This window comes from Oncorhynchus tshawytscha, linkage group LG26 (genome assembly GCF_018296145.1).
Source record: "Oncorhynchus tshawytscha isolate Ot180627B linkage group LG26, Otsh_v2.0, whole genome shotgun sequence".
NCBI classification, from domain to species: domain Eukaryota; kingdom Metazoa; phylum Chordata; class Actinopteri; order Salmoniformes; family Salmonidae; genus Oncorhynchus; species Oncorhynchus tshawytscha.
The window spans coordinates 13,809,051-14,097,305 of record NC_056454.1 but is presented as its reverse complement, the minus strand read 5'-3'; the positions used below and the strand labels follow the sequence as shown (position 1 = coordinate 14,097,305).

Below are 288,255 nucleotides of genomic sequence, written 5' to 3'. Positions count from 1 at the left end.
AGCCTATGATTATCATAGATCTATCTTGCATCACTACCCTTATTCATTCAGGGTCATCACTCTAGCTACATTGTGAGATACCCAGTGGAATGACTCACAATGACCAGTCCTGTTTTTATTACAGGCCATCTCAAACAAACCCTCTCAAGATCCCACTTGATATGACTCATCATCAGTTACAGATGGTAATTAATAACCGTCTCTAAAGCAATACAAATTCCTGTCTATCCTGACAGCTGCCAGAAATCATACATTTAACGTAGAACTATAACTAGTAGTTTTAGTCAAGAGTTAGAACAAGGACTTTCTGTTCCTTGTTAGAAACTAATGGAGCTATCGTCGGACCGGCTGGAATACTGTGTTCCTTACAGGACATTCTGTCCCCACCCAGGGAGTGGAGAGACCTTTGGCTTGTAGTAGATTGTTTAACCGGTGGCAGACAATGTGAGAAGGCTTGTGAACTATATTGCCATTGTATCTGAGAGGAGGAGGGACATTTATGATGAAATGTGAGGTATATACACCAATGTACATGGTATTATGACCAGCGCTCTCGAGAATAAACGCTATTGGCTAATTTTGGTGGCTGGTCTCTGTCCATTTTATGCAATCAAGAACCTTACAAATTCTTAGAAACAGACAGAGTGTTTTAATTGAATTGTATAATGAACACATAAGAACTAAATTAATCTAACATTAGCCTAATTTGGTCCAAGGTTGGGGAGTTATGTATCTCTGATTGTATCTATGTACAGTGGGGAGAACAAGTATCTGATACACTGCCGATTTTGCAGGTTTTCCTACTTACAAATCTGTATAAAAGACACCTGTCCACACACTTAATCAAACAGACTCCAACCTCTCCACAATGGCCAAGACCAGAGAGCTGTGTAAGGACATCAGGGATAAAATTGTATGCCTGCTCAAGGCTGGGATGGGCTACAGGACAATAGGCAAGCAACTTGGTGAGAAGGCAACAACTGTTGGTGCAATTATTAGAAAATGGAAGAAGTTCAAGATGACGGTCAATCACCCTCGGTCTGGGGCTCCATGCAAGATCTCACCTCGTGGGGCATCAATGATCATGATGAAGGTGAGGAATCAGCCCAGAACTACACGGCAGGACCTGGTCAATGACCTGAAGAGAGCTGGGACCACAGTCTCAAAGAAAACCATTAGTAACACACTACGCCGTCATGGATTAAAATCCTGCAGCGCAAGCAAGGTCCCCCTGCTCAAGCCAGCGCATGTCCAGGCCCGTCTGAAGTTTGCCAATGACCATCTGGATGATCCAGAGGATGAATGGGAGAAGGTCATGTGGTCTGATGAGACAAAAAAACAGCTTTTTGGTCTAAACTCCACTCGCCGTGTTTGGAGGAAGAAGAAGGATGAGTACAACCCCAAGAACACCATCCCAACTGTGAAGCATGGAGGTGGAAACATCATTCTTTGGGGATACTTTTCTGCAAAGGGGACAGGACGACTGCACCGTATTGAGGGGAGGATGGATGGTCCATGTATCGCGAGATCTTGGCCAACAACTTCCTTCCCTCAGTAAGAGCATTGAAGATGGGTCGTGGCTGGGTCTTCCAGCATTGTATCGAATACTTGTTCTCCCCACTGTATCTCTGATTGATGGATGTTGCACTATATATTCTCTGTGTGAATCAGCTCTAGAGACCAATGGCCAATAGGTCATTACACTCATTTTACTATCCATGGTGTGATTCTATGGTGTGATTCTGTTATTAATGAATGTTATCATGGTGGCTCTGGGGGAATTAGCTGTACAGACTAACGACCTTAGGTCAGTCAGTACAATACTTTTACGATGTTCTGCTGTTGACATCCAGGTGATCCACACCTATCACTGGAACATAAGTTCTTTCAACAATCCAACTGTTGACTTACATAGAAATAATCTTGATATAATTTACGTTTACTGCATCCATCTTTTCCATCTCATTGAACATTCCTTCCATATTATTCAAGAGGCATATTTAAACATGTAATTCAGATATTTGGTGAATTTGATGCAAGCCATGTACTTCAGTATTCAAGTTTATTTAAATGTATTTATAAAAATACAGCACATACTGCACACCTGAATCTTTCTAAGATAACAAATTGTCAGACAGGTGTGGAGTAATGCGCATATTAATCAATGCATGGTTAAACACATTAACTTATATTGACTCATTGATTGGATGAATGTACCTTTGCCTCACAAAAGCTCCTTAGTTAGAGACATAATGCTGATTGAACTCTTATCCGTCTAATGGAAGGGGAGATAGTGAGAAAGGCGTAGACTGAGAATAAGATAGGAATTTCCTCTGGTAGGAGGGATTCTTTATTGTTGGTAGTGACCAAATGGCTAGGATATCAGAGGAGTCCTTGACAGGAAGACAAAACAGGTATGCTATAGTTTGCTCTTCATTCTATAGTAAGATAGGGAGGAAAGCATATATGAGAAATGATTATTCTGCGTAGCTGAAGTGGATCTTCATGGTAGATATGTTGGATATTTCCATATCTATGTTCTACATATTATTTTGTTTGCATTTTCTTGTGTATTATGCTAATAATGCTCTTTATTCTGATAAGAAATGAGTCATGCATGTGTTGAACTTGTTGGTAACTCTCTAAACTGATATTTTCTGTGTGTGCTAGTTTTTACATCCATGTACTGTCATTTACATATTTATATATATATATTTTAAACATTTCAGAATTTGTCAGGGTAGCTCCTTTTAAACAATGTTTTTTCTTACAGAGATCCCATTCATTCTATGGTTTTTCTATTCAATAATATGACTTTCAATGATCAAATGTTTTGTCCATATTATGTAACAGAGGACTTATTATATGGCTCTAATGGTGTTGTCAAGGATACGACTACTTGTCATCAAGTCCTTCATAGTCCAAAAGTCCTGATTCCCTGTATTGTACCGTCTATAGTCATGACAAGTAGACAACACAACAATGAATTACAGAGATGTTAAGATTTTTTTTGTTAGAAATTTTATCCCACAAAATGTGCTACCATAGAAGTTACATTTGGATGGCAGTACAGACAGTTCACTCCAGACTGTGAATGTATTTTAGCGGATGTTCGTGAAGAAGACTGTGAGCTAAAATGACCCCTCTCCCATTAGACCCAGTGAGGATGTGCCTGTCAGAGTTAAAGCTACAAAAATGAAGGATCCTATTTACTTGAAAAAGGTCACTTCTCTACAGGAGGACACAGACAGAGAATATTGCCGTACAAAACCAGACAGAGAAGAAGGTAAGTGTCCCATTTCTTCCTGTTATACCACAAATACCATAATGTTAACATGATTAACATGATTATGCCCCAGTAAGAAATTACATCATTTTGTAGATCTCTTCTTCAAGTTTCAATTGAACTTTGACCTTTCTTTTTGAACAGAGAATGAAAAAGGGTAAGTGTCTGTTTTTGATTGGAATTGAAATAACAGTAGCTTCCTTTTTCTTCTTATTTACTTTCTGAATAACAACATTTGATTCCTACTCAAATAAACAACATTCCATTCCTTGCATTATTGCCCTCATTCACAGTTGAATGAATCTCACCAATTAAATTTGACCACATCTTGTTTATTTTCTTCAACACTTTTTTCCTATACGGGTACTTTTCACAAAACTCTTCCAATTGTAACTGGGTTCTTCTTAGCATAATATCTATCATACCGCTATACACTTCTATCGTCATGAAAGTATCAGATCAACTTTGATCATTACCATACAACAGCTTTTCTCATTTGATTATTTGGATTGCAGAGATGGAAAGAAAAAAGAAAAGCTCTTGGATGTTGGATTCTTTCAACTGGTATTTATTTTTTATCCTTAAGATATTATGAATTATTATGAATTGTGATTAATAATGACTGTTTTTGCTATGATTGCACCATATATTTCCTTTTATTGGAAAAAAAAAGGATGTAACCTATCTTTTTGATCCAGTTTCGATTTGCAACATGGAAGGACACACTGATGATGGTAGTGGGGGGCTTATGTGCACTAGTCCACGGGGCAGCCTCCCCTCTCATGCTCTTGGTGTATGGCATGATGACGAACACCTTTGTGGCATACGAGCTAGAGGTCCAAGAACTGGCAGACCCCAACAAAACCTGCATTAACAACACCATCACCTGGATCAATGGCTCCATATTTGAAATAGCAGAGAACACAACGGTCTTCTGTGGGTGAGTTGACACTTTTCTATTGTGGACTATATTTGACTCATTGCATCAAGGTTTTCTATGTCGATCACATTACTGGCCATGCTGATGCTGAAGGTCCTGATTAGAATGGAATGGGTTATGGATCCCAAAATGTTTACAAAAAAAAAATATATATATATACAGTATAGCTAAGCATCCATTTTTTTTTACAGGGTGGATATTGAAGCACAGATGACCATGTTTGCATATTACTATGTTGGTATTGGATTAGGAGTCTTGATTGTTAGTTATTTCCAAGTAAGTGGGTTAAACTTCCTGCTCAAAGTGCTTTCTCTCCATTGAGTCTTGCATCCTTCTTAACCTTCTTAATCTATAACCGGTATTTCTAAACATGCATTCAATCCTGCTCTGTGTAGATCGCCCTCTGGGTGTCTGCTGCTGCCAGACAGATCCAGAGAATCAGGAAGACTTACTTTAGGAAGGTGATGCGAATGGAGATTGGCTGGTTTGACTGCAATTCAGTTGGAGAATTAAACACCAGGATATCAGAGTAAGACCGAAACCCATGGATTATTTTCTACAGAGATGTGTGAATGATTGAGGGCATGTTTGGAAGATGTTTCTATAAATAACCCTTACACCACAACAATTGTGTGATTGAACTTGTTCTCTCACCTCAGCGACATCAACAAGATCAACAATGCGATAGCTGACCAGGTGTCTATCTTCATTGAGAGGATCTCCACTTTCATCTTTGGCTTCATGGTGGGGTTCATCGGAGGATGGAAGTTGACCCTGGTGGTCATCGCAGTAAGCCCACTAATAGGACTTGCAGCTGGACTAATGGCCATGGTGAGATGGGTTGAAGTCAATGTATTAAATCACTTTATTTGATGGTGATCACTCATTCTGTTGTAACAGCCTCCGAGTCTGTTAGTGAGGTCTCACACCACCTCTGTATTCTCTGTGATGTTGTGATGTGTGAAAGGTACTATAGATAAACCAGACAAACCAGTCTGTCATCTCCACTCATTCACTCCTCAGGCTGTTGCCAGACTGACAGGTCGGGAGCTCCAGGCTTATGCCAAGGCAGGGTCAGTAGCTGATGAGGTACTGTCATCCATCAGAACAGTGGCAGCCTTTGGAGGGGAGGACAAGGAGGTTGAAAGGTAACTTGAAATACTGTACAGATGTAGGATCTTAATTTGATCACCCTGTTGCAGAAAATAGGAAAATAGGAATAAATAGGAAATGCCAACTTGTAGTGTATTGAAGGTTTCAAAAAGTAATTTCCACTTTAAAACAACCCTTACAAAAATGTCCATTAATTATAATGCACACAATCATTCACATTTCCTGTTGCCGCAGGATCATTTTCTTGCTGTGAGACACTGGTCAAATTAACATTCCCTTCCCTGCTGACTTGTGTTATAAATATGCATTTCACATTTGAACAGGTATGACAAAAACCTTATTGAGGCTCAGAACTGGGGTGTGAAAAAGGGGACGATCATTGGAGTGTTTCAAGGATACCTGTGGTGTATCATCTTCCTCTGCTATGCTTTGGCATTCTGGTATGGCTCAAAACTGGTCATCGAAACCAAAGAGCTATCCCCTGGTACTCTCATCCAGGTATGGCAACTCACATGATCAAACAATAAATATGTATCCAATACGTAATAATAGGAGTGGTGAAAATGTACGGATGTCTTTGTATTTTTGCCTCCAGGTATTCTTTGGAGTTCTCATGGCAGCTATGAACCTGGGTCAGGCCTCACCATGCCTGGAAGCCTTCGCCTCAGGTCGAGCTGCAGCCAAGACCATCTTCGATACCATTGATCGAGTAAGGCCAGAATTTTTTGAAAATATATGAACTAAGAACAATTACATTTCAGTTATAAAGTATTTTAAAAATCTGTTCCCTTTCAGGAGCCAGAAATCGATTGTTTCTCGGAGAAGGGCCACAAACTAGACAAGGTCACGGGTGACATTGAATTCCACAACGTCACATTTAACTACCCCTCTAGGCCAGATGTGAAGGTAAACACTCTTCGCTCACTTTCTTTAACTTCAAATCATCCCCAAAATATATCTCAATGTACAACCACCATCTGTTCACTTAGATTTTAGATTCTTTGAGCATGCTGATCAGAGCAGGAGAAACCACAGCTTTTGTTGGGCCAAGCGGATCAGGGAAGAGCACCACAGTTCAACTCTTTCAGCGATTCTACAACCCCAAGGAAGGAATGGTAATGAGGCTCAGAAGATACACCTATGTTTACTATCACATTATTACAGCAATATGGTTGGGACACAAGACACATGACTAAAGCCCAGGACAAGATGCTATTGTGTTTGATGCACATAATGCTTCTCATTTATAGTTGACTTTGGATGGCCATGACATCCGCAGCCTGAACATCCAGTGGCTTCGCTCCCTGATTGGTATAGTAGAGCAAGAGCCGGTGCTGTTCGCCACGACTATCGCTGACAACATCCGCTACGGGAGACCCGGGGTCACCATGGACGACATCATCCAGGCCACCAAGGAGGCTAACGCCTATAACTTTATCATGGACCTCCCGCAGGTACCACAGGCAACACCTTTAGCAAATAAATATGGTGCATCACTCTGATACTGTCTCATACAAGAAACACATTGAAACTTCAAAATGAGAAAATGTTTGTCTGTGGTTATACAGAGGTTTGACACGCTGGTGGGTGAGGGTGGTGGTCAGATGAGTGGAGGACAGAAGCAGAGGATCGCTATTGCCCGAGCTCTGATCCGCAACCCCAGGATCCTGCTGCTGGACATGGCTACCTCGGCTCTGGACAACGAGAGTGAGGCCATTGTACAAGAGGCGCTTGACAAGGTGGGTGACTCCTAGACAAAATGGATCAATCATGATATCACCACAAAGTCAGTGCTTTGAATATTTGTTCCAATTTTAAATCATGGTCTACCCATGTTGTAATGTTTACTTCAACTACAAAACGGATCATGTCTTGTGATTGAAGGCTCGGATGGGCAGGACAACCATTACCATCGCCCACCGCCTCTCCACTATCCGCAATGCTGATGTCATTATTGGCTTTGAGCACGGAAGGGCAGTGGAAAGCGGTACACACAATGATCTTCTAGAAAAGAAGGGGGTCTACTTTACTCTCGTTACACTTCAGAACCAAGGAAATGACATGCCCAGTGTCAAAACAAACACAGGTAGGTCTGACATAAAGAGCCATTCATAATGATTCATTGTTCACGTTTGATAGAGTCTGTCTGTATGGATAAAAATATCATGTTCATTTTAAATTTTAGGTCCGGACAATGAAACCATTGAGGAAGAAATCCTTCAGAGTTTCAGTCGAGGAAGCTACGAATCTGGGTTGAGGTAAAACTAAAGGACGTGTCAGAACAGGCTTGTGACACTGCTTATGATTAACAATGATTCAGCAAAGCTAATTTGTAAAAGCCTTTGTAATTCACTCTTTCTCCTAAAGGCAATCTCTTCGCCTGCGATCTCACACCCAGCTGTCAAACGAACTCATCCCTGATGCCATAACTGGCAGTATCCGAATTAAATCAGACAAATTCCTTGCCATAATGGAAAACGAGATGGAACCTCAAAGGTCAAAGGTATTGAGGTCATTCTATAAGCAGCCTTGTATTATCAGTTTTGTATTAATGTACTTTATTCAATTTCCCCTGCTTCTAATTTCTGAGAGAAATGAGTGTCCCTCATACAGTATATTCCCACAGCAGTCCAAGGAGGAAGCAGAGGAACGTGTGGAGCCAGCACCAGTGGCTCGAATCCTGAAGTACAACAAGTCAGAGTGGCCCTACATGCTATTGGGATCTATAGGAGCTGCCATCAACGGCTCCGTCAATCCAATCTATGCTATCTTATTCAGCCAGATCCTTGGGGTGAGAGGCTATGGATTATGTACATATCAAGCCTATGTTTATAATGTAGTTTCATATTAACTGGGCTGGTAGTGATTACTTATAGGTGTTGCTGTTCCATTACATGTATTTCATTCCATCCATATCGCTGTTTTGATTTGCAGACGTTCTCTATACGTGACTTGGATGAACAGAGAGCGCAGATCAATGGAATATGTATCCTGTTCTGCGCTGTGGCGGTGACAAGTTTCTTCTCTCAGTTCTTACAGGTGGCTATATTGTACTGCACATCAAGCTGTTACATTCCATAGTAAGATGCTAACATTCAGACCACAGGAGGTTGGTGGCACCTTAATTGGGGAGAACCGGCTTGTGGTAATGACCCGGAGCGGTATGAGTGGAATGGTGTCAAATACATGGTTTTCAGATGTTTGATGCCTTTCCATTTGCTCCGTTCCGGCCATTCTTATGATCCATTCTCCCCTCAGCAGCCTCCTGTGATTCAGACGATTGGCCCTAGTAATGTGTGTGAACACTGTTGTTCTGTTTAAGGGCTATGCATTTGGAAAGTCTGGGGAGCTCCTGACCCGCAGGCTAAGGAAGGTGGGCTTCCAGGCCATGTTGAAACAGGAGGTAGGCTGGTTTGATGACCCCAGGAACAGCCCTGGAGCTCTCACCACCAGGCTGGCCACCGACGCCTCCATGGTCCAGGGGGTGAGTGTCAGGGACACATACCGTGGAACCCATTAGAACCATTTCTAACCAATTATGAGATGATCCAAAGGGGTAGTTTTGAAATATTTCCTTGTGTCACACTGTATATATTTCTGTTTATGAAATGAGCTTGGAGAATTAATAGTATTTTCACTGCAGGCAACTGGATCGCAGATTGGGATGATTGTGAACTCCTTGACCAACATCGGAGCGTCTTTCATCATTGCGTTCTCCTTTAGCTGGAAGTTAAGCTTGGTAGTGGTTTGCTTTTTACCACTTATTGGCTTGTCTGGGGTCTTCCAAGCCAAAATGCTGACAGGTTTCGCAAACGAGGATAAGAAGGCAATGGAAGCAGCAGGACAGGTGAGTTAAACACTCCATTATCGGTAACACCACAAACCGATGCTGGCACTAAAACCGCACTCAATGAGCTGTATACGGCCATAAGCAAAAAGGAAAACGCTCCTAGTGGCCGGAGATTTTAATGCAGGGAAACTAAAATCCATTTACCTCATTTCCACCAGTATGTTAAATGTGCAATCAGAGGGGAAAAAAACTCTAGACCACCTTTACTCCACACACAGAGACGCGTACAAAGCTCTCCCTCGCCCTCCATTTGGCAAATCTGACCATAATTATATTTCTGTTTACAAGCAAAAACTAAAGCAGGAAGCACCAGTGACTCGGTCAATTAAAAAAGTGGTCAGATGAAGCAAATGCTAAGCTACAGGACTGGAATAAGTTCTGGGATTTTTCCGATGGCATTGAGGAGGACACCACATCAGTCACTGGCTTCATCAATAAGTGCATCAATGACGCCGTCCCCACGGTGACTGTATGTATCATGACATAAGGCGAGACCCAGATGCAGACACAGGAGGCAGATGGTTGGAGTCTTACAATATTTAATAATCCAATAGGGTAAGGCAAGAGAATGTCGTGGACAGGAAAAAGGGTCAAAACCAGTTCAGAGTTCAAAGGTACCAAAGGGCTAGCAGAATCAAGGTAAAAGGCCGGCAGGATGATCAGGCAGACAGGAAAGTAGTCCAGAGTCAGGCAGGGGTCAAAACCGGGAAGACTATCAAAAAGAGAATAGCAAAAGGAGTATGGTGAAAACCACTCTGGTTGACTTGACAAAAATACAAGACAAACTGGCACAGAGAGACAGGAAACACAGGGATAAATAGACTGGGGAAAATAAGCGACACCTGGAGGAGGTGGAGACAACCACAAGGACAGGTGAAACAGATCAGGGCGTGACAGTATGTACATACCCAAACCAGAAGCCATGGCAACATACGCACTGAGCTAAAGGGTAGAGCTGCCGCTTTCAAAGAGTGGGACTGAAAAAAAAAATATATATTTAATCTTTATTTAACCAGGCAAGTCAGTTAAGAATAAAGTCTTGTTTACAATGACAGTCTACACCAGCCAAACTGGGACGACACTGTGCCAATTGTGTGCTGCCCTATGGGACTCCCAATCATGGCTGGTTGTGATACAGCCTGGATTTGAACCAGGGTGTCTGTAGTGCCGCCTCAAGCACTGAGATAAAGTGCCTTAGACCACTAAGCCCCTCGGGAAGCTTATAAAAGATCCCGCTATGCCCTGTGACGAACCATCAAACAGGCAAAGCGTCAGTACAGGACTAAGATTGAATTATACTACACCGGCTCAACGCTTGTCGGATGTGGCAGGGCATGTAAACTATTACAGACTACAAAGAGAAGCACAACCACGAGCTACGCAGTGACACAAGCCTACCAGACAAGATAAATTAATTATATGCTCTCTTCTTGGCAAGTAACACTGAAACATGCATGAGAGCATCATCTGTTCCGGACAACTGTGTGATCACGCTCTCCGTAGCCAATGTGAGAAAGACCTTTAAACAGGTCAATATACACAAGGCCGCAGGGCCAGATGGATTACCAAGATGTCTACTGGCAAGTGTCTTCAATGACATTTTCAATCTGTACCTGACTGAGTCTGTAATACCAACATGTTTCAAGCAGACCAGCATAGTCCCTGTGTCTAAGAACACCAAGGTAACCTTCCTAAATGACTAGCGACCCGTAACACTCACATCTGTATCCATGAAGTGCTTTTCAACACCATTATCCCAGAAACCCTAGGCCCACTCCAATTTGCATACTGCCCAAACAGATCTACAGATCATGCAATCTCTATTGCACTCCACACTTCCCTTTTCCACCTGGACAAAAGGAACATCTACGTGACAATTCTATTCATTGACAGCTCATCGTTCAACACCATAGTGCCCTCAGAGCTCATCACTAAGCTAAGGACCCTGGGACTAAACACCTCCCTCTGCAACTGATTCCTGGATTTCTGATGGGCCGCCCACCAGGTGGTAAGGGTAGCTAACAACACATCCGCCGCGCTGATCCTCAAAAACGGGGGCCCTTCAGGGGTGTGTACTCAGTCCCCTCCTGTACTCCCTGTTCACTCATGACTACATGGCTAGGCACGATTCCAATACCATCATTAAGTTTGCAGATGACACAACAGTGGTAGGCCTGATCACAGACAGTGATGAGACAGCCTATAGGGAGGAGGTCAGAGAGCTGGCTGTGTGGTGCCAGGACAACAACCTCTCCCTCAACGTGATCAAGAGAAAGGAGATGATTGTGGACTACAGGAAAAGGAGGACCGAGCATGCCCCCATTCTCATCGTGGGGCAGTAGTGGAGCAGGTTGAGCGCATCAAGTTCCTTGGTGTCCACATCACCAACAAATGATCATGGTCAAAACACACCAAGACAGTCGCGAAGAATGCATGACAAAGCCTATTCCCCCTCAGGAAACTGAAAAAATGTAGCATGGGTCCTCAGATCCTCAAAAGGTTCTACAGCTGCACCATCAAGAGCATTCTGACTGGTTGCATCACTGCATGGTATAGCAACTGCTCGGCCTCCGACCGCAAGGTTAGTGCGAGTATGGCCCAGTACAGTACAGTACAGTACAGTACAGTACAGTATCCAGGACCTCTATACCAGGTGGTGTCACAGGAAGGCACTAAAAATTGGCAGTCATAGACTGTTCTCTCTGCTACCACACGGCAAGCAGTACCATCAGTACCGCGCTAAGTCTAGGTCCAAAAGGATTCTTAACAGCTTCTACCCCCAAGCCATAAGACTCCTGAGCAGCTAATCAAATGGCTACCCAGAATATATGCATCCCCCCCCCCCCTTTACGCTGCTGCTAGTCTCTGTTTATTATCTATGCATAGTCACTTTAACTCTATCTACATGTACATGTTGCCTGAATTACCTCGACTAACCGGTGCCCCCGGACATTGACTCTGTACTGGTACCCCTCGTATATAGCCTCGATATTGTTATTTTACTGCTGCTCTTTAACTATTTGTTACTTTTGAAAAAATGTTTTACTTGTCTGTATTTTACTTAACACTTATTTTTCTTAAAACTGCCTTGTTGGTTAAGGGCTTGTAAGTAAGCATTTCACTGTTGTATTCGGCACATTTGGTTTGATTTAAAGATAATTCAATAATGGTCCCTAAATGGATTGTTAGAACATTTCTGTCAAATGAACGGACCTCGTCCGAGGCCGCTGGTCCAGAGAGTGCTATTCACTGTATAGTGATTTAGAGACTTGACAATCTGCCTTCTCTCACACAGGTGTCCAGCGAGGCTCTAGCCAACATCAGGACCATCGCAGGGCTGTGCAAGGAGAGCACATTTGTGGAGACCTATGAGCAGCAGCTGGAGGCTCCGTATAAGTCTGCCAAGAAGAAGGCAAACATCTACGGCATCTGTTTTGCCTTTGCTCAGTGTGTTATCTTTATGGCGTACGCCGCCTCCTTTAGATATGGAGGCTATCTGGTCAGCTCTGAAAGATTACACTACCTGGTGGTCTTCAGGTACATTTGTTTGTTTTTCTGAATGTTGTGCATGTAGTGTTTCCAGTGACGTACAGAAAACCTGTGAATGACAATACTGCATGTAGGTCATCATCATGTTTACTGTACATTTTCAAAACCATACCCATTTAAGCTGTAAACTGTCCTGAAAGCTTACTGTGTTGTCAAGCAAATGCCAATGTGTTGTGCATATCCCCAGAGTGATCTCTGCCATTGTGATCAGTGGGACGGCGCTGGGAAAAGCTTCCTCATTCACCCCAGATTATGCCAAAGCCAAGATTGCAGCTGCCCAGTTCTTTAAACTGTTGGACCGAGTCCCCAAAATCAGCATGAGTCAGATAGACGGGGAGAAATGGGTGAGAAAAACATGATTGTTTATTCAATCAGACATTTTCAGTACAAGTGGAAAATGATCATTATTCACATTGGCATCAAACATGTTGGTGTGTAATAATGCCCTCTTTCCAGGATGATTTCAAAGGGGAGTTAGAATTCATCAACTGCAAGTTCACATACCCAACCCGGCCTGACATCCAGGTGCTAAATGGACTACTGGTGTCTGTGAAACCGGGCCAGACCCTGGCCTTTGTGGGCTGTAGCGGCTGCGGGAAGAGCACTAGTGTGCAGCTATTGGAGAGGTTCTATGATCCAGATGAGGGCAGAGTGGTGAGTCCCCAGAGCAGACCCAACTTCATTTCCCTGACCTCAGTGGAGGCTGCTGATGGGAGGATGGCTCATAACAATGGCTTGCAAATTAAATGGCGTAAAAATATATATATTTTTAAATGGAAACCATGTGTTTGATGTATTTGACCATTCCACTAATTCCGCTCCAGCCGTTACCACAAGCCCGTCCACCCCAATTAAGGTTCCAACAACCTCCTGTGCTTTACCTTATCTGCCATGTACACTGAGTTTACCGAACATTAGGAACACCTTGATACACACAGGAAACTGTTGAGTGTGGAAAACCCAGTAGCGTTGCAGTTCTTCACACAAACCTGTGCGCCTGGCACCTACTACCATACCCCGTTCAAAGGCACTTACATTTTTTGTCTTGCACATTCACCCTCTGAATGGCACACATACACAATCCATGTCTCAATTGCCTCAAGGCTTAAAAATCCTTCTTTAACCTGTCTCCTCCCCTTCATCTACACTGATTGAAGTGGATTTAACAAGTGACATAGCTTTCACCTGGTCAGCCTATGTCATGGAAAGAGCAGGTGTTCTTAATGTTTTGTACACTCAGTGTAGATGGAATCACAGGTACAATTGATCAAGTATACCCACACTGCCTGCCATAGTCTATTACTATTCTTTGTATTTAAAAATAAACACTTTCTTGTTCCCATTTCAGTTGATCGATGGCCGTCCATCACACACTGTCAACGTGCCCTTCCTGAGGGCTCAGATTGGCATCGTCTCCCAAGAGCCCGTGCTGTTTGACTGCAGTATTGCTGAAAACATACAGTATGGCGATAACACCAGGAGGATGAGCATGGAGGAGATTGTTGATGCTGCAAAGAAAGCTTATCTCCATGACTTTGTGATGACTCTGCCAGATGTGAGTAAAGGAACTGAAATTGTACTATCTTTGCAATACTTCTGTCATACCATCCCACTTCCCTTTATACTGTGAAGAATGTCAAAAAATGAAATGTTATTGTGGCGGAACATGATATTTTCTTCCTGGTACTGTTCTCTTCATATTGTAAGTAGTGTACTAGACATTCCTGTGTTATCTTTGACTCAGAAATATGAGACTCCAGTTGGCGCCCAGGGCTCCCAGCTCTCCAGAGGGCAAAAACAACGCATCGCCATCGCTCGGGCAATAGTCAGGAACCCTAAGATCCTGCTTCTGGATGAGGCCACCTCTGCGTTGGACACAGAGAGTGAAAAGGTACCCATAGACCAGACCAATGTACACTGAACAAAAATATAAACGCAACATGCCACAATTGCAAAGGTTATATTGAGTTACAGTTCATAAACAGAAATCAGTCAATTTAAATACATTCATTAGGCCCTAATGTATGGATTTCACATTACTAGGAATACAGATATGCATCTGTTGGTCACATATACCTAAAAAAAAAGTAGGGGGCGTGGATGAGAAAACCAGTCCGTATCTGGTGTGACAACCATTTGCCTCATGCAGCGTGACACATCTCCTTTCGCATAGAGTTGATCAGGCTGTTGATTCTGGAATGTTTTCCCACTCGTCTTCAATGGCTGTGCCAAGTTGTTGGATATGGGTAGGAACTGGAGCACGCTGTCATACACATCGATCCAGACTATCTCAAACATGCTAAATGGGTGACATGTCTGGTAAGTCGGAATTGTGTACAGATTCTTGCAACATGGGGCCGTGCATTATCATGCTGAAACATAAGGTAATGGCGGCAGATGGATGGCACGACAATGGGTCTCAATGGCACGACAATGGGTTTCTGCACAGTTTGTGCAGAAATTCTTTGGTTGTGCAAACCCACAGTTTCATCAGCTGCCCGGGTGGCTGGTCTCAGACAATTCCGCAGGTGAAGAAGCCAGATTTGGAGGTCATGGGCTGGCGTGGTTACACGTGGTCTGCAGTTGTGAGGCCGGTTGGACGTACTGCCAAATTCTCTAAAACAACATTGGAGGAGGCCAAATGGTAGAGAAATTAACAATAAATTATCTGTCAACAGCTCTGGTGGACCTTCCTGCAATCAGTATGGCAATTGCACGTTCCCTCAACTTGAGATGTCTGTGGCATTGTGTTGTGTGACAAAATTGCACATTTTAGAGTGGCCATTTATTGTCCCCAGCATAAGCTGCACCTGTGTAATGATCATGCTGTTTAATCAGCTTCTTGATATGCCACACATGTAAGGTGGATGGATGGATAATCTTGGCAAAGGAGAAATGCTCACTAAAAGGGATGTCAACTAATGTTTTCACAACATTTGAGAGAAATACACTTTCTCTGCATATGGAAGATTTCTGGGATCTTTTATTTCAGCTCATGAAACACTTTACATGTTGCAATTTAATTTTTGTTCAGTATATATATAGATATCACCTCTTGATTATCCTTTCTATCAGATGAATCACTCTATCCACAGCACAATGATGCATTTGCTTAGATATTTTCCTAGCATGCCATGTACTGTATTACATCAGAGAGAATATAGGATGTCCTTATGATGAAAACACACTCAACTGAACTTATTTTTAACATTGTGTTTTCCAACTACAGACAGTGCAGGCGGCTTTGGATGAGGCCAGACGTGGACGCACCTGCATTGTCATTGCCCACAGACTGTCTACCATCCAGACGGCAGATATCATAGCCGTCATGTCCCAAGGTGCTGTCATAGAAAGGGGGACACATGAGGAGCTCATGGCTAAGAGGGCTGCCTACTACAAACTAGTCACAACAGGGGCTCCGATCAGCTAAACCTGAGTAGATGCACATTTTCTATAGAGGGGATGCTTTATGAGGAAATGGAGTTTGTCACTAACCAAAGTGCATAAATGTGACATTTTTGAAAGAGTAACTATGGAAAAAAACATAAAAGTCCATGGGGGGGAAAGGCTATATTTGCTTGATATAGTATTTATTTACTTAATGGCTTGAGTTTTTTTTATATGATATTATACACTGAGTGTACAAAACATTAGGAACACCTGCTCTTTCCATGTCATAGACTGACCAGGTGAATCCAGGTGAAATCTATAATCCTTTATTGATGTCATTTTTTAAATCCACTTCAATCAGTGTAGATGAAGGCAAGGAGACAGGTTAAAGAAAGATTTTTAAGCCTTTAGACAATTGAGACATGGATTGTGCATGTGTGCCGTTAAGAGGGTGGAAGGGCATAATGTTTTTTACACTCACATATGGCCATAGAGATCAATTAGGTTTTATTTTTGCAAAACAGATGGAACCTTTAAAGTAATTCATTGAAGTAATTTGTAGTCCAATGTATGTTTTTGCTCAAGAAGGTTACAATTATTGGTATGAATCATATGATCTGTCGCAGATTTAAATATTTATTTGCATTCATTTGTTTACAGAAAAATACATTTTCTTTCATTAACCTTTGACAAACTGAATGTTTAGTGTTTAATGCTTGATCTTTTGTCAAATTAAAAAATCAATTTCAGAACGGATGATTAATTTTATTTCATTCATACAGATCCATTAGTTTAAAAATGCAGTTCTTTGAAAGGAAAGCTACGTACACTGGGGAACGTAACTAGTGTCGTCCTTGAGAAAGTGATAGTGTAATGCTGATAGGGTGTGCTGCAACCCTAAACAACGGATAACATCAGGCAATGTTTTTTTCTGTTGCCCTTTGTTGCATCTCATTTATTTCTGTCCTTTTCCTTGATGAAAAAAAAAAGACATTGAACCATCTACTTGATGGATATCTAACAGAATACATGAAGGATGAATTGTATGTATAAGGTACAATTCTCTGGAGTCTGAATTCTCTCTGAAATATTTATTATGTGACCTCTGGATGAAGCTGTAGTTTATCATTAATCTGCCGTCTTGAAATGCCGAACACAATTGTGTACTAAGTGCTGACGCGCCCTTCACAAACCACCAGGTCATTGTACATACTGTTTGGTATAAGTAGGCCTAAAGTAGAACCAGGATCTTTCACAAACAATGTACTCTACAAACTCCAATTGCCAAGAGATTAGTCAATCAAATGTATTTATAAAGCACTTTTCACATTAGCAGATGTCACAAAGTGCTATACAGAAACCCAGCCTAAAACCCCAAACAGCAAGCAATCCAGATGTAGAAGCACGGTGGCTAGGAGGGGGGGGGGTGATTATGGCCATTTAAGGCCAGATTGTTTTTCAAGATGATCAAACGTTCATAGATGACCAGCAGGGTCAAATAATAGTCACATAGAGGGCGCAACAGGTCAGTACCTCGGGAGTAAATGTCAGTTGTCTTTTCATAGCTGAGCATTCAGAGGTCGCGAGACATCAGGTGCGGTAGAGAGAGAGAGAGAGAGAGAGTTGAAAACAGCACGTCCGGTGAACAGGTCAGGGTTCCCTAGCCGCAGGCAGAACAGTTGAAACTGGAGCAGCAGTACGACCAGGTGGACTATGGACAGCCAGGAGTCATCAAGCCAGGTAGTCCTGAGGTGAGGTCCTAGGGCTCAGGTCCTCCGGGAGGGGAGGGAGAGAGAGAGAGAGAGAATTAGAGGGAGCATACTTAAATTCACACAGGACACCAGATAAGACAGGATCATTACACCAGATATAACAGACTGACCCTAGCCCCCCGGCACATAGACTATTGCAGCATAGATACTGGAGACTGAGACAGGGGTGGGTCAGGGGACACTGTGGCCCTGTCCGACGATACCCCCAGACAGGGCCAACCAGGCAGGCTATAACCCCACCCAAACCACAGCCCCCACACCACTACAGGGATATCAACAGACCACCAACTTACTACGCTTAGACAAGGCTGAGTATACCTAATTGATATCTATGGCCATATACAATGAGTGTAAAAAACATTATGCCCTTCCACTCTCTTAATGGCACACATACACAATCCATGTCTCAATTGTCTAAAGGCTTAAAAATCCTTCTATAACTTGTCTCCTCCCCTTCATTTACACTGATTGAAGTGGATTGAACAAGTGACCTCAATAAGGGATTGTGGCTTTCACCTGGATTCACCTAGTGAGTCTATGTCATAGAAAGAGCATGAGTTTTATACACACAGTGTACATTCTTTCACAAGGCAATATAAAAATAACATGCTTATAGATGTGCCTACCTCTGGCATCCCAGAGTTGAGCTGCCATAAAGGCCTCTGGTAAAGTTGAGTGCTGATGTGATCATTATATACCAGACAATCGAAGAGTTCATGGCATGACTGGGAGGACTGCCTTTAAGTGATAATGTCTGAGAAGCTGGTGTTTGGAGGAAATATTGGCACGGGTGTTTGTTAGGCCCGAGACGAAGTCAATATCCTCCAAACACCGGCTTCGAGGGCATTATCACTTTTATACAACGGGTTACCAACATTTTGGAAAAGGAAACGACCCAGTCGTTTGTTCTAAATGTTCCATACTGGCTGGCAACGTTTCTTATCCCTTGCTTGCTAGCTAGCCAACTACGGCTAACTTACAGTCACGTCAAACAGTGCAGCCAGAATAACAACAGTATCTGCATTTGCATTTGTCTAAGCTGTAAAGACTGCAAACTAGCTGCACTGTGTTTCGTTGTACCTTTTTTCAATTGACATTTCTTTGTATATATCCATAAAAATGATTGAAACAATTCATGATTTCGACTGGCTGAGAAACGCTGCCTGCCTGTCTGTCTCATTCCGACCCCTTCACGTTCATTACTATGGGACAGCTGGAGATCGAATTTGAATTTTGAAAACAGTTTTGCAAATGTCGGAGAGACAGACAGCAAGGTTTATACAAATCTCCGCTGTTGAAAACTAAATGTTAGTCTAAAAGTAATGTGAGATAATGTCTAGATGCTTTTTATAGTGGAGATCAAGATAATAAATTGCTTGGCTGGGCTGATGAGACAGTGGATTGCGGAGTCAGATGGAACAGAGTAAATAGGCATTCATAGATTTCGCCGGTGGTAACTTGTGGAATAGACACCGGCTGGAATACACTTTTAACCAATCAGCATTCAGGTTTAGACCCACCCATCGTATAAATACAAATAAACACTGTTTATCTATCATACAAGAAGGACATTCACGAAGATAAAATTCAAGTTCACACAACAATATATCAGACAGTTGTGCCATTTTGTAAGCCATTACTTAGAACTATCTAAGAACTGAAAATGTAATGATTGAGTTTCCTTCAATCTCTAGAATTTATTATCGTAATGATTGACAGACCGGAAATTTCACTGACCTGTTCCTGTTTCACAGGTAATGTGGAACTGCTACAGCTGAGGAAGTGAATTATTCCGGTAAAAGACAGTTTCCTGCACCCACTAGTATGGCCACTGGCCAAACAGAATCCTATAAACAAGAGACAGTCAGATTAACATTTATATAACAAGACGTGTCCCCTAAACAGAAAAAAATGATGATTTTATAAGCATCTATAAGGATACTGTTACATAACTTACATGCATTCTCCCCCTCCCTTTACTAGTTATGGCAGCACAAGTGTAAAAAATTAGGTGGAAACAGTCTCCAATAACTGCCCAAAATATCATCTTGGTGCAGACAATCTGGCTAAGTTGGAACCACAGAGGGAAATCGAGAGAAAATATGTGACGAGGGTCATCCACAGAGGTCATTAAGTCAAGGAACTGTAGTTGCTTTGGAGGTGCTGGATCACCAGCACCGCACTGCTGTGGATGAGGTCTATCTGGAACAACAGGAACAGCTGCTCCCTCGGCCATAACTACAGCACCGAGTGTGTGTGTGAGAGAGAGAGTGAGTGAGTGAGTGAGTGAGTGAGTGAGTGAGTGAGTGAGTGAGTGAGTGAGTGAGTGAGTGAGTGAGTGAGTGAGTGAGTGAGTGAGAGAGAGACAGAGAGAGACACAGACAGAGACACAGACAGACAGACAGACAGACAGACAGACAGACAGACAGACAGACAGACAGACAGACAGACAGAGATGTCTTTGAAATACCATCATAAATCATTCAACTGCTACGGCAACGAGTGATTTAAACGCTGCAATAAACTGTTGTGAATTATTAACAGAAAATATTTACAAAAGAATACATAGGAACAGAGCAGCATTGTACATCAGGACACACAACTGCAACACAATTCAACTTATACTGTAGAGTCTTCCTCAGGCAGCATTGAAGGCATGTTACACAAAGTTGTTTACAGGACGATTGTGTGTACATTTTCCACAGGCTATTACTTGTATTAGTTAAATATCAGCCATTCTATCCACCTCTGAGGATAGTGTTCTCCCGCAAACGCACAAGTCGAACTACCGGGATCCATTTACTGATTTATTACATAATTTTCCCATTCAGTGATTCTCTGGTGGGTTAATTGGACATTGCAACAGCAATGGGTTTCCAATAGTAAAGTAAAACATTACTAGATGTGTAATTATTATTGTTTATTATTAAAAGTAATTTTGGATTCTAACCATAACCCTAAGATAAGTGGTTCTCAAACCTCTCCTCAAGAACACCCAGACATTTCACAATTATTTTGTAGCTCTGAACTGCCACACCTGATTAACTAATCAAGTAGTTGACCAGTTGAATCAGGTGTGCTGTCTGAAATAGTTCAAACACTTCTTGGCTCGGGTGCCCAAAATTAAAAATGTTGCTCTTACTTTTACCAACTGAAAAAATATCAACCAGACGCTCCAGTAAGAGCACTGGGATACCTAATGAAAATGGAAAATAGTTAACAGGCCCTTTTTACAGTCAACCTCCAGGGACATAGCTGGTACTATGATAAACCAGTCACATTCTGTTAAGGTCCCCAAAGCACACACTTCCCTGGGTCGCTCCTCTTTTCAGTTTGCTGCAGCTAGCGACTGGAATGAGCTGCAAAAAACACTCAAACTGGACAGTTTTATCTCCATCTCTTCATTCATAGACTCAATCATGGACACTCTTACTGACAGTTGTGGCTGCTTTGTGTGATGTATTGTTGTCTCCACCTTCTTGCCTTTGTGCTGTTGTCTGTGACAAATAATATTTGTACCATGTATTGTGCTGCTACCATGTTGAGCTGCTGCTATGTTGTTGTCTTTAGGTGTCTCTTTATGTAGTGTTGTGGTGTCTCTCTTGTCGTGATGTGTGTTTTGTCCTATATTTTTTTATTTTTAATCCCCCGTCCCCAAAGGAGGCCTTTTGCGTTTTGGTAGGCCGTCATTATGAATAAGAATTTGTTCTTAACGGACTTGCCTAATTAAATAAAGGTTAAATAAAAGAATAAACCATGATTTCTTAACATGTATGTTGATGCAGATATGACCTTAACCAACCAAGCCACAGCCTTTTTGCCCTGCTACCGTCTAGGAGGAAGCAGCATAGGTGCATCAAAGCTGGGACCGAGAGAGTGAAAAAGAGCTTCTATCTCCAGGTCATCAGACTGTTAAGTAGTCACCACTAGCCAGCTTCTGCCAAGTACCCTGCCCTGAACTTTAGTCACTGTTACTATCCTGCTACTAAACCCTGCACCTTAAAGACTGCTGCCCTATGTACATAGTCATTGAACACTTGAATAATGTTTTCATACTGTTTTACACACTACATACTGTATTCTAGTAAATGCTCATCCTATATAACTACTGCTTTTCTATCCATATACTGTCTATAATGTCTATGCACACCATCATATAGATATATTTCGGACTCTGGCACTGCTTGTTCAAACATTTCTTAATTTCTTTCTTTTAATTTTGTGATTTGCGTGTAGTTTTTTGTATTGCTAGGTAGCTATTACTGCATAGCTAGGAACATAAGCATTACACTCGAGGTAACATCTGCGAAATGTAACATCTGCGAAATATGTGTACGTGACCAATAATAATAACATTTGATTTGATATAAACTCGACCAAAATGTTTACCTTTTTTTCTTTCTAATGTTGATACAGGCTTTGCCTGCCCTACAGAGGTCGATATATTTTTTAATGGGCTCCAGAGTGGCCCAGTGGTTTAAGGCACTGCATCTCAGTTCAAGAGGCGCCACTACAGTCCCTGATACGAATCCAGGCTGTATCACATCCAGCCGTGATTGGGAGTTCCATAGGGCGGCGCACAATTGGCCCTGCGTCGTTCGGGTTTGGCAGGGGTCATTGTAAATAAGAATTTGTTCTTAAATGACTTGCCTAGTTAATTAAATGTTCCAATTTTTTATTTATTTAAACAGAGTGACAGACATCGATTCGTCACAGCCTGGCGCAAATTCAGGAGACTAAATAAAACTTTGCATTGTGGGAGACCAGGAAAAACGTGTCTGATATCCTTTTTATTTTAATATGGTTTTAGGCTGAACATAAGTGAAAAACATCGTCCGTTATAAACACGGTATATTGTAATTTTTATCGCAGGAGTTTATTTCTTAAATTACTACTTTAAATGTGGATTAAAAACTCAATTTCCGGTGTGGCGTCACAGGCCCATCCTTGTTTCCGTGAGCGCAGAATTTTGAAAACAACAGCGAACAGCTGCCGAAAGTTTTGGTCGAGGATCGTCCGAAAATTGCCACGGTAGTAAACAAAATTCACCTTATTTGATAATCGGTTGTCATAGTATTTAATATAGCCACAAATATGTTTACATAAATCGCAATGGCCCCGTTTGGTCATGAGCTGTGTTGTGTTATGGCAATACCTAACGTCACATGGGATTTACTAAAAACATTTCGATACAGCAACGAAGATAATTTTCTTAAGAATTTAGAGAGCATTTTCGCAAACCCCTTTCCCAACCTTAACCTAACCTTCTGCGTAAATTATCCTACGAAAAAGTAACTTCCGGTCGTAGCTGTATCCATTGGCCTGTTTTTAGGGAAATCCTTGTCACAAACAGTGGTCAACCGTGAGTTTCTGTTTAAAACTACATTCTGGAATTCTCTTTTCAGCAAAATGGCAGACACGCCATTTTTGAGATTGACAGCTGAGGGATGCGGTGGCTGGGGAAATGTGGGCTGACCTCTAATATTCATAGACACCTAGGGAAATGTGGGCTAAACCTTCTAATATTCATAGACACATAGGGAAATGTGGGCTAACCTTCTAATATTCATAGACACCTAGGGAAATGCGGGCTAGACCTTCTAATATTCATAGACACCTAGGGAAATGTGGGCTAAACCTTCTAATATTCATAGACACCTAGGGAAATATGGGCTAAACCTTCTGATATTCATAGACACCTAGGGAAATGTGGGCTAAACCTTCTAATGCCCTTTCCTACCTGGACAAAAGGAACACCTATCTGAGAATGCTATTCATTGACTACAGCTCAGCGTTCAACACCCTAGTGGCCTCAAAGCTCATCACTAAGCTAAGGACCCTGGGACTGAACACCTCCCTCTGCAACTGAATCCTGGACTTCCTGACGGGTCGCCCCCAGGTGGTATGGGTAGGGAACAACACATCAGCCACAATGATCCTCAACACTGGGGTCCCTCGGGTGCGTGCTCAGCCCCCTCCTGTACTCCCTGTTCACTCATGACTGCATGGCCAGCATGACTCCAACACCATCAAGTTTGCCGATGATACACAGCAGTGGTAGACCAGCCTTTAGGGAAAGGTCAGAGACCTGGCCGTGTGGTACCGGGACAACAACCTCTCCCTCAACGTGATCAAGACAAAGGAGATGGAGGACCGAGCACGGCCCCATTCTCATCGACGGGCTGTAGTCGAGCAGGTTGAGGGCTTCAAGTTCCTTGGTGTCCACATCACCAAAAACGAACATGGTCCAAGCACACCAAGAAAGTTGTGAAGAGGGCACGACAAAGGCAATTTCTCCTCAGGAAACTGAAAAGATTGGGCATGTGTCCTGAGATCCTCAAATTCTACAGCTGCACCATCGAGAGTATCCTGACTGGTTGCATCACTGCCTGGTATGGCAACTGCTCAGCCTCTGACCGCAAGGCACTGCAGAGGGCAGTGCGTACAACCCAGTACATCACTGGGGCCAAGCTTCCTGCCATCCAGGACCTCTATACCAGGCGTTGTCAGAGGAAGGCTCTAAAAATTGTCGAAGACCCCAGCCACTCTAGTCATAGACTGGCAAGCGGTACCGAAGTGCCAAGTCTAGGTCCTAAAGACTTAACAGCTTCTAGCCCCAAGCCATAAGACTCCTGAACAGCTAATCAAATAGCTACCCAGGCTATTTGCATTGCTTCCCCCCCACCTATTTTACGCTGCTGCTACTCTGTTTATTATCTATGCATAGTCACTTTAATTCTACCTACATGTACACATTACTTTGACTAACTGGTGCATTGACTCTGTATATAGCCTCGCTATTATTATTTTACTGCTTCTCTTTAATTATTTGTTATACAAATAACAAATAATTAAAGAGAAGCAGTAAAATAACTTAAAACTGCATTGTTGGTTAAGTGCTTGTAAGTTAGCATTTCACTGTTGTATTTGGCACGTGACAAACTTTGATTTGATTCTTGAAGAATATAACCTATACATGCCTTGAGCTTAATTCAACTGTAATACTCCATTAGAACCCCAAAATATAAACTACTTTGGGAACACACTGTGCATAGCCTCAAAAAATTGTTAGCCCTTGTATGTATCCATAGCTCTGCCTATGAATTTGGAAGTGGTAAAACAAATCCAGCCCCATCCCTCAGCGATTTACCAAAACAGTGGAATGGTGTCACGTTGTTTTTTGAATTGCAGATTGCCCGTTTAACAAACCATCCTGTATTTTGCCAAAATGTCGACTGACCTAATCAGTATTTTGTATTTCCGTCACCTAGATCATCATGAACTGCATTACAGATGCAAACATTGGGAATTGGTTTAGTAGCACAATGGAAGACATTCGCAACAAAATGCTTTTTCAGGGAACGGCCGAGATGACGGAGACCGGCATGGATTGGGTTCAAACCCACCGAAAGACCGTCAGATCTGTTCTCGGTATGAGTTGGATGCTGTCGTCATGATTACTGAGTCAAGGATGCTTAAAATGTGTCTATTCACAGCTATAATAATCTCCCTTCTCTTTCTGCAGATACGTGTTCAAAGAAATGCAAGGATGATGAAATAATATTTGAAACGATAGACTCATACAAAACAGGTAAGATTGTGCCGGACATGACATCCTGTGAAGTGTCACTAACAATCAGTTTGACCTTAATCTTGGCACTGGCCTACTCATACTTTATTATTGAAGACAATGTCCCCCCTACCCCCAGACTTGGAAAATAAAAATGCCTCATTGGTGGAGAAGAGAAATGCCATTGCGAAGAGACTGTCTGAAGTGGAAGGGAAGAACGAACAGAAAAGCAAGATCATTGAAAAGATTGAGATGATCCGAGTGGAACAAGCCAAGAAAAAAGAATGTAGGCTATTTTCAGTAAATGGAAAATAGATTTTGTCCTTCGCACACATCTATTCATTGTTCTAAAATAGATTAGTATCCAAAACAAACATGTCCCCTTGTTTTTCCCTTTCTTTTAAGTGATTGTGTCCCAAAACAAAGCCAACAAGGACAGACTGAAAAATCTCAACAAAGCCAAGCAGATGTTTCAGGGTCGGCTGGGATTGGAAATTAGAAAAATTCACGGTAAATCTGGAATAAGTCTGTTGGCAATGGCAGTAATATTTTACCGTTTGAACATTTTAGTGTTGACCAAGTGTTAAACCACAGAATTAAAAGGAATTGTTATTCTTTTATTCAAGGAGAGAAATTGCAGTTTATCTTCCGAGACATCAACCAAAAAGACTCGGAATGTGTATACACCTTCATGCTGAGGATCAGCGAAGGAGGATTATACCAGAGTGAGTACAGTAAATAGAACAGTAACAAATGGTTTCGGAAACTAGGAGTGCTATCATGAATGGCTGGAAATGTCACATAACCATATTTTTGGTCCACAGTTGTGTCTAGTGACCCACCACTGGACTGCATGGCTCACTTGGAGCAGAGACTCCAGGAGACCAACAACTTCTCTGCCTTCCTTGCAAATGTCCGGAGAGAATTTCTTGCTCTAAAACCTGAATAGTAAAAAAAAAAGAAGAAAAAAAAAAGAATGTGGATCTGTTTATTTTAACATATTTTAGTCACATCCTGTGTGTTTTGTCTCCAACATTGTTTGTAATATTAATGTTTTTATTATATGACGTCCATTTTAAAAGGCTAGGTTGCAATTTTCAAGTTGGTGGGGTTCTTCAGTGGCCCAAAGATTTGATCAGGCATTTTGGAATTGGTTTAATTAAATAAACGCTTTTTGTACACACCCCCCCCACAGTTGATTGACGTATTACTTTAATCTTGTAACAGGATAAATGCTTTACCCTGTCCATTTGCGCCAACACTGACTCATACATCTGATGTTTCTACAACACTTAACATGGGCAGCTCCTCAATGTAGGTTGATGGAAAATGGCCTATCTGTCCATTCAATATCCCATACCACCAACCGCTGTCTTCTTTTTGATAGATGTCAAGAAGGTCTCCTGTAACAAATTATTTTGTAAGTATAGTCATGGATTTCATATTTTTTTTCCCATATCTGTTTTTATTGTCCATTACCTTCTTTCATATTCAACTCATCATCTCTGTCTGATGTGAAATCGTAAACAGCTCTGCATTTCCCAATGCTACACCACTCTGCACCTTAAGGAGAAGTTTCTATGTATTAGTGTTTCTTGTTATGACACATAGGCAAGATCAGAATGGTATATCTTTATAATTATATATATGTGAATGGGTGTCACCTTCTCCTTCCTTGTCATCAGTCAAGGACATGGCTCCATTGACAGAGCCACATTCCCCTGGGGCTGCAGTATCTTGGATGACAGCAGTGTAGAATTGGTTTACTTCTACTGATGAGGCCTCTGCTGATGTCACACTCTGAGGGGGTCCTTTGTAAATGATGGAGCTCCTCAAACGCGATCTGAACGGTGTCTTTTTGATTTTTAATGGACGGGACAGCTGAACAATACTGTGCTCGCAATCCTTGGAAAACAGATCGTAATCTGGTTAGGATGTATAGTAACATACACACATACTTGTGTTGATCTATTTTGTGTCGTCAAAAAGGATATGCCATGATGTGTTTGTGCTGTCTGAATCTAATTGAACATGCACAATATGGATTAAACAGTATACTGTATGTGGGTGAATTAATCTAGGCTACAATGAATTTGTGCAAAGCCTGGAAAAATGCGCTTTGATTATGGACCTACTTTTTCTTTCCATTTTGTTATACTGGCACTGAATCGATGCAAAGTCTTAGGTTTTCCCTCCAATTCAGCCAATGTGCTGGAGAGTTTGCAATGAGTTGCTTCAAGAAGGTTCAGTTTCAGAGTGGTCTGTAGACATCCAATAGGGAAAATGCATTTAACACAATGCTAGGAAATGTATACAGAAAAATATCAAATAATATTTTCAAAATGGATCTATTGCTGTATGAAAAACAAACCTCATCAATCAACTGTTCCGTTTCTTCCAGGTTCTTTTTGTTTGAGAACGATGGGTTTTCAGAGTAAGTCTTCACCAGTCTCTCAAGACCTATTATTAATAGGATGTTGGAAGACATGAAACGAAAAGGTGTCACTCAGAAATGTATTATTTCCAGTCAAATTCTATGCTTCATTTTTCAACACTTACCTTCAGAGTCTTTCTTTGTTTTTGCGATACTGTCCCCCAGCCGCTGGAGTTTGGACTTGATGGCATCTCTTCTCCTGTCTTTTTCCATCAATGACTTCCTGTCCTCCTCCTTAACATAAGTCATTGAGGGTCAGGCACAGTATAATGTCTTAGGTCAAAATCAAACTAATACCAGATTTATTTACAGATACAAATGTACTGTACAATTATGTGAACAAAATGGACCCTTACAAAATAATCAGTCATCAGAAACTTAGCCTTGTTCTCCTCTGCTGTTACACTGGTCTCCTCCACCAGATTTTGGATATCCTTTTCCACATCAACTTTCTGGATGGCTTGTTCTATTTGTTTCTGTCTCTGTAAGTAATACAAGACAAATCAACGATACAGTTTTTGTCACAGGGTTGTAATTAAGAGTAATTTTGGGGAGAACGCTCACATGTACAAGGGTGTGTCTGAAGCTTGCCATGTGGAGGTTGTATTTACTCAATATGTTGCACAGAACTTCTATCCGCTGTTTCTCAACCTCCTGGATTATCTGAAATTATAAAGTTACTGTATCACTATAAGGCACACAATATGGACGCTGCAACACTCAAACCTGACTATCTAAATTGGTCTAACCAAACATCAGCATGAGAGGAGACGTGCAATACAACTGAACTCGGCACATCGAAACTTCTTGGGTGACCTGCCTTGACCCCTTCTCTTCAGATCAACAGTACAGTCAGAGAAGGTACATATCTTTAAAATAAAAATGATTTTGGAGGAAATGTACTGTGGGAATTGGTTAGAACCTGGTAGCAGTTTTTCAGTGTGTTTTCCCACTTCAGTCTGGTTTCATGGCCATCCATGTTGATGGTGAAGTACTCCTCATCTGTTCTGGTCTGGGCCTCAGCAGACTTTGTCAGTCTGGTCAGCATCTAGTTAACGACAGAACAAGTCATCATCCTAATCTTATTCAGGGGTTGGAAATGGCATCTTTTTGAACTTTATTACATTGGGAATTTCAACGGTTTCCTAATCATACATATCAAAAGGTGACAATGACAGTATTACAGTAAATATTGCAGTGCAGTACCTTCTGTTTTCCTTCTCAATGACAGTATTACAGTAATTATTGCATTGCAGTCCCTCCTGTTTTCCTTCTCAATGACAGTATTACAGTAAATATTGCAGTGCAGTACCTTCTGTTTTCCTTATCAATGACAGTATTACAGTAAATATTGCAGTGCAGTACCTTCTGTTTTCCTTCTCAATGACAGTATTACAGTAATTATTGCATTGCAGTCCCTCCTGTTTTCCTTCTCAATGACAGTATTACAGTAAATATTGCAGTGCAGTACCTTCTGTTTTTCTTTTTCTGTGCAAATGTGTGTATTCTTTTCAACAAAGTTGAACAGGGCCTCATGCTCTCTTGTCAATCCAACCAATTTCTTCTTCATCTGTGAGGGAAAATGTTTGAACAATAGTCTTAATCAATCATTTTCTTTGAATGATGTAATCAACCAAACACTCTATTTACCAAACAAGAATTTAAGGAAGACTTACCTTGATTTGTTCACTCCAGTTCGTCACAACAAGTTTAGCATTTCTTTCAACAACATTATCAAGCTATTCAAGAAAGGGATAAAAAAAACAATATGTCTCAATGTATAATTGTGTAGAATGATGTGTTGGTAGGAATAAATGATCCAAACTACTCACAGGTCTCTTCCTCTTGTTGTGCTCCTCAATGACTTGTCGAATTTCTAAAATTGCCTCTGCCTGAAAAGCACTTCCTAGTGCTCTGAAAAACAAACCATAATAGTATCATTCCTCAGACTCAGTCATAGAGAATATCCAAGCAACATCTCTGCTACAGATAATAAAGTCATAATATGATTAAAAAAACGTCATAAAGTCATGCCTGTAATACCTGTGTGTGTCTGCTGTAGAGTACATGTCATCAGATACATGGCACCATGCTCGGTATGTGGAACTTCATGGAAATAAAAACAACAACATGCAGAGAGTTTAGAGCACTACAGTAATGGCCTCTATTCAATCTGGATCGCTGAAGCATTACAGATTGCGTGATAGAAATGTGAAGGTAGAACCAACTCACTTGTCATTCATTCCTTTGGATGCCTTCATGAGTTTTCCAGCAAGCTTCTGAAGTCCCTTGGCATAACTGATCTCCAGCTCAGCTCTAGTCACAAATAAGTGTCATCAAGGGATGTTACTTTTGTCACACTGAGGTGAAACAGTAACTACAGCTAATTAAAAATCAATCCGGAGGTTAGGACCTTGGCATGCAATTGTGAATGACCGAGTTGGTATAGTCCATACATTTAAATGATTGGACATTTTATGAAATAGAAATATGTGCAGTCCAGGTTGAAAAGGGTTTTACTTTCCCAATCCTAGATAGCATAATAACAATTTCAAATAAATGACCTCACTAAACAATATTCTCAAGGAGTTGACATTGACCATACCTTTGCTGAAATACTGTCATGAGCTCCTTACAGAAATGCTCCCCATTTTTTGAGAACTTCTTCAGATCTTGGTACAACAGGTTGTACTATAACACATTCAACAAGTCATGGTGTTGTCAAACTGGCTATTTCTAGTAACAGTGATACACACAGCTATGAAGAAAAGCCATTAACGTTTCGACCTATGGTACAAACATATAAAGGAGAAGTAATGATTTTATTTGTACATTTGACTAAAAGTAGTCTTTGAAAAGAGGTAGAGTTAGTACTCACAGCACAGGTGCTCACAGGGTCCGCCATTTTCAGTCTAAGAGGGTTTATTGACTTTGCACTTTGAACACGCTCCTCCTAAAGTCATTCATGCGGAAATCACCTGCGCTCATATAACCAGTGCACAAGGAAAATTCCATTGGAATATTTAACCATTTATGTCCTCAACCATCCACTGTCACCTTGTGCAAGGGAGTTCAAATGATAGTTCATGTCAACAAATTGCTTAATTTTTCCAAAGTTATTCAAAATTCATGAAACCCTTTTTTAATTTTAATTTTATTGTTATCTGGGGAAAAATAGGGGAGGGTCATACTTTTTCAATTTCAGTCATGGGGAGAGTTTGGTATTTTTGATTTAGTCCAGGGGAGGGTCATGCAATTTTTCCTTGATTAAATGTCATATTGTTCAGGAGGGTTTGGGAATTAGTTGCTTGTTATAGTTTCTCGATGTGTGCCTGAAGAAATGCAATATATGTGCATGCGGACTAGGACAACTGATGTCCTGTTCAGTTTGAGAGGGAGAGCACGAAGATGAAAAGGAGGAATGGAGGTAAGCTTGCTACTGCTATAATTGATTTGAATAAAAACAATATGTTTCGTTGTCCATAATAACGCTATGTATCAGAGTTATTGACCTCACAACAGCCCTATTCGAGTAATATACTTAACTTACATTACTATGATGTAGCAGCCACGGATATGGACTGCGCATGGGTGCTGAAAGTAGAGGAGGCTTCATTTTAATTTGACTTTAGGTTACTAATAACAAGAGGGCTTTGTTTTGGGGCCTATTCCCGCCCTATTCAAGAAATAAGAGGAAGGCCTACCTGTTTGACAGACTAAACTATAGTCTACTATCCATAGATTTTCTCAGCCAATTACATCAGTCACTATACACTCGGGATTTTTATTAAACACTGTATATCAGTGTCAGTGAAGAGCTTGGCGTGTTAAGTTAAAACCGGGGCTCGAATTGAGGGGACGTGTAAGGGTATTGTGGCTTTTGTTAAAGGTAAAGGCTAAAAGCATAGGCCTACCCCATGTTAGCTTAAGATTTTTAAAACATTTAATGGAACTGATTATTTAAAGCGACCTATAACGTCGCTTTAGTAAGCAATGCTAGAAATAAGCTTTGGTTTGACTCTATGATATTCAGAGGCTACGCTGCAACCTTTTATAGGAGGCAAAAAAATGTCTTTGCTTGGGAAATAATGTGTGATTCTCTCACTATCAATTGACATTTGACATTTCAACAGGTTAAAACTTCCTCCCCAAAATTGGGCACTAGAATTACTTAAGAAAATATGTAAATGTTTACATGACTTACTTAATTGATTTCCCACCGTTTTATAAGTCAGAAGGCAGCTATCCTTCCTAGGACCATGTCAAGGTCCTCTGTCGAATAAACGTGTATTTGCCTCCCTCTGTTGGTCAGCTGCATCATTGCATCCATTTATATCACTAGTGCAAAGTTATGTCAAAGGGGCGGGCCTTAGAAAAAAGGTAGTCAGCTCAACTGCTTCACCTTACAGACATGGCAGAGCAATCGCTGAATTTGTCGCGAACAATCAGATCTAAATACATAACTTGTATAGCTCTACGATAAAGAATGTGACCTACACACTTCCTGAAATAAGTTAAGTAATTTTGTGTGGATGTCAAACATTTGTTTTACATCGGAGGCAGACACATTGTATATGCTCCGAACGACAAAATTCAGCCCTTTACATAGCCGTTCTCTCTTGTCTAAAGTATGGACGCTGTCACATCTGCTCCTGCCACGCCCTCTAGTGCCCATCCGGTGTCTCTCTAACCTGCCGCCACTTCCCCTGTGCTCTCTCCCTCTCCCCCTGTGTGTGTGTGTGTGATTGTTTGGGTGGAGACAGGTGTGCTGGAGTCAGAGCAAATCCCCACCAGCTGCAACCCGCTCCATAATCAAGACCTCTACAAATACTCAGTCCTGCCTCTTCCACACTGCCAGATCGTAATCTCTGCTCAGTCAGTCTACGCGTCTAGCTTTTGTTACTATTCAGATCCGGTTACCCTGCCTGTCGCTATTTTCCACTCCGCTACAGTTCTGCCCACCCTGACTCTGGTCCCTGTCTCCAGTCCCACGTCTCGTCATCCTGTTACTCTGTCCTGGATCCCCTACTCTACTACTCCCTTTGATTGCCCCCTGGACCTGCTTACCCTTTCTCCAATCCTCTCGCTCCAGCCTCAGCCTCCGCACCTGGTCTCCAGCAACCCGCCCAAGCTTCCCCTGACCTGCACTCCATCTTCCCCGTACTCCAATAAATACCTTGATTACTTCATCCCAGTTACCTCGTCTGAGTCTGCTCTTGGGTTCCCCTGTTCCACTCCGCGTAACAGATGCACGCTGTTTAAATGGCTCAAATGTTGTTTAGATGTCACAAATTGTACAGATTTGGACTATCACTAATGTCATGATACAGTATATTTGGTAAGGTAATAAAGACTGTGAAATATTTTGGGTATGTATATGGACATATAATAAAGCATGAAAAGGCATAGTCATTCACATTTGTTTTTTTATCATACCGTTATATTTGTATAAGTTTTATTCTACCTTTATCATGTACTAGATCATATTGGTTGAAACGTTTTTTTTCTTTCTCAGACCTAAATAAACAATTTCAGGTGAAAGCCAAAGGTCATAGCTTTCTAGGGTGGGGAATCACTACTACGTTAATAAATATTGCCCTCTTGCTAGATTGACTAAAACCACAGTGAAACAGTGCAAAATGGCTGTCACCTCAACTGGTTTTAAACATACTAACTCTAAATCAGTCAGGAGCAACAAGGTAGCCTAAGAAGGAAGAAAATGTATTATTATATTATTACTCTCAGGCTATAGCCTACCATTTAAGAAATCAATTGTGGGGCCTACAGAGTGGCGCAGCGGTCAAAGGCACTGCATCAATGTGCTAGAGGTGTCACTACAGACCCGGGTTCGTTCCTGGGCTGTGTCACAACTGGTTGTATATCGGGAGTCTCATAGGGCGGTGCCCAGTGGGCCCAGTGTCGTCCGGGTTAGGCGAGGGTTTAGCTTTACTTGTCTCTTCGCACTCTAGCGCCTCCTTGTGGCGGCCAGGCAGCCTGCAGGCTGACCCCGGTTGTCAGTTGAACAGTGTTTCCTCCGACACATTGGTGCGGTTGGCTTCCAGGTTATGTGGGTGGGTGTTAATAAGTGCAGTTTGGGTCATGATTTGGAGGACGCATAACTCGATTTGCCTCACGAGCTCGTTGGATAGTTGCAGCGATGAGACAAGATGGGATATTGTAAAATACAAAAATAATTTGTGACATGCTACAGGCTGGCCTATACATTTTGCATGTAGGCTGTATAAAATGAAATAAAAATGTTATTACTTTTAATTAAATAATACAAAAACTAAAAATGCGTTATTAGGCTATAGTGCCTTTGAATTGACTTTTAGAAACAGGAGTTGGCCAGTCTGGTTTGAAGGTCATGTGGTGAGCTACACATAACTATTTTGTTTGTTAATTATGAAACTGCATATCTATGGCTCTGGTCTGTCTTAAGAGTGAGGGTAAATTGTAGGCATGTTCTCTGCTATCCACTTTATGTTTTAATTGTTATTATTTTATTTTACAAGCGTGTAAAAATATATGGGGAAGGGAGGGCCATCCATTTTCATTTCAAAGAAGTCCGATTTTCACCATGTATCCCTCATATAATGAACAAAAATATAAACGCAACATGCTACTATTTAATTGATTTTCCTGAGTTACAGTTCATACTAGGAAATCAGTCAATTGAAATAAATAAATGAGGCGCTAATCTATGGATTTCACATGACTGGGAGAACAGATATGCATCTGTTGGTTTACAGATACCTTTTTAAAAAATGGGTCTCTCAATGTCAATAGGCCTCGGGAGCTCGTCACCGTATTTTTGTGCTTTCAAATTGCCATCGTTAAAATGCAATGGTGTTCGTTGTACTTAGTTTATGCCCGTACCATGACCCCACCGCCACCACGGGGCACTATGTTCACATCAGCCACCCGCTCGACGCCATAGACGTGGTCTGCTGTTGTGAGGTTGGTTGGGTGTAAACGAATGTGTGCACAACATTTGAGAGAAATACGATTTTTTGTTGTTGTGCGTATTGAACATTTCTTGGATTTTTCAGCTCATGAAACATGGGACCAATACTTTACATGTTGCGTTTATATTTTTGTTCCGTGTAAATAACGTACAGTCCCTCACCTCTTCAAAACGTTCCCTTTCTCGCAGGCAGAGTAAACCCAGGCGTTTATAATACTGCCAATAAAGTATTATGTAATCGCTTCACATCAAGAAGAGACGGTGGCAAATACATTGCCACAATGCTCAGCATAAAGATGATACTGCATTAGACTTACATAATACACTTCCTTGTCTATGCATGTGTCCTTGGATAATTCATATTTGTCAACACAAGGAAATAGAGAAATGACATGGGCACCTGAAGAGCTATTTCTCTGAAAAAACAAATGCTACTTTAAAGTTGAATATACACTACCTAGTTATATTTCAATGATAATGTATGAGACTGGATGAGCAAGATGAATGACACATTTCTTTTTAAAACAATGGCATTGTACCAGAAGTATTGTTGAATGAATATTAATGGCAAGGATTCAGTCATGATTAATTTCTGAGATGCAATTCATTATCCGCTTAACCTTGAGTGGTTATCAAAGTTTCAAGAGGTAGATTTTTAAAATATTTTTACATTCATAGTCAATGTAATCTACCAATATTACTTAGTGTACATAGTTGCTTGTCACAAGGATAAGTATCTGCTAATTGAAATGAATCAGATCGACAAACATACTTTCTGACTTGCAATCTTTAATATCGTCATGGTTTATAATTGAGTCATCGCTTAATACCTTATATCGGTCTTCCAAGAGGGCCATGAACATTTAATAAAAATACTTACCAGAAATATTGTAGAATACTTATAACAAAATGCTTTAATTTAAAATATAGCATGGCCCTATTTTTACACACACATACATTATTATTTTACTGACATCTCATTTATAGCTTATGGAAGGAGAATGTTTGTATTTCCCATAATGCATTGTTGTGGGACCACATTACTATTCCTTTGTGAGCAAAACAAATTCAGTCACAGTTTTGGCATGTGTTGGTATTGCAGCATTGAAAGCAAATCCAGGTGTTTAGCATTTTGCCAGTGAAAAGACTCATACTGTAATGTGTCTACCTGTTGATGGAATAGTGGACTGATAGATAATTATGGACTAATCCATAATGCTTAACCTTAACACTGACAATGTAGTTCGAGACATGTTTTCAAATTATTGTCAACATATCCATAAAAAAAAAGAACAAAGACACTAACATAATTAACCACCCCCCAGTATGCCAGTCAAGACTACTTTTAAAACAGCATGCTTTCACCATAATAGTGGAATGCTTTCATTCATTGGCTAAACAGAGAGTGGGCTGTACCAACAGGAGTGCTTTGATATTTCATTGAGTGCAGTTTGACGCAAATATAGAGAAAGAGAATAAAATGAGACGGGAAACATGGAAATAATCAAACAGAAAACGGAACTGCATTCACAGATTTCTATTAAGTACTTCCAGTACCAGACAGGCAATGTTGTTCATGTCGCACACATGTAGTATCTATGAATGGTGTTTGCAGCTTTGCTCCAGTGCTTATAAATGTCTCATAGTGGCAGTCAGTGTTCGTCTGGACACGGGGCCCCTGCTGACAAGTACCCGTTGGTCCCGTGGGCTTTATTGGTCCCGTTGGTGGTGCTGTTGTAGTGCTTCTGAACAGGAGCGGGTGGAGGACCGTTGTCCTCGTCAGAGCTGGATTCAATGTCACTGCGGTCGTCTTTCGACACCTGCGGAGAATTGCAGGGGCTGTCAGAACAGCTCATATACAATCTTATGTCATGACAGAGGAAGTACAACCATTGCTATTGGTTTCCCCATTTTACAAATAAGATGAAAACGTCAAAAACAAAAAGGGATGGCTTGTGGGTCAGAACAATCTGTAATTGTGATTTGTTAGTGAGATAGCATGTGACAATAATACACAAATACATCGCTTTCTATTCTACTACTTACATGTAAAGGATTCCACTTCCCCACCTTGGTGGAAAGGTTAGCATAAGGGATAGAAAAGTAAAATCAATGAAGGCTATTGACAACAAAACAGTTTAGTGATTAGCTCCTGTGGTACGTACATTAAAGCTTGAGGGTGAAGAGTTTCCCAATGCTTTGCATCTACAATTAGAAAAAGTAACACGGTAGTACTAAATTCTATGTGTAATGAGAATTACTTTAACTACATAAAGATGGTCCTCTCGCAAAACATTACTGTATGACAATGTCTGCCTCCCAAATTCCACCCTACTGGTCAAAAGTAGTGCACTGCATAGGGACTAGAGTGCCATTTGGAACCCTAACAATGTGACCTGAGGGAGAAACTTAATTGCATGTCCTTGACTCCTCACGTCCTCGCCTCTTTCTTAAAAGCCATTGGAGGAGAAGGTCAGAGAGGAGGGACCTCTGACTTGTCTCTCACCTTTCCTCTAGAGATGGCTCGGCAGGCTATCTTCACTATGAGGTAGGACCAGAAGGAGTGCAGGAACTGCAGCAGGATCAGCAGCAAGTTGAACACCCACCAGGAGGGGTATGGCCCCACGATCTCCCAGCTCTCAAACAAGGTAGTGTTTAAAATCCTACCAGAGAAAGGGGGGGGGGGGTTAGGCAATTTATTTGATAAGTGAACCACACAAAAGACACATTCAGTATTCAGTGTAGCTCATAGCTACAGGATGTAGTAATGAGTTGATTAATTTATTCCTGAAGAGACAACATCTCTATTGGGAATTGGGTAATAGACTTTAATATGCGTCTCTCTCTTTGACATCAACAAAAACCTGTCAACTGAAGTACACGTCAGGAAACCTGAGGCAGCTGTCACCAAATCATTTGTGTAAATCATGTCCAATCAATTGAATTTACTCTAAAAAGGTGGAGGAATAGGCAGGTGGCTGAGAGAGACCCTCAGGGACAACATAGTTGCTAGAAACATCCTCCAGGGATGATCAACCCGGCACAGAAACAGGATGCACTGCTAGCTCAAAGGGTTTTGAGTCTCATAGCCTGTTTTCCATTTGTTTAACGTTAAATCCCTTCATTCACGTGTCCGATGGAATACATTGCATTTGGAGTAGATGACTTCTAAAATGGATGAAGATTTATTTAATGCATTTTTAGAATAAGCCTGTAATCAATTGAGCAACATTTGGAAAATCTCAGGGATGATCAAGGGATGTCAATTTTGAATCTCACTTTTTCCATTTGTCGTTAAGGGGTATTGTGAGTAGATCGCTGTTTATTTAATGCATTTTTTAAATTAGTGAGGGAAAAAGTCAAGGGGTCTGAGCACACAAATTAGTGAGGTATTTGCTTGATATGATTGAGCTATTTCAGTGAAGGTAGAGATATTGCTGGACCAAAAATTCTACATGGTATGAATCCTGCTGATACTGAAGCCATGGCAACAGCTTTCTGGCCGTTGTGGTGCACTCTGCCTGCACTGTGATATACTGTATAACCCACATGACAAGGAGGGGAAATAAAAGAAGAGGAAATCACTGAATAAGACATTTCTAAAGGATTTACTTGTACAATTCAAAAGAAACCTTTCGACAGCGAGAGCACTGCACAGTAGAGGTTTATGGTTTAATATCTCCAGAAGAGAGAGTCATTTGTCATTTGGACCTGGTTATCAACAGCTCTATCCTCGAGTGTGGTCTCAAAGGAAATATATTTTTAGGGTGATAATGTTTTGGGGGTTGTCGTCTTAGAGCAGGATAGTAAATCATGTCCCTTTTGCCTTCTTACATCAACGTTACTGTTGCGAGTGTGACAAGGACATCACACAGTTAGATGGTGAGCACATATTCAAGGACTTCGACTGGTTTTCTACTGCTTCTCTCTCTCTCTCAAGGTAGGATGTCCCGTCACTGATGACATCAAAAACATCCCAGTACAATACAAATTCATCCATCTAATTGGAAGTCCAATGTGAAAATGCAAAACCAGCTGGTATTGATACCAAAAGACACAGACCATTAATAACATCAAGAGGAAGTAAAATGATGTTTTCGACACGTAAATTAAAATGTGTCATTTTAGACTCCAGTCTAAAATGTATCCCAAATAATTGATCTAAAAATAATGTCCCATCTCTCATTTTGTATCCGCTCTCTCTTTACTGGAGAAGATACAGTGCTTTCGGAAAGTTGACTTTTTCCACATTTTGTTACGTAGCCTTATTCTAAAATGGATTAAATAAATAGAAATCTCAGCAATCTACACACAATACCCCATACTGACAAAGCGGAGACAAGTTTAGAATTTTTTGCAAATGTATTAAAAATAAAAAACAAAAATACCTTATTTACAAAAGTATTCAGATCCTTTGCTATGAGACTCGAAAATTGAGCTCAGGTGCATCCTGTTTCCATTGATCATCCTTGAGATGTTTCTACAACTTGATTGGAGTCCACCTGTAGTAAATTCAATTGAGTGGACATGATTTGGAAAGGCACACACCTGTCTATATAAAGGTCCCACAGTTGACAGTGCATGTCAGAGCAAAAACCCAAGCCATGAGGTTGAAGGAATTGTCTGTAGAGCTCAGAGACAGGATTGTGTCGAGGCACAGATCTGGGGAAGGGTACCAAAACATTTCTGCAGCATTGAAGAAGGTATCCAAGAACATTAGTGGCCTCGATCATTCTTAAATGGAATATGTTTGGAACCACCATGACTCTTCCTAGAGCTGGCCGCTCGGCCAAACTGAGCAATCGGGGGAGAAGGGCCTTGGACAGGGAGGTGACCAAGAACCCGATGGTCACTCTGATAGAGCTCCAGAGTTCCTCTGTGGAGATGGGAGAATCTTCCAGAAGGACAACCATCTCTTGAGCACCACCTATCATGCCTTTATGGTAGAGTGGCCAGACGGAAGCCACCCCTCAGTAAAAGGCACATGACAGCCCACCTGGAGTTTGCCAAAAGGCACCTAAAGACTGTCTCTTTGGTCTGAATGCCAAGTGTCACGTCTGGAGGAAATCTGGAACCATCCCTATGGTGAAGCATGGTGGTGGCAGCATCATGCTGTGGGGATGTTTTTCAGTGGCAGGGACTGGGAGACTAGTCAGCATCGAGGGAAAGATGAACGGAGAAAAGTAGAGAGAGATCCTTGATGAAAACCTACTCCAGAGTACTCCAGACCTCAGACTGGGGTGAATGTTCACCTTCCAACAGGGCAACGGCCCTAAGCACACAGCCAAGACAACGCAGGAGTGGCTTTGGGACAAGTCTCTGGATGTCCTTGAGTGGCCCAGCCAGAGCCCGGACTTGAACCCGATCAAACATTTCTGGAGAGACCTGAAAATAGCTGTGCAGCGACGCTCCCCATGCAACATGACAGAGCATGAGAGGATCTGCAGAGAATGGGTGAAACTTCCCAAATACAGGTGTGCCAAGCTTGTAGCGTCATACCCAAGACTTGATGCTGTAATCGCTGCCAAAGTTACTTCAACAAAGTACTGAGTAAAGGGCCTGAATACTTATGTAAATGTAATATTTTTTTATTTGACATTTTTTATGAATTAGGAAAATGTTCTAAAACACGGTTTTTGCTTTGTCATTATGAGGTATTGTGTGTAGATTGATGAGGAAATAAAACGATTTATTCGATTTTAGAACAAGGCTGTAACGTAACAAAATGTGGAAAAAGTCAAGAGGTCTGAATACTTTCCCGAAGGCACTGTATGTCCATATTGTCACTGTAGTATCACAGTAACTACTACAAAGCAACAAAACTCACCAAGACCTGTATAAAATGAAAACCTTCATGGAAAAATTGCAACGCCCATTTGGAGTGTCAGTATTCTGAGATCTACAGTACATTTATGCCTCCTGCACACAGAGACAGATAAGATGCATATAAACAAACATTCTCAGAAAAAGTGATGTGTTAACTGACCGCACACAGACCGCACACAGAGCCCATCATTTCAATTGAGCTGTATTTTTTCATAATGACGACATTCTGCGTCCCAAAAGACACCCTATTCCCAACATAGTGCACTACTTTTGACCCGTGTCTAATAGGGAATAGGATGCCATTGGGGATGCATACATTCGAGGTAGAGACAAAGCATCCTTACCAGACAGGATAGACACCCAACCTGGAGCTGATGAAGACCATGGCAAACATGACAAATAGGAGGTTGCAAAGTCTCTGGCACTTGGCATAGTTGGCCATTTTGGCAACCTAAAACAGACGTCACAGATGCATGTTCACATGAAAAATTATTACAAATGGCATAACACACAATACAAAAATAAACATTGCTTTTTATCATCCACCGTATCTTTTTTTATACACCGAAATAATTTTTTTAGCAGTACATAGTTAAAATCTACAGATGGCCGATTTCCCCCGATAGATGGCCGATTTCCCCTGATAGCTACTGTGCGATTCTAAAACAACCACAAAAGACCACAGGAGCCTCCCTCATGTCCATGGGGTGTGAAGAACACACTTCAGAGCCACGTTCAGTAGCCAAACGTTTTGGAACGCTGCAGACAGAAAAGTATTGAAAAGAAATGACATGTTTGTTCTACAAAACATATTTCCATCTGAACGTTCCACAACGTTGTGCCTCGCTGAACGAGTCCCGTGTCTCTACTCACCTCCATCAGGACGTCGGCGGCGTCGTGGAGACACATGACCAGCGTGCCCACTCTAGCCATGTTGTTGACGTAGGAGAAGGTGATGAGGGTGATTGTCGCCAGGTGGTGCAGAAACATGATCAGGAAGTCCTGTGGACACACACACACACACACACACACACACACATCATAGTCATGTCACACAATGGCAGAGAGAGAAAGCATTCACAGCTCTCCACCATGTGACTCATAGCAAGGGGACTTGTAGAGCATATGGGTTTTATGAAATCCTCTGCGTCATGCAGAGAGTATGACTGCAGCTGTATTCCTTGTGCTCACAGGGGTAAGTGGACTCCTCAGCCCCTTGTACACTTTCTGGCTGCACACTAATCAGAACATATGCTGTGCAATTCAACTTCCCTCCCATCTGCTTTTGATTTGTGTCAACAATTCTGTTGTTTCTCTGAATGCAGGACTCACCTTCATGTCTCATCTACAGTGCCATGAACAAGTATTTGCCCCCTCTCAGATTTCTTCAATTTGTGCATATTTTTGATACCGAATGTTATCAGATCTTCAACCAAAACCTAATATTAGATAAAGGGAACCTGAGTTTACAAATAACAAAGACAATTTATACATATTTATTTAAAAAGTTATGCAATACCCAATGCCCCTGTGTAAAAAAGTAATTGCCCCCTAACACTCAAAACTGGTTGTGCCACCTTTAGCTGCATGACTCCAACCAAACGCTTCCTGTAGTTGTTGATCAGTCTCATGTCGCTGTGGAGGAATATTGGCCCACTCTTCAATGCAAAACTGCTTTAACTCAGCGACATTTGTGGCTTGTCAAGCATGAACTGCTCGTTTTAAGTCCTGCCACATCATCTCAATTGGGATTAGGTCTGGACATTGACTTTTTAGCCATTTTCATGTAGACTTGTGTGTTTAGGATCATAGTCTTGCTGCATGACCCAGCTACGTTTCAGCTTCAGCTCACAGACGGATGGCCTGACATTCTCCTGTAGTATTCTCTGATACAGAGCAGAATGCATGGTTCCTTCTATTAAGGCAAGTCGTCCAGGTCCTGAGGCAGCAAAGCATCCAAAAACAATCACAATGCTTGACCGTTGGTATGAGTTTCTTACTGTGGAATGCAGTGTTTGGTTTTCACCAGGCATAAATGGGAACCATCTCATACAAAAATGTTGACTAAAAATTTGCCAAAAAAGCACCTGGATGATCATTAAGACTCTTGGAGGAATGTTCAATGGACAGATGAGTGAAAAGTATAACTTGCTGGGCGACATGGGTCCCATTATGCCTGGCGAAAACCAGGCAATTACTTTTTCACACAGGGGCATTGGGTGTTGCATAACTTTGTTCATGAAATAAACAAAGTAGGTATGTAACTGTTGTGTTATTTGTGCACTCAGGTTCCCTTTATCTAATATTAGGTTTTGGTTGAAGATCTGATACTGTTCAGTATCAAAAATATGCAAAAGTAGAGAATCAGAAAGGGGGCAAATACTTGTTCACAGCACTGTACTTCAGATACTTTATTGAGTGTGAGAATCACGTCTAGACGAAAAAGTACTAAAATAGAGGGGAGTCTATATGTACTCCAACTAAAGTTGCCTTTAGTCAGTCTAGATCAGCCTGTTTAGATCAGTCTAATCTATTTAAAGCTAGCCTGGTTACAATGTCATGATGAGTGAGGCTGTGGGAGGATGTGGATGACATGGGAGAGCCTCCCTTGTCCACCACGAGGTTGAAAGGAATCAGTACAGCAGGACAACAGCAGAGCAACTGGCCCAGCGCAGGAGGAGGAGGAGGAGCAGTGGTGTGAAATGCAGAATGGAAGCATGGCAAAAATAGAGTGCAGGGAACATACTGGAATTGGCAGGGGGGTGCAGAGGACCTCCTCAATGCGTGGTTTTGTGCATGAAAAAACTGGAAGGAGAAACAAAAACAGACAACATGCCAACAGTCAACACGGAGATGAGAGGTGAGGGCATAAATACTATGGCATCATGGGACAGCTGTGAGTTTGCGATTGAGTGAGTGTTAGGTGTGCTGTGGAGTGGACGGGGTGGGGCAGAGAGAGGAGGAAGAGTCAGGCACATGTCTGGGGTGGGAGGCATGCAAATTGGCATTCTGTGAACAACAAGAACTCTGGAAAAGACCATGGGCCAAGGTGGCAACTCCATAAACAATGACACGTGTTAATGTAAACGAATGGCTGGTGATGCTGATTTGAAAAAAATACTGAAAAGGTTGATTGATGATTCAAATCGTAAAGCTTATACACATGCTGTGTTTTCAATTACCCCCCCCATATTGTAACCTTTGTTCTTGACACCTCTCAACAGTGTTAAAGAAGATAGCATAGCTCATTGAAAAGAAAACGTAAGCAGAGACAATATTGACAGCTCAAACATGGAGGAGCCCTGACCTGTAAAATAAGTATTACAGCTTGAGTATGCGATGTGTTAGAAAGAGTATACACGGACTATACAAAACATTAAAAACTATTTCCATGACATAGACTGACCAGGTGAATCCAGGTAAATGCTATGATCCCTTATTGATGTCATTTGTTAAATCCACTTCAAAATCAGTGTAGATGAAGGCTTGAGACAATTGAGAGATGGATTGTGTATGTGAGCCTTTCAGAGGGTGAATGGCAAGACAAAAGATTTAAGTGCCTTTGAACGGGGCATGGTAGTAGGTGCCAGGCGTATCGGTTCGTGTCAAGAACTGCAACGTTGCTGGGTTTTACCACGCTCAGCAGTTTCCCGTGTGTATCAAGAATGGTCAACCACCCAAAGGACATCTAGCCAACTTGACACAACTGTGGAACACTTTCGACACCTTGTAGAGCCCAAGCCCCAGATTAATTAGTCTGTTCTTAGGGCAAAAGGGGATACTAGGAAGGTGTTCCTAATGTTTGGTATATGCAGTGTACGTGAGTGTCTTAAATATGTGAACAGATATATGTCTGTCTGCATATTCAGCAATTCTGCAGCACTCTCTTCCATAGTGGCTGTGCGCGCGTGCTCCATGGGTTATTGATCTTTAGTCTGGCGATTAAGCGTGAGTGAGCAAACTGGGCCTGATGTCATCCCAGCTGTTTATTTGACCCTCAATTAGTGTTTAACCATCATTCAGGATGAAGTGGAGAGGGAAGCTAGGCTACAAAGGTGATATAACCACCATGAGCTACTAACAAAATCACCTCAGATAAACCAGGGCTAAAACATACGCTGATATCAACAGCAACATGAAACCATTCGTATAATATATGAAACATTTTATTTAATCTTTTACATTTTTAATGACAGTTTTGATCAGTGGCTAAAACAACAAACATTATGCTGAAATAAAAATAATAATGGAGAAATGTGATGAAAATTGACAGATTCTAGGAACTGAATACTGAAATAGGACTCACTTCAAAACAAATGAGGGGAAAACAATTTAGAATGGCTGGCAGAAAATTCTACTCATAAAAGTTTGGAGCAAATGCTAATCCATCTCCTCCTCTCAGAGACCTGTGATTTCACAGAACAGAGACTAGACCACATCAAGGCAAATGCACCACTTCCAGGGACATAGATTAAATAGAGCTAAGTCATGGAACAGACAAATCGGAGGAGGCCTGAATGCAAGTGCAGACAAACATTAATTAGCACTTCCCTCCGAAATTACTACTGTGTAAATCAAAGCTGGAGCTGCACAATACAAAGGATTATAATGGAGAATAAAAAAACAAACTCAGAACGCATTTTGGTGTCTGAATGTTCTAAAACCAGTTGTGAAGCCTTTTCCTTGACTTAATATTGTCTTTATTGTTAAAGATGACTATGATTCGTTTTATTTGGCATTATTATTATTATTAACATAATTACCTTGGTTGAAAGGAAATGGCTGTTAAATCATATGCACACATATCTATGGAGGAAGCAATGTGATAAACAAACAGTCAAATATATCATTCCTATTAATGTATTGACTTAACTGGTATCCTTACCTTCCTCCTGATATCTGTGAACTGGGAGAAGAGCAGGGACAGGTAGAACGACAGCTCCAGTATATAGTAATAGTGGATGTCCACCGTCAGTGGCTGTGAAAAAAGACACACAGAGATCACGAAAGCTATATCAAACCTAGGCATAACAGACCTTTCAAATACAATAACTGTTACAGGTGCAAAGAAGTCGCTTAGCACAAATGGAAAAACAGAGAAAACATGGGAGATTTACCTGATAAGGGTAGTTATACCAGCACTCTCTTGTGTTCCATAGCCATGTGGTCTACAGAGACGACACACGGACAGAATATTAATGTGCCGTTATGCCGTTCCCAAATTAAAAGTGGATTTACATTCATAAAGTGCTATTGATCCCGACACCTGAATGCTATGCTGCCTCTGGCTCAACACTAAATGTTTGATGAAGATCCAGCACATCAATAACCTTGGGACCGTAGCCGTGTCAGATTGCATTTTCATCAAAGGGAAACTTAATTGAATCAAAGCAAGCGTTTGCTGTACGCTAGTAGTGCAAAGTAAATCGCAGGCGCGTTAGCCTGGGGACGACTGCGAATGTTCATTCTGGTCCCAGGCCACATGATGAATGCTCTAGAGACCTGGGGGATGTGGTTAAGACTGTCTTATGTCTTGCCACAAGAGGGACCTAGACTACAGAGGCAGGGTAATGAGCTGCTTATCATCATTATCTCTCACAGGAGACGTTTGCCTTCAATTCCTGACCATAACAAAATGTAACCTACTTACAAATGCTAACTCCGCTTTAGTTGACGTGCAAACTCACACTCTTACATTAGGGTGGAACATAGCAAGAGTTTTCTGGTGGAAAGAAATACAGAATAGGACCAGTAAGCTAACTGAGCTACATTACAGAGTCGTCACTCAATCATCACCCATACTATATCAACTTTGAGTTTAGGAGAGATGATAAGGGCTAGGACACAGTTAAAGGTTCACCATGGTAAGACAGAGACTTGAAGGAAAGGTTCACCCATGTTGAATGTTATATCATTTTTGTGCATCATTTAGCAATGTTCTGTCTTCATGCACAGTACCAGTCAAAAGTTTGGACACAGATACTCATTCAAGGGTTTTTCTTTATTTTTTTTACTATTTTCTACATTGTAGAATAACAGTGAAGACATTAAAACTATTAAAAAACACATATGGAATCATGTAGTAACTTTTTTTTTTAAACAAATCAAAATATATTTTATATTTGAGATTCTTCAAAGTAGCCACCCTTTGCCTTGATGACAGCATTGCACACTCTTGGCATTCTCTCAACATCATGAGGTAGTTACCTGGAATGCATTTCAATTAAGAGGTGTGCCTTGTTAAAAGGCATTTGAGTCAATCAGTTCTGTTGTGACAAGGTAGGGTTGGTATACACAAGATAGCCCTATTTGGTAAAATACCAAGTCCATATTATGGCAAGAACAGCTCAAATAAGCAAAGAGAAACGACAGTCCATCATTACTTTAAGACATGAGGGTCAGGTAAATCTGGAAAATGTCAAGAACTTTGAAAGTTTCTTCAAGTGCAGTCGCAAAAACCATCAAGCGCTATGATGAAACTGGCTCTCATAAGGACCGCAACAGGAAAGGAAGAGTTACCTCTGCTGCAGATGATAAGTTCATTAGAGTTACCAGCTTCAGAAATCTGCATTTAACTGCACCTCAGATTGCAGCCCAAATAAAAGCTTCACAGAGTTCAAGTAACAGACATCTCAACATCAACTGTTCAGAGGAGACTGCGTGAATGAGGCCTTCATGATCAAATTGCTGCAAAGAAACCACTACTAAAGGACACCAATAAGAATAATAGACTTGCTTGGGCCAAGAAACATGAGCAATGGACATTAGACTGTGGAAATCTGTCCTTTGGTCTGAGGAGTCCAAATTTGAGATTTTTTGCTCCAACCGCCGTGTCTTTTTGAGATGCAGAGTATGTGGACAGATGATCACCGCATATGTGGTTCCCACCGTGAAGCATGGAGGAGGAGATGTGATGGTGTGGGGGCGCTTTGCTGGTGACACTTGTGATTTATTTAGAATTTAAGGCACACTTAACCAGCATGGCTACCACAGCATTCTGCAGCGATACGCCATCCCATCTGGTTTGTGCTTAGTGGGACTATCATTAGTTTTTCAACAGGACAAATGACCCAAAACACACCTCCAGGCTGTGTAAGGGCTATTTGACCAAGAAGGAGAGTGATGGAGTGTTGCTTCAAATGACCTGGCCTTCACAATCACACAACCTCAACCTAATTGAGATGGTTTGGGATGAGTTGGACCGCAGAGTGAAGGAAAAGCAGCCAACAAGTGCTCAGCTTATGTGGGAACTCCTTCAAGACTGTTGAAAAAGCTTTCCAGCTGGCTACCTCATGATGCTGGTTGAGAGAATGCTAAGAGTGTGCAAATCTGGCATTAAGGCAAAGGGTGGCTAGTTTGAAGAATCTCAAATATTAAATATATAATATATAATACTTTTTGGGTTATTCCAAATGTGTTATTTAATAGTTTTGATGTGTTCACTATTATTATACAATGTAGAAAATAGTAAAGATAAAGGAAAACCCTTGAATGAGTAAATGTGTCCAAACTTTTGACTGGTACTGTATATCTGAGCTATTGCCGTTCAAGCAGGCAGAAATACAGCCGTTCTGGCGAGTTTTGCGTCACACAGACTTATATCAAACAGAAACGGCGACTTATAGGGAAGTCAGTCGAGTTTGCATCTCCTCCCCTGTAGACCTGTGCTATTAATACCCTCCGGGAGACTCACTAGGCTCAGCTGAAGGGAATGAACTCATTCCACAAAGTGCTTCGTCATGCAAGCTGTTGCAATGAGACATTCTCATCGCAGCAACGTCTCTTATTCACCCTTAATCATTATTCTAAATTAATGGCAGCATCAGCAGCATTCAATTACTATAGACACTCAATAGTCTTCTGGCCTCAGTACATTACACAATAGCACAGAGTCAGACAGACACATGAAAAGACAAGTGATACCCTCAGAGAGTAATGAGGATGTGATTTCCAATTATTTCCTCTATATATCAACATAGAGTAACAACAGCATTAGACTGAAGGTGGTAGTTGACAGGGACTAGTTTCTTAACTGATAATGTGCTCACAGACACTAATATCTGCATAATAAATACTGTGCAGAGAGCAAATCTATCAATTATTTACCAGTGATCACTGGTTGGAGTACTTGAGAGGTGCATTCTTTTTCAGTTGGTACTTCTTGCACAGCACGGTGCATCAAATCTAACCTCATCCACACATCCTTGAGTGCAAGGTTCTGTTATAGCTCCCCTTTGAAGAACGTGTCCTCAATACGGAAAGTGCTGAACAAAGATGTCGGCATTCATCAATTAAATGATTTTGAGAAGTAGCCCACTCACCTTTTTAAGGAAACGCACTCCGTAGGTAAATATATAGAGGTAAAATGTAAATCTCCACCTGTGAAGAAAACAAAGGACAGAGCGTCAGTCAGTAACACAATTATGGGTTTGGATGCATCCTCTGTGGAATGTCAACGAGAGGCCATGTTTGAGCTCCTGTGAGGGAGGTCAATCCAAGGACAGCCAAGAAAGCCACCGTCTGTCCAGGCTCTTTGTTCAATACCGTGACAGCACACAGCACTCAAATCGCACTTGCACGTCTTAACAAACAGTCTCTTATTTTCCCCTATTCATCGGACTACAGTTCCTTTCATTGTAAGCACTGAGTCACTGATGGTTTTCATATACAGAGCTTTTACTTCTTAGACCAATTAGTGGTGAACACAGTAGACGGATCATATTCTAAATCATTTTAAAAAGTCACAGAAGGAAATGAAAATAGCTTTCGGAAAGGAAAGGCCTGTGGACACGTGCGTCATCTTGATCAGCTACTCAGTTACACAGTTACAGCTACTTCAACCCAACAGAAGAATACCAAGGGTGAATTCAACCAGTGGCAGAGACTAGGTTATATTCTAGAACTATGTTACAGTACACGCTAGCCTGTCCTGAGACCTGCTAGCCTGTCAGAGAAGTGGCCAGAGCACCAGGGCTCTCACATCCCAGAGTCTGCATTCCAGGGTGAGTCACTTCCACTGGAGCCCGGACGCCACCGCACTGCTGCATGGCAGAGGGAGGCAGGCACTCCCAGTCCCAACCTCTGGTCTTACATAAGCCAGCATGTACCCACGACTGCTGCGAATTGATGGAATAGGAAAGGGTCTCCTGTGATCGTGGGCTTCTACAGCTCTCAGGCAGAGCAGAGACGGAGACATTTCCAGTTGACACTTCAGAGATCAAAGCCACGCTGTTGCTGCACAGCCCAAAACAATCAACTAATTACTGCACTGAGAACGAGCTGAGAGCTAGCCAATAACTAACACACGTCCTTGTCAGATTACAAGACGGGTTTCGTAATGAGATTCTTTTTATTTTTCTCACAAAAAAATGAATTATTTAAAGAAACACTTGACTAAGACTGATTTTTTTTTTTCTGGTCCGTAACGATGACAAATTGCATCAATAATTCAAGACTGAGTCTTGCCATTAATATGGCCTCTCACGAGTGAAACAGCCTGTCAGCTGCAGGTGTACTCTGGTTTCACACAGTCACAGCAGCACACAGGAATACTCATCATGTATCAGAGACAGGAAGTTCCAACTGACTAGCATGATGCGACAGGGATGTTGTATGAACCGAATAGTCACTGACTCAGAGTATGTGAGCGGAGTTGACGGGCCGGGAATCCCGCTCATTGCGCAAAAAAAATATGCTCCGAGCTCACAAGGGGAAAAAAATCTGCATCTCCAAATTCACCCCTTTCATTAAAAATCACTATTTAACCAACACCCATCGACTTTTGTGACTACCTGGATCTACAATTTGGTTTTGAAGTATTGGAGCCAAACCATGTGACTTGAATGAAAAGTATTTTAATAAAACATGAAAAGATGAATGTAAGAAGCGCTTATTATTTCAAATTGGCTACATGTCATATTAAACAGCATATAAACACTTTTCGTTCCTAAGAAGGAACGAAAATGATTTATTTAGGCTATATTATTTCGAGGTTGTAGCCTACAAAGTAATACATTGTGAAGCATTTGCGAGTGTGACACACTAGGCTGGTAGGGAGTTAGGGACATTAAGCGCTCAGCATTTTAAACAACATTTTGTTGTATTAAATCATTATAGTCTATAAATTGCACAAATGGGCTGTGACTTACTTGGAATAAAATACAAATTAAATGAGTCTACGGTGCCTTTGAATACATTTTTAGAAACACAAATTTGGCCAGAGTCTGTAGCTTCAGGCTCATGTGATAGTGCCTGGAGAGCAGGTCAGCAGCAGAGAATACCCTAAACACCTTTTTTTGGATGCAGAGTTGTAATGTATATATTTTATTCTATAGGTAGGCCTAAAGGTTTTTCGACAAAAATAACCCAATCAAAACAGAAAGCTCCTTGAAAGTTGGAATATGCCAGGCCTATTGGGCCAAAATCAATTATGGCCTATTGTATAGATAATATAACATAAGTGAAGGAAACTTTTTTCAGATTTTTTGTTTATAAATACTTTGCTACCATGACACACTTAATTAGCTACCCATCTCATTCCTTTCTGTAGGCATGTGCACGTAGTGAGTACATATCATGCTTTCGGGTATATTTGTTTTTTTCAGATTCCACAATGATTCTTTAGTTGTGGACACTACATCACCGCACGCCCTCTCTTACTCCTCATCTTTTTAAGTCACCTTGATTTTGCACTTGTGTGTTTTATCAGTTTCTTTATGAAAATATTTAGCGAACTCCATGACAGTAGCTAAAGCAAGTGCAGCACACAAGGAGCAGCACACAAGGAGCAGCACACAAGGAGCAGCACACAAGGAGCAGCACACAAGGAGCAGCACACAAGGAGCAGCACACAAGGAGCAGCACACAAGGAGCAGCACACAAGGAGCAGCACACAAGGAGCAGCACACAAGGAGACTACAGACGCATGCTGGGCCGGGCACGCCCTGAGCTCGTGAAGTGAGCACTACTGGAGCTAAATTGGAATGGGCAAGAAGGCCGACGCACACAGCCTTCGGGGATTTCGCTCCACGCTCCAGTCAAATTGGGCAAGCTCCGCTCACATACTCTGTCACTGACTGGCCTCAGAGGGGGAATTTTACAAATGCTGATCATGCTGTGTGACACTGGGAGTATTGCTTACATCCAGGTGGTTTTAGTGTGGGTAGCTTTAGCTGGCCTTACTTCTTGTAAGTCTTTTTGACAGCCAAAGACAGAAAACACAACATGGTAGCCTATGTAATGATTAATACACTACAGTAAATCCATGTTAAGTCCTTTTTCTGATGCATCAAATGTCAGTGATCACAGTACATAGAGACCTTACCTGTGCTCTGGTTACAAACAGAACATATTTTCACATTTGAATGAGAAGAAAGGCCGGCATTTATGGAATTCAAATAATTAAGCCACAAGTTATTTTGCTCTCTGTGCTGCTTGAGTAATTGTAAAAACAAATGAGGTGGACTCATTTACCTAATGATAGGTCAAGAAGATGGTTGCTTGGCAACTGGTTAGTCAAACACTGTAAAAGAGTGTGCTATTCAGGGCAGGCCCTACCATTAGAAAGCTAAACTGACCAAGACGCACCTCACATAATTCCACCCAAAAGCAATTCAAACGTATATACAGTATATCACATGGGCTATTTAGGTGACCGCTGATGCCGCCCCATGATAAGCAGTGCCTACTTTGCCAAAGTCAGGGGTGCAAAATATGTATCTTGTCCATGCCCAGTGTGCCTCTCCAGGGTGCTGTTGGAGAGATGCAGCACTCCAACAATGCTCAAGTTAACATACATCATGTAGCCTATAGTAGAAAGAGTCATAGCCTATGTGGTTTTTCTGAAGCCTACAAAACTGGAGATGATTCTCATGGAAATGTTATAAGACAGATACTTGAAAAAAGAAAAAAAGAAAAATCATGCATGATCTCTATTCAAATAGTCTGATACTATATTCTACATGGCAATTTGTCTCCCCTAGGGCGGCACCACGGACAGGACCGGGCCTGGTGCCATTTATGTACAATTACTATGACTCACAACTACTTTCTCTAAATATTGTTTTTGCTGGTGACCGTATACCAGATGGTACATGGTCCTGTCGTTTTAAAACATGACGATACGCTTAGACGTTATCAATCACGGCCCAGTTCCATTGTGTTCTGTGGTCAACATAGAGCAGAAAGCTGCAGAGTGAATTGTCACATTGTTCCTCGCTGCTTTACCATAAACATTGTCACAAATTAATGCAAATATTTATGTCCCTCAAAATGTCTGTATTAGGACGTTCCTGACATTCCATCTCACGAAACACAAATATGAGCTTTGTCTTTTATACCTCAGCGGATTATAATCTACTACCTTTGTTTTTTTCCCTCTTGACAGAATTGAACCACTGAGGACCATGGAGGGATGGAGGCAGATCGGTTCAGACAACCAGAACCGTGGTCTAAAACAAAGCCCTTGCCCCACTGGGGACTGGGGACCAGACAGACCCGATATAACTAGCTGCAAAATAAATAACGGTGTGCCGTGTCGTTGGACTCTGCTGTCTCCAGTCTAAATGGATCTCTCTTTGTTAGCATAATGAAAAAGGGAACAGTGGCCTCACCTTTGGCCATCCTGAAATGTCTGAGAACATAGTGTCCTATCAAACCCAAACAGCTGTATACAAGGCACTAATTACAGTAGGATTGCTGCTGAGATGAATGTGGCTGGTTCAGTTTAGGGAATTGCAAGCTACTGAGACAACAGAGAAACCAATCATGCGTCCAATCCATTCTGAGTCTGTCCACTCCACTATGCCGACAGACACAACACTGCATATATTTCAAATGTAGGGGCTTCCTTGATTGAATTTTAGCAGAAAATATTGAGAAAACAGATTTGCTCTAGTTACAGAGGCTATGCTTTCGTGAGACGACTTTCTTTTGTTATTCCGCCAAAGTAACTGAATCATGGTGTTTTCACTCTGACAAACTGAATTTGATATTTCTCTTTGAAGATCAAATAATGACTGTGCCAATTGTCAAAGCAGTGAGTCCCTTTAACAGTGAGCTCCTTGAGTGAGCAGCCCCAGGGCATCAGAGACCCACTCTGTGCCTCGCTGCTTCTCCCACTGCCAGCCTGGCTACACTGGTGTCAGGCATGAGCCCACTCTGACAGGCTTGTTCATCTAGTAGATATCCCTCCAGACAGGAAACTCTAGGTATCCAACCCCTTAGATCTGTTTCCACTGAACAAATGTGCACATACAGTGCCATAAAAAAAACAATTGGCCCCCTTTCTGATTTGATCTATTTTAGATACTGAATGTTATCCGATCTTTAACCCAAAAAAACCAATTCCCCTGTGTGAAAAACGAATTGTCCCCTTACACTCAATAACTGGTTGTGCCACCTTTAGCTGCAATGACTGCAACCAAACGCTTCCTGTATTTGGACAACATGGGCCCCATTATGCCTGGCGAAAACCAAACACTGCAATCCTTTTTGGTTGAAGATCTGATAACATTCGGTATCAAAAATATGCAGAAGTAGAGAAAAGTAGAAAATTGCAAATACTTTTTCACAGACTGTATGGGTTTATATTAGTGACAATAGGTGGCAGTCTGAAGCTGTCGAGACCTCTTACATGCTCTCACAAAAGCGAGCCAACGTGCTGGGCTTCTCCTGGTTCCTGCGCTGTCGGAACCAGCGCTGGATGGTCCGCACATCCCAGTCCAGCTGTTTGGACAGGCCCTCCAACCTCTTCTCATCTGGGTGCTAGGAAACACATGATCCAGACACCTGACTGTTAACAAGGCTGTCATTATTGTCGAAAGTTAAAACAGTCTTGATATTCGCTGAAATCAAAAGGCAATCAATGTCTCAACATTTCATCAGCATGATGCACTATGGGGTAGTGAAACTAGGGCTGGGGAATTGCCAGGGACCTCACAATACGACATTATCACAATACTTAGGTGCCGATACGACATGTATTGCGATTCGATACTATGATTTTATTGCGATTCGGTGTTCCAAACATATTGCTCACCATATGTCTGCTGCAGAGGGAAAAGAGAGAGCCATGAGAAAACAAGTCTTGATCAGTCATGGAAATAAAAGTGCTGAAAACAAATTGACTCCCTATTTAAAAAGAAGATGAAGAACAAGCTATGAAGGAAATATAGTGGAGTTTTGGTGCAAGTACAGCCAACTAGCGCAAAAATAATATTGAGGTACTATCAAAACGATATGATACATAGTCAAAAATAATATCCCGATATGTAACTATCGGTTCCCCCCCCCCATCACTAAGTGAAACTGTGATCACCTGAAAAGAAGCTGAGAAGACACACCTTCGTTTCCATCTCTGAGGATGCACAATGACTGAGGATGTCTACCTTTGTGTGGAGGTAGTCTGCCAAGTTTCTCAGTATGTGAATCTGAGCATTTGTTAAAGGACCTTCATCCCTTTCTGAGCTAATAATAACCATGGTGCATCAATAGAACGAGGCACAAATACTTTCAAACATGATGTCTGGCTTTCTAGACTCAAACTGAATCCAATGCCTTTAGCCAAGAGACAGATTTTAATATGCAGTATGTTATCAGCACTACAAAATGCAAACAAAAGATGGAAACACAGGAACTATTTTTAAATTTTATTTACCTTGGTGATAGCAGTGAACACCTTCTCCAAAATGGCATTGGGCTGGGCTTTCTGTGGTCCATTGGCTTGTATCTTGAGACCCAAGGCACATGGTCTGGCAATAAACCTACAAAGAATTTAAAAAACAATATCAGAATATTCTCACAGTGGGTACTGTATCATCATCATCATCAACTAATTGTTGTTACACAGAAAAGTGTTTTTTTGCTGGTGGTAAATAGGGACAATCGTGGCAGACACATTGACAATATTGACAACAGGTTGTTAAAAATAAATCTCAATGCTTAAAAATCTTATCCAACTATAAGTACAATGTGTGAATTGCTGAATTATTATGTCAGCGTGCATCGTCAGCTATTCACAATATAAGAATTTGGCTAAATTTGACAACCGTATAAATGAAAGATGGCATCATGGAGCTATATGATTGACTAACAGTCACATTAATGGACAAAGGGTTATGGAAGATGAAACTGCCGAAAGTGTACGCCAAGATCAAGATAAAAATGTCCATGTTCAGACAGCTGAGAGAGACAGACAACAAGAGATAGAGAGTGAGAGAGAGATATTAGCAGTGTAGTGGTCTATTCATAATAAGTCCTTACTCTGCAAATGAAGTGTGTTGTCAGCAATCAGAAAATCTGACCAGCCAAAAACAGACCATTCATGAGGTAAACGTTATGCCTCACAACGTGAAAAACCTCAGCTGTTAAAGCCTGCCTTAAAAGTGAATTGTGAACACTGACTCAGTATAAATGTAATTTAGAATCCTAGCTGCTATTGACAGAGGTAGTGTTGTCTTCAGTGAGAGGGAACATAAGAGCAACAGCAGTTGTTGGCAGATTCAATGGACACTAATCCAGTAAAACAACGTGTAGTAGTAGCAAATAGTATCATAGATACCCTTGTCCGATAATAGTACATGTGAGGCTCGTGTAGGCATAAGCAAGCTGCGTGTATAATCTACCACTAAAAAGCAAACATCTCGGTCTAGAAACACTTCCCAGCAGGAACCACAGTCTTCACTATTTTGTTTGGCCTATTAGTGCGACCATATTTTATTAGGTCATATCATCCGTAATCAAAGACATTTACATTTAACGACAAGCCTCTCAACTGTCCCATGAAGACGTATACAGCACACATATTTCCAAGAAAAAGTTCCATTGTGAATGATTACAGAAGGAGTGGTGGGCTGGCTAGTGAGGTGTCACGGTGGTGGCGGTGACAGCAGCCAATCAGTGACATGTATGTAGCCTACACTAAAATATAGTTCAACTGTAGCCTACTGACGAATGCACACACATCTAAATCAGACACCTACATGCTATATCATGATGAGCCGATATAAAGAGTCTAGTATTAGGCAATGTTGAGACACTGCTGAGGGGATCTGTCTGTTTCCTACTGATGTCTGTGGTCTATATTGTACAGAGCATCCCATGTGTCTGAGTGGTGTACCGGTCTAGCGTCAACACTTAGCCTGGTAGGCTATGTACAAATGGGATAGGCAGGCTTTCAACAATAACACGAAGCTCAACACTGATCACCATCAAGACATAGGCAGCACAGACCCTTGCAAGGTCAATAGTAGGCTACATTATACGAGCATGACTCGAATAATGTCCTTGCCTCCTATTGACAGCTGCAACTTGCAACTTGCAACTTGGATGCAAGGCCAGCATGCATCTTATTATGGAGAAAACAATTAATATCCAAATGCAGCTCTTTTGCTCTGACATATTATTAATATATAGAAGAAGCTTTGTTACAATGTAACAGACAGGCCTATAGAGAAGCTAACGTTACAATGTTACCTTGATACATCGCATCATGTGCATGTCATTGTCTAGAAATTCAGTGTGAGCGATACATGCTTCATTAGCCTACCCGAGACAATGTTTTTTTTAAACAGGCTTTCTTTAGGCTACATGTCAATTAAACGAATCCAACATCATCTCCAGTTATACCAATATAAGGTTATCACTTCTGAATGCACCCACCTTTCGAAAACCAGTCGAATCATAAAGATGCAGAAGGCTAAAGGACAAGCCACATACAAATCCTCGGCTTGCGGGAAGGTTGCCTCATCTGTGTTTTTTAAATCAGCCCAGGTTACATTGTGAGGGAGCCAAAATCTCTCGTTCCAAAACCATGCCAAAATACCAGCCATTTCCTTGTATTGTGTACGCGTTGTCCACTTTACCAATGGACCAGAAATGAATGCGATATCAATGGCCTATTGCGTAGTTGCAGCAGTCTCACGCTCGATCTTCCCAGGTTTTTAGTGTGATGGGATCAGTGTACGCGCCGCCCGTCTATTTCCCACGCGTGTGTCGTGAACGACATTAGTGTGAGCAACAATAGTGAAAGCGGGTTGCCTTCAAAATAAAAGTCCTCTATTGAAACATGAAACAGGTAAAAATAGTGGAATCATGCCACAATTGGACTAGATAATGCTTAACATGGAATGTTTATGTTGGTAACCCTCGTAACCCGAATATGTTGGTAACCCTCAATGCCGGTGTTTGGAGGATATATTGGCATGGTTTGCTGGCCCGAGACGAACAACACACGTGCCAATATATCCTTCAAACACCTGCTTCGAGGGTTACCAACATACTCGGGTTACCAACATATTAAAATAGTGAATACAGTATTAGCAGATACAGTATTAGCATCTTAGTAAATTCCACATGGTTGTGCTCTGTGAGTGTCACTGAGTAGGCTGGTACCGCATTTCATGGAAGTACAATCCATACGTTAGGCTGTACAGTGCAATATTAATGTCCAGTATACATGCACACAATAAACCGAATGGAGAGGTGATTTCCCACAATCAAAGTCCGGCAATAAGAGCTAAGACGCTAATATTTGTGTAAACTCTACATTGTTGTGTTCTGTGAGTGTCACTGAGTAGGCTGATACCCCATTTAATGGGTGCACAATCCATAGGTTAGGCTGTACATTTAAGTATGCCTCCAATGCAATTCTGAATTCAAATACGTCCACAGTGCAATCAACTGATTTTTAAAATGAATTGTCTTTTGTTGAATTTATTTAACAACATTCCAAACATGCCACAAACAAAATTGTGGCATGATTCCATTATTTTTATCCGTTTGCGTCATTTTCAATGACGGACTTTTATTATGATGCGAACCTCCGATCCACTGTTGTTGCTCACGCTGTTGTTCACAACACACTGGTCTATTTTCTCCCTCGCTCTTTCCAGTGTAGGGAAGTAGAATGAATCAGGCATCTACTCCTCCGCAAGTGATTGGTGCATTGAAATGTCACACAGGCAGTCACTATACAAAGGTATTCACGCATAAGTGGTGTATGGCAATAGCAATGTATCTTAAATTATGATTTTAGCTTAATTTATGGAATAGGCTGAGTGTACCTTGACTGTTGATATTTTTTCTCCTCAATAGAATGCAGAATAATACGATTATATTGTTGTTAGTCTGAAATACTTATTGAATAATATGTTCCCGATTTCCTGTCCTGACTGTTCCTGACACATGTTCCTGTTAGGCAAATGTCCCATAGCCATTGAAAGCAAAAAATAAATACATGGAAAACGCACTGTATCAACATGAATACTTAGTCAATCATGCCACCCTACTTACCAGCACACTCATAGCAGAAGAGCTGCTGTATAATGTTTTTGTCGAGGAAATTATAGCATTAATTAATTAATCTCGGTTTACCCAGAACTAGTCTCACGTAATTGTAGCCTAGGCAGACGAATCTTTCCACAAGAGATTAGACATGAATAGATGTGTAAATACAGAATGTGAATGTATTTATTTAATAAAATGACACCTTTTTATATTGTTGTAATCAGTAATGTACTTTCACCAAGAGACACCTCATAGGCATTATTGTATTGTAGGGCCTCACAAATGTTGGTATATGATTGAAGGTGTAATATTGCCATCTAGTGGATTTTTTTTGTTTTTTTGCGCCCTGTGATACTTTGTAGCAACTTTTATCATACAGGGTACAATGTAATATACAAAATAAAGGGCCACATTCATTGTCCAACTTTCACCACAACGACAGTTCATCACTGCGTCATTCAAAATATCCAGGCTAAACTGTAACCAACGCCATAGGCCTAAAACGAATTCAATTGTTTCAAGTTAAGTTTAATTTATTTATTAATCAAACAATAGGCAATTCATTTGATTATATTTGATTTGGCAACTAACAAAGACAACTTTCAGAGTTGGAATTTACATTTGTTTTTAAAATTGCAACTTTAATAGGCCTATCACAACATTTCAAGTGTTTTTTTTCAGCATGATTATTTGAATTTAGCCTATTCAACGAATAATCTAGAGAAATAGAATAGGCAATCTTAAATATGAACATAATTTATTTTAATATTTAGCCTATTGGTTGTTGTTTAAAACCATATATGGTAGACATTTTAATATAATGGGTTATAATAAAGTCAAATGACACATTGCCGTTGTGGTGAAAGTTGCACAATGAATGTGGCCCTTTATTTTCCTGATGTTTTCATCGCAAGCGGTAGTAATGCGGAAAAGTCTAAATGGGATCATTGGGACGTCCCAACTCTGACGTCACCCTGTTGAAGTTGACGTTTTAAACGCTTAATGTACGAGTTAAGGTAGGGTTAAGGTTTGGTAAGGGTTATGGTAATGGTAATGGTAAGGGCTATTCTTATGGTTAGGGTTAGGGTAGGGGTTAAGGTTAGGGTTTAGGGACGTCCCAAGGATTCAGGATAGCACTAACCGTAGTAACGCTCTGCAGCAGCTGACACTTCTGTAGTCGGGAGTGAATGCACATTTTACAGTCTGTGGTCGCTAAGTAGCTAGCTCAGCAGCAGCAGCAGCATCATGGCGGAGCAAGGCGAATCTCCGGCTCCTGTCCAGAATCCGCAACCAGTGCTGACAACGAGCTGGCCAATTACCAGGGAGTCGTACGAGTTACAGGAAGTCATAGGTTAGTAGGCTACATTTCTATAGTGTAATGATATAATGTTTTATCATGGATATGGCTCGGGCGGTTATCAGCGGTGAATGACGACGAGGGCCTACCGGCTTTTTCATATTGAACAGCGTCTCTTTAATGCTTTGCATTGCGGATGTTAATAACAACCTCTATCCGCTTGCTCTTGTAAGAGGAAACCACTAATTTCATCATATTGAGAGATATTTATAGTCATTGTAAAGTTCTATTCGTATGGGTAGGAATTTAATGTAAATGCGTTTTTAATGCAATCCTGAACGATGCTCATTTATGGCACATGTCCAGTAGGCTAATATTGAAATAGATGAGTCTATGCATGGATGCAGTCCTCACGGGAATGGCATGTTATCCTTCGGTAGAGAAGGGATATTGAATTGCATGCCACTCTGAAGTTAGTAAGAGGATCTACTGTTAGGCTACACGAAACAAAATAAACACGAGTAACATTCAGTTTTAATATCAGTCCAACGTTATTATGCCTATTATGATTATGATGGGTATTAGGCTATGCAAAAAATGGTCTACTTTGTAAGAATGTTGTCACAGATTATTTAATTGTCTTTGGAAAAGGAAAGACAAATAGCCTATAGACATAATTTATAAGCCGCCTTCTGTCAATGTATTATAATTAATGTATAGTTGTAAAAAATAATTATATACATTTTAAGATGTTGCTTTGCCTCACTGTAAGCAATGTATCATCTTTATTTTGTAATCCATAGATAAAACATTACAGTGGATAAGAATGTTTAGTTTATTGTTTCTGCAGGTCAGTCAAGTTTCTTAGGTCATCAAGGTTTATTTTCACTTCTATTAGGTTACATCAAGGAGTTATAGAACCGGTTACATTGTAACAATACTGAGTGTCACTCTCCACTTCCCCTACTGCTAATAACGCCAGACCTCGTTTGGTAGGCCTATAATGCAGTTATTCACAGTAATTCCCCAAATACTCAACGTTTTCTGCTCATTTAAGAATTTTGGCACCTGTGAACGGTGAGAGACATTTGAGCTGACACTGACAGCTAAAGAAAGCCATATCAGTGCTGATAAGGGATAGCACTACAACCACGAGCTGCTGTGGCTAGTCAGTCATCTTTTTTTGTGCTTATAATCAACTGTTGAGCAGTCCGATCTCCTCTCATCCTTATCTGTCACCGGCAGTTGGCATGGTGTGTACTGTGTCACATTCTTAGTGCAAGACAACTATAGCTTAGCATGGCCTGGTTCTTATAAACCCCTCTTCACAGCTTTGTCTTTGGATACACTGACTGTTATGCAGAGGAATTAACATGTCATTGGAAAATATGTTTGCACATACTGTATTTGTTCAATTCTGTTCTGAACTGTCATGGAATATACATTAGTTATTATTTAAATGTCACAAAAAACATTTCATATTCCGAACAGACACACAATGATACTGCATGTTTCAATGATCCCTTATGCTGTTCACCTTGGTCACATTTAATGTTACTGTACTGTCTCCTGCCCTGTTTTATAATTGCACCTCTATTTGTCTGTGGTACCAGGCAGTGGGGCCACAGCCGTAGTGCAGGCTGCCCTCTGCACCCCCAGACAGGAACGTGTGGCCATAAAGAGAATCAACTTGGAAAAATGCCAGACCAGCATGGATGAGCTATTGGTGAGAGCAACAATAAATAAAGGCTATATTTTCATTGTGTGTGACCACAGTGCCTCGGGCTCTCTCTGGCCCATACTTTCCTGATTGGCCTGTAATTCGACTTTGCTGTTCTCTCTTGTGTATGTCTATTAGAGGCTGAGTAGGAGGGCTGTGCTACACTCAAGTGTCCATTTGAAAAATAAATTAGCCATAAGTTACAGTGTTTGTTCACTTCATTTTTAGAGACGCAAATGACCTATGAACAATCCTTGTTATAAGAAAGGTTGTCAACAGATGTTAACTTTAATTTGTTTCTCATATGAGCCTCTTTCCTCTCATACAATAGAAAGAAATTCAAGCCATGAGCCAATGCAACCATCCAAATGTTGTCACCTACTACACCTCATTTGTGGTAAAGGATGAACTTTGGTTAGTCATGAAACTTCTGAGTGGAGGTAAGCGTTGACCTTCACCAACCTAGCAAAATAGAACTGCAAAGTCATGACATTGATCTCATACAATTTCAACCATCACGACATGTAACGAGCAATTGTCCATCCTTTCAGTTTACTGTAGACCTATGTGCAGTGGCATTAAAAGTGAAGTGTTATCACACCAGGTACGGCTGGGATGAATATAAAACATTGTAACAAACTTGCTTAACATAGAATGGGTCAATAGAACAGTTGACATGGAAGGATCTTATGTAGAAATTGACATATCAGCATTGGGCATTGTGGGCACTGTTTGTCTGTCTGCTTCCTCTTTTTAGGATCCATGTTGGATATAATAAAGCATACCTTTAGCAGAGGAGAGCACAAAAATGGAGTTCTAGATGAGCTCATCATTGCAACCATACTAAAAGAGGTCCTTGAGGGGCTGGACTACCTGCATAGAAATGGACAGATTCACAGGTAAGATACCCTGGAGTCAGTGATGGTCGGTGCCGTTTAAGAAAAGGGAGGACGATTATTTTTTTTATGAGCATAGCCTTATTTCTATTACAGCATATTTGATGACTGTCATTCATATTCCCTTCACCCAGCTCATTGTAACATCGATAGGTTTAGGCTACAATATGATACTCACATTTTTCCCCTATACCTATCACGAGGTTGCTACAACCTAGGCTATTAATGAAAGTTTACAACATAGGTGCACAGGTCGAGAGACATTTTAGTAGGGCTGTCCCCGACTAAAAAAAATCTTGTTAGTCGTCTGTTCTTTCGACCAATTGATTGGTAGACATTTTGAAATGTGTATCTTTCCCTACATAGACACACCCTATGTGTTTTAATAAAATCAACTATTCTGTATGTAGGCTACTGAGCTTGTCTGATGCTTTAAGCACACTGGGATTAAATAATAAGACACACAAATGACTCGAGGGAGACAGAGATCAAGATAGCCTAACCAGAAGAAAAAGAAACCTGTTCCCGACCCTCTTCCTCCTGCTTCTGCTGGCATTCACAGATTCTGCTGTTACGCTCCTGCTGTTACGCTCCTAATAGGCTACACCAGGGGTCGGCAAACCTTTTCCATCTGGAGTGCCAATTTATCTTACCATTTCTACCGATCTGTGTGCCAGTTATGATTTTTATATGCACATTTTCGTGGGCAAGTTTAATTTAATTTATAATAAAGTCTATGAAACTCAAAATCATTATCATATGGTTAATAACAATTCTAAAAGTAACTTATATTGCCATTGCCAACTATGTCAAATTAGCCTACATAAAGCCAACAAATAAAAACATTGCAGCCTGCAGTTAGAAAATATACTGATAAAAATGAATATCCTAATTAATCACATTGGCTACTCATGGCCTGTCTGCAAGGAACTAGAAACATTGTATAAGCTATTAACTTGGGTCCAGCCTGAAGCTTAAACTTGCAACATTGTATAAAATATTCGGGGACCTCAGAGTTTCCAGATCCAGTGAGCCCCAGAAAGACATAGCTGTAGGATATTTGCACAAGGGATAAGAAGTAATCAAGTAGGCCTATTTTATGATGTTTCCTCCACCTGATCAGAGCATGACATTTTTTCCTCCCTTTCACGCTGAGCGGATATCGAAAGAGCGCTGGAAATAATTTTGAAATAGGCTACATTGAGGAACTATTGTCACTCTCAATGGATGTAAAAACAGACTTTGTTTACTTGGTGTTTGAGGTGAAGAACAAATTAAGTTCCACAGTGGTGGTGAGTTAAGACAATCAGAAATACTACCAGATCCCCAAATGTGTACATTTATAGGCCTGAATTTGTGCGCAGGCCAGGTAGCCTAGGCCTACTTCTATGTATAATCAGGTGCGTGTCCTTACTCAACATTTACAGGAGCGCTACAAAACAAACCACAATTAACAAATTGACAACTCCTAAATGGAATGAAAAAAACAAAACTTGTTTCTCACAAGTGTAGCCTAGGTTGTGCGGTCAGCAAGCAACATGTCCACTCCGACTGAGAACGGTAAAAGACTGTAATAATAATAGATTTAATGCATTAACAGAAATGACCATAACAAAACTAACATTGTAGATTAGAAATGATGGAAATTAACGGTAAATGTTCTACTGGTGATACTGGTGTGCCATCCCCGTGAGTCAGACGGGTGTCTCATGTGCCCCAAAATATTTTTTAGACTGCTAGACTTAAAAAATCTTGGTCTGCTCAACTAAAAAAATCTCAGCCTATCGACCAGTCGACTAAATGGGGTCAGCCCTAAATTTGAGTAATCAAGGTGACAGACATTGACACATTCAATACTGCCTTGCACACTCCTGACTGCATCTAGCTGATCTAGGGTGTAATCATATGTCCAACAGTTGCAAACGAGAGTTTATGTTGGACAAATTCCAGTATGTTAATCCGTTTAAGAAACATTTTTCCAACAGAATCGCCGGAATGAATGATCACACCCTGATCACACTCAAACACAGTTCACTTTCATAGCAGCCACATAAAAAAATTATGATCCCTTTGATAGTTTTATTCTTTCTCGAAACTACATGTTCTCCTCTCACCTTTTCCCTTTGCTTGTGGACTTCAGTGCACAACACATCAGTTTTCTGTGACCAGGCAAAAAAAACCTTCCAAGCCAAACCTTCATATCATAACCGCTAACCGCTACACACAGCCTACATCATTGTCACCATATTAACGTCATAGTCAACATAGCAGCAAGAACTAACACATTAGTAAACCCCCTACAATCATGCAGTGCAGTGTACAGTCAGCAACCAGTTTAGCAGTTACACTGGCGGGCCGCGGTGGCAATAAATTAATACAACCAAAAGCTTACCTTAACTTGAAAGAGTTCCAGAGTTGGATAGCCATAGCCAGCTAGCTAACATAGCTTTCCACTCTGTTTGATCCGGGTGTTTGAGTAGGCTAAACTAGCTGCATTGCCTAGCTAAGTAAGTGAAACTGAAAAAAATACAACAAAATATAAGTCTCTCTCTCTCTCTCTCTCTCTCTCTCTCTCTCTCACTTGTCCTTCATTTTTTAAAATATTAATTTGTTCAAAACTGTTCAACTATTGTCTTTCTCTCTCTTTGACTCAACTACTCACAATGTGTAATGCACTGCATTGCTAGCTAGCTGTAGCTTATGCTCTCAGTACTAGATTAATTGTCTGATTCTTTGATTGGGTGGACAACATGTCAGTTCATGCTGCAAGAGCTCTGATAGGTTGGAGGACATCCTCCGGAAGTCTATGGAAGGCGGTGAGAACCATGAGCCTCCTGAGTTTTGTATTTAAGTCAATGTACACAGAGGAGGACAGAAGCTAGCTGTCCTCCGGCTACACCATGGTTCTACCCTACAGAGGGCTGTTGAGGCTACTGTAGACCTTCACTGCAAAACCTTGTGTTTTAATCAATTATTTGGTGACCTGAATATATTTAGCATAGTTTTATCTAAAAACAGTAACTTTTTTAATGTTGAACTATTTTTATTTTTATGAAATTCACTGAGGAAGATGATCCTCCCCTCCCTCCTCGGAGGAGCCTCTACTGTCTGGAGTTTTAAACATTAATTCTTTGCACAGGGTCTTCCTTAAAAGAGTGTATTTAAAAGTTACATAGTATTAATCTATAAATTGTAATCTAAGAGTTACATGGTATTAGTTAAATTGTGATGACATTATCTACTGTTTCAATGTAATTTATTGACAGATTGTGTTCTTTGAACTTGCCTGGATGTCAAGGGCATAAAGAAGTAAACCACTATTACCCCATTGGGCAGTGTTCCAAATGACAGTAGGCTGCAAAACTAATTTGTACACATGGATGCAATTGATCCTGCTCCACTTAGGTCGATAGATACTGTTTGGGCCTGACTGGGGTGTTTTTGCTGTGTGTGTGTGACCTCAGGGATGTGAAGGCTGGGAACATTCTGTTGGGAGAGGATGGATCTGTTCAGATTGCAGGTGTGTGAGTAATGTCACTCCCTCACCTCATCTTCACCTGTTAAATTGTATTCTCACAGCTCACTGACTGCCACAAAGATAGTACTTTTTGAATGATGCTTCCACACATTCAGTTAATTCAACAGCCTAATCAACATAATGCCAGACTTCACCAATCAAAAGTAGGAATATACTTGTAAAATGGCAAAGATTAATATATTTTTGAAGCTAGCGAATACGCAGTAGTTTACATGTTGACTGCGTGTTTCTCTTTCCTGTCCTGAAGACCTTTCAGCCCCACTCAAAATATTGAGTGAAAAAAAAAATATTGAGTAAAAAGTTAGTATTTTATAAGTGTTTTATTTATTTGCTAGGAATACAACATTAATGTAGATATACAGTTGAAGTCGGAAGTTTACATACACTTAGGTTGGAGTCATTAAAGCTTGTTTTTCAACCACTCCACAAATTTCTTGTTGGCAAGTCGATTAGGACATCTACTTTGTGCATGACACAAGTATTTTTTCCAACAATTGTTTACAGACAGATTATTTCACTTATAATTCACTGTATCACAATTCCAGTGGGTCAGAAGTTTACATACACTAAGTTGACTGTGCCTTTAAACAGCTTGGAAAATTCCAGAAAATGATGTCATGGCTTTAGAAGCTTCTGATAGGCTAATTGACATCATTTGAGTCAATTGGAGGTGTACCTGTGGATGTATTTCAAGGCCTACCTTCAAACTCAGTGCCTCTTCGCTTGACATCATGGGAAAATGAAAAGAAATCAGCCAAGACCTCAGAAGTTTTTTATAGACCTCCACAAGTCTGGTTCATCTTTGGGAGCAATTTCCAAACACCTCAAGGTACCATGTTCATCTGTACAAACAATAGTATGCAAGTATAAACACCATGGGACCACACAGCCGCCATACCGCTCAGGAAGGAGACGCGTTCTGTCTCCTAGAGATGAACGTACTTTGGTGCGAAAAGTGCAAATCAATCCCAGAACAAAAGCAAAGGACCTTGTGAAGATGCTGGAGGAAACAGGTACAAAAGTATCCACAGTAAAACAAGTCCTATATCGACATAACCTGAAAGGCCGCTCCGCAAGGAAGAAGCCACTGCTCCAACACCGCCATAAAAAAGCCAGACTACGGTTTGCAACTGCTCATGGGGACGAAGATCATACTTTTTGGAGAAATGTCCTCTGGTCTGATGAAACAAAAATATAACTGTTTGGCCATAATGACCATCGTTATGTTTGGAGGAAAAAGGGGATTGCTTGCAAGCTGAAGAACACCATCCCAACCGTGAAGCACAGGGGTGGCAGCATCATGTTGTGGGGGTGCTTTGCTGTTGGAGGGACTGGTGCACTTCACAAAATAAATGGCATCATGAGGCAGGAAAATTATGTGGATATATTAAAGCACCATCTCAAGACATCAGTCAGAAAGTTAAGGCATGGTCGCAAATGGGTCTTCCAAATGGACAATGACCCCCCAGGCATACTTCCAAAGTTGTGGCAAAATGGCTTAAGGACAACAAAGTCAAGGTATTGGAGTGGTCATCACAAAGCCCTGACCTCAATCCCGTAGAACATTTGTGGGCTGAACTGAAAAGGCATGTGCGAGCAAGGAGGCCTATAAACCTGACTCAGTTACACCAGCTCTGTCAGGAGGAATGGGCCAAAATTCACCCAACATATTGTGGGAAACTTGTGGAAAGCCACCTGAAACATTTGTCCCTAGTTAAACAATTTAAAGGCAATGCTGCCAAATACTAATTGAGTGTATGTAAACTTCTGACCCACTGGGAATGTGATGAAATAAATAAAAGCTGAAATTAATCATTCTCTCTACTATTATTCTGACATTTCACTTTCTTAAAATAAAGTGGTAATCCTAACTGACCTTAAACAGGAATTGTGAAAAACGGAGTTGAAATGTATTTATTTGGCTAAGGTGTATGTAAACTTCCAACTTCAACTGTACCAGTTCATAAGTGCATTTAGTTCAACTCAGTATGTTCTGCACGAAACAGACATTTCTTGTATTTCTACACAATGGGGTTGACAATATTTGGGTCTTTCCACAGAATGAGTGCCTTTTGCATCCTTTTTATATATACATATATTTTTTAAATTGAGCACCAATTTTGACCCTGTTATATTCAATGATGTGGCTTTTAATATAGGCCACATGGAGAATTCAATAAATCAGATTTTTAATATAAATAAAGTCTTGCTAAAGTGCCAAATTTCAGCATGTTGACATTACCTTCCTCGGTGACTTCTAGGAATATTTTAATCCCCCTAACCCCAACATTTCTGCAAGTTTTCACCAATATTGTAAGGCCATAGTTATTGTGTTGCTCTGACAAAGTAATATTTCATATGATTATTGATTCATTTCAAGGTCAAAACCTGTCCCTCATTTTAAGGTCAACCCTGTTACATGAACTGAACTGTTAAATATTTTTTTCAAAAGAGGCTATGAACATCTAACAGTAAAATCATAGTTTAAAAGCACTCTTTTTTTGTGCCATTTGAGTTTTGTGGTGGAAAAGTTTGAACTATTCAATTTGTTTTGTGAAGCTTGCATTCAAGCATGTTACAGTCAACCCTGTTACTTTATTTGGCACTTAATAGACACTTACTATAGTATATTTTGTCATTTAACCTCTTGAGATGGGAAAACACGTTTTTTATTAAGTTGAGCATGACATAGGTGACATTGTTTTCCCCACAAAGTTACACATCTCAAAGTGCACCGAATTGGTGGAACGACCCATTTACTGAATAACATAAAGGTAGTCAAACAGGTCCCCCAACATAAATCACTGGAGGCGTACAGTCTTTCATGTACTTGGACGACCTTTAGCCTACAAACACAGCAAGGAGAACCATTCTAACACGAATGCAACTGAAGAGCTGGAGTGTGTACAGTTTGTATAAGGTGTATAACATGAAATACTTGTGAAAGACCTCTTAGTGGTTTGAGTATATTTGAGCAAATACCGCAAAACGTTATTATCCCTTTCTATCAGATGTTAATGAGGTATAACATTTACATCCATACATGTCATCTGAATTATCCATATTTCTTCATAGATTTTGGAGTTAGTGCCTTTTTGGCCACTGGAGGAGATATGACCAGAAACAAAGTACGGAAGACTTTTGTGGGCACACCATGTTGGATGGCCCCTGAGGTGATGGAACAGGTGAGACTAGCTTGTGGCCAGTTTTAGCAACATCTATTATCTGTTTTCACCTAGACTGTACAACACTAACAGTAGCTCCGCCATGTCCACAGGTACGAGGCTATGACTTCAAAGCAGACATTTGGAGTTTTGGAATCACTGCCATAGAGTTGGCCACAGGGTCTGCACCTTACCACCGATACCCACCCATGAAGGTGAGCCTGATCACTGCATATCTAGATCCCAGACAGGAAGCGAAATAGGCCTACATCTTAACTAATGAACCATGAAAAGGCAAATTACTACCCTATGTCTATGTAACCTCTGAGAGAACACTTGAATGTCTTTGACCCTTCCTCTTCTCTTCCCAGGTCTTAATGCTGACCTTACAGAACGATCCTCCCACCCTAGACACGGGTGTGGAGGACAAAGAGATGCTGAAAAAATATGGGAAATCGTTTAGGAAGCTAATAACCCTGTGCCTTCAGAAGGAGCCCGCCAAGAGGTTTGTACATGTCTGCCATTCTGTGAACTGCATTAGGCCTACTCTCTAAATCTGTAGAGTCTGTCACTGGTTGATGATGAAGTAAATCTGATGGCCTTGGGAGTTGATCGAGTCTCTGTAGAATGTCAGACACATTTCAGGAGAGTCCTGAAATATAGTCTTCATGTTTAGTGGGCTCACTCATACCCACCCACCCAAGAATATCTATTCTCACACAGACAGATTCGAGGAATTGTACATTCAGTTCTAGGCCAATGATTGGAATGTGTTCTTATATCTCCATGTATTTTCCTTCTCTTCAGGCCTACAGCAGCAGAACTTTTGAAATGTAAATTTTTCCAGAAAGCCAAGGTATGATTTTACCTCCAGGATTTGACCTGTTCTTTTTTGTTTTTTTGAGGCTTAAAGAATTTGTATGTAGATTTGCTTAACATGGGTTGTGATTTTCATCTGCAGAACAGAGAATATCTGATCGAGAAGCTGCTATGCAGAGCCCCGAACATAACCCAGAGAGCCAAAAGGGTAATGTCTAAACAAACATCCTTCCCAGTAAAGCAGACCCAATATTGACTGAACATTATGAACAAAGTATGGTAAGATGATAGGGGTTGGCAGCACACTCCGCCAGTCAACAGACATTGAGTGTCCTCTCCCTCTCTCTCTTACTGATCAACACGTCATTCACTTTGTGATCAAACTATTCTGTGAGGCTGCAAATATGGGCCACTCCTGGAGCAATATCAGTCATGCAGAATAGATGTGCTTACAACTCTTGCATTAGTGGTCCATAACCTTGCTCAGACGCTCACTGCAAGTGGCGTACAAAGACAAATGGAATTTAATGTGAGTGGTTAGGTAACGGGGAGGTGCACTTAAACATACCATTTGCATGCTCAGTTTGCCTTGCGGTCACTGTGAACTGGGCATGAGTGCAGCAGTGTGGCAGGAAAGGTTGATATTGGATCGCCATCGTCCTACATGTGGATTACTGAAGTAATGGGTGCGAAGACCCTATTGCCAGAAGGCAAAAAGGCCAGGGTGATCGAGTTGGATGGAAATTCACTGACATGGCATGGGTGACTGGAGGACATGGGGGATTGTGGAGGTGTCGCATGACCAAGTCATTTAGCAGAGCATAATGTCAATAGAGATGGAAGTGACTCGTGACAGAGGGGAGAACAGTATGCTGGTCAGAACAGTCACAATCATTCAGATCGTGTGTGGGTGGGTTGACTAATTTGGTAAACATGGTTTAAAGGTGCACTATGCAGAAATCGCTCTGCCATTTCCTGGTTGGTAAAATTCTAATAGTTGCCTAATTTCAGTATATGTGACAAAACAAGCAAGTATATTGTAGAGAATCATTGTACCATCTAAACCACTGTTAAATATATTTTCCCTAACCAAAATATTGTATTTTCAGCTGTTTGCAGCTGGTGTACAAAATCGAAAGTAAAAGATGCAAAAAATAAACTAAAAGATGGGAAGCGTAGAAATAGCTCACATAGAACAACAGATCTACCACATATTAGACTTGCTTTCAATGAGAATGACAGATCGATAACCCGCATTTCTATGTGAATTTGGTCGGGTTTCCCAAAAAGTTACATATTGCAGCTTTAATGAGAGATTATGGTTGATTGTAGAATGATTAGTATTCCATTCTGAGGCTGCGATGTAATCATGATACCCTCTGCAGCCAACCCTGATCCTCCGATCCTGTCTGTCTTCTGGTCCTGTTTCACCACTAGAACTGTTGGTGTGCTGTTCTGACCTATGGAGAATCACCCACATTATCCACTCAGCAGACACAGGCTAGCCTGCACAGAGAGGCATCCTTGCAGAAACATGGTCATCTCAGTACTCTGTAACCTGTCCACATCACCGAGCAGATCAGACTCTCTCCCCTTTGACCCCCTTACTCAGTCTGTCTGTCTACTACCCTCTCCCTCACTCTCCCTCCCATCCTGCCCACCTTCCTCATTCTGTATATCTCCCTTCCTCCCGGAGACACCCACCTCCTCTGCAGGTATATTAATTCAACCAGAGTTAATACACAATAGTAATATTCTAGACATGTATCTCTAGGCAAATGACAGAATTTATGCAGTTGTTCATTGGCCAGAAGAGGGCAGCCCTGCTCCTTAGTTGATCTCTTTATAGGGCGACCTGCAGGAGGTATTGATCAAAGATTACAGTGCGTTGCAGCAGTCATTGATGTGTTACGTAATTGAAAGTTGGAAAATAATACTGATATAATACTGAGATTGATTTGCTACGCCAGTACACAGAGGATACAGTATCGATTCAGAGCATTTATAGATTGCTCCTGTAATTTGCCTGTATGTACTCCTTCATCCCATATTTTCCCTTTGTGCATTTCTCTAAGTGTGCATGCTCATAAATGTTCCTATTAATATTAAATACTAAATGTAGTTGTTCACATGCTTTGGCAGCTTGACGGTACCGTGTTTGTGTGTAAAGAGACATACAGGCCACTGAACTGTTACATGCATCCACACACAGTGGACTGATGCTTTTTTTTTTGCTCAAGGAGCCAGAGCAGAATTCCAGGAGCATGGGCTCTGTGTCAGGTTCAGCGAAAGAACTTGATGCCATCAGAAGGGTACATGTTCTTTGACTTAGCCCTAGAATGCTGGGGCTTCCACTTAGATTCATCCAGAGTTAGCTGCTTAAGGAGTTGTGTGTGTTTCCTTTTCTTCGTTTCATTTTTGTTCTATTTTGTTCTTTTGTTCTCTGCTAGCTCATAGCAGCCATTTTGTAGACCTTAAAAACTCTCTGAGAGGAATCCGAGCTTAAGTGTTTGTGAAATGCTTACTGGTATCCACCTGCACATTTTATGAAATATTTCAAAAATCTCATCAGCTCATATAGGCCAAGTAAATGCCATTTAATGTTGTGTTGGTTTTAACCTTACTGAGAGAACATTAGAAGGTGTGTGGGCGACTAAATGTGTTTTGTCTCTCAACCCTACAGTTTGATGGGATGTCTAAACGGTTGTGCTGTGTTTGGCTTAGGTGAGGAGAGTTCCAGGGTCCAGCGGCCACCTGCACAAGATGGAGGACGGAGACTGGGAGTGGAGCGATGACGAGCTCGATGTAGGGAGTGAGGAGGGCAAGGCTGCTGTCAATCAAGGCAGGGTAGGTGAGACCATGACAAGAGATGCACATCAAAACTTGGCCACAGGGGCTGGGGGGAAAAGCAACAGCTAATGTTGAGGGCAATTCTCTATGCTTTTTACCTGCACTTTGGCTAGCTTGATCCTTCCTTTTTGTTTTGCCTTTCTACAGTCATTCTCTAGCTGAATGTATTTCTGTGAAAGCAGCGAGCAAGCTTTGTTTCAGAGAGGGGCCTGTGACATGTCGCTAAAGGTAATTGGTAAGGGTTTGAAGATAGCTGTAGGGGGCTGAGGATGGAGCGGGGAGCCAGCTATGATCAAATATCAAAAGGTTCTTTGACAAGATGCCTTTACCTGATGTCTCTTACAGGGAAAATTACACAAAGCAAAGATACAACAAATAAAATGCCGATAATGTTATTCTACCTGGGTCAGTTTTAATTGTTTGTTTTTCTCCTCTATGCTACATTATGATAATTATTCTGCAGGGATTGCGTTCGAAGGTGTTTGAGCTCTACATCTGCCAGTTGTATTTAGATTTGTCAAGACTGAGAATATAATGTTGTTTGTGTTTGATATTACCTTCCAGTCGCGAAGGCTCAGAGAGGACAACGAAGACGAGGGCGAAGATGTAAGTTAGCTCTTTTCTGTTCTGTAAACAAATATGGAGTACATGATTTGTCATTGTTAAAGTATTTTTAATATCATAGAGACAGACGCTTAGGTGTAATGTGGGTGAAGTAAGATTGTTGTGAGTGTGTAAACCTGCACATTGACTAGAATAATTGACTTACTTTGCCTCTGTCTGTTTCTGTGTAATTTGATTACTTTACAAAGGGCTTCATTGGAAAATCTAATTGTCTGCCTCAACAGGGAGCAGGTTATGTATCCGTTATGAAATCTCAAATAAACCTAGTACATCTTACCCCACAGTTTCTCTGACTCATGGATTTTTAGCAAGGTCAAACGTATATACAGTTGAAGTCGAAAGTTTACATAAACTTAGGTTGGAGTCATTCAAACTCGTTTTTCATCCACTCCACAACTTCTTGCTAACAAACGTTAGTTTTGGCAAGTCGGCTAGGACATCTACTTTGTGCATGACACAAGTAAGATTATTTCACTTCTAATTCACTGTATCACAATTCCAGTGGGTCAGAAGTTTACCTACACTAAGTTGACTGTGCCTTTAAACAGCTTGGAAAATTCCAGAAAATGATGTCATGGCCTTAGAAGCTTCTGATAGGCTAATTGACATAACTTGAGTCAATTGGAGGTTTACCTGTGGATGTATTTCAAGGCCTACCTTCAAACTCAGTGCCTCTTTGCTTAACATCATGGGAAAATCAAAAGAAATCAGCCAAGACCTCAGAAAAAAATGGTAGACTTCCTCAAGTCTGGTTCATCCTTGGGAGCAATTTCCAAACGCCTGAGGGTACCATGTTCATCTGTACTAACTATAGTACGCAAGTATAAACACCATGGGACCACGCAGCCGTCATATCGCTCAGGAAGGAGACGCGTTCTGTCTCCTAGAGATGAACGTACTTTGGTGTGAAAAGTGCAAATCAATCCCAGAACAACAGCAAAGGACCTTGTGAAGATGCTGGAGGAAACGGGTACAAAAGTATCTATATCCACAGTAAAACAAGTCCTATATCGACATCACCTGAAAGGCCGCTCGGCAAGGAAGAAGCCACTGCTCCAAAACAGCCACAAAAAAGCCAGACTACAGTTTGCAACTGCACATAGGGACAAAGATCGTACTTTTTGGAGAATGTCCTCTGGTCTGATCAAACAAAAATATAACTGTTTGGCCATAATGACCATCCTTATGTTTGGAGGAAAAAGGGGGAGGCTTGCAAGCCGAAGAACACCATCCCAACCGTGAAGTACAGGGGTGGCAGCATCATGTTGTGGGGGTGCTTTGCTGCAGGAGGGACTGGTGCACTTCACAAAATAGATGGCATCATGAGGCAGGACAATATTGTGGATATATTGAAGCAACATCTCAAAACATCAGTCAGGAAGTTAAAGCTTGGTTGCAAATGGGTTTTCCAAATGGACATTGACCCCAAGCATACTTCCAAAGTTGTGGCAAAATGGCTTAAGGACAACAAAGTCAAGGTATTGGAGTGGCCATCACCTAGCCCTGACCCCAATCCCATAGAACATTTGTGGGCAGAACTGAAAAAGCGTGTGCGAGCAAGGAGGCCTACAAACCTGACTCAGTTACACCAGCTCTGTCAGGAGGAATGGGCCAAAATTCACCCAACTCATTGTTGGAAGCTTGTGAAAGGCTACCTGAAACATTTGACCCAAGTTAAACAATTTAAAAGCAATGCTACCAAATATTAATTGCGTGTATGTTAACTTCTGAACCACTGGGAATGTGATGAAAGAAACAAAAGCTGAAATAAATAATTCTCTCTCCTATTATTCTGACATTTCACTTTCTTAAAATAAAGTGGTGATCCTAACTGACCTGAGACAGGGAATTTTTACTTGAATTAAATGTCAGGAATTGTGAAAAACTGAGTTTAAATGTATTTAGCTAAGGTGTATGTAAACTTCCGACTTCAACTGTAGATGCTTTCTCTTTTTGAATGTTCATAAACAAAACAACAAAATGTTTTACATATTAATTGTTTTCTATTGACTCTTCTCTATTTGCTGACTGAGTTGAGCAATGACCTTGACCATGACCTTGATCTTGGGCAAATATTTGCTATTCTTAACAATGTTCACCCACTAAACACCCTTTCCATAGCACACAAAAATATATAGTTTACTAAATGCCTTTCTTTTTGTGCCACAGGATGAGGAGAATGCCAATAGTGTTCCCATTGAAGGGCTATCCATTCAGCATCCCCAGGTGAGGGTTTCAGTATCATCACCACCAGCAGCAGAGGCAGACGTTAATTTGTCATGATTCAGTGACCTTGATGCCCCACTGATTATGTGTGAGTATGTGCCAGTCTCCCAGTGGCTCCTGGAGGGGCCCTTTCAGCAGGTAATAACTCTGAGTAAATGGACATCCTGCTGATACTGCCAGCTCTAAAGTCATCTAAAACGCCCCGTGTCATTCTCTCACTGGCCATTGTCATTTCAGAAATGAGCCAGAGTAGTTTGAGGTTCATCCCCCGTGTCCGACAATGATAGAGGCCATAAGTGCTACTGCGGTTCTTACTTTGTTGAGTCAGGATTTATTCAGCGTCAAGGGTCCCGGGTGGCGCAGCGGTCTAAGGCACTGCATCTCAGTGCTAGAGGCATCACTACAGACCCTGATACGATCCTGGGCTGTATCCCAACCGGCAGTGATTGGGAGTCTCATAGGGTGGCGCACAATTGGCCCACGTCGCCCGGGGTTAGGGTTTGGCCAGTGTAGGCCGTCATTGTAAATACGAATTTATTCTGAACTGGCTTGCCTAGTTAAATAGAGGTTAAATAAAAAATGTTTTTTACTGATTGTGCCTCCTCATAAACAGAACTCAATAATCTTGTCAGAGTACATCAATAGAAGTATATACACTGTAGATATTGAATGTATTTTGTGTGAATTAATTCATGTATACTTCTGTGGGTTTTGTAGTTTAATAATTTCAGCATAGTGCAAGATACATATATCTATTTTCTATACTCCAGGAGATATTGAGGACTTGCTGGCTTTATTGACTCACCAGACTCACTCTTTACTTATAGGTGCAACCGTTTGAGAAGAACACAGGGCCCTATATTCAAGTTGCTCTGAATATGGTCCTAAGGCTAAGGTAAGCAGAGTTTGAATTTGTCCTGCTGCTAATAGACCTAATGATGACCTAATGATGTCTTGGCCCTCTAATGGGATCATCTGATAGAACCAAGGGCCGTTTCTCTCTAATCTTGCTGAGCGGTTGTGTTGGAGGGAGGAGAGTGTTACACTCCATTGACTCTCCATTTGCTCCGCTCTGCATATCTGTGTTCTCAGGGATTGAATTAGAGCAGGGATGGACAACTTTGATGGGGGTGGGGGCCACAAAAAAATCTGAATTCATCATGAGGGGCTGCAGTTGCTGGCAGGTCTGCGTAGTCACATCCATACCCCCCCCCCCCAGAACTATTTTCCTGCAATTATACACATTTTGCCATAGGGCGGAGAGAATGTTTACAGTTTTGACTATGATATGGGAGTGAGAATTACTCAAATCAAATCAATGGGCGACCCTGGCCGGTAATAAAACCACGATAATAAGTTTAGATAGCTGGCTGCTAAACTAATTTAGCAATCTAAATTCATTTTGCTGAAATTAGCTATTTCATTGACTATCAGTGACTGACCTACTAACAAGAGAGAAACTGCTGATCGTCCTCACAGTGGCAGACCACATGTAAAAACACCCGCACAGGATCGGTACATCCAAACATCACACCTGCGGGACAGGTACAGGATGGCAACAACAACTGCTTGAGTTACACCAGGAATGCACAATCCCTCCATCAGTGCTCAGACTGTTTGCAATAGGCTGCGAGAGGCTGGACTGAGGGCTTGTAGGCCTGTTGTAGTAAGGCAGGTCCTCACCAGACATCACCGGCAACAATGCTGCCTATGGGCACAAATCCACTGTCGCTGGACCAGACAGGACTGGCAAAAAGTGCTCTTCACTGACAAGTCGTAGTTTTGTCTCACCATGGGTGATGGTCGGATTTGCGTTTATCGTCGAAGGAATGAGCGTTACTCCGAGGCCTGTACTCTGGAGCGGGATCGATTTGGAGGTGGAGGGTCCATCATGGTCTGGGGCGGTGTGTCACAGCATCATCGGACTGAGCTTGTTGTCAATGCAGGCAATCTCAACGCTGTGCATTACAGGGAAGACATCCTCCTCCCTCATGTGGTACCCTTCCTGCAGGCTCATTCTGACATGACCCTCCAGCATGACAATGCCACCAGCCATACTGCTCATTCTGTGCCTGATTTCCTGCAAGACAGGAATGTCAGTGTTCTGCCATGGCCAGCGAAGAGCCCGGATCTCAATCTATTGAGCACGTTTGGGACCTTTTGAATCGGAGGGTGAGGGCTAGGGCCCGTTCCCCCCAGAAATGTCCGGGAACTTGCAGGTGCCTTGATGGAAGAGTGGGGTAACATTTCACAGCAAGAACTGGCAAATGGTGCAGTCCATGAGGAGGAAATGCACTGCAGGTGGCCACACCAGATACTGACTTACTTTTAATTTTGACCCTCCATTTGTTCAGGGACACATTATTCCATTTCTGTTAGTCACATGTCTCTGGAACTTGTTCAGTTTATGTCTCAGTTGTTGAATCTTGTTATGTTATTACAAATATTTACACATGTCAAGTTTGCTGAAAATAAACACAGTTGACAGTGATAGGACATTTCTTTTTTTGTTGAGTTTATATATATACCGAACAACAATTTCAAAGATTTTACTAAGTTGGAGTCAATTGAAATACATTCATTTGGCCCTAATCTATGGATTTCACGACTAGGCAGGGGTGTAGCCATGGGTAGTCCTTGGAGGGCATAGGCCCACCCACTTGGCAGCCAGGCCTACTCACTGGGAAGCCAGGCTCAGCCAAATATAATTTGTTTTTCCCCACAAAAGGGCTTTATTACAGACAGAAATACTCCTCAGCACCCTCCACCCCCCTCAGACGATCCCGCAGGTGAAGAAGCCAGATGTGGATGTCCTGGGCTGGTGTGGTGTGGTTACACGTGGTCTGCGGTTGTGAGGCAGGTTGGACTTACTGCCAAATTCTCTAAAACGACATTGGAGGCAGCTTATGGTAGAGAAATGAATGTTAAATTCTCTGGCAACCGCTCTGGTGGACATTCCTGCAATCAGCATGCCAAAACACTCTCCCTAAAAACTTCAAACATCTGTGGCACTGTGCTGTTAGTCAAAACTGCACATAGAGTGAGTGGCCTTTTATTGTCCCCAGCACAAGGTGCACCTGTGTAATGAGTATGCTGCTTAATCAGCTTCTTGACATGCCATACCTGTCAGGGGGATGGATTATCTTGGCAAAGGAGAAATGCTCACTAACAGGGATGTAAACACATTTGTGCATTGAGAGATATACGTTTTTTGGGCATATAGAACATTTCATCTTCCAAAAAAATGTTTTGGCTCATGGAACATGTGACCAACGCTTTACATGTTGTGTTTATATTTTTGTTCAGTACTGAGTATACCAAACTTTAGGAATATTGAGCTGCAGCTCCCTCTTTTGCCTTCAGAACAGCCTCAATTTGTTAGGGAATGGACTGTACAAGGTGTTGAAAGCGCTCCACAGAGATGCTGGCCCAATTTGACTCCAATGCTTCCCACAGTTGTGTAAAGTGTAAAGTTGGCTAGATTGTTGATTGATACATTGATACATTGTTGATACACACGGGAAACTGTTGAGCATGAAAAATCCAGCAGCGTTGTAGTTCTTGACACAAACCGGTGTGCCTGGCACTTACTACTATACCCCGTTCAAAGGCACTTACATTTTTTGTCTTGCACATTCACCCTCTGAATCTCAATTGTCTCAAGGCTTCTTTAACCTGTCTCCTCCCCTTCATCTACATTGATTGAAGTGGATTTAACAAATGAATGAATCCTTTTACTTGGAGATTCACCTGGTCAGTCTGTCATGGAAAGAGCAAGGTGTTCTTAATGTTTTGTATAGTGTATATATTTTGTTGGGGGGGGGGAATAGATCCGCGGGTCACCAGTTGCCCATCCCTGAATTAGAGGGCTGTTAATGACCTGCGAATGACCTGCGCTGCCACCAGACGTACCAACACTGACCTGGCCAGGTTAAAGACCTATTGCTAGAACACAATTAAAGGCTGTAGCAAGACTTGTGACCTATATGGAATAGGTTTAGGATTAGATTTCGGCTCAGACTTATCACTGTTTATATATGTGGTCTTTTTTATGATATGATAATTAGTGTTGATTTGGCCTCAACACTCCTCTAAGCCTTTCCCAAGAAGAACGTAGCTTATATTTATTGCATTGAATTGAGATCCTTTTTACTTCCCCCTCAGCAAAATGGAAGCAGATTTAAACCCATTGTCTAAAAGCAGAATATGCAATGCAAATGTGCAAAACTGCGCGCGTGTGCGTTAAGATGTCTGCCCCAGACATAGAGAATGAAGTGTTTCTGGACATTTTAAAGTCTGCCTTCTGCTCCCTGATGGGCTGAATGCCGCGCTGGGTGCAGAGTAGACTCTGGGTCGATGAGATAAGTCAGCATCTGAAGAGGCCTCCCCAGGCCCCCTGCGCAACACAAAGCCTTCCCCTCCACTGCACACCAGCAGGCCAACTAGAGGGTTGGCTACTAGAGAAATGTAATTATTCTAACCCTGACATGTAAATAAATGGATGCTTCTGTGAGCAGTGGGGCTGTAGCTATTTCTCAGTGACCAGAGTTCCATTCATTGCAGGCGTTTGAGCCTGTTTTTCTTTGCCGCGTATGGGGAGCGATGTACTGTAGAATCAGCCCAAACTCAGCCCAAACTCAGAGAGATAAAGTGGCTAGTTGTATGTGCTATGTATTAAACCTATCCTGCTCTGCGCTGAGGGCAGCCTCTCCACAGTAAATGGATTTCAGTGACGTGTCCACACCTCTGATCCGTGCTGAAACAGCCAGCCACTGTCTGGCAGCAGCCAACAGAGAGCAGCTCATTTATCAGGCCTCTCAATTTCAAGCCCTCTTTTAGCCCGAAGGACTTCAGATAAACTCAAATGCAACTCCCAATCTCCCATAGAGCGATAATGAATGGGGCTCTATTGCAATCGGTTTTGACACGCATTATGGAGAAATACGACGTTGATGTATTTGCATTGAGTTATCTCTATAGCCCTGTTTAGTCCACGAACTGTAAAAGTAGTCCTGGAAGCACTTGACAGAGCATTACATTACATTCGATTCGCTGGGAAGATACAGTACCTTTGTACAGGGGTGAATAATATTGGTCACATTTCACAGCTCTGTGAATGTGCTGTAATCTGGGCAGTGATACAACGGCGTTACATTATAACACTATCATGTGCACTCATCGTCTCTTTTCACGTGACAGAAAACCTCCGTGTCACTACAGTTTGTAATACACCAGCCTAAAGAGGTCTGCTGGTACACGGTCCCCAGAGGATCAGGAGATGACATGGTCACTGGTCACATTTACTGGCTTCATATGTGTGTGACAAACAGTAGGTCCTTATTAGCAGATACAGTGCAGGGAGGTAAGTGGCACCCTATTCCCTAGTGCGTTACTTTTGAAGCGTGCTATTTGTGATGCAACCATACTTGTGAGGACAGATTCTTTAAGTCTGGATTTATTGAGCGCTTGACAGCAGGATTAAGGCTAAACTGAAGAAAAGTCAAGAGTTTGAGAGAGGAAGAAGTACAAAGGGCTAAGTGTAGAAAACATGCTGAGGGTACTGAATATGCGTGTTAGGGGGAGCAAAGGAATCACAGAAATGAATGTTATTTTGCGTATTTTATAGAGTATCCCAACGGAGCTTGGGAATTCTTACAATTCTTACTCAATTCTTTGCTTGCTATCTAGTTAACATAATGGGAGGACAAGTGACGTCAATGGAGTTAATTTCCATTCAAATCCCATTTGTGTTGTGGGAAAACAGATGGGGAACGAGATCCAGCGTGTTTAATACAGGGTTGCAGGTGGGATTGCAGGGTACAGTGGGGAATCTTAGGCTTCCAACATGCAGGACTAAGTGAAGTGAAATAATGAACATTTGTCATAAAAAGACTGAAATAGAAATAGCACTATATATATCATAACAACTGTAGCAGTGATGCATGTCCATTGGGGTAGAGGCAGGATAAAGACTGTTGAGGGGGTGGGGTGGAATGACCATAGGGGAAGCAGCAGCATGAACATTGAGTGAAATAAAAACAACACACGTTTTAATAATAAAATAATAATGACAACTGCAACAGTGATGAATGTTGTTGGGGGGGGGTGGATGTCCATAGGGGGATTAGCAGGAGTATTGCAGTTATCCGACCTGATTCAACCTGAAACCTATAGCATTATTAAAGCCCACATAGAACAGTGCCAGCTATATCTCTCTCCAGTCACAATGGCATTACAGTAATCACTCTCTTATGGATACATCTTAATATTTTAATCTGTGATTGATCTGCAGCCTGTTACTAATACTTCTCCATACAATGATTATAAGATTGATCTTGTTGCTTTTCCAAAGTTTTCCGCTTTGTAATCACGATAATCAATGCAGATTAAAACGTAATTATGGTTTAATTCAACAATTGCCTCGCCGAAGACTAAAATCATGAACAGAGTTCTGGTGGTATTGGGGTGGTGGCTCTCTTGGGAAAAATAAAAAGCTAATTGGAAAACTTAATTGCATCTGAAAGAACAACACAGCACAATCAATTCTCTTCCCAAAACTGATGAGGGTGTTAAGGCTGATTAGAAAAGGATTTATGCTATTGTGAACCCGTTGATGAAGGCTCTTTAGAGAACTATATTCAGATGGGATGTTGATGTATGTCTGAAACAGAGAAAGGATCTCAGACACACTGGGGGACTTGAACCGTCAGGAACCTGAAATGAAAAGACAATAAGAACAACAGGACATTTTTGAATGACCTGGGTGTTGAAAAATGTTATTTTGTACATTTGACACGTCATCTTCACTGGCAATTGTTTGCTGATTGATTGCACTGTATATGTAATGATGGGAGGACAGAAGTCAACCAATGAACCAACAGTGCTCCAGGCATATGTGGCTATTGTGCTTTGTAGTGTTTAAACTGAATTATAAACCGGGTGGTTCGAGCCCTGAATGCTGATTGGCTGACAGCTGTGTTATATCAGACCACATACCACGGGTATGACAAAACATTTATTTTTACTGCTCTAATTACATTGGTAACCAGTTGATAATAGCAATAAGGCACTGCAGAAGTTTGTGGTATATGGCCAATATAACACAGTTAAGGCCTGTATCCAGGCACTCTGCATTGCATTGTGCATAAGAACAGCCCTTTGCCATGGGATATTGGCCATATACCACACCCCCCCAGGCCTTATTGCTCAATTAAACCCCTTTCAATGAGTCATATATATAGAGAACTATGAGCTATACTTTCCTCCACCAGGAAGCCAAAATATGAGAACGCAAAATTACATGCCAGCACAATCCATCCCAAATGAATTACTGGCACATTAACACTGTCTCCTCTCACATTGTGGGCCCATTCATGTAGGCATTTTCTAGGCTAAAGCGCTGAAGTACTTTTCATCGGACTCCAAACACTCCCCAGTTTACTCCCAGGTGTGTGTATTGATTGTGTTTGTTGGTGTGTCACTGCTACACAGGATTTAGAGGACTCTTGTGTAGTCGATACACAACAGACCGTCTGTTTTACGTGGCCTCGGTCTTGAACTGCGGTAAATACTCAGAGCTTTACACCTAACTTTCCCCAACATACCAATCATAATTCTGGTCAGGACAGACTGTAAACAGCTTCAGTTACAGAGTGCAGTTCAGAAGTGTTAATGTGTTCTTTAGACTAACATTACCTGAGGTACTCAAGGGACCTGAGACTGGCAGTTTCTCTCAGAGCCTCTTTTCACTACGAGAGATTGCCTAGAGATTTCGCGAAAGTACCCTCGGCTAGGCCTGTTACTGTAATGTAAACTTGCGAACTTGTCACTTCTCTTTTAGTCTGAGAAAGTCCTTAGTCCCAGTGTTTGCCAGTCAAGTGTTTGCCTGAGCTCCCATTGCCTACCAGGGGAAATCTGTTTTAGCAGATAGAACACCCCTCTATACACCCAAGAGTTATTGTAGTTCATGCTTTACCGAGTAAACACTCCTATCTCCCTAATGCTTGCTAGTGCCCACTGGCATCTCTGGTGATTCATTTGGAGGGTGTGGTATGCTGGGATTTGAAGATGACTGAGCAAAATCATGGTCTTATTCTGTCCCTGTGCTGATAAAACATGAAACTTAAAACTTTACACAGTTATTTAGGAAAATCTTAACACTGGTAGCAAGACTCTGGAATACTGAAGTTTTAAAAGAAAACTTCTAAACTGTTTCTCAATCTGTGTGTGCGGTTTATTTACCTCCCACAATATAAGCTGACAGAGACTTTCCAGGCATCTGCTGCCCATCTCTCTGGAGCAGGACTAAGTAGGCAAATAGAGACGCCGGGCTCAGGCCCTCTGACACAGGTGTGGTTACAGCATCCCTTTACAGCACGCTCTCACAATGTCCGTGGCTGAAATGGAGAGATTGCAGACATCCTACATCCATCTGCTAAGTTCAGGTTTCGCCCCTGACTTCCTCTCTCTAGCTGCGAATCTGCAGAATTGGACGAGTAAAGTTGACTCACAGGCAGCTGATGGAAATCCTCTCTCTCTCTCTCTCTCTCTCTCTCTCTCTCTCTCTCGCTCTCTCTTTCTCGCTCTCTCTCTCAGAACTAAATCAGCCCTCAATGATGTATCGGAGCATGTTACTTACATGCAACATGTCCTGTGAAATGTGAATCGGGGGCTAGCAGGTGGGCTTAGATGGATGTGATTTATGCATCTTAATTACAGCCCAAATTAATCCACTCCCACGACACTGTACAAAAGCTGTCACACCCATCAGCCACTGTGTAGGGAGTAGTTTTTAGGACTAAATTCACCATGTACTGTATTAATGGAAATGTTAGAGAGAATTTACCCGGGGTTGCACAGCGTAAAATTAACATAGGGTAGACATGCGGATGGACTTTCACTTAATGTGGCCTATCATGCAGTTTCTTAGGAGAGGCATTGTCTTGTCTTGCTGGATTGAAGTTGCTGCATAAGAAAGCTGTATAAATGAATAGGCTGCGGTAGTTCTGAGCCATATGTGAGCTCTACATTAAAATGCGGAACTACTAAAGCCCTTTTTACACCATTATCCTCAGCCAACCTTCTGCTGTTTTGCTTCTATCACCCTCTGGAAGAAGAAAAGATTCTACACGTTTTACATAAGACCAATAATACAATTGCAACTGAGCTTCAATATTCCCTGTTTCAGCTGCGTTCCGACACTTCATCTGACCTCAGTAAAGGATCAATCATGTACAGGTGACAAATATGAAAATCCCCCAGATTGCATTCATGTAGGAATTCATCTGTTTTCTTCTCCTAAACCAGAGCTATATAAAAAGGTCAAGGACATTGAGATTGTGGAAACACTTCAGGCAGTAGTATACCTCAGACATGCTTTTATTAATTATAACTCATTTTATCTTTACCAATGACTTAAAGTCCTTGTGAAAATGTAATTATGGTTTCATTCAAATGAGGCTTGTGAACATGTTTGTCATTAACGGTCATTTAAAATATGTTCGGACTACTTTTGTATTTCGACGGACAACAACAATTACACTGTTTGCGGGACTTTAAACATAGTACATGTAACCATAGTGATTCAAATGGGCATGAGATATTGCTGGAAATATGTATTTCCTTATTCTGGTCATTCCACTGCAAGAACACTTCAAATCCAAATCTTCCACAGCCGCAAGTACGTGATTGCATTAGCACAGTTACAATATCTACTTCATGGAACCCATTGAGATTCTCTGTAATTGATCTTTTCCTCTTTTCCTGCTGATATATATATACATATTTATATATATATATATATATATATATTTTAAAATTTTTTGCATAATCATGTTAGCCTTCTATTGTCTGTGCAGAGAGAACTTCTATATACATGTTGTCACCGCAAAAGGCTGTATACTGTATATGCCCCACTGGTACACAGAGCAGAGTGAGGGTTTGGCCGATGCACTATAAACATGGCGTTTACTGTAGCCATCAGTCAGCTGTTCTTTGGAACCCTACACAAGACTTACAATGCATCATAAAAGCATGTATTTATTGAGCTTGCAATGCTACCTATTTCATATGCACAAGACACATGCAAAGATGAACATTTCCGCACTAATTCTTCACCAACTGTGTTGTCAGTAAATACAGGATGATATTAGAGTAGCCAGTAGTAACACTGACTTAAGCAGTTAGTAAGAAAATCTGATCTGCTTAACATGACCCAGTGTGTTATGCCTAGAGACTTGTAGTGTTAAAGTGTGGATGTGTGGCAGCCAGGCTGTCTTTTTCCATTCCACTATTCCTTGGGGTCCGCTTGTCAGGAGCCTCCTCAGACAGTCTAAATGAAATAGACCGTTCAGGGAGTCTTGGCCTGGTCCCAGATTTGTTTGCGCTGTAGTAGCCAACTCATCTGACTATTGTCATGCCATAGTTGTCTTAAAGCACAAACAGATCTGGGACCAGACTAACTAGGTCCTGTTCCTATGGAGGACAGCCTGTTGGGCACATCTTACACGTGGCACATCTTATACTAATCAGCTTCTCATCTCTCTTCCTAGGAACTCCAGGAAGGAGCTGAATGACATCCGCTTTGAGTTCACTCCTGGCCGAGGTAAAAAGCTGCACAAAGTGAAGCAGCTCGTGTTATAATGTTGTTATTAGCGCCCGTTATTGTATTTGGTATTGAAGTGTACTGTAGTACCGTTGGTCACATGTTTACTTCTCACCTGGTTGTAATACTGTGTGTCTCTCCGTAGACACGGCTACTGGGGTTTCCCAGGAACTGTTCTCAGCTGGTCTTGTCAATGGACACGATGTTGCTGCCGGTAAATGTCTCATCCTTGTTTTTCTGTTATACTGCGGGGCTTAGGGTGTATTTTCCGCGTGAGGTGTGCTTGATTTAGCTTGGAGTTTGTACGTCTGGGACTATTTTACTGGGCAAACAAAATCAAGCACAGTTAAAGTATTTAGGAATGGATTTGACACATGTATTTGACCCCGGTCTGATATTTTCAAAATAATCATATCCCTCTCAAAGTCAATGTGAAGCATAAGAGCAGCTCCGTACGGTCTTGATTAATGAATGTGATCTGTGATTATCTGATGTGACTGTGTAACAACACTATTAACGCGTGCATTCTTTATATATATAACATTACCTTGCAGTTGCGGCTAACCTTCAGAAGATTGTAGATGACCCGACCACCTACAAAGTGTTGACCTTTAAACTGGTGAGTACCCAGACGGTAAATGTCACACCACCTCATGTCTCAAGATAGCTACGCGAAATAAGAGCCGGATGCTTCCAACAAAAAAAAACACACAACGTTACATCACACCGACGGATTGACTTGAGAAAATGTACTGTCATAATATGTATGTTAAAGGACATTGCTCTAGGGTTGTGATGTCTGGAAATAGACACACCGTTCAAATCCCAAATGAGCGGTGGTGCTAGAGAATGGGAGAAATCTGTGATGACAGGCGTGTCGCAGCACTGGCTTTGTCCTTTTAAGTGGGGTAACTGATGGGTGACGCTCCTAATCTGCACGTATGCTTCCCCCCCGTGCACGGCGCGATGGGATTTACATTGATCCACACCGAGCAAAACAATTCAATTTCTCTACGGAGAATAATTAAAAGGAAGCAATTAATGACAATCCCGGGTGGTTTGCCGTAGTGTTAGGGCTATTTTCTAGCGCCCTTTTAGATGGCGCGGATGAGGTAAACAACATCTGTGCGGTGGGTCACAGTACATCACTGTCCGCCCTTTCTGCCATGTCTTATCGGCAGATGGTGAATGTCGCTGGAGACTCTCTGGAGTGCAGAACTGCATCAGAGGACTTAGTGGGGCAGCAGGCAGACTGTGCTGCTTGCTGGGGCCTGGCCCGGGTGTGTATATATATATATTGGCCAGAGCACTTTCCCACTTCTATTTGTTAACACACTGCTCTAGTCCAGGCGGCACAAAGTCACACAGAGCCACTCAACTCCAAATATCGACCAGAAACACTGAATTATGTTTGCGGCCTCTACACAGACAGCTGCAGCCACAGACGCCGAGGAGAGACAGAGCCCCTCTCCATGCTCTGCTGTAAATTGCTGGAGGCAGGCAGATATTGGGCCACTGACTCACACTGTACCACTTCCAGGGGGGATAGTGAAGTGAAAAAGGGATATCGATTGGCTCACAGGGACTCCACTCAAACCAATCTGAATGCATGTTGCCAGTAATAAGGCCTACTTGTGGGGCAAGCATAGGAGCATAATTAGTTTAGAATTTAGCAGTAGAAACTCTCACTCTCAAGTGAACCTGTCGATAAAATACAACTTGTATTTCATCAGAGCTTTTCTCTAGTTTTTTGGAGGCCTTTAGTGGAGTAATCAGTGCCAGTGACGCAAGTGCGGACAAAGTAATTATGTGTTTCTTAAAAAAAGAAAGGCATGCCTGCTGAAACCATCTTTTTTAGAAGTCCTGTACATATAAAAAGCCTTGTTTTAAAGGACTGCCTATATCGTCCTAATTAAACGCAACAGAGACCTGTGCCACATGGTCATAGAGCTTTTAACAAAGACCATTATTTTTCAGTACAACGCACATAACACAGAAGAGTGCTGTGGGTTGCTCTGCAACCAGTCACAGTGGAAAGCTGTCGCATCATACTATTATTAATTAATCGATGAAATGAATACCTGAAGGCAAATGATCGTTGTGCGTTTTGCATCGTTTGTTCCACATGATGTCTAGAGACATGGTTCTAGTCACAACAGTAATGGGAAATAACTTGATGTAGTAATTGAAAGGGCTGTTAAGACGCCATCTCTGAGGATATGAGGCGTGTTCTATTATTAAATGGATGAATAACATTGTTCTACCTATGCTGTAGGGAAAAATACTGTCGATATCTGCGAAAGCTCTCTCCATAGATGTTTCCTTGGCGTTTCATCTTTTGAAGGACTGTAATTCCTCTACCGTGCTCTCGTGCCCTGTTACGAGAGGACAAATCTCTCCTGTGCTCAACTTTTTTTCTGGGCTGTAAAGGATTTAAGACCAAACACGTCACAAATTATATGAATCCGTTAAACAGTAGCTTACTACTTAAAGGAGGATCAGTGACAAAACCGATCCTTATTGTTAGGGTACAGCTTTTCACTGGGTGTTGGATTATGTCTGGTAATCTTGCTGTGTAGGTGGCTGATAGGATCTTATGGTCCCCAGCCAACCCTTTTAATCTGTTCCTCCATCAGGTTTCTGGCTGTGATGACACGGAGATCGCAGATGACGTGAAGCTGATCGGCTTCGCCCAGCTGAGTGTTAGCTGATGCCCCCCTCATCATGTCCAAAGCGGTTGAGATGGAGGAGGTGGGTCAGAGCAGACAGACAGACAGACCGAAAAGCACCAGACACACCCCTTTCTCCCTTTCTTCCATTCTCCCCTCCCTGCCCTGATGCCCAGCTCTGTCACAGTTCAGCTAGCCCCCCCTCCCCGACGACATTCCACCGCCAAGAACCCCCACCCAGGCCAGACCAGCGGAGGGACCAGGATTCAGCCCAGGAAACTAAAGATGTACACAGGCGGTAGTAGTTGAGGATAAAACAAAGTGGCTTAGGAGTTGTGCAGTTGTTTTTTTTTTTTTTTATCATGGTACCTCTGCTTTCAGCGAAACTCATACTATTATTTATTACATTGAGAATGCCTTTTATTTGTTTCTCACTGTTGTGTTTTCACAGTGAAAAATATATTCTTCAACTTCCATTTCAGACCACTCATTTGAGATAAAGAAATGTTCCTCAGTGGTCTGTATTGTAGTCCCTGTTCAGAATGTACGATTTATTTTATTGACAGAGAAAAAAAAGCACATTTTCGTGATAAACATAATGAATGTTTTAAAAGGAATTAACTGTACTGTGTATAGATGATAGTAAACCAATACATTTATGGGACCCATTTTCGGTGAAAGTGACGGAAGCCTGCTGACGTGTAAAATGTGCTGCTTCTTCATAAGACAGTGTTGATGCTTAAAAATGCTAGAGGTGCCTTGTTCATTGATCTGTGCCTAAGAACGTAGGTAATGTGTGAGACCGCGAACAGCAGAACTTGTTTGTTTGGACCATTTCACAAACATACATGCCTATATTCCAGCAGTGATACAACTCAATGGTAGTATTTTCTCAAGTCAATAGTTAAGGACAAGCTACAATGCACTTTTGGGGCAGATTATATGCACCTGACAAAACAATGCTTAGCCCTGGGAGACTTGTGTTATGAATTGTAATGAGAATTTAACCTGTATTCTTTGTCATTACATAATGGTGATTTGAACCATAACCCAAACCTTAATTCTGTAATATGCTTCAGTTAATGTGTTTTCCCGAAGCCAAATTAATTGATAAAATCTTGAAAAACTCAGTTTCTTGCTCTGACTTACTGCACTACAAGATGTTTTTTCCGACATATTATTCTCTGAAATGTACTGTATAACAATGCATCCGCAAACGAAACCCAAAGGAAACTATTGAAATGGTGATGAGCCATTCATTTGTCCAAAACAAGTACAGTAGCTCTAAATTATTTTCTAAAGTATTGAAAGTGGTAAACAAATATTAACTTGTTCTAAATACTTTATTTCAAGAGGTAAGTTATTGTGTTTTCTATGTACAGTAGTTGTACCATTTACGCATATTATCTTTGTTCTGTAATCGGCTGATTAAAAACATTTCTGCAGAGGAGCAACAAATGAATTGCTATTATTAAAACTAAAGTTGTGTTGAGTTGGTTTGGTGTTGATTTTCATAAACATTACCTAACTGAAGTCATTCTGTACAAAGCGGAGTGTCATAATACAAAACATGGGTGGCAGGTAGCCTAGCGGTTAAGAAGAGCGTTGGGTCGAGAACCCCGAGCCAACCAGGTGAAAAATCTGCCACTTAATGTAAATTGCTCTTGTAAGTCGCTCTCGGTAAGAGTGTCTGCTAAATTACTAAACTGTAAATGTTAACATTACAATGTGCTAATGTGAATTAGAACAGGTTAGGCAACCATGTCAAGGTCAATTCTCCCAAGTCTGTATGTAAAAGGCGGTGAGGTGTCCTTTCAGCCAAATAGTGTCTCCATTTATTACATACAGTATTTGGCATGTTGATGTTTGGAGGATACCTAAGGTGAATTGAACTGCCTAGATCCACTGAAAATCCAAAATGTTACAAATGCCCTCTTTCACATGGAACTATGAAAATATTTTCTGCTGGATGTAATTTTGTGTATGGTACTCGAGTTTGATGATGAATATAAAATTAGATGGAACATGAAAATCCATACAAGCAGCAGTAATTCAACAAATCTAACCCCTAAACAAATGTAATCAACATGAATGTAGCAGATAGCCTAGTGGTTAAGAGCATTGGGCCAGTAACCAAAAGGTTGCTGGTTTGAACCCTCAAGGTGGCGAAAATCTGCGATTCTACCCTTTTGCAAGGCAGTTAACCCCCAACAACAACTGGGCGCCGATGATGTCGATTAACGCACCTCTATGATTCAGAGTGGTAGGGTGTAATGCAGAAGACACATTTCAGTTCAATGTATTCAATTGTGCAATTGAGTAGGTATCCCCTTGCTCTTAAGGGTCACCAAGTATACAGGGCATTGAATAGGTTTCATTACTTATTTTTTTATGTAAAAAAACATACTTTATATCACAAGAACCTCTTTCAGGATATATCTTTATACTTTCACAGTCAAATGTCACAATAGCTTATAATACTAAATACTTAAAAAATAATAATAAACATTTGAAAATGACATTTGGGCCATAACAGCTATCCCAAGTTCCAGAAAATGGAATTATTTCCCATTATTTCAATAGCAGTGATTCAGTAAAGATATGCCAAATAACACATTATAATAGATTCACTTGGGAATTTAGATAAAAGTTACTATGTAAATTGCCACGTGCACAAGATGATATGTAACGTCTGTTGATACTTGGTCGTGGTCGTGAATCCGACCTACGTAGAGTACAGTAATAGTAGCCAGTTTTATCAGAAGCAGGTAGCATGACACCATGAAATACTTCAAGTACACTGTAAGAAAATAATTTGAGTAGAAATGATCAATGACATCTAAATGTAAAAAGCATTTTCCTGTCTCTTCCCAGATGAAGAGCCAGTTACATTTACACCAATATGTAAACAAAAATATCCAGGGGGGGGAATCACATTTATAACATCTGTTTGACCCACACATGTAGTTTTGAACAATAGTGAATAGTGAACATCACTAACAATAGTGATAAAGTACATCCAGTAGAGATGTATTCATTTCTTATTAAATCGCAACAATAGAAAAGAACAATTAACATTCCAACTTGTTCTACGTTTGCAGAATCTAGATATTGTTGTTGTCATTGTTGCAGCATTATTTTCTATTTCAATGTGTATTTACTATGGTGTAGCCTACAACTGTTGACCATCCATAAGCCTGGTAGGAGGGATGAGACATGGTGTGGGGGAGGCTTTCTCCTGCTGTAAGGAAGTACCATCCCCAAAACAGCATGAGAACTTGGCAGGAAGTAGATAGACACTTGCACTGACATATACAGCATTTTGTCTTTCAATAATACCTCTCTGGTTTCACTTGTAAATGTACAGAGTAAATGTTCATCAAAATGAGTTGTTGAAGTCTACAGCTCTAGACCAGAGATTACAAAATGACTGGTAACAACACTATCTTAGTGTGTGTTTGAATGAGAACATGCACTTTACAAGCCTCATGCACCCAACAGCTACATTGGATTCAGTAGAAGTATACTAGTAGCCTATAGAGAACTAATATTGTCAGAAAATGAAAACAACTTTGTTAGAACACCAGGTTGAGAGGTAAAAACCCCCCCAAAAAACAGAAGAAGGGTCCAAGTTGTCCCCAGGTGCTAGCATCGGAGGTGTTTCTTGCTGGACATGTCGTTCCAGATCCGGTGCATTTCTTCCGGTGAAATCTGGTGGACAGTGATAACACGGCGGTACCTACACAGGCTGTAGGCCATTTTCCAGTGATTGAAGCCACTGTTCTGATAGGGGTGGATGCCCAGCTTCCTGAGACACAGTCCCACGTACACATCCTCCAGGTGGAGCAGTCTGGTGTGCAGAGAGGTCTTATAGATCAGCTCAGCCACGTCCACTGAGAACACGTACCCTGTGCCCGAGCAGAAAGGGGGGTACTTAGCCTCGGGGTACAGGTCTCTGGGCATGTACCACTTACTGCGCATGTCTCTGATGGGACCGCCGTTGATGACGTAGCCCGTGAAGTACCTCCTCTTGGGCTTGGTGGTGGGCTTCAGAAGCTTGTAGACCAGATTGTCCATGTTGACGAAAATGTCACTGTCTGTCTTCATGACGTACTGGGCCTGGGAGCAGAAGGTGGCCACCCAGCGCATGCCCATCAGGGTCTTGAGGGTGAGGTTGTGGTACGAGTCTATGAAGTCCTCCACCACAATGTCGTGGAAGATCTGGCTCTCCTGTTCCACCATCTGGTTGAGGACGGCGTCCGTGTTGCGGCCCAGCAGGAAGAGGGTGATGATGCGGATGTCGCTGTAGGTGCTCTCATCGCCCCAGGTCTCCCGGATGGCCTGACGGGCATCGAACTCTTTGTGTGTGGTGCTGATCAGGATGACCAGGAAGGGCGTGTTGCTCTCACATTTCTTAGGCTCGTTGATGACAAAGTCGAAGGCGTGTGGGTTCAGCGTTCGCGTCCGGATGTTGCTGAACGTAGTGTTCTTAAGGGTTTTCACAGTCTTCCGGATCGGCAAAGACATCTGCCCACTGACATAGGAGGATGTCGGCCGGGATATACCCAAGTACCAAAGAGCACTTGCCCAGCAAACAACCGTCAACACGTACAAGCATGAGACTTTTGAAGGCATTCTGGTGCATTTATTTGTATTCAATGTATTGAATCTTAAAAGGCTTTCTTTCCATTAGCAGTGTTCCTTCCAGCAAGGCAGCATAATGCTGCACTGATGTGCTGCTTGACATTAATTGTCAGTAATGGATTGTTTTAGAGGAAAGTGAATGGATGTCGTTGTTTGCCTTTTAATGAAAATCCGGTTTGAAACCGTGCAGATGTCCTGTTTTTCTTCTTGACACTTGTGCTTCTCCATTTACATCTGAAAAATAGAGAAATAACATGTTAACGCCAGAACAAAAAGATAGATCTTAATAGGTTCAGCAAGCACACCCGTCTGCTAAATAAAATAAGACAAAGTTTTATCAAGTCGTGTTACAACCAAGTCGTGTTACAACCAACAGCTTTTGATAATAGTTATCTTTGTACTGCCTCTAGATTAAGCTTAGCTTTCACACAGTAGGGTGCACCATAAAATAAAATGCTAATACAGAATTGTATGAGTTCTCAGCTGTTCAAAAACCCAGCTCGGGTGACATTGAAAAAGTATTTTGATATTTTGGATAATTGAAAAGTATCAGAAGTCCTGTGAGAGAATCTACTCAGATTGTACGGTAATGCAGTCTGATGTAATTATTATCTCTCACACAAGGCCTTAGACTCAGACTAATGCTTTTAGGAAATGGCTAAATGCTGCCAACCACAAAGTGCCATAATCTTCCCCTATAGGTCCTAGAAAGAGGGCATCCCCATGCAGTGTATTAATATAACTCTGACACCAAGCCTGTAATACCTTCACCAAACACACAAAAAAATGACACTACATATTGTTGGTACAGTAATAAAGATAATATTCTTATTAATTAGTGGTAGTGATACATTTAGAAATCTCTGGAATGGAATAATTGGGCAATTACTGTCTATTACAGACAAAAACAAAGTGCATGTTGCTAGTGCTAACAAAGAGCATGTTGCTCGTGCTAACAAAGTGAATGTTGCTAGTGCTTTGGCTACACACAGCATACTTGGCATACTGTACAGCTACCCACTTTATAGACCCTTATGCTTTAGAAAACACTGCAATGACGGGCCAGAGGTAGTAAATGGTATGACTCTGCTGCACACATTTCCAATTTCAATCTAATTAACATAATGGACTATCTATTTAACAAGACCAAATAGGATACTTAATGCCTATGGTAGCTATAACAATAACTGAGATGCACATTCTGAAATGAAATCTGCAGCACAAAGGCGTATTATAGTAGTGACAATGAACGTGGCACATTAGAGTACTGTACTATACTGGGGACACGGAAGCAACAAAAGAGAAAGCAGAATAAACATAATTGATTCGACTTTATATTTTTGTCCACCTGTCACTAAAAAAAACTTTTACAAGCTCCATTTATCCAAGCATGGCATTTTAATGATTTTGTCTGGTCTATTTTGTATCCATCAAAAAGCAAAAGGGAGAGAGAAAAAAAAGAACCAGAACAAAGATATCCTGACATAACTGTTCATTACTTCAGAGCTGCACTGAGGCGGTATAAGGAAGGTGTTTACTTCAAACTGCTTGTTTGTGTAATCCTTAATGTAAATCTTTAACCTAGACAGAGACATTACAGGCACTTTGTTATGCTCCTGCATATGATAAGCGACCTTGGCAAGCACCTGTTTAATGACACTGCAGTGAGCTGAGGACACATCTCTGCATGCTATTGATGACAGCAAATGCTCCAGAATGAGCCCCTCACAATTTGCATCTTTGGTTATTCTCCATGGAATCAAAACCTGGGGTTAAAAAGCCCCCTTGGAATCAAACTAATTAAATGACTACAGTGCAAGTCAACAGCATCTACAGTGCATTCGGAAAGTATTCAGACCCCTTGAGGTTACAGCCTTATTCTAAAATGTATCAAATTGTTTATCTTTTCTCATCAATCTACACACAATACCCCATAATGACAAAGCAAAAACAGGATTTTAGAAATGTTTGCAAATGTATGAAAAAAAAATCTATATATAATAAATGCATTTATTTTAACATTTATTTAACTAGGCAAGTCAGTTAAGGCCTAGGAACAGTGGATTAACTGCCTTGTTCAGAGGCAGAACAACAAATTTTTACCTTGTCAGCTTGGGGATTCGATCTAGCAACCTTTCGGTTACTGGCCCAACGCTCTAACCACTCGGCGACTTGCTACTTATTCAGACCCTTTACTCAGTACTTTGTTGAAGCACCTTTATCAGCGATTACAGCCTCAAGTCTTCTTGGGAGTTTCTCCCATTCTTCTCTGTAGATCCTCTCAAGATCTGTCAGGTTGGACGAGGAGCGTCGCTGCGCAGCTTTTTTCAGTTTTCTCCAGAGATGTTAGACCTCTTGGAAGGTTAGACCTCTTGGAAGGTAAACCTTCACCCCAGTCTGAGGTCCTGAGCGCTCTGGAGCAGGTTTTCATCAAGGATCTCTCTGTACTTTTCTCCGTTCATCTTTCCTTCGATCCTGACTAGTCTCCCAGTCCCTGCCAATGAAAAGCATCCCCACAGCATGATGCTGCCACCACCATGCTTCACTGTAGGGATGGTGCCAGGTTTCCTCAAGAGGTGACGCTAGGCATTCAGGCCAAAGAGTTCAATCTTGGTTTCATCAGATCAGAGAATCTTGTTTCTCATGGTCTGAGAGTCCTTTAGGTGCCTTTTGGCAAACTCCAAGTGGGCTGTCATGTGCCTTTTACTGAGGAGTGTCTTCCATCTGGCCACTCTACCATAAAGGTCTGTTTGGTGGAATGCTGCTGAGGTGGTTGTCCCTCTGGAAGGTTCTCCCATCTCAACAGAGGAACTCTGGAGCTCTGTCAGAGTGATCATCGGGTTCTTGGTCACTTCCCTGACCAAGGCACCTTCTCCCCCGATTGCTCAGTTTGGCTGGGAGCAGCCAGCTCTCGGAAGAGTCTTGGTGGTTCCAAACTTCTTCCATTTAAGAATGATGGAGGCCACTGTGTTCTTGGGGACCTTCATTGCTGCAGAAATGTTTTGGTACCCTTCCCCAGATCTGTGCCTCGGCACAATCCTGTCTCGGAGCTCTACGCATAATTCCTTCGACCTCATGGCTTTGTTTTGTTCTGACATGCACTGTCAACCATATATAGACAGGTGTGTGCCTTTCCAAATCATGTCCAATCAATTTAATTTACCCCAGGTGGATGCCAATCAAGTTGTAGAAACATCTCAAGGATGATCAATAGAAACAGGATGCACCTGAGCTCAATTTGGAGTCTCATAGCAAAGGGTCTGAATAATTATGTTAATAACACATTTCTAAAAACCTGTTTTTGCTTTGTCATTATGGGGTATTGTGTGAAGATTGATGAGTAATTTTAAAAATTTGTAATCCATTTTAGAATAAGGCTGTAATGTAACAAAATGAGGAAAAAGGGGTCTGAATACTTTCCAAATGCGCTGTATAGAGCTGCATGTAGAAGAAGCTACTACAACAGCTTACTACAGGGCTCCACATTTATGGAATCAATTTAAATGTCTGGCCTATACCTACTGTTTGAGAACAGATTTATCTCAGTCCACCATGTGTCCACACTAATCCTTCACATTAAACTTGCATGGACAAACGTCCCTTTAAAGATAAGACAGGTTGGTGGAAAATAATATGACAAGTAGAACAGAGGTACTGATGGTGTGAGCTCTCTGTCTCCCCGGGTCCAGAGCAGCTCTGGTTTTGGCAGTGCTCGGTCTGACTGCACTCTATGACACAGATATGCTGGTGAAGGGGAACATCGCTCAGTAATAAGCTTTTCTCCTGGAGTGTAAATGCTATCATCTATGGGGGGAATAATAGACTGCTATCATGGTGCTATTACTGAGCCTACTGAAATCTCACATCCATGTACTGTATAACACCCTCATATTTTGGGACAATTCAGAAATGTCTAGACGGTGTGGAGGTACTAGACTGTGGTGTCCTTTTGTATCTATGCATTAGAACAGGTGGTTGGTGCTATAGCACATAAGGGTATATCTTAGGTTATTGATCTTACATTTGTGATATTTTTTCCAACCCACACTGGGAGTCATAAGTGATAGCATATCAAGGCGTTATCAATGCTTTAGAACCACAGGTTGGTCACAGGTTGGCTTAATTCAGGCAGATCCAAACCTGTGTGATAGGTATTCTGACATCTTGAGTATTTCTGCCTATAAAACAGAGTCCAGCCTACCAGACAAACATATTGACCTAACTAAATAACATTTTTTAAATCGAATCAACTTTACCGTGAAATGCTTGCTCACAAGCCCTTCCTCAACAATGTAGATTTACATGAGGAATAAAATAAAACACACAAGATGGTGGAAGATGGTGAGATTGTGGTGTGCTCTCTTTTTTTTGTTTGAATTTTACCCCCTTTTTCATAGTATCCAATTATTGGTGGTGTGCTCTTTTACAGTCGTTGGTATTGCAGTATTCTATCATAGGCACCGGGAATCAACAGCCTTATCACACAATTAGAAATATATTTTATTCTACTAAAGCAAGTCTGTGAAAACTGGTTTAAACTGTTTTCAAACTGTAAAATAACCGATTCCATGTAGAAAGTACAATAGGTACTGTAAAAACATTCCAAACCTATTTTAGAATTCACATCAAAATGATGGTCAACTTTAGCCTCTCGTGAGAATAAACGCTGATTCATATCAGTAGATAGTGACGTTGACTAAAACCAGTGGATGGAGTGTGTTCACATATAATGTACTGTGCATGCTCTTCAATATACTCCTTGTCCTCCCTGTCTGTTAAAGACTATTTGTTTCTAATTGGTCACACCACTGGTTGAACCCCAGACAGTATATATTTCCTTTTTTGGCAGCCATGACCGTCAGAAAAACCCCTCAATCTCAATCTTTCTATTCTATATCGGCCTTATCCTCACTATCCCTCCATCACAAAGTCATTACTGCACCTCCATTCTTTCCCCTAAATCATTTCTCATTCTCTTCTTCCACTGTGAAAAATACACTCTGAATCTCCCTCTGTCCCCCTGATTTCCTTTTGTCTAGCTGTCTGCCGATGAATTTCTTGAGATTGAGAAAGCTAGCAGTAACAACGCATCAGTCTAAGGCACAGTGTGTTGCAAATGTGTTATTTCTCTGTGGAGACACTATTCTATTAACTGAGTTCTTCAGCCTGCTTCCATTCCATACATCCTATTTATTGAATAAAGTGGCCTTCAATGTTTAAAAAGACAACTGAACCACTTGCTTAATCAGCGTTATTCTGCGAGTTGAGTGGACTTCAAAAGGACAAGAATTTGAGCCTGTGTTAACGTTTGTTTACTCAACAAACTCTGCTCAAAGTGAGCTGAATTTGAACTAGCTTGTTGAGTAAAATTACAAATGTATCTTTGCTCAAAACCACGCCCAGCATTATAATATTTCCCAGAATTCTCTATTGCAGGTTGATTTTCAGAATCTCTGCTTCCTCCTGCATGCATTGCAACCTGCCTCAGTCTCACCACTGAGCGCCACTTTACTGTCTCTCAGTAGCCTACTCTCTGTAATTAAAAGTTATTATGAGAATTAGTAGCCAATGTTTTGCTCCTGCTGAGGTAGGCTCCGTATAACGTTAGCTTCTTACTTCATCCTTCTTCATCCTTCTTGCTGAATGAGAAGCCTAATACTAGTCCTTCAACATTACTGAAATATAAGTTTCTGCTGGCAGCTTGCTATCTGACTGACATACACTATATATACAAAAGTATGTGGACAACCCTTCAAATGAGTGGATTTGGCTATTTCAGCCACGTTGCTGACAGCTGTATAAAATTGAGCACACAGCCATGCAATCTCCATAGACAAACCTTGACAGTAGAATGGCCTTACTGACGAGCTCAGTGAGTTTTAACATGGCACAGTCATAGAATGCCACCTTTTCAACAAGTCAGTTCGTCAAATTTCTGCCCTGCTAGAGCTGCCCTGGTCAACTGTAAGTGCTGTTATTGTGAAGTGGAAATGTCTATGTGTAACAATGGCTCAGCCGTGATGTGGTAGGTCACACAAGCCCACAGAGTGGGACCGACGAGTGCTGAAGCGCGTAAAAAATCCTCTGTCCTTGGCTGCAACACTTACTACCGAGTTCCAAACTTCCTCTGGAAGCAACGTCAGCACTTTTCGTCAGGCGCTTCATGAAATGGTTTTCCATGGCCGAACAGCTGCACTCAAGCCTAAGATCAACATGCGCAATGCCAAGCTTTGGCTAGAGTGATGTAAAGCTCGCCGCCATTAGACTCTGGAGCAATGGAAACGCGTTCTCTGAAGTGATGAATCACGCTTCACCATCTGGAGGCCCGATGTACGAATCTGGCTTTGGCAGATGTCAGGAGAATGCTACCTGCCCGAATGCATATTGCCACCTGTACAGTTTGTTGGAGGAGTAATAATATTCTGGGGCTTTGTTTGTTGGTTGTTTCATGGCCCCTTAGTTCCAGTGAAGGGAAATCTTAACGCTACAGCATACAATGACATTGTAGACGATTCTGTGTTTCCAACTTTGTGGCAACAGTTTGGAGAAGGCCCTTTCCTGTTTCAGCATAACAATGCCCCCATGCACAAAGCGAGGTCCACACAGAAATGGTTATTCGAGATCGGTGTGGAAGAACTTGACTGGCCTGCACAGAGCCCTGACCACAACCCCATCAAATATCTTTGGGATGAATTGGATTGCCAACTGCGGGCCAGGCCTAACCGCCTATCATCAGTGCCCGACCTCACAAATGCTCTTGTGACAGAATGGAAGCTGTTATAGCAGCAAAGGGGGACCAACTCCATATTAATGCCCATGATTTTGGAATGAGATATTTGACAAACAGGTGTCCACACACTGTTGGCCATGTAGTGTATTTAGTGTATTACCAGTTGTGCGCTTGGTCTCTCGAGAGTGTTTTTTTGTTTGTTTGGGGGATGTCTGTAGACACGTCAGGAGTTGCGGGGAGGTTTTAGAATTGCCTTCTGCCCGGCATCTCAATCCAGGGGACGCAGGTGAACATAACCAACAAACCACTGTTCATGATTCCAATCATTTGCAAATAGGCAGGCGCGATTAGTCAGATCAAGAATATAGGCATTCTGAGCTTTGGTCAACTCTGGAAGCAATATTTAGATGTTGACCCGTAATTGATTTTCTTTAATGTATACAATATACAGTATACATATTTTATTATGAAACATGTCAGAGGTCTGGACCTCAGTGTCTTCACATGTAGTTACGGACCCGATTATTTTCAGCTTGTAAATTCCATTCTTTCTTGGCTATAAAACATAGAAGTACATCTCATCTCTCGTCAACCTGAAAAGTTAACGCAAAGAATGTTCTGGACAAAGACATCCCAGTAGCACAAGGTCTGCCTGCAATGCTCCCCGACACACACGCACGCACTGAACCATTTTTAAAGTTATGTTTCAAAAATTCCCAGCTACATTCGGCCCCTGTGCATTAAAATCATTGAATTGTCCCTGAATCTGCAGTCAGTGACTAGTTGCAACAGCAAAACTATTGTCTTTTCAATTAGTTAATAATTCACAGACAGATGTGCTTAGTTACAGTAAGATGGCACTACAATGTGTAACACTAGACCTAATTCAATGAGAGTAATATCCAAAGCATCTCAGGCTGAACTGTGCAGGGTCGCATTAGTAGTCCAGCCATGATATAGTTCCTTGCTAGCAGATGTAGAGAGCCTGAGTGACTACAGCCCATACTCATGCCAACTTCCAAGCGTGATGCACGTGACTCAGCAGGCAAATTACATTGTGTTCATAATATTAGCCACGATAGAGTGTTTTTGAATACACACATCATTTCTACAATTGAAGGGATCTATCCACATTTAGAATGTTTAAAATCAAATCCAGCTTGATTGAGAGACAGAGGCTGTTTAGTTGCCATGGCAGCATGCTGAAAGTCAACAGCAAAAAGGGGGTAAGCTAGGGAGCATGAATCTGAGAGAGACTACCCAGCAGCACTTATACAGAATGATCCGAACAGCTCTTAAAGACTCACTTTAACAGTCCTACAGTGTAATTATGTGTTCCAGCGCCACTGCACTTCACTAAGCAATGCCTACCGGTGACACATTGCCATTTTAAGTTGATTAAGTAAAGTGGCAATAAAAGGTTGCTCTTTTACATTCATGGCTCAGTCATTGACTCTAAGTGTTTGGAGACTGGGGGCCAAAATGGAAAAAGTAAGTAAATGTGCCTTACCAGCATTTTTCGGGAAATGACCATGGAAGAACATTCTGCACTATGAAAACCTAGCAAAACTTATGCCAATTCCTGTGGCAATAGTATTTCTTCAACCAGACCTGAGCCAGATAGATGTGCTGGTAGATCAGAGTCTGTCATCTCATTCGAGATTTCTTAACAGGGGTTTTCATTATAGCATTTCAAGTCATCCAAAACATCGACAATGTTGCATCCATCACCATTTCAGGAATCAATACGACTTTGCAGGGAATAAAACGAATAACAGAACAGCTTGTGTAGTAGATTCTCTGGCATTGCATTTTCCCCTGTTTGTAAGCATTGGTATGTTTTCTGCCGCTGTATATTTGTCCGGTCTGTGTCGGTGTATTAGTCTCTGTTGTGTAGCGTGGGCAGCCAGCCAGAGTTTATTACTCCAATCCATCTCCATAATGCTGGATGTCATGCAGAGAGCCAATCATAATGTCTGCTATATGACTGGACCAGGCGGCTGACTGTCTGTCAGAGAGGACACTATAAGAAAAAGACAACTCTTTCCTGTTTAGACACAGACACACACATTGCTGCAGGCGCTTTAACCATACTGAGCTGGAATGGAGCCGGTAGGCTACACCTCACAGACTCAAGCAACATTGTGAAATAATTAGTCAAAGCAATGAAAATAGACTCAATTTATCAAGATTTATTTTACAACAAGGGGTAAATCTGTGTTAGGAGTGCAGTACAAAGGCGACCATTCATCACAATGTGACATGCCTTTCTCCCAGGCTGCAGGTGGAGTGTTTTGAACGCTGGTTTGTAAGAAGGGCTATTATACAGTTCCTCTGTACACAACAAGTCATTACTTGATTTATAGCCCCATGCAGATTTATGGACACAACTTTCAAATGTTTTTGCAATAACCACGTCTCTCTCTAATAGGTGCCAGATTCTATTAACAGATACACACATTACAGGGAAAGGTTGCACCTAAATCTTTCTTGACCACCTTTCTTCTCACAATCGCCTTTTTCCCCCAATGGACCGACAGAAACAGTTCTTTCTTAACCTGAAAGACGAGTCCAAGTACTTTGTCGATCGAACCAGACTGTCCATTATACACAGGACCTGTTTTCGTGAGTATGTTTTCCAGCTATTTCTCTATCCTCCACTCTATCATTGTGTATCATAATTCCATGTGAGCCTGGCTGTTGCCTTACATTTACACATCAAAGCCTTATACCAGCTCTCCCGATACAACATGATGTATGAAGGTCTTTCTCAGGGTTGGATTCCTACAGTATTTATAATTCTTCTTCAGAAGTTTGAATATATATTGTGTTGATAAGACTACTGGCATGATACATGGCTCTGTGTTTTCTCATGATAACACATAATTGGATGATTACTGGTATGAAATATCGATGGCGAAACAGCCTGGCAGAGAAGAGATGTGATAAAAAACTATATGGAAGTTGACAAGGTGCAGCACAGCATGTGGTGAGTTTTAAGGAGATTCTCTGGTACTTTTGTACACTTTTTAGCCAGTAGTTCTGAAAGTAGGGCCCACAAGCCAAAGGTGGTCCCCGAAAATCTCGTGCTGCGTCACATACAGTGCATTTTGAAAATATTCAGACCCCTTCCCTTTTCCCAAATTTTGTTATGTACAGCCTTATTCTTAAATTGATTCAATTAATTGTTTTCCTCATCAATCTACACACAATATCCCATAATGCAAATGTATTCAAAATAAAAAAATGAAATACCTTATTTACATAAGTGTTCAGACCCTTTGCTATGAGACTCGAAAACTGAGCTCAGCAACAAAATGTGGAAAGGTAACAAAATGAGGGAAAAGTCAAGGGGTCAGAATAGAACTGATTCCACAGCCTATTCCATCACAGTCTACAAATGTTCCAATAGACAGACCTTGTGAAATCTATTGTTCCTGGTGAGACAAATGGCTTTGGTGTGGAATACATTTTTGTCAGACAGCTGAACGCGGTTCTGAAAAAAGTGACACAGCTGACTGGTGCTTTGAGCTGCAAATTTGAACTTTCAGCAGTCATGAAATGATGATGGTAGCTCTATCTCTGTGTATCTGTCAGTGTGTTGTACGTTCTGACAATGGACTGGACGGCAGGTTATTTGCCATCAAACTTCTGAAACGTGAAGTTTAAGGGTATCAATAGAGCAGGTAGTGGTTTGTGTTTTCTTGAGTGTACATGGACATCTCGAAAAATATGCATAATGTTTCAAATGACATCTCGCTCCATGTTCCACTGTGTCATATTATATGATGATCTCTCTGTTCGCCCTCTCCATGCACTAGAGGTCTTCAAGGGTCCACACGAACCCGAATACCCGAGACCCGACCCATGATCCAAACTTTTCCCTTGTGTCCGGGTAGGGTCCTGTTTAATCGTCATCGGGTTTTGGGTTTATGTAACTACAGCTGATAGACCCAGCTGACTAACAGACCACGGCCTGCATATCCTATAGCATATTTATTTGACGCTAATAAGGTGAATCTATTGACTAATAGAAGGCCTAGCCAACATATTAGCTGACAACGTCATGAAAACGATGTACACGCTTTCATGGGGCAGAAGACAGCATGTTGTTGTGATTCTGGACGGCCAGATTGCCAGCAAGAATGACGAGAAGCTGCCATGTGGAGAATAGCAAGTGGCTCGTTTCAGCTCGTTTCATCTTGTTCTTGATACCATCTCTTGTTTTGAGGTGTTTTGACGGATTTCATGTCAATGCTAATATGATAAAGATTCTCTAGCCAGCTAACCACCAAATGTAATGGCGTATTTGAAAGACAACATGTGCTCACTGTGCAAATGTGTGTTTTCAATAAATATTGGAGACGAAATATAGCTTACATGTTGTCAACAATCTAAGCAGATTGCCCCATAGTTGCGCATATGTCAGTTTTGTTGCTAAACAACCAACCCACCTATTCATTAAACAGAAGAGCAACGTTGCTGAAAAGAATCATTTCTGTCACACGGGTCCAATCGGGTTTGATTGTTATCTGGTCCGTTCGGGTCCAGATGCTCCTTTGTTTAAATGATCAGATCTGTTTGGGTCCGGGTCAGTTCAGGTATGGGTCCAACTTTGTGGACCCGAGAAGACCTCTACCATGCACTCAGAGGAAGGGATGCAAAACTAATGACATTCAGATACGATGTGAATCAAATGATCAATATCACAGTCTTCAAAAAGAAACCATCCTCTCTTATTTGTTGCTCTATCACTTTTATATTAGGGAAATATTATAATTTACATATTTTATGCTTACAGCATGGGAAACACGAGGGACAAAATACCAGGCAATTAAACTAGCGAAGACACATAAAGCTAAATTAAATTGATTGCAAAAGACTGAGAAAAACAAGCTCATAAAATTGGAATCACTGTTACATTATTCCATACAGAGATAATTCAAGTCTCACAGGCAATATTCATCTTGGAGGAGAGTTTATGACAGTTTAAAAACTTGGCACTCCGCTATGCTGCATCTCTGCCACCTCTACTGTAAAGCCCTGAGGTGAATTAGTCAGCATTCAGTTGAGGCTGGTACACTCCAGAATGGAACCCCTCTTTATGGTACAATATTCATGCTCAAAGGCCTGCCATAACAACGGCTATTAGTCTGAACTAATAACAAACCCATCAACATGCTTGTTATGTGACTTATAAGCACTGCTTGAAGCGTAATGGAAAAGGTACCGATACTCACTGTGATTCTACGCCACCAGGGTTGGTTCCTATTTTAGAGCCAGTATTCTATTTAAAAAAATGACGGTACTCAAGTAGTAAAAAAATATGAGGTGCCAGTTTTATGTACTCTATACGCGAGCACCGGCACATTTCAACCACTGCTTATATGTTTCTGTATAATGAAGTGCAAAAACAGGACAACTGTATCAATTAGCAAGTGTAAGGTCAACTAGAACCTCTAAATGGAAAAGGAAACCAAGGGAGGAAATGTGTAACTTACTGACTGGGTTTCAAATATCTCCACAACACTTACACTACTGTCAGTGACCTTCTCCTCCCTGCAGCCAGCCCAGCTGCTGATACACATCAACTGGGTGATGGGAGTCACAAGCACCAACCTAACCGTCTTGACTTTGTTGTCCTTAGGCCATTTCGCCACAACTTTGGAAGTATGATCGGGGTCATTTTCCATTTGGAAGACTCATTTGCCACCAAGCTTTAACTTCCTGACTGATGTCTTGAGATGTTGCTTCAAAATATCCACATAATTTTCCTGCCTCATGTTGCCATCTATTTTGTGAAGTGCACCAGTCCCTCCTGCAGAAAAGCACCCCCACAACATGATGCTGCCACCCCTGTGCTTCATGGTTGGGATCGTGTTCTTCTGCTTGCAAGCCTCCCCCTTTTTCCTCTAAACATAACAATGGTCATTATGGCCAAACAGTACGATCTTTGTCCCCATGTGCAGTTGCAAACCGTAGTCTGGCTTTTTTATGGCGGTTTTTGGAGCAGTGGCTTCTTCCTTGCTGAGCGGCCTTTCAGGTTATGTCAATATAGGACTCATTTTACTGTGGATATAGATACTTTTGTACCTGTTTCCTCCAGCATCTTCACAAGGTCCTCTGCTGTTGTTCTGGGATTGATTTGCACTTTTCGAACCAAAGTACGTTCATCTCTAGGAGACAGAACGCGTCTCCTTCTTGAGCGGTATGATGGCTGCGTGATCCCATGATGTTTATACTTGCGTACTATTGTTTGTACAGATGAACGTGGTACCTTCAGGCATTTGGAAAGAATGAACCAGACTTGTGGAGGTCTACAACTTTTTTCTGAGGTCTTGGCTGATTTCTTTTGATTTTCCCATGATATCAAGCAGAGGCACCGAGTTTGAAGGTAGGCCTTGAAAAACATCCACAGGTACACCTCCAATTGACTCAAATTATATCAATTAGCCTATCAGAAGCTTCTAAAGCCATGACATCATTTTCTGGAATTTTCCAAGCTGTTTAAAGCCACAGTCAACTTAGTGTATGTAAACTTCTGACCCACTGGAATTGTGCTACAGTGAATTATAAGTGAAATAATCTGTCTGTAAACAATTGTTGGAAAAATGACTTGTGTCATGCACAAAGTAGATGTTCTCACCTCATAGTTTGTTAACAAGAAATTTGTGGAGTGATTGAAAAACAAGTTTTAATGACTCCAACCTAAGTGTATGTAAACTTCCGACATTAACTGTGTACTGTATATATTTGTGTAGTTCAGTCCTTGAACTGTTATTGTCTATCAATGTTTTGTATTATGTCATGTTTTATGCTTTGTGTGGATCCCAGGAAGAGTAATAAAATACTGAGACCAGGTTAGCACATCGATTTAAAGCCTAGGTCTCAGCCAAGGTAACTCATCTTCAGATATCAGGTTACTTATGTTGAACCACCTCCACTACCTATACTGACAAGCAGCAGGAGTCTAAGACCAACCACACAAAGAGAGACTATAATATCATATAATTGAAAATGTTCACTTGAGAGCCGAGTACAGCAGTCAATTCACAGCCTCAGCTATCTAATAGTTGGACATAACATCTAGAGAAGATTTAATTGGCTGAGCATGCCCAGAAACACACCTATCAGAAGGTCTGTTCTTTAGGGTCACCTTGCATAAGTCAGGTCTTCAAAGTTATTCAAGAGTGAAACATAAAAACATGTCTGAACAGTTTGGGGATCAGGTGCCATCTGACTGCAGTGCATAACAGATAAGTCTACAGTATTGGACATACTTGCCCTTTTTATTGACATATTTCAAAATACACCCAGAGCAGGGGCATGGCTTGGCTTAAATCAAAGTCTGTCAGTTAGTTCTTCGATGCACCACTGTGAATAAATCTTAATCCTCTTAATATATAAGCTTCTACACACAACTACAAAGGACCCACAGATAGGATCCTGTGGAATGAGTGGGGCTATTAAATTCCCTCCCCAGCAGCATCACTTATTCAGCCCCGATGCTAGGCAGAACATGCAGATCCTATCAAGACCCACTTGGTGGGAAAGCTGTTGTTGCTAATTTTAAGCATGGCACAGCAGAGGCTGTAAATAAATCATTAGGCACGTCTGAAACAATAAGGCTCATCTCTCAGGCTGCACCGTGGGACAGGTGGTGGTGTCGAGCTGTGTGCTGGAGACCGCTCTGTCTGTCTGGAGAGATGAGTCAAAGATCCTAACTCCCAGACCTTTTGATTTTACCCGATCACTTGACCTAGAACACATTCTCATTTACAGCAACAACCTGGGGAATAGTTACAGTGGAGTGGGGAAGAACGAGCCAGATTGGGAATTTAGCCAGGACACCTGGGGTTAACACCCCTACACTTAAGATAAGTGCCATGGGATCTTTAGTGACCACAGAGAGTCCGGACACCTGTTTATAACGTCCCACCCGAAAGACAGCACCCTACACAGAGCAATGTCCCCAATCACTGCCCTGGGAAAATGGGATATTCTTTTTTTTGTTAGAAAAGAGAAAAGGGTGCCTCATATTTACCCTCCAAAACCACTTCCAGCAGAATCTGGTCTCCCATCCAAGGACTGACCACGACCAACCCTGCTTAGCTTCAGAAGCAAGACAGCAGTGGGATGCAGGGTGGTTTGCTTCTGGCTTAAGAGAACCTATAAACCCTTTATCAACCCACCTAACCCTCTGGTATCAGATGCCTGTGACATATTGTATCTGCTGTTCTCCTTCCACCAGGGTTGAGCTGCTCTGTGAAGACCTGTTTCCAAACACAGAGCTGGATCCCTGCCAGGAAGAGGCCAACACTTGTGCTGCTGCCCACTGATCTTTGTTCTCCTCCCCCAGGGCCTACCGTGTCCAAAAATGCACTGAGCCAAAAGAGAAGGCGTCATGGACATCCTATTTATTAATAGTAGAACTCACCTTGACAGTACACCTCTCCACTCCACCTCTCTTTTCTGTCTGCCCTGAATGGCCTTACAACAAGTGAACATTTATGTGGCACATATCATACTTTAATTTGATCTTACTTTAAAATAGCAGGACTCTGGTGAAGGCTGTGTGTAGCAGTGTAGGCCTATGTAGAGTATTGTCTCAACGTAATGCACCGCTGGCTTGACAAGAGGAAGCCCAGACCACTGCAGGGAACTGTAGCATATTACTCCAAGGGAAAACAACAGCATGCTAGAGAAATGAACAGCTAAGTTTTTCATCATTACTAGTGCACTGTGCAATTACCCACCATGCACTGCTCAACTTAATGAAGAGACAAGCACTGTACGCCATAATAACTACATTTCTATAATTACAACAGGATGATGACAGATGGTTATATGTGAAGACATTACCCAGCTAACACATAACGTTCTGAGAACCATATGTTTCTTAGGTGGGAATTTCAGTACTTCAGCATAACGTTTCCTACAGATTTCCCCATGGTTCTATTTAAAGTAATGTTCTCAAATTGTTCAGAAAATGTTACACAACGTACTTCTGTGGGAATTTCAGTACTTTTTTGCAGATTTCCTCATGGTTCTGTTTAAAGTCATGTTCTCAGAACATTTAGAAAACTTCCATAAATACCACAAAAAAACATCAGTTATGTTTGAAGAACATTCTCAGAATGTTATTTAAACACATATACTGTACATTCCATACTCAGCATCAACAAAACTCTCTCTATCCTCTATCTTGTTAAGTGTGATCAGGTGTGTTGGCCGTGCCCACTAATTGGCCACACCTGATCTTAATGAGTGCTTGTTTCTTTTGAAATGGGGTCTTTTTGAATAGACTAAAATTAACAACTTTGAATGAGTTAAAAAACATGGCATGCTAGCTCCATCCTGGTGGTGCAGTAGACTAATTTCATGGATAGGGAACAGAAGATCCTAGGTTCTAATATCACTGATGCCATGTCACAATAAAAACACATTGTGTTTGCATGATTAATGCCCAAGCAAATAAATTTCTATATGTGCTTAGAGTTCAAAACACTTAACCCAAACTAAGCTAGCAGTGCTATTAAAAGTCTCATCAATCTACATACAATACCCCATAATGACAAAGAGAAAACAGGTTTTTAGAAATGTTAGCAAATGTATAAAATAAAAAAAACTGAAAAACCTTAGTTACATAAGAATTCAGGACCTTCGCTATGAGACTCAGAATTGAGCTCAGGTGCATCTTGTTTTCATTGAGATGTCCTTGAGATGTTTCTAAAACTTGGTTGAAGTCCACCTGTGGTAAATTCAATTGATTGGACATGATTTGGAAAGGCACACACCTGTCTATATAAGGTCCCACAGTTGACAGTGCATGTCAGAGCAAAAACCAAGTCATGAGATCAAGGGAATTGTTTGTAGAGCCCCGAGAAAGGATTGTGGCGAGGGACAGATATAGGGAAGGGTACGAAAAAACGTCCACAGCATTGAAGGTCCCCAAGAACACAGTGGCCTTCATCATTCTTAAATGGAAGAAGTTTGGAACCACCAAGACTCTTCTTAGTGCTGGACACACAGCCAAACTGAGCAACCGGGGGAGAAGGACCTTGGTCAGGGAGGTGACGAAGAACCCGATGGCCACTCTGACCAAGAACCCAATGGTCACTCTGACAGAGCTCCAGAGTTCCTCTGTTGAGATGGGAGAATCCCTGCAGCCCTCCACCAATCAGACCTTTATGGTAGAGTGGCCAGACGGAAGCCACTCCTTAGTAAAAGGCACATAACAGCCAGCTTGGAATTTGCCAAAAGGCAACTAAAGGACTCTCAGACCATAAGAACAAGATTCTCTGGTCTGATGAAACAAGATTGAACTCTTTGGCCTGAATGCCAAGGGTCATGTCTGGAGGACACCAGACACCGCTCATCACCTGGCCAATACCATCCCTACGGTGAAGCATGGTGGTGGCAGCATCATGCTGTTGGGATGTTTACCAGCAGCAGCGACTGGGAGACAAATCAGGATCGAGGGAAAGATGAACGGCGTAAAGTATGAAAACCTGCTCCAGAGCGCTCAGGACCTCAGACTGGGGCGAAGGTTTACCTTCTAACAGGACAACGACCTTAATCACACAGCCAAGACAATGCAGGAATGACTTGGGGACAAGTCTCTGAATGTCCTTGAGTGGCCCAGCCAGAGCCCAGATTTGAACCCGATCAAACATCTCTGAAAATACCTAAAATAGTTGTGCAGCGACGCTCCCCATCCAACCTGACAGAGCTTGAGAGGATATGCAGAGAAGAATGGGAGAAACTCCACTAATACAGGTGTGCCAAGCTTGTAGCGTCATATCCAGGACGACTCGAGGCTGTAATCATTGCCAAAGGTGCTGTTTTCGCTTTGTCATTATGGGGTGTTTGTGTGTAGATAGATTTTTTTTATTTTTTTATTTAATCCATTTTAGAAGAATGTTGTAACGTAACAAAATGTGCTCAAAGTGAAAGGGTCTGAATACTTTCCGAAGGCAGTGTGAATTGCCAAGAAACACGAGGACAAAGTCTCACTTTGTAGACTTTAGACTAAATTCGACCAACTTTCTTTTCTGTGCGCAGTGCCTCCAAAAATGAATCTATCATCAGCACCACTCTGTGCACACAACTCCCTTGCTAGACAGTCTTCCTACGTAAGGTGGGATATAGGATTCATATTTCTTTGTGCAATTAGTAGTTAAAAAACAAAACAGCAGAAATACTTTTCTAACCCTAACCGCACGTGCTCATACTTGACTTGTGACTATTTTTATTAGTGAATGTAACGCTTGCTAGAGCCCTGCAAATTGACCACCCCCAATGTGGCTGTTTAAAATAGACATTCTTAACAGCATTGGGTGGGTGGCGGTTGTTCATTTTATGCTCTATCCCATCACGCTGATGATGGATGTCTAAATGAGGCCAGACTCACGGCCTACCCGCTCATTACAGTTCGTGTATACTAGTGCATGGTAAATTACAGGATTAGGCGGCAGATTGTTGAGGGAGGCATTTTCTGAGCGAAACTGAGTAAGACCATCTCCAGTGGCGACCAGTCATTCAGGCTGTTTTGAGCACCACCTGTTTAGCAAAAAAATATATAGATTTTTTTTTTGGTGCCTGTTTTGCATGTTATTTTGGGATTAATACATTTTATTTTTTTATTTTTTTATTTCACCTTTATTTAACCAGGTAGGCTAGTTGAGAACAAGTTCTCATTTGCAACTGCGACCTGGCCAAGATAAAGCATAGCAGTGTGAACAGACAACACAGAGTTACACATGGAGTAAACAATTAACAAGTCAATAACACAGTAGAAAAAAAAGATATATACATTGTGTGCAAAAGGCATGAGGAGGTAGGCGAATAATTACAATTTTGCAGATTAACACTGGAGTGATAAATTATCAGATGGACATGTACAGGTAGAGATATTGGTGTGCAAAAAAGCAGAAAAGTAAATAAATAAAAACAGTATGGGGATGAGGTAGGTAAAATTGTGGGGGGCTATTAACCGATAGACGGTAATGTACAGCTGCAGCGATCGGTTAGCTGCTCAGATAGCAGATGTTTGAAGTTGGTGAGGGAGATAAAAGTCTCCAACTTCAGTGATTTTTGCAATTCGTTCCAGTCACAGGCAGCAGAGAATTGGAACGAAAGGCGGTCAAATGAGGTGTTGGCTTTAGGGATGATCAGTGAGATACACCTGCTGGAGCGCGTGCTACGGGTGGGTGTTGCCATCGTGACCAGTGAACTGAGATAAGGCGGAGCTTTACCTAGCATGGACTTGTAGATGACCTGGAGCCAGTGGATCTGGCGACGAATATGTAGCGAGGGCCAGCCGACTAGAGCATACAGGTCGCAGTGGTGGGTGGTATAAGGTCAAATCAAATCAAATTTTATTTGTCACATACACATGGTTAGCAGATGTTAATGCGAGTGTAGCGAAATGCTTGTGCTTCTAGTTCCGACAATGCAGTAATAACGAGCAAGTAATCTAACTAACAATTCCAAAAAAAAACTACTGTCTTATACACAGTGTAAGGGGATAAAGAATATGTACATAAGGATATATGAATGAGTGATGGTACAGAGCAGCATAGGCAAGATACAGTAGATGATATCGAGTACAGTATATACATATGAGATAAGTATGTAAACCAAGTGGCATAGTTAAAGTGGCTAGTGATACATGTATTACATAAGGATGCAGTCGATGATATAGAGTACAGTATCAACGTATGCATATGAGATGAACAATGTAGGGTAAGTAACATTATATAAGGTAGCATTGTTTAAAGTGGCTAGTGATATATTTACATAATTTCCCATCAATTCCCATGATTAAAGTGGCTGGAGTAGAGTCAGTGTCATTGACAGTGTGTTGGCAGTAGCCACTCAATGTTAGTGGTGGCTGTTTAACAGTCTGATGGCCTTGAGATAGAAGCTGTTTTTCAGTCTCTCGGTCCCAGCTTTGATGCACCTGTACTGACCTCGCCTTCTGGATGACAGCGGGGTGAACAGGCAGTGGCTCGGGTGGTTGATGTCCTTGATGATCTTTATGGCCTTCCTGTAGCATCGGGTGGTGTAGGTGTCCTGGAGGGCAGGTAGTTTGCCCCCGGTGATGCGTTGTGCAGACCTCACTACCCTCTGGAGAGCCTTACGGTTGAGGGCGGTGCAGTTGCCATACCAGGCGGTGATACAGCCCGCCAGGATGCTCTCGATTGTGCATCTGTAGAAGTTTGTGAGTGCTTTTGGTGACAAGCCGAATTTCTTCAGCCTCCTGAGGTTGAAGAGGCGCTGCTGCGCCTTCCTCACGATGCTGTCTGTGTGAGTGGACCAATTCAGTTTGTCTGTGATGTGTATGCCGAGGAACTTAAAACTTGCTACCCTCTCCACTACTGTTCCATCGATGTGGATGGGGGTGTTCCCTCTGCTGTTTCCTGAAGTCCACAATCATCTCCTTAGTTTTGTTGACGTTGAGTGTGAGGTTATTTTCCTGACACCACACTCCGAGGGCCCTCACCTCCTCCCTGTAGGCCGTCTCGTCGTTGTTGGTAATCAAGCCTACCACTGTTGTGTCGTCCGCAAACTTGATGATTGAGTTGGAGGCGTGCATGGCCACGCAGTCGTGGGTGAACAGGGAGTACAGGAGGGGGCTCAGAATGCACCCTTGTGGGGCCCCAGTGTTGAGGATCAGCGGGGAGGAGATGTTGTTGCCTACCCTCACCACCTGGGGGCGGCCCGTCAGGAAGTCCAGTACCCAGTTGCACAGGGCGGGGTCGAGACCCAGGGTCTCGAGCTTGATGACGAGCTTGGAGGGTACTATGGTGTTGAATGCCGAGCTGTAGTCGATGAACAGCATTCTCACATAGGTATTCCTCTTGTCCAGATGGGTTAGGGCAGTGTGCAGTGTGGTTGAGATTGCATCGTCTGTGGACCTATTTGGGCGGAAGCAAATTGGAGTGGGTCAAGGGTGTCAGGTAGGGTGGAGGTGATATGGTCCTTGACTAGTCTCTCAAAGCACTTCATGATGACGGATGTGAGTGCTACGGGGCGGTAGTCGTTTAGCTCAGTTACCTTAGCTTTCTTGGGAACAGGAACAATGGTGGCCCTCTTGAAGCATGTGGGAACAGCAGACTGGTATAGGGATTGGTTGAATATGTCCGTAAACACACCGGCCAGCTGGTCTGCGCATGCTCTGAGGGCGCGGCTGGGGATGCCGTCTGGGCCTGCAGCCTTGCGAGGGTTAACACGTTTAAATGTCTTACTCACTTCGGCTGCAGTGAAGGAGAGACCGCATGATTCCGTTGCAGGCCGTGTCAGTGGCACTGTATTGTCCTCAAAGCGGGCAAAAAGTTATTTAGTCTGCCTGTGAGCAAGACATCCTGGTCCGTGACTGGGCTGGGTTTCTTCCTGTAGTCCGTGATTGACTGTAGACCCTGCCACATACCTCTTGTGTCTGAGCCGTTGAATTGAGATTCTACTTTGTCTCTGTACTGGCGCTTAGCTTGTTTGATAGCCTTGCGGAGGGAATAGCTGCACTGTTTGTATTCAGTCATGTTACCAGACACCTTGCCCTGATTAAAAGCAGTGGTTCGTGCCTTCAGTTTCACACGAATGCTGCCATCAATCCATGGTTTCTGGTTAGGGAATGTTTTAATCGTTGCTATGGGAACGACATCTTCAACGCACGTTCTAATGAACTCGCACACCGAATCAGCGTATTCGTCAATGTTGTTGTCTGACGCAATACGAAACATCTCCCAGTCCACGTGATGGAAGCAGTCTTGGAGTGTGGAGTCAGCTTGGTCGGACCAGCGTTGGACAGACCTCAGCGTGGGAGCTTCTTGTTTTAGTTTCTGTCTGTAGGCAGGGATCAACAAAATGGAGTCGTGGTCAGCTTTTCCGAAAGGGGGCGGGGCAGGGCCTTATATGCGTCGCGGAAGTTAGAGTAACAATGATCCAGGGTCTTTCCACCCCTGGTTGCGCAATCAATATGCTGATAAAATTTAGGGAGTCTTGTTTTCAGATTAGCCTTGTTAAAATCCCCAGCTACAATGAATGCAGCCTCCGGATAAATCGTTTCCAGTTTGCAGAGAGTTAAATAAAGTTCGTTCAGAGCCATCGATGTGTCTGCTTGGGGGGATATATACAGCTGTGATTATAATCGAAGAGAATTCTCTTGGTAGATAATGCGGTCTACATTTGATTGTGAGGAATTCTAAATCAGGTGAACAGAAGGATTTGAGTTCCTGTATGTTTCCTTCATCACACCATGTCACGTTGGCCATAAGGCATACGCCCCCGCCCGTCTTCTTACCAGAGAGATGTTTGTTTCTGTCGGCGCGATGCGTGGAGAAACCCGCTGGCTGCACCGCTTCGGATTGCGTCTCTCCAGTGAGCCATGTTTCCGTGAAGCAAAGAACGTTACAGTCTCTGATGTCCCTCTGGAATGCTACCCTTGCTCGGATTTCATCAACCTTGTTGTCAAGAGACTGGACATTGGCAAGAAGAATGCTGGGGAGTGGTGCACGATGTGCCCGTCTCCAGAGTCTGACCAGAAGACCGCTTCGTTTCCCTCTTTTTCTGAGTCGTTTTTTTTTTTTCGCTGCATGTGATCCACTCGGTTACACTGGTTGTAAGGCAGAACTCAGGATCCGCATCGCGAAAAACATATTCTTGGTCGTACTGATGGTGAGTTGACGCTGATCTTATATTCAGTAGTTCTTGTCGGCTGTATGTAAAGAAACCTAAGATGACCTGGGGTACTAGTGTAAGAAATAACACGTAAAAAAACAAAAAACTGCGTAGTTTCCTAGGAACGCGAAGCGAGGCGGCCATCTCTGTCGGCGCCGGAATGTGATGTTGTATGTATAAGGTGCTTTAGTAACAAAACGGATGGCACTGTGATAAACTGCATCCAGTTTGCTGAGTAGAGTGTTGGAAGCTATTTTGTAGATGACATCGCCGAAGTCGAGGATCGGTAGGATAGTCAGTTTTAGTAGGGTAAGTTTGGCGGCGTGAGTGAAGGAGGCTTTGTTGCGGAATAGAAAGCAGACTCTAGATTTGATTTTAGATTGGAGATGTTTGATATGAGTCTGGAAGGAGAGTTTACAGTCTAGCCAGACACCTAGGTACTTATAGATGTCCACATATTCTAGGTCGGAACCATCCAGGGTGGTGATGCTAGTCGGGCGTGCGGGTGCAGGCAGCGAACGGTTGAAAAGCATGCACTTGGTTTTACTAGCATTTAAGAGCAGTTGGAGGCCACAGAAGGAGTGTTGTATGGCATTGAAGCTCGTTTGGAGGTTAGATAGCACAGTGTCCAAGGATGGGCCGGAAGTATATAGAATGGTGTCGTCTGCGTAGAGGTGGATCAGGGAATCGCCCGCAGCAAGAGCAACATCATTGATAAATACAGAGAAAAGAGTCGGCCTGAGAATTGAACCCTGTGGCACCCCCATAGAGACTGCCAGAGGACCGGACAGCATACCCTCCGATTTGACACACTGAACTCTGTCTGCAAAGTAGTTGGTGAACCAGGCAAGGCAGTCATCAGAAAAACCGAGGCTACTGAGTCTGCCGATAAGAATATGGTGATTAACAGAGTCGAAAGCCTTGGCAAGGTCGATGAAGACGGCTGCACAGTACTGTCTTCTATCGATGGCGGTTAAGATATTGTTTAGTACCTTGAGCGTGGCTGAGGTGCACCCGTGACCGGCTCGGAAACCAGATTGCACGGCGGAGAAGGTACGGTGGGATTCGAGATGGTCAGTGACCTGTTTGTTGACTTGGCTTTCGAAGACCTTAGATAGGCAGGGCAGGATGGATATAGGTCTGTAACAGTTTGGGTCCAGGGTGTCTCCCCCTTTGAAGAGGGGGATGACTGTGGCAGCTTTCCAATCCTTGGGGATCTCAGACGATACGAAAGAGAGGTTGAACAGGCTGGTAATAGGGGTTGCGACAATGGCGGCGGATAGTTTCAGAAATAGAGGGTCCAGATTGTCAAGCCCAGCTGATTTGTACGGGTCCAGGTTTTGCAGCTCTTTCAGAACATCTGCTATCTGGATTTGGGTAAAGGTTGGCCAAGGTTGGAGTAGCCAGGAGGAAGGCATGGCCAGCCGTTGAGAAATGCTTGTTGAAGTTTTCGATAATCATGGATTTATCGGTGGTGACCGTGTTACCTAGCCTCAGTGCAGTGGGCAGCTGAGAGGAGGTGCTCTTGTTCTCCATGGACTTCACAGTGTCACAGAACATTTTGGAGTTAGAGCTACAGGATGCAAATTTCTGCCTGAAGAAGCTGGCCTTTGCTTTCCTGACTGACTGCGTGTATTGGTTCCTGACTTCCCTGACAAGTTGTAATTGGCCGGGACTATTCCATGCTATTGCAACCCGCTAGAGGATATTTTTGTGCTGGTCGAGGGCAGTCAGGTCTGGAGTGAACCAAGGGCTATATCTGTTCTTAGTTCTGCATTTTTTGAACGGAGCATGCTTATCTAAAATGGTGAGGAAGTTACTTTTAAAGAATGACCAGGCATCCTCAACTGACGGGATGAGGTCAATGTCCTTCCAGGATACCCGGGCCAGGTCGATTAGAAAGGCCTGCTCACAGAAGTGTTTTAGGGAGCGTTTGACAGTGATGAGGAGTGGTCGTTTGACTGCGGATTCGTAGCGGATACAGGCAATGAGGCAGTGATCGCTGAGATCCTGGTTGAAGACAGCGGAGGTGTATTTGAAGGGCCAGTTGGTCAGGATGACGTCTATGAGGGTGCCCTTGTTTACAGATTTAGGGTTGTACCTGGTGGGTTCCTTGATGATTTGTGTGAGTTTGAGGGCATCTAGCTTAGATTGTGGGACTGCCGGGGTGTTAAGCATATCCCAGTTTAGGTCACCTAACAGAGCAAACTCTGAAGCTAGATGGGGGGCAATCAATTCACAAATGGTGTCCAGGGCACAGCTGGGAGCTGAGGGGGGTCGGTAGCAGGCGGCAACAGTGAGAGACTTATTTCTAGAGAGAGTAATTTTTAAAATTAGTAGTTCGAACTGTTTGGGTATGGACCTGGAAAGTATGACATTACTTTGCAGGCTATCTCTGCAGTAGACTGCAACTCCTCTCCCTTTGGCAGTTCTATCTTGACGGAAAATGTTATAGTTGGGTATGGAAATCTCAGAATTTTTGGTGGCCTTCCTGAGCCAGGATTCAGACACGGCAAGGACATCAGGGTTAGCAGAGTGTGCTAAAGCAGTGAGTAAAACTAACTTAGGGAGGAGGCTTCTGATGTTGACATTCATGAAACCAAGGCTTTTTCGATCACAGAAGTCAACAAATGAGGGTGCCTGGGGACATGCAGGGCCTGGGTTTACCTCCACATCACCCGCGGAACAGAGGAGGAGTAGTATGAGGGTGCGGCTAAAGGCTATCAAAACTGGTCGCCTAGAGCGTTGGGGACAAAGAATAAAAGGAGCAGATTTCTGGGCATGGTAGAATATATTCAGGGCATAATGCGCAGACAGGGGTATGGTGGGGTGCGGGTACAGCGGAGGTAAGCCCAGGCACATATCAGTTTGCAAATAATGTAAAACAAAATAATCTTAGAGTTATTGTCTCTTTCTTTGCTTTATTGAGTAAGGCAGCTCCAAAATGCAGGTGTTTCAGCCTAGCTCAGTGCTTTCTGTGGTGGTGGGGCAGCCAGTGAAAAATATGGATTGGTAAAGTTCTCTAGTTGCGCTGTGATTGGCTCAGTGTTCTGTCACTCATGGTCTATGGGTAGAGCTCAAAGTCAAGCCCCTTGGATGCTGGCATAGAGTTACATTAGAAGTGCCCATCCAAGAAGGCTCAAATTCATTGGCCACAGATAAAATTGTCAAATCACGTTATATCTACAGTAGCTTTGATTGGACTGATCCAAAATCTTAGCTAGCAAGCTAGCATTCATCATCATGAATCAAGACAATTTACTGGCAAATCCTTTTCAATCCTTGTCATATGAAGAGACATTCCTAAGAGAAATTATAGATAAAACGTATCGGTGCTCATCGGCCATTGGACACAAATATTACACAACAAGTTGGAAATCGCAAATTCAACAATGAGTGGTTTGGAAGGATTCAGTGGTTAACTGTAAGCATTGAAAAGCAATCACTAGTCTACTATTCAGTTGAGTGGGTGTGTGGTCCAAGTCTGGGTTTAAGGGTCTCCTTTCCAAGCTTAAAAGCATAAACATTCAACATTGGCTGTCAATCCAGCATGACTTCTGTCGCATTCAAAACAACTGGAAACTCGGAACTGGGAAATCTCAGACGCCAGTGAGTTCAAGACAACTGGAAACTCAGGAAAAAAACTAGCTCCCGGCTGGGAAAATACGATGATCCAACTTGGAATTCCAAGTCGGGAACTTTGGCCTCTTTCTAGAGCTCTGACCTGAAAATCACTGACATCATGATTCAACCTTGTTTTTTCCGAGTTCCCAGTTGTCTTGAAAGCACCATAAATCCAGAGAATGCCAGACTTTGATGACAAAATTTGCCCACAAAGGACCGCCGTGTCACCTTCCTGTTCAAGTGAGCACAACACAACAAGGTGAGTCCAAAAATGTCTTGTATGCTTCTGCATACATTTTGTAATATGCCAGGGAGATATGTATTCTGTACTGTAGCTAAGAAAGTAATACTAAGTGTATGTTGTGTAGTAAGCTGTTAGTAGCCCATGTGCCTCACCATAACAATTTGGTCCCTTTCCCCCTCCTAATTTGGTCTACTATTCTGACTTGGTGGTGCACATGTAGCCTATAGCCTGTTTTAGAGAAATGTAATCATTGAATATTGTAAGAGCTTTCATTCTTTGCTTACAGTATATGCCCCCTTTATTTATCCTACGGTTCTGACTTGGTGTACAGTGAGAATACTGTAAGAACGAGCATGTTCAGTAGAAACTACATTTGTTTAAGCAAGTCAGCCATATCATCTATGCTTTTTTTTAAAGGCAGTAAATGAGGCTGAATTAAGTGTTTCGCTGCCAGACAAGTCTACGATGATAGCCAGGTGTAGAAGTGGTAAGGATTCACTCCATGGTGCTGAAAATAAAGCTCTGCTGTTGGGACAGCTTTATGTTGTCCCTACCAGTTTGCGGGCACTGCTTGTCACCATTATAGTGCAATTAATGTATTGTTTAGTGTTGTGTTGTGGCTTTGCTGGCATGCATCCCCCACATTTTTTTTTAAACGTTTGCCCCACCAAGATTTACATATCCTAAAAACAGGACAGGTCAAAGTAAAATTGACAATATGGAATGGACAATCACAACTGTTGTTCTGGAGTTTCACCCCATTGTCACGATCAGTGGTTTCAAGTTTGTATCTGTCAATTTCTGACAAGCTGATCATAGCGAAAAAGAAAATACTTCTGCATTTCACGTGCGTCATGTAAACATATTGCAAATAGGCTGAAAACTCCTGATAAATTTGGGTAGCTGATATGCAGAGCTTAAACATCCAAATTGATTAGTCACAAGAATCAGAAATAACAAAGCCAATGCAATGACCTGTTTTACAAACTGCGGGCCTACCACATGGATGTGTATTCATAAAATTACATTGCGGGCTGACATGGTAGGCTACACGCCAGTAAGCATGAGCCAACATCTTTTGGAGCGCTGTCCGGATTGGATGTCTTTTTATGGAGTTTTACAAACAGTAGGCTTACCACATGTTGGATGGGCATTCATAAAATTCAATTTCAGGCAACACTATGTTCGGTTCAGATTTTATCCGGTCTGGACCAGCCTTGATTTGGCCTTAAGATGACCATAAATGACTTATTTTCAACTTTCATTCAGAACCGAAAATGAGCCTGATTTCAACGTCTGGAAAATAGTATTTTCAACTTTCATTCAGAACCGAAAATGAACATGATTTCAACATCTGGAAAATAATTTTGCTTACTACTCTAGTTTTGAAGGTTTGTCATTTTCTGGTCTTGCCTAGGGCGGAAGAATGGCAAGGAATGGCCCATACTCACACCTTCTTCGTTGGGGAGGTAAAGTTATTCAGATCAATCTAGCCAAGCCTTTCATGTCTGAGGCAGGCTGAGTTGCTGACACACTGAGATAGTGGTAATCATTAGCTAGGAGGTGTTCGATTTAGAAAGAGGATTGTGTAGTTACTTATGAATTAGATTTAATAGAGACTTTTCTTTCTACTTTCAGTTAATCTGCACTTAGGTTCTCCGGCTGTCCCCATAATTGCTATTTCTGAAAAGAGGGAACAGATCAAATTTAAATAAAGATAGGGGAGTTTTTTGCAAGCCTAGCTACTAGCCTTGCAAATGATTCCTAAAACACAGTTATGTCACGACAAACTAATTTGTTCTGAGGTGTCAGCCCAGGTGATGCCTGCCAAACATGTATTACTTGTTATCTAAAATATGGAAAATCAGCAGACAAACCCTGGTTTCAGAACTCCATCAAACTATGCTAATCAGTCAAACCTCTGGAGTGAACCTACCATGACAGGAATTTATTGACCCTGGTGTATGGGAGACAGCAGCTGCTGCAGTAAATGCCCATGTACCACGTCTGAGAATGGTTATGGTTCCCCTATTCTGAGGAGGGGAAAAACATCCTACCGTACACAAACAACTACAGATTCTGTTGCAAATGAGCGCAATAAATTCTCTTTTGAAATGTAATTGGCGTAAACGACATCTGTCAGAAGCTGACAGCTTTCGGATGAGGAGAGAACAGAATCCCTGGTTCTCTCTCTTCCTGCACATTAATTGCTATGTTATCTTCAGGGACAGTACTGCCAAAGTGAAACTAAACCCATTATTGGTATTCTATTACAGATGGCTGGCTCACTAGGGTTGAAGATGAGTGTTGGACATGAGTAAGAGCAAGTACAAAGCATCATAAAAGGCATTGGACACAACATGCTTCTAGTGTCTCAATTCAGGGAAGTGAACAAGATCTAGACACATAATACAGAATGCATATAGAAATACTGTAGTTTATATTTATTGTCCAGGCTTGTGGTGTGACATTGGTATTCATGAGTGCCATTTTATAGAGCCCTTTGTTTATTGTTTTTCAAGCTCAATTTAGCTAATATGCATTAGCCTACCCACGGACCCAAGTCAAGATATCATGAGCTGAATGTTTGTCTAAATGAGCATGGCTCAAATGTGAGTGGGGAAATGTACATCATGGCCAAATGATTTCCTGTGCAATAACACATCACAGCTCGAAGGTTGTTGACAAATGTATGCTATCAAGATATTATGCAAATATTAATCTTCCTGGAAATGTCAACATTATGACAATCACTCTGGAAATGCCAAGCAAACACAGTTTCTGCTCTGAGTGACGTGACAACTTAATCTGCAGAATATTGCTTTCCTGCAAAGGAAATCATGCAAAAATCACTATTTGCCAAACTTCCAGATGTTAATATGCCAGCCTTGACTTTAGGTTCTCACTAGTAGTTAGTCTATAATTTCAAATAAAATATTGAAGAGCAATTGCCCCTAAAATTGCCCCAAAGTGTGTTTTGTTTGACACCTTCTCATTTCAATATGAGTCAGAAACTTTTATTCTACTTTCAAAATGGACTACAACGTGTAGATATGATAATCTTGATCATAAAGTCAGTCTTGTCCAAAACAGTCCAAAAGTTTTGTGAGACTTGTGGTCATGACTGCATCACAACGTAAATGAAGGTTGGGTTTGTTTCAATCCTGCCCACATGCCCACAGCTGGCAGCAGACAAGTAATCATCAATTCAGAGTGCAGATGCACGTGACCCAATCGTAATGTCCATGATACATTTTGGTTTACTTTGGATATCCCTATGGTGCTAGGTAGGGACCATCGGTAATTTACACAGTACATGGGACAATATGTAAAACTTCCAATAGCTTCAAATTGCAATGCTTAAAAACCTAAAACTAACTTTAAATTGTAGAAATTCATATACAAATATTGAAAGCATTTAATAAGAAAACTAAAAGGTGTGCAACATGAAAATATTGTCTAATTTACATTGTGTTGAAGGTTCCTAACTAGCTCCGGGGATAGTCTATCCAAAGTCAAACCAATTTTGTCACAGTTGCACACAGGGTTGGGAGTACTGATTAAAAGAAAACTGTAACTGCAATCTGTTACATCAGCAGCCAAAATATTGTAATCAGATTGCAGATACTTTTGAAAAACTAGTTGATTACTTCTAGGATTACTTTTAAGTTCAGAAAGGATGTTTAAGATTTTGTTGTTGTTGACACCTTTTTGTTTTCTGACCTTGAAATCAGCATTGAAAAAAGGCACAAGTTTAAGTTTGTTCCGCCTAAGGGAGTCTGACCACAAGTCAGAGACCACTATGATGGCACACCAAATGCATTTGATGGATCCTGGGAAAAGAGCACAAATAAGATTGTGTAGGCTATAGTTCAAGCTATGTCTTCCAATGGTGTGACTGCTGTTGGGATCCAAAGATTATTTATTCAATTTGAATAAACGCTTGGAGGTAATGACGACAGCAGTGGTGTAGCCTATGAGCGATATGTATGTATTTCACAAATGTTCCCTCCCGAGAATAAATCACTTTTCTCCCGCCTAACCCGGTATTTCCTGCCAAAACCGGAAGTGTCATTCAAGAGCATTTTAAAGCATGTACTGTATATAGGCCTATGTCTGGATTTGATTAGAGCTTTGATTTTTTTTAAATCAAGCCTGATGCTACCTGAGCCTGATGAGCCATATACATTTTCTGAGCCCTACATTAAAGACATTTAATGAGCCCAAACCCCAAAAATCCCAAATGACTGTGCCATTATCCAATAACCTAGATATCAAATCAAATGTTACAACAGTGAAATGCTTACTTACAAGCCCTAAACAACAATGCAGTTTTAAAAAATGTATTAAGAAATACCTACAAAAAGACAAGAATAAGAAATAAATGTAACTAATAATTAAAGAGCAGCAGTAAAATAACAACAGCGTGGCTATTTACAGGGGGTACCGGTACAGAGACAATGTGCAGGGGCATCGGTTAGTCAAGGTAATTGAGGTAATATGTACATGTAGGTAGAGTTATTAAAGTGACTATGCATAGACAATAACAGAGAGTAGCAGCAGTGTAAAGGGGGGCAATGCAAATACTCTGGGTTGCCATTTGATTAGATTATTCAGGAGTCTTTTGGATTGGGGGTAGAAGCTGTTTAGAAGCCTCTTGGACCTAGACTTGGCGCTCGAGTACTGTTTGCCATGTGGTAGCAGAGAGAACAGTCTATGACTAGGGTGGCTGGCATCTGTCAATTTTTAGGGCCTTCCTCTGACAACGCCTGGTATAGAGGTCCTGGATGGCAGAAAGCTTGGCCCCAGTGATGTACTAGGCCGTACGTACTAGGCCGTACGCACTACCCTCTGTAGTGCCTTGCGGTCAGAGGCCGAGCAGTTGCCATACCAGGCAGTGATGCAACCAGTCAGGATTCTCTCGATGGTGCAGCTGTAGAACCTTTTGCGGATCTGAGGAACCATGCCAAATCTTTCCTGTAGTCCACAATCATCTCCTTTGTCTTGATCATATTGAGGAAGAGGTTGTTGTCCTGGCACCACACGACCAGGTCTCTGACCTCCTCCCTATAGGCTGCCCTGTCATTGATCAGGCCTACCACTGTTGTGTAATCAGCAAACTTAATGTTGTTGGAGTCGTGCCTGGCCGTGCAGTCATTAGTGAACAGGGAGTACAGGAGGGGACTGAGCACACACCCCTGAGGGGCCCCTGAGGATCAGCGTGGCGGATGTGTTGTTATCTACCCTTACCACCTGGGATCCATTTCCAAAGGGAAGTGTTTAGTGCCAGGGTCCTTAGCTTAGTGATGAGCTTTGAGTGCACAAGGGTGTTGAACGCTGAGCTGTAGTCAATGAATAGCATTCTCACATAGGTGTTCCTTTTGTCCAGGTGGGAAAGGGCAGTGTCGAGTGCAACAGAGATTGCATCATCTGTGGATCTGTTAGGGCGGTATTCAAATTGGAGTGGGTCTATGGTTTCTGGGATAATGGTGTTGATGTGAGCCATAAACAGCCTTTCAAAACACTTCATGGCTACAGACGTGAGTGCTATGGGGTGGTAGTCATTTAGGCAGGTTACCTTAGTGTTCTTGGGCACAGGGACTATGGTGGTCCGCTTGAAACATGTTGGTATTACAGACTCAGACAGGGAGAGGTTGAAAATGTCAGTGAAGACACTTGCCAGTTGGCTTAGCACATGCTCGGAGTACAGGTCCTGGTAATCCGTCTGGCCCTGCGGCCTTGTGAATGTTGACCTGTTGAAAGGTCTTACTCATGTCGGCTGTGGAGAGCATGATCACACAGTCGTCCGGAACAACTGATGCTCTCATGCATGTTTCAGTGTTACTTGCTCAAAGTTAGCATAGAATTAATTTAGCTCGTCTGGTAGGCGCGTGTCACTTGGCAGCTCTCGGCTCTGCTTCCCTTTATAGTCTGTAATAGTTTGCGAGCCCTGGCACATCCGACAAGTGTCAGAGCCGGTGTAGTACGATTCGATCTTAGCCCTGTATTGACACTTTGCCTGTTTGATGGTTCGTTGGAGGGCATAGCGGGATTTCTTATAAGCTTCCGGGTTAGACTCCCGCTCCTTGAAAGCAGCAGCTCTACCCTTTAGCTCAGTGCGGATGTTGCCTGTAATCCATGGCTTCTGGTTGGGGTATGTACGTACAGTCACTGTGGGGATGACGTCGTCAATGCACTTATTGATGAAGCCAGTGACTGATGTGATATACTCCTCAATGCCATCAAAAGAATCCCGGAACATATTCCAGTCTGTGCTAGCAAAACTGTCCTGTAGCTTAGAATCAGCTTCACGTTTTTATTGACCGAGTCACTGGTGCTTCCTGCTTAAGTTTTTGCTTGTAAGCAGGAATCAGGAGGATAGAATTTTGGACAGATTTGCCAAATTAAGGGTGAGGGAGAGCTTTGTACGTGTCTCCGTGTGTGGAGTAAAGGTGGAGTAAAGGTGGAGTTTTTTCCCACTCTGTTTGCACATTTAACATGCTGGTGGAAATTTGGTAAGACGGATGTAAGTTTCCCTGCATTAAAGTCCCTGGCCACTAGGAGCACCGTCTCTGTATCCTGCCGATACAGTGTAAAACCCGCCAGCTGTATGTTGTTCATGTCGTTGTTAAGCCACGACTCAGTGAAACATAAGATAGTACAGTTTTTAATGTCCCGTTGGTAGTTTAATCTTGTTCATAGGTCAGTGATTTTATTTTTCAATGATTGTATGTTTGCTAATAGAATGGAAGGCAGTGGAATTCTCAGAAGGCAGCCTGACCTCCGCCCCCTGTTTCTCTGTCTTCTCTTCATGCAAATGACGGGGATTTGGGCCTGTTCCCGGGAAACCAGTATATCCTTCACGTCGGACTGGTCGGACTCGTTAAAGGAAAAAGCTTCTACCAGTTCTTGGTGAGTAATCGCTGTCCTGATGTCCAGAAGTTATTTTGGTCATAAGAGATGGTAGCAGCAACATTATGTACAAAATAAGTAAAAAAATAAGTTACAAACAACGCAATTCTACCTATATGATATAGGGTACTGCACATTACGCAAGATAGAAAAACATAAAAGCCCATAGATGTAGCTAGCTACTGTATATGGTCTCTTGATTAAATACATTTATCTCCAGGGGAATAATATGTTTTAATGTGAACTGTATTACTATGCTGTATTGTATTATACTGCACTATATGTACTGGAATTTCACACATTGTTGAAAACATGATAAACAGGGAGAGAACATGCGATTCTGGTGCAGCACATGCGGCCTACAAAGTTACAAGTTTCGGCTAACAAATGTTATTTACATTTTTGTAGAAATAGTAGACTGACACATATATACCTTTCATAATATTTCCCATAATGTTATTAGCCTACCTCCGCTTTCTCTCTCTATTGTTGCTTCATTCCTTCCTCGCTTTCAGCAGTTAGGCTAAATGAAATAAGATTAGTTGTCCTTATCTTTATAATTCTAATGACATCCTTGAATAATATAGGAATAGAATTAGATGCAGAAGGCTTTTACTTCTCTTCAAGAAGATTGAATCGTTATGGGTCTGAATAAATATCTACTTTAACCTACCGCCATTGCGCATTGACTCTTCTTTCAAACTACCCGTGAGTTCTATTGGCTGCTGTATTTAGCATTCAACAAACAAAAGCTTACATCCCTCTTCGAATAGTCTATTGGTATAAGTACAAAACAAATGTCCTGCATGGGACTCCAAGAGCTAAGCAGCATTTTTTAAGAAGAGGGCAGCTGAGCACAGGTGCGTGTGTATTGCTCAAGAGACAGAGGCTAAAAGTTAGAAGCTTATTATGCATAACCCATCATAAATTCGCTAAATATAAGGGTAATACTGAATTGAACGTATTACCTGAAAGAGGTAGGCTAAGACATCTATATTTAGGGCTATATATCAATCTACAACAAGATTATCTATTTTGGATGCAATTTGAATGGAGAGTGCAAGAGAGCGCTCGCTCGTGCACTGATTTAAAGCAACGATATTTGAGTGATAGGCTGTTTTAATACTGCAGCTGCAATTAAAAAGATAATAATCTTTACAATAAAAAAATAAGGTGACCCCCAAAAGCCAGCTGGAGAGGGGTAAATTATACACACATTCAGTCTTCATATTACTGTAGCATAGACTATGCTGTAGCAAATGCAGGCCTACCGGTCACAAGAAAAAAAGTTACCATGATGAGATGATAGGTCTACATGCATTGTGAACTGCGCTCCATACTGAGATGGGCTGTCTGTCCTCACCCTGTGCGTTGATGATTCATCATGCAGAGGCCTTAGAGAGGCCAGATTTAGACATCGCATAATTTAACAGTTCCATTTCACGTCATGCTGTTCATATAAATAATTTATTATAATTTACCAGTTTCTCACAGTTATTTATCCCGGGAAAAGGGAGTGGTTTTGTAAATCTCGGTAACCGGGTTCCCGCTATCTAACCCTAACCCTAACCCTATATCACTTATTATTGATATTTACATAACGCAATGATGTGAATCACACTGCTGCTTTCTCATTTAGCTATTTGCGCCTGATGGAATGTATTTTATTTGGCGGCAGGTAGCCTAGTGGTTAGAGGGTTGGGCCAGTAACCAAAAGGTTGCTGGATCAGATCCCAGAGCTGACAAGGTAAAAATCTGTTGTTCTGCTTCTGACCAAGTCAGTTGATCCACTGTTCCCAGGTAGGCATTGCAAATTAGATTTTTTTCTTAACTGACTTGCGTAGTTAAATAAAGGTTAAAAAAAACCATTTTGTTCAAACACAATTCCCTCCATAAGTTTACTAAGAACAGCAAACATATATTTTTTTATATCTTCATCAAAATAGTTCTGAGAACATTTTTGCATTCGGAAAGTATTCAGACTTTTTCCACATTTTGTTACGTTATAGCCTTATTATAAAATAGATGACATAGTTTCCCCCCCTCATCAATCTACACACAATAACCCATATGGACAAAGCAAAAACAGGTTCAGACATTTTTCAAATGTATAAAAATAAAATGAAATAACACATTTACATAAGAATTCAGAACCTTTACTTAGTACTTTGTTGAAGCACCTTTGGCAGGGACTACAGCCTTGAGTCTTCTTGGGTATGACTCTACAAGCTTGGCACACCTGTATTTGGGGAGTTTCTCCCATTCTTCTCTGCCGATCCTCTCAATATCTGTCAGGTTGGATGGGGAGCAGCGCTACTATTTTCAGGTCGTTCCAGAGATGTTAGAACGGGTTCAAGTCCAGGGACATTCAGAGACTTGTCCCAAAGCCACTCCTGCGTTGTCTTGGCTGTGTGCTACGGGTCGTTGTCCTGTTGGAAGGTTAACCTTCACCCCAGTCTGAGGTCCTGAGCGCCCTGGAGCAGGTTTTCATCAAGGACCTCTCTGTACTTTGCTCCATTAATCTTTTCCTCGATCCTGACTATTCTGCCAGCCCTTTCCGCTGAAAAACATCCCCACAGTATGATGCTGCCACCACCATACTTCACCATAGGGAGGTGCAAGGCTTCCTCCAGATGGGACGCTGACATTCAAGCCAAAAAGTTAAATCTTGATTTCCTCAAACCAGAGAATCTTGTTTCTCATGGTCTGAGAGTCCTTTAGGTGCCTTTTTGGCAAACTCCAAGCCATCTGTCATGTGCCTTTTACTGAGGAGTGGCTTCCATCTGGCCACTCTACCATAAAGTCCGTATTGGTGGAGTGCTGCAGAGATGGTTGTCCTTCTGGAAGGATCTCCCATCTCCAAAGAGAAACTCTGGAGGTATCGGGTTTTTGGTCACCTCCCTGACCAAGGTCCTACTCCCCCGATTGCTCAGTTTGGCCGGGCGGTCAGTTCTTGGAAGAGTCTTGGTGGTTCCAAACTTCTTCCATTTAATGATGGTGGCCACTGCGTTATTGTGGACCTTCAATGCTGCAGACATTTTTTGGTACCCTTCCCCAGATCTGTCCCGACAAAATCCTGTCTCGGAGCTCTGCAGACATTTCCTTCGACCTCATGGCTTGGTTTTTTGCTCTGACATGCACTGTCAACTGTGTGACCTTATATAGACAGGTGTGTGCCTTTCCAAATCATATCCAATCAATTTAATTTACCACAGGTGGACTCCAATGAAGTTGTAGAAACATCTCAAGAATGATCAATTGAAACTGGATGCACCTGAGCTCAATTTCCGAGTCTGATAGCAAAGGGTCTGAATACTTAGGTTGTCATGGTTCCACCTGTCACCAAAGGGTGCTAGAGACCATCCAAGATACATTAACAACACTCAGGTGTGTTCAATTTACCCATTATGATTTCCCTGTTAAAAGAGGTGTGTTTGCTGTTGTCCTTTGCAGAAGCATGAATTGTTTACTGTGTGCGGTCATTTCCTGAATGAGTTTTCGAGACTGGTGGTGGTGGTGGCGGCGGTGGCGGCGGTGGTGGTGGCGGTTGCGGGGGCCGCGGTGGCGATGGTGATGTTTTTTGTGTTTTTTTTGGTGTATTGTGATCCTGCGGCTACTGTTTCTCAATAAAGTATTATGTTTATCCTTAATCACTGATTCCTTGTCTGGTCTCTTCTCTGCATCTGGGTCGAACCTCACCATGTCATATGTAAATAAGGTATTTCTGTTTTATTTATTTTGAATATATTTGTGAAAATATTAACCTGTTTTTGCTTTGTCATTATAGGGTATTGTGTGTTGATTGATGAAGAAAAAATAATTTAATTCATTTTAGAATAAGCCTGTAATGTAACAAAATGTTGAAAATGGGAAGGGGTCTGAATACTTTCCGAACGGAGTGTAAATAACTTTCGGCCCTGCCTTTGGTACTTTGGCTTTCCTTGTTATTGCCACAATGTTATGGTCACAACAGCCAAACTGATATTGCTTTCGAGCAAAGCTCTGCAGCATTGGTGAAGATATGATCAACACAAGTGGATATCACAGATCCAACACTTTTGGTATATCCTCTAGTTGGTTGAGTGATAACCTGGGTCATGTTACAGGTATTAGTAACAGTAAGAAGCAGCCTCTTGAGAGGACAACTAGATCATAACTAGACAATGTTCAGGTCACCAAGAAAACACATGTCTCTGTTAGCATCAGAGACAGTTTGCATTTGATGGCCTATAGTAGCAGTCTAAAAAAAGAGGCTTTAGATGAGGCAGGTGAACCTGCAACCACAGCACTTGTACTTAATTTGTCATGAGATCCTCTGAGCTTTTCAGGAATATGGCTCTGAATATATACAGTTGAAGTCGGAAGTTTACATACACTTTAGCCAAATACATTTAAATGCAGTTTTTCACAATTCCTGATATTTAATCCTAGTAAAAATTCCCATGTTTTAGGTAAATTAGGATCACCACTTTATTTTACGAATGTGAAATGTCAGAATAATAGTAGAGAGAATTATTTATTTCAGCTTTCATTTCTTTCATCACATTCCCAGTGGGTCAGAAGTTTACATACACTCAAATAGTATTTGGTAGCATTGCCTTTAAATTGTTTAACTTGGGTCAAACATTTCGGGTAGGCTTCCACAAGCTTCCCACAATAAGTTGGATGAATTTTGTCTCATTCCTCCTTCCTTCCTGCCTAATGATGCCATCTATTTTGTGAAGTGCACCAGTCCCTCCTGCAGCAAAGCACCCCTACAACATGATGCTGCCACCCCCGTGCTTCACGATTGGGAAGGTGTTCTTCGGCTTTTAGTCCAAACATAACAATGATCATTATGGCCAAACAGTTCTATTTTTGTTTCAAACCAGAGGACATTTCTCCAAAAAGTGTGATATTTGTCCCCATGTGCAGTTGCAATGGGTAGTCTGGCTTTTTAATGGTGGTTTTGGAGCAGTGGCTTCTTCCTTGCTGAGTGGCCTTTCAGGTTATGTCAATATAGGACTCGTTTTACTGTGGATATAGATACTTTTGTACCTGTTTCCTCCAGAATCTTCACAAGGTCCTTTGCTGTTGTTCTGGGATTGATTTGCACTTTTCGCACCAAAGTACATTCATCTCCAGGAGACAGAACGCGTCTCCTTCCTGAGCGGTATGACGGCTGTGTGGTCCCATGGTGTTTATACTTGCGTACTATTGTTTGTACAGATGAACGTGGTACCTTCAGGTGTTTGGAAATTGCTCCCCAAGGATGAACCAGACTGGTGGAGGTCTACAATTTTGTTTCTGAGGTCTTGGCTGATTTCTTTTGATTTTCCCATGATGTCAAGCAAAGAGGCACTGAGTTTGAAGGTAGAACTTAAAATACATCCACAGGTACACCTCCAATTGACTCAAATGATGTCAATTAGCCTAGCAGAAGCTTCTAAAGCCATGACATAATTTTCTGGAATTTTCCAAGCTGCTTAAAGGCACAGTCATCTTAGTGTATGTAAACATCTGACCAACTGGAATTGTGATAAGTGAAATATTCAGTCTGTAAACAATTGTTGGAAAAATGACTTGTGTCATGCACACAGTAGATGTCCTAACCGACTTGCCAAAATTATAGTTTGTTAACAATAAATTTGTGGAGTGGTTGAAAAACAAGTTTTAATGACTCCAACCTAAGTGTATGTAAACTTCCGACTTCAACTGTGTCATGCCCGACCTTACAGATCCTTTTTATGTCTCTATTTTGGTTTGGTCAGGGCGTGAGTTGGGGTGGGTATTCTATGTTCTATAGTTCTATGTTTTGGCCGTAGGGTTCTCAATCAGGGACAGCTGTCTATCGTTGTCTCTGATTGAGAACCATACTTAGGATGCCCTTTTTCCCACCTGTGTTTGTGGGAAGTTGACTGTTTATGGAACATAGCCTTTAGCTTCACGGTTTGTTTTGTAGTGTTTATTGTTTTGTTCGGCGTCTTTTTTTTAATAAAGAGAACATGTACGCTCACCACGATGCACCTTGGTCTATTTCATTCAACGGCTGTGACAAACTGTATATATATATATACAGCAACACCTCCCCTGTAGACATTCCTGTCTTTTCTATAGATGTTATATCCTTGTATTCCTGTAACATCAAATGTGCTGTCTAAGTGAGTCTCAGTAATGGGTAATATATTAATATTATCTAAGATTAGTAAATTACTAATCTGATGAATTTTGTTTCTGAATCTACTTACTGTATATTTATATGAACCCTTTCCTTGGTAGTTTATATAAAACTGAACTCTTAATGTAAATAGGTTGTATTTCTAATCATTTTATTTCTGATAATAACAGATTGTTAGCAGATTATGTTCAGCAGATGCCTTATCTGGTTTAGCTCGGCTGCAGTAGGGTGCTCTATTCATGTCACTTCTGCACAGCTGTCTTGTTTGACTGTTGGTCTCTTCTGATTGGGGTGTTGTCCTGTTAGCATGGGAGGGGGTGGGGGGTGCTGTCCACTCTGGAAGGGGCCCGATGGTTCAGGGTGGTGTTGGGCCCGATGGAGCTGGGCCTGCTGGTGTAGGGTGGAGCTGGCCTTTTCTGAGTGGGGCCCGATGGTGTAGGGTGGAGCTGGCCTCTCTGGATAGGGCCTGGTGGTGTAGGGTGGAACTGGCTTCTCTGGAAGGGGCCTGGTGGTGCAGGGTGGAGCTGGCCTCTCTGGTTAGGGCCTGATGGTGTAGGGTGGAGCTGGCCTCTCTGGATAGGGCCTGGTGGTGTAGGGTGCAGCTGGCCTCTCTGGATAGGGCCTGGTGTTGCAGGGTAGAGCTGGCTGGTGGTGCAGGGTAGAGCTTGGTGCTGGTCTCTCTGGGTGGGAGCTAGTGGTCGGGATCTTGGAGGATATATGGAAGGGTTCCTCTTATTTAAAAATGTTATAATTTACTTTTTCCTAGAGCAGTTTCTTTCACTTTCCTAGCAAACACCTTGACACCCTGCTTGTTCAAGTGTACTAGGTTGTACATCAGCTGGGGGGGGGTCATGGTGGTTCGCGAGGTAAACATTGGTCAAGAGAGCAAAGCCTCTACATAGCTCTTGCTCTGAATAATGTGGAAGGGCACATTGGCATGTGGCAATAGGGTGGACATAGTGAATTTGGTGTTAGGAAATCTTTCTGCAGCTCTGGCTGCCACTTGCTGCAATGCAGGGGCTACATGTCCTCCCATTGCCATCAAATCATTAGTACCTGTGTGAATTATAATATCTTTGGCCCCATTTAATTTGTTGCTTGACAGACTTTTCAAGGCACTTGCTTTCTGATGGAAATGCCAGGAAATAGCAGTTTCCCAGAATGGCTCTGCTGGCACTGGTGCTCTGGGGCTAGGATGTGAGGATCTTGGGGAGGTATAGTCAGTGCAGGTGTGGGAGTAGGAGTTGTACTGGGTCTAGTTACTGACCTCTTGTGCTGAGTCTGTGAGTTCTGGAGGTTCACAATGAGAAGCAGTGGTACTGCCAATGAAGGGATGTGGAAGTGATTGTTGTGGTAGGCTCCAGTTGTTCTCTTTCATGCTGACCAGACAGCCTGCGCTGGGTGCGTGAGCGTTGCCAAAAAATGTACACATATGTTACTCATTAATTTCATCCAAACTGCTTCTCCCATATCCTCATTGTATTTAAGCAGCATATATCCACGTGGGTGATTGAAAGATGAACGAGGTCAACACTCAAGTCCAGTTGGTGGCGGTAATGCACCTTAAAGTTGGTTGCCAACCACCAAATAAAAACCACAGAAGAAGAAGAGAAATCAATGAGGAGAAAAACAAACTAGGTTTCCCCTTTTTTATCGAGTAGTGAACACACAATTTTTGTATGCCTCAAGATGGGTAAAATTCCACAAAGGACTATATGGTGTCTCTGTGTTGTAGCAGACAACACCATTCTGTATACTTCTGGCACTTTGGACACTTAACAAACCTCCAGACGAGCTTCAATGCTATACAACACTGCCTCCAACTGCTCTTAAATGCAAGTAAAACTAGATGCATGCTCTTCAACCGATTGCTGCTTGCACCCGCTCGCCTGTCTAGCATCACCACTCTGGACGGTTCTGACTTAGAATATATAGACAACTACAAATACCTAGGTGCCTGGTTAGACTGTAAACTCTCCTTCCAGACTCACATTAAGCATCTCTAATCCAAAATGAAATCTAGAATCGGCCTCCTATTTCGCAACAAAGCCTCCTTCACCTTTGCTGCTAAACATACCCTCGTAAAACTGACTATCCTACCGATCCTTGACTTCGGTGATGTAATTTACAAAATAGCCTCCAACACTCTACTCAGCAAATTGGATGTAGTCTATCACAGTGCCATCCGTTTTGTCACCAAAGCCCCATATACTACCCACCACTGCGACCTGTATGCTCTCAATGGCTGGCCCTCGCTTCATATTCGTTGCCAAACCCACTGGCTCCAGGTCATCTATAAGTCTTTGCCAGGTAATTTCACACCTTATCTCAACTCACTGGTCACCATAACAACACCCAACCGTAGCACATCAGGTATATTTCACAGGTCATCCCCAAAGCCAACTACACCTTTCCTTCCAGTTCTCTGCTGCCAATGACTGGAGCGAATTGCAAAAAATCACTGAAGCTGGAGACTCATATCTCCCTCACTAACTTTAAGCATCAGCTGTCAGAGCAGTTTACCGATCATTGCACCTGTACACAGCCCATTTGTAATAGCCCTCCCAACTACCTAATCCCTATATTGTTATTTATTTTTTTGCTCCTTTGCACCCCAGTATCTCTACTTGCACATCATCTTCTGCACATCTATCACTCCAGTGTTAATGCTAAATTGTAATTATTTTGCCACTATGGCCTATTTATTGCCTTACCTCCCTAATCTTACTACATTTGCACACACTGTATATAGGTTTTTCTATTGTGTTATTGACTGTACGTTTGCTTATTCCATGTGTCACACTGCTTTGCTTCATTTTTGCCAGTTCACAGCTTTAAATGAGAACTTCTCAACTGGCCTACCTGGTTAAATAAAGGTAAAAATAAATATGCATTTCAGGTAAAATAAGAACACATCGTTTATTTACTTGGACAAATTAGCTAGCAACAACAAGCTAGCGAAATGTCCATGAATGTTTTGTTTGTGTTCCAAAATTAATATAAGTTGGTTCACAGTTGTTTTGGTATTTCAACCTGTGTGTCACGAACACATCTGATGGGGATAGACAAAATCAACACGAGCACGATGGCGCACGGAGACACGTGTGCGGAGCCGGTCTGGTCACCATGTTAAAGTGTGGATGGGGGTGTCTCTGTGTTGTAGCAATTCTATGACCGCTCCTCCCTGATGTCAGCTACCTCTTTCTTTATGATGCTCTTGACTGTTGCCAGTTCCCCTCTCAGCTCCTTTCCCTTCCTCAGAACTGTCCCATCTACTTCCAGTAGGGACGTGCTCTCTAAAGCCTGGGACAGTTGGGACATCTCTGCTAGGGTGGCTTGGTTAGATGTGAGGGTAGGGAGACTTTTGGAATGAACTGATTTCTCATTAGGTCTATATTCTGATTGAAGTGTAGCAGCTAGTGTCATTCTCTTTCAAGGTGTCTGCTAGCTCTTTCAGCGATGGAAACTCATGTGAATAGGATAAGTGCAGCTTCTTGGCCATGAATCATTATGGTTTCATTGTTGTAGGTGTTAATGATGAAGAGTCGATTATAAGGCTCCTGTTCATTAAATACCAAGATCTATCGACCATTAGTGATTCCACTCTTTCTGACATGGCCAAAGTGCCTGTATACGGCAGAATACCAAGCAGCAGTATGCTCTGTATAGAAGGGCAGGTCAGAGATTCTATTTTTGTCTCCAATTAGGGTATAATCAGGCTAATTGGTGGTGGTGCTTCCTATCACTCAGAAGTTATGTAGCAAGCTAAGGTGACAATGCCTGCCATGGACGTTTCCCAGTTGCTTTGAATGTTCAAAATCATAGTGTAACACTTTTAAAGCCTCAAAAGATAAGATAATCCAGCTTTCAAAACAAGGCCTTTTTGGCTAGCCACAGCTGTTCCAATGTGCATACTAGAATACTACAATGTGTATTGGACCGTAGCCAGTGACAGGAAATGGAGATGACATACTGTGTAGGTGATCCCCACTGCACGGAAGGAATGGGCTGATGTCGTGGGAAATGGAAAAGATGATAATTACGTTACCCACTTTGTCCTGGAATGTTTTATTCATGCATTAGGGCTGCAGGGAATCCCATTTTCTGACTGAATAGGCTGACTTGAAGGGCCCCTTTTTCCTGGTCTAGTTACACATAGCAGGTACTCTCATCCACCAGCCGGATCTCTCTGTTGATATACAGTATGGGGTAGCAATTAGCCTGAGGACGAGGTTAGATATTACTGACATGAGCGTAGCGAATGCTGAAATGATGTAGGATTAGCTGAGTTTATTTTATTATTATTTTTTCCCCCATTTTTTTTATTATCATGACATTATGATAAATGAGGCAGGAAATGGATCATTAGAAACTAAATGTATTGGTTCTCAAAATATCTGAGACGGGGATACATAGAAATGTTTTTAGTTTTATTAAACAGTACAATAAGCGAATGAATACAGGGTTCTTTCCAGATATGGTAAAATTAATGCATATGAAAGAGTAATGAGTGCATACTACTGGTCAAACAATATTTACAGAGATTAATAGATTAGAGGTTGACCAATTATGATTTTTCAACGCTGATACGATTATTGGAGGACCAAAAAAAAAAGCCGATCCCGATTAATCGGACGATTTTTATATATACATTTGTAATAATGACAATTACAACAATACTGAATGAACACTTTTATTTGAACTTAATATAATACATCAATAAAATCTATTTAGTCTCAAATATATAATGAAACATGTTCAATTTGCTTTAAATAATGCAAAAAAAGTGTTGATGAAAGTAAAAGTGCAATATGTGCCATGTAAAAAAGCTAACGTTTAAGTTCCTTGCTCAGAATATGAGAACATATAAAAGCTGGTGGTTCCTTGAGTCCTCAATATTCCCAGGTAAGACGTTTTAGGTTGTAGTTTTTATGGGAATTATAGGACTATTTATCTCTATACCATTTGTATTCCATATACCTTTGACTATTGGATGTTCTTATAGGCACTATAGTATTGCCAGCCTAATCTCGGGAGTTGATAGGCTTGAAGTCATAAACAGCGCATTTCTTGAAGCACAGCGAAGAGCTGCTGGCAAATGCAGGAGAGTGCTGTATGAATGAATGCTTACGAGGATGCTGCTGCCTACCACCGCCCAGTCAGACTGCTCTATCAAATATCAAATCATAGACTTAATTATACTATAATAACACACAGAAATATGAGCCTTAGGTCATTAATATGGTCAAATCTGGAAACTATCATTTCGAAAACAAAGCGTTTATTCTTTCAGTGAAATAAGGAACCGTTCCATATTTTATCTAACGGGTGGCATCCCTAAGTCTAAATATTGCTGTTACATTGCACAACCTTCAATGTTATGTCATAATTATGTACAATTCTGGCAAATTAATTACGGTCTTTGTTAGGAAGAAATGGTCACACAGTTCGCAATGAGCCAGGCAGCCCAAACTGCTGCATATACCATGACTCTGCTTGCACAGAACGCAAGAGAAGTGACACAATTTCATTAGTTCAAAGAAAATCATGTTAGCAGGCAATATTAACTAAATATGCAGGTTTAAAAATATATACTTGTGTATTGATTTTAAGAAAGGCATTGATGTTTATGGTTAGGTACACATTGGTGCAATAATAGTGTTTTTTCTCGAATGTGCTTCTTAAATCATCACCCATTTGGCGAAGTAGACTGTGATTCGATGATAAATTAACAGGCAACGCATCGATTATATGCAACGCAGGACAAGCTAGATAACCTAGCAATATCATCAACCATGTGTAGTTAACTAGTGATTATGTTAAGATTGATTGTTTTTTAGATAAGTTAAGTTGATAAGTTAAATGCTAGCTAGCAACTTACCTAGGCTCCTTGCTGCACTCGCGTAACAGGTGGTCAGCCTGCCACGCAGTTTCCTCGTGGAGTGCAATGTAATCGGCCATAATCGTTGTCCAAAAATGACGATTACCAATTGTTATGAAAACTTGAAATCGACCCCAATTAATCGGCCATTCCAATTAATCGGTCAACCTCTAGAATAGATAATAACATATGAATACCGGCTTTAAAAACATGCAGGATAGCTTTTCTTCATTGAGCTTATACACTGTACTCATAGACAGAGCATCAGACCTTCAGTGAAACTCCACTAGATACATTCTCCTCATTACTAAGCTCATGTTATTGTCTATCCATTTGTCTCAGTCATTTCATGTCAACAACTACACGCTTTCAACTGGGTTGTAAAAATGATGTATTTAGCTTACTAGTACATGCACTAATTTGTTTGTAAACAATTAAGAAGTTAGCGACCTATCACATGTTCATTATATTATTAGAAAATGTGCTATTTCAATTGGATCTACTTACACTACACTACAAATGTTAGCTTACCATTTCCATGGAGGATTAGCCAGCGAGCTAACGTTAGCTAGCCAAAATTAGCCAGCTAAGTTAGCTATTGTTAGCTAGCTAGAAAATCTTTCCTTGACGTTCTTCTCCCCAACAAATCACTGCTTTACTTACAAAAGTAAAACAAGAATGCAGGAGAACAGGAACTACCACTTACCAGTCAAATATTTGTAAATTAGTTTGTGTAGATTTCAAGAAACTGTTGTTGTTTTCCAGCTGTGTTGTCCCAACTGCCTTATGGAATGTTGACTGTTGCACTCGAGCCAGCAGGCTGCATGCAAGCAGAGATCTATTGCACATGAAGCACATATTTTTAGCTGGAACTGATATGCCTACCTCCTTATTAAGCTACTGAAATTAAAATACAATTATTGCATGCATTATGTTAATTGTTTAAAATAAAGGGAAAATATTGCTATATTTTCAGGGTCAAATTCAGGTGCAATGATTTTTGGACTAATTATTGATGGAAATATATATATGCGATAAAAATGGTGTTTTGTAAATCCTGGTGGACTGTAGTAAGGATATTGAAATAAAATACATCGCCTACTGTCACGGATCCCCTCGGTACTGCTGCCCATTCCGTTCACCAGCTCCGGAGGTCTACGTCACCGGCCTTCTAGGTGTCACTGAACTGGATTCATTATCACCAACCACGGACTGTCTTGTCTCATTACGCACACCTGGTTCCCATTCCCCCTGTTTAGTATACATGTGCCCTCTGTTCCCCATTGTCCTTGTCGGTTATTGTTACCATGTCCGTTGGTCCAGTGAGTACCTGTGCTGGTGTATCGGCTTCCATGCTACGTGTATTTGTGCACTTGTTTTTACGGGTCTCGTCCCGTGTATTATTTAGAGGTTTACACCTCGCTCTTTTGTTTGGGTGGAGAAAATAAAATCCCCTATTACATATTCCTGTGCCTGTCTCCAATCATGAGACGTCATGACACCTACCTGTTATTTGTTAAAGTCTGGAAACAAATTGTGTTAGTCATAATAGAACATCAAAACAGCATTCAGTGGAACAAAATAAAATGTGCAGCACAATTAACATGCAATTAGCTAAAATAGACTAGCTATTTAAGATGGATTACAAAGAGATGGAGAGACAGCAAGATACCAGATATCATTAGTTGAACAACCACCTTAATTGTACTGCAGTTTTTCTGCATTTCAACGGCAGTGCATTTTTGTAAAGGTATCCTGTATTATTGTGCATGTTTATCTTACATGCTGTTAACCTGGAACAAATGTTATGAAAGTGAATGTGCACTTTTCAATTGGGTGGACTGCAACTATGAAAACACTGCCATAGCCTGTAGCAAAAGCACTTATAGCATCAGAGATTCTCTAAATTATGGACCATCTCTGATAACTATAGGACCGCAGACTGTCCCATATTTTTACTTGGAGGTGAAATATTTCACATTTCTATATCACGTCACCTGCTGAATAAAAGCCTCAAATGCCCCCTCGGCCTAAAAAAATAATAGGCCAGAGCGTGTTGTCTCAGTAGTATGCCATGAGATCATAACTCACTTTGGTGTGCTCTGCCAGCTGTTTGCAAAGTGTGCTAAGCTGAATCATGCAAACCCTACTGAAAAATAACATTCTTCACATGTTCATAATTTGAATGGTTCTAGTATCTTATATGCAATGGGTGCAAGGCCCACAAACACTATGCACATATTTATATAGATTGGTGTCTATTAATTGAGTAGCATTTAGATAACTGGTCAGTAGTTCAATCAGATTTCAACAAAAAAGCAACTGACAACCCAACCAGATTTCAACCAGTAAAAGACATCTTATTCATGTTGTATGGCCACTGGGGAGAAGCTAGCAAGCAACAAGATATGCCAAACAACAGTCTAAAAACCACTTGAGGGAAAAATAAATCAGATTTCACCATTTAGACACAGGTCACATGACCAGGAATCGGATTTGAATCTGAAATGTGGCTTGAAATATCGGATTCCATGTGCTTTTCGTCTGTTCAGACAGCAAGAAAAATAGTAGATTCGAATCAGATATGAATTATTATTTTTTTGATTCACAACAAACTGCCAATGTGAACAAGGACTTCATGAACCAAATCTAAAACGAGGCAACTCAGGAAGTGCAGCCGCCCTTTAAGTTTAAACTCTGAAGTTGTGCTGGGCTTTTAATATATACCGGTATTGATGGATGGACCGGTTTGTGTTTTTACTTGACCTTCCATAAAGGTATTGTAAAGGGTGCGTAACCAGTGGCAGGGAGGTCAGATGCAGGAGAGCAGAACTAGGTAATAGCCGGAGCAGGTTAATTGCAAAAAAAACCAATGGCATAAAGAATAACAAGACATGTGTACAAAACCCGTCGTGCACCAGTCAACATGTTCACAAGCACTTACAATAAATAATTCCACACAAAGACATGGGGGAACAGAGGGTTAAATACACAACACTTAACGAGGGAAATGAGAACCAGGTGTGTAGGAAAACAAGACAAAACAAATGGAAAATGAAAAGTGGATCGACGATGGCTAGAAGACCGGTGACCCCGAACGCCACCTGAAAAAGGAGAGGAACCGACTTCGGTGGAAGTGTTGACAGGTATTTCCATGTTTGGTTTGTTAAATGTGATACGTGTGTGTGTAACGTCCGTTTTTACAGTTTACTCTGTTTTAAAGTATTTTGCAAAACTATTTTGAACTGTAATGACCAATTCCAGTAAAAATATAAGATTTTAAGAAACACTGTAACATGTCATGACTATATCTAACCCAATTCCATTTGTTGCAACTATCATGTATTCCAGTGGTTTGCAAACTTTTTGACCCGCAACCCCAAAAAGGAGTAGTACAAAACTTGCAACCTCCGCACATGTGCACACGCGAACATGCCCTCACAAACCCTGTGTAAATGTAGCCTGTAATTACAGCCATAAACGGTTACACATTTTCAAAATGTAACATAGGCTACAGAAATAAGTTGCATTTGGAGCTGGAAGTCATTCATGTTAGCAGCCAATATCAACTTGGGATATACAGTATCATGTCACTTCTCTGGAGTCCAGAGCAAGCAAAATCATAAGGCCTACATGTAGAGGAGGTTGCAGGAACGGATGGAAAGCATGTTCTGTCTGCATTGCACCATCATCACTTTAGAGGGCAGCCTGCCTGCAGAGGCACTGAAACTAGGAAACTGAATGACTCATGAAGCATATTTAGAACTTCTATTATTCGAAAGCATAAAATACTGTCAATATTTTTTTTAAATATCATGCTATGATATAATATTTTGGCAATATCACCCACTCTTAAAAAAACAACAAGAGACTTTATGTACAGTACCAGTCAAAAGTTTGGACACCTACTCATTCCTGGGGTTTTCTTAATAAAAAAAAATCTACATTGTAAAATAATAGGGAAGACATCAACACTATGAAATAACACATATGGAATCATGTAGTAACCAAAAAAGTGTTAAACAAATGAAAATATATTTTATATTTGAGATTGTTCAAAGTAGACACCATTTGCCTTGACAGCTTTGCACACTCTCTCAACTGATTGTCTCAACCAGCTTCCAGTCACCTGGAATGCATTTAATTTAACAGGCGTGCCTTGTTAAAAGTTAATTTGTGGAATTTCTTTCCTTCATAAAGCATTTGAGACAATCAGTTGTGTTGTGGCAAGGTATGGGTGGTATACAGAAGATAGCCCTATTTGGTAAAAGACCAGTTCAAATAAGCAAAGAGAAATGACAGTCCATCATTACTTTAAGACATGAAGGTCAGTCAATACAGACAATTTCAAAAACTTTGAAAGTTTCTTCAAGTACAGTCGCAAAAACCATCAAGTGCTATGATGAAACTGGTTCTCATGAGGACCGTCACAGGAAAGGAAGACACAGAGCTACCTCATCTGCAGATGATAAGTTCATTAGTTAACTGCATCTCAGATTGCAGCCCAAATAAATACTTCAGAGTTCAAGTAACAGACACATCTCAACCTCAACTGTTCAGAGGAGACTGCGTGAATCATGCCTTCATGGTCGAACTGCTGCAAAGGAACCTACGAAAGGACACCAATAATAAGAGACTTGCTTGGGCCAAGAAACACGAGCAATGGACATTAGACTGGTGGAAATCTGTTATTTGGTCTGAGGAGTCCAAATTCCTTATGAAGCTGGTTGAGAGATTGCCAAGAGTGTACAAAGCTGTCAAGGCAAAAGGGTAGCAACTTTGAACAATCTAACATTTCAAATATATTTTGATTTGTTTAACACTTATTTGGTTACTACATGATTCCATGTGTTATTTCATAGTTTTGATGTCCTCACTGTTATTCTACAATGTAGAAAATAGTAAAAATAAAGAAAACCCTTGAATGAGTAGGTGTCCAAACTGGTACTGTACTTTTGACTGGTACTGTACTTATGAAAATCCATTGAAATATTTGCCAGTTAAAACAATAGCAATTACCACAAAACATTGCAATGGTGGAGGTATTTGCATAGTGCTGCACACTATAAACACAGTACACTGTCCCAGTGAAGAGTAAAACAGTGTTTCTGTGTGTGTTTTTAAATCAGACTGCCCTTATCATCTGCTCCTCTCTCCTGTTGCAGCAGGTCGGGATCCCTATGCGAGCCTGAGCACATGTAAGAGATAATGTTTGTTTGAGAAGAGATCTCTCCAACCAAACATGCCAAGGCACTGTCATTAACATGGCAGATGGTGCTTCTGTTGATTGGTCTTTATGCTGGTGTTCTTTCTTCATCACATACAGTATTGGATCTCTGCCGCAGCAGGGGGGAATGCACAGTCCAATCGAGAGAAAGGGTGTGAGGACTACAGTAATCAGTCCATCGTCTTTTACAGTTTTACAGTGAAACAACTCGAGGCTTCAGTGTGCTCGTGCAACACTACCATGACTTTCTTATCTTGTCCATTAATGTAGGTGAATTGCCATGCAATCAATCAAGATATCAATCAATCAAATTGAGTTGAACTAAAGTGTATACAATTAAGATGTCAAATATGGTGAGAAAGCAAACGTTTCCAAACTGTGAAGACGTGTATTCAAATATCAAAGGTGGAGAAAATCTGAGAGAAATGTTTAGCTTCTCCCTGCCTTCTTATCTCCTCAATAACAAGACTTCAAAATGTTCTGTATGGACAGAGAGGACTAAAATCCATCTGTGCCAAATTGATTACAATTTCACAGTAAGGTTATCATGTTCTGCATTCATAATGTCTCCCATCAGGAGGCAGAGCAGAGGGAGGCTCAAGGGCTTTCACAGCAGGCAATGATCCTCTCAGCAGTCGGGTAAAACTGTTATCTGAATTATGTACAATTCTCAATGTCCAATGATGTGCTTAGATGTCCAATGATGTGCTTGGATAATTATGAAAGCAAGTATTCATGCAGAGAGGATATATCTGTTATGTAAATGAATGTACACTGCTTGCCATTGATTAACACAACATTCTTAACATACATCAGTTAATCCATGTACTCCAGTACTGTTTATCAGAGCAACATTTTAATAAAAAAATAACAAGTACTGACACTAAACTGGCACTTAAAGAGTAACTTTTATGAGAAATATTTTTTCATTGAAACACGTCAATTCTGGTCTTCATTTTGACAGTTCGGTGCCAAACTGATATACACTGAGTGTTCAAAACATTATGAACACCTGCTCTTTCCATGGCATAAACTGACCAGGTGAATCCAGGTGAAAGCTATGATCCCTTACTGATGTCACTTGTTAAATCCACTTCAATCAGGGCAGATGAAGGGTATTCATATTGTAGCTGCTACTGACTAATAAACATTCATGTGGGTGTGACTCGGCACATACATGCATAAATCAGACAGTTATTTGCGTTGAAACAGAATATGAATCACATGTTCCAAACAGTGTCAAGACTTAACATATGCAAGAACAATAAGATCCACCACATGGTGCAATATAACAGGCACATATTTAAATCTCTTGATCTGTTTGACTGACATGCGGATTTGGCACACATGCTAAGCAATGTGAGTCTAGCTAACCTGTAGAGCATGGTTCTGTTTGGCATCATGGCGGCGCTGTTGCACAGGAATAACCCTTAATGCAAGCTCATTGGCTTATAGCAGCCATGTTGTTTGAACTAAAGATTTGGAAAATATTGTGTGGGTCTATTTAAGTGATAATATCCCATGAAGCCGGTGTTTGGAGGATATATTGGCACAGGTGTTTCTTCTCGGGCAGGGAAACCATGCCAATATCCTCCAAACACCGGCTTCGAGGGCATTATCACTTTTATACAACGAGTTACCAACATATTCAAATAATGTTTGACATATTTTCATTAAAAACGTTATTTGTATGAATTTATTCATACTATTTTATCCTTCCACAAGATATAGTCCTGCCACAAATCTAGGGTTGCTACCCAAGCCGACTGGTCGTTCATTCTATCGGTTCGGTTGCTAGACACGACCCGGTCGTTCAGTATTTTTGTTCTGCATCTATAGACGCGACCCAGTCGTTCAGTCTTTTTGTTCTTTCTCTATGGACGTGACCCAGTCGTTCATTCTAAATGTTCCATTGCCATACTGGCTGGCAACGTTCTTATCCCTTGCTTGCTAGCTATCCAACTACGGCTAACTTACAGTCATGTCAAAAAGTGCAGCCAGGATAACAGAAATGCAGCAGCATTTGCATTTGTTTAAGCTGTTTTCTAGTAACATTTATTTGGAACAATAATGCAAATGTCAGAGAGAGAGACAGCAAGATTATACAAATCTCCGCTGTTGAAAACTAAATGCTAGATGCTAACTAACTAGATGCTTTTTATAGTGGAGATCAAGTTTATAAATTGCTTGGCTGGGCTGATGAGACAGTAGATTGCGCAGTCAGATGGAACAGAGTAAATAGGTATTTTAACGTCATAGATTTAGCAAGTTGTAACTTGTGGAATAGACACTGACTGGAATTCTGTTTTAACCAATCAACATTCAGGATTCACCTGTTGCACACTTCCAGCACCGACAGAGATGGCCGCCTCACTTCGCGTTCCTAGGAAACTGTGCAGTATTTTGTTTTTTTACGTGTTATTTCTTACATTGGTACCCCAGGTAATCTTAGGTTTCATTACATACAGTCGGGAGGAACTACTGAATATAAGAGCAACGTCAACTCACCATCATTACGACCAGGAATATGACTTTCCCGAAGTGGATCCTGTGTTTTGCCTTCCACCCAGGACAATGGATCGGATTCCAGCCGGCGAACCTAAACAACGTCGCCGTAAAAGGGGCAAACGAAGCGGTCTTCTGATCAGGCTCCGGAGACGGGCACATCACGCACCACTCCCTACCATACTACTCGCCAATGTCCAGTCTCTTGACAACAAGGTTGATGAAATCCGAGCAAGGGTTGCCTTCCAGAGAGACATCAGAGACTGTAATATTCTTTGCTTTAAGGAAACATGGCTCGCTCGAGAGACGCTATTGGAGTCGGTGCAGCCAGCTGGTTTCTTCACACATCGCGCCAACAGAAACAAGCATCTTTCTGGTAAGAAGAGGGGCGGGGGGGTATGCCTTATGATTAACGAGACGCGGTGGGATCATAACAACATACAGTCCTTCTGTTCACCTAACTTAGAATTCCTCACAATCAAAATCAAATGTCGACCTCATTATCTACCAAGGGAATTCACTTAAATTATAATCACAGCCGTAACAAGGCTAATCTGAAAACAAGACTCCCTAAATTCTATCAGTATATCGATTGCGCAATCAGGGCTGGTAAAACCCTGGATCATTGTAATTCTAACTTCCACGAAGCATATAAGGCCCTCCCCCGCCCTCCTTTCGGAAAAGCTGACCACGACTCCATTTTGTTTCTTCCAGCCTACAGACAGAAACTAAAACAAGAAGCTCCCGCGCTCAGGTCTGTTCAACGCTGGTCCGACCAATCTGATTCCACGCTTCAAGACTTCTTTGATCACATGGATTGGGATATGTTCCGCATTGCGTCCAACAACAACATTGACGAATACGCTGATTCGGTGAGCGAGTTCATTAGAAAGTGCATCGGCGATGTCATACAAACAGCAACTATTAAAACATTCCCAAACCAGAAACCATGGATTGATGGCAGCATTCGCGCGAAACTGAAAGCACGAACCACTACTTTTAACCAGGGCAAGATGACCGGAAACATGACCGAATACAAACAGTGTAGCTATTCCCTCCGCAAGGCAATCAAACAAGCTAAGAGTCAGTATAGAGACAAAGTAGAGTTGCAATTCAATGGCTCAGACACAAGGGGTATGTGGCAGGGTCTACAGTCAATCACGGATTACAAAAAGAAAACCAGCCCCGTCGCGAACCAGGATGTCTTGCTCCCAGACAGACTAAATAACTTATTTTCTCGCTTTGAGGACAATACAGTGCCACTGACACGGCCCGCTACCAAAACCTGCGGACTCTCCTTCACTGCAGCCGACGTGAGTAAAACATTTAAACGTGTTAACCCTCACAAGGCTGCAGGCCCAGACGGCATCCCCAGCCGCGTCCTCAGAGCATGCGCAGACCAGCTGGCTGGTGTATTTACGGACATATTCAATCAATACTTATCACAGTCTGCTGCTCCCACATGCTTCAAGAGGAACACCATTGTTCCTGTTCCCAAGAAAGCTAAGGTAACTGAGCTAAACGACTACCGCCCCGTAGTACTCACTTCCGTCATCATGAAGTGCTTTGAGAGACTAGTCAAGGACCATATCACCTCCACCCTACCTGACACCCTAGACCCACTCCAATTTGCTTACCGTCCAAATAGGTCCACAGACGACGCAATCACAACCACACTGCACACTGCCCTAACCCATCTGGACAAGAGGAATACCTATGTGAGAATGCTGTTCATCGACTACAGCTCAGCATTTAACACCATAGTACCCTCCAAACTCGTCATCAAGCTCGAAACCCTGGGTCTCGACCCCACCCTGTGCAACTGGGTACTGGACTTCCTGACGGGCCACCCCCAGGTGGTGAGGGTAGGTAACAACATCTCCACCCCGCTGATCCTCAACACTGGGGCCCCACAAGGGTGCGTTGTTAGCCCTCTCCTGTACTCCCTGTTCACCCACGACTGTGTGGCCATGCATGCCTCCAACTCAATCATCAAGTTTGCGGACGACACTTCAGTGGTAGGCTTGATTACCAACAACGACGAGACGGCCTACAGGGAGGAGGTGAGGGCCCTCGGAGTGTGGTGTCAGGAAAGTAACCTCACACTCAACGTCAACAAAACTAAGGAGATGATTGTGGACTTCAGGAAACAACAGAGGGAGCACCCCCCTATCCACATCGACGGTACAGTAGTGGAGAGGGTAGTAAGTTTTAAGTTCCTCGGCGTACACATCACGGACAAACTGATTTGGTCCACCCACACAGACAGCGTTGTGAAGAAGGTGCAGAAGCGCCTTTTCAACCTCAGGAGCCTGAAGAAATTCGGCTTACCACCAAAATCACTCACAAACTTCTACAGATGCACAATCGAGAGCATCCTGTCGGACTGTATCACCGCCTGGTACAGCAACTGCTTCGCCCACAACCGTAAAGCTCTCCAGAGAGTAGTGAGGTCTGCACAACGCATCACTGGGGGCAAACTACCTGCCCTCCAGGTCACCTACACCACCCGATGTCACAGGAAGGCCATAAAGATCATCAAGGACAACAACGACCCGAGCCACTGCCTGTTCACCCCGCTATCATCCAGAAGGCGAGGTCAGTACAGGTGCATCAAAGCAGGGACCGAGAGACTGGAAAACAGCTTCTATCTCAAGGCCATCAGACTGTTAAACAGCCACCACTAACATTGAGTGGCTGCTGCCAACATAATGACTCAACTCCAGCTCACTTTTATAATGGAAATTGATGGAAATTGATGGAAAAAATGTATCCCTAGCCACTTTTAACAATGCCGCTTAGTATAGTGTTTACATACCCTACATTACTCATCTCATATGTATATGTATATACTGTACTCTATCATCTACTGCATCTTCCAATCTTTATGTAATACATGTGTCACTAGCCACTTTAAACTATGCCACTTGTGTTTACATACCCTACATTACTCATCTCATATGTATATACTGTACTCGATACCATCTACTGCATCTTGCCTCTGCTGTTCTGTACCATCACTCATTCATATATCTTTATGTACACATTCTTTATCCCTTTACATTTGTGTGTATAAGGTAGTAGTTGTGGAATTGTTAGGTTAGATTACTCGTTGGTTATTACTGCATTGTCGGAACTAGAAGCACAAGCATTTCCCTACACTCGCATTAACATCTGCTAACCATGTGTGTGTGTGACAAATATAATTTGATTTGATTTGAAGATGCTATATACCACATTTGGTGCCAATCGGTCAAGCGTTTCTGGTGTAGAAGACGTTTTAAAGTAGTCAACATCATAGCATTTTTTCTAAAACCATCAAAAGCATATTGCATGATCTGTTTGGTTTTGAGTTCTGATATTTGGCAAGCGTGGTAAGAAGTTCAGAAGTAGCTCATCCAAGGGTGATGTGTCCAACTTGTCCTGGCGGTGGCGCTGTGGGGCCAAAGCTTGAATGCCGACATGGCTGCTTGGAGCTATATTTGCATTTGGTCTTTCTCCATTTAGCTCCCTCAATTATTTTCAGAAAACTCAGTTGATGTTGTATTCAGAGCCCCTTCATTGTACTGTGACTGTGATAGTGTGACTTTTAAAACACATTACTTTAAACATGTTTAAACCAAATATTTATGCAATTTGCTCTAAATGAACATTTCTATAGATTTGTTTACCACATTTAAAAACAATGTAAGTGCATATAACTTGAAAATCAAAATGACAAATGTTGAGGATAGCTCACTAATTAGGTTGTCTTCTCACATAAACAATTGGTCCTTAAACGTGAACAAAGACAAACTACAAACCTACAACGTCCAAACACACCCCAATAAGAGATGAAAGAAACATAGACAAAGGTTTGTGATACTGAAGAACGCCTTCTCATTAGCTGGATAGGAGGAATGTCAGACAGAACTTTGAAAGTGGAATTGTGCACTTGTTTGACTCTGGTTCTCCCGTTAGTATCATCAAAGGGAATATTTGAGAGGGGAGAACACAAAGAAACCGGAAGATGATATGTATGATAAGATGTAGCCACCACCATCTCATCAAAGTGAATATCAGTATGACACAACTTCCTCTGGCAAAGAGACTGTGTGATTAAAATGCAGGTTAATGTTTTTTTTGTCATGAATCTTGTTCTATAGGCAGCTCTGCAGAGAGGTCACTAGCTGGAACAGCCACTAATTCATAAAATGTTAAACCTAACCCTAACCTTAACCACAATGCTAACCCGAATGCCTAACCGAAGACCAAAGAGCACATTTTTGTTTTCATGAATTTTTACATTATAGACAATTTTGACTTTGCAGCTGGCCAATTTAGCAGAAAGCGACAAGACTCAAGACAAAAAACATCAATCTGTGATTAAAACATGCCTCCAAAGGCACAGTTTGTTGTTATACAGCTGCCAAATTGCCTTAAAGCAATTTAAGCAATCATTATAATATCAACTCCAATTGATGATCACAGAAGAGTACAACCCAAAATGCAGGGTAAAGATGATCACATACTGGCAGAAAACTGATGATTACATCTGGACATTAGACTACCAACTAAGTCCATTTAAGAGCACATGTCTGACAAAGGCACAAATCAACGATCTGTTGATGTGATTGGGCAATCTTAGTTACCCTAATGGCCTAATGGGCTGCTCATAAACAGGTTCATTGGGGTCAGACAATGTGTAGTTGATGAACCCAGGCAGGATGCATTGTCTGGCAGAATAAGAGCAGCCATGGAACCTGGAGATGGGAGGGAAGGTAATTAAGGTTCCTCATCTCTGTACACCGTTAAAGGCTTACAACGTCTCCCCTTGTAGCCTCTAAATGCATGGCCAAAAGGAATTATACCTGACTCATGTTTAAAAATATGAAACAGTACATAATAATAGGTTGAAATTAATTCATGAAACATTTATCACATTGAAGTATACTGTAATACAGTACTTGATAACATGATTTCACCATCATTTCCATTTCCATACACAAAACACATTGATTATGTGCAAAGGGCCCATTTGTATACAACGTATGTATCATACTGCATCATTCTGTATTTCCTAGCATTTGTGTTCTAGAAACGGATTAATTTGTATGTTGCATACTCAAGCAGGAAATTCAGTACAAAGTGAAAGTTACTCTCGATTAGAATTATCTTAGAATGAAAGGCCTTATTTTATCTGAAGCGTAATTCTTATCTTTTATTCTATCAATGTTTTTCTGCTAAGATACAGTTCCCATGGGTGTGAGATAAAAGCTGCCATTCGCAGAGGATAAGCCATTATGTGAACCTTTGTGATTAATCTTGGCACATGCATACTTGTTTATGGAGCCTGGGTATTACACAGAACAGTAGCTAGCCTTCGGCAACAAGAAGTAGACATATAAAGACATGCAAGCACTTAAAGGGCAATAATGACTAGAGGTGCATTTCAAAACAAAGTCAAAAAGAATACCGGTATTATAATGCCCTATTCACATTCAATAAAGGTTTGACTCACATAAAGCTCCCTGTCATAAACTATTCAACTCTTCAAATCTAAACTTGCAAGCAATAATCAGTATTGGTGATGAGCCACTGGTATATTTGAAATTGAACAAAAGTAGGTCATACTTAAGTGACTGAGATCACAAATCAAGGTGTGTGATTTTAATACACTTTTTTACAGACAAATTCAGTATACAGTATGTAACAGCACACAGCGAGAACTTGGCCCCAATCACGCAATTGCAATGATCCCTTCACACACTGTGTGTGTGTGTGTGTGTGCCTGCAGCCTTCTCAAAGTGGCCCTCTCCTTGACCTTTTCATTTCTCATTCTCTCCCAAATGCTGTGATGAAATATGCTTTCAGAGTCAATATGTTTTAGGGGCTAGGGATCAGAAACAGAACGGGAGAAGGCCTTTTCTCTCTGCCATTCCCATGTGATAAAACCTGCTATATTTTCCTTGACCCTTTTAATGCAAACAGCTTTCCGTCTATAATTTATGATTCCAGGCAAAGCTGTGAAGCAAACACAATTACAGTGGGCCCCCACAAGTCAGTCTGTCACCTGCTCAGACCTTTTGTCTCCATTGATCACCAGTCTATGAAGATGGGACACTTTTACTGTTAGATGGCCTCCCAATTTCCCTTCCCCTCCCCTGTCCACTCACATCCTCTCTCAAGTCAAACCCTCTCATTCCAGGCATGCTCTGCTATGTTTTTGAATAAAACAATATTCACTTACACTACTGCAATTTTCAAAACATGGAATTACTATCATTAGAGATAATTGAAGGGGATTATCATAGAATGTTGGGGGCTGACAATGAGACAGTATGACACATTTTTTTAGTCTCTGTTTTAGATGACACGTTTTCAAATGCTCCATTAAAATTTGCCCTCTAACTTTTTACGTGTGTGTTTGTGTGTGCGGTGTCAGAGAGGTGATAGATCAGCAGTGAGAGCTGCGAGGCCCCAACAGAGCCATTCCAGAGAGCCAGAGGGCCTGCAGGATAGTGGGTCTGCAGCTCAGAGGCCATTCCTCACTGTCACACCGCTAGACATTGACAGAGGACACGTTTTTCTATGGGAGGAATCGGAGCTCCAACTAAGTTTGGGCTGCTGTGAGATGATGTATACAGATGTCGGATCTTAATATGACCCATGTCGTTCGCAGAAGGAAAATAATCCTGGAAAATAAAGGATATTTCATATTTAGAATCACTGCCAGGGGGGGTTTGTATGCTACCCAATAACTTAAACTGCAGGTCCACTGTGCTCCACAGTTCAAGTAGCCTGTGTAGGCTACAGCGTTTCTCGTGTGAATTCTTATTGACAATATTTGTTGGGGTAGATGTATTTCTTGTTAGGGGAAATCAGTTTTTTAAAATTATATGTGCAAGGCAAGCATTAGGCGAAATACTTTTATCAGCACCTGTTTGGTCCTGCCGGTACTGCTTCTGAAAACGGCACACACATGTCATGGGTTCAAATCCGTCCCTCTACTGACCTTTTTTGGAGCGACTAGTACTTTTGTAGTTACTCTCTGTGGGCTGTAATTGTACTCTTACTCAAGTAATTTCTGAAGTAACTTACTTTTTACTGATTTTACCAAATCCCTTCAGTTACATCGATTTATATTAAATTGTCAGTGTCAGGGGAAAAATTCCCAACCAAAATTGGTGATTTTAATTTTTTAATTTGTATTATAAACTCAGCAATTAAAGAAACATCCTCTCCCTGTCAACTGTGTTTATTTTCAGCAAACTTAACATGTGTAAATACTGGTCATGTCAGGATGAGCCTGCAGGAAGGGTACCACATGAGGGAGCAGGATGTCTTCCCTGCAACGCACAGTGTTGAGATTGCCTGCAATGACAACAAGCTCAGTCTGATGATGCTGTGACACACTGCCCCAGACCATGACGGACCCTCCACCTCCAAATCGATCCCGCTCCAGAGTGCAGGCCTCAGTGTAACGCTCATTCCTTCGATGATAAACGCGAATCCGACCATCACCCCTGGTGAGACAAAACCGCAACTCGTCAGTGAAGAGCACTTTTTGCCAGTCCTGTCTGGTCCAGCGACAGTGGGTTTGTGCCCATAGGCGAAGTTGTTGCCGGTGATGTCTGGTGAGGACCTGCCTTACAACAGGCCTACAAACCCTCAGTCCAGCCTCTCTCAGCCTATTGCGGACAGTCTCAGCACTGATGGAGGGATTGTGCGTTCCTGGTGTAACTCGGGCAGTTGTTATTGCCATCCTGTACCTGTCCCGCAGGTGTGATGTTTGGATGTACCGATCCTGTGCAGGTGTTGTTACACATGGTATGCCACTGTGAGGACGATCAGCTGTCCGTCCTGTCTCCCTATAGCGCTGTCTAAGGCGTCTCACAATACAGACATTGCCATTTATTGCCCTGGTCACCTCTGTAGTCCTCATGCCTCCTTGCAGCATCCCTAGGGCACGTTCACACAGATGAGCAGAGACCCTGGGCATCTTTCTTTTGGTGTTGTTCAGTCAGTAGAAAGGCCTCTTTTACTGTCCTAAGTTTTCATAACTGTGACCTTAAATGCCTACCGTCTGTAAGCTGTTAGTGTCTTAATGACCGTTCCACAGGTGCATGTTCATTAATTGTTTATGGTTCATTGAACAACATGGGAAACAGTGTTTAAATCCTTTACAATGAAGATCTGTGAAGTTAATTGGATTTTTATGAATTATCTTTGAAAGACAGGGTCCTAAAAAAGGGACGTTTTTTTTTTGCTGAGTTTATGTTCCTCTATGTCTGTATGAACGTTTCACAACCCATTGACCAATGAAATGTATTCAAAATACATTACATGACCAAAAATATGTGGACACCTTCTCGTTGAACATCAAATTGTCTTGGAGTTGGTCCCCCTTTGCTTCTGTAACAGCCTCCACTATTCTGGGAAGGCTTTCCACTAAATGTTGGAACATTACTGTGGAGACTTGCTTCCATTCAGCCACAAGAGCATTAGTGAAGTAGGGCACTGATGTTGGACAATTAGGCCTGGCTCGCAGTCGCCGTTCCAATTCCTCCCAAGGGTGTTCGATTGGGTAGAAGTCAGGGCTCTGTGCAGGCCAGTCAAGTTCTTCCACACCGACCTCAAACTATTTATGGAACTTGCTTTGTGCACGGATGCATTGTCCTGCTGAAACAGGAAAGGGCCTTCCCCAACTGTCAGATGGTGAAGCTTGATTCATCACTCCAGAGAATGCGTTTCCACTGTTCCACAGTCCAATGGCGGCGAGCTTTACACCACTCCAGCCAACGCTTGGCATTGCGCATGGTGATCTTAGGCTTGTGTGCGGCTGCTCGGCCATGGAAACCCAGTTCATGAAGCTCCTGACAAACAGTTATTGTGAAGACGTTGCTTCCAGGGGCAATTTGGAACTCGGTATAGAGTGTTGTAACAGAGGACAGACAATTTTTGCGTATTACGCGCTTTGGCACTCAGCAGTCCCATTTTGTGAACTTGTGTGACCTATCACTTCGCGTCTAAGCCATTTTTGGTCCTAGATGTTTCCACTTCACAATAACAGCACTTACAGTTGACCGTGCCAGCATTAGCAGGGCAGAAATTTGACAAACTGACTTGTTGGAAAGGTGGCAACCTATGATGGTGCCATGTTGAAAGTCACTGAGCTCTTCAGTAAGGCCATTCTACTGCCAATGTTTGTCTATGGAGATGACACGGCTGTGTGCTACACCTGTCAGTAAAGGGTGTGGTTGAAATAGCCGAATCCACTAATTTGAAGGGGTGTTCCCATACCTTTGTATATATAGTGTAGCTTGTCATCAAAACTCTTAAGTCCACTGGCTCTCAGCTGTCCGTCAAACCCAGTTTTATCACCAGCACAGCTCTTGAAGTGAAGCACACTTCATTTCTGATATTTTTTTGTTGTTGATTTTTTAAATTTAAAAATGTTTGTTCTTGGGTTGTCAGCCAGACATGATCAAAGATGAGGTAAGTTGCGCTTTAATTACCTTCTGCCTTTGTAATATTATATATTTCTGGATTAAGATATTGTATTTCTAAATTATAATTCTTCTGTTAGAATTGTGTTTTGAGTACAAGTGCAAATCAAATGGCTTGGTAGCTTTAGCTAACCTAGAATATGACCGGAAAAAGTTTAATATCTGTGTTGTAGCTCCCCATATGATCTCTGTTTTTTGGCTAACTGGCCATCGTGTCATTGGCATAAAAAGAGTGAACAGAGTAATCAGATGTGTGTGGCAATAGGTAACGTAAACTCACCCCATTCCGTACAAATGTGCGTAACCGCGACATTCAAACAAGGCTACAAAGAAAACTAATGGGACTGTAGCGACTGTGTTGACTTCAAAATCGGGGGTGTGAACTACGTTTCTATTCAATCGTTGATCGACATGGTAATGGCTCTATAGTATTGGAGAAAAGTTGAAAAAACGGACCCTCTGTTACATCGGGACGTGTCATGTCGTAACGTACAGCACGCATAAAGCAACTATTTCTGTCTTACAATCTCTCTCCACCAGGTGTAGCACTACTCTCGTCGTTTAAAAACAAAAAAATGGACCATGACGGGGGTAATGGGGGGATACCTAGTCATTTTTTGCATCATCATTGCATGCGATCATCATTCCCAAAGCCGCTGTTTACTTCTAAGATCACTTTAGCACCGCCCTAAAAACCCGATTCAAATTCGACACAAACCTTCAAATAGGTATGTAATGACAGATTATATACTCTTTATCGTGTTTTATTTACATTTTAGAGGCGATAAGGTGATAAGTTGGGCAGATCGAGTGAAAAAAAGCAATTTTCCCACACAACATCTCTCCGTCTCACTATCACGCATTAGTTTTGCTTTCCCACCCGACATTTTTAAAAAGACCCGACGGGGTTCATTGCCTGCTTGAATTATGCAGAAACGGCCAGTGTTTAGGTCATGTAATTGATTTTGTTGGAAAGGGGAGAAATTGTGCTTTACAATGGTATTGAAATTACAGTTGATCTGGAAGTATTACGTTTTTGGTGCGCTAAAATAAAGACAATTGTATGGACCAAGGCGATGTACGAGTTTACGTTAACTAGCTATCACATTAGGTTGCCACTAGATCAACTGACTCGGCTAGCAAGCTAGGTGCAGTGTCAAAAATGTAGCTAGCTAACGTTAACTAGATCAACGGGTCAATCCACCGCAGCATCCTCCCACGCACTGCTCTCTCTCATTGTGTGTGTGTCTAAATGTCATTCTGTTTTCATGACAAGGTCTATAAGCAAGGTCATGTATCCCCTCTGTAAACTTTTTGTGCCATGTACTAGAAATCAAGTATTTTGTGTGTCTTTTTATTTACAGCTTGTAGCGGCACAACCGAGGGGGAGGAGAATGGGCCTGCCAAGAAAATAAAATACCCTTCAAATTGGAAAGGAGAGATTTGGAAGAGAAAGAGGATGGAGGGTAAATCCGGTTTTGACTAGAAGGGACAGAGCTTTGGTCAAAACATTTATTTTCATAGCAGGTTAGGATAACTTACGTAGCAGGTTAGGAGGAATAGGTGAAGTTAGGGTTAGGTTTAAAATGTCTGATTTGCATATTAGTAGTAGTGCAATTCTGGTATTGATTGTTGTTTTACTTACCTGTTCATTCTGAGTGAAAAATAAACATAACACTTGGTGCAAATCGTCTTAGTATGCATTTACCATCACATGTACTTGAAATGATAGCGTGAAATAAATGTTCCTTAATGCTATTGAAATTGTAAAATGATTCCAATGTCTCGAGTAGATTTTTTATGAAATTGTGCACATTGACAGATACAATTGAAGTCGGAAGTTTACATACACTTAGGTTGGAGTCATTAAAACTCGTTTTTCAACCTCTCCACAAATTTCTTGTGAACAACCTGTAGTTTTGGCAAGTCGATTAGGACATCTACTTAGTCCACGACACAAGTCATTTTTCCAACAATTGTTTACAGACAGGTTATTTCACTTATAATTCACTGTATCACAATTCTAGTGGGTCAGAAGTTGAAATACACTAAGTTGAATGTGCCTTTAAACAGCTTGGAAAATTCCAGAAATTGATGTCATGGATTTAAAAGCTTCTGATAGGCTAATTGACATAATTTGAGTCAATTGGAGGTGTAGATGTATTTCAAGGCCTACCTTCAAACTCAGTGCCTCTTTGCTTGACATCATGGGAAAATCAAAAGAAATCAGCCAAGACCCCAGAAAAACAATTGTAGACCTCCACAAGTCTGGTTCATCCTTGGGGAGCAATTTCCAAATGCCTGAAGGTACCACGTTCATCTGTACAAACAATAGTATGCAAGTATAAACACCATGGGAACACGCACACGTCATACAGCTCAGGAAGGAGACACATTCTGTCTCCTAGAAATTAACGTACTTTGGTGCGAAACGTGCAAATCAATCCCAGAACAACAGCAAAGGACCTTGTGAAGACGCTGGAGGAAACAGGTACAAAAGTATATATATCCACAGTAAAACGAGTTCTACATCGACATAACCCGAAAGGCCGCTCAGCAAGGAAGAAGCCACTGCTCCAAAACTGCCATAAAAAAGCCAGACTACGGGGACTGCACATGGGGACAAAGTTCACACTTTTTGGAGAAATGTCCTCTGGTCTGATTAAACAAAATAGAACGGTTTGGCCATCGTTATGTTTGGAGGAAAAAGGGGGAGGCTTGCAAGCCGAAGAACACCATCCCAACCATGAAGCACGGGGGTGGCAGCATCATGTTGTGGGGGTGCTTTGCTGCAGGAGGGACTGGTGCACTTCACAAAATAGATGGCATCATGAGGCAGGAAAATTATGTTGATATATTGAAGCAACATATCAAGACATCAGTCAGGAAGTTAAAGCTTGTTCGCAAATGGGTCTTCCAAATGGACATTGACCCCATGCATACTCCCAAAGTTGTGGCAAAATGGCTTAAGGACAACAAAGTCAAGGTGTTGGAGTAGCCATCACAAAACCCTGACCTCAATCCTATAGAACATTTTTGGGCAGAACTGAAAAAGCGTATGCGAGTGTAAGGGTTTTCTTCTGGTGAAAGAGAGGCGGACCAAAATGCAGCGTGGTGGTTATTCATGTTTTTAATAAAGACGACTATACATGAACAGACTATACAAAACAAGAAAAGTAAAAACCTAAACAGTCCTATCTGGTGCAAACACAGAGACAGGAACAATCACCCACAAAACAGGCTACCTAAATATGGTTCCCAATCAGAGACAATGACTAACACCTGCCTCTGATTGAGAACCATATCAGGCCAAACATAGAAATAGACAAACCAGACACACAACATAGAATGCCCACCCAGCTCACGTCCTGACCAACACTAAAACACATACGAACGATGGACAGAACGTGACAGAACCCCCAAGGTGCGGACTCCGAACGCACAACCTAAACCTGTAGGGGAGGGTCTGGGTGGGCATCTGTCCGCGGTGGCGGCTCTGGCGCTGGACGTGGACCCCACTCCATAATTGTCTTAGTCCACCTCCTTAGTGTCCCTTGAGTGGCGACCCTCGCCGCTAACCTTGGCCTAGGAAACCTAACAACGGGCCCCACTGGAGGGGAAGCTCGGGACCGAGGGGAAGCTCGGGACCGAGGGGAAGCTCGGGACCGAGAGGAAGCTCGGGAGTGAGAGGAAGCTCGGGAGTGAGAGGAAGCTCAGGCAGGTTGATGGATCTACCAGATCCTGGCTGGCTGGTGGTTCCGGCAGATCCTGGCTGACTGGCACTTCTGGCGGATCCTGGCTGAATGGCGGATCTAACTGATCCTGGCCGACTGGCAGATCCTGGCCGACTGGCAGATCCTGGCCGACTGGCAGATCCTGGCCGACTGGCAGTTCTGGCGGATCCTGGCAGACTGGTGGATCCTGGCGGATCCTGGCTGACTGGTAGTTCTGGCAGATCCTGGCAGACTGGCGGATCCTGGCTGACTGGCGGATCCTGGCTGACTGGCGGATCCTGGCAGACTGGCGGATCCTGGCAGACTGGCGGATCCTGGCAGACTGGCGGATCCTGGCAGACTGGCGGATCCTGGCAGACTGGCGGATCCTGGCAGACTGGCTGATCCTGGCTGACTGGCGGATCCTGGCAGACTGGCGGATCCTGGCAGACTGGCGGATCCTGGCAGACTGGCGGATCCTGGCAGACTGGCTGATCCTGGCTGACTGGCAGATTCTGGCGGATCCTGGCAGACTGGCGGATCCTGGCAGATCCTGGCTGACTGGCAGTTCTGGCAGATCCTGGCAGACTGGCGGATCCTGGCTGACTGGCGGATCCTGGCTGACTGGCGGATCCTGGCTGACTGGCGGATCCTGGCTGACTGGCGGATCCTGGCTGACTGGCGGATCCTGGCCGACCTAACTGATCCTGGCCGACCTAACTGATCCTGGCCGACTGGCGGATCCTGGCCGACTGGCGGAACCTGGCCGACTGGCGGATCCCGGCCGACTGGCAGTTCTGGCGGATCCCGGCCGACTGGCGGATCCCGGCCGACTGGCGGATCCCGGCCGACTGGCAGTTCTGGCAGATCCCGGCCGACTGGCGGATCTGGAAGAGTCTGGTTGACTGGCAGATCTGGAAGAGTCTGGTTGACTGGCAGATCTGGAAGAGTCTGGCAGATCTGGAAGAGTCTGGCTGACTGGCGGATCTGGAAGAGTCTGGCTGACTGGCGGATCTGGAAGAGTCTGGCTGACTGGTAGATCTGGAAGAGTCTGGTTGACTGGCGGATCTGGAAGAGTCTGGCTGACTGGCGGATCTGGAAGAGTCTGGCTGACTGGCGGATCTGGAAGAGTCTGGCGGATCTGGAAGAGTCTGGCTGACTGGCGGATCTGGAAGAGTCTGGCTGACTGGCGGATCTGGAAGAGTCTGGCGGATCTGGAAGAGTCTGGCTGACCTGGAAGAGTCTGGCTGACTGGCGGATCTGGAAGAGTCTGGCTGACTGGCGGATCTGGAAGAGTCTGGCTGACTGGCGGATCTGGAAGAGTCTGGCTGACTGGCGGATCCTGGCAGACTGAAAGATCTGGCTGCTCCACGCTGACTGGCGGCTCTGGCTGCTCCACGCTGACTGGCGGCTCTGGCTGCTCCATGTAGGCTGATAGCTCTGGCGGCTTCTTACAGACTGGCAGCTCAGGCGGCTCCGTGCAGACTGGCAGCTCCTTGCAGACTGGCAGCTCCTTGCAGGCTGGCAGCTCCTTGCAGGCTGGCAGCTCCTTGCAGGCTGGCAGCTCCTTGCAGGCTGGCAGCTCCTTGCAGGCTGGCAGCTCTGGCTGCGCTGAACAGGCGGGAGACTCCGGCCGCGCAGGAGAGGAGAAAGGCTCTGGCTGCGCTGAACAGGCGGGAGACTCCAGCAGCGCTGTAGAGGGGAAAGGCTCCGGCAGCGCTGAACAGGTGGGACGCACTGTAGGCCTGATGCGTGGTGCTGGCACTGGTATGCCGTGCATAGTATGCCAAGCCAACAGCTTTCTTTCTACTCTGTCCAATACATCCTCCACACTCTCAGACTCAGCACTCTGCTTCGCCGACAGCTCCAATTCCATCCATGGCTCTGCCCAGGGTCCTTGTCCGTCAAGGATCTCCTCCCAAGTCCATTTATCCAAAGAGTGCAGCCTCTCCCACTGCTGCTGCTGCCTCTGTTGCTTCTCCTGCTGCTGCCTTTGCTGCTGCTGCTGTTGCTCCTGCTGCACCTGTCGCTTCTCCTGCTGCTGCTGTTGCTGCTGCCTCTGTTTACCACGCCGCTTGGTCCTTGGTTGGTGGGTGATTCTGTATGGGTTTTCTTCTGGTGAAAGAGAGGCGGACCAAAATGCAGCGTGGTGGTTATTCATGTTTTTAATAAAGACGACTATACATGAACAGACTATACAAAACAAGAAAAGTAAAAACCTAAACAGTCCTATCTGGTGCAAACACAGAGACAGGAACAATCACCCACAAAACAGGCTACCTAAATATGGTTCCCAATCAGAGACAATGACTAACACCTGCCTCTGATTGAGAACCATATCAGGCCAAACATAGAAATAGACAAACCAGACACACAACATAGAATGCCCACCCAGCTCACGTCCTGACCAACACTAAAACAAGGAAAACACATACGAACGATGGACAGAACGTGACAGCGAGCAATGAAGCCTACAAACCTGACTCAATTACACCAGCTCTGTAAGGAAGAATGGGCCAAAGTTCACCCAACTTATTGTGGGAATCATGTGGAAGGCTACCTGAAACGTTAGACCCAAGTTAAACAATTTAAAGGCAATGCTACAAAATACTAATTGAATGTATGTAAACTTCTGACCCCACTGTGAATGTGATGAAAGAAATAAAAGCCCGAAATAAATAGTTCTCTCTACTATTATTCTGACATTTCACATTCTTAAAATAAAGTGATCATCCTAACTGGCCTAACATGGAACGTTTACTAGGATTAAATTTCAGGAATTGTGAAAACTGAGTTTAAATGTATTTGGCTAAGGTGTATGTAAACTTCCGACTTCAACTGTAAGTCACCATTGAATTACCTTAATTGAAACTGTACAGCCTATTGACTTTGTTTGATGTCAGTCTCGTGCGCGGGGGGACATGCGTGTAAAAAATTACCAAACAAAATGTGTAACTAGTAAGTTTACTGAAAGTCACCTTGTCCTAGAGAGATTTAGACTGTTATCAAAACGTAACTCCAGGGTAAGTCTACACAAAACACAGCCCTTATTTTAAGTGTTTCTAAAACCCTCTATGGAAAAATGAATGGTGGAAAAATGATTGGAACCATTTCCCTGTTTGACTGCTAGGTTTTATGGGTATTACGACTCATACTGTGGTACTCTATATAATGATTTAACAAGTTCCTATTGTAACCATCGATGGCACTAGAGGGTTATCGCCAACTGATATCTCATTAAACCATCAATATGCACTAAATTTAATCTCAATTGCAACCATAATTGGTCACATCATTACCGCTCCCTAAAAGTGGATGTCAATGTTACCTTAGTCCAGTCCTTCTCAAATAGTGGGGCGCGCCACTATTTGTTCCGCGTGTGACCCCGGGGAACATGCTTTTTTTGCACCAAACAAGAGCACACAGCACAGAGCAGGAGATATGAAGTGCAGATAACAAACCCTTAAGAGACACCATGGAAAAATATTTAACAGGGATGAAAAGAAAAGCGGAGAGAGACTGAGATAATGAGACAACCGTAAGTCTCCCGAAAGCTAAGACGAGGAAAGCAAGGTGGCTGTCATGAGGAAAAGTCTTGTCCCGAGTTTTTGAGCTCAGAGAGCAGATAAGAGTGTTTTCGGAGCAGGAGCACAAGTATGACCTCACAGAAAAAGTTAGTGATGAGAACTTCCTGGCAAAACTGGCCTACCTGGGTGACATATTTGGAAAACTAAATGAACTAAATATTCAGCTCCAAGGGAAAGATAAACACCTCCCTCAGGTCACAGACAAGATCAGCTCTTTCACTTGAAAGCTTGCAATGTGGGGCAGGCAACTTGATGAAGGAAATACTGATTCATTCGAGAAACTGCATGAATTTGTTGACACTACTGACTATGATGCCACCTCAGTGATTCCATACATTAAGGAGCATATTTCATCACTGATGGGATTCTTTAAAAAGTACTTCCCTGAAAACAGTTCCCAATGTGACTGGGTGAGAGATCCTTTCAATGCACCAGCTCCAACTGGTTTCAGCTCTGCAGAGGAGGACCAGTTCATTGATATGACGTCTGACTCCACATTGAGACTGAGGTTCACATCACAGACACTGAGTGAATTCTGGCAGAGTGTAGAGGCATTCTTCATCCTTTTGCAACATCTCATCTTTGTGAGACTGGCTTCTCTGCTGTTGCTGCACTGAAGACCAAGTACAGGTCCCAGCTAAACATTGAGCAGGAGCTGAGAGTTGCAGTAACATGCTTCAAACCCAGCTTCGAAAAGCTGTGCTCTGTAAAACGTGCTCATTGTAGCCATTAATCCTGACTTCCTCATTTTGATTTTTTTTAAATCATCACAAATTGTTTTATTCATTTTTGTGTTATAGGTCAAATTGTTTCATATATTGTGCTCCTGAGTTAATGTTGCTGATCAATTTGAATGTATTATTATTTATTGATTATATTTAATTGTATTTTTCAGTATCAAATGGTCAAAAAATGTTTACAGTTTAAATAAGGATAGATTTTTTTTTTAATTTCAGGCAAATTGATGCACTTTAAGTCTTTTCTGTTACTGACTGTTAATAAGGATACAATGTTATGCAGAGGTGTACTTATAACAATTTTATAGACAAATTATACTATTTACAGTCGTGGTGGAGAGTTTGGGGGAGCGAAATGTTTACTTATTCCTATGGCATATTAAGCCCATAGAAACGCATTGGGCTTTTTCTGGATTTATTTTGCCACGAGTGAGCCCTCTCGTTTCGCCTCTTCCGGTCTGACTTAGTCCTGCTTGCAACCAAAGTCTTTCAAGATTTGTTCACCCTCTGGTTGGTATTGTCATGGGAAAAGCTTTGTCCTTTTTGAACAGACTAAGGACAATTCATCTATTTGACAAGAATTCTGTACAACAGAAATAAAGTATTTCCTCGTTTACCACAGCCAATCTACTGTGGCAATTGATCTGACACTTTGTTTGAATGGAAACTAATGTTGCTGTACTATTATTATTTTATTTGTTTACTATTTATGTTATCCAAAGTGTCTTGTTTGGTCATTTCCTTATCAAGATCAGGGGTAAAATAAGCCTGGACTGTCCATATTTGAAATGTGTTACTACTACTAGTCAATTGGGAGATGGTGATATTTGTGCCAGATTGGCCGGAATCGAACCCATGCCGACACGGTGAAGGAAGTGGCCCTAACCGCTAGACAAACCCAGGCCACAACTGAACTCCATTTTGACAGTTCATACATAACCTTAGGATACACTAGACACTTGTATGTCGTAGCCTAGTGGAGACCCATATCTATCTTGTGTTATTAAGCTATATAAAACAGTGTATGGCTGCATTTCAGATATATTTTTGAACATTTTAATGTTGTAGTAATAGGACCTAGGCCTACAGCGCTTGAGCGAGAGAACATTGTTTTAAGATAGCGAACCCAGTTCCCAATGACTCGACTGCCCCCACATAGAGAGAAAGAGAATTGTTCATTTTTAGCCAATCGTGAGGCTCATTTGAATTTCCTGGAAAATACCAGGAAAATTCTTCGCAACAAAAGAGTGATCAAGTTCATATCCGACATCTAAGGAGCCAGCTCCTAAAGCATTGCAGGGTAAAATGAGGTGATGCAGGCTGAAATGTATCCCTGCTTAAATTCAAAGCACTTTTTTGAAACTTCACTTACAGCCAAATCACAGTACTGTGAAATAATGTGTGAGTTAGGGGACAGGAAATGGGACCTAAAGTTTGCTTCGATGTGGGAAGGTGGACACTTTTAGCCAGAGTTTAAAGCTTCACAGCCAGAGTTGCATAATAATGTGATTTGGTTGTACAATATATGTTAATTTGAACACATCAATTCAAATATTGTATTTCCCCAAAGCTCTGTAATAATGGCAAGGTACAGTATAATTTACATAAAGTATGCAAAGCATGTCATTTCACTGGTCAGTCTTTTGATTGATACTGTATGACTACTCTTTATTAACAGATGGCCACAGCAACCAATGTAGCCCACAGGACACAGACATCAGTTCACATTTGGTTGAGTTTTTAGTTGATTCAATGTGAAACCCTGTCAGGTTCAAATAATTTAAAAAAATCCCTTACGTTGATGACTTTTTGCAAATTCAATCAGTTTTCCACGTTGACTCAACATCATCACATTACATTTTGGGGGCTGAAATGACGTGGAAACTAATTGCAGAGTGAGAAAGCTGAAACGGCTCCAACTCCTACGCCAGAGGTAGAGAGATTGGCTGTAGCATTTGAGGCATGTGATGAGACAGTGCCCCAGGAATGGGAAAATATACTGTCCCTCTAACAGACCAACTACTTTAGTGCCCCAAGGCATACATAATCCTTTAAATGAGTGCATGGCCTTGAAAGCTATTCACTCCATTCATTTGAAAGCTATTCACCCCATTCATGGAGTGAAACACTGCTAGCTAAAATGTTTTATATAAAATCAATACTATCTTTAATCTTGGTGGCAAACAGTGAGTTATGTTCACCGCATCACAGAGAGCTCATAACGTCTCGAGCTTTGTTCAGCCCCCATACTCAGTTCAATGGACACACTGTTCTCAAGTGATGAATGGAAGGGGAAGTGAGGGAGGACACGGTAAATGCCGCACCCAAAACCATGCGTTTCACTCCATTTTCTCTTGGATGAGGTATAAAAGTATAACCTTAGCATTCCAATCAGCAAAAAAACTAAGAAAAAAAAAAGAAAAAACAGTACCTGAGGAGTTCAACAGACTTGAATAAATGTTGGATCTTTGTTTGTTTATTGTTTCACTTAAGTTTTAAGACTATTCATCTTGTCATGGTCTGTGGAAGTTACGCTGCTCCTCTTCAGCGTTGCCTTTAGCTGTGAGGCACGCCCGAAAACAAAGAGAGTAGTAGATGCTGTCCATGACAATTATCTTTAATGTTACACACAAGCAACTCCAACAGTAAAGATATGGTACACATCAAAACCCCAGCCATTTCTTAAACTGCACTGCTCTGAGCCAGCAGCAATTTCCTCGTATAATACCATTACATCATGTGAGACACTGTAGCAGTTGAGCTATTTATTACTTTCTGGACAACTATTAACCTCAGCAATGGGCATGACCTTTGGTTGATCTTATGGCGGTTGCTACCATTTAATTAACACTACTACTTAATGGTGAAAGAAACTTGCAATGCTGGGTATGAATTATGCTTGGGATATCAGAATTCATCTCCATCCATTATCAGAGTAGTTTGTGGCAAATAAATCAATAGATTTTTTTGCCCCATTTAGGTATTGATTTGTAATGTAAACATCATTTTCGTCACTGTGGATTTTCTTACAGGCCAGCAGAGTGCTTCTAGCACAATGTCTTTGCTAATAAACAACTTCCCATAGGATGCACTTGTAGTTTCATTGAATTACGGTCTACTTGGCTTAAACCGCCGATAGCTTCACTAAGAGTTTTTGTCCACCATAAATGCTATACCTTCAGTGATGTTAAGAGACTGTCCATATGTTGGCTCTGTACTTGGCACAGTAAATGCAAGAGCAGCATCATACAGTTGTTGAGTGAAAAAAGGATTTTCTCTCTCACATCTACACACAGAGCCTTCAACTACTGCCAAAAGGAATGAGCTCCAATAAACATATTAGTCTGTCAATTCCAAAATGCCTGGCTGCAAGTGACTGATAAAAAAAACATTGAGTTCTCATAGGAATATAAGACAGCCCTTACAACACCAAAAAAGTGCAAAAATGCATTTTTATTTCTTTTTAATCTTGACATGGGTCAGACACATGAGTTTCACACATTTATTCTTACCACTTCCAGCTACAGGAACTGACCAGGACCAACCCTGCTTAGCTTCAGAAGAAAACCAGCAGGGTGCTGTTTTGCTGGAATGAATGTGCCATAACATGCAACTGGGAAAAATGCAGCACAAGCAAAGGCTAGGGTAACATAACCAAATATCGGGAAAATTGCAGGAAAGAGGGAGGCATTTTATTTAGCCTAATCGCAAAACGCTTTTTTTGCATCCATTTACAACACATTTTGTTCTCGCATCTCAAAATGATTTCCTTGCAATATTTTGTTTTAATATCAATACTTTTGTGTTTACGTTTTGCTTTCAATATCATTATTTTTGTTCAGAACACTAAGAATTTTGTTTTTTCAACTTCAGAGGTTTTGCTTGATATTGGAACAAAAGCAACTCACTCACTAGAGGATTGCACCATATACTAACACTATTATTACTGCATTAAAGGTGTTTAAAACAGCAATCCTTAATTGAACCTTAGCAAAGTACTCTCCCCACTACATTATCACTAACAAGTGGAGGGATGGAGCTGATGAAATGCAACCCCTTTCAAATCCATATACTATGCTATGGATGCAAGGACTGGCCATCCATGATATCAAAATTATAGCTTTTTAAACATGTTTTTCGTTATACGTTATATTAAAGAATCAATGGGTACATACAGTATCATTAAATATATGTCCAAAAATGGATGTAGTAACTAAGGATTGCCCTTTTAACACAGTGACCCTCATAGTGCAGAACTATGTCGCCATTTGAACGTGATCCATGAACCTGTCCCAAAACATTTATTCTGTCCACTGTTCCAATAATGTCCCGCAAAATAGTTTCCTTGGGATTTTTAGATGTGGTCTCCCTAATTCTACCGGTGGAAACATTGCTACTGCAACATATTAATGCCATCTTTTCACATTATTTTAACCCCACATGTGTACTTGCAATTCCCTCGTCTTCCCTTCGGCAAATCTGACAATGACTCCATTCTCTTGCATCCTGTTTTAAAAAAAGCCCAAATGGAAGTGGTTGGATGAAGCAGACGGAGGCTACAAGATTGTTTTGCTAGTACAGATTAGGATATGTTCAGCGATTCAGCCGATCGCATTGTGGAGTTTACCACAACAGTCATGGGCTTCATCAATAAGTGCATAGATGATGTCGTCCCTATAGTGACTATAAGAACATATCCAAACAAAAAGCATGGATTACAGGCAATATCCGTGCTGGGCTAAAGGCTAGAGCTACTGCTTTTTGGTTTGGAACGGGACACGGACACCTACAAGAAGGCCCGCTACAACCTCCGACGAGACACCAAACACGCAAAAGGACAATATAGGAGGAAGGTGGAATCCTATTACACCGGCTCTGATGCTTGTTGTATGTGGCAGGGCTAGCAGACAATAACTCGCTTCAAGGAAAATAACTGTGCCTTGCGTGATAGCACCATGTGGTGAGGGTAGGCAATAACACCTCCGCCACGCTGACCCTCAACACGGAGGCCCCTCAGGGGTGTGTGCTTAGTCCCCTCCTGTACTCCCTGTTTACCCAAGACTGCGTGACCATGCACGACTCCAACACCATCATCAAGTTTTCTGACGAAACGACAGTGGTAGGCCTGATCACCGACGGCGATGAGTCAGCCTACAGGGAGGAGGTCAGAGACTTAGCAATGTGGTGCCAGGACAACAACCTCTCCCTCAACGTCTGTAAGACCAAGGAGCTGATCGTGGCCTATAGGAGAAAGAGGGGAGAGCACACCCTCATCCACATCAACAGGGTTGTTGTGGAGTGGGTCAAGAGCTTCAAGTTCTTTGGCATCCACATCAGTAAGGAACTATAATTGTCCACACACACCCACACACTCATTAAGAGGGCACGGCAGTGCCTCTTCCCCCTCAGGAGGTTGAAAAGATTTGGCATGGGCCCTCGGATCCTCAAAGTTCTACAGCTGCACCCTCGAGAGAATTTTGACTGACTGAATCACCGAGACAGCTTCTACCCCCAAGCCATAAGACTGCTAAATAGCCAGGCTGCTAAATAATGAGTCAATTAATGGTACCCAAACTATCTGTTATGACTCTCTTGCACTGACCCTATGAACACTCACTACACTATATATACATACACTCACACACACTACATGGACACTCCCACACACATTCACATACACTACGCACGCATACACTACACAGACATGCAGACCGACACAACACAAACACGCATACTGTACATCCCCATTACACACACACACGCACACTCACACATACTCACTTTTACACTTCTTTATTTTACTCATATTATTGTACCGTATATCCTGATGTCTAGTCACTTTAACCTGCCTTCAAAAATACTGTACCTCATACCTCTGCACATTGATCTGGTACTGGTACTCCTTGTATACCTTATAGCTTAATTCTTGTGTACTGTATTTCTATTTTATTTTATTGTAAACTCTGAATTTCTTGATAGGGCTCGTAAGCAAGCATTTCCAGTTAAAGTCTACACCAGTATTATTCAGTGCATGTGACAAATACTATTGGATTGGATTTTTTTTTTAATGATTTCATGAAAAAAGTGAGATTTTCACTTTCACATGTGCAATTCCAAGTTCATATGAGAAAAACAATCACATATATAAATCAAATTGCAGTTTCAAATATGAAAAACGTTCACTTGAAAATCTCACTTTCACATGTGGAATTGCAAGTTCACGTGAAAAACAATCACGTGGACTATTTCCACATATGAAAATGCAATGTTCTTACTTACTCCTCACGTTTGAATTTGCGATTTTCACGTGTGATTTTTCTTGGAGTACAGAAAAGTACAGAGGTATTTTTCACATAGTCGTAGAGGGTTAGTGTTTTTTTCTCCCCAATTGGCAAACAGAAACGACAGTCCATCATTTAAGGCATGAAGCTCAGTCAATGCGGAAAATGTCAAGATCTTTGAAAGTTTCTTCAAGTGCAGTCACAAAAACCATCAAGCGCTATGATGAAACTGGCTCTCATGAGGACAGCCACAGGAAAGGAAGAACCAGAGTTACCTCTGCTGTAGAGGATAAGTTCATTAGAGTTAAATGCACCTCAGATTGCAGCCCAAAGAAATGGTTCACAGAGTTCAAGTAACAGACATAGCTCAACATCAACTGTTCAGAGGAGACTGCGTGAATCAGGTCTTCATGGACGAATTGCTGCAAAGAAACCACTACGAAAGGACACCAATAAGAAGAAGAGACTTGCTTGAGCCAAGAAACACGATAAATGGACATTAGACTGGTGGAAATCTGTTCTTTGGTCCAAATTTGACATTTTTTGGTTCCAACCACGGTGTCTTTGTGAGACGCAGAGTAGGTGAACAGATGATGTACGCATGTGTGGTTCCCACTGAAGTATGAAGGAGGAGGTTTGATGGTGTGGGGGTGCTTTGCTGGTGACACTGTCTGGGATTTATTTTGAATTCAAGGCACACTTAACTAGCATGGTTTGCGCTTAGTGGGACAATAATTTGTTTTTTTAACAGGACAATGACCCAACACACCACCAGGCTGTGTAAGGGCTATTTGAATAAGAAGGAGAATGATGGAGTGCTGCATCAGATGACCTGGCCTCCACAATCAACCGACCTCAACCCAATTGAGATGGTTTGGGATGAGTTGGACCGCAGAGAAGGAAAAGCAGCAGTGTCCAAACTTTTGACTGGTACTGTCTGTCTGTCTGTCTGTCTGTCTGTCTGTCTGTCTGTCTGTCTGTCTGTCTGTCTGTCTGTCTGTCTGTCTGTCTGTCTGTCTGTCTGTCTGTCTATCTGTATATACAGTTGAAATCGGAAGTTTACATACACCTTAGCCAAATCCATTTAAGAATTCTTATGGCTTAGATCCTGCTAAGCAGAAATCTCATCATTAAAATTCCTCAAACATACACGTATTTTACACCATTTTAAAGATACACTTGTTGTTAATCCCACCACAGTGTCCAATTTCAAAAAGGCTTCACGACGAAAGCACACCATATGATTGTGTTAGGTCAGTCCCTAGTCACAGAAAAACACAGCCATTTTTCCAGCCAAAGAGAGGAGTCACAAAAAGCAGAAATAGAGATAAAATGAATCACTAACCTTTGCTGATCTTCATCAGATGACACTCATAAGACTTAATGTTACACAATACATGTATGTTTTGTTCGATAAAGTTCATATTTATATCCAAACATCTCAGTTTATATTGGCGTGTTATGTTCAGTAATGTTTTGCTTCCAAAACATCCAGTGATTTTGCAGAGAGCCACATCAATTTACATAAATACTCATCATAAATGTTGATGAAAATACAAGTGTTATGCATAGAACTTTAGATAAACTTCTCCTTAACTTCTCTAGGGTAGGGGGCAGCATTTGGAATTTTGGATGAAAAGCATGCCCAAATTAAACTGCCTTCGACTCAGGCCCGGAAGATAGGATATGCATATAATTAGTAGATTTGGATAGGAAACACTCTAAAGTTTCTAAAACTGTTAAAATAATGTCGGTCAGTATAACAGAACTGATTTGGCAGGTGAAAACCTGAGAAAAATCCATTCAGGAAGTAGGATAGTTTTTTTGTAGTAGTTTTCTATTCAATGCCATTACAGTATCCATTGACTTAGGACTCAAATTGCAGTTCCTATGCCTTCCACTAGATGTAAACAGTCATTGGAAATTGTTTCAGGCTTGTATTCTGAAAAATGAGGGAGTAAGAGCAGTCTGAATGAGTGGACCCTGCCGTGTCACAGAGCTTTTTCTTGCACGCGACATATTATCGATTATTTAGGCTAAAAACAACCTGAGGTTTTGAATATAAACATCGTTTGACATGAACTTTACGGATACAATTTGGATTTTTTGTCTGCCTATTGTGACTGCTTTTGAGCCTGTGGATTACTGAAGAAAACGCACAAACAAAATTGAGGTTTTCGGATATAAAGAGAGACTTTATCGAACAAAAGGAACATTTATTGAATAAATGATTGTCTTCTGAGTGCAAACATATGAAGATCATCAAAGGTAAGTGATTCATTTTATCTCTATTTCTGACTTGTGTAACTCTTCAACTTGGCTGGTTACTGTTTGTAATGATTTGTCTGCTGGGCTATCTTCTCAAATAATTGTAAGGTATGCTTTCGCCATAAAGCATTTTTGAAATCTGACACTGTGGTTGGATTCACAAGAAGTTAATCTTTAAACCTATGTAAAATAGTTGTATCTTTTCAGAATTTTTATAACGAGTATTTCTGTATTTGAATTTGGCACTCTGCAATCTCACTGGATGTTGGCCAGGTGGGACCCACATACCCTAGAGAGGTTAATGCAACCGCTGTGTCAGATTTCAAAAAAGCTTTACCGAAAAAGCACACCATGCAATAATCTGAGTACAGCGCTCAGACACAAAAACAAGCCATACAGATATCCGTCATGTAGTGGAGTCAACAGAAGTCAAAAATAGCATTATAAATATTCAATTACTTTTGATGATCTTCATCAGAATGGATTCCCAGGAATCCCAGTTCCTCAATAAATGTTTGTTTTGTTCGATAAAGTCCATCACTTATGTCCAAATACCTCCTTTTTGTTCGCGCCTTGAGTTCACAAATCCAAATTCACGATGCGCAGGCCAGACGAAAAGTCCAAAAATTCCATTACAGTTGGTAGAAACATGTCAAACGATGTATAGAATAAATCTTTAGGATGTTTTTAACATAAATCTTTAATAATGTTTCAACCAGAGAATTCCTTTGTCTTTAGAAATGCAATGGAATGCAGCTAAATCTCACGGGAGCGCGCCTGAATGAGCTCATGGCACTCTGCCAGACACCTGACTCAATCAGCTCTCATTCCCCCCTCCACAGTAGAAGCCTCAAACAAGGTTCTAAAGACTGTTGACATCTAGTGGAAGCCTTAGGAAGTGCAATCGGACCAAATTTACACTGTATCTTGGATAGGCAAAGAGTTGAAAAACTACAAACCTCAGATTTCCCACTTCCTGGTTGGATTTTTTCTCAGGTTTTTGCCTGCCATATGAGTTATGTTATACTCACAGCCATCATTCAAACAGTTTTAGAAACGGAGTGTTTTCTATCCAAATCTACTACTAATATGCATATCTTAGCTTCTGGGCCTTAGCAGGTAGTTTACTCTGGGCACCTTATTCATCCAAGCTACTCAATACTGCCACCCAGCCATAAGAAGTTAAACTCAGTTTTTCACAATTCCTGACACAATTCCCGATAATGATTTATTTCAGCTTTTATTTCTTTCATCACATTCCCAGTGGGTCAGAAGTTTACGTACACTCAATTAGTATTTGGTAGCATTGCCTTTAAAATGAACTTGGGTCAAACGTTTCGGGTAACCTTCCACAAGCTTCCCACAATAAGTTGGGTGAATTTTGGCCCATTCCTCCTGACAGAGCTGGTGTAATTGAGTCAGGTTTGTAGGCTTCCTTCCTCGCACACGCTTTTTCAGTTCTGCCCACAAATGTTCTATGGGATTGAGGTCAGGGCTTTGTGATGGCCACTCCAATACCTTGACTTTGTTGTCCTTTGGAAGTATGCTTGGGGTCATTGTCCATTTGGAAGACCCATTTGCGACCAAGCATTAACTTCCTGACTGATGTCTTGAGATGTTGCTTCTTCCTTGCTGAGCGGCCTTTCAGGTTATGTCAATATAGGACTCGTTTTAGAAGGTTTTAAAGCCATGACATAATTTTCTGGAATTTTCCAAGCTGTTTAAAGGCACATTCAACTTAGTGTATGTACACTTCTGACCCACTAATCAGTCTGTAAACAATTGTTGGAAAAATTACTTGTGTCATGCACAAAGTAGATGTCCTAACCGACTTGCCAAAACTATAGTTTGTTAACAAGAAATTTGTGGAGTGGTTGAAAAACGAGTTTTACGGACTCAACTTAATGACATCAACAGTATATATACAGTAAGCCACATCCCACAAATGAACCTTTGAACTAGAGTCATTCTTGTAGGCTTAGGGTAATGGACACATTTGTGGGCAACCAAGCTTTATCCACCCTCTAGCTACAAGGAGTCCCTGAGGCCTGTGTTAATGGTGCATCTTCTTAATTACCCACTACAATTCAGACCCAATTGATTGGTGATATTGATTAATTAAAATGAGGAAGGCTGTGGTAAAAAGGTCATTAATTTAGCAGCTCCGGTGGTTGAGCTTTACTTGGGCTTGAGGAGAACCACTGTCACACAAAAGCCTATCCTAGATGATTAGGCCACCACTTAATTGTCCTGACACCTTTGTCTAGAGAAGGGAATATGACCATTCATAAACTGTCGGACTGAATCCTAACTGGACTTGAGCAGTCATGTAAATCATGAGCAGTCATGTAAATCATACACTGGTAGAGTTCCAAGCAACATTAGACACTAGGACTCAACTCGTAACTACAAAAATGTGGATGAATCAATTTCTGTTGAGGAAATATTACCTTAATGACAATAATTATGGAAGAGGTAACTGCACATGGAATTTGAATACGGCTTTGAATATTCTTCAAAAGGTCTTTGGAAATCTCGAAAACACTAACCACGTTTCCATCCACAGTTTTTATGCGAGTAAAGTCATACTGTGTCAAAAAAATAGTGACAGCTGAAACAGGTAGTTTCGGTACAATTTTAGAAAATAATCTGTTCATTCGACATGGTGGGATCTTTTTGTGTCGGAAAAAATGCGTTATGCGAGGAATTTTGGTGGAAAAGCCTTTATGTACAAATATTACCGTCATATCGAAGTAAACTTGGAGTCACGCAATTATATGGTGTGTGGTCCTCCCACTAAACCAAACAGGTTATTAGGCTACAGATGTTATCAGATGTTATCAGAAGTTATCATGAACTTCACCGGATGGTGCACGGTGATCTTGATGCTCCTGTCCAATAAATACCGAGGGTATTATTCTGGTGACATGGTGATTGATGCTTGACTGCTGTTTGACAAATACAAATAGTTTCGCTCTTATCCATAATAATCTCGTCATGTAGACAACCCTACCCCGTACAGCCTCCCCACAGCCTACCTGTGAGCTGTTGGCTAGAGCACACGTGCCAAAACCAGATTAGACACATTTGCTATTTAACAGTTTTTGTAACAAAACTATTGGTTGAGTTGAAAAAGCAATGGAAGACATAGAATTTGTTTTGGGGACATGAAAACGTAACTGAAAAAGTACATTTTGTGTGCACCACTGTACGTCATCACACACTCATTTTTATCGGCAACAAGTCTGTTTGGTGGAAAAACACCACTGGCGGGAAAATGAGCTTATTTTTGAATAGTCGCATGAAGATCTGTTGCCAATTGGATGGAAACCTAGCTACTGGTGACCTTTTTATTATTCTCTCTAGGCGGGATTGATCACACTGTATTAACATAGTCATTCCTTAAGGTCAAAGTTATTCATCAGAGTTTCATTGCCAGGTTTGAGTGACACTGGGGGTGATTTATACTGAGCTTCACAAACATTATTCAGATTTTTAAAGGGGTATCAATTTACATGATTTATATTAGTAGGCCTAATGTATATATTTTAGAAAAGTTCAATTCAATATAAAGCCTCATCTGTAGACCTGAGTCTTTGTGGTGAGCGGTCCAACAAAGATGATCCTATGAATCATTCCAGGAGAGTCACAGTATTTCACCGAAAATGCATGTAAATCAATTCGTTTTTTCCCCCAGTGGACTAAAGAGCTATTGACAGAAACAGGGAAATCAGAGCTCATTGCAGGTATTATAGATCACAAGCTACAAAGTAATTGATGTTGTGATGAATACAAATAGTTCCTTTTTTGAAGCAGAGATCAGACTCCAACATCCTCCTCAGGCTGAATTTTTATTCACTTGAGGTAATTATCAGACAAAGGCAAATTCACCACAGACTAATTTGTCAGACTCTTCACCACAAACACATAACATGATTATTTTTTCTTTCAATTAAAAATAATTCATGTGCTATCACTTAATTGCTAAATGGTCACAAATTAATTGTCGAAGACCTTAAGGCTTAGCCAGACCATTGGTATATGAATTAGCAATGTAATTCATTATTATTGATACTTCATTAATTCAGCATGTTAATTAAAGACCAACACTCACCACATAGCCTTTAACTCAACAATATAAATTCAATGTTTCCCGAAGGGAAACTATAATTGTGTGCAATGCTGTTCAATGCCTAGCGCTAATTCCACTGCATTACAAAATGACGGAGAATATAATGCATCTTGAAATTACACTGATGCCAGCACATGAGTAACCTTTCCACTCTGCTGCACAGATGCAATAGCGTCACAATGTGAAGGTCAACTGCATAAGCATCTGTTCTTGGCCCATACTATACACTGTTTATCATCAGGTGATCTGATCTTCTAAATCATATTACAAGATAGGTAGACTTTGGCCTAAGGTTGTAATATTGACTACTAAATGAATACATAATTAAGAATAGACTACATACGGTTGATATTGTCATCTCATCAAAATCTTAATTGACACTGATTACCGAACATGCTCTGCAATTGCGATAAATGGGTTCATTTCAAAGCTGTGGCAGCATCTCACTTCTCTTTTAGCCAATGTACTGTAAAATGTAAATGTACTCATGCATGCTCCTTTATGGGATATTAGTATCATGGAATATTCTCTTATGAAAGTGTTTCTGACCTGATTAGGATGTTTGCATGGTTGACAGGCATCAAATCCACTCGTCGGTGTATATATTTATTCCCTCGTCAATGGATTTGACAATCTAGCTCCAGAGAATGAATTCATTGAGATGGTTCTGTGAAAGGCAATGTGTTTACTCATATACTCATCAGGCCTGTCATCTGTCCTCTCATTATCTTCTTATGGATAGCCCCCCCATTTTTTTTTCAATTTTTCCATCTAAATGACATACCCAAATCTAACTGCCTGTAGCTCAGGCCCTGAAGCAAGGATATGCATATTATTGGTACCATTTGAAAGGAAACACTTTGTGTAAATGTTTGTAAATGTGAATTGAATGTAGGAGAATATAACACAATAGATCTGGTAGAAGAAAATGCAAAAAAAAAAAAACAGTCTTTTTCTACCACAATCTCTGAAATGCAAGAGAATGGTCACAGTTCTAGCCATCACGCTGGTTCCGATAGTGTCCACAAGACAGCAGTGTATCTGCAAAGTTTCAGATGGATAACTTGAAGTATGAGTGAACTACAAGACTTAGTGTGAAGTCCCCAGGTACATTTGAGCAAATCGTGAAGGAGACATTCGCAATCATATAAAAATGTTCTGCAAGAATATCGTCAAATCTGTATACTTGGACTTTGATTTAGCTTTCCAAGTATTACTAGCCATATTATAAGTTCAACATTTGCAAAACAACCAGTTTTCATATCTTTATAACACATTTTTGTCCAAAATGAAAAGGCATGCTGTCGTACAAGGTTAGTAGCTACATTTATGACATATACATGGCTCCGGATACTCCCGCAAAGCCCAGCTCATTGGCTATCTAACTAGCTTTGTTTGACCCCGATTGGTGCTTATTTAACAAATATAGTTGTTCAAGAGATGATCGGTCATCGGTGTGTAATGGAGGCGTCACTCTCTGACCAAATATGGTGTCCTATAGGATATACTACACCCCTACTGATATAGTGAAGTCTTGTTACCTTCTAGGATCTCTGAGGAATACATACAAACGTGATTTGACTCGTTGAAACAACATTTAGGGTGAACTTTTCACAGAGTGGAAATACAAAATTGATTGTGCATGCTATATGGACCTTTTTAGGATATGTTAAAGGATTTTATCTAACAAACAACACTATGTTATCTCTGGGACCCTTTGGATGATAAATCAGAGCAAGATTTCAAAATGTAAGTACACATTTTCACCTTCTGAGGTGAATGTATCAAACCTATCGTGGTGAAAATAGTATTTTGTAGTTAGGAGCTCTCCTCAAACAATAGCTTGGCATCTGTTCGCAGTAATAGCTTCTGTTAATTGGAGAGTGCAGTTATATTAACGAGAAGTTAAGCTCTCAGCCGATATAAGACACTTATATGTACCGACACTTGTTGTTACACGCTGCATGATTTACAACTTTCCTGTTGACGGGACGCCGATCTGTTCTCCCATATCGAAGATGTCATCATCAAGAGTTTGTGTGCGGTTGTGCATTTCAACATTTGCCATCTGATTTGCCATGAGAGCTCTTTGTATGAAAGCCTTCTGCCAATAAAAATACATGCTCGACCATATATTTTGTATTTGTTAGTTGTAAGACATCAGCTGTAAATGATGTTGTTATCCATCAACCCAGCATTTACAGTAGGTCACATTTCAATACTTAACTTTGCCAAAAGGATGAGTCCTTCTATAGATATTAATTGACGCAGAGAGTTAATGACTAGTGAACTGGAATCGCAGTGTAATTACAGAGGGACATTCATCATATTTACTGTCCACACTCCTATCACAGTGATGTGACTGTGATTCTCAGATGAGTCCAATTGAGAATAAACTTCCTCTAAACGCAAGAAGTCCATAAATAAAACCGAAAGGAAACTAAATGGTGCCTATAAACTCCTATTCAACCAGTCCTGTGTTAATAAGCGAAGCACATTTTTCTGCATAGTAAAAACAGAATGACTGTTTGGTAAAGGGAAAAGGAAGCAGTTAACTATGGAATTCAGACGCGGATATTACACACAATAAACAGTGTTGACACTTTTCTTAATAATATTAATTTGGTACCTCGTGTGCATTCTTTTGATGTCAGGCTCCTGGCTGGCTTGCTCTAAGACCTCTCAGATACAGAATGGAAATACTCTGACTCATGGCATGTTTCTCAGCTCTAGATCTAGATGGAGAGAAAGTGGCAATGAGAAGACAGCACAGCTTCTCTCTCAGTATCACATCAGTTGCTGAACAGCAAACTGCTAGAATATTCACCAAGGTGGATGTTTACATAATGACGTCTCAAGCACCTGCCAGAGTTGAGGGGAGAACCTATTGGAGACCACAGAGCAGCAGCACAAGTCTGTCCTAGAGTAGGTATAGAGTCCTGTGATAATTTTGTCAGACAGCAGGAGAAAGAGAGAGATGGAGAGCGAGAGAGAGATGGAGAGAGAGAGAGAGATGGAGAGCGAGGGTGTCATGGTAAAGAGAGGGGGCGAGAGTGAGAGAGAGAGGAGGTAATCCTAGTGAGCAGTTTGTTGGGTGAGCCCAGACAGCTGAGAGATGTGTCATTGCAGCCCTGGATTTCACTAGCGGGTGAAAAGGTGTAAGAGGACAATGTCTGTGGTAACTGAGGAACTATTCTATTCACACTCAAAGGCCAAAGCAGAGAATAATCATTCTGATCCCCACTGAAACACAGTCCCCTTTAGCTGACGGTGTCTCAATCGCAATTGAAGGGGCCATAGCCATAAGTAGCTTGTCACACTTATATCTCCCATGAACCATATGCCCCAGGTCAGAGGTCAATTGACCAATCATGCAATGATCACCACTCACTTTTCAGAAGTGTACACCATGGGCCATTAGTGAAACGAATCCCATATTACTGCTTTACAAGTCAATTTCCCACCAGTATAACCAAATATCTGTGCTCATCACAGAAAATGAAGATGGAAATTGAGTTTGTTGGGTTGAATGTTCCTAATAACCTGACACCTTATTATGGGGGAAAATACAATGACAATAATGCATTTGCTACTCTGTGAAATATGTGAGCAATCCCTATTCCTTTAATTCTACCTAGCAACATATTAGATAGCAAATCAAGAACATCTCAATTCACCTTCCCACATAAACAGCAACTGCAAAGATTAGTGTGAATAATATGCATAGTTTGTGCACCACTGTAGCTTGGCACTTGATGTTAAGGCATGGCATTACAGTTTTTCCAAATTCTGTACAAGCATTTTTTAGGAACAATGTTGTCGATTTTCAAAACAGTGTCCAGAAGACACAGAACTCTGTGGCCTTCTACTAAACAGTAAATGTGTTTTAAAAATGTAGTTACCTTCTCAAAACAATAAGTACATTCATCACCACTATATTATAACTTCAACATTTCAAATACATTCATAAAAAGAACACAGCTGTCTGCAAAAAGATTAAACACACTAATACTTTACTGCATACTTCTCTCTCTTTTAAAATCCCAGTAGATCAAATAGATTTTCTTTGCAGTCACTAAATCATAATGATCAAAACTGGAAGTACAACTATCCAAAGGAGCAGAATTATGAGCAATTACTGTCCTTTTATGCATATTTCACCAAACAATTTCATACACATCAAATTAAATATTATTCCTGGTAAACAAAGAAAGAAGAAAAAAAAGAAGCACATTGTGTACAGGATTCAATCCTCACAATCCAATTCCATGTATTCAATACATAGGTTGGTTTGCGCATAGTTTTGTAGACTTTCCATTGGCACACAGAAACAAAATCAAACAATAGAAAATAAGGAAAGGTGAATACAATGGAGGAACACAAACTGATGTGAATTTGTAGGCCTCAATCCATACCAAAACAATGCTACATAATGGAAGATCACAATGTTGGAGTTGATGAGTTCATTTAATGGATCTCTGCAGGTCCACAATATTGTAAAAAATCATAACAATTAGACATTGCCCATACCCTAGATCTTTCCCTATATATTACATGGTATGACAGTGATTTGGTGATATACTTGTTGTGCTCTAGTATTTACTGATTGCTGAAAACAGTGAACACAATTGTTCACATTTCTCTTCTGATGAAAACAATGTGTTCACATTCTGTGAAGAAAACACTTATCAGTGAATTGTGTATTCACTGTTGACATTTCTATTTAAAGTTAAAGTTTTGTAAAAGGGGGTCTAAGATCTGCAACTCGGGTACAAAGGCAAGAAAATTATCAGAAGTAAATGCATTTGACCATTTGTTGTTCTGCCATAGATACCTTTCAACACAGATCCCAAAAAATGCTTGTAAGCGATTACGAAAACCTGTAAAACCCTTAATAAGCCTGGTTTGGAAGCCCAGCTCGGTTTTGCATGAAAATAGATTTTACCAGCATTTACAGCAGTTTGACATGTAAAGTGATGGATTGCAGTGGGAGGGCTGCTGCTGGCATGCTACCGTGTGTGTGTGTGTGTGTGTGTGTGTGGTCGTGTGTGCCTCTTTTTGCATTTCTCTGCAACTCTTCATTCACTTAACTCTCCCTTCCAAAACACTGCTGGACGTGAGGGCTTAAAAACGGTAATAAGTTGACAGGTTCTTTAGGCAATTAAGTACTCAAGTCCAAATTAACATCCTTCTCAGTCATCTTGTGTTCCAGAAATTATTGACTGAAAACTAAATTACATTTGCCCATGCCAAATAGAGGGATAAACAATAAACTAAACTGAAATAGATTTGCATAAGCTTTGCATTAATACATCAATTATTACATTCATACATAAACATGCATTTTCACCCCTTTCATAACATTTGATCAACAATAATGACTTTAAAGCAACAAAATGCGATTTTAGGTGTCATTGTTTCCAATTTAGGGGCATCAGAAAACGACATCCGCCATTATTTTGTCTAAACGTCCTGTAACGATAGCTTCCTGGACACCAATTATAGTGAGAGACAGGTAACTGTGGATACGGTTTCTAAATACAAAGAGCAGCAGAGCAGCTGAAAGATACTGCCGGGTTCTCTCAAAGCTCTAGGATACACAGCCATTAACCTTCAGCTTCAAAACGTCCCCATAAAAACCTGTCAGACATCATTAGTGCAATGACACTCTCAAGAATGGACATTAAAAGTAGGAACATCATGTAGCCTATGCTCTGTCAAATAGATTTCAATCTAGGGTCCCTATGAGCACAAGACATTTAAAAGACGTTGAAACTACATATTTTTGGTTGAAAAGATGTTGACATTTGTCACTGAAGCCATTTCTACCCCATTGGTTAATACCATGACTTTAGACTACTTGTCTAGACCCCCTTGAGGCCAGTGGAAACTTTTAATTGCAATTAGGCTTTGATGATAGCCAGGGTTTGATCAGCACCGTAAGGTCACCTCTCATCGACACGCCTCAGTCCTAACCCAGAGACCTCCAGTGACCCTGGATGACCTGTTATTTCAGAAGCAGTAATGAGAGAGCTGCAGTAATAGATGAGCACTGGGTTATTGATGCCACACACTCCACCCCAGACTGGCCTGCACAGTAGAGCCCTGCACGGACATGAATTTTAAGACCAAGCCCTACCCATGCCCATGATGTTCAGGCCCTAACCTACCCGAGCCTGATTGCTTTTGTAATAGATGAGCACTGAGTTATTGCCCGAATCCAAAATCAGAAAAAGTGTCTTCCATTAGAAACCAGTAGCTAATGTATACTATCTTTCCCCTGCGTCCTGCGCTGATCCCGCTCCAGCATGTGAATATCCATAGCAACGGCTCTGCTTAGACTGCTCTCAAGACATGAGAGTCTAAAGTTAGCTAGCTACTTTTCGTCACTCTCAACTTTGACAAAACGTAAGGAACGCTATTATTGTCTGTGAAATAATCTCTCCTGTCGACTTGGACAATGTTCTGGTCTTATATTTGATGATGTTGAAGCACTTCTGACACCATGTTACGATCTTAGCAAGATATGACTATACAGAGACACTGCACCGAAGAGCACGAGCAAACAACTCAGCTTCAAAATATTAGCTGGTGATCAATTTAGTCATGAGTGCGTCGGGTAGCAGAGCTCTACTACATAGACTAGTCTCTCTGAGTGCTCATTAGCAACAGTATTTCTTCCGTCCCTCTCCTTGCCCAAACCTGCGCTCGAACCAGGGACCATCTGCACACGTCGACAACAGTCACCCACGAAGCATCGTTACCTATCGCTTCACAAAAGCCGCGGCCCTTGCAGAGCAAGGGGAATAACTACTTTAAGGTCTCACCGCTAACTAGCTAGCTGTCTCACACCGGTTGCACTTCTTTAGTGTGGTCAAACAACAGTCGACCCAGCAAATTCCCCTCAGAGACAAACACCTCAACACTCACTCGATATCAGATGTGAACGCACATCACGAGTTCCACCCACACCGAGAGACACACAGACGTGCACGGGACAGATAATCCTGTGATTGAAGTGCAGCACCCCCCTCTAAATCTTCCTTGCAGTGTACCGGAGCATGTTACAGGCATGATACACCTCAACATTGACAATGAAACGAAAAAGGAACCCTTTCTTTCCGAGACGTGGCCCAAAATGTCCATGTGATGTATTTCCATGAGCATTTATTAAAACCCCTTACACTCGTGGGAATTGCCCTATATGGATAGGGCATATGCATAAGCATGATAGCAATTAAAGGGGAATAGTTTGGAGATTATGGGAAAATGATTAGGCCAACATGCTGACCAGACCACTCGCGCGAGTGGGTCCGGCATCACGCGCATGTTGATTTAGTCCACCCACACCAGATGTGATCAGTACACGCAGGTTGAACGATCAAAACAAACTCTGGAACAACTATATTTATTTGGGGACAGGTCAAAATGCATTAAACATTTATGGCAATGTAGCTTTCTAGCTTGCTCTTGCTAGCTAATTTGTCCTGGGATATAAACTTTGGGTTGTTATTTTACCTGAAATGCACAAGGTACTCTACTCTGACAACTAATCCACAGATAAAAGGGTAAATCGAGTTTGTTTCTAGTACTCTCTCCTCCTTTAGGCTTCTTCTTTTACTTTTGACTTTATATAGCGGTTGGCCATCAATTTTAAGGTGCATTACCACTACCAACTGGAATGGAGTGTGAACCTCCCTTCATCTTTCAATCACCCACGTGGGTATATGCTCCTAAAAACCAATGAGGAGATTGGACAGGCGGGACTTGCAGCGCATCAAGCGTCACAAACCAAGTTCTATTTTAGCACCTGGCAGACGCTCATTGACGTGTGCGCAAGCAGTGTGGGTGCAATGATTGAATAACATATGTGTACATTTATTTTGCTCACACACGCAACGCGAGCGGTGTAGTCAGCATGTAATGGTGAGAACACAACAGTTCATCCAAACAACGCAATGGATGTAAAAAAAAATTAAAACTGACTTCGTTGACTTCCTGTGTGAGGTGCAGAAAATTACTGAGAAGCTCAGCTTATTAGTGGTGGACGTGGTGAGTTAAGACAATCAGAACTCAGACATCCCCAAATGGGCACTTTCCTACATTTGCACGCAGCAGGCCAGGTACTTTATTTTAAAAAAAATTCTCCCCAATTTTGTGGTATCCAATTGTTGGTAGTTACTATCTTGTCTCATCGCTACATCTCCTGTACGGGCTCGGGAGAGACGAAGGTCGAAAGCTATGCGTCCTCCGAAACACAACCCAACAAAGCCGATACTGCTTCTTAACACAGCGTACATCCAACTCGGAAGCCAGCCGCACCAATGTGTCGGAGGAAACACTGTGCACCTGGAGACCTGGTTAGTGTGCACTGCCCCCGGCCCGCCACAGAAGTCGCTAATGCTCGATGAGACAAGGATTTTCCTACCGGCCAAACCCTCCCTAACCCGGACGACGCTAGGCCAATTGTGCGTCACCCCATGGACCTCCCAGTCACGGCTGGCTGCGACAGAGCCTGGGCTCGAACCCAGAGTCTCTGGTGGCACAGCTAGCACTGCGATGAGGCCAGGTACTTCCACGCGTGCTCAAGCGCGTGCGCTCCTTTAAAATGATTAGGACAGAGAAACCAGACACATGCTCATTGCTCACATGAAGAACTCCAAACAAAAAACTATGAACACATTTACAAAACTCATAAATGATTATGAAACAAACCAAAACTTGTTTCTCGCAATTGTAGCAGGTTGTGACAAACATTGTTTCCACTCCGAGAATGAGAGCTCTAAATGACTTCTAATTTACTTCTAATTAATAACAGGCTTTACCGTAACCAAATGACAGAGGATTAACGGTACACTTACTAGACCTACTGGTGACATATGTAATGGGGAATTTATAAAACAATCAAAGAGGGAAACAATTCACACAATGAAACAATGAATGCATAATAACAGGCGGAGACAGCTGAGCGCATTCTGGAGATCTGAGTGTATGCATTCTGGAGATCTGAGTGTATGCATTCTGGAGATCTGAGTGTATGCATTCTGGAGATCTGAGTGTATGCATTCTGGAGATCTGAGTGTATGCATTCTGGAGCAGGGTGCCAGCCACAAAGGGGTCTCAGTGGAGAGGGGTCTCAGCCACACAACCCTGCCCGTCTTCTTGTCTTAACATTTCAAATTATACCCATGACACATTATCTTCACACATATTTTAGATGCTTTTCACTAAAGTAACAACTCAATAATTATCTAGGCCCATTGACACGCAGGCTTCCCAAATAGGTATTGGCCTACACACTTGTGATTTGAAACAATCCACAGCTATTTTTTTAATAAGCTAATGATCCTCTGTGGCTAAGTCATGCTTTCTGGTGAAGTTTTTTTTAAAATTTGATTTAGACAGGAGTAATTATAGAATTTTGGCAAAACATCAATTTACTTTCGGGAAAGCTAGCATCGAGAACAGTGCACTGTGCACACACCAACTTTCTTTTCCAATTCGCAAGTGGCTGCCTGAATCCAGAGATCTGTATAATGACAAGATGTCTCTGCCCTAACAATGGGAGTCGTTGTCCCAAAGGCGTGAAGGCAGGCGACAAGCTTAGGTCTTCATATTAGGCCTATGGAAACGCATTGGGCTTATTCCGGACAAAATTTTTCGCGAGAGTGAGCCTTCTCGCTTCGCCTCTTCCTCTCTGCTGAAACTATCTCACCAGAGAAAGCATCCAAGCGAGAAAAACAGCTCCCCTCTGTCTTACTATGTTTATCCCATGTATCTGATTGGTTAAAAAGAGTATGACATGCCATACTATTTTTGTCCTGACAGCATATGCGAATCGGTCACATAAATGATCAATAATTAAATATTTTATTTGGACGGGCAAGGAGCTACGGTAGGGCGGCCAAGGCCACCTCAGGTCCGCCCATAACGCCAGCCCTGCAGCAGGGATCATTAACTAGATTCAGACAAAGGCCGATTTTTTGTTGTTGTCTTGAACGGATGGTCGGGGGGCAGGAACATAATTTGAAATAATTTATAGACTGCAAATTTACCTCAAAGCCGAAACAGATATAATATTTGACTAAGACATAATTTGATCACGTGTCTCTGTATTATGCGTGGGAATACTTGGGAACGGATGTCGACAATTATAATCACTTACTGGTGTTTTTACAGTCTTATGTCCAACAAAGAAAATTCTAAATAATAACAAAATAATTATAAACCCTAACAGTAATTTGTTTCAACATTTTTTGCTCAGAGGACTTGGGGGGGGACAAATAAAACCAACATGGCCGCTAGTTGGGGAACTCATGTCCAATTCATCCATTTTCAAACCGTATATGGGTACGAGTGTAAATCTGTCTTAGTACTTTTGTATGATTCGATTTAAGACATATTTCTGCCATTTTAACATCAACTGTTGCTACTTTTGAGTCTGTAATATCTGCAACATATACACTCTCTGGCCAGTTTATTAGGTACTCCCATCTGGTACCGGGTCGACCCCCCTTTGCCTCCAGAACAGCCTGAATTCTTCAGGGCATTCGAGAAGGTGTCGGAAATGTTCCACAGAGATTTTGGTCCATGCTGACTCGATGACATCACGCAGTTGCGTCAGATTGGACGGCAATACATTCATGCTGAGAACAGTCCGTTCCATATCATCCCAAAGATGTATTAGTACTGGGTTTAGGTCTGGGGACTGCGTAGGCCACTCAAGTAAACTGAACCCACTGTCATGTTCCAGGCAATATTTTGTCCAGTGTTGGTGATCACGTGCCCACTGGAGCCGCTTGTTCTTGTTTTTAGCTGATAGGAGTGAATCCGATGTGGTTGTCTGCTGCAATAGCCCATCCATGACAAGGATCGACGAGTTGTGCTTTCCGAGATGCCGTTCTGCACACCACTGCTAACTAAAATGTTTATGTAAAGGTACTGCGCCGTTATTTGTCTGTTTGTGGCCCTCCTTTTAGCTTGCTCAATTCTTACCATTCTCCTTCAATCTCTTAGCTGTTTTCGCCCACAGGACTGCCGCTGACTGGCCTGCCGTTTCTGAGATTTGGATCCAGCGTGCCTGGCACCGACGATCATACCACACAAAGTCGTTTAAGTCACTCGTTTTGCCCTTTCTAATCGAACCATAACGGAATGCTTTATTTAAGCAAGCCACGGCCATGTGACTCGCCGTCTGTAGGAGCGAAGCATTTTCGTGAACGGGGTGGTGTACCTAATAAACTGTCCAGTGAGTGTATGCAAGACTAAATAAAGCAGGTGAAAATATTGTTCTTAGTAGATGATCTACTATTCTACAGTTGACATTTACTTTAACATGCGAGTCTCAGAAAAATCAAACCATCCATTTCCATACCTATATGAAGCACCCACCCACCGCCCTCAAGAGTACCCAGACAGGGAACACCCACTGAAATAGTCACATGGAGCTCCTGAGAAGAACAACAAACCCGGAGGAAGAAATCTGTCCTTCATCTGAAAAGAACCAAAAAATCTGCAAAATCTAATTATTGCTGCTATATTTCTTTCCTCCAGTTGGAACCCAGCATGCATCCATCAAATTAGAGCAAGGCGGTTAACCCTCAACAACAACTTCTCCCCGGGTGCCGATGACGTGGACGTCGATTAAGGCAGCCCCCCTGCGCCGCTCTGAATCAGAAGGGTTGGGTTAAATACGGAAGACACATTTCAGTCGAACGCATTAACTTTTGGAACTGACTAAGTGTCCCCTATCCCTTTCCCTAAAAGTCTATGGCTGAATTTAATTGCTCTGACTAATGACATCTCAGGCAGACACCAGAGCGATAAATATATATATTCCCTTAGTTTCCAATGGATCCACGCCCTGCTTGTTCTCCCACTGCCGGTGTCTACAGTGGCCTTCTCCCACGTCCATTATCACCGCACCTTATCATAGTTAAGAGATAAAGAGACCTCTCCCTTGATGAAAATTCCTTTGATTTCCCAAAAGCAGGTCTGTTCTGCTGCTGCGAATTTCACTGGCCTGTGGAGCGGCCTCTTCACCCCACTGCAGGCTGTTCAATCTTCATCACTTTCCACCACTGCAGGACTGCCTTGCTCTCTGGCTCTCTTCCTCTTTCTCTCTCTACCTCTGATCCTTTCATCCACTCCTGACCAATATTGCCCTGTTCCAGGCATCAAGACCCTCCACGAGACGCCCTTTAATCTTGGGCTAAAATGGGCGCTAATGGAGCTGGAAGATCCAGAGCATTTATTTCTGTCTCCGTCTTTGAAAATGCAACCATTATCTATTGTTAAGGGGGCTGCTCGTGTGTTTTTGTTTCGCTATCCCCGCTAATTGATGCAATTGCTGGCCTACCTTGAGAGAATAGCTGAAAATAGGATAGCGTTATGATGAGGGATAAACACCACACCACAGGGACAGATCAACAGTGTACACATTCCACGCCTGTTTAATGTACACAGCGTGTTAATGACTACATGGCTTTCTGGTCGTTGGGGGAGTAGCTGTGTTCTAGTGTGGTTAACACTGTGCAGTGATTGCATTCCTCGTGTTTTAGATAAGAACATCCCAGCCTAACACATTACTTCAGATTTTCTGTGGACAGACCTGAAACAACACATTCTTTTGACTGAAAGTCTAGTCTCCCACAAAAAAAATCAATAGTTAATCTAAGTCCCTGCTAATACCAGTCAGATTTTCTCATTAAACTGGCCTAACGGGAGAGCAATTTACTCTTGCAGCTTGACAGAACCGATAGAGGTCTCTGTCTGTGATATTGCCAGCCACCCATCAATAAACATAATCCAAAAAGTGCTGAAGAGTTGAGCTTTTCTTCTCTCCTGTGTGAAATTGTGTCAGTACTGAGAGGCGTTGCCACACAAAATCTGTGGACATCAATCACTCTGCTCAGGTTTCCTAATCATGTAAAAAAAAAAAGCTCAAGAGAAATTGGATAAATAATATATATTATGTTTACATTCAACACAATTGACATGCTAATGTAGGGCTTGAAAGATACAGCGGGAGTGTGGAATTTACTAAAGGACACATCGCAAAACATGTCAAGGCACAGCCACACTTGACAATTGGAAGAAAATGGTTGACGAACACTGGAGGGGAGTGATAATGTGATGCAGGGATGTCTTTTCTTCAGTAACATCCCCACGGGCTCCCACTGGCCCCCACGGGCCCTCATAGCAGTCTCACTCACGCCTGTAAAAAAACATTGGTTTCAAGCATCCCTGACTGTGACAGCTCCCACACTGCACTCCATACAGTGCCTTCAGAAAATATTCACACTTCTTGAGTTGTTCCAAATTTTGTTGTGTTACAGTCTGAATTTAAAATGGATTCAATTGAGATGTTTTGTCACTGGTCTACACACAATACCCCATCATGTCAAAGTGGAATTATGTTTGATCACATTTTTACAAATTAATTAAAAATTAAAAGCGGATAGAAGTATTCAACCCCTTTTAATGCCAAGCCTAAATAAGTTCATGATTAAAAATGTGCTTAACAAATCACATAATAAGCTGCATGGACTCATTCTGTGTACAATAATAGTGTTTAACGTGATCATTGAGCATGGTGAAGTTATTAATTACACTTTGGATGGTGTATCAATACACCCAGTCACTACAAAGATACAGGCATCCTTCCTAACTCAGTTGCAGGAGAGGAAGGAAACCACTCAGGGATTTCATCACGAGGCCAAAGGTGACTTTAAAACAGGTATAGAGTTTAATGGCTGCGATAGGAGAAAACAGAGGATGGATCAACAACATTGTAGTTCCTAACCCAAATGACAGAGTGAAAAGAAAGAAGCCTGTACAGAATAAAAATATTCCAAAACATGCATCCTGTTTGCAACAAGGAACTAAAGTAATACTGTAAAGAATTTGGCAAAGCAATTAACATTTTGTCCTGAATACAAAGTGTTATGTTTGGGGCAAATGCAATACAACACCTTACTGAATACCACTCTCCAGTTGTTCAAGCATAGTGGTGGCTGCATCATATTATGGGTATGATTGTAGTCGTTAAGGACTGGGGAGTTTTTCAGGATAAATAAAGAAATGGAACAGCGCTAAGCATAGGCAAAATCCTAGAGGAAAACCTGGTTCAGTCTGATTTCCACCAGACACTGAGAGACGAATTCACCTATCAGCAGGAGAATAACCTAAAACACAATGCCAAATATGCACTGGAGTTGCTTACCAAGAAGACAGTGAATGTTCCTGAGTGTCCGAGTTAAGTTTTGACTTCAATCTACTTGAAATTCTACGGCAAGACCTGAAAATGGTTGTCTAACAATGATCAACAATTTTAAATAACTTTTGGAAATAATAATGGGCAAATGTTGCATAATCCAGGTGTGGAAAACTCTTAGAGACTTACCCAGAAAGAGACTTACCCAGCTGTAATCATTGCCAAGGCGCTTCTACAAGCGCATTGACTCAGGGGTTTGAATACTTCTGTAAATGAGATATTCCTATATTTAATTTTAAATAAATTAGCTAACATTTCTAAAAACATGTTTTCACTTTGTCATTATGAGGTATTGTGTGTAGATTGGTGAGAAGAAACATAATTGTAATCTATTTTGAATTCAGGCTGTAACACAACAAAATGTGGAATAAGTCAAGGTGTACGAATACTTTCTGAAGGCACTGTGCATTCTGTATAGGCAACCACTTGAACAACTGAGAGGATGTAGGCCTTAAAGCACATATGTCACCTGACCAAAACTCCTGTCATCCCCTTTGAGCCATGCCAAGTTAATTTTCTGCAAAGTCAGCCACAAGCCTCTCTATTGGCAACTCGCTAGGGATCATTGGGAATATCAATTACAGTACAGCCAGACTCTGGCATGCCCAGTGCAGGTCGCTGACTGTAACAGTGTCACATTCACAGTGCCCGCTGTAGTACTGATAAAGGTAGGTTTCTAGTGCCATCAAAAGGTGCTCTGTGTGATCATTGTCAACTGATGGAGATTGGCAAAGAGTCTTAGACCTAATCTCACAGCAATGAAAATGGCCCACTGCAATAACTTGGTTGAAGTGGTGTGTTGATGGTCTGAACATCTACAGAGGGAACAAAAGTTTAGGGGGGTCTCCCCAGTGACGCCCAATATTTCAGTTTTTGATTTGTTAAAAAAGTTTGAAATATCCAATAAATGTCGTTCCACTTCATGATTGTGTCCCACTTGTTGTTGATTCTTCACAAAAAATACAGTTTTATATCTTTATGTTTGAAGCCTGAAATGTGGCAAAAGGTTGCAAAGTTCAAGGGGGCCGAATACTTTCGCAAGGCACTGTATACACAGACTTGGAATCACTCTCCACTTTAATAATGTTTACATATTTTGCATTACTCATTTCATATGTATATACTCTATTCTATCCTATTCTACTGTATCTTAGTCTATGCCATTCTGACATTGCTCAACCAAATATTTATATATTCTTAATTTCATTACTTTACTTTAGATTTGTGTGTAATGTTGTGAAATTTTTAGATATTATTGTTAGATATTACTGCACTGTTAGACCTAGAAACACAAATATCTGCTAAACACGTGCATGTGACAAATCAAATTTGATTTTGATTCGATTTATTTTATTGCAATTCTTAGATACATTTTCCACCCTTGACCTGGTCAAATAACTCAAGAATAGATTGGTCTCTTTAAAAACAAAAAGGGCACACAGAAACTAGAGGCCATGGGTAACTTGGCACAATGGCCTATAGATAGCGTAATTATAAGCAGTCTCACTTAAAGCCTCATATCTGCCATTCTGAATTTGAGAATGATTAGTTGCTCCATTCAAAGAAGGCCACGCTAAACTACTAGATGACACCATATCACACCAGGGATATAAGAACTGGATCAATGGACATGGGGCCATGAAATTTGGTATGTAAACCTTATGTATATGTCCTTAGAAGCTGTGTGAATATAAATTCACTGCAGCCGTAGGTGGCAACACCAAGACCAGTTGGTGGCACTATAGATGTCATTGGCACCAGTGGCACCATAGGATCCTAGAGCAATAACTATTGATCAAGTAGACTTTGTCTCATGCAAATGAATGTTAGACTTATATTGTACTACCGACAAACAATGTGAAATATTGTGATTTGTATATCTGTATAATCACACATATTGTTGCCCTATGATGTGGTCTGAACATACTGAAAGTGGATATTTTCGGAAACCGGAACTCCTGTCGCTTGCTCGACGGCGTATTACAGCTTTGAGTGTAGTTGAAGTATTTTAGTAAAGCTAATGTGGAGAGCACCAACTGAGATTTAAATCATTTACACAAACTAGACTAAACTTCACTTGTGTCATCCTTGTGGTAGCGAGATAAACATGGTCACGGGTTCCCTGATTGTACATAAAGGAAGGTAGAGTGATGATGGAGGGCTTGCTTTGTTATCCGACCGATCTTGTCTCCTTTCTGTCATTATGTGAATACCGTTCATTGCTAATCTCAGCTATAGTTTTTTAATTTGATATTTCGTTGAACTGGTGCGTAAACAGTGCCTGAGAAGCTAAAAGGGTTACTAGGACCCTCAAGCCTGCTGCATGCACCCAAGTCGAGGTTAGGGGTCTGTTTCAAAAGTCGCAAACAAAGCCAACGGCCTCAATCCAGGATCATACAAACACAGCCTAGGAAAGAATTGTTCCTGCTTTGAAGGTACACTTTCTTCTACACAGTTCCTCTGCCAACACTCTGAGTTGGTCGAGAAATGTGTCAATAGGGTGAAATCTACACAAGGTGGCAAGACAAACGTAAGTTAGTAATGTTAGTAAATGTTCTTGACCATGCCCACATAACAAAACACTATAGAATTACAATAGAATACTATAGAATTCTGTATTAAACTGTAGTATACTGTAGAATACTATACTACATACTGTAGTATCCCTTGATCCTGTGTAGTACTTTTTAATGTTATAGTATACTGTAGAATACCATAGTAAATACTTCAGTATTATACAGAAAACACTGAAGTAAATACTAAAGAAATGTCCGCACAAACACTACAGTCCACAAAAAGGTAACATTATGACTATAACTACTGTTCCCAGAAGGAGGAAAACAAGGAACAACATACTATGGGGGACTTTGGTTGAAGGGTATACAATCACGCCTGACAAAGCAAGTTAAATACGAGCCTTGCTGCAAGCCCTGTCTTCCATAGGTGATAAGCGTGAGGCTAGGATTCATTCCTTCAATTTAATACTGCTCTTCACCGAGCCCAGGAATGGGCGGTGCCGGGCCAAACAAGCGTTGGACCTCTTTTCCCTCCTTCAGGGAACAGTACTTAGTCATAACAAAAAGTGACTTTCCCTTTCAGTCAGTCAATGCCGGTACAACATACTATAGGGAAATATAATCACGCCCCAAGCCGACCCCAACGGATACTAAAAGAAACGGTCCATGGCAGACCACCCAGACCTGACCCCGCCAGATGTGGCAGTCTGGACATTGTGCACATGTCACGCTGCCTAGTGACTTTCCCCTCTCCCAGCTGTAAGCACACTGTGTGCAATGTTGGGAGCAGTGACATCCAAGGGACATCCAAGGGATAAAACCTAGGCAACCCTTGCCCCTTGCTGCTATATGCCAGGAAGATAGGCTCCACAAAACAGTGGGAGAGACGCTGCTTAGAGAGCACCCTGCCGCTAGCTGGATTAGCAAAACAGACAAAAAGTTAGGCACATAACTGGATATCCACGGTCTGTTCAGTGTACGTGCGTAAAGCACGCACCAGACAAAGGGCATGTAACCTCTGTCTTGTAAAGCAAAAAAGAGGAGGCGAAAAAGGGAAATAGCTCAAAAGCCAAGGACCTGTAGGACACAGCCATGACTTTTGGGATGAAGGCCGCATTTGGATGAAACGTCACCATAGAGTCGCCCGGGCGAACTGAGCACAGGAAGGATAATGCGTGGATGTCCCCAGCACGTTCAGCCAAAGCCATGAGCACTGACAAGTCCGTTATCTTGCCACTTATACACATACAGCCCTCTCGTGGAGGATGCCCTTGTATACTGAATGATAGTAATAACATTTGGAGGTAAACCGCTAGCCATCAGATTGGCCCTCTTAGTGGCCAGGCCCATAGGAACAACAGGTCCCTGCGCAATGGGAGTTTTCACGGGTCCCAGCCTAAAAGGTGAGTGATCTCGGTGAACCAATGGTGGCTGGGCCAATGGGGAGCCACGGGAATCGATCTACTTCGGCCCTGCCGAAAATATCCCATTCCTGGGAGTGCCTCCACTACTGTGAGAGAGAGGGTCCCACAACTGGATATAATATCTGCACCCGAGTTGAGGCAACCAGGGACATGCGTCGCTCAACGCGAAAGCATGTGCACACTGCTCCCCAGCAATAGGGAACGAGCCAAGATTAGGAGGGAGAGAGGCAGTCTCGCAGTCTCTCCCCATCTGTTGATGCACACCGAATATTGGGGAAGGAGCTGAGCGCCAGATACTAATTGACTTGCAGTGCGCACCAGTGTCCATTAGCCCCCGAATCAAGTTGCCTTCGTACGGCACACCCCACCCTCGGTGGGATGCGTCTGTTGTGATCACCTTGCGGGATACAACTCAGCCCATGTGAGCCCCCTGACAATAGCAGAGGGTCCCAACACTGGGCCATGGCCCGTAACCCTGACAGGGACACCCAACGTGACTGGATTAGGCTGTGAGATTAGGCTGTGAGATGCGTTCAGGTAAGTGGCTACCACTCAGCGCTGGTAGGGCCGTACCAACAATAGCCCTACAGGAACGACTTCTATCACAGAAGCCATCATCCCCAGTAGGCATAGGCACGGGCAAAAATGCTGTTTGTGACGAGACAAAATTTGGCTAAGCAGAGCCGGAACCTACAGTAGCTTGAGTCTAGCTTGAGTTTAGCTCGAGACCCAGAAACAGAATATGCTGAGATGGAGTCCGACAGCTCTTTTTCAAGATGAGATTAGGAGCGCACTTAAAGGGAGTGCTCCTAATCTCAGTTTGTTACCTGTATAAAAGACACCTGTCCACAGAAGCAATCAATCAACCAAACTCTCCACCATGGCCAAGACCAAAGAGCTCTCCAAGGATGTCAGGGACAAGATTGTAGACCTACACAAGGCTGGAATGGGCTACAAGACCATCCACCAACTGTCAATCTCCCTCATCCTGGGGCTCCATGCAAGATCTCACCTCGTGGAGTTGCAATGATCATGAGAACGGTGAGGAATCAGCCCAGAACTACACGAGAGGATCTTGTCAATTATCTCAAGACAGCTGGGACCATAGTCACCAAGAAAACAATTGGTAACACACTATGCCGTGAAGGATTGAAATACTGCAGAACCCGCAAGGTCCCCCTGCTCAAGAAAGCACATATACATGCCCGTCTGAAGTTTGCCAATGAACATCTGAATGATTCAGAGGACAACTGGGTGAAAGTGTTGTGGTCAGATGAGACCAAAATGGAGCTCTTTGGCATCAACTCAACTTGCCTTGTTTGGAGGAGGAGGAGGAATGCTGTCTTTGACCCCAAGAACACCATCCCCACTGTCAAACATGGAGGTGGAAACATTATGCTTTGAGGGTGTTTTTCTGTCTAAGGGGACAGGACAACTTCACCGCATCAAAGGGACGATGGACAGGGCCATGTACCGTCAAATCTTGGGTGAGAACCTCCTTCCCTCAGCCAGGGCATTGAAAATGGGTCGTGGATGGGTATTCCAGCATGACAATGACCCAAAACACACGGCCAAGGCAACAAAGGAGTGGCTCAAGAAGAAGCACATTAAGGTCCTGGAGTGGACTAGCCAGTCTCCAGACCTTAATCCCATAGAAAATCTGCGGAGGGAGCTGAAGGTTTGAGTTGCCAAACGTCAGCCTCGAAACCTTAGTGACTTGGAGAAGATCTGCAAAAAGGAGTGGGACAAAATCCCTCCTGAGATGTGTGCAAACCTGGTGACCAACTACAAGAAACGTCTGACCTCTGTGATTGCCAACAAGTACTAAGTCATGTTTTGCAGTGGGGTCAAATACTTATTTCCCTCATTAAAATGTAAATCAATTTATAACATTTTTGACATGCGTTTTTCTGGATTTCTTTGTTGTTATTCTGTCTCTCACTGTTCAAATAAACCTACAATTAAAATTATAGACGGATCATTTATTTGTCAGTGGGCAAACATACAAAATCAGCAGGGGATCAAATACTTTTTTCCCTCACTGTATCTCTCCAATTTCGTCCTGCTTTGCATACATGCACGTACGCTACGGTCACAAGACGCAGGCCTCCTTATTGTTCATAGAATTTCGAAGCAAACAGCTGAAGGCAGGGCTTTCTCCTATTTTTATGTAATGGTCACTGACGTAATTTTCCTGTCCAGTTTTGCGCCCCCTCGTGCTTGTGCGGTGGGGGAGGTTTTTGAGGGCTATAGTCTACCTTGTTTCAGGTTAGTAAATTGATGGTCTGTTGATATCCTGCTGGTGGTGTGGGGCCGTGCTTTGGCAAAGTGGGTGGGGATATATATTGATGTCTATAGTATTCTCTCTGGTATGCAATCTGGTTTCCGCTCAGGTTATGGATGTGTCACTGCAACCTTAAAGGTCCTCAATGATGTCACCATTGCCCTTGATTCTAAGCAATGTTGTGCTGCTATTTTTATTGACTTGGCAAAAGCTTTTGATACGGTAGACCCTTTCATCTTGTGGGCAGGCTAAGGAGTATTGGTGTCTCTGAAGGGTCTTTGGCCTAGTTTGCTAACTACCTACCTCAAAGAGTGCAATGTATAAAGTCCGAGCATCTGCTGTCTCAGCCACTGCCTGAAATCAACGGTGTACCCCAAGGCTCGATCCTAGTTCCACGCTATTCTAAATTTTCATCCACATAGCTCAGGCAGTAGGAAGCTTTCTCATCCATTGACAGTTGAAGTCGGAAGTTTACATACACTTAGGTTGGAGTCATTAAAACACATTTTTCAACCACTCCAGAAATTTCTTCAAATTTCTTCAGGGTTGGTGGGTCCCCTGCAGGACGTTGAGCTAACGTAGGCTAATGCGATTAGCATGAGGTTGTAAGTAACAATAACATTTCCCAGGATATAGACATATCTGATATTGGCAGAAAGCTTAAATTCTTGTTAATCTAACTGCACTGTCCAATTTACAGTAGCTATTACAGTGAAATAATACCATGCTATTGTTTGAGGAGAGTGCACAGGGTTGAACATGAAAAGGTATTAATAAACCAATTAGGCACATTTGGGCAGTCTTGATACAACATTTTGAACAGAAATACAATGGTTCATTGGATCAGTCTAAAACGATGCACATACTGCTGCCATCTAGTGGCCAAAATCTAAATTACAGTTGGGCTGGAAAAATACATGATGACCTTTCTCTTGCATTTCAAAGATGATGGAACAAAAAAAATACAAAAGAACGGTTGTTTTTTTCTTTGTATTATCTTTTACCAGGTCTATTATGTTATGTTATCCTACAGTACTTTCATATTTCCACAAACTTCAGTGTTTTCTTTCAAATGGTACCAAGAATATGTACAGTTGAAGTCGGAATTTTATATACACTTAGGTTGGAGTCATTAAAACTTTTTTTCCCAACCACTCCACACATTTCTTGTTAACAAACTATAGTTTTGGCAAGTCGGTTAGGACATCTACTTTGTTCATGACACAAGTAATTTTTTCAACAATTGTTTACAAACAGATTATTTCACTTAACATTCACTGTATCGCAATTCCAGTGGGGCAGAAGTTTACATACTGTGGCAGACCAGGGGGTTGGGTCAAAACGTTTACACAGATCAGACACGGACAGAGTAGGATTAGCTCAGTTTCAAAGGTGTTTATTAAAATAATAATTCAAAAGAAAAGAATAGGTCTGCCCCATGAGATCCTCTCCGGGATACTGTCTTCCTGGCTCCGGGTCTTGCTGTGTCCTGTGAGGATCAAAACTGAACTCAGTCCTGTTACCTCTGCAACCATCCCTGTTACCTCTGCAATGCAGGGAGAGGGGGTCCTCTCTCTCCTCCCCCCCCCTCCCCTCTCTCTCTGCGTGCTGCCCTTCTGGCAGCTTTATGGGACTTGCACAGCTGGTGAGCAATCAGCCCTTGATTACTCACCAACCCCCAATCAGCCCCAATTAGTCCTTGCCGGAGAGCCCGTCGAGGCCTGGCACGTCCAGCAGATCAAGCCATCACCTCATGATGTATACTCCATCTGTCACCAGGCCAAGATGAGTCTCCCCCTGGTGGCTGACCTGCTGTACACCACAATACACTAAGTTGACTGTGCCTTTAAACAGCTTGGAAAATTCCAGAAAATGATGTCATGGCTTGATAGGCTAATTAACATCATTTGAGTCAATTGGAGGTGTACCTGTAGATGTTTTTCAAGGCCTAGCTTCAAACTTAGCGCCTCTTTGCTTGACATGGGAAATCAGCCAAGACCACAGAAAAAAACCTCCATCTGGTTCATCTTTGGGAGCAATTCCCAAATGCCTGAAGGTACCACGTTGATCTGTACAAACAATAGTACGCAAGTATAAACACCATGGGACCACGCAGCCGTCATACCACTCAGGAAGGAGACGCATTCTGCCTCCTAGAGATGAATGTATTTTGTTGCGAAAAGAGCAACTCAATCCCAGAACAACAGCAAAGGACCGTGTGAAGATTCTGGATGAAACAGGTACAAAAGTATCTATATCCACAGTAAAACGAGTCCTATATTGACATAACCTGAAAGGCCGCTCAGCAAGGAAGAAGCCACTGCTCCAAAACCACCATTAACCTCTAGCGTTGTCGAGCAATCCCGTATCCGGGAGCGTAATCATAGCCTCAAGCTCATTACCATACGCAACGTTTCCTATTCATGAAAATGAAATTAAATAAATATATTCAAACACAAGCGTAGCCTTTTTCAACACTGTCATTTCAGATTTTCAAAATATGCTTTTCAACCAAAGCTACACAAGCATTTGTGTAAGAGTATTGATAGCCTAGCATAGCATTAAGCCTAGCATTCAGCAGGCAACATTTTCACAAAAACAAGAAAAGCATTAAAATAAAATAATTTACCTTTGAAGAACTTTGGATGTTTTCAATGACGAGACTCTTAGTTAGATAGCAAATGTTCATTTTTTCCCAAAATATTATTTGTGTAGACGAAATAGCTCCGTTTTGTTCATCACGTTTGGCTAAGAAAAAGACCGGAAAATGCAGTCACTTACAACGCCGAACTTTTTTCCAAATTAGCTCCATAATATCGACAGAAACATGGCAAACGTTGTTTAGAATCAATCCTCAAGGTGTTTTTCACATATCTATTCGATAATCTATCAGTGGTGGCAGTTGGCTTCTCATCAGAAGCAAACGGAAAAATACTGCAGCTGGAGATTACGCAATAATTGCGCCTGAGGACACCAAGCGACCACCTGGTAGATAGATGTAGTCTCTTATGGTCAATCTTCCAATGATATGCCTACAAATACGTCACAATGCTGCAGACACCTTGGGGAAAACGGGGAAAACGTAAGCTGACTCCTAGCTCCTTCACAGCCATAAAAGGAGTCATTGACATGAGGCTGTTTTAAAAAATGCGGCACTTCCTGATTCGATTTTTATCTGTTTTTTTTCTGTAACATCAGTTCTGTGGCACTCACAGACAATATCTTTGCAGTTTTGGAAACGTCAGAGTGTTTTCCTTCCAAAGCTGTCAATTATATGCATAGTCGAGCATCTTTTCGTGACAAAATATCTTGTTTAAAACGGGAATGTTTTTCATCCAAAAATTAAAATATATCCAAGAAGTTAAAAAAGCCAGAATACCCTTTGCAACTGGACATGGGGACAAAGATTGTACGTTTTGGAGAAATGTCCTCTGGTCTGATGAAACAAAAATAGAACTGTTTGGTCATCATGACCATCGTTATGTTTGGAGGAAGAAGGGGGAGGTGTCCAAGCCAAAGAACAACATCCCAACCGTGAAGCACGGGGGTGGAAGCATCATGTTGGGGCGGCAGGGTAGCCTAGTCGTTAGAGCGTTGGACTAGTAACCGGAAGGTTTCAAGTTCAAACCCCTGATCTGACAAGCTTGGTCGCAAATGGTGTGCGGGCAGAACTGAAAAAGCATGTGCGAGGAAGGAGGCCTACAAACATGACTCAGTTACACCAGCTCTGTCATTAGGAATGGTTCATAATTCACCCAACTTATTGTGGGAAGCTTGTGGAAGGCTACCTGAAACTTTTCACCTAAGATAAACAATTTAAAGGCAATGCTACCAAATACTAATTGAGTGTATGTAAACTTCTGACCCACTGGGAATGTGATAAAAGAAATAAAAGCTGAAATAAATAATTCTCTCAACTATTTTTCTGACATTTCATGTTCTTAAAATAAAGTGATGATCTTAACTGATTTAAGACAGGGATTTTTTACTAGGATTAAATGTCAGGAATTGTGAAAAACTGAGTTTAAATGTATTTGGCTAAGGTGTATGTTAATTTCAAACTTCAACTGTATAACATTTACTTTTACTTTTTACTTTTATTCAAGTATGATGATTGAGTACTTTTTACACCAGTACGTACATTTAAAAGCAGATACTTTTACTCAAGTATTTTACTTGGTGACTTTCACTTTTACTTGAGTAATTTTCTATGAAGGTATCTGTACTTTTACTCAAGTACGACAATTGAGTACTTTTTCTACTACTGTACCCCTGCTAGATTACGGAGACATAATGTCAGGAGAATTCTATACTCCTGTTCATTTATCAATTCAATTAAGTTACCCTTAGTCTGTTATATCAGGATTTGTAAGATACTGATAGAAAAGGAAACAGACAGAGGCCCAGTCTACCAAAGTTAAATGTTTATTCACGGGAATGTTCTGACATGTACAGTACAAGACCTTCAATTTATAGCGACACACATACTTCCACACCAAAGAATCAAATCCGCTCGCCAATAGAGCCTAGGGGAGTATGTGAGAATAGTGTCTTCCTACCCTCCCCTAAGATAGGGAGAGACCTGGGACTGGGAAGTTCTCAGTGTCCCAGCCAAGGTCTCCCCGGATCTGGCTCAGACAGATAGTCTGTTCTCAAAACACTAGACACATTGTTCCCAAAACGTTGATTCTGACTAAAACCACACACCGTATTATAATATATAGATCGTATTATAATTTATAGATCGGCAGGTTAGGGTGCTCTCAAGCGGCTAGATGTTCTTTACCATCCGGCCATCAGATTATCCACCAATGCTCCTTATAGGACACATCACTGCACTCCTCTGTAAACTGGTCATCTCTGTATACCCGTCGCAAGACCCACTGGTTGATGCTTATTTATAAAGCCCTCTCAGGCCTCACTCCCCCCTATCTGAGATATCTACTGCAGCCCGTATCCTCCACATACAACACCCATTCTGACAGTCACATTCTGTTAAAGGTCCCCAAAGCACACACATCCCTGGGTCGCTCATATTTTCAGTTCGCTGCAGCTAGCGACTGGAAGGAGCTGCAACAAACACTCAAACTGGACAGTTCTATCTCAATCTCTTCATTCAAAGACTCAATCATGGACACACTTACTGACATTTGTTGCTGCTTTGATTGATGCATTGTTGTCTCTACCTTCTTGCCCTTTGTGCCGTTGTCTGTGCCCAATAATGTTTGTACCATGTTTTGTGCTGCTACCATGTTGTGCTGCTGCTATGTTGTGTTGCTACCATGTTGTTATCATGTTGTGTTGCTACCATGCTGTGTTGCCATGTGTTGCTGCCATGCTATGTTGTCGTCTTAGTTCTCTCTTTATGTAGTGTTGTGTTGTCTCTCTTGTCGTGATGTGTGTGTTGTACTATTTCTTTTAAATGTATTTTTATTTTTAATCCCAGTCCCTGTCCCTGCAGGAGGCCTTTTGTCTTTTGGTAGGCCATCATTGTAAATAAGAATTTCTTCTTAACTGACTTGCCTAGTTAAATTAAGGTTAAATAAAAAATACCAAATAAATATCCTGCCTGGTTGGTCTTGTCCGGGGGTATCGTTGGATCGGGCCAGTGTCTCCCCACCCCCGTCTCAGTCGCCAGTATCTATGCTGCAATAGTAGTCTGTGCCGGGGGGCTAGTGTCAGTCTGTCCTAATTGGTGTAATTCTCCTGTCTTATCTGGCGTCCTGTGTGATCTTAAGTATGCTCCCTCTAATTCTCCCATCTCTCTCTCGCTTTTCTCTCTCCCCTCCTGGAGGACATAAGCCCTAGGACCATGCCTCAGGACTACATGGTCTGATGATTCCTGGCTGTCCCCGTCCTCAGTTCACCTGGTCATGCTGCTGCTCCAGTTTCTTCTGTTCTGCCTGCAGCTATGGAACCCTGACCTGTTCACCGGACATGCTACCCTTTCTCCGAACTGCTGTTTTGACCCTCTCTCTCCCCCTATCTCGCTTCTTCTCGCTCTCTCTACCGCACCTGCTGTCTCGACCTCTGAATGCTCGGCTATGAAAAGCCAACTGACATTCACTCTTTATAACCACTGTGATTATTATTTGACCTGCTGGTCATCTACGATCGTTTGAACATCTTGAAGAACGATCTGACCTTAATGGACATGTACTCTTGTAATCTCCGTCAGGCACAGCCAGAAGTGCCTAGTTACTCTCTGTTTCTTCCTAGGTTCCTGCATTTCTAGAGTTTTCCCCTAGCCACCGTGCATCTGCATTGCTTGCTCTTTTGGGCTTTAGGCTGGGTTTCTGAATAAACATTTTTTGACATCTGATGATGTAAAAAGGCCTTTAGAAATACATTTGAATGATTGATACAGTATACCACAGTCCACAAAAAGACTACAGTAATTACTATAGTATTTACAAAATAATTTTTACTGCAGTATTTATACTATAGTAAACTGCAAATACTACAGTATAAAATGTATTCCTATATAGTATTCATAATTGTGTCCATATTGTCCATGAGTTTCTAGTGGTTAGACCATATGGTTCAAGAGAAAATAACCTAATTAATGAAAAAAAGTATCTAATCAACAATGGAATTAATTTCAATTAATGCAACTCTTCCAACTATTTACTTTTTTCCACAACTGCAACCAATTCATTGCCAAAATATGTATTACAAAGACATATGGACATAGCATTTTTTTTTTCAATTGTGTAAAAACAATTTAAAGGATATTTCATGTTGAAACCCACACATTAAACACCAATGGTTTATATTTATGATAATTTATGAGGGACAGATATAATTACAGACACCTGTGATAATATGAATTACCCTAAAGGGCCACTAGTTGTCTTGTGATAAATGACATAAAAGTTAGAACAATTCTGGTAGTTCACTGGTAAACATTGAAATGTCCAGTTTTACACCATCCCTTTGCAACCCTATCCAGAACAACAACAACAACAGTTTATGAATCTAATCTCACAAAGAAGACTAGAGAATAGCACCACAAAATGTAATGACATGAGCGGAAGAAAAACTGTCCAAAATAGACTAAAAATAAATGGCTGTATGACAGTTAAGCACATCATCTGTTTCAGTGGAGTCAAAATACTCTAAATAAGTGGTTGATGTGATGATGTTAAATGAGTGAAGAGTGAAGTTCTCTGGTTAAGTTGGGCACTGAGGCGTGCTGTATACAATATTTACCTACGGTCTGTGTGAGTCCTCCGAGTCCTTCGTCTGCTGGAACTTTAGTGGCATGCAGTTTAAATGAGGGGACCCAAATCCATTTGGACCACTCCATCCTCTCAGATAGAGAGCTAATTTTCTCCATGACTTCACAAACTACTCTTCTGCACTAGATTCAGTTTTTCTTCTAAAATAATGCAATCAAACATCTCCGGAGAGACCTGAAAATAGCTGTGCAGCGATGCTCCCCATCCAACCCGACAGAGCTTGTGAGGATCTGCAGAGAAGAATGGAAGAAACTCCCCAAATACAGGTGTGCCACGTTTGTAGTGTCATACCCAAGAAGACTCAAGGCTGTAATCGCTGACAGGGGTGCTTCAACAAAGTACTAAGTAAAGGATCTGAATACCTATGTAAATGTCATATTTCTGGGTTTTTTTAAAACAATGTAATCAATTTTAGAATAAGGCTGTAACCTACCAAAATGTGGAAAAAGTCACAGGGTCTGAATAGTTTCCGAATGCTGTAACTCAAACCCAATTTTTATGAGGTGGTGGAAAGTCAGAGAGAGGGTCAGGAAAGAGAGCAAAGGGTTTTCAGCATTTCCAATTGACTTCACTGTACCTTAATTCACCTATTAGCTGACTATTGACCTTCTGGGATTTGCTCTCACCTCTTTGTAGAATTCACCACCCCAATAAGCTCAATTGAACCCTTCAAATGAAATAACCATATATCTCAATTTTGGGAAATGTTAGTGATATGGTATATTTCTAGTTATATAGTCAATATGAATCATCCAGAGTCTTGATATTACATACAAAAATGGAGAACATGTACAATGCATGTACCTTTCAGGTGAGAACTCTGGACATTACAGTGAACTTCTAATACAAAATATATAAAGTCACAACATCTGTTAATCTGAAAGTAAACAATACACTATGGTTCTTCGGTTGAAGGGTTCAATTATTGTGGGGAAGAGGGTTCAAGAAAAGGTGGAAGATATCAGTCTGACTATCAGCAAGAACTTATGTGATTAATACACGGGACTAAAGAAGAATGATTTCTATACTTCTAGATGTGGGTACAGTGCCACTTTGAAAATGCCAACCCAGTTCCCTGCGGCGATACAGATGCAGGATCTTAATTCGACCTATAATTGTCAGAGCAAAGTAATCCTGCAGCAACAGAATTTGAATGTTTAGTCCATAACGTTGCTAGATCGGTGGTTGGGCTATTAGCTGGCCAAAAGTAGGCTACATGAAAAGTGCAATACTGTTAATATAACTGTGTGGGCTTTCAGTGAAAGTATGTAAATCACAAAGCTGATCTGCATTTCCTGCAGTGCAGGAAAGTTCTCAGCAACAAAAAAGTGATCAATTGAAGATCCTACATATACTGTATAGGCTCGTCCTCTGCACAGTTATGAAATGGAAGATCAAAATGTACTGTGTTACTTTGTTCACTGTGCAGTGGAGTTGTTTGTATACGACTGCCTAAAGCATAATTTTGTATTGATGAAGAGGCTAAACCTACAACAGGCTCAACAGAAGGACACTATCAATAGCGCTACTGCTCTCCTTCCAATCCCACATAGACTTCCTCTTCAGCTCTATGACAAACATGTCCGCAAAAAGAAACCACAATCATCAAAACTGGCACGACACTATAGACAAGTATTTCAAAATCAAGTCGATGTTATTCAATTGCTTTAAACTGTAGAGAATGCACATTTATTTTGGTTGTTTACAGGGGAACTAAACAAATTGACAGTATAATATGTTAAGTAGATTTTTTGGGGGGTGAAAAATATTTATTCTCTTGAGATGCCTGGATTTAGTAACGTTTTGGTGAACTGACTTTTGGGGCATTTCAAAACGGAAGCACTGGGAGGACAGAATAAATCAGATTTAAATTCAGCTTTCAGACAGGGAGTGCTTGGAAGTTGCTCGTCTGACTGAGACAGATTGTCAGCAAGAGAAAGTCGAGTCTAGAGGGGATTTACAACAAGGCACTGTTAGTAAGTCTAAAGGCACACCGTATAACAAGACTGATATGCAGATTCCTATAAGCAGATTCCTATAGTCATTGTCATCATTGCCTGGACATCAGTTATAGATTAAAGGGACATGAATACAGAATCCAACCATTGACCTTTAAATGAATTTGTGAAACACTTATCATTCTATTGAAGTGTCGTAATCAATTGTGAAGACATATAGATGAGGTTCCTGTAGTCCTTGCGCTTACAATGGAAACAACGCATAAGCTATACAACTCAGCATTGATAGTGTAAAAGTAGTGTAAAAGGACTTTAATATTAAAAGGTAGTTTTTTGAGGGGAAAATAGGAGGAAATGCAATTATTCCACTGGGGTGTCTGGCTCAAAAAGCAGAAGAGCTGAAAAGTCAAACTGCTCCAGTTGGATTCCCCAGCTTAATCCTAAACAGCCAGACAGCGAGCGGCAGACTGAGGTTTACATGATTATGTGTGCAGTGCACTGCAGAAAACTAATCCTGTCTTTCACAGCCCTTTATTCCACACACAGGGCTCTAGCAGCATGTATAAAACGCCACTAGAAAGAACAGAACATAAACAACAACATCTGTGTTTCTCTTACCAACCCCCTAAAATGGGGTTATTAAAGTATATTACAGCTGCAACACTGTAAAAGTCCATTTGTTTTTTCATTAGTGACGGAAGGATGGACGGGGGGGATCGCTACAGTTAAATATCGCTATATTATTTTGGATTATATAATATCACTACTTTGACACCAAGTATCAATAAAAAAATGAACTGCTAGGTATTTTTTTATCCTATTGCTTGTTCTCCAACTTCTTTTTAAATAGTGAGCAAACATATTTTTGGCACTTTCAATTCCATGACTGATCAAAACTCGTTTTCTCGTGATCTCTAGTCTCTCTGCAGCAGACATACAGTGAATTCGGAAAGTATTCAGACCCTTTGACTTTTTCCACATTTTGTTACATTTACAGCCTTATTCTAAAATGTATTCAATCGTTTTTTCCCCTCATCAATCTACACACTACCCAATAATGACAAAGCAAAAACACGTTTTTTAAAAACTTTTTGCAAATGTATTCAAAATAAAAAACGGAAATTACATAAGCATTCATTCCCTTTAATCAGTACTTTGTTGAAGCGCCTTTAGCAGTGATTACAGCCTCGACCCTACAAGCTTGGCACAACTGTATTTGGGGAGTTTCTCCCATTCTTTCCCTGCAGATCCTCTCAAGCGCTGTAAGGTTGGATGGGGAGTGTTACTGCAAAACTATTTTCAGATATCTACAGAGATGTTCGATCAGGTTCAAGTCCGGTCTCTGGCTGGGCCACTCAAGGACCTTCATAGACTTGTCTCGAAGCCACTCCTGCATTGTTTTGGCTGTGTGCTTAGGGTCATTGTCCTGTTAGAAGGTGAACCTTCGCCCCAGTCTGAGGTCCTGAGCGCTCTGGAGCAGGTTTTAATCAAGGATCTCTCTGTACTTTGCTCTGTTCATCTTTCCCTCGATGCTGACTACTCTCCCAGTCCCTGCCAATGAAAAACATCCCCACATCATGACTCTGCCACCACCATGCTTCATCGTAGGTGCCAGGTTTCCTCCAGATGTGACACTTGACATTCAGGCCAAAGAGTTCAATCTTGATTTCAGCAGACCAGATAATCTTGTTTCTCATGGTCTGTGAGTCTTTTGGTACCTTTTGGCAAACTCGAAGCGGGCTGTCGGCAAACTCCAAGCGGGTTGTCATGTGCCTTTTACTGAGGAGTGGCTTACGTCTGGCCACTCTACCATAAAGGCCTGACTGGTGGAGTGCTGCAGAGATGGTTGTCCTTCTAGAAGATTCCCCCATCTCAACAAAGGAACTCTGGAGCTCTGTCAGAGTGACCGTCGTGTTCTTGGGTCACCTCCCTGACTATGGCCCTCCTCCCCCAATTGCTCAGTTTGGCCGGGTGGCCAGCTCTAGGAAGAGTCATGGTGGTTCCAAACGTTTTCCATTTAAGAGTGATGGAGGCCACTGTGTTCTTGGAGACCTTCAATACGGCAAACATTTTTTGGTACCCTTCCCCTAATCTGTGCCTCGACACAATCCTGTCTCGGAGCTCTATGGACAATTCCTTCAAACTCATGGCTTGGTTTTTGTTCTGATATACACTGTCAACGGTGGGACCATATATAGACAGGTGTGTGCCTTTCCAAATCATCTCCAATCAATTGAATATACCACAGGTGGACTCCAATCAAGTTGTAGAAGAATCTCAAAGACGATCAATGGAAACAGGATGCACCTGAGCTCAATTTCGAGTATCATAGCAAAGGATTTAAATACGTATGTAAGTAAGTATTCAAAAATGGGGGAAAAGTCCAGGGGTCTGAATACTTTCCAAATGCACTTTATAGTGAGCAATATCTTTGGAACATCAAATCACAATAACATCACAGTATCGAATCGCAATACATATAGAATCGTGAGAATCACAATAAATATTGTATCGGGACCTAAGTATCGTGATAATATCGTATCGTGAGGTCCATGGCAATTCCTAGCCCTACTTTTCATGGCTGCCTTTAGACTTCCCGTCATCTCAAGGTCATGGGTTCAGTCGACTACATGGAAGGGAAGGCTTTGTGAAATCACTGAAAACATGCCCTGATCACAAGGGAAATCAAGTCAAATTCTCAAGAGGCCTCAGAACCACTCTTCTCCTATCAGGCAGCTGGGACAGGGAGGGAGGCAGACCAATATTCCGCAAGTGCTCCTTTCCCATATTGTTTTCTTTGAAATTTCCTCCATTCTTTATGAACGTTTGCATATTTATCACCGACTTGGAGAAGGAAGGAAATGTTCATACATAATTCTGTGTAAAATGGGATTACTAAATAAACGGGTTGCAAGTGATACATGCAGTTTCTACAACTGGTTGTCAATCATCTTCGTGGATAGGCAAAATCATAGAAAAACAAAGCAAGATAAACAATGATCAATGATTTAAGTCTCTACATAATATTAAACATTTTGTGGAGCGGCCGCACATTTCAATAATTATGTTTTGCATGTTGTGGCTTCAAACAGCATATACAGTGACTTATTATTACAAAAGAATGATACATCTAAACTTGGATGACATTCGAGCATAAGGACCACGAAAAGAGTGTCTACTCCAAGCTTTGTTTACTGACTTCAGTGTTGAGGTAAACAACCAGCCAAACGTGTCCATAGATGATAACTGGCATCCCTCCTATACAACACCTACTGGTTAAACAACAAGGTTCCCACTCAACAACACCATGTCTTTGTCTGCTGCCCTTTCGGATAGCTGTGTACAAGTTCAGTGTTTCAGTCAGTTAGCAGCAGCTCATCAGTATGCACTGAGAGGAACACCTGTGGTGTGTATGCTCCAGAGTTTCATTTGATTGCTAATGTTTCCTTCAGAGACCTTCCGTTAAAGACGGAAGAGACAAGTAATGAGACCTGTGCAAAGGGGGATTGGAATGCTAACAACAGAATGTGCATAAAACCAGGATGCAGTAGCCCGCCACACAAACAGCTGAGAGCAAGTCAGCCTGGGATATTGTCCAGAGGCTGGGAAGTATTCAGAGCTTGTTTTTTTCCGCTGTGCACAGAGAGTTATTTATTTGGTTTTAAGACAACTCCTGCGTCCACACGTACCTCCCGAAAAATTGCGATGCCCAATACTATAGCAGAGAGGTGTCAGAAATGTAGTGGGAAGCTGGGACAGGGTTTGTTTTCCATCTTTTAAGCACTATGCAGCTCTCAGAGCATTGATTGCACTCTCCCTGCGATGAGATATTGAGGCAGCTTAAAGAGATAAATAAGTAAATCAAGTAAAGGTAGGACACTAAATCTACAATTCAAGCACATTTCTTTCAGTTTGTTTTTATGCTTGTAAATTGCCTGGGTTAATATACTGGAACAATCTTTTGTGTTATGTCCTGTTAGTAACATAGCATGGTAAATTTCAACATTGTAAACCTGCATACTCTGCTTAATCAAAATCTGAATTCCTAGATGTATCTTGAGGTCCCATGTACTTGGATGGCTTAGTAAAAGGGTATATTATACGAACAGGAACCAACTGATGGATGCTTACAGCAAGACTTAAATGCACTCCCAACATCTCTCACCATACTCTATATAAGGCATCTCCTATGAATACTTGCATTTCAACGTTTTCTTTTTTAAAAACATGTACTAAAATATTAAATAGCGTTACTGAAATCCAAATGACTAAAAACAGTTCTGTGCAGTGATTCAAAGTAACACACAAGGCTAAACTGGGAATCTGGGATTCCATCTAAAGTGAAATCACTTGCCCATGAAATTGTAGATTGCATAAAATAGATGAAACACTGAGAATGCAAAATACTATCCTGCCTACTGGTAAGATAAAAAGTAATTACTAATGTTATCAGCAGTTACAATGCATACTTCCTAATCAGGTTTTGGGTCCAACTATGGAATCAAGATATGAGACCAGGGCTAATCAGTATAGTGGTAATATGCCACATAAGTACAGAGAGTTGGCTCACAATGATGCCATCAAATTTAGTGAATGATACAATCAAAACGACAATATCAGGAAAACCAAAAAGACAACCATCTAGCTTTTGCCACATTTACAAAAGTTATATTTCTGTTTGGATACCAAAAACATGAAAGCAACTGAAGATGTGTTACTGAAACAATACTCAACCGTGGCGTAGTGGAGGATATAGGTACAGTGCATTCGGGAAAGTATTCAGATACCTTGACTTTTCCACATTTTGTTACGTTACAGCCTTGTTCTATAATGGATTTTAAAAAATGTCCCTCATCAATCTACACACCATACACTATAATGACAAAGCGAAAACAGGTTTTTTGAAATTTTAGAAAATCTATAAAAAAATGTAAAACAGAAATCCCTTATTTACATAAGTATTCAGAACTTTGCCATGAGACTCAAAATTGAGCTCAGGTGCATCCTGTTTCCATTGGTCATCCAATGAGATCATTGAGATCTTTCTACAACTTTTACATAAGTATTCAGAACTTTGCCATGAGACTCGAAATTGAGCTCAGGTGCATCCTGTTTCCATTGGTCATCCAATGAGATCATTGAGATCTTTCTACAACTTGATTGAAGTTCACCTGTGGTAAATTCAATTGATTGGACACGATTTGGAAAGGCACACACCTTTCTATATAAGGTCCCACAGTTGACAGTGCATGTCAGAGCAAAAACCAAGCCATGAGGTCGAAGGAACTGCCTGTAGATATCATGACACAAGGCGAGACTCAGATGCAGATACAGGAGGAAGATGGTTGAAGTTTAAGATGTTTAATGATTCAAAAGTTGTAGGCAAGTGAATGGTCATGGACAGGCAAAGGTCAAAACTAGTCCCGGAGGTACGGAGTGGCAGACAGACTTGAGGTAAAGACAGGCAGAATGGTCAGGCAGGCGGGTAGAGAGTCCAGAAACAGGAAAGGGTCAAAACCGGGAGGACCAGAAAAAGGAGAATAGCAAAAAGCAGGAGAACGGGAAAAACACTGGTTGACTTGGAAGCATACAAGACGAACTGTCACAGAGAGACAGGAAACACAGGGATAAATACACTGGGGAAAACAAGCAACACCTGGAGGGGTGGAGACAATAACAAGGACAGGTAAAACAGATCAGGGTGTGACAGTAGAGCTCAGAGACAGGATTGTATCAAGGCACAGATCTGGGGAAGGGTACCAAAAAATGTCTGAGGCATTGAAGGTCCCCAAGAACAAAGTGGCCTCCATCATTCTTAAATGGAAGAAGTTTGGAATCACCAAGACTCTTCCTCTTGCCAAACTGAGCAAACGGGGGAAAAGGGCCTTGGTCGAGAGGTGACCAAGAGCCCGCTTGCAGTTTGCCAAAAGGCACCTAAAGGACTCACAAACCATGAGAAACAAGATTCTCTGGTCTGATTAAACCAAGACTGAACACTGGCCTGAATGCCAAGCGTCACGTCTGGAGGAAACATGGCACCATCCCTACAGTGAAGCACAGTGGTGGCAGCATCATGCTGTCGGAAGGTTTTTCAACGGCAGAGAATGGGAGACTAGTCAGGATCGAAGGAAAGATGAACGGAGCAAAGTACAGAGATCCTTGATGGAAACCTGTTCCAGAGTGCTCAGGACCTCAGACTGGGGCGAAGGTTCACCTTCCAACAGGACAACGACCCTAAGCACACAGCCAAAAAAACGCAGGAGTGGCTTCGGGACAAGTCTTAGAATGTCCTTGAGTGGCCCAGCCAGAGCCTGGACTTGAACTCGATCGAACATCTCTAGAGAGACCTGAATGTAGCTGTGCAGCGATGCTCCCCATCCAAGCTGACAGAGCTTGAGAGGATCTGCAGCGAAGAATGGGAGAAACTCCCAAAATACAGTTGTGCCAAGCTTGTAGCGTCATACCCAAGAAGACTCAACGCTGTAATCACTGCCAAAGGTGGTTCAACAAAGTACTGAGTAAAGGGACTGAATACCTTTGTAAATGTGATATTTCATTAAAAAAACATTGTTTTATACATTTGCAAAAATGTATAAAAATCTGTTTATGCTTTGTCATTAAGGGGTGTTGTGTGTAGGTTGATGAGGAAAACCCCTGCATCTAATCACTTTTAGAAAAAGGCTGTAACATAACAAAATGTGGAAAAAGTCAAAGAGTCTGAATACTTTTCAAATGCCCTGTATGTCACTGATTCGAATAGGGTTCACCATGCGGTAGTAGAGAGAACAGTCTATGACTAGGGTGGCTGGAGTCTTAGACAATTTTTTGTGCCTGTATTACTGAGTCATTTGCCGTTGTCATTATCGGAGTGGAAATGTTGTTTGCAGAGTTCACAACTTGTTACACTTCTGAGAAAAAAGTTTTGCTTTATTTCATAAGCATCATTTTACAAGTTGTCATTTTTTTCAATGTCTTTTGTATGGTGAGCTCCATGTGAGCAATGAGCATTTGTCTGGTTTCTCTGTCCTGATAACATTGAGGGAGCGCACCTGAGCACACGTCGAAGTAGGCCTACTGTACCTTGCCTGCTGAGCGCAAATGTAGGAAAGTGCCCAGTTGGGGATGTCTGATTTCTGATTGTCTTAACTCACCACATCCACCACTAATAAACTGAGCTTCTCAGTAATTTTTTCTTCACCTCACACAGTAAGTCATCAAAGTCTGTTTTTTTAACATCCATTGCGAATAATAATAACAGTTCCTCACAGTATTTTTGAAAAATCATTCCAACACTATCCCGGCCTCGATAATCACCAAGACGCGGTGTGAAAGAGCAAAATATCATGAGCTGATGACCCCATATATCCAGTGGTGTAGTGATGCCTGGAGAAGTACTGTACTGTAGGTATACTCACATTTTGCCAATAATTTCCTAAACGGCCGCCCGATGAAAGAAAGGTGTCCCCTCGTGAAACATCTGATGCACAACAGTGACAGGAAGTACACTACATGACCAAAAGTATATGGACACCTGCTTGTTGAACATCACATTCCAAAATCATGGGTATAATATGGAGTAGAGGTCGACTGATTATGATTTTTCAATGCCGATACCGATTATTGGAGGACAAAAAAAGCTGATATATATATATGTATATATATATATACACACACATTTTTGTAATAATGACAATTGCTACAATACTGAATGAACAATTTTATTTTAACTTAATATAATACATATGGGCTTTGGGATGGGTGTTCTTAAGGTGATTCCACAGATTGGTGGTATTTTTGATTTAGCCGTTGCTGACCTCATGCTTACATCTTTATCACAAATAAGACACCTTGCTTTCCCTGGTGCCAATTCCATGTAATAGTCCCACACTGGTGCTCTGCTTTTCTCTGCCATCTGTAAAACACACACACAGCTCTGAAGTGTCAATGATACTGAAGTAGAGGTCGACCGATTATGATTTTTCAACGCCGATACCGATTATTAGAGGACCAATAAAGCCACCACCACCAATCTGCCATTTAAAAAAATATATATTTGTAATAATGACAATTACAACAATACTGAATTAACACTTATTTTAACGTAATATAAAACATCAATAAAATCAATTTAGCCTCAAATAAATAATGAAACGTGTTCAATTTGGTTTAAATAATGCAAAAACAAAGTTTTGGAGAAGAAAGTAATATGTGCCATGTAAGAATGTGTGCCATGTAAAAAAGCTAACGTTTAAGTTCCTTGCTCAGAACATGAGAACATATGAAAGTTGGTGGTTCCTTTTAACTCAGACGGGCCTGGACAAGAGACTTCAATATTCCAAGGTAAGAGGTTTTAGGTTGTAGTTAATATAGTATTTATAGAACTATTTCTCTCTATACCATTTGTATTTCATATACCTTTGACTATTGGATGTTCTTATAGGCACTATAGTATTGCCAGTGTAACAGTATAGCTTCCGTCCCCCTCCTCGCCCCTACCTTGGCTCGAACCAGGAACACATCGACAACAGCCACACTCAAAGCATCGTTACCCATCGCTCCACAAAAGCCGCGGCCTTTGCAGCGCAAGGGGAATAACTACTCCAAATCTAAAAGCGAGTGACGTTTGAAACAGTATTAGCGCACACCCAGCTAACTAGCTAGCCATTTCACATTGGTTACACCAGCCATTAGGCTGATAGGCTTGAAGTCATAAACAGCGCTGTGCTTGCGATGAGCTGCTGGCAAAACGCACAAAAGTGCTGTTTGAATGAATGATTACGGGCCTGCTTCTGCTCAGTCAGACTGCTCTATCAAATCAGACTTAATTATAACATAATAACACACAGAAACACCCGTCTTTGGTCATTAATATGATCAAATCTGGAAACTATCATTTCGAAAACAAAATGTTTATTATTTCAGTGAAATACGGAACCGTTCGGTATTTTATCTAACGCGTGGCATCCCTAAGTCTAAATATTCTTGTTACATTGCACAACCTTCAATGTATGTCATAATTACGTAAAATTCTGGCAAATTAGTTCGCAATGAGCCAGGCAGCCCAAACTGTTGCATATACCCTGACTCTGCGTGCAATGAACGCAAAAGAAATGACACAATTTCACCTGGTTAATATTGCCTGCTAAACTGGATTAGTAGTTATAACTAGTGATTATGATTGATTGTTTTTTATAAGATAAGTTTAATGCTAGCTAGCAATTTATCTTGGCTTCCACTGCATTCGCGTAACAGGCAGGCTACTCGTGGGGTGCAATGGTTAGAGCGTTGGACTAGTTAACTGTGCGGTTGCAAGACTGGACCCCTGAGCTGACAAGGTGAAAATCTGTCGTTCTGCCCCTGAACAAGGCAGTTAAACCCACAGTTCCTAGGCAGTCATTGAAAATAAGAATGTGTTCTTAACTGACTTGCCTAGTTAAATAAAAGGTATAAAAATACAAATATTTTTATTTTATCGGAAATCGGCGCCCAAAAATACTGATTTCTGATTGTTATGAAAACTTGAAATCGGCCCTAATTAATCGGCCATTCCGATTAATCGGTCGACCTCTAGAGTCTGCTTAGGAGACAAATACTCTCAACTGTTTGAATAAAATAGAGTTTAAGTTACCTGTGATGAATGTTGAAAACAAAAACTGTCATTTCTATATGCAGGAAATCCTATTTTAATAATGGACATGGTAAGAATTGACTACCAAACTGCGAGTCATAATTCCCATGACACCTTCTAGCAAAATCTGAAAAGCGGTTCCTTCATTCATTTATTCCATAGGATATTTTTTAGATTACTTGTGTTTCGTGTAGGCTTACACCACCTTGCCAATTTTATAACTGTGTAGATATCCATAGGACAAGGTACCATATAATTTTTTTTGTAGAGTGGATTTACGAAAATATTTTGACAAACGTTACCTTATCCTAGTGAGATTTACACGGGTATCAAAACGCTGAGGCGGTTTAAACCTGCACGAAACACAGACCTTATTTGAAGTAGATCAAGACCTTCGCTATGGAAGACATGAATGGTAAAATAACAAAGGAACCCCTTTCAAGTTCAGCCGCAAGTTATTACAGGAATTATAACACGTCGACTATTTCTCTCTTAACCATATACCTTTGACTATTACGAGCCTGCTTTTATTTTATTTATTTTTATTTTACCTTTATTTAACCAGGTAGGCAAGTTGAGAACAAGTTCTCATTTACAATTGCGACCTGGCCAAGATAAAGCAAAGCAGTTCGACAGATACAACGACACAGAGTTACACATGGAGTAAAACAAACATACAGTCAATAATACAGTATAAACAAGTCTATATACAATGTGAGCAAATGAGGTGAGAAGGGAGGTAAAGGCAAAAAAGGCCATGGTGGCAAAGTAAATACAATATAGCAAGTAAAACACTGGAATGGTAGTTTTGCAATGGAAGAATGTGCAAAGTAGCTGCCTACCACCCCTCAGACAGCTCTATCAAATATCAAATCATAGACTTAACTATAATAAACACACAGAAATACGAGCCTTAGGTCAAATCCGGAAACTATCATCTCGAAAACAAACGTTTATTCCTTTCCGTATTTTAGCTAACGGGTGGCATCGATGAGTCTAAATATTCCTGTTACATTGCACAACCTTCAATGTTATGTCATAATTACGTAAAATTCTGGCAAATGAGTTCGCAAAGAGCCAGGCAGCCCAAACTGTTGCATATACCCTGACTCTGCGTGCAATGAATGCAAGAGAAGTGACACAATTTCACCTGGTTAATATTGCCTGCTAACCTGGATTTCCTTTAGCTAAATATGCAGGTTTAAAAATATATACTTGTGTATTGATTTTAAGAAAGGCATTGATGTTTATGGTTAAGTAGAACATTGGAGCAACGACAGTTGTTGATTGATAGTTTTTTATAAGATAAGTTTAATGCTAGCTAGCAACTTACCTTGGCTTACTGCATTCGCATAACAGGCACTTCACAATATCAGCACTTACAGTTGCCCGGGGCAGCTCTTGGAGGGGAGAAATTTGACTAACTGACTTGTTGGAAAGGTGGCATCCAATGAAGGTTCCACGTTGAAAGTCACTGAGCTCTTCAGTAAGGCCATTCTACTACCAATGTTTGTCTGTGAAGATTGCATGGCTGTGTGCTCGATTTTATACACCTGTCAGCAACGGGTGTGGCTGAAATAGCCGAATCCAATCATTTGAAGGGGTGTCCACATACTTATCTATATACAGTATATATTGAATTTATACCCCTTGAATTATTCCACATTTTGTTGTGTTACAACCTGAATTCCAAATGGATATGTATATATATATATAGTAAAAATAAAGAAAAACCCTGGAATGAGTAGGTGTGTACAAACTTTTCACTGGTACTGTATGTAAATGAGACATGTCTGTATTTAACTCGTTACCTGTATTAATGGCATCTGTTTGAACTTGTTCTCAGTATAAAAGACACCTGTCCACAACTTCAAACAGTCACACTCCAAACTCCATTATGGCCAAGACCAAAGAGCTGTCAAAGGACACCAGAAACAAAATTGTAGACCTGCACCAGGCTGGGAAGACTGAATCTGCAATAGGTAAGCAGCTTGGTTTGAAGAACTCAACTGTGGGAGCAATTATTAGGAAATGGAAGACATACAAGACCACTGATAATCTCCCTCGATCTGGGGCTCCACGCAAGATCTCACCCCGTGGGGTCAAAATGATCACAAGAACGGTGAGCAAAAATCCCAGAACCACACGGGGGGACCTAGTGAATGACCCGCAGAGAGCTGGGACCAAAGTAACAAAGCCTACCATCAGTAACACACTACGTCGCCAGGGACTCAAATCCTGAAGTGCCAGACATGTCCCCCTGCTTAAGCCAGTACATGTCCAGGCCCGTCTGAAGTTTGCTAGAGAGCATTTTGATGATCCAGAAGAAGATTGGGAGAATGTCATATGGTCAGATGAAACCAAAATATAACTTTTTGGTAAAAACTCAACTCGTCGTGTTTGGAGGACAAAGAATAATGAGTTGCATCCAAAGAACACCATACCTACTGTGAAGCATGGGGGTGGAAACATCATGCTTTGGGGCTGTTTTTCTGCAAAGGGACCAGGACGACTGATCCGTGTAAAGGAAAGAATGAATGGGGCCATGTATCGTGAGATTTTGAGTGAAAACCTCCTTCCATCAGCAAGGGCATTGAAGATGAAACGTGGCTGGGTCTTTCAGCATGACAATGATCCCAAACACACCTCCCAGGCAACGAAGGAGTGGCTTCGTAAGAAGCATTTCAAGGTCCTGGAATGGCCCAGCCAGTCTCCAGATCTCAACCCCATAGAAAATCTTTGGATTTGAAAGTCCGTGTTGCCCAGCAAGAGCCCCAAAACATCACTGCTCTAGAGGAGATCTGCATGGAGGAGTGGGCCAAAATACCAGCAACAGTGTGTGAAAAGTTTGTGAAGACTTACAGAAAACATTTGACCTCTGTCATTGCCAACAAAGGGTATATAACAAAGTATTGAGATAAACTTTTGTTATTGACCAAATACTTATTTTCCACCATAATTTGCAAATAAATTCATTAAAAATCCTACAATGTGATTTTCTGGATTTTTTTTCTTCTCATTTTGTCTGTCATAGTTGAAGTGTACCTATGATGAAAATGACAGGCCTCTCTCATCTTTTTAAGTGTGAGAACTTTCACAATTGGTAGCTGACTAAATACTTTTTTGCCCCACTGTATATTGAACTCATCTATACACAATACCCCATAATGGCAAAGTGAAAACATGTTTTTAGAAAATTGTGCTAATTTATAGAAAATTAAATACAGACATGTCTCATTTACATACAGTACCAGTGAAAAGTTTGTACACACCTACTCATTCCACGGTTTTTCTTAATTTTTACTATTTTCTACATTGTAGAATAATAGTGAAGACATCAAAACTATTAAATAACACATATGGAATCATGTAGTAACCAAAAACGTGTTAAACAAATCAAAATATATTTTATATTTGAGATTCTTCAAAGTAGCCACCCTTTGCCTTGATGAAAGCTTTGCACACTCTTGGGATTCTCTCAACCATTTCAATTAACAGGTGTGCCTTCTTAATGCGTTTGAGACAATCATTTGAGTTGTGACTAGGTAGGGGTGGTATACAGAAGATTTATGTGGCAAGAACAGCTTAAATAAGACAAGAGAAACTACAGTCCAAATTTGTTCCAACCGCCGTGTCTTTGTGAGACGCAGAGTAGGTGAACAGATTATCTATGCATGTGTGGTTCCCACTGTGAAGCATGGAGGAGGAGGTGTGATAGTGCTTTGCTGGTGACACTGTCGATGATTTATTTAGAATTCAAGGCACACTTAACCAGCATGGCTACACAGCATTCTGGTTTGCGCTTAGTGGGACTTTCATTTGTTTTTCAACAGGACAATGACCCAACACACCTCCACCTCTTTTTTTCATAGTATCCAATTGGTAGTTACAGTCTTGTCTCATCGCTGCAACTCTCATACGGACTCGGGAGAGGCAAAGGTCGAGAGCCGTGCGTCCTACGAAACATAAATCAAACAAGCTGCACTGCTTCTTGATACAATGCCCACTTAACCTGGAAGCCAGCCGCACCAATGTGTCAGAGGAATCACCGTACACCTGGCAACCTTGTCAGCGTGCACTGTGCCCGGCCCGCCACAGGAGTCACTAGTGCACGATGGGACAACGACATCCCTGCCGGCCAAACACTCCCCTAACCCGGACGACGTTGAGCCAATTGTGCCCCGCCCCAATGGGTCTCCCGTTCATGGCTGGCTGCGACAGAGCCTGGACTCGAACCCAGAATCTCTAGAGGCACAATTGTGATGCAGTGCCTTAGACCACCACTCCACTCGGAAGGCCCCTATGTAAGGGCTATTTGACCAAGAAGGAGATTGATGGAGTGCCGCATCAGATGACCTGGCCTCCACAATCACCCGATCTCAACCCAATTGAGATGGTTTGGGATGAGTTGGACCGCAAAGTGAAGGAAAACAAGCAAACAAATGCTCAGCATATGTGGGAACTCCTTCAAGACTGTTGGAAAAGCATTCCAGGTGAAGCTGGTCGAGAGAATGACAAGAGTGTGCAAATCTGTAATCAAAGCAAAGGGTGGCTACTTTTAAGAATATAAAATATAAAATACATTTTATTTGTTTAACACTTTTTTGTTTACTACGTGATTCCAAACTTTTGACTGGTACTGTACGTACCTGCCTATAGAACTCAAATCCCTGTCTAACTGATTTGTTCTGCCAATAACATTTATTCTGTGATCCACTTGATCCAGAGCTGTGGAACACCGAATTCCACAATGACCATGCCAGTGGGCCTTGAGAGCCAGACAATTCCCTCAGAGAAACCCAATTATAGCTCCAGTGCCTCTTCAGGAACTGGGCTTTAAATATATAATGCACCGCCCAAAGGGAACAGGTAAAGGCAACTCCTAAAGCTCTACTAAAGCTCTGCAAAAACACACATGCCTGTGTACTTATTTTATTTTGCCCCCCTTTCATCAAATACAAGCCTTGGTTTGGGAATGAAGAATATCATGAGAAGATATTGGGCGATGAAACAAATATCTAACAGATGTACCTACTGGTAACTGCTTCATCTGTTCTGAAAAGATGTACGATAAACCAAGTCCTATTGTTTTAATTATAGGGCTGCAGACTTTCATATTCACCCACTTAAATTATTTCCTTGGCATTATATTTTTCACTAGAAATTCTGCAGGAGTCGTGAACCCAACCAGACCCATCTTTGAAAATCATTCCTTGGAATACATTTCACATGCATTGTTGTGTGGTTCCCCATTTGGCCTCCTGCTGCAGCAAATGTCACAGTATGTCAATGCAAAAAAATGTAATCAATTAACTCCCACGTCTATTGAAGCTGCAATCGATATATCAATGTCAAGATACTAGATTCAAAGCTGTAGTTAAAACACAAGGCAGAAATGGGGATACGATAGAGCCTGTGCATGCCAGGAGTTTTTCACACACACCTGTGTCTCTATGTTCTGCAGATGTGCATGTTTTATTGGTGCGGGTGTGGTAGTATGAGCAAGAGTTTTGATTTATATTGATGCTTCGGCTGAAGGGATTATGTGATCCAATCGAGTGCAAAATGGCAATGACAAAGATTATTACAGTGGAGATCTAAGGAAGATGGATGAGGAGCACAGTAGCATTTGTTAGATACCAAACCAATAACTGAAATTAAATTGGACACCACACACTCCACATCAAGGTTAAAGGCAGAACCTACAACTACATGACTGCCACGGATGAAAAGCCAAAGGGAGAACATTTATATAAGCAGTCCCGCTTTTGCAGACTTCAAGAGGAATCTCATATAATAAAATAGATGTGCTAAACAAATTCACCACATGTTTGAGGTCAAAAAGGCAAAAACCAAGGACTCAGCATATTCAACATGAATGTAAGCCTGTGAGCGCCTGTTGAAAGGAGGCAGTCACATTGAGGGCACTGACGAGAGACCTACAGGCTCTCACCGTGTAAGGGAGCAGAACTCTTTGACAGCAGCACAAAACGACATAAATTAAAGTGATTGTAGTCAAAGGCGGACATTTACATTTTCTCTGTAAACACCTAAATCTCTGCCAAAAGAAGATTGTGCTAGATTGGTATTATCAAGCACACAAACTGAAGAGCTATAGGCTATGCCTTTGCATTGTTGATGTGCTGCCTATCACATTCTCATGGTTATGTTTCAAATCACAATTATGCTTTTTAGTATCAGACAAATCATACAGAGAGAATTGGCATATATCATGTTCCTAAGCTACAGTAAGCCTAAAAGCATAATCATATGCATGGCCATATGGGATGCATCATGTGCGTGGGCACAGCACGATTTAATAAACGCACTATTAAAATGACTTAACTGCGACGCAATATAATTTAGCCAAATTGACATAATGTATTGTACACAGACACAGAGCGTGTAACTTTATGGTAACACTTTAAATGAAGTAAGTCCTATACCTGTGTCTAAGCTAACATTGGCACATAGACATTCCTGTCTTTCAGTCTTCTCATCTTTCTGGAGGTTGGACATAGGACGGGAGATATAACAGACATGATACTATAAGATGAATATGCCTCTGTACAGCCAAGAGGACAGCGGGAGTTTTAGAGATATCAGAAGAAACTACAGACACTACATGCCATACAGACAACAGTACCTAGAACAGAGCTACAGTTAAGACAACCTGCCCGTTTATTTGGATTATTAGAAGGCTTATTCACACCAAGTTTCTAATCGCCAAAATGAAGTTCATTTTGAAGCAGGCTAGTCCACTGTCATTATCAACATAGCGCCCATCAAGAGTTGCTCAGTGCTGCACAATTGAGCAGAAATCATAAATCTATTATCAGTGGGCTCGCGTCCAGCGGAGGGCACAGGAACACGCAGATGCTAGAGCTACACTGTGGTTTTTTTAGGAGTTAATTAAGGAAATACCTCGCGACTGAATAAAAAAAAATGTGAACAGTAGCCCGATATGAGCTGGTTGGGACCGTGAACGCAACCGTGTAAATATTACGGTAAACTCATTTACATGGAGTCAAATCCCCGGCATAGGCTACTAAACAGTTGATTAAAGTGGCTCTGAAACAGTACAATAGACGGCAGAAACATGCAAGCTGAGCCTACCTATTTTTTCGTCTCCATCCCATTCAGACTTCTGGTCCTGATGCGAGAGCGGTGCCTTCAGCATCCTAAAGCGAAACGCTATTTGTCTCGAAGAGAACAGATCGTAGTGCCTGGAGTTAGAGCTCATACATTGACAAGAGGCCGGCCCAATCAGAAAGTAATCCGATGGAGTCGTAGCCAATCCACTTGAGAGAAAGAAAGCTACTTTACATGCTGTAGCAAGGTAGATTGACGTTATAAGGGTATTTCCATTCAACCAACAATTGTTATGAATTTGCGGAATGACTGGCTTTATAGCCCAGTTCTTTAATTGTAACACCAACTGACGAGGCTAAACTACTTGCTTATGGGATAAACTGGAGATATTTTTATGTTTAAAGAAATAATAATGCAAGAAACAAAAAATAATTACACAAGAGGGACATTATATTCACTCACTCATTTCTTAAGTGTAAAAATGTGGTGAAATAGATCCTAGATTTCCTTTCTGTACCACAGTGGCACCCACATTACAGACCTCACAGCACATACAGTACTGAATGCTCATCCCCAGACAGGATTAATTACATATAAATGACGCCTGCCAGAAATGTAATTTACCTGCAAGGCAGGCAGCGTAAAAACCATCCCAAAAAGCCAAAGATCAGCATGGGGGAAAAAAATCTCATATACAGTGTCAAGTCTTCTGTCACGTTCTGACCATCATTCGGGTGTGTTTTCCTTGTTTTAGTGTTGGTCAGGACGTGAGCTGGGTGGGCATTCTATGTTGTGTGTCTGGTGTGTCTATTTCTATGTTTGGCCTGATATGGTTCTCAATCAGAGGCAGGTGTTAGTCATTGTCTCTGATTGGGAACCATATTTAGGTAGCCTGTTTTGTGTTGGGTTTTGTGGGTGATTGTTCCTGTCTTTGTTTGTGGCACCAGATAGGACTGTTTTTTTTTTTTTTTCTTGTTTTGTAGATTGTTGTACTTTCATCTTTATTAAAGATGTACAAAACTAACCATGCTGCATTTTGGTCCACCTCTCTTTCACCAGAAAACCATTACATCTTCTAGGAGTAGTGGGTTTGGAGTCAGGCACAGAGAGCAGAGGGTTGGACAATCTCATTTTATTCCGGCACAAACGGTCACGCCAAAACACTAGGCGCATAAAACTGACCAGCCCAAACAGTCCGGAGAAAATAAAATGCGAAGCCACAAACTAACAGAGGAACAATCCCGCACAAACATAGGTGGGCCTAACAGGCTTACATAGACATAAATCAAGAAACAAAATAAGAGACAGGTGCCACCAATAAGATCAAACGAAAAGGAAAACTGGATCGGTGGCGGCTAGTAGACCTGCGACGCCGAGCGCCGCCCAAACAGGCAGGGTAGCCACCTTCGGTGGGAGTCGTGACATACAGTCTATTGTAACAAGTAAGAATAGCCTATATTAGGCTATATTTAATAGCCTATATAAAAAGAGCTTAAACTCTGTATAAGTAAAAATGACTAGGCTATAATAACTTTGAGTATAATAGCTTGTGTAAAATGTGTAAATTAGATCATGCTCAGTTGACGTAGAGATATATGATACATGTACCACCACAGCAAAGGTCTGGGGGTGTTGGAAAATAGAAACGGATTTGCACATTGACTGGAGTGGATGGAATGGCTAAACAGGGTGGAGTCCGCAAATGGAGCCATGCCAAAGGAGGTAGCAGAGAGGAAGAGGATGGATGACCTGCTACGTTTGGTCATAAGTCTACTTTAAAACAGTAGTTGCACGTATTTTAAGACAGGGGTGTTGGCTATATGATGAGCTATCCAAACAGCACATGCATGTTTCACAAATATCTTGCCTTTCTTGAATCCTCTAAATATAAATATATATTTTTTAATCTGAGTGTGACCCTTATTGGAAAAACCACATGAATTCCACATGTGAACACGTGATCTCATAAGAACATGATCTCATTTTAAATACATTTTAGTATTAGTATTAGAGAGAATGATTTATTTCAACTTTTATTTCTTTCATCACATTCCCAGTGGGTCAGAAGTTTACATACACTCAATTAGTATTTGGTAGCATTATCTTTAAATTGTTTAACTTGGATCAAATGTTTTGGGTAGCCTTCCACAAGCTCCCCACAATAAATTGGGTGAATTTTGGCCCATTCCTCCTGACAGAGCTGGTGTATCTGAGTCAGGTTTGTAGGCCTCCTTGCTCGCACACGTTTTTTTTCTGGAATCCTCTAAATACATATATCTGAGTGTGACCCTTATTGGAAAAACCACATGAATTCCACATGTGAACACGTGATCTCATGAGAACATGATCTCATGTTAAATAAATATGATAACATGCGGTTGCAAAATTTCAATATGTGCAAAACATTTTTTTGGAAGACTTCACATGAGATATTGAGGGGATGGGATTATCTGGCATAGGTTGTCCCGGTGGGAGGAGTTTGCACCAGGTGAAAAGGTCAAAAGTGATCACATTTGTTATTTTGGAACCGGGCCACCTGTCGGGCGTGAGCCAGGTTCCCCGTTTCAAAGCTCACGTCGAAGTCGGCTCAAAACCAAAGTGACTTAGATTCAGCACGTGGAGAAGTTAGTCGGATTCTGCGTTTTCATATGCAAAAGGGATTGCTTTTAATAAAAATTATTTAACTGCCCTCCAATGAAAACAACTAGTTTGAAAAGTCAGAAGTTTACATACACCTTAGTCAAATACATTTAAACTCAGTTTTTCACAATTCCTGACATTTAATCCTAGAAAAAAATCCCTGTTTTAGGTCAGTTAGGATCACCACTTTATTTTAAGAATGTGAAATGTCAGAATAATAGTAGAAAGAATTATTTATTTAAACTTTTAGTTCTTTCATCACATTCCCAGTGGGTCAGAAGTTTACAAACACTCAATTAGTATTTGGTAGCATTGCCTTTAAATTGTTTAACTTGGGTTAAATGTTTTGGGTAAGCCTTCCACAAGCTTCCCACAATAACTTGGGTGAATTTTGGTCCATTCCTCCTGACAGAGCGAGGGTAACTGAGTCAGGTTTCTAGGCCTCCTTGCTCGCACACGCTTTTTCAGTTCATCCCACACATTTTCTATAGGATTGAGGTCAGGGCTTTGTGATGGCCACTCCAATACTTTGACTTTGTTGTCCGAAAGCCATTTTGCCACAACTTTTGAGGTATAATTGGGGTCAATGTCCATTTGGAAGACCCACTTGCGACCAAGCTTTAACTTCCTGACTGATGTCTTGAGATGTTGCTTCAATATATCCGCATAATTTTCCTCCCTCATGTTGCTATCTATTTTGTGAAGTGCACTTGTCCCTCCTACAGCAAAGGACCCCCACAACATGGTGCTGCCACCCCCGTGCTTCACGGTTGGGATGGTGTTTTTCGGCATGCAATCCTCCCCCTTTTTCCTCCAAACATAATGATGGTCATTATGGCCAAACAGTTCTATTTTTGTTTCATCAGACCAGAGAGACATTTCTCCAAAAACTATGATCTTTGTCCCCATGTGCAGTTGCAAACCATGGTCTGGCTTTTTTATGGCGGTTTCGGAGCAGTGGCTTCTTCCTTACTTAACAGCCTTTCAGGTTATGTCATATAGGACTGGTTTTACTGTGGATATAGATACTTTTGTAGCTGTTTCCTCCTGCATTTTCACAAGGTCCTTTGCTGTTGTTCTGGGATTTAATTGCACTTTACGCACCAAAGTACGTTCATCTCTAGGAGACAGAACACATCCATCCGGAGTGGTATGATTGCTGCGTGGTCCCATGGTGTTTATTATTGCGTATTACTGTTTGTACAGATGAACGTGGTACCTTCAGGAGATTGGAAATAGCTCCCAAGGATGAACCAGACTTGTGGAGGTCTACAAATTTTTTCTGAGGTCCTGGCTGATTACTTTTGATTTTCCCATGATATCAAGCAACGAGGCACTGAGTTTGAAGGTAGGCCTTGAAATACATCCACAGGTACACCTCCAATTGACTCAAAATATGTCAATTAGCCTATCAGAAGCTTCTAAAGCCATGACATCATCTTCTGGAATTTTCCAAGGCACAGTCAACTTGACCCACTGGAATTGTGATACAGTGAATTATAAATTAAATAATCTGTCTGTAAACAATTGTTGGAAAAAGTTACTTGTGTCATACACGAAGTAGATGTCCTAACCAACTTGTTAAAACTATAGTTTGTTAACAAGAAATTCGTGGAGTGTTTGAAAAATGAGTTTTAATGACTCCAACCTAAGTGTATGTAAACTTCTGACTTCAACTGTATATAGGCCAAAATACACATCACGAAAAGAGAGACAACACAGAAAGACCTAATTCAACAACATAGCAAGGTAGTAACACATGACAACACAGCATGGTAGCAACACAACATGGTTGCAGCACAAAACATGGTGCAAAAATGATTGGGCACAAACAACAGCACAAAGGGCAAGAAGGTAGACACAATATTACATAACGCAAAGCAGCCACAACTGTCAGTAAGATAATCCATGATTGAGTCTTTGAACGAAGAGATTGAGATCAAACTGTCCTGTTTGAGTGTTTGTTGCAGCTCGTTCCAGTCGCTAGCTGCAGCGAACTGAAAAGCGGAGCGGCCCAGGGAGAAAGGAAGAAGAAGAAGAAAGAAGAAAGGGTCTAAACCATCTGACCCAAATGTTTTTTTGGGGTCAAGTTTCAGGAGCTCCTTTAGCACAACGGACACAGTGACTGCCTGCAGGGAGAAACTTTGTACCTGGGCTGAGGAAAAAGAGGGCAAAGCGTCAGTGATATTCGCATTAGAAGGGGTGGGAGATGAGGAAATGTTGGATGGGCAAGGAGGCATGGCTGAGTCAAATAGGAATCCTGACTTAATGAAGTGGTGATTAAAGAGCTCAGTCATGTGCTTCTTGTCAGTTACAGCCACATCATCAACTTTAAGGGACATGGGCAGCTGTGAGAAGGAGGGTTTATTCTCTTTAACCGTTTTCCAGAACTTCTTGGTGTTAGACCCATAGAGAGAGAACTGCTCCTCAGTTCAGCCTTCCGGATAGACTGAGTGCACTTATTTCTCATTTGCCTGAATGAGAACCAGTCAGCCTGAGTATGCCTGTGCCGAGCCTATCGTCAAATGCAATTCTTGAGGTGGAGTAACTCGACAAGATCACGGTCGAACCAGGGGCTATACCTGTTTTTAATTCAAATTTTCTTTATGGGGGCGAGTTAACAATACCACTGACAAAAGCAAAAAAAGAAGGTCCAAGCGTCTTCGACAGAGGGGTTCAATCTGATTCTATACCATTTTACAGAGGCCAGTTCATGAAGGACGGCTTGCTTGTTCAAGTTTTTTAGCAAGCGTCTATGACAAATCAGGACAGGTCGTTTCCCTGAGCAGCCATTGCGAACACAGGCTGTTAAACAGTGATCACTAAGGTCATTACAGAAAACCCCAGACTGATACCTATCAGGATTATTGTGAAGATAACATCAAGGATAGTAGCCTTTCTGGGTGTTTGGAGTCATACATACAGGTCGGTGCTGATGGAGGACGATTGCACCCAGCAACAGTCAACAAAGAGCTATTTGAAAGTGTAATGCTTAAATCCAGCAAACTTGTGGAGACAACCGAGCACCGAAGGTGATCCTTGGAAAAGATTGCCACTACCCCAAATTTGGAAGATCTGTCTTGCCGAAAAAGGTTATAACCAGAAAGGTTAACATCAGTATTCAAAACACCTCTTCCTTAACCACATCTCAATAATGACCAACACGTCTAGATTGGAGCTGTGAACCCACACTTTCAATTTATCCATTTTAGGCAATAAGCTTCTAGTGTTAACGTGCTGAAATAAGAGCAGAAATCAGTGAAGCAGATATCGGAGAAGATGAATTGTCTCAGCGGGGTGAATATTTATCTAATCAAGACATATTAGTGGTCTATTTTTCATAAAAAGTTTTGTAATGTACACTTTGACGTTACAGAGTATTGAGTGTAGATTGTTGACTAAAAATGACAATTACATCCATTTTATCCAACTTTGTAACACAACTAAAATGTGGAAAAAGTAAAGGAGTGTGAATACATTCTGAAGGCACTGTGCTTTGAAGTCCAAAGTGTCGGAATACAGGTAAAATCAGCCATTGACACAGACGTGGTGATGTAGCAGAAATATCAGAATGCTGTGAACCAAGAGGTTGTGAGTTCAAATCCCAGGTGAGGACACATTGAATAAGAATTACTGTATAAATAAACATACACAATGTAGTCATTCCAGTCAAAAGTTTGGACACACCTACTCATTCCAGGGTTTTTCTTTATATTTACTATTTTCTACATTGTAGAATGATAGTGAAGACATCAAAATGATGAAATAACACATATGGAATCATGTAGTAACCAAAAAAAGTGTTTAAAAAATCCAAATGTATTTTATATTTGAGCCACCCTTTGCCTTGATGACAGCTTTGCACACTCTTGGCACTTTCAACAAGCTTCATGAGGTAGTCACCTGGAATGCATTTCAATTAACATGTGTGCCTTGTTGTGACAAGGTATGGGGTGGTATACAAAACATAGCCCTATAAGTCCATATTATGGCAAGAACAGCTCAAATGAGCAAAAAGGAATGACAGTCCATCATTAGTTTAAGACATGAAGGTCAGTCTTCAATTGCGGTCACAACAACCATCAAGTGCTATGCGGAAACTGGCTCTCTTGAGGACTGTTACATCTGCTGCAAAGGACAAGTTCATTAGAGTTACCAGCTTCAGAAAATGCAGTATTTTTTTTTACTTCAGAGTTCAAGTAACAGACACATCTCAACATCAACTGTTCAGAGGAGACTGCATGATTTGTATTTTTTATTTCACCTTTATTTAACCAGGTAGGCTAGTTGAGAACAAGTTCTCATTTACAACTGCGACCTGGCCAAGATAAATCAAAGCAGTGCGACACAAAAAAACAACACAGAGTTGTTACACATGGAATAAACAAACATGCAGTCAATAATACAATAGAAAAAAAGTCTATATACAGTGTGTGCAAATGAGGTAGGATAAGGGAGGTATGGCAATAAATAGGCCACAGTTGGGAAATAATTATAATATAGCAATTAAACACTGGAGTGAAAGCTGTGCAGAAGATGAGTGTGCAAGTAGAGATACTAGGGTGCAAAGGAGCAAAATAAATAAAATAAATAACAGTATGGGGATGAGGTAGTTGGATGGGCTATGTACAGGTGCAGTGATCTGTGAGCTGCTCTGACAGCTGGTCCTTAAAGATAGTGAGAGAGATATGAGTCTCCAGCTTCAGTGATTTTTGCAGTTCGTTCCAGTCATTGGCAGCAGAGAACTGGAAGGAAAGGCGGCGGAAGAGCAATTGGATTTGGGGGTGACCAGTGAAATATATCTGCTGGAGCGCGTGCTACGAGTGGGTGCTGCTATGGTGACCAGTGAGCTGAGACAAGGCGGGTATTTACCTAGCAAAGACTTATAGATGACCTGGAGCCAGTGGGTTTGGCGACGAATATGAAGCGAGGGCCAGCCAACAAGAGTACACAGGTCGCAGTGGTGGGTAGTATATGGGGAGTTGGTGACAAAACGGATGGCACTGTGATAGACTTCATGGAATTTGCTGAGTAGAGTGTTGGAGGCTATTTTGTAAATGACATCGCCAAAGTTAAGGATCGGTAGGATGGTCAGTTTTATGAGGGTATGTTTGGCAGCATGAGTGAAGGATGCTTTGTTGCGAAATAGGAAGCCAATTCTAGATTTAATTTTGGATTGGAGATGCTTAATGTGAGTCTGGAAGGAGAGTTTACAGTCTAACCAGACACCTAGGTATTTGTAGTTGTTCACATATTCACAAGTCAGAACCGTCCAGAGTAGTGATGCTGGACGGGCGGGCAGGTGTGGGCAGTGATCGGTTGAAGTGCATGCATTTAGTTTTACTTGCAAGAGCAGTTGGAGGCCACGGAAGGAGAGATGTATGGCATTGAAGCTCGTCTGGAGGTTAGTTAACACAGTGTCCAAAGAAGGGCTAGAAGTAAACAGAATTGTGTCGTCTGAGTAGAGGTGGATCATAGAATCACCAGCAGCAAGAGCGACATCATTGATGTTACAGAGAAAATAGTCGGCCCGAGGATTTGACCCTGTGGGTCAAGAGTGTCCCCCTCCCTTTGAAGAGGGGGATGACCGCAGCAGCTTTCCAATCTTTGGGGATCTCAGACACTATGAAAGAGATGTTGAACAGGCTAGTAATAGGGTTTGCAACAATTTCGGCGGATAATTTTAGAAAGAGAGGGTCCAGATTGTCTAGCCCGGCTGATTTGTAGTGGTCCTAATTTTGCAGCTCTTTCAGAACATCAGCTATCTGGATTTGGGTGAAGGAGAAATGGGGAGGCTTGGGCAAGTTGCTGTGGGGGGTGCAGGGCTGTTGACCACGGTAGGGGTAGCTAGGTGGAAAGCATGGCCAGCCGAAGAAAAATGCTTATTGAAATTCTCAATTATCGTGGGTTTATCGGTGGTGACAGTGTTTCCTAGCCTCAGTTCAGTGGGCAGCTGGGAGGAGGTGCTCATATTCTCCATGGTCTTTATAGTGTCCCACAATGTTTTGGAGTTTGTGCAACAGGATGCAAATTTCTGTTTGAAAAAGCTAGCCTTTGCTTTCCTAACTGGCTGTGTATATTGGTTCCTAACTTCCCTGAAAAGTTGCATATCGCGGGGGCTATTCGATGCTAATGCAGTACGCCACAGGATGTTTTTGTGCTGGTCAAGGGTAGTCAGGTCTGGAGTGAACCAAGGGCTATATCTGTTCCTGGTTCTACATTTCTTTAATGGGGCATGCTTATTTAAGATGGTGAGGAAAGTACTTTTTCCTTTACTGACAGAATGAGGTCAATATCCTTCCAGGATACTCAGGCCAGGTCGATTAGAAAGGCCTGCTCGCTGAAGTGTTTTAGGGAGCGTTTGACAGTGATGAGGGGTGGTCGTTTGACCGCAGACCAATTACAGATGCAGGCAATGAGGCAGTGATCGCTGAGATCCTGGTGGAAGACAGCAGAGGTGTATTTGGAGGGCAGGTTGGTTAGGATGAGGCCTTCACAGTCGAATTGCTGCAAAGAAACCACTACTAAAAGACTCCAATAAGAAGAAGAGACTTGCTTGGGACAAGAAACATGAGCAATGGCCATTAGACAGTTGGAAATCTGTCCTTTGGTCTGATTTTTGGTTCAAACCGGCGTGACTTTGTGAGACGCAGAGTAAGTGAACGGATGATCTTGGCATGTGTGGTTCCCACCGTGAAGCATGGAGGAGGTGGTGTGATGGTATGGGGGTGCTTTGCTAGTGACACTGTCTGTGGTTTATTCAAGGCACACTTAACCAGCATGGCTACTACAGCATTTTGCAGTGATACGCCATTCCATCTGGTTTGTGCTTATTGGGACTATCATTTGGTTTTCAACAGGACAATGACTCAAAACACACCTCCAGGCTGTGTAAGGGCTATTTGACTTAGAAGGAGAGTGATGGTGCTGCATCAGATGACCTGGCATCCACTATCATCTGAACTCAATTCAATTGAGATGGACCACATAGTGATTGAAAAGCAGCCAACAAGTGCTCAGCTTATGTGGGAATTCCTTCAAGACTGTCAGAAAAGCTTTCATGAAACTGGTTAATTCTGAGATAATTCCAAGAGGGCTACTTTGAAGAATCTAAAATCTAAAAAAAAAATTTTTAACACTTTTTTGGTGAAAAAAATATTCCACATTTCATAGTGTTGATGTCTGCACTATTATTCTACATTCTAGAAAATAGTAAAAAATTAAGAAAAACCCTTGAATGAGTAGGAGTGTTCGACTGTGAGTTACTCCACCTCAAGAATTGCATTTTGCGAAAGGCTCGGTACACACATACTCTGGCTGACTGGCTCTTGTTCAGGCAAATGAGAAATAAGTGCACTCAGGCTATCCGGAAGGCCAAAGTTAGTTACTTTAAGGAGCTGTTCTCTCTGTGGGTTTAACACTACGAAGTTATGGAAAACGTTTAAATACCTGGAGAATAAACCCTCCTTCTCACAGCTGCCCATGTCCCTTAAAGTTGATGTGGTTGTAACTGACAAGAAGCACATGACTGAGCTCCTTAATCACCACTTCATTAAGTCAGGATTCCTCTTTGACTCAGCCATGCCTCCTTGCACTTCCAACATTTCCTCATCTCCCACCCCTTCTAATGCGACTTGCCCCGACGCTTCTCCCTCTTTTCCCCCTGTCCTAACTGTTATAGGCCTATTTCTAGTTTTGCCCTGTTTATCAAAAATGTTGGAAAAACAGATTGCAAACTTGGTATGCAATCTGGTTTCTGCGCAGGTTATGGATGTGTCACTGCAACCTTAAAAAGGTCCTCAATGATGTCACCATTGCCTTTGATTCTAAGCAATTTGTTGCTGCTATTTTTATTGACTTTTGACAAAAGCCAAAGCTTTTGATACAGTAGACCATTCCATTCTTGTGGGCCGGCTAAGGAGTATTGGTGTCTCATAAGGTTCTTTGGCCTGGTTTGCTTACTACCTCTCTCAACGAGCACAGTGTATGAATTCAGAACATCTGCTGTGTCCGCCACTGCCCATCACCAACGGAGTACCCCAAAGCTCAATCCTAGCCCCCATGCTCTTCTCAATTTACATCAACAACATAGCTCAGACAATACTCAGCTTGCCCCTCCCTGGATTTTGTGTCAAAAGCTCTACAACAAAGATTTCTTAGTGTCCAACAGGCTTTCTCTACCCTTAACCTAGTTCTGAACACCTCCTTAACAAAGGTAGTTGTGGTTTGGTAAGTTTGTGGTTTGGTAAGAAGAATGCCCCTCTCCCCACAGGTCTGATTACTACATCTGAGGGTTTAGTCACCTCATACAAGTACTTGGGTGTATGGCTAGAAGGTACACTGTCCTTCTCTCAGCACATATCAAAGCTGCAGGCTAAAGTTAAATCTAGACGTGGATTCCTCTATCGTAATCGCTCCTCTTTCACCCCAGCTGCCAAACTTTATCCTGATTCAGATGACCATCCTACCCATGCTAGATTACAGAGATATAATTTATAGATTGGCAGGTAAGGGTGCTCTCAAGCGGCTAGATGTTCTTTACCATTTGGCCATCAGATTTGCCACCAATGCTCCTTATAGGACACATCATTGCACTCTATACTCCTCTGTAAACTGGTCATCTCTGTATACCCGTCGCATCACACACTCAAACAGGACAGTTTTATCTCAATCTCTTCATTCAAAGACTCGATCATGGACACTTTTACTGACAGTTGTGGCTGCTTTGCGTCATGTATTGTTGTCTCTACCTTCTTGCCCTTTATGCTGTTGTCTGTGCCCAATAATGTTTGTACCATGTTTTGTGCTGCTACCATGTTGTGTTGCTGCCATGTTGTGTTGCTACTATGTTGTTGCCATGTTGTGTTGCTACTGTGCTGTGTTGTCATGTGTTGCTGCCTTTCTATTTTCTTGTCTTAGTTCTCTCTTTATGTTGTGTTGTCTCTCTTGTCGTGATGCGTATTTGTTTAAAAAAAATACCAGTCCCCCGTCCCCACAGCAGGTCTTTTGCCCTTTGGTAGGCTGTCATTGTAAATACAAATTTGTTTTTAACTGACTTGCCTAGTTAAATAAAGGTTAAATAAAAACTGCCAAAATGGATAATGACTTAACCCCCATGTCTTTAAAGCCTGTGTTGTCTCGAGTGGATTGAAACATAGGTTTAACATAGTCTAAGTAATTATTTGATGACAGTAGGCTAGTATTCAATCAATGAATCAATCAATGTGACTTATAAGCATTATAGGGAATGTAAAAGCTTAAACAGTATGGACCATGTTGTTAACGTACAGGATGATCTCTTGTTAAAGCACCCTTTCCTTCAGCAAACATTTAACCTGTCAACAGCTGACATATGTGAGTTCCTCTGTAGCAGATAACATGTTATTTGGGCTGTCTAGGAGTAAACTGTAGTATTTATCAGTTAAGTGTTTATAGGCAGGTTATTCAGCAGTTACATTTTGATTACACATAGACTACGTGACCAAAAGTAGGACACCTGCTCGTCGAACATCTCATTCCAAAATCATGGGCATTAATATGGAGTTGGTCCCCCTCTTGTTGCTATAATAGCCTCCAGTCTTCTGGGAAGGCTTTCCACAAGATGTTAGAACATTGCTGCAGGGACTTTATTCCATTCAGCCACAAGAGCATTAGTGAGGTCGGGCACTGATGTTGGGTGGTTAGGCCTGACTCGCAATTCATCTCAAAGGCGATCGATTCAGTTGAGGTCAGTCAAGTTCTTCCACACCGATCTCAACAAATTATTTCTGTATGGACCTTGCTTTGTGCACGGGGGCATTGTCATGCTGAAACAGGAAAGGGCCTTCCCCAAACTGTTGCCACAAAATTGGAAGCACAGAATCATTTGAATGTCATTGTATGCTGTAGAGTTAAGATTTTCCTTCACTGGAACTAAGGGGCCGTGCTTTGTGCTAGCCCGAACCATAAAAAACAGCCCTAGACCATTATTCCAACTCCACCAAACTGTACAGTTGCCACTAAGCATTCTGGCAGGTAACGTTCTCCTGGCAACCAAGAGAACACATTTCCACTGCTCCAGAGTCCAATGGTGGCGAGCTTTACACCACTCTAGCCGATGCTTGGCATTGTGCATGGGGATCTTCGGCTTGTGTGTGGCTGATTGGCCATGGAAACAATTATTGTGCTGACGTTGCTTCCAGAGGCAGTTTGGAACTCAGTAGTGAGTGTTGCAACCGAGGACAGACTGACTACGTGCTTCAGCACTCTGCAATCCTGTTCTGTGAGCTTGTGTGGCCTACCACTTCATGGCAGAGCTGTTGTTGTTGTCCTAGATGTTTCAACTTCACAATAACAGCACTTACATTTGACCGGGGCAGCTCTATCATGTCTGAAATTTGACGAACTGACTTGTTGGAAAGGTGGCATCCTATAATGGTGCCACGTTGAAAGTCACTGAGCTCTTCAGTAAGGCCATTCTATTGCCAATGTTTGTCTATGGAGATTGCATGACTGTGTGTTCAATTTTATACACCTGTCAGCAACGGGTGTGGCTGAAATAGCCGAATCCACTCATTTGAAGGGGTGTTCACATACTTTTGTATATATAGTGTAAATCTTAGCTTCACGAAATGTGTATGTGTGGAGAAATCTTCACTTCTGCAAAACCTGTTTTTCATACAGTATGTTTTTATACAGATTTAGTATGAATGTTAGTGTAAAATGTATGTAAAATAAGTCAATTGAGACTATCCAATTCAATGATTTTATTGCCCTTGGATCAGCAAACATTTGAAAGAATTGTTGTTGAGTAACCAGCCTGACAGGATGAAAGAATCAGGAATTATCTTGTATAAAGCAAGGTAGTCTAATCTAAAGAATCTAATGTGCATTGCAAAAGATTTGCTCTTTAAAATAGGATACAAATGTCCAAAACAAACAAGATTAACACCAATTAATAGGATATATACTGTATATATATATTAAAAACAAAGTATTTCCAAGATAATTTTTACTAGGCTGCACACCAGGTGCTAGAAAAAGGTCAATGTAAAAATGTTGATACTGTATGTTGAAAGAAATAGCCAAGAGAAAATGATGACTGTGTTCAAAACCTTCAATGGTCTCTCCATGGACTTAAACTAATTGATAAATATAAATTGAACAAATTAAACTACACTACCCTAAAGATATTAGTCAAATATTTCTGAGACACATTGAACACATCAACATATTTTCGAGATCAAGTAAACATGAGTAATCTGAGTCAATTCCATGTGAAATCTGGAGCTAACGTCTTCAATGATCAATCTTGAATGACCAATGAGGGAGGCTGTGCCATTTCTAAGCATAACATTCCATGTTTCCATCTGTCATTCTACTCCTCTTTCACTCTGACCCTCAGTACTTTCCGATCCATCTTCTTCCACTCTCACACACCATAAATATATACACCATTTCTACCATCCATTCCCTTCGTATCAACTGCACTTGTCCTTTTGTCCTTCAGTCTCAGACTTTTCCCAATTCCAACTGTCTTTTTGCCCTCATAGGTTGCCTTACCATCGACTGCTTGAAGTTTCTTCCGTTTCCTGTGGCATACATGATGGCGGTGGGAATGCTCTCTTTCAAAGAGAGCTCCTGGAAGTAGCTTTTCTGTGTTGTTGTTTGGGTGACTTTGGGGAATTGTCCTGTGGAGGCCATTGTGGCTTAGTCAGCTTTATGTCATCCTCTACTTTAAAGGCTTTCTGTGGGGAGTGGGCTTGTGGAGGCCACACAACAGATATCTTATTACAATTGAGTTTATTCTCATCAATTGATTTCATAAATTCTTTTTCAAGGGTGTCCTTTTCTGTTGAGCCTATGCTGCTCTGTGAATACCTCCAATCAAGTTGCTCTGATGAGGTGATGAGTCTGCCATTTTCATTGACATTCTTTTCATTGTGAGGTGTCTGACCAAATCGATTATCGTAGTTCCCTTTGGACTTGAATAGTTGTTTGTAGTGCGGTAAACAGTACAGATGTCCATGGAGAGAGACATAGTTGCCAAGGCTGGAGGAGACAGAACTAATTATTTTTCAAAACAGTGAAGTGTGAAGAAGGGCTACAATTAATTCCAACATTCCACAAACATGTCAAACTTTTTACTGCTTAATTTGCAAACATAACACAATAGAATTGGTGTCTTATGTGCAGCAACAAACTGTTGGGACCACAACCATTCAAGCACAGCTTATCAGTTCACAGCAAAAATCCACTCACAGTCCTTTGAACTCCACTTGGTTTGGTTGATATGTACTTTACCTTAATTTATTTCTGCAGTACTCGCAGCAGAAACAAGATTTATGGAATTTTTTTCTGTCCGCTATTAGAGACTCCATCGGATAGACCCTCCTCCGACACACAGTGCAAAGCTCCGACTTGAGAACTCGAGTCTGCCAGAGAAAAGTGAACACCATTATAGCCTTTTTTTAATCACAACATACAATGACTCAGTTATTAAAAAATGTTATCAAGGCGTAATTACATGACCATGCATAGTATAGTAAATCATCAAACAGGCACAATCACATTATAGGCACAATCAAAAAATACATTATTTACTGATAACAAACAGTGTGCTGCCATCCTGTTAGAAGGTAACATATTATTTTATTACATTGGTTAAGATGGATTTTCATTGTGTTCCATGGTGTTTATCGCCCCCTAGTGGAGCTTAGAAAGAAAGACTACGGAAACAGGAAGTAGAGGATTCGCTCTGCAAGCATAAAAGCAGCTAAAAACAACGCTACGGTGCAGGTCTTTCAGTGCAGTTCTTTCAGTGCAGTTAATTTCTTGTCACGCTTCAGGCCTGGAATTTTTTTTCTTCTCACTATTCTGCCCATGAATTGCATTCCCATGCCAAACTAAACAGATAGCTAACAATATGTTAATTCAAGAAAAGTCCCGTCTTGGGAGTTTTATTGAAGATTTAGTTGTTAGCTATCTGTCTAGTTTTGCATTGGAACGCAATTCAAGGGCAGAACAAACAGTGTTGACCCAATCTTGTACTTTGTGTTGGTGTTGAAGGTCAACAATAAGAAGGGTTGTATTTAAATTGGATCGTTACAATATATTGTATATGTGTGAGATGCTATTCCGACATGTCATCATAACATGCTTAAGTCTTGTTCTTTTTCCATGTTTTATTCATAGACGAATTTGTTCTTTTTTCATTCACAATAATCTCTCTCCATGCAGGCACATGTAAATATGTTTGGTCTCATTGAATATCAGAGGGTGCATTTTTACATGCCATTATTAACAGTTAGTTTAAGTTCTGTCATGCAGGCAGCACAACTCTTTACCAGTAACAATAGTCTTCGTTTGATGTGACACAACATGTGATGTTCTCTCCTCTGAGACACTGTAGCCGAGACTCTTGAAAAAACTCTCACTCTCCGTCCATGTTTCGTGGAAATTCCTCAGCAACTCTTCAGTGGAAGCCTCATCTGGGGTTTCAGATGGCGTCACCTGAGAAACTTTTTTTTTTACCACGTCAGCATACGAGAAGGGGGGATGGTCGGTTGTTACGTTCTTTGAGTGCTGGGAAACCATTGTGCTGCTCAGTGATCCAATCGTCTTGTTGCCTAATTCATCTAAGTTCACAAAATGCTCTGTGACTAACTTGGTTTCAGAGTCTGTTGGGTCTGCTGACATTTGTTGCACTTCTTTCTGGGAAGGCAGGGGCGAAATCTGCCCGGAGCCCCTCTGTGTCTCCTGGGTGTTCTCCTTCTTTGAACTCTCTGTTGTGTTTTCACTCAGGTTTGAATCCAGCTCATCCGGTTGATTTTTCTCGTCTTTGAAAGATGGACTTTGCTCACTCATTTCAAAAACATTTTTAATAGCCTTGATGTCCAAAGTAAGCATTTCCTCCTCTTGAGTTTCTGTATCTTCTATGTCAGACTTTGTGTATTCTGTCTCACTCCCACGTCTTTCTCTCATTGTGATAGGCTTTCTGACATAAACTTTCTCTTCTGGTGTTTCAAATTTGTTGACTAATCCAGACAAGTCCACCTTTGGAAGGTTCTCCATCTCTTGGTTTTTTGTTTCGAGCATCTCCATGTCTGGGCCCAAGCGCTCTGGTATGTCAATGGGATCCCTTCGCACATAGGTCTTATTTACTTTAGCTTTATGAGTCTCTTCAAAAAACTCTCTCTTGTCTCTCACTGATGTAGTCACTATTGACGACTCTGACATTTCTGAAGCTTCCATCAATTCTTTTTCGGTTGACGCTGTAGATCCCACTACTTCAGTGCTGTTCTCTGCGATCTTCTCAGATGTGCTTTGTGTTTCATCCCTACTGTCTCGGTTTGTTGTTTTGGGCTCCTCCATGTCTGGGCCCAAGCGCTCTGGTATGTCAATGGGATCCTTTCGCACATAAGTCTTATTTACTTTAGCTTTATGAGTCTCTTCAAAAAACTCTCTCTTGTCTCTCACTGATGTCACTGCTGATGAGTCTGACAATTCAGAAGTTTCCATAGCCTCTATGGCAGCTGACTCCCACTGGTCATCCCACATAAATCCCACTTCTTCAGAGATTTTCTCTGTGATTTTCTCAGTTGTGTTTTGTACGTCTTCCTTCCTCTCTTGGTTTTCTGTTTCAGGCTCTATAATGGTTGGACCTAAGTGCTCTAGGACATTAATAGGGTCTTTTCGTACATAGGTCTTATTTATTTCAGCTTTTTGTGCCTCTTCAAAAAACTCTCTCTTGTCTCTCACTGATGTAGTCACTATTGACGACTCTGACATTTCTGAAGCTTCCATCAATTCTTTTTCGGTTGACGCTGTAGATCCCACTACTTCAGGGCTGTTCTCTGCGATCTTCTCAGATGTGCTTTGTGTTTCATCCCTACTGTCTCGGTTTGTTGTTTTGGGCTCCTCCATGTCTGGGCCCAAGCGCTCTGGTATGTCAATGGGATCCCTTCGCACATAAGTCTTATTTTCTGCCGCTTTTTGTGCTTCTTCAAAAAACTCCCTCTTGTCTCTCACTGATGTAGTCACCATTGATGAGTCTGACATTTCTGAAGCGTCCATGTCTTCCTTATCCATTTGAGGGAATGACCTTCCACCTGTGACCTTCACAGCAGCCTTTTGAGCCTCTTCATATAATTTTTTGGGATGTTTTTTGGCAGTGACAATTGTCTTTGCTAGCATTTCAGAAGTTTCCTCAGTTTGTTCCTCAATTTTGATCTGCCGATAGAATGATGCGGGGTATTCCACAATGTCAGATTTATTTTCTGTGGCCTGCATAGGAAGTGGAACCGGAGGTGGCGTCACTCCACAAGAAAGCTGGGCTGTAGTATATTTTATCCACGCCAAGTTCTCTGCTCTAGAAAAGGTGGGAGAGGGTGTGGCCCTATTGATGTGTGATGTAGGAGGTTCCAATTTGCGAGGGGGAGGCGTTGGGGGAGTGACTGGTCTGAGCATTGGGATAGGTGATGGGGTTATTCTCCGAGGTGAGGCCGTTCTCTGGGTAGATTCAATGGTAATAAAGGTGGGTGAGGGTGAGCGCGTCCGTAGTAAGGGTGAGGGTGCGCTACGATCAATAGATTTTACACTCCACTCTTGCTTTTTGCTTTCACGTGATGTCTTTTTACTTTCCACTTTTGAAGAGCCAATACTTATCTTATGTATTTTTTGAGTTTCCCCACCAACAATGATCTTTTCAGAAGTAGGTTTACTCTCATGCTTCTCCAGAGTAGTGTGGGTTCCCTCTAAACAATCCTCAGTGCTCCCTGTTGAGGGCTTCGCAGGATCCTTTTGTGATGACTGGCTTGTCATTTTTCCACTTTCCACTTTCACTGGAATATTTCTGTATTCCTCCTTTGGTTTGTCTTGAATCTGCAGGTTTGAGGTCACCTCTTTCTTCTTTTGCGATGCCTTGACCTGTTTTTCGACTTTCACTGTTCCTTGCTCCTGGATACGTTGATGAACTTTGCTTTCATCTTTGCTTTCAGTGATAATCACTTCCTTATGTACCTGAATGTGCTCCTCTTGATGGGCTTTGTGCGTCTGCACTACAGTGATCTCCTGACTTTGAGTGGAACTTTCAGAAACAGATTTAGTTGATTCTGCAGAGGCAGCCGCATCTTTGGCTTTTGACCTCTTCTTCTTCTTCTTCTTCTTTCTTGTGGGAGTTGGAGTTGCTGGTTGGTTGTCATTAACAGCAAGAGCTTTCTGACTGTCCTCCTTGACCTTGACTTTGTCCTCAGTTTCATGATGCGTTTGCTCACTAGAAACCTTTACCTTAGTGACATCCTTCACCTGTGAAATTATTTCCTTCTTAGATTCATCTGGCTGTTTCATGTCTTTTACTTCTACTTTCTTTTCTTGCCCTTTGGCCTTCTTTTTGCCTGTTTTGACATTCGTTTCTGAGGTTACCTTTTCTACTTTAATTGACTGACTAGGAACCTTCTCAGGTGCTTGTGATACATGAATATCATATTTATTTTTGTCTTCCAAGGGTGATCTGACTGCTTTGACAATTGTTTCTTGGGTTACCTTTTCTGTTTTGGTAGGCTGGTCAGAAACCTTTTCGGGTCCTTGGGATGCAGAATTATCCTTGTTCTTCTTGTCCTCAGATTTATGGGAATCTTTAGTTTTTAGATTTCTGACATCTTTCTTGGCATCTGTTTTTGTATCTTCAACCTTTTTAGCATCACTGGTCGAGATCTGGACTTGAGACGTGGTTTTGAGGTTTTTGACATCTTTTCTGACATCTTTATTCAGAGTTTCAACCTTTTTATCGTCACTGGTCGAGATCTGGACTTGAGAGGTGGTTTTGAGGTTTTTGACATCTTTTTTCACATTTTCAACCTTTTTATCGTCACTGGTCCAGATCTGGACTTGAGAGGTGGTTTTGAGGTTTTTGACATCTTTCCTGACATCTTTATTCAGAGTTTCAACCTTTTTATCGTCACTGGTCGAGATCTGGACTTGAGAGATGGTTTTGAGGTTTTTGACATCTTTTTTCACATTTTCAACCTTTTTATCGTCACTGGTCCAGATCTGGACTTGAGAGGTGGTTTTGAGGTTTTTGACATCTTTCCTGACATCTTTATTCAGAGTTTCAACCTTTTTATCGTCACTGGTCGAGATCTGGACTTGAGAGATGGTTTTGAGGTTTTTGACATCTTTTTTCACATTTTCAACCTTTTTATCGTCACTGGTCCAGATCTGGACTTGAGAGGTGGTTTTGAGGTTTTTGACATCTTTTCTGACATCTTCATTCACATTTTCAACCTTTTTATCGTCACTTGTCGAGATCTGGACTTGAGTGGTGGTTTTGAGGTTTTTAACATCTTTTCTGACATCTTCATTCACATTTTCAACCTTTTTATCGTCACTTGTCGAGATCTGGACTTGAGGGGTAGTTTTGAGGTTTTTGACATATTTTCTGACATCTTCATTCACATTTTCAACCTTTTTATCGTCACTGGTCGAGATCTGGACTTGAGGGGTGGTTTTGAGGTTTTTGACATCTTTTCTGACATCTTCATTCACATTTTTAACCTTTTTATCGTCACTTGTCGAGATCTGGACTTGAGAGGTGGTTTTGAGGTTTTTGACATCTTTTTTCACATTTTCAACCTTTTTATCGTCACTGGTCGAGATCTGGACTTGAGAGTTGGTTTTGAGGTTTTTGACATCTTTTCTGACATCTTCATTCACATTTTCAACCTTTTTATCGTCACTTGTCGAGATCTGGACTTGAGAGTTGGTTTTGAGGTTTTTGACATCTTTCCTGAAATCTTTTTTCATATTTTCAACCTTTTTAGCATCACTGGTCGAGATCTGGACTTGAGAGCTACTTACAGCAAAGTGTGACTGCTCTGTGTATGCTGACGATACCTGTTGTTTAGCTGCAGAAACTGTCTGTTGCTTTGTGGAGGAAATAGATGTCTGGTGCTGAATGGAGGAGACTTTGGATGTTTCATTAGAGACAATATGGTGTTTAGTTGCAGAAATAACAGCAGATTCAGGGAGATTTTGCCCATTCCCAGCAGAGATCAAATTCATGCTTGAAGGAGTTTCTGAGATTTGGGCGTGCTTGGAAAAATCAGATGACAGTGTGTCTGACTTGACATTGGTCACAGTCTTTTCAGCATTCTCTTGAGTGAAACCAAACATCATGCTCTTGTTTGATTGCTCCATTCTGGTCTCCTCAGAGGAGAGCATTTCAAGGGCAGCAGTTACTGGCTCATGCATGAAAATGGGACTCGGTGTAGCAGGCGATGTACTACCCACTTTCTGTTTTCTGTACTTTTTCTCTGCCTTTATTAATGGAGTTTTGAATTGAGTGGATTTCAGGAAGGGAGGGGGAGAGGGTGGATCTGTAAATCTTATAGGGGCAACATAAACTTTCTTTAATGGTCGTGGTGTTTCTGGTGGTTTTGGGATTTCAGATGAAACTTTTGTTGATGAAAATGATGTTGATTCAATTTGAGTTTTGCTGATTTCCATCGCAGATTTATTGGCTATGGTTGAATATTTCTCTGAGGTTGCGTGTTGAATTTTCTGAATCTGACTGGTTGGCTCAAGTTTTGACACTTGGTGCAATACAGGACCTTTCACCTTTTTGACAGTAACTTTTGTGGCTTTAGCTAGTGATTGATGAGGTGTCTGGGATGACATAGAGTCCAGTTCATACTGTGAGGGTGGGGGTGGAAGGAAATCCTGTGTTGGTGGGGGAGGGAAATTATCAGTCTCAACAGGTGGTGGGGGAGGAGGAGTTGGGGGAGGAGGAAGGTCCAAGTCCAGCCTATTGATAGAGGAGGCTGGGGTTAGGGATGATTGATCATCACATGGAGGTGGGGGAGGGAGAGAAAGTTCAGACTCAGACAATGTCCGTGTTGGGGTAAGAACATTTGTTTTCACTTTGGTTTTATCTAGTCTGATCAAACCCTTTCTACTTGAATTGAGGTTACAGAACTTAGTCTCCAATGTTTTAATACCATGGTTTTGAGTGATGGTTGTGTGTTGTATTACTTCCGTTGATTGTTGAGTAGTCTGTGATTCAGATGTATTGATTGTGTTTTGAGTTGAGAGGGATTGATTCTCTGGTGTTGAGCTCTCTGTTTTGACTGAATTAGTCATCTTTTTTCCCCGTAGGTTTCTTTGTGCTTCAATGCTTTGAGACCTATTTTTAAGTATCTCACTCTCAGTTTTGTTTACAACAGAACATTCATGGCTACCTTGCTGTGAACGTAATAGAGGGCTTCCTTGCTGTGAGCGCAATGGAGAGCTCGCAGGAACTTTGACCCTTCTAGCTCCCACTCTGATTTTAGGAGCTGCACGCTGGGCTGATTCCAGCAAGGATTTGATTGTGCCTTTAACATCACCCTTTATCACCTCCTCTTTCTCTGGTTGAGTTTGTTCCTCCCTTGCCTCTTGCACCTCATGTGTCTCGTAGAGTGATTTAATGGACATTTTCACATCACCCTCGAAGCTGGGTCTCCGTGTCATTCTTGGAGAAGCTGGTGGTTCCAATAAGAGCTCAATAGTGCCTCTCACATTTCCCTGAACATACATTTCCTGTTGACATGTCCTCCTGTCATTAGAAGCCTCTTGTAAACATTGCTTGGCTGTATGGATGTTACCCTTTACAATCTCTTCCTTCTTGATAGCCCTGACTGTTTGCTTTGCCTGCTCCAGGGATTTTAAGGTACCTTTGATGTCTCCAGGTACTAAATCTTCGATGACAACTTCAACTTTGGAGGTTGCAGATTTCTCTAGGGACCTCAATGCCCCTTTGATGTTGCCGCGGACAATCTCTGGCTTTTCCACCTCCTTGGGCCGTGTTTGAGCCAACTCAAGGTGCCTTCGGGCTTTGTGTATGTTACCTCTTACCACCTCCTCTTTCTCTACAACCACTGTCTGATTTACAAACTGAGACAGCGAGTTCATAGCGGCTTTCAAATCACCCCTCACAATTTCCTCTTTCTGTAGGCCATCCAGTGAGTGTGTGGGTTCAGTCATGAAAACCTTGACTGAGTTGTGAACATCTCCGCACACTATGTCCTCTTCATCTACTGTACGTTCAATTTGTGCTCGATTACTGTCAAGAATGAGTTTTGTCCCCTTTATATCTCCTCTAATAATTTCCTCTTTCTCTACCTTTTCAGGTAGAGTCTCATCTGGCTCTACCTGGAGTTGTTTGAGATAGTCAAGCGCCCCAGATTCAATGCAGGTGGAGTAAAAGTTCACGTTTCCCTTTTCGTTCTCGTCCACCTTTATCCTCATCTGCTCTTGGCTTTCTGGGTTGGATAGTCTTTGGAGTGCATTTCTTACATTGCCTTTGACTATATTCTCTTTTTCAACACTGATGTCCTCTTCTTTATTTAGAAGAGAATATATAGTCATTCGCACATCTCCCTTCTCATCCTCTTGAAGGAGTATACCACGTTTAGCAGATCCTCCCTCCTTGAGAAGATTGTTTACAGCTTCCTGGATGTCACCTCTTAATATTTCCTCCTTTTCCACACTGATGCCCCTCTCTTGGTTGAACAGTTGATGCACTGTTGTACTGATATTACCCTTCTCTTCTGACTCTACCACTACCCCCCTCTCAAATCTTTCCCGGCGGTTCAAAAGATTCATCATAATGTTGCTCAGATCCCCGCTGATGATTTCCTCTCTTTGGATTTCTGGAGAATCCTTATTCATTAGCTGGTATTTTGCCATTCTAACGTCCCCAATTTCATCTGCTTCAATGAGTACTCCTTTTGAGTTAACGATTTTCTGGCTATAAAGTTCTTCAAGGGTTCCTTTGATACTTTTACCCAGGATTTCCGACTTCTCAACACTGTTCTCATTAAAGTCATGGAACGGAGTTGTTTCAAACAGCCATGTTGTTGTCTTTACATCGGCTTTGGGGATTTCCTCTTGAATAACTACTGTATCTTCCTCATCTATCTCCTTTATATGGTCAAGGGGATTCTGTTCAAAGAGCCACACTGATTGTCTAACATCTCCCCTTAACACCTCCTCTTTCATGACCGTTTCTATTAAATTCTCTTCGCTCTGGCTACGTATTTTATCCATTGTTTGAGTTTCGAACATCCATTTTGCTGTCCTAACATCACCTTTCTGGATTTCACTCACATTAACTGTTCGCACAGACTTCTGTGACAGCACATCAGATTCAAAACGCTGTTTATTCATTCTAACATCTCCTCCTTGAATATCTTCAACAGTTTTAACTGACATTTTTATATCCTCTGCAATCGTATCAAGTGGCTGTGTTTCAAATCTCCACTTGGCTGAAGTAACATCTCCTTTCTGAACATCCTCCTGTGTGACAGATTTGATGATATAGACCTCATCTGTATCACTGATAGAATCAAGAGGCTTGGTTTCAAACAACCACCGGGACCCAATTACATCACCCTTCAATATCTCCTCGCTTGTGACAGTGGTGACCTCATGATAATGGCCCTCTTTGTCTTGAATGGCATAAAGAGGCTGAGTTTCAAACATCATGGTGTAGTTCCTCACATCCCCTTTCTCTTCCTCCTCACAAGTTATTTTCTGCAACTTTGTAATATCTATCTCTGAGGAAACCTCCTGGATTTTGTCTAAGGAGTATGTCTCAAAAATAAAACGACCTTTGTCCACATTACCTCCTTGTACATCAGTCACAGTGCGGGTGTCCAGAGTCTCTTTTTGGATATCACGTATGGCATCTATGGATTGGTTCTCAAAGAGCCATTTGCAGTTCACCACATTTCCTTTCTGGATGTCCTCTGATTGTGTAGTTGATTGTGTAGTTTTGAGCCTTTGCATGAACTCCTCAGATGTTGAGGTCATGATATCAGAGGACTGATTCTCAAAGATATACTTCATTCTATTGACATCTCCTGACTGAATGTCAATCTCTGTAACCCTCTTAGAGCTCTCGTCCTCCCCTGTGATGTTCTCAAGATTCTCTGTCTCAAATAAAAAACGAGCCATTCGTACATCTTTGCCCTGGACATCTTCTTGATTCACAGTGCATGTTTGTAGAACAGTTTCTGTTTCATCTCGGATAGTGTCAAGTGGCTGTGTCTCAAACAACCATGTGCATATTTTTACATCTCCTTTGCGTATCTCCTCACTCTCATTTTCACTCTTCAACTCCTCCTTCTCATATGGGACATTCATTAGTTTAGTCTCGAATAACCACTTACCGGTTTTAACATCCCCTTTTACAATCTCAACACTTTCCTTAGTTTTACTTTCCTCGTCTTCAATATTGCTGAAGTATTTAATTGCATCAAGAGGCTGTGTTTCAAACAGCCACTTGGCAGTTTTAACGTCACCAGACTCAACTTCTTCTTTGGATATTCCCTTAATAACTTGATAATTAGTGATGCTTTCATCAAACTGGTCAATGGGGCATGTTTCAAACATCCATTTGCAGCTTGTTACGTCTCCCTTGACAACCTCTTCCCGACGCACTGTTTTTACCTCATGGTAATGGCCAGAGCTGTCTTGCATGGCGTACATTGGTGTAGACTCAAACAGATGTTTGTTAGATTTCACAGAGCCACATGTTACACCCTCCACGAGTATCTTTTGAGATTCATCCCATCTGGTTAAGTCTGTGGTTTCAAATATTTGCTTGTAGTTTGAGACATCCACTTGATCTATTTCCTCCAGGTTAATGGTTCGAATAACTTCCTTCTTTTCCTCTTGAATGTGCTCCAGGGGTTGACTTTCGAAAACCCATTTCTGGTGTCTCACATCCCCCTTCTCTTCATCGAGTCTCACCATTTTTTGTAGCTTCCCAACCTCAGCAAGGTCTTTTATATTGTCCGCTGGAGTGGTTTCAAAGTAATGTCTCGCTGATCTGACATTACCTCTGACAATTTCCGCCTTGGACAGGGCTCTAGCATTCGAATCATCTTTCAAAGTATCCATTGGCTGGGTCTCAAATACCATGCAATTCTTACGGACATCTGCGTTGTAGCTTGTAGCTTGATCTTCAGTGAGATTTTCGAGGTTCACAGTGCGAATAATCCCCTTCTTCTCGTCTCTTATGTCCTCTAGTCGTTCATTCTCAAACATCCATTTTTGGTGTCTATTATCACCCTTGTGTTTTTCAGCTGCCACCAACATTTTGAGGCTCCCTACCTCATTGAGGTCCGTCAAAGCTGCCTCAGGACTAGTTTCAAAGAAGTGTCTCGCAGACCTAACATTACCACCGATAGTCGGGGGTCTAGCATTTGCGTCATCTTTCAGAGGATCCATTGGCTGAGTTTCAAACGCTAAGCGGTGTTTTCGCACATCGGCTCCAATTATCTCTTCCTTTTGCAGCGTTGAGCTCTCCCATTCATCTTCATTAACGGAGTCTAAGGTCTTTGTTTCAAACAACCATCTACTCCGGTGAACATCTCCTTTATAGTTGTCTTCCATGGACAGGCTACACACAAGTTTCACTGGGGCAGCGGGTTTATTAGCCATGTCCAGGGCTTGGGTATCAAAAAGCCAGGTAGATGTTTTAGTGTCCCCCTTCTCAGTCTCCACTTTGCGTATAGATGTTATCTCCAACATCTGGCCTGACTGTCCCATGAGGACGCACATGAACTGAGTCTCAAATGTGCTTGTGATCGTCTTCACTTCTCCCTTTATTTCCTCGAGCACTGATCTCAGACTCAGGAGGTGACTGTCATCAATGGTCTCAGTGTGACCTAACGTTTCCATGTACTGAGATTCAAGCATGTGTATGGTAGAGCTGCCATCTTCCTGGGTAAACACTATCTCTTTTGTTAGCTCTTCATCGCCATGCATTTTGTTCAGGGTCTCCATGGGTTGGTTTTCAAACAACCAGGCTGCAGCACGGACATCTCCTTTGTCCAACGTATTGAACTTGTGTCTATATTTAGTTGAAGCTATGTTGTCTGATCCCAATGCATCCATGGGCTTGGTCTCAAACATCCATGCTTTGCTTCTTACATCACTCCCAACAATCATCTCCTGTTCCATGTTTTGGTCGTCATCCTCATTTGAGGCGTCGTCTTTGATGGCATCCAGAGGTTTGTTCTCAAACATCCAGCGCATTGACTGCACCTCCCCTCTGAGGATCTCATCCCATTCCAGGTATTCTTCTTCTGGGCTAATGCAGTCGTTGGGGCTGCTACCGTTATCCTCGTATATATACCTCGTCTCCCCCGTGAACTCCTCCTGACTCTCTTGTCGGGTGTTTTCATACTCAGCCACATCACTATACATCTCTAAGTTTTTACGCACCTCAGGATGTATATGCTTGTAAAGGCGTTTCAACTCATACTGGTTTCTCTGCCTGAAGTATTCCTGTCTACTGAGTGGACGTTTAGAAGGGTAAGCTGATTCCGGGGGTTCAGGTGAGTAGTAGCACTCTACTGGCATATCTGGACTTTCTGATGGGACCTGCAGTAACTCTGGGGGTGGAGGTGGGAAGTACTCTAAATCTTCTGGAGGTGGTGGAGGGAAATAGTCAGTGTCCTCGTAGTCAACTGCAATAGCAGATGTGTCCTCTATCACTTCAGTAGCAGCATTTTCCCATATATCACTTGCTGAGACATTATGTATCTCACTCGATGAGAAATTCTGTATCGCACTTGAGGAGAAATTCTGTATCGCACTTGATACATTTTGTATCTCCCTTGTTGAGACTGGTTTTTCTGATATATTTGAAGCCCAATGCGACCTATTGATGTCAGCTCGGCCAATCTTTTTGGGAAGAAAATAATTATTGGGGTCATTAGAGGTCCCCAACATGTTTAAAGAAACAATATTTACGTGCAAACATGACATGTATAGCTTGTTTAGTATGCCAACTCTTTGTTTATCACATTGTCAATATTCAATCTCATCGTTATTAACTGAGGGATTGGTGCCCAAACATTGTTTGATAAAATCCTTTTTATAATTTTGAAAACAAGGGAAAAAACTTCTTAGTGTTATTTAATTAACAAGCTGTAATTACACATTAGCTACACTGCTACTAATTACCATTCAAATAAAGTTAATAACTTTTTTCAGCAATGGGGCTAAAAGCAGAAGGGTTTGTGTACAGTAACCTAACCCAAAATTATACAATTTTTGTCTGTTGAAATAAAATGTGTTTAAGACCAAGCATGTTAATTAACCATGTCGAATTACCTTCATTGGCTTGCTTGGGGCAGCTTCTTCAATGGTTCTCTCAAAGTGATCTCTTAATTCCTTGGTTGTAAGTCTAGGACCTTCCTCCTCTAAAGATTCAAAAAGGGCAGAACAACATAATCCTACAGATTAGTCCATCTACTTCACATGATTGAATTTAGAATCATTTGAACAGTGCTTTTGATCTTAATGATGGCGCATAGTGTAAGATATAATGAGCATATAGTGTAGTAACATCCTACCTCTTTCATCATTATGGTTGTTGTCATAAACCGAGGTAAAGCTGTTTTCCTCATGTGTGACCTGAATCAGAAAGGCACGTCTATTAGAAAAATCCTCACCTATTTTGAAACGTATGGGGACATGGAAAGTGAATCTGTGTTATGTAATGGCGATTAACTGAAGAACGAATCAAGCCTTTTAGAGTTAATCCACTCTCTACTAGGTCTTCCTTGTTGTCAGTGTGCTGGCTGTGGTCTGTAGAGTTGTTCTCTAATAAACAACTGATTTAAAACACAGATTTACCATTGTTAACACATATAGCCAAGACAAACATATCTGGGTAGTCAGCACCGCTTCACTGTCATGTGATGAAACTGAGAAATCCAGAAGGTCAAAATGTACCTGTTCATCCTGGTGGAAAATAGCCTGCTGAGAGGCTGGGATGACGTCTCTGGAAGTGCTCCTCATTGTCACCTCAGAGTTCAATTGAACTTCCTGTGAGATGGAAGACATTGGGTGTCACACACAGGCACACACACACACACACACACACACACACACACACAGCAGGGAATGGCTCCCACTTATTGACAGCCCAGTACTAAAAGTGGCTGAGTTTAACGAATGCTCAAAGAGCAGCAGATACACTGTGCATCACTGAAAACAATATGTGGCCTACTACAGTCAAATTATACTAATCACAGACAAAGGGAGGATGACAGACGAGGAGGACAATTCCATGGATGTTTCACCTTAAATCACACACAGCAGCTGTCACCATGCATAAAGGGACAAAAAAACGACTTCATTTGTTTTATGCCCCTTTGTGCCACTTCAGCTTAGGATTCCCAGCTATAGAAACAGTCCCATTCAAAGCAGCAGCAATTAGAGTGGGAAATCCAAGTGTTTTGACAGACAGTCTACAGGGATCTGCATGAAATCTAACATCTGTAACTTGAGCCTTTGGAGCACGACTAGGCAAAAGATAATATAGTAGAGGGCATCTCCCCAGCCTCTTCAATCATTCAATATTCACCAAGATTTGTGCTTGCTCACTGAGTGAGTGACTTCCACTCAGCAGGGGAAGTTATGAGGGCAGGAACACAGTGGTGTGGATGGATGGATGGCTGGATGGTAGGCTGGAATTAGACCAGCATACTATATCTGCACGTTCCCCCATGCATCGCATTAGCCTGCATTAATTACAGTACCTGCACAGCTCTGCGGTGGAAGTGGAACTGGGAGACATTGTGCGATGTTGCAGTTTCCTGGTTCTCAAATTGCGCCCTGACGCTGGCGAGCCCCCCAGGCACAGAGCAGACCTCAGACTCCTCCATGACCTAATGAAGCAGTGGAACATCATTAGCTGCCTGCACTTCTACATGGCCTGGGATCAGACAGATGCCTAATAGGCTATTGAGCTTGGGTTTCATTACAGACTTCTGCAAGTTAATAGAAAATACTGGAGCAGCCATTACTTAGATTGCAGTGTGTTTACACACACACACACACACACACACACACACACTTCAATGTATGCCTCCTGACAGCATGTGGCATTTTGTTTACACAATGGCAGAGCAATCTTTCTAGTTGGTTGCTTTTTGGGTGGTGCAACACAGCATGTTGTCCAGGCAGATAGTTGTTTTGCCCACCCTGCAGAGTCCAGTTGACAGCTTTGAGGTCTAGAATATGACTAATGGGATCCTGCAGGGGGCACAGATTCCCCATTGTGTTGCCTGTCTGCTCCCATTTCCACTCTGAGCCCCATGAGAGGAGTCGTGCTTCCTTGGGCCTGCAGGGCCACTGAACTCTCCTACTAGTCAGCTGTCATCACTTTCCATTAATATAGCACCACAAAGCCATCAGTGGCTATCACAACAATCTCACCACTCTGACTCTTTGCATGATAGTGACTAATGTAAAACATGGTCATAATTATCTACTGTAAATATCCCGTATTATGCAACCTCATTAAAAATGGAATGGTCGTACAGTCACACATGACATGGCAGGGTTAACAGGCATGATGAAACACACACACACACACACACACAAATAATAAAATATGCATTTAGCTCATTATAGAATGGACACAAAGAATTCAAACACTTGGACAATCAACGAAAATAAATTTGACTTTTTTTTATCTTATCACCGACATTGTCAGAAGCCTCTAAGGTTAGAAGAGGTTTGTCGATAAGTCTATATGAGCTAAAACTGGTAATTGAAGAATACATTGATAAATGTATGACCATTTCCATAGTGTAATGTGTGTGTCTGCATACCCCGCTGGAGAAGGTGTTGTCCTGCTGCTTGGAGACAGCTGCCTGCTGGGACATGGCCATGGGTACGATCAGTGGGATCTGGTGTCAGTGGGATCTGGTGTCAGTGGCTCCTGGTGTCAGTGGATCCCGGCGCCAGTGGGATCTGGTGTCAGTGGCTCCTGGTGTCAGTGGATCCCGGCACCAGTGGGTCGTATCAATGGGTCCTGTCAATGGGATCTGAGTCTTCAGAGTGAATCCTGTTCCTCTGGGTTCACAGCTTCCTCAAGAAGTCCTACCCTGGTAGTCACACCTGCACTGCCAGCAGCTAAGGGAACAGCAGTCATTAATTATAGCATTTATACACCACAGCCTATGTTGTACACCAGGGGTTCCCAAATGTTTTTGGGCCTGCAACTTAATTTTGATCCCCAAACAACAATTGCATCCCACCATGTGAAAAACAATAATTAAATTCGTACTATGACAGTCTGTTACAAATCAGTCTGACAGTACTTTTGACAGTATTTCAATCGGAAAGAAGTATGATTTGAAGTGACTGAAATGCATCAGAAAGGTATTGGGAAGTTCAGAAGATCATCAGGCAATCATTTTGTATGATATTCTGTGTAGAAAATAAACCTCATCATTGATAATGTTATTTTTTCCCCCAGTCCGATTTAGAGCCTGGTCTTGTCCACTCTCTTCTAATGTGTCCTGCGCGGCATTGTAGAGGGAAACAGAAGACGCATACGTTTTCCTGAGAATCTTATTTTTCATTTATCTTTATTTTGTATCTTAAACCGTTCAGATGATAGAGCCACTGTAGGCAGGAAACAGAAACCGTTCTGTTTATTACAACCACATTAGCTTATATTGGAGGTTACTGACATAACCCAGTTCTTTGAACCAAGCGCAACATTTCTTTTGGGGAGAGGGGTTTCTCTTGTGATTTTATTTATTTTTTAAAAATCAGGTGACCCCACATGGGGTCGCTAACCATAGTTTGTGAAACACTGCTATACACAATATTATGGTTTGACTAGCCTATATCACCAGTAGATAGTTTACTATACACAGCTAGTGTTCTCTTTGACCAGCATTGAGTTTCCATGGGGGCAATTATAAACATGCTTATAAAAAAAGAGGTGCAATACTCTGTCAATAGTCTCGCAAGCCGCTGCACAGAGCCAACATTCACGTAAGCTTCAGGTCAGGCGGCTTGCGAGGCTACAATATCAAGACCTCTCTCTCACCATTTTAAATAGGGGACACAGATTTAAAAGAAGCAGATCTATTTTGCAGCTACAGAGTACATTTATAACTGGAACAGTGCAATCACATGGCATGCTTTTGACTGTAATCTAGAGGCAAAAGGAACACACACCTATTTAGGCGAGGTGCTGGCTAACGGAGTGGAACCCTAAAAAAATAAATAAAGGAGAGCCGCACACTCTAGGTGCTCAGATGCCCCCCCCCCCAAAAAAAATTGAAGAAGCATTCTTGCATTCTAAGTACCCACTATTCAAAGTGCTCTGAACAAATTAAGGGAATCATTCACAAACATTGGCACATTCTAAGATCCGACGATAGTATCGGTAATGCGTTTTCGGACCTTCCCTTGGTCGTATTCTCACAGGGCAGAAACCTCAGAGATCAATTGGTAAACTCTGATTTACCACCCCAAGATATCCCTGGACAACGTCTATTTGCGCCCCTACTGGATGGAAATTACAAGTGTAATGGCTGCACTCAATGCAATGGCACTTAAAAATGTTGATCCTTCAAAACACCCCCAAACAGGGAAACAGATCCCAATCAAAGGTGTTATCACATGCTCCACTAAGGCAGTTATTTATCTTATAACTTGTCTTTGTGGTAAAAATGATGTGGGTAAAACAAAGCATGAATTAATAATATGTAACTCGGAGCATCGTAGCACCATTAGGTGCAAAAACTCGACTTTCCCAGTTGCGGCCCACTTTTTGGAAGAAAACCACTTGATTTCGTCTGTACGTTATATTGGCATCAAACATGTCACCCTCCCTAGGAGAGGGGGTGAACTGAACAATTTATTGTTAAAACGAGAGGCTGCCTGGAACTTTAATTTAAAGACCCTTGCTCCCTTTGGTCTCAACATAGACTTTGAGCTGAAGCTATTCTTGTGATTATTGTGATTTTGCTATTGTAAATGTTTGTATGCTTATGTAGCGAAATTGTATCTATGATCGTGCGCTATCCATTTATGTTTTTTGTAGGCTATTTTAATATATGAGAATTAACCAATGACATCAGGCCACACCCGGCCATGATTACAGACACCTGTGTGTGTCTTTTGACACTATATTAATGAGTCACCCCGCAGTGTTTGTCATTATACCCTGATGAAGACAGCTTGTCTGTCGAAACGTCGGACAAAAAGGCAACTATGTTTTAAATATAGCTTACAAGGAGTTTACAGTACAGGCATTACTATAAAATAAGGGTACACAAACATCCCTGTGAATGACTGTCAAATGAGCTTTTAAATCTAACATTGACAGAAGACCAGCGTTTTCCAAACTCAGTCCTTGTGACCCGAAGGGGTTCAAGTTGAGTTTTTTGCCCTAACACTACACAGCTGATTCAAATTATTGAAGCTGGATGATTAGTTGATTATTTGAATCAGCTGTGTAGTGTTAGGGCAAAAAAAACAAAATGTGCACCCCTTGGGGTTCCGAGGACAGAGTTTGAGAAACCCTGTAGTAGACTATTAATGTGTTCTGTAATCAACAGCATGTCATGGATAGTGGGTGAGTCATTCTGTATTGTAACAGTTTCTTATACAGTGACAGCACACATCCAGTACAAAGGGAATTCACAATTATATTTTCCATGAGAATGCAGGTGCTCTAGTGAATAAGACAGTCCCTCTCCAACACAGGAGAATCATTCAAATCAATTACAGCCATTCCAGTGGATGGTAAATTAAAGACTGGGAGAATACAGATGTATGTTGGTCTGTGTGTAAAACATGGTTAGGGTAATGACTCTCTGACACCTCTGACTGTTAACACTCCACACATAGCACCAAGGCTAATGTGCACTAAGCCAGCATGGACACCTCATGGGATGGCTGTTCCTCAGCTCTGGTGTTCTGGTTTTAGGGAAGCGTGGACGTACAGTTTCACGTTGCACTACAGAAGCACTAAATATTATTTGGGGTTTGTAGAACATACATTATCAAAGCACCGTAAACCTGGTTGCAGGTTTTGTTTTTTGCCCTTGCTCTACACAGCTGATTCAAATTGCAAAGCTTGATGATTAGTTGATTATTTGAATCAGCTGTGTAGTGCAAGGGCAAAAACCAAAAGGATCCCCAGGACCGAGTTTAGGAAACCCTGCCGTAAAGCATTGCTTCGGAATCCCGCAGGGGGCACTCATTAAGTTCTCATTCACAACCATTTCAGGTTTTTGAATTGGTATGCGGTGTGAACCCTAATCAGCATTAATCCAATTAAAAACAGATTCAACATGCATAAGACGGGTCGGGTCTCTGAACAGCCGCAAATGCTACTTTATCAAACTGAATGAAAACTGCAGAACACCGTCAGCAAAAAAAAGAGTCAGGCTGGAGATGATATTGCACTTACGTAATATGATTTATGACAGCAAAGCACACATTGAATCCCTATATCAAACACTATTCATAGCTTTAAATGCTGTGAAGTTCTCTGTCAACAGGAACATGTCAAATCAGTTTTTTTGTGTGTTTTTTTTTTAAATCTGAAGGATAGGCCTGCTGCTTTTCAGCCGCAAATAAATAAGTATACCCTTAAATGAACCGTGACTAGTAACCTATTTGTGCACTAACCTTATTGGAGTCTATAAACACTTGATCAATTAAGAGGAAAATTAAAACATGCTGATAGGCATAGATAGTCCTGCTGGTGTCTGATGCTGTTGATCAGTACAGCATCATAGGATTGTGTGGACAAGCAAAAACAGTCTCTGACCATCTATTTTAGTCTATTTTTATTCATGATTGGCACGCTAGTATAAACCTATGACCCTGTAAAGAGGGGTGGGAGACAAGCATAGATATGTCCCAAAATAAGATAGGTTTCCTCATCCGAAACCATAAATCCTGGTAGCTTCAACATACTTGACGCCACAAGAAAATGGTTTCTTATACTGTAAGAGAAAGTTCAATGTCTACCATTGCCTTTTGCAACCATAGACCAGCTATGTTTATTATGGCTGTGTGAAACTTTGAGACCAAGAAATGTGTCAACAATCTTGGGATATCTCGTGACATTTTATGTTCAGTTGAGAGCTCACATAACAGGAAAGTGAAGTAATGTAGGCACCAACTACCTGCACAAATAAATCAACACTATTTTAAACGTTGCTGGCCTGCAGAGTCGTATTTCTTAGTAAGAGCTGGAGACAAACAGTGAGGACAAGATTTTTAAAGATTGGAAGACCCAGTTCCAGAATCCGGACAGTGTCCTGCCTTTAGGCTTAATATAACAAATCTTTAGTGCACCGATAGTGGTATCCGAGGTCATACCATAATGTCCGTACATACATTTCATCAAGTGAGTTGAATTATTTTGGCCATTCGACACTTTCAGTCGTCTATGGCAGCAATTACCTTCTGAGGAACAGTTATCAGACAGACAGGGGCCTCGCTTTTGATATGCAGAACTCAAAAGCTATATTGAACTAAGCTGTGGTCTATGACAGATCTACTGCTATCAGTGATTACAAAACAAGGAATGACAGTCCGTCTACCTAGTCAATGAGGCTACAGAGGCAAATCCAGTATTTTCCAGGGAAAAATGCAGTTTACATTACTCAAGGTTAGCTTACGGTCTGAATCCAAAATGTAAAATGACAATACTTCTGATTGGCCTATTAGTTCCGAGCAAGGACCGCCATAACAATGTCTGCTTTGTGAGGACAATAATAATGCTTTCAGTGGGGCACAAGAACAAAACCTCCTCCCTCAGTGCTCCTTCTAACTACTAATTATTTCCATGCATTAAAAAAACATAATCAAATACTGACACATGGGAAAAGAGAACTCAGGTCTGCAAAGCACGTTGTTATTTCTCCATATTGATTCCACTGTTTAACTTCCTGACGGCATATTATTGACTGAAATCAAATGAATGCTACATTTATTAAGAGTCAAAACGCCTATGATGTACAAGAGTAGCAAACAGAGGCATTTATGAATCAATGAATCCCCTTTGAATGGCTTACGAACAACAACATTATGTCGAGGTTAAAGACCACCCAAACAACACAGGCATAGTTGCTCCAAGATGCCACTTACCAAGTCGGTGAAGAATAGAAAAATATAACTCAAGACGATAGAATCCCACTGGAAGGCCACTAAAACCCCTGGCCCGTAGGATGCCTTTCCTCACCACAAGTCCAATCCCTTTTGGTGTTGGAGTCCCGCTCCAGCAGTACGTGATCACCTCTGTCCAAGGAGCAGACTGTGACAAGCTGGTTTTATTTTAGACACCCCGCCCCCTTTTTTTTTAGAGGGTGAGGCCTTCGTACCGTCCATGTCAAGTCTGCAAAATCGACATGTAAATACTTCCTGTAGGCCACCATCTTCTAGAGGCCACTCTACTAATAAATCAGATCACTGCAGTTTCATCATCACAGATTCCATCATAGCGCACTGTCCACTCTGCCACTACAGCTGTCATGACCCATCTTTATATGCCAAAACCACACACATTCAGTCCTATATGTAGTGCTTTAGGTATCTCTACCCTTCTACAGTCTTAAATTATCCCTCGCAGCGTGAGCCGCTGGATTCTAGGAAAGTGCTGCTCATTTGAAATGATGACAGTTAATGTCAGAGAGAAAACAGTCCCATGTGATGTGTCGTCCAGGGGTTTTGAATGGGGTCAGTGGTGATTTTTAAATGCTAAAAGCAGACATCGCAGGAGACACCCGAGGCTCGGAGAGCTCTCGCTCCTCTCGCTCCTCTCGCTCCTCTCGCTCCTCTCCCTTGTCCTCTTTTGCCCAGCTGGAGAGCAGCGGCGCCAGGCTGACTCTGGTATCCCTGAAAGCTGGGGATGTGCGGAGGCCAGACGAGGCAGACATGCATCACTGCAGTGCTGTCTACCACACGTGTAACCCACACCTGCCCTAAAGAACCACGTCTGCCGCATTCCTTCCGCCACCACTCTACGCGGAAGCCTGAAACGCAAGGAGATCCTTCAGAAACACAACACCCTCCGAGGATTCTTGATCATGGAGACAGCCTGAATTCATTTCATACAGGTCTCTCTTCGTGGCTTGAGTAAATGTCCAATCAACAAGTCCGACTACTCTTAAAGGGCAGGTAGGTGCCGAGGTGTTGGTGTATTCCTAGTCAATCTCTGTGAGTGAAATAAACTGACAATGTAAATACATTCTGCCAACTTTCAGTGAATTGATTAAGCCTCATGTTATTTTCATAGCAGGTCTTTTTTTTGTTCTGCTTCAAGTTTTGTCTTCCCTGATCCGTAACAGAGGGGTAAGTCATGCAGAGCGGTGGAGAGGAGGCAGCAGCAGCAGCCTCAGAGCCAGTCCACCGTTCCCCACCAGCAGAGCTCATCAGGTGGACCCAGCCCCTCACTGGAGATAAGAAGTGACTTCCATCAGACACTTAGAGCCTTTACATATCACTGAACACATGCCAAGTGTGCCAGGACAAAGAAAGACCCAGTCACAGTGAACAGGAGGAATAATGAACTGTTTCAGAGGCAGCATCTTTCCATGGGAGAAGTGCCATGATGTCGTCCATGCTGCCCGCCGGTATATGCTACAATGAGTTAGTTTATCTCGACCCGACAGCTTTAGTATACAGTAGATCAGAACCTCAGGTACATACTGTAGGTAACGGGTGATTATGTAAGTGTACGTTTAGATTAAGCTACCAGTGAGGACAGATATTTTACATATGAAAACTATCGAAACGGGTCTCAAGGGAAACTGTAGCGTGAGCCTATTCATTGTCTTTTACATACAGGAATGTCTTTACGTATTTTCCTGTACATTTTCCTTTCTGTTGACTATTTACTGCAAAGAAGACTATGTAAATCTTCAAAAGAGATGTACATCTTTCTAGAGGAGCTCGAGGGAAAATGTGCGAGGGACATGTTCTATGTGACAAAAAAAGTCCTCCTGCCAGGGAGACGAGAAAAGTCCAGGACTGCTCTGTGCAAAGCATTTTGGGATGATTACCAGACCTACACATCCTGTACCTTTTCAAGAGAGATGAGGGAAACATGTCTTCAAGCTATATTTCTATAAACAGACACTTGGTTAAAGCACAACGTGTTTGGTTCTGCTGACAGGGTTAAGAGAGTTCAGACAGTGTTAAGACAAATTAAAATCACCAAAGAGCTTGGTCTCATGTATTTTTGGCGCAATCTCCTTTGCCTGAGAGAAGCACATTATTTCTGCTCCTTTTGTAATTTATTTTTGTATGTATTACAAGTCATCCTGATAGTCATCAAATAGAGTGTCTAAATCTGTACACGACTTAACTGAACACACTGGGATTTTTTAAAACTAAAATCTTTTTTTAACTTGATTTGCTAGCTTTTCCTACTCTGTCTGAAAGAAGGAGTGGACAGTAACTCAGGTAGTATACAGGTAACTGCAAAAGCTAGTTAATTATATTTTATGAATGTCTTTTTATTATCATAAATTGTACAGTTGGCTTACAGTTAGATGCAGATCAAATTAGAAATGCATGAAAATGTGCATGAAGCAGCATTTTCCTCTGTAATGATCATGTTTTAGGCTGCGAAACATAATCATATTCTAGCTAATAAAAACCCATTTGTTTGTTTAATGTTGATCTACAAAAACACTGTTGTTCTATATTGAATGCTAATGTTTTCCTGACATTCCACAATTACATTGCGAATGTAACCTTCCTCCAGGGCTTTTAGTACCACAGTTTAATCATTGGAGAATCACGCAAAATGTCGCCGGTGTTAATTAAATAGCCCTGCCATCACCTACATCAACTGAAATTACTATATCGTCACTGCTGTTATGGCTGTGACCTGAATGTCACCTCTTTCCCTTGTCTGGTTTATGTGAAGTGAGTGACGATCCTGCACACTGCAGATAATGTCTGAGCAAGGAATTAGTTGCCCATTTCAATTCCAGGGTTTCAGCGATACCACCATCTGGTGGTCTACAACTGGCCATCGTGTTAGGAATTAGCATCCCCATCAACACCACTTCAGCATAATACGGAGTGCCCACAGCTGGCACCTCAGAGAGGGATTTCACTGCCCGTGTCCAGCCGTGGCCACTCTCCCAGACTGGTTGGCACATTGAGCTATTTTACTAGCCTCCTCACAGCGTCTGTACAGCAATCGCTGCTGCAGTAGAACTGCTTTGATTCTGGGTCTAGAAGTGAGAGTGTTGCTGGTATTACTGCTCAGTTCCTTGAGCCCTACAGGGCAGGCAGACGAGAGGCAGATACAGTAGATACCACGGTGTGGTGCATCACAACGAGGTGAGATGCCATTACATACAGTATGCTATTAGAAATGGAAAACTAGATGACAAGGTGTCTTCGATGAACCAGTATTACACACATCTGACTGTATGACTGCGATTGACACCACACTAATACAGTAGCAGTCATAAATAAACATGCCGCAGTATAGTACCAAACGACTCTCTCTAGAGCCTCGGGTTACTCAACACGTACATGCTTCATTCCTGCGATCGCGCAGTGTCTAAGTACTGTCTACAAGAGGCTGATTGCTACGTAGTGTAGTTGGCTAGTGCAGTGTCTAGGTACTACATACACACACACAGTCAGATGTGAGGGCTGAAGGTAGCTCCACTGTAGGAGGACTCTGTTAATCTGCATGACACCAAGGACAGCTGTGTGCACACAAACTCACGGACACACTGGAATCTGTGCCAAATCCCAAAACGTTGAGACCTCAGTCTTCACACCCAGTCACTGGAAGGACAAGGTGACTGGGAGGATAGTCCTATAAATAAAAATACTCTATACAGGTCTTTACCACTGCAAGATATACTGAGTTGATCTTAAAATGAAGTGTAAATAACTATTTCCTCTGGTTTCATTACTTTTGGTTTTATCCCTTTTGTTTGCTCATATAAAAAGGTGGAGTACTGCAGTGGTAGAAACGTTTTACAATAATGTTACGTCAATAGATCAAATCAAGGAAATTATTACAAGCACAATGTTCTGTAGCCTACTCAAATACTTTCAGATAAGGGTATAAAGGGTAATTATAGCCTTTAGCTAAATATTTAATTTGGCCTACTGGATGACGTTTTTACAATAAACATACAAATATGCATATTTTGCTCTCTGCATCGAGTCGAGAAATACACAACACATACATATTTATCAATAAGGACATTCCTCCTACAGATAACCATTAACTTCTGGTGTAACAACCAGACTGTGGCCCTTCTCCTTGCCATAGGATACCTGATGATTAACAACATTTCAAGAGTAGAAGTCAGAACTCACCAAGTCCGTCATTCATTTTTAAATCAATCCCTTGCTACTGTGTGCCCACACTCCCTTGCTTTTCCTTTCCTGACATACTTTCATGCTTTGTCTGTAAAAGCTAATTTCCCTAGAGGATATAAACATTAAAGAAATCCGGAACACCTGACACTCAAAGCTAATATATGAACTGTTTCCTTTCTGAAGTGTACTGTATCTATCTCATCTGTAGTTATGGTGTATGACTTGAACATTTTCTAAACATAATGCAGTTTTGTTTTGATGACCAAGAGAACCCTGGCACTGAACTCTACTGATGTACTCGCTAGAGCGTGCAAACTCCCTGGCTGGCGTCCCAAATGGCACCCTAATGGCACCCTTTTGACCAAAAGTAGTGCACTATGTAGGGTATACCGTACCATTTGGGATGCAGGCATCTCTCACACTGGTGGTCTTTTCCTTTGACCTACAGGGCAGCCAGACACGTCTCCCCATGTCTGTAATGTAATGGCCGATGTACTGTCTGACATTTGTGTCCCAGTGCAGCAAGAGAGAGATGGGGGTGAGGACAACCAAGGAGTGATGATGACAGCGCTATTCTTGCTCCCCGCCTTAACGGCATACCCTAAAAATAATCAAATCTTGCTGCAAGATGGGTCTTTTGCATATACTTACGGGTTCAAATTGTATTCAGATAAATTCCACTCACATTCCATGCATAACTTGGAGCAGGTTTTGTGAGGTATGTCCCAAAAGGATAAAAACATTTCGCTGCAACAGATGTGATGCAGCTGTATCCTAATTGCCATGGAAGAGAAGATAAGTGACATCACTAGGGCTATGATGCAATTGAATAACCGTGTAACTGACGGTTACGGATGAAGACAGCATGAATATAAAAAATACGTCAAAACAGGCCAACAGTCACTTTTTTTATTTCCCTTATTTTTTATGTAGATAAACTTTACATACCTAATAGCGGGTGTATTTACTAATGATTATGAGCAATTGCTTTGCTAAATTCTGTCTACATCTCCTCCTCTTTCCAACTGTCATTTGACACTCAAACAGCTAATCTGATAGATGCGCGGGGTTTAGAAGCGATAGCCTATAGGCTATGTCATTTCAGTAGAACATTTTTGGGGGGGGTGTTTGGACTTTCTTTTATACAATGCACGTTTTCATTGCGTGCTATTAAATCAATATATCGTTCTTTAAAAAAAAGGTTGGATGTGTCTGACTATTCAGAAATGATTCAACAGCAGTCAACAAGGTTGTTCTGGCTCTGAGGCCTACAATGCGTTAACGTTGTGTTGAATGGACAATACGCCAATCCTATCCAACCTGGCATGGTATAATTTGATACAGAATATTTTCTTAATTTATAGACTATAGACTACAGTCGTGGCCAAAGGTTTTGAGAATGACACAAATATTAATTTTCAAAGTCTGCCACCTCAGTGTCTTTAGATATTTTTGTCAGATGTTATTATGGAATACTGAAGTATAATTACAAGCATTTCACGAGTGTCACAGGCTTTTATTGACAATTACATGAAGTTGATGAAAAGAGTCAATATTTGCAGTGTTGACCCTTCTTTTTCAATACCTCTGCAATCCGCCCTGGCATGCTGTCAATTAACTTCTGCACCACATCCTGACTGATGGCAGCCCATTCTTGCATAATCAATGCTTGGAGTTTGTCATAATTTGTGGGTTTTTGTTTGTCCACCCACCTCTTGAGGATTGACCACAATTTTTAAAGGGATTAAGGTGTGGGGAGTTTCCTGGCCATGGACCCAAAATATCAATGTTTTGTTCCCCGAGCCACTTAGTTATCACTTTTGCCTTATGGCAAGGTGCTCCATCATGCTGGAAAAGGCATTGTTCGTCACCAACTGTTCCTGGATGGTTGGGAAAAGTCTATCCCGGAGGATGTGTTGGTAACATTCTTTATTCATGGTTGTGTTCTTCGGAAAAATTGTGAGTGAGCCCACTCCCTTGGCTGAGAAGCAACCCCACACATGAACGGTCTCAGGATGCTTTACTGTTGGCATGACACAGGACTGATGGTAGCACAGCAATGATGATGGCACGTGTTTCCTTGCAGTTAACCATGGTTGACAGAGGAACAACAATGATTCCAAGCACCACCCTCCTTTTGAAGCTTCCAGTCTGTTATTCAAACTCAATAAGCATGACAGAGTGATCTCCAGCCTTGTCCTCGTCAACACTCACACCTGTGTTAACGAGAGAATCACTGACACGGTGTCAGCTGGTCCTTTTGTGGCAGGGCTGAAATGCAGTGGAAATGTTTTTGGGGGGATTCAGTTCATTTGCATGGTGAAGAGGGACTTTGCAATTAATTGCAATTCATCTGATCACTCTTCATACCATTCTGGAGTATATGCAAATTGCCATCATGCAACCTGAGGCAGCAGACTTTGTGAAAATTAATATTTGTGTAATTCTCAAAACTTTGGGCCACGACAGTATAGACATGTTGTGTGTTATTGTTTCAATTTCAATGACTGTCAATTTCATCTTCAGCTATGCTACAATCACATAGCTGTCTCTCTCCCCTTCATGCTTTCCTTGTTAATTCATTATCTTATAGCCTACTTTTGGTAAGCCTAGGTTTTTTAATACGTTTCAAGGAATGCAAAAATATTTGCTTGTCTCTGATATACACTGGTGGCTTTGATTGACGGGTCCTTTTACGGGGATGTGCGTGTGTGAGTTCGCTGATTCTCTCTATAGGTCTTTATGTCAATTTAGAAAGTTTCCTAAAGAAATAAACACCTCGGTTATGATTTCATCTTGTAAAAGGCCTATTTTCAGTAAAGTCCCTTTCTCACTGTTAGGTTATAAATGAACCGAGCAAAAAATCACAAATGATTATTAAAGCTCAAACCAAGTTAAGTCACCCAATGGGTCAGACAGCTGAACAGACAAAGACATGTTCCCCACAACACAAGTATATATACCCCAATTTAGGTGAAGTCTCCTCCTTCCCTCTAAACATTACATCTTTATTGCTAGGCAGGAAGTTAAGTGATGCGGGTAATAAACTGTTCCTTCTCCCTTACTGTGACCTGACCTAACCTTGGCCCCCATTCCTCACTAATCCACAGCTCTCCACACTTATCAGTGACCACAACCATGTGATTGCCTTTCCCTCACACAGTAACATTCCAAGGCCCTGGCTCATATCCAACCTTAATTGACTCCACCATATACATTCCTCCTGCAGATAACCATTAACTTATGGTGTAACAACCAGACTGTGGCCCTTCTCCTTGCCGTAGGATACCTGATGATTAAAAATATTTAAAGATTAGAAGTCAGAACCCATCATCACCAAGTCCATTACTTTCGGCCGAATAATTAGGAAGAAAAAAATAAATATGAGCATGTCTTGTTCATGACCCCGTTGACACTAAATCCGAAATATCGTCCTTCCACAATCCGTCAATTATTTATTCGGAACAGGTTTGATTTTTGCATCTTTTCGCTTGTGAAAAGAAGCTGTTGACCAATAGAAATTGTTCTCTGGGACACTGCCACTGACAGGTCTGTGGGTTCATTGTGTGAATTAACACATTTCTCACTGCCTGTTTTTTTAAACAGTTGCAATGCATCAGTGCAGCAAGGTATCAATTTAGACAATGTGATCACATCACACTCTCGCCATTCAAACTTCCTCGCCAGTTCATTGCCAACACTGTAGCCTATTTTAAAACTATTTACCAAGCAAGAGAATCGATGCTTCTCTCCACGAATAGGCCTAGGCCTATTATAATTTGTTTAATTGCTTGAAATAAGCTTCAAACTATATTGCTGTTCATTGTCTATAGGGGAGAGCCCGGGACGAAGGTAACAAGGGGCGAAAGTAACACACCCATTTTCTCAGATAACACAGAAGCTAGAATGACGTAGCGAAGGAAGACCTTGGGGAAAAAAACAGCCCAGTCTGACCATGTTTCTCTGAGTTGTCAACAAAACTTGGTTTTGAGCAATGTAAGTAAAAAAAAAACAGACCCAGAACTGTTTTTTGTTTGTTTGTAGAGTTGTGTTTAGTTGTTTAAGGTTCGAAACATACAGTATGTCATTTTGTTAACCCATCTAGTGACTAATTGACAGCCTAGGTTTCACGTATCATACTAGCTAGTCTTGGGGGTTAGCCTGGGAGAAGATACTTTCATCCCTTCCTTCTTTCCTGTAACACAATGTAAACTAATGACCTGGAATCAAATCAAATAAATGTTTAAAGGAGTAGTTCACTATTTTACAACTTGATGTTAGATGGTTCCTCACCCTGAAAGTAGTCTCTGGTTCAGCTTTCTTTAAACAGCCACTACAAACTTCACCTAACCTTAGCCACCACAAGCCCACAATCAATAATCTTCTGTTAAGCCATGATGCATGATGAGTGTGCGTTTCTGAAGAGAATAAAGTTATTGGGCTAAGAATGAAGTCCATTGAAAATTGTGAAAAACATGTAATACATTCCCATTAAAGTAAAATTAGAAAATTATGGTTAATATAGCTATTACGTGATCCATTTTAGTCTGGTTAATACTGTAAGGCAAAATATTGTGGTTGCGCAACATTGCGATGTTGACGAATATGGTTAATTTTCATAAATGTCTAACCTATAGCATGAATTATTCAAATCGATACAAACATGAAATTATGGCTGATAGTACATTTGTTGAAAGTAACGAGCATTACAAACCGGAAACGTGGAGATAAAACCGATATTGTGCACTTCTAACCAGTTGTTACTTCCGTCCCAAGGCTGTGTTACTCCCGCCGGCAGGTACAAAAGTAATATTGTAGTAGTTCTGTTCTCAGTCTATTTCATTTTTAACTCATTTACCCTACAAATGAAATTACAGTTGCTAATGGTAGAGGACATACTGTATACATGTTGTTTGTCATAAAATATGGTGTCTAGCTCTATCGATCTCAGAGTAATTAGGGGAAAAAACAAAGTGTTACTTTCATTCCGGTTCTCCCCTGCTCGCTCAATAACGAGAAAGAGGGGGAAGACATAGCATTGCTTGCTGTTTGGGGTTTAGGCTGGGTTTCTGTACAGCACTTTGTGACATCGGCTGATGTAAAAAAAAGGGCTTTATAAATACATTTGATTGATTGATTGCGATAGGCCAGTGGAGTTGCCAATGGAGATGCATGAATTGCGCAAGAAGGGAACAGTGAAGAAGACAGAGAGAAAGGACAAACGTGATTTGTGTCAGTGAGATTTAAGTGATGGATCCTTTTAGGTGGGTGGGTGTGCATGTTTGAGTTCACTAATTCTCTATGTCCATTCAAAATGCTTCCTAAAATAGGCTTAGCCTGTCTGGACTTCATCTCTTTAATCAGATTTTGTTTTTTTAAACGGGGGCCAGCATACGTGCGAGGAATGACGACTGATGCTAGTTTTGCGTTTCCACCCTTATTAATAGAAAATGACTCAAGTAAAAGTGAAAGTCACCCAGTAAATACTAATTCAGTAAAAGTCAAAGTATTTGGTTTTAAATATACTTAAGTATCAAAAGTACACGTAAAAGTATATAAAGTATTTTTTTTAAATCTATGGATAGCCAGGGGCACACTCCAACACTCAGACATAATTTACAAGCTAAGCATGTGTCTTTAGTGAGTCTGTCAGATCAGAGGCAGTAGGGATGACCAGGTGAATTCGACAATTTTCTTGTCCTACTTTTGAGGGTCAGGGAAAGTGCATGGAGTAAAAAGTACATTATTTTCTTTAGGAATGTAGCAAAAGTACAGATACCCCCAAAAATGACTTAAGTAGTACTTTAAAGTATTTTACACCACTGGGCAATATGATGAGTTCAAAGTTGCTAGAGAGGACGCAGTAATGAGAGAAAAATGATATACTACTGGAAAAATGATATGCTACTGAAAATATTAGGATATCGGCTATGCATCCTATAGGATGAATCATTAAATGAGCTTGGCTACGTTTCATTCAGTTACACCCCATTTAACATATCTTTACTTTTACTCAAGTATGACAATTGGATACTTTTTCCACCCCTGAGAATGACCGCAGCAGTGTTGGTGCCGTTATACAAATTGTTCTGAAAAGTGGAGAGAAAAATGCACAGGACTTGCTGTATTTTTTCGGAATTCCTCTCCAAATTGACATTTCTTCATTGGTATATTCAACAAATATTAAGAGGTAATAACTTGGAATAATAATAATGAAATTCTACTGATAAAGTGTAATGGTTATAGTGAAGTTGCACTATAACCGAACGGTTATGTTGGTGACCGTGTACCTTGTCAATTACCGGCAACCTCAAATTACAAGACTTGTCACAGCCCTAGACATCACACATAAAATATGCTTACCTCGTGTTTTTGTATAAAAGCAAGAAACTAAAGCTGGGAGTATATATTCCTAGCTGCTAACCAGCCCTGTTTTCACATTTGTTTGCAAATAAAATACACCCCTTACAGCGCTTCCCGAACAGGCTCTCTGGGGGATTAGGTAGAGAATGGGGAGGCAGACAGAGCCAAACCTCTAACAACCAATACAGCACCCGCAACTCAAATCTCACTCGTAAAGCTTTGTGCGCTGCCTGCCTGGAGTCTTTGAAGCCGAGGAAGATCAGCAATGCTAAACAGTCAAGAGGGAAGAAAAACAGAATTGAAAGAAGCTCTCTTCAGGAGGAGCCTCCCTCTGGATCATGTCTGCCTTCTGCCTGACTTTCGTCAGAACGCCTGTTTTCCCTCTTTAAACATACCTCAAAAAGACACGGATCTTTTGTATCCCACAGCTCATAGCAAACAACACAGATTGCTCTCCATTCTTGCACTCTATTGCGTCTTGCAGGGGAGGTCAAAGAAAATATTTACGTGCCATGTCTTGCTGACAGATCAAATGCCGACGCATATAGACGTGTGCTGCGTTTGAAGGCAGGATTAAACGTGCAGGGAAGTTTGGAGTCTGGGTTTCAGGAACATGTCCATATCTATGTTTGTCTCGTGTATATATTTAGGTCACTGAGGGTGTTGGGTCACTGTAGAAAGGAAAGGGGAAAGGGGATACCAAGTCAGCTGCACATCCGAATGCATTCAACCGAAAAGGGTGGTTTCCCCACACCTAATCTGGCTACTGCATGCTTAAAAAGGAAAACATCCATATTTATAAAAGTAAATAGCCTTTGCAGCCATGGGCACTCAATTAAATTAACGGAATTAAATCAGTTAGTCCTAAAAATAAATGTAATATAACAATGTGTTAGAATATATACAGAGGGTACACATTCCAATCTCAACCAGTAGCAGCCCAATTCAAAAAGGTCTTATCATTCTACACTCATGGCGCAGCCACTATGTTATCATACACCAAACGCTGTCGACAAGTCCCGAGGAAAAGCATTCCAACCACCATGTATCAAACAGTGTGGATCTGTCTGTCACTTGTTTGCATTGTGCCATCAGATTTCCAAATTGTGATTACTCTGATCAGCCGGACAGATTGAGATGTAAACTGTGCTGCTGTAGACTGTTGAGCACCACAGATGATAGGATGTCCAGGGATTTGTATGAGAAGCAGCTCACAGCTCTATCTCTCCCTCCCAGCTTGGCAAGGCTGACCTTTGGGGGAAGACTCATTTGAAAAATCTGACGTGTGGGAGCTCATGTGTGACTGTGTTCAGGAGGACTGTTCAATTCCCATTCCAGGTCTCTCTCTCCGAGGCTCATCATTTTCACATCCATGTGAACCCAGAAGTCCCACCTATCATACATGACTTCATAAAGATTACAATGGCAGTAATAGACAGACTGAAAAGCCCACTGAATCAGCTACTGGAGGCTGATGTTGTCGACCGTTTGACAGAGCCCACTGCATGGGTCAGCAGTCTGGTAGTCAGAGAAGAAGAGCGGGAAACTGCGGGTTTGCCAGGATACCCGCGACGACCTATACCGAACTGTTCTATGGCAACACTACTCCAACCTGCGATACCACAAAGTGCCCACACAACGCTGCAGCATCTACAATTGCGACAAGAGCACTACTACAACCAGAGGTGCAAAACCACTCCCCGAGCTGCAACCCACTCAATGGCAGCAACCAGGTGGCTCAGTACGTGGAGGCACCACGAGGATGGCTTACCTGGAGTAGTGGCTTACCTGGAGAAGAGAGCATCAAGGGAGCATCAAGCTCATCAACTTTGCACTTTCACCACCCTGTGAAGTTCATCACAAATCATTTAATCTACAGGCTCATAAACTGCAGGCTTTCCCGAGTCGTAGTGGAGAGACCACGCACCATGTCATCTCGTGACTCCATGTTTACTTCGATACGATGGTTAATTGTATCAGTATTTGCGCATGAAAGTGTTTCCACCGCCATTTCTCACAATATTAATTTTACCGACACAAAAAGATCCCACCTTGTCTAGCGTATTTTGTTCTGTTGACATTTGTAAAGTTTACCAACAAATGTTATGTTTCCATCAGGCCTGTCGTAACATTTTTTATCCGACACGTATTTACTCACGTAAAAAGATTGGATGGAAACTGGTTAGTGAAAAGATTTAAACTGAATGTGAAAAGAGAAGGTTCATTATCACAAGTGTTAGGAATTGTTGTTGACATTGAGAAAAAGTTACCAGTTGAAACTTACCTGTCACAGAAGAACACAGAGTTAAATGAAATGTATGTTTATGTTCATTCTGAATAGAAACATTGAGTTAATATGTCCACTTCTATTAAATTATATTTGACACTTTCAGTCATGAGTTTATTTAAGAACAAGAATGTTTTCCATGAATGTTTGTTGATATCATAAGAGTGAAAATGGGGGATGTAGTATATAGCAAGGTTTCCCAAACTCGGTCTTGGCTCCCCCATGGGTGCACTACACAGCTGATTCAAATAACAAAAACTCATCATCATGCTTTGATGATTTGAATCAGCTGTGTAGTGCAATGGCAAAAAACAAAATGTGCACTCAGGGTGGGGCACCAGGACAGAGTTTTGGAAACCCTGGTATACAGTACGGCACACTCATACTACCAATGACAAGTGCGTAGTAATACAGGGTTGTCATGCAGTTGGAAAGAAGTTCCGGTCTTGAAGTTTTCAGATGAATGAACATGTAGTTTGAGGTCTGCTGTCATTGACAATACACATACTTTTCTGAACTGTCAAGAGGACCAGAATGTAAATACTGTAAGTCCCAGACATTATTGTATGTTATCCTCGATGATTTTACTCACATTACATGTATTGTGTGTGCTTGTTTTTCAGCACAATTCAAAGATTTCTTATTCTACACTCATGGTGTAATCACAATGTTATCATTCACCAAACACTGTCAACAAGTCCTGGGGAAAGACATTCCCACCAACCAAGTATCAAACAGTGTGGATCCATCTGTAAATTGTTTGCATTGTGCCAACAGATTTCCAATTGTGATTACTCTGATCAGCCAGACAGATTGAGATGTAAACTGTGCTGCTGTAGACTGTTGAGCACCACAGATGATAGGAATCCCAGGGTTTTCTGTGTGAGAAGCAGCTCGCAACTCTATCTCTTCCTCCCAGCTTGGCAAGGCCGGCCTATGGGGGACGACTCATTTGAAAAAGCTGATGGACAGAGGCAGCTCATGTGTGACTGTGTTCAGAGGATTGTTCAATTCAAATACCAGGTCTCTCTCAGGCTCATCATTTTGTGCATAACTACCTTGCACAATTGTTTTCTGGATTGAGGCTTTCTCTGTTGCAAATCTCTGTCAAGTCTTTGCTGCTGATAGTATCAACAGTATTCCTAAAAAGGTGGACATATTCAACAGGCCTATTCCAGGATCAGTTGATAACACAGACAGAAAAATAATGTCTTATGGAAATCAAAGCTGAGGACATTACACTGCAAGTATATATCTTTCATGTGATTTGCAGTACCTAGCCTCAAGCATTGCAGAAGCCTTAGTCCATATTGATTCTGAGCAAAACAGTCAATGTACGTAGGCGTCTTTTTTTAAACAACATTAGCATGAGCATTGGAGCACCACTATCATGGTCTATGTCTTTAGGGGAGAGTGGGGTAAGTTGAGCCAAAGGGGTAAGTTGAGCCAAAGGGGTAAGTTGAGCCCCTCTTGTTTCTAGGAAACCATACACAAAATGAATAATTTGACCAAATATCTAGGAAGAGGTCATCATTTCATGTCTGTGAAAGAAGAAACAACATGGAAAAAGTGGTACGCAAGTTAGGTCCAAAAAACAGATTTCCACCAAGTCGAAATTCAATTATTGTGTTAGAGTTTTTATGATGCTTGTATGTAAAACAAAGTAGACTATTTTAAGATTGTTCCACACATCATTTGGAGTCTCTATAAGCTTCAAAATGAGCTCCTAAACCTAGTATGAAAGTGCATCCTTGTAGCTGTGTGGGGTAATATGGTCAAAATGTTTGTCTTGGGGTAAGTTGAGCTAATTTAAGTGTTTTCTTCTCAGGCGTAATGCAAGGCATTTTCGCTGGGATATTAGGTAACCGGGCCTAGCCTAGTTAAGTGTTTAAAAAAAGTATGAAGTGTTTTTTATGTGAGATAATTAAAATGACTAAAAGACAAAAAAGCGATTGTGATTGTTTTGAATTGTGTTTGGGAAATAAAGATAGACATGGTTTTAAAAAGGTGGTGGTAATATTTCATTCAGTTCAGAAATGTGTATGTGGTTTAACTTACCCTGTGGCGTGGTTCAACATACCCATACCAAGTTGTGCCAAGCTATGTTTTCAAAACAAATGTTTACATGAATTCTGATTATTTCCAGGTATACACAACATCACAAAATATGTGTAGTTATCTTTGTTAGAAAAAATAGTATATTTCCATTGACAGAGTGCTGAATGTAAAAAAAAATTGCTCAACTTACTAAACTCTCCCCTACTGTGACTGTTCACTGCACACTGTAGACCCTCACTTTCCCCATTAGGCTTAGGGCCTTTGATGCACAGGGGGAAGAGGTGGCATCTAGAAGAAGAAAAAAATCACCAGATCCTCCTGGAGCAGCCAGCAGCCAGCCAGCCCACGCAGGCACAGGCAGCCAGGCATGCTCGCCCGTCAACACTCCACACAGCCAGACTCACAACTATCCTCCCTGTACGAGGGAGAGGGAGACAGAAACCGAGGCAGAAGTTCTTTGTTTCTGATGTGAGAGGAGGAGTGGGATGACAAAGGACCATGAATGAGGTCTGCTTCTTCTCCAGGCACAGTATGTGCGCGCGTGTGAGAGAGCGAGATGGTAATTGGAGACACACTCTGGTCCAAGTGTACTGTCCGTCAGTAGAGATGACGGATGACAGGAGGCTTTGTCAGGAGGACATCCTGTCTTTACCTACATGCATCAGCCATGGAGCTGCAGAGACAGCTCTGCCACTGTCTCAGACACAACAGGCTCAACGCTGCATTGAACAGGCTTCTAGGGCTTTACCACCATTCAAGCACAGGAGAGGGTAGGCTAACTGGGCTTATGGGATTGTCAGAGTGGAAGTCTGAGGACTGTTTGTGGCCTTTAGTACTACAGTACATAAATGAGATCATGTGGTTGTTGTTATACTGAACAAAAATATAAACGCAACATGCAAAGTGTTGGTCCCGTGTTTTATGAGCTGAAATAAAAGATCCCAGAATTTTTTCCATGCGCATCAACGCATTTCTCTCAAATTTTGTGCAAACGTTTGTTTACATCCCTGTTAGTAAGCATTTCTCATTTGCCAAGAAAATCCATCCACCTGACAGGTGTGGCATATCAAGAAGCTGATTTAACGGAATGATCATTACACAGGTGCACCTTGTGCTGGGGATAATAAAATAACACCCTAAAATGTGCAGTTGTGTCACACAACAAAATGCCACAGATGTCTCAAGTTTTCTGGGAGCATGTAATTGGCATGCTGACTGCATGAATGTCCACCAGAGCTGTTGCCAGAGAAATGAATGTTCATTTTTCTATCATAAGCTGCATCCAACGTTGGTTTAGAGAATTTGGCAGCACGTCCAACCGGCTTCACAAGCGCAGACCACGTGTAACCACGCCAGCCCAGGAACTCCACATCTGGCTTCTTTACCTGTGGGATTGTCTGAGACCAGCAACTGGATGAAACTGTGGGTTTGCACGACTATAGAATGTATGCACAAACTGTCAGAAACAGTCTCAGGGAAGCTCATCTGCATGCTCGTCGTCCTCACCACGGTCTTGACCTGACTGCAGTTTGACGTTGTAACCGACTGCAGTGGGAAAATGCTCACCTTCGATGGCCACTGGCACACTGGAGAAGTGTGCCCTTCAAGGATGAATACCGGTGTCAACTGTGCTGGGCAGAAGGCAGATGGATGGCATATTGTGAACAGAGTACCTGCCCCATGGTGGCTGTGGGGTTATGGTATGGGCAGGCATAAGTTAATGGACAATGAACACAATTACACAATGATGAGATCCTGAGGCCCATTGATCTGCAGCCTTCACCTCATATTTTAGCATGACCCCATGTCGTAAGGATCTGTACACAATTCCTGGAAGCTGAAAATGTCCAAGTTCTTCCATGGCATGCATACTCACCAGACATATATCACTTATTTGGGATGCTCTGGATCGACATGTACGACAGCGTGTTCCAGTTCCTGCCAATATCCAGCAACTTCGCACATCCACCGAAGAGGAGTGGGACAACATTCCACAGGCCGCAATCAACAGCCTGATCAACTCTATGCGAAGGACATGTACCGCACTGCATGAGGCAAATGCTGGTCACACCAGATACTGACTGGTTTTCTGATCCACGCCCCTCCCTTTTTTAAAAAGCTATCTTTGACCAACAGATGCATATCTGTATTTCCAGTCGTGAAATCCATAGATTACCGTCTAATGAATTTATTTCAATTGACTGATTTCCTTATATGAACTGTAACTCTGTAAAATCTTTTAAATTGTTGGATTGAAATGGGGACCATTTTCATCATCCTATAGTAATTCAACATGGCATTATAACCCATCAAACACACTCTGTCCACTTGTGACAACCAGCCCCATCGCGGGGTTGGTTGTCACACAGTATGGGGTTGGTTGTCACAATGTTTGCTAGTAGCTTACTCCTTTCGTAACAGGAAATTAAGCATTATAGCATGTAACGAGTCTTAGAAATAGCCAAGCTGTTCTTTGTATGGTTGTGTAATGGAAAATGGGTGTATGAGAGAGAGAGACAAGAAACGCAGATAGCATAGTGCCCAACAGATGATGCATCAGGAAGATGCAGTTTAGACATTGTTTGCTAATTGGCAAGACTCACAGATACCTACATTCTAAATTCTACAGGTCTACATTGTTTATACGCCAGCCAGGCTTCAACATTCCATTCTGATGTCTCGGCAACGTCTTCCCAATGTGCAAACGCTATCCGCACTACATAGTTCCAACATATTTTGATATGTCGGTGAAAGGTGTTTGTGATGATTGGGGCAGGAGGTCATTATAACAACAGCACAATATAGCTTGGGATTTATTGTGAATACTGGCAGTAGCAATGTCCCCGAACAATGTGGTTATAATGGTTTGGGATGTAGCTTTCACCTTCTTCTTTTCACAGCCTGGTCTCATAAACTAGACATAATATAGTAAAAGTAAATCCATGACACTCAAATTAGTATGTTATGTTATGTTTGGTATGGTTACATAAGACAGATGGTTAGTTAAGGCCAAAAATGAAAGTAGTGTGGTAGGTCGGGGTGGATGGGTCGGCATACAGTACGTGGACATCTAGCAACCCAAAGGTTGCAAGTTCGAATCTCATCAAGGACTACTTTAGCATTTAAGCAACTTTTCAACTACTTAATACTTTTTAGCTACTTTGCAACTACTTAGCATGTTAGCATACCCTTCCCCTAACTCTAACCTTAACCCTTTTAGCTAACCCTTCTCCTAACACTAACGCTTTAACCTAACTCCAAAACTTAACCCTAACCTTATTCCTAACCCCAAACCTAGATAACATTAGCCAGCTAGCTAATGTTAGCAACCTAGCCAGAATTCTTAACATTTCATACGTTTTGATAATTCGGAACATATTGTACATTTTGCAACATATAATACAAATTGTAATTCGTAACATAACATATACGAAATGAGTGACGGACTCCTACAAATTAATACATGCCTAACAAAACGTAACATATCATACTAAATGGAGTGTCTCAGATTGTGGATTTACATACAGCATAATACAAAATGATCTGAGACCAGGTTGCTTTTCAACATTGATAATTGATCATGTATAATCACATAATTCAAACGCTAATGAGGAACATTTTTTCCTTCAGCTATGAAAACCACAAACTCCCCTCACCTAAATGTTTTGTCCTGCTGACATGAACTGGCTTGGTGGATGAGCAATTTCAAATAATTCACACATTTTCTCTTCAAAATGATTAAACAGCGCCCTCTAGATTGGGTGTAATAAGCACTGTGACAACCAACCAGTGAGATGACCAAGGCCTCCCCTACAGTACTACTACAACTATTTGGTCAAATGAAATGCAGTGTTGTGTCTGTCTCTAAACTGTAGATAAACTAGCACAGAATAAAATAACCTAATATTGCAGTTCACAATTAGTGGATGAAATACAATGTTAGTACCTAGACATTCTTGAACCAGAGTATTCAATTAGACCATCCTCCTGTAATGCTCACTTGATGCATGCTGCGGAAATTACCTTCAAGATTCCCCTTATAGCCATTTATTTCACTAGAGCTTGATTTCAGTTTGCCATGGCAACAAACCAGGCTCCATTTATGAAAATGTCTCCCCACTGGACACAGACCTCAATTCAACGTCTATTCCACTTTGGTTCAACGTAATTTTGTGGAAATTAAGTGGAAAGAACATTGATTCAACCAGTGCGTGCCCAGTGGGTTTTTACTTTACTCTGAAAGACACCTGTGCATAGCCATGGGAAGTAGGGGTGCTGAGGGTTCTGCATTCACCCCCTGAAAAGTCAGGGGAAAAAACATGTTAATTAATTTTTTACATGACCCTAAGCATGATGGGATGTCAACTGCTTAACTTAGGAACCACACCTGTGTGGAAGCACAAGCATTTCTATTATTTTGGCAATTACCTGTATAACGAACTGGATCCACGACTCTACCCGGACAATCAAATTAGGAATGAATAGAATCCTAGTCAATATGAGCGCAATTACCACAGTTACTTATTCATATACTACTGAGGTTTGCAATTGAAACCTGTTCCTCACAACGCTAACATGCTTGTGGATCTCAGGGAGTGGAGTGTGGCAGAAATGGTCTACAATGTCTGCAGGGACAGGACATATGTTCCGCAAAACAAACAATGTTCCATATTCTGTATAAAAAACCTGATTTGTATTATCTAATGAACTGCATTGTGGTGGTCTGTGACAGGGTGTCCTTGAAGATACTACTTTTTGTTGAAATAATTCATGCTGAGGCAGGGAGCATATTGCTTTCCCTCGCCAAGGATACCTGGGTCTCGAGGATGTGTGTGGATTAAACATTCAAACTTGTGTGAAGCTTAGTGGCAGCACAGAAAACACGCTGTCACGAGCGGTCATGGAGATTTGAGTCAACACACAGACTGATGAACCTACAGATGAGAAAATCATCTACACTCTGGAGACAGACGCCCTGAGTGAAGACATGCTGAAACAGCTCAGTGAGGCAACACAGAAAGAAAACACAACTGCCACACGAGGTCCACAGCAAAAGGTTGGCCACAACACAGGAGGCAGCTTGACCCAAGACTGCAACAATACTGGTTGAATCGGACACACAGTGGCAGTAGAGATTCTTGAAGAAGACAGAACCATCATTCCCAAAACAATGAGAACAGTCATGCAAAACAGCACAAACAGTCATCAGCAAAATGAAAGCAGTGTTCGCTAGAAATTGAATAGCTAGAGAACTTGTGTGTGACCATGTTTCATTTGCAAGCACTGAAATGAGAAGCTTTGCAACTGCCTCAGGTATAAAACTGACTCATTCAAGTCCTGGCTACGCACAATCGAACAGACTGGCTGAAAGAATGGTCAAAACAGTGAAACACGAGCTAAAGAAAGCTGAAAAAAACAGGCACAGATCACCACCTCGCATTGAAAAATACACCTGTGACAGGTATGGAGTTCTCCCCAGCACAGATCCTCATGGGTAGAGTACTCAGGAGCATTCTTCCAAGCTCCAGCTCAGTCCTCCAACCACAAAGTGCCCACTGCAGCATCGACAAGAGCAACAAGAGCACTACTAGTAACAGAGGTGCAAAACCATTCCCAGAGCTGCAACCCACTCAATGGCTGCAAGCAGGTGCTAAAGCACGTGGTAGGACAGCATCCAGCTGCAGTCGTGGCCCAGAGAAGTGAGACATGGTCCTACACCATTTTGACCCTATAGCCTTATTCAGTCCATTCTCTCATGAAAAGACTTATCAAATTAAAGAAGAGACAATAGCTAGGTTTACATCCAAATGGCGACCGATTTTCATACGAATATTCTAAAATCTGAATAAAAACATTATGCTCATTTTCTCACCAGATGCGTTTCCATCAAATTGACTTGTTGCAGATAAAAGGCTGTGCGTGATGACTTAGTGCACGTAAAAATAACTTTTACTGAATAACTTTTATTTAAATGAGTTTCCATCGCATTTAACTCTACAGATAGTTTGTTCAAATAAAGCCTACACAGTGTGATTATTATGGACAATTTGTCAAACATCAGTCAAGCATCGATCGACATGTCACCAGAATAAGACTCTCGATATTTATTGGAAAGGAGCATCAAGCTCATCAATTTGCACTTTCACCATCCTGTGAAGTTAATCAAAAATCATTTAATCTACAGGCTCATAAACATGCAGGCTTTTCAGAGTCGTAGTGGAGAGACCACGCACCATGTCATCTCGTGACTCCATGTTTACTTCGATACGATGGTTAATTGTATCAGTATTTGCGCATGAAAGTGTTTCCACCGCCATTTCTCAAATAATTAATTTTACCGACACAAAAAGATCCCACCTTGTCTAGCGTATTTTGTTCTGTTGAAATTTTAAAAGTTTACAGGCAAATGTTGTTTCCATCAGGCCTGTCGTGAATTTTTTTAAATTGACGTACTTTACTCACATAAAAAGAAGTTTGGATGGAAACCTGGTTCGTGAAAAGATTGAAACTGAATGTGAAAAAGAAAGTTCAAGCGTTATGAAATGTTGTTGATGTTGAGAAACACTTAGAGCTTGAAACGTACCTGTACCAGAACAACACAGAGTTAAATTAAATATGTGTTTACATTAATGCTGAATAGAAATATTGAGCTAATATGTTCTATTTTATTAAATGACATTTGAAAGTTTCAGTCATGAGTTTATTTAAGAACAAGAATGTTTTCCATGAATGCTTGTTGACATCCTAAGAGTGAAAAGGGGGGGGATGTAGTATATAGCAGTGTTTCCCAAACTCAGTCCTGGGGCCCCGAGGGCACATATTGTTTTTTGCTCTAGCACTACACAGCTGATTAAAATAACCAACTCATCATCAGTGATAATGCCCTCGAAGCCTGTGTATGGAGGATATTTTGGCACAGGTGTTGTTCGACGAGAGCTGGCAAACCGTGCCAATGTATCCTCTGAACACTGGCTTCGAGGGCATTATCACTTATATACCATGGGTTACCAACATATTGAAATAATGATTGACATATTTTCATTAAAACATTTTGATTAATTTATTCATACTATTTCATCCTTCCACATAATATAGTCCTGACACAAATCTAGGTTTGCTACCCAAGCCGGCTGGTAACGTTCTATTGGTTCGGATGCCAGAGACGCGACCCAGTCATTCAGTCTTTTTTTCTGTATCTATGGACATGACCCAGTCATTCGTTCTAAATGTTCCATTGCCATACTGGCTGGCAACATTCTTATCCCTTGCTTGCTACAGTAGCTAGCCAACTACAGCTAATGCCAAACAGTGCAGCCAGAATAACAGCAAAGTAGCCACATCTGCATTTGTTTAAGCTGTTTGCTAGTGACATTTATTTGGATACATCTATAACAATGAGCTGAGGCGTGATTTCGCCTGGCATAGAAAATGTGCTCACTCATCAGGACACTGTTGTTCAGAGGAGCTAGCCAACAACAAAGCTGTCACCTCAAACTGAAGCCTCAACACAATCACCTCAAACTGAAGACTGCAAACTAGCTGCACTTCGTTTCGTTTGATATTTTTTCAATTGACATTTCTTTGAATACAGTGGGGCAAAAAAGTATTGAGTCAGCCACCAATTGTGCAAGTTCTCCCACTTAAAAATACGAGAGGCCTGTAATTTTCATCATAGGTACACTTAAACTATGACAGACAAAATGAGAAAAAAAAAAAAAAAATCCAGAAAATCACATTGTAGGATTTTTAATTAATTAATTTGCAAATTATGGTGGAAAATAAGTATTTGGTCAATAACAAAAGTTTATCTCAATACTTTGTTATATACCCTTTGTTGGCAATGACAGAGGTGAAGACTTACAGAAAACGTTTGACGAGGTTTTCACACACTGTTGCTGGTATTTTGGCCCATTCCTCCATGAAGATCTCTAGAGCAGTGATGTTTTGGGACTGTTGCTGGGCAACACGGACTTTCAACTCCCTCCAAAGATTTTCTATGGGGTTGAGATCTGGAGACTGGCTAGGCCACTCCAGGACCTTGAAATGCTTCTTACGAAGCCACTCCTTCATTGCCAGGGCGGTGTGCTTGGGATCATTGTCATGCTGAAAGACCCAGCCACATTTCATCTTCAATGCCCTTGCTGATGGAAGGAGGTTTTCACTCAAAATCTCACGATACATGGCCCCATTCATTCTTTCCTTTACACGGATCAGTCGTCCTGGTCCCTTTGCAGAAAAACAGCCCCAAAGCATGATGTTTCTACCCCCATGCTTCACAGTAGGTATGGTGTTCTTTGGATGCAACTCAGCATTCTTTGTCCTCCAAACACGACGAGTTGAGTTTTTACCAAAAATTTCAATTTTGGTTTCATCTGACCATATGACATTCTCCCAAACTTCTTCTGGATCATCCAAATGCTCTCTAGCAAACTTCAAACGGGCCTGGACATGTACTGGCTTAAGCAGGGGGACACGTCTGGCATTGCAGGATTTGAGTCCCTGGCGGCTTAGTGTGTTACTGATGGTAAGCTTTGTTACTTTGGTCCCAGCCCTCTGCAGGTCATTCACTAGGTCCCCCCGTGTGGTTCTGGGATTTTTGCTCACCATTCTTGTGATCATTTTGACTCCACGGGGTGAGATCTTGCGTGGAGCCCCAGACCGGGGGAGATTATCAGTGGTCTTGTATGTCTTCCATTTCCTAATAATTGCTCCCACAATTGATTTCTTCAAACCAAGCTGCTTACCTATTGCAGAGTCAGTCTTCCCAGCCTGGTGCAGGTCTACAATTTTGTTTCTGGTGTCCTTTGACAGCTCTTTGGTCTTGGCCATAGTGGAGTTTGGAGTGTGACTGTTTGAGGTTGTGGACAGGTGCTATTAATACAGGTAACGAGTGGAGGACAGAGGAGCCTCTTAAAGAAGAAGTTACAGGTCTGTGAGAGCCAGAAATCTTGCTTGTTTGTAGGTGATCAAATACTCATTTTCCATCATAATTTGCAAATAATTTCATTAAATGTGATTTTCTGGATTTTTTTTCTCATTTTGTCTGTCATAGTTGAAGTGTACCTATGATGAAAATTACAGGCCTCGCATCTTTTTAAGTGGGAGAACTTGCACAATTGGTGGCTGACTAAATACTTTTTTGCCCCACTGTATATCCATACAAATGATGCCAGCTGATTCATGATTTCGACTGGCTGAGAAACGCTGCCTGCCTGTCTGTCTAGTCCCGACACGTTCATTACTATCGGACAGCTGGAGATAGAATTTGAATATTGAAACAAGGTTGCAAATGTCGGAGAGATAGACAGCAAGGTTTATACAAATCGCCGCTGTTGAAAACTAAATGTTAGTCTAAAAGAAATGTGAGATAATGTCTAGATGCTTTTTATAGTGGAGATCAAGTTTATAACGTGCCTGGCTGGGCTGACAGTGGATTGTGCAGTCAGATGGAACAGAGTAAATAGGCATTTTAATGTCGTAGATTTAGCCAGTGGTAACTTGGGGAATAGACACCGGCTGGAATGCAGTTTTAACCAATCAGCATTAAGGATTAGGCCCACCCCTTGTATAATACCGCACACCTATACTACCAATGACAAGCACATACAGTTGAAGTTAGAAGTTTACATACATTTAGGTACGAGTCATTAAAACAACTTTTTTAACCAATCCAGAATTATTATATTTTTTACTATAGTTTTGACAAGTCGGTTAGGACATCTACTTTGTGAATGACACAAGTAACTTTTTCCAACAATTGTTTACAAATAGACTATTTCATTTATAATTCAACGTATCACAATTCCAGTGGGTCAGAAGTTTACATACACTAAGTTGACTCTGCCTCTAAACAGCTTGGAAAATTCCAGAAAATTATGTGATGGCTTTAGAAGCTTCTGATTGGCTAATTGACATCATTTGAGTCAATTGGAGGTGTACCTGTGGATGTATTTCAAGGCCTACCTTCAAACTCAGGGCCTCTTCGCTTGACATCATGGGAAAATCAAAAGAAATCAGCCAAGACCTCAGAAAAAAAAAATGTAGACCTCCACAAGTCTGGTTCATCCTTGGGAGCAATTTACAAACGCCTGAAGGTACCACGTTCATCTGTACAAACAATAGTACGCAAGTATAAACACCATGGGACCACGCAGCCGTCATACCGCTCAGAAAGGAGACGTGTTCTGTCTCCTAGAGATGAACGTACTTTGGTGCGAAAAGTGCAAATAAATCCCAGAACAACAGCAAAGGACCTTGTGAAGATGCTGGATGAAACAGGTACAAAAGTATCTATATCCACAGTAAAATGAGTCCTATAGCGACATAACCTGAAAGGCCCCTCAGCAAGGAAGAAGCCAGTGCTCCAAAACCGCCATAAAAAAAGCAAGGCTATGGTTTGCAACTGCACATAGGGACAAAGATCGTACTTTTTGGAGAAATGTCCTCTGATCTGATGAAACAAAAATATAACTTTTTGGCCATAATGACCATCGCTTTGTTTGGAGGAAAAAGGGGGAGGCCTGCAAGCTGAAGAACACCATCCCAACCGTGAAGCATGGGGGGCGGCAGCATCATATTGTGGGGGTGCTTTTCTGCAGGAGGGACTGGTGCACTCCACAAAATAGATGGCATCGTGAGGAAGGAAAATTATATGGATATATTGAAGCAACATCTCAAGACATCAGTCAAGAAGTTAATGCTTTGTCGCACATTGGTCTTCCAAATTAACAATGACCCCAAGTATACTTCCAAAGTTGTGGCAAAATGGCTTAAGGACAACAAAGTCAAGGTATTGGAGTGGCCATCACAAAGCCCTGACCTCCATCCCATAGAAAATTTGTGGGCAGAACTGAAAGAGTGTGTGCGTGCAAGGAGGCCTACAAACCTGACTCAGTTACACCAGCTCTGTCAGGAGGAAAGGGCCAAAATTCACCCAACTTATTGTGGGAAGCTTGTGGAAAGCTACCCGAAATGTTTGAAACAAGTTTAACAATTTCAAGGCAATGCTACCAAATACTAATTGTGTGTACGTAAACTTCTGACCCACAGGGACCGTGATTAAAGGAATAAAAGCTTAAATAAATCATTCTCTACTATTATTCATTTCACATTCTTAAAATAAAGTGGTGATCCTAACTGACTTAAGACAGGGATATTTTACTAGGATTAAATGTCAGGAATTGTGAAAAACTGAGTTTGAATGTATTTGGCTAACATGTATGGAAACTTCTGACTTCAACTGTAGTTATACTGGGTTGTCATGCAGTCGGAAAGTAGTTCGATCTTGAAGCTACCACTGAATGTTGGTCCACTAATAAACTAAATTGTTTTGCATTTCAAGTCAATGTTCACTAGTTATCTATGTACCTACCTAGTCAACGAGTCCTCCGGTTCTTACCTACAACAGTTTGATTATACATTGACAATACACATACTTTTCTGAACTGTCAAGAGGACCAGAATGTAAATACTGTAAGTCCCAGACATTATTGTATGTTATCCTCGATGACTTTACTCACATTACATGTATTGTGTGTGCTTGTTTTTCAGCACATTTCAAAGATTTCTTATTCTACACTCATGGTGTAATCACAATGTTATCATTCACCAAACACTGTCAACAAGTCCTGGGGAAAGACATTCCCACCAACCAAGTATCAAACAGTGTGGATCCATCTGTAAATTGTTTGCATTGTGCCAACAGATTTCCAATTGTGATTACTCTGATCAGCCAGACAGATTGAGACGTAAACTGTGCTGCTGTAGACTGTTGAGCACCACAGATGATAGGAATCCCAGGGTTTTCTGTGTGAGAAGCAGCTCGCAACTCTATCTCTTCCTCCCAGCTTGGCAAGGCCGGCCTATGGGGGACGACTCATTTGAAAAAGCTGATGGACAGAGGCAGCTCATGTGTGACTGTGTTCAGAGGATTGTTCAATTCAAATACCAGGTCTCTCTCAGGCTCATCATTTTGTGCATAACTACCCTGCGCAATTGTTTTCTGGATTGAGGCTTTCTCTGTTGCAAATCTCTGTCAAGTCTTTGCTGCTGATAGTATCAACAGTATTCCTAAAAAGGTGGACATATTCAAACGGCCTATTCCAGGATCAGTTGATAACACAGACAGAAAAATAATGTCTTATGGAAATCAAAGCTGAGGACATTAAGCTGCAAGTATATACGGTGCATTTACATTGTTACATTACAGTCTTATTCTAAAATGTATTAAAATGCATCAATCTACACACAATACCCCATAATGACAACAAACAGGTTTTTAGATATTTTTTCAAATGTAATAAAAAATAAAAAACATAAATACCTTATTTACATAACTATTCAGAACCTTTGCTATGAGACTCAAATTTGAGCTCAGGTGCATCCTGTTTCCATTGATCATCCTTGAGATGTTTCCACAAGTTGATCGTAGTCCACTTGTGGTAAATTCGATTGATTGGACATAATTTGGAAAGGCACACACCTGTCAATATAAGGTCTCACAGTTGACAGTGCATGTGTCAGAGCAAAAACCAAGCCATGGGGTCAAAGGAATTGTCCGTAGAGCTCCACGACAGGATTGTGTCCCGGGACAAATATTGGGAAGGGTACAAAAAATTCAGCAGCATTGAAGGTCCCCAAGAACACATTGGCCTCCATCATTCTTAAATGGAAGATGTTTGGAACCACCCTGAATCTTCCAGAGTTGGCCGCCCAGTCAAACTGAGCAATCGGGGGAGAAGGGCCTTGGTCATGGAGGTGACCAAGAACCCGATGGTCACTCTGACAGAGCTCCAGAGTTCCTCTGTGGAGATGGGAGAACTGTCCAAAAGGACAACAATCTCTGCAGCACTCCACCAATCAGGCCTTTATGGTAGAGGGACCAGACGGATGCCACTCCTCAGTAAACGGCATGTCAACCCACTTGGAGTTTGCCAAAAGGCACCTAAAAGACTCTCAGACCATGAGAAACAAGATTCTCTGGTCTGATGATACCAACATTGAACTCTTCGGCCTGAATGCCAAGTTGAAGTCTGGAGGAAACCTGGCACCATCCATATGGTGAAGCATTGTGGTGGCAGCATCATGCTGTGGGAATGTTTTTCAGTGGCAGGGACTGGGAGACCAGTCAGGATCGAGGGAAAGATGAACGGAGCAAAGTACAGAGAGATCCTTGATGAAAGCCTGCTCCAGAGTGCTCTGGACCTCAGACTTGGGTCAAGGTTCACCTTCCAACAGGACAACAACCCTAAGCACACAGCCAAGACAACGCAGGGGTGGCTACGGGACAAGTCTCTGTATGTCCTTGAAAGGGCCCAGCCAGAGCCCGGACATGAACCCAATCTAACATCTATGGAGAGACCTGAAAATATCTGTGCATCAACACTCCTCATCCAACCTGACAGAGCTTGAGTGGATCTGCAGGGAAGAATGGGAGAAACTTCCAAAACACAGGTGTGCCAAGCTTGTAGTGTCATACCCAAGAAGACTCAAGGCTGTAATCGCTGCCAAATGGTGCTTTAACAAAAAAATCTGAGTAAAGGTTCTGAATACTTATGTAAATGTCATTTATGTTGTTTTGTTTTTTAATACATTTGCAAAAATTTCTAAAAAATTGTTTTTGCTTTGTCATTATGGGGTATTGTATGTAGATTGATGAGGGGGGAAAAACTATTTGATACATATTAGAATAAGACTAACGTAACAAAATGTGGAAAAAGTCAAAAGGTCTGAATACTTTCCGAGTGCATCGTATCTTTCATGTGATTAACCCAGCCTCAAGCATTGCAAAAGTTTTTGTCCATATTGATTCTGAGCAAAAACTGTCATGTCTTTTTTAAAATCTACATTAACATGAGCATTGGAGCACCACTATGATGCTCTATGTCTTTAGGGGAGAGTGGAATAAGTTGAACCAAAGGGGTAAGTTGAGCCAAAGGGGTAAGTTGAGCTACCCTTGTTTCTAGGAAACCATACACAAAATTAATCATTTGACCAAATATTTAGGAAGAGGTCATCATTTCATGTCTGTGAAAGAAAAAAAAACGCATGGAAAAGGTGGTAAGCAAGTTAGGTCCACAAAACAGATTTCCACCAAGTCAAATAAATGTATTGTGTTAGAGGTTTTA

General features: G+C 41.6%; 7 protein-coding genes and 1 long non-coding RNA gene across 13 annotated transcripts; 3 read left to right on the top strand and 5 right to left on the bottom strand.

Moving 5' to 3' along the window:
* The first annotated feature begins 2,271 nt into the window (after positions 1 to 2,271).
* On the top strand, positions 2,272 to 16,426 carry abcb11a (ATP-binding cassette, sub-family B (MDR/TAP), member 11a). Of its 3 annotated transcripts, none has more exons than XM_024388942.2 (28): positions 2,272 to 2,414; positions 3,156 to 3,286; positions 3,431 to 3,443; positions 3,802 to 3,850; positions 3,985 to 4,226; positions 4,418 to 4,502; positions 4,622 to 4,755; positions 4,886 to 5,057; positions 5,250 to 5,374; positions 5,663 to 5,837; positions 5,935 to 6,048; positions 6,135 to 6,245; positions 6,329 to 6,454; positions 6,590 to 6,793; positions 6,908 to 7,078; positions 7,224 to 7,425; positions 7,525 to 7,597; positions 7,707 to 7,842; positions 7,969 to 8,130; positions 8,274 to 8,378; positions 8,662 to 8,823; positions 8,983 to 9,186; positions 12,485 to 12,726; positions 12,926 to 13,082; positions 13,195 to 13,392; positions 14,087 to 14,293; positions 14,483 to 14,629; positions 15,968 to 16,426. In XM_024388942.2, the coding sequence occupies exons 1-28, from the start codon at positions 2,371 to 2,373 to the stop codon at positions 16,166 to 16,168; spliced, it is 4,092 nt and encodes a 1,363-aa protein (XP_024244710.1). In that variant the 5' UTR covers positions 2,272 to 2,370; the 3' UTR covers positions 16,169 to 16,426. The 3 variants fall into 3 exon arrangements, with proteins under 3 accessions (XP_024244710.1, XP_024244709.1, XP_024244712.1); XM_024388941.2 differs by having other exon boundaries at positions 7,966 to 8,130; XM_024388944.2 differs by lacking the exon at positions 2,272 to 2,414 and adding an exon at positions 2,425 to 2,508 and having other exon boundaries at positions 7,966 to 8,130.
* A 1,424-nt stretch (positions 16,427 to 17,850) lies between these two features.
* On the bottom strand, positions 17,851 to 22,650 carry LOC112225211. The gene is made up of 3 exons (XR_002949550.2): positions 22,290 to 22,650; positions 19,638 to 19,747; positions 17,851 to 17,901 (listed from the first exon to the last, which is right to left on the bottom strand). It is a non-coding gene; the product is annotated as an uncharacterized LOC112225211 (long non-coding RNA).
* Positions 22,651 to 22,808: 158 nt separating this feature from the next.
* Positions 22,809 to 26,654, top strand: spc25 (SPC25 component of NDC80 kinetochore complex). 2 transcript variants are annotated; one of them, XM_024388939.2, is made up of 7 exons: positions 22,809 to 22,931; positions 25,172 to 25,331; positions 25,426 to 25,491; positions 25,610 to 25,756; positions 25,876 to 25,980; positions 26,097 to 26,195; positions 26,295 to 26,654. In XM_024388939.2, the coding sequence occupies exons 2-7, from the start codon at positions 25,178 to 25,180 to the stop codon at positions 26,417 to 26,419; spliced, it is 696 nt and encodes a 231-aa protein (XP_024244707.1). In that variant the 5' UTR covers positions 22,809 to 22,931; positions 25,172 to 25,177; the 3' UTR covers positions 26,420 to 26,654. The 2 variants fall into 2 exon arrangements, with proteins under 2 accessions (XP_024244707.1, XP_024244708.1); XM_024388940.2 differs by lacking the exon at positions 22,809 to 22,931 and adding an exon at positions 22,988 to 23,262.
* nostrin (nitric oxide synthase trafficking) lies at positions 26,067 to 30,880 on the bottom strand. 2 transcript variants are annotated; one of them, XM_024388937.2, is made up of 17 exons: positions 30,783 to 30,880; positions 30,510 to 30,595; positions 30,137 to 30,220; positions 29,948 to 30,010; positions 29,737 to 29,818; positions 29,581 to 29,643; positions 29,376 to 29,474; positions 28,827 to 28,952; positions 28,469 to 28,567; positions 28,261 to 28,386; positions 28,030 to 28,138; positions 27,842 to 27,930; positions 27,606 to 27,731; positions 27,135 to 27,375; positions 26,950 to 27,033; positions 26,712 to 26,873; positions 26,067 to 26,411 (listed from the first exon to the last, which is right to left on the bottom strand). In XM_024388937.2, exons 1-16 carry the CDS (start codon positions 30,807 to 30,809, stop codon positions 26,737 to 26,739), a joined length of 1,641 nt encoding a protein of 546 aa, XP_024244705.1. In that variant the 5' UTR covers positions 30,810 to 30,880; the 3' UTR covers positions 26,067 to 26,411; positions 26,712 to 26,736. The 2 variants fall into 2 exon arrangements, with proteins under 2 accessions (XP_024244705.1, XP_024244706.1); XM_024388938.2 differs by lacking the exon at positions 29,581 to 29,643.
* Positions 30,881 to 35,642: 4,762 nt separating this feature from the next.
* cers6 (ceramide synthase 6) lies at positions 35,643 to 57,672 on the bottom strand. Of its 2 annotated transcripts, XM_024388935.1 has the most exons (11): positions 57,357 to 57,672; positions 55,354 to 55,459; positions 54,331 to 54,461; positions 49,019 to 49,076; positions 45,815 to 45,865; positions 45,583 to 45,675; positions 41,571 to 41,699; positions 41,042 to 41,148; positions 37,378 to 37,534; positions 36,918 to 36,941; positions 35,643 to 36,691 (listed from the first exon to the last, which is right to left on the bottom strand). In XM_024388935.1, exons 1-11 carry the CDS (start codon positions 57,524 to 57,526, stop codon positions 36,524 to 36,526), a joined length of 1,194 nt encoding a protein of 397 aa, XP_024244703.1. In that variant the 5' UTR covers positions 57,527 to 57,672; the 3' UTR covers positions 35,643 to 36,523. The 2 variants fall into 2 exon arrangements, with proteins under 2 accessions (XP_024244703.1, XP_024244704.1); XM_024388936.1 differs by lacking the exon at positions 36,918 to 36,941.
* A 2,294-nt stretch (positions 57,673 to 59,966) lies between these two features.
* Positions 59,967 to 90,518, top strand: stk39 (serine threonine kinase 39). The gene is made up of 18 exons (XM_024388934.2): positions 59,967 to 60,333; positions 61,893 to 62,005; positions 62,331 to 62,439; positions 62,757 to 62,898; positions 66,360 to 66,415; positions 69,509 to 69,618; positions 69,711 to 69,812; positions 69,969 to 70,102; positions 70,405 to 70,453; positions 70,559 to 70,624; positions 73,141 to 73,263; positions 73,831 to 73,872; positions 76,060 to 76,116; positions 76,944 to 77,011; positions 86,667 to 86,719; positions 86,865 to 86,933; positions 87,274 to 87,338; positions 89,356 to 90,518. The coding sequence occupies exons 1-18, from the start codon at positions 60,228 to 60,230 to the stop codon at positions 89,428 to 89,430; spliced, it is 1,539 nt and encodes a 512-aa protein (XP_024244702.1). The 5' UTR covers positions 59,967 to 60,227; the 3' UTR covers positions 89,431 to 90,518.
* A 1,292-nt stretch (positions 90,519 to 91,810) lies between these two features.
* Positions 91,811 to 223,711, bottom strand: b3galt1b (UDP-Gal:betaGlcNAc beta 1,3-galactosyltransferase, polypeptide 1b). The gene is made up of 2 exons (XM_024388933.2): positions 223,642 to 223,711; positions 91,811 to 94,266 (listed from the first exon to the last, which is right to left on the bottom strand). The coding sequence occupies exon 2, from the start codon at positions 94,021 to 94,023 to the stop codon at positions 93,034 to 93,036; it is 990 nt and encodes a 329-aa protein (XP_024244701.1). The 5' UTR covers positions 94,024 to 94,266; positions 223,642 to 223,711; the 3' UTR covers positions 91,811 to 93,033.
* Positions 223,712 to 238,535: 14,824 nt separating this feature from the next.
* Positions 238,536 to 259,350, bottom strand: LOC112225204 (xin actin binding repeat containing 2b). The gene is made up of 7 exons (XM_024388932.2): positions 259,210 to 259,350; positions 253,911 to 254,214; positions 252,834 to 252,962; positions 252,025 to 252,117; positions 251,643 to 251,703; positions 251,401 to 251,489; positions 238,536 to 238,670 (listed from the first exon to the last, which is right to left on the bottom strand). Exons 2-7 carry the CDS (start codon positions 253,968 to 253,970, stop codon positions 238,536 to 238,538), a joined length of 567 nt encoding a protein of 188 aa, XP_024244700.2. The 5' UTR covers positions 253,971 to 254,214; positions 259,210 to 259,350.
* Positions 259,351 to 288,255: the final 28,905 nt, after the last annotated feature.

Excerpts from the sequence above, each read along its gene's own strand:
- abcb11a (XM_024388941.2), top strand. The coding sequence starts at position 2,371 with ATGGCTAGGATATCAGAGGAGTCCTTGACAGGAAGACAAAACAG. Across the intron at positions 3,851-3,984 it reads ATGTTGGATTCTTTCAACTG|TTTCGATTTGCAACATGGAA; the intron begins GTATTTATTTTT and ends TTTTTGATCCAG. Across the intron at positions 6,455-6,589 it reads ACAACCCCAAGGAAGGAATG|TTGACTTTGGATGGCCATGA; the intron begins GTAATGAGGCTC and ends TCTCATTTATAG.
- spc25 (XM_024388939.2), top strand. The coding sequence starts at position 25,178 with ATGAACTGCATTACAGATGCAAACATTGGGAATTGGTTTAGTAGCACA. Across the intron at positions 25,332-25,425 it reads GACCGTCAGATCTGTTCTCG|ATACGTGTTCAAAGAAATGC; the intron begins GTATGAGTTGGA and ends CTCTTTCTGCAG. Across the intron at positions 25,492-25,609 it reads GATAGACTCATACAAAACAG|ACTTGGAAAATAAAAATGCC; the intron begins GTAAGATTGTGC and ends CCCTACCCCCAG.
- nostrin (XM_024388937.2), bottom strand. The coding sequence starts at position 30,809 with ATGGCGGACCCTGTGAGCACCTGTGCT. Across the intron at positions 28,387-28,468 it reads TCAGACACACCCTTGTACAT|AGACAGAAACAAATAGAACA; the intron begins GTGAGCGTTCTC and ends TATTACTTACAG. Across the intron at positions 27,931-28,029 it reads AACAAAGAAAGACTCTGAAG|GTCTTGAGAGACTGGTGAAG; the intron begins GTAAGTGTTGAA and ends TATTAATAATAG.
- cers6 (XM_024388935.1), bottom strand. The coding sequence starts at position 57,526 with ATGGCTGGTATTTTGGCATGGTTTTGGAACGAGAGATTTTGGCTCCCT. Across the intron at positions 41,149-41,570 it reads CCGCCGACGTCCTGATGGAG|GTTGCCAAAATGGCCAACTA; the intron begins GTGAGTAGAGAC and ends CGTCTGTTTTAG. Across the intron at positions 36,942-37,377 it reads GAGCCATCTCTAGAGGAAAG|GTGGGGAAGTGGAATCCTTT; the intron begins GTGAGAGACAAG and ends CTTTCCACCAAG.
- stk39 (XM_024388934.2), top strand. The coding sequence starts at position 60,228 with ATGGCGGAGCAAGGCGAATCTCCGGCTCCTGTCCAGAATCCGCAACCA. Across the intron at positions 62,006-62,330 it reads CCAGCATGGATGAGCTATTG|AAAGAAATTCAAGCCATGAG; the intron begins GTGAGAGCAACA and ends CTCATACAATAG. Across the intron at positions 77,012-86,666 it reads AATATGGTCCTAAGGCTAAG|GAACTCCAGGAAGGAGCTGA; the intron begins GTAAGCAGAGTT and ends CTCTCTTCCTAG.
- b3galt1b (XM_024388933.2), bottom strand. The coding sequence starts at position 94,023 with ATGCCTTCAAAAGTCTCATGCTTGTACGTGTTGACGGTTGTTTGCTGG.
- LOC112225204 (XM_024388932.2), bottom strand. The coding sequence starts at position 253,970 with ATGGCCATGTCCCAGCAGGCAGCTGTCTCCAAGCAGCAGGACAACACC. Across the intron at positions 252,118-252,833 it reads TCCACCGCAGAGCTGTGCAG|GAAGTTCAATTGAACTCTGA; the intron begins GTACTGTAATTA and ends TCCATCTCACAG. Across the intron at positions 251,704-252,024 it reads TTTTCCACCAGGATGAACAG|GTCACACATGAGGAAAACAG; the intron begins GTACATTTTGAC and ends TTTCTGATTCAG.